Source organism: Trichosurus vulpecula, chromosome 7 (assembly GCF_011100635.1).
Source record: "Trichosurus vulpecula isolate mTriVul1 chromosome 7, mTriVul1.pri, whole genome shotgun sequence".
NCBI lineage: Eukaryota > Metazoa > Chordata > Mammalia > Diprotodontia > Phalangeridae > Trichosurus > Trichosurus vulpecula.
In genome coordinates, this window is record NC_050579.1 from 21,225,648 (window position 1) to 21,501,996 (window position 276,349).

The following is a 276,349-nucleotide window of genomic DNA, read 5'->3' on the forward strand; positions in this document are numbered from 1 at the left end:
ACATCAGGGGCAGGATGTGAACCCAGGTTCTCTGCTACCAGGCCAGTACTCTTACCTATTATACCAGACTGTCTAATCAAGATTAGCTGACCCAGAAAAGATGCCATTGGCCAGACTGGGAATTCCAAGCCAGTCCCTATGGGCCTCAGAGATGTTTGTATGAGTATAATAACGCCATTTCATGGATTGCAACATTATTAGGTTTATAGAACTTGTCCCTCAATGTGGTTTTCTGTACAGATGGACAATGAATTGAGTCCAGAATTAAACAGGAGGAAGAAAGCAGAATTTATTTGTCCTAGAAGCAAAGGCCCATCTTTTCAATGCCTGAGCCAGAGAGGAATATTTACTCAAAAGATAAAAAAATACACAAACTTAATCCTCAAACAGGTGGGAGGCGTACTCTTCCCTGCTCTGGGCCACTCCAGGCCTTTAGCTCATTTGAGCTAAATTCCCATACAGGACAGTCCAGAGCTCACCATGGGCTCCAGTCTCAGGCACCCTGGTTTCTCAGGCTTTTCATGCCAGGCTGATGGCCTGCCTCCAATCCTGACTCCAAAGTTGCTGTGGCTTGAACTGAGTCTCATGGGGATCATCTCTGGCAACTGAAACAGAGAACAAAAGCAGTGCCCCTACAGCCATTTCTCAGAGCTGGCATAAAAGAAAAGTAGTGGGGGAAGGGCTAGTCTCTCCCTTCTTACCAATTTAGTTCATCAGCGTGTCCACACTGGGCAGATGGGAGTCTCTGAAAGGGTGCGACTGAAGAGACAGTAGAAAGAAAGCAATGGCTGTCTCACATCAAAGGTCCATTGGGCAAGCTTGGAACTTGCCCTGAGAATGCCAGGTTACACCTGTATCCTACCAGTGACTGTAATACGTGGACGTGACAATCTGTAAAGGATAAAATTTAACTATCACACAGAAGGTGACGGAAAGGATGTCATGACAGGTGTGAGCAGGCTGCAAGCTCTGAGCAATGAGGAGCTTCAAAAACAAGAGGAAAAGATGTCATCAGGGAAATACATGCTGAACAAGAAGGAGGGATGAGGTTAAGGGGAAAGCCCAACACTAGTACTTTCTCAGTTTCAGGAGAAAGGAAGGAAGGCTGCCCACATGTGGGGTGGAACCATTATAGGGGACCATGAGAAGACATCAAAAAGAGCTGTACAGGTGAGGCACACACAGATGGGTTGTAACCTGCGACATAGGAGGAAACATCCAAATGGAGGAGATCACAGATCCACTAGGATATTTGCGCAATCATGTCAGATATGGCCCCTTGGCATTGTTTCTTGTGCCCTCTTCAGTTTAGTCACCCTCCAGTACCCATTGGCTTTCTCTCCGTGCCGTGTGGGTAAAATGTAGTCTGAGATAGTTGGTAAGAATCCCTCCCATTTCTAATAAATCTGATAGTGGCTCAAATGACCTCATTTCCACTACAGAATTTTTAATTCTTGGTACATACTTTATGCTGAGAAACTGGTAGTTTTTAAGGATTCCATTTGGCTTTTCCAACTAACCAAGGCATTGTAGTCCCTTTTATGGATCAGCTCTCTATGCATCCAGGACAATTATATATTCTGGTTGTGGACTCACTACAACTTCATGTAGGAAGGGGTCCATTTGTCCAACTCTTATGTTAACAAGGATCATTTTCTGAACTTCCCTCTTGTTTGCAGAGGCAGAGGACTATGGGTATGGAACTCTGAAAATATAGCCAAACTCAGTTGGTATATTGGTTATTTTTGACGAACTACTTTTTCCTCTTTCTTTTTTATTCTTTAATATAAGAGATAGCTATCTAGCCAGGGGAGGGAAGAGGGATATATTTGGAAATGAAGGTTATATTTTTTAAAAATATCAATAAAAGGGGCAGGTAGGTGGCACAGTGAGTACAGCACCAGACCTGGAGTCAGGAAGATCTGAGTTCAAATCCAGCCTCAGACACTTGACACACTTACTAGCTGTGTGACCTTGGGCAAGTCAATTAACACCAATTGCCCTGCCTTCCCCCTCCAAAAAAAATATATCAATAAAAATGCAAGAAAGAAAAAAAAGACAGAGCAGAGATCTTTGGAGGTGGAAGAAACATTACAGGCCATCTACTTTACCGCCCTCATTTTAGAGATGAGAAAACTGAAGCCTGGAGCCTAAAGAAGGACTGGAATTGACAAGTACCTCAGAAGCTCAAGCTGCATTGATTGATACAATGCCTTTTGAAAAATTATTACAAGGCAAAAAAAAATTTCGAAGTAAATTTGTAATTGTTGTTAGGTCGTTCTTCAGTCATGTCTGACTTCATGACTCCATTTGGGGTTTTCTTGGCAAAGATACTGGAGTGGTTTGCCATTTCCTTCTCCAGCTCATTTTACAGATGAGGAAACTGAGGCAAACTTAAGTGACTTACCAAAGGTTATACATCTAGTAACTGACTGAGGATGAGGGAAGACTGCTTTTTTCCCTTAGTACCTCCACCTCTGGATCTTATCCTAGCTTTTGTAACTGCCTGGAGGAATCCCCACACCTTTCTGGTCTTTAATAATTTGGCTACTCAAAGGTTTCCTCAAGATTCTAGTTCATAGGACCATGGGATCATAGCTTTAGAGCTGGACAGACTCCTGAGGCCATTTATTCCAACCCTTTCATTTTACATTGAGAAAACCCAGGTGCAGGAAGATTAAGTCACTTCTTCGATAATAGTTAGAACTAAAAGCACCTCAGAGGTCATCAAGTTCTATGCCTTCATTTTGTTTCTAACCTGGGCTCCATGTTCTATCCATCTATCTATCTACCCATCTGTCTAGCTATCTGTCTGTCTGTCTATCTATCTATCTATCTATCTATCCACCTATATCTATCCAAACATCTATCTACCTATCTCTATCTATCTATATATTTTTATCTATTCATCCATCTATCTACCTATCTCTATCCATCCATCCATCTATCCATCCATCTCTCTACTATATATCTCTTTATCTCTCTATCATCTTTCTATCCATCCATCTATCTCTCTATCCATCTGTCTATCTACCTATCTCACTATCTATGTCATTCAACAGAATTCATTTCCTTTGTAATAGCATGTATTACATTCATGCATTTAAAACATTTGTTCTGAGGAGGGGTCGATAGGCTTCACCAGACTGCCCAAGTGGTATCTGCAACAAAAAATTTCTACTTTAAAGCCTTTTTAACTGGATAATTCAATCTCCAGGTAAACTGAATACATTCTTCCAGCCAGCATTAGATAGTCTCTTTTCCTGTCTGTGAAACCCTCATTTGAACATCTTTTTGCCATTCACCTGGGCCTGGAGAGCTGCAAGTAATTATTTAATGCCTTCTCTCCTGCCTTAAGCTTCAATTCTTTGTTTTGGACTTTCCAGTCTGAAGAAAATAGGAATTGGACAGTTTCTGCCCTCTCTTGGTCATCTGGTAACATTACACCTTCTTGAGGTGGCTGAGCCATAACAGATTTAAAACTATATTATAAATAGCAAATAGCAATTGTATCTCTTTTAGCCAGACCCTGAGAGTCTTCCCCTCCCAGTTGGATTTTTGTTATTACAGGGGCCATCCCTTGACTCACTTTGTAAAGAGGCCTATTCACTGAATGGGTGTTACCTCACTCAAAGTGAGAACCTCGAAAGACCTTAGGCCAAAGGGCCAGGGTCTCCCAATGCATCCTGGGCCATCTCCAATCACCCTGATGAATATCAGGCCACTGGACACAGATAGCTCTGGAAATGAAAGTGAGCCCGGGTCAACTGCAAATCTTATCATCATTCCCTGATGTCATGGCCCTCTTCAAGAACAAAGGACAAACACACAATATTATAAAGGAGCAATTATCAAAACTATTTGGTACTGGCTAAGAAATAGAGTGGTGGATCAGTGGAATAGGTTAGTACACTAGACACAGTAGTCAATGACTATAGTAATCTACTGTTCAATAAACCCAAACACTCCAGATTCTCAGATAAGAATTCCTTATTTGACAAAAAACTGTTGGGAAAACTGGAAAATAGCATGACTGAAACTAGGCATAGACCAATATCTTATACAGTATACCAGAATAAGGTTGAAATAGGTACGTGGTGTAGACATAAAGGGTGATACTATAAATAAACTAAGAGAGCAAGGAATTGTTTACCTGTCAGAGCTACGGAGAAGGGAAGAATTTATGACCAAGCAAGATATACAGAACATTACAAAATGCAAAATGGATAATTTTGATTGCATTAAATTAAAAAGTTTTTGCACAAACAAAACCAATGCAACCAAGATTAAAAGGAAAGCAGAAAGGTGGGAAACAATTTTTACAGCCAGGGTTTCTGATAAAGGCCTCATTTCTCAGATATAATAAGAACTGAGTCAAACTGATAAGACTACAAGTCATTCCCCAATTGATAAATGGTCAAAGGATATGAACAGGCAGTTTTCAGATGAAGAAATTAAAGCTATCTATAGTAATATGAAAAAATGCTCTAAATCACTATTGATTAGAGAAATGCAAGTTAAAATAACTCCCAGGTACCACCTCACACCTATCAGATTGGCTAACATGACAGAAAAGGAAAATGGCATTATATCTTCTTGCCCAAGCTCTGGGGCTGTGGGTTCCCCATTCCTTCTCTGATCTTATTCTAAATATCATTTAAGGTGCTTTTAAAAAAATCTTTAGCATATTCTACAAATATTTTCTGGCATGAATCTTTGTCTGAAGGACATCCCAGGGTGCCTTCACAGCTTGAAATCAGAATTCTGAGGGAAAATGTAGTCTTACTTTGGTAATCTGACTTATCAAATGAGAGGGGAAGTGGGATGAATAATTACAATTGTCAAGGGCTTGGGGAGACTGAATTATTCAAAGGGATCTTGTGGAAAAATCTTACTGAAAGAATGAAGGTATTTCCCTCCCTATTTTCTGAGCTCTAAAAGTTGTCTTTTCAAAATAGCAGATTTACTTAGTGTGTCAGCTGAGGTCATGGTCTAGGACCTAGGGCAGGGGTGGGAAATCTGTGGCCTTGAGGCCACTTGTTTGGATTCAGTCACAGAGCCACACTTGAGGACCTAGAGGGCCACATTTGGCTTTGAGGGCACAGGCTCCCCACCCCTGCTTAGCTTATAGGGCAGTCTTCTTCCTTCACCAAAGGGTACACTACTGAAGAAATCTTCAAGGCTGGTGCTTGGCTCTCTAACTAGTGTAAACTTTATCTCTTGGGAATGTTAGGATTTGGAAACGCCCAGGATTGATTGAATTCCCAAGGCTGGGAAAGTTCATTGTCACATTGACCTGTGCTCCCGAAAGGAAACAAAATGGCAGCATAAGATGGACAGAAGCCAGAGGTCCAGGTCCAGGCACTCCCTTCTCTGTCCTGCCTAGGCCTCGTGCTATCTGCTCCTACAAGGCATCATTCTCAGCTCTTGGGTGGATGGGTGGGGAGAGGAAAGGGGTGAAATCTCTATTATCCTTGCTGCAATCTTGTAGCGAAGTTCAGGGGAGACAATGCACATGAAAAGAAAAATAGATAAGGGTCAAACCCTCCCATAGCTTCTTTTTCTATGCTACAGAGGAAAAAGTGGCTCTTCTGGACAGATCATGTATCCCTTGACTTCAGTGGCCGGTCACCTTGGAGGCAGCCTGAATGGTTGGATGCCACTATTCCAGTGTGTTCTCCCCAATTGTCAATCACCAGTTATACTTAGTTACCTCCCTTGTAGCATTGATTTACCCAGTGGTGAATGTCCCACTGTCATTTAAACAATTAATTTCCATAAACTTTCACAAATGGATATTTACTGAGAAGCTATCGCAAGAACAGAAGTTACAAGCATTTCCACCAAACTGCAGGCACACTTTCCTTATATCACCTCAGTCCTCGGGGAGAGCGGGCTCAAACCCAAAGTGGCTACTACAAAGTACTGGACACCTAACACTTTTGGGGAAACAGCATCTCCGCTAGTCCTGGCCTAACTCCCCAGCACGGGCTGTCTCAGAGCTGCGATGGCACCTCATTTAGATCAGCTTCTAGTAACTCCCTGCTGCTGTGTACTCACTGCCAAATGTCAGCCCCAGTGGGCTCTTGGTTTGGCCCGTCAGTGCCTTTTTGAATGGACACTGTGCTCCAGATCAGTAGCCAATCAAATGAGCCCCTCATTGTTCATGTTCAGAAATAGACTCCCCAAATAGCCATGTTTGCTCATGCTTCCAGGACTGGCCCTCACTGGCCAGTCTCCCATTATATACAAAATTCAATTTACATGCATTTTGTAAAGCTCTCTGTAAACCTTTAAGCACTACATATATGTGATTCATTATTTATTAATTTTATTTTAATTACAAACATCAACAAACACGAATACTTTATTTGTGAAAAACAGACTAAGTTTCTCTAATCAATAATGATTTAGAGTCTTTTTTCATATGACTATAGATAGCTTTAATTTCTTCATCTGAAAACTGCCCGTTCCTATCCTTTGACCATTTATCAATCGGGGAATGACTTGTAGTCTCATAAATTTGACCCAGCTCTCTACATATCTGAGAAAGAGGCCTTTATCAGAAATGCTGGCTGTAAAAAAGCAAACGACTATCAGATTCAGTTTACATAAGCAATGATTTTTTATTATTCTCAGGAACTCAGTTCTCTCAGGATGGAGGAATGTGTGGGAGGAGAAGAGAATCAGCCTTATGTGTATTTCCATCTCGTTTGCTGGTGCTGGGCCCTAAGGGGAGGCTGTTCCCCCTGCCTGCTTGGAAGGGGGTGGAGGTGGAGAGGGGAATCCCTGCCCTGCAGCTCAGGTCTCTGAGTCAGGATTTCTGGGAGGACTGTGAGAACATCATGACCTGGAGTGGGAGCAAGGGGGAAGGACCTCCTAGGATTTCCCTGTGCACTCAATTGCATTGGACCAGCACATCACTGATAATCTGGTTCAGCCTCTGCCTTTATGTAACAATTCTCCTTAGGAAAGTTTTGTTGCTCAGTTAGGTTTTAATCGTCTCTGACCCTTCATGACCCTATTTGGGGTTTTCTTGGCAAAAATACTGGAGTGGTTTGACACTTCCCTTTACATCACATTTTACAGATGAGAAAACTGAGGCAAACAGGGTTAAGTGAGTTGCCCAGGGTTCACACATCTTTGACCTCAGAAAGAAGTCTTTCTGATTCTAAGCCCAACGTTCCATGGAACATAGCGCCACCTAGCAGCCTCTAGGAAAGTTTTAAGCAGCTTGATTTTCCTCTGGAGGTTAGAGTTAAGGTGTTTGTAGTTTGGTTAATGTTCAGAGGAAACAGAGGAGGATGCAAACTGAGTTCAAAACCTGGCTCAGCCTCTTCCTATCTTTGTGACCTGTTTCTTCATCTTTAAAATCAACTCCATGGCTTCTAACATCCCTTTGATCTCTAGGTCTATCATCCTATGTAAATTACTTTGCAAACTTCAAGAGGCTATAGAAACTTCAGCTTTATCATCATCATCACCATCACCACCACCACCACCATCATCATCACCACCATCACCATCATCATTACCACCACCACCATCACCACCACCACCATCATCACCATCATCATTACCACCACCACCATCACCACCACCACCACCATCACCATCATCACCACTACCACCACCACCACCACCACAATCACCACCATCACCACCATCACCACCACCACAATCACCACCATCACCATAATCACCACCATCACCACCACCACCACCACCATCACCATCACCACCACCACCACCACCATCACCACCATCACCATCACCACCACCACCACCATCATCATTACCACCACCACCACCATCACCACCACAATCACAACCATCACCATAATCACCATCACCACCACCACCACCACCATCACCACCATCACCATCACCACCACCACCACCACCACCACAATCACCACCATCACCATCACCATCACCACCATCATCACCACAATCACCACCATCACCACCACCACCATCACCATCACCCCCACCACAATCACCATCACCCCCATCTTCACCACCACCACCACCATCACCATTACCACTACTACCACCACCATCATTATTTATCAATTTTATTTTTATTATGAAAATCAACAAACACAAATGCTTCATTTATGAAAAACAGAAAAAGTATATGAAATAGCAAATGACTGTCATGTACAGCTTACCTAAGCAATTATTTTTTATTATTCTCAGGAACTCAGTTCCCTCAGGATGGAGGGATGTGTGGGAGGAGAAGAGAATCAGCCTTATGTGTATTTCCATCTTGTTCACTGGTACTTGGCCCTAAGGGGAGGCTGTTCTCCCTGCCTGCTTGGAAGGGGGTGGAGGTGAATAGGGGAATCCACCACCACCACCACCACCACCATCATCGTCATCATAATCATCATCATTTTCCCTAACCATATCATTTGGAAGAGTCACTGGATATGTTCCCACTTAGCCATAAACACTGAGAGAAGAGGGGAGAAATACCTGCAGACAGCGTATTTCTGGTAGGTGCCTCAATACCACCCTTGTTCTGCTCAGAACCCAGTTCACATTCCTGCCATCTGTTGACCTCATAAATGACTCAGACACAACTCTTCTGGCCTGGGTTTTCAAGGCTCTCGATGTACTCTTGGGCTTCACTCTCTTCTCTGAATCTCTCCTTCTAGTGCAGCCTTATCGGCTTTGGGGAGCCCTGGCTAACTCCTCCGCACCCTCTGGTGGCTGCTTAGCCAATAACTATAAGAACTCCCGTCTAGCTCCAGCCTTCATACAATTGTTACTGTGGTAGGAAGAGGGAAGATTTCAAGAGTTAGAGATTCCACAAGGGCAGCGAATGTCTAGGGAAGCCCTGCAGGGAGCAGAACCGTGTGATGGGATGAAAAGTTGGATTCATTAGGAGCCACTGTGACTAGCTATGTGAACGAGGACAAAGGATTCCCCTTCTATGAGCCTCAGTTTCTTCCTCCATTAAATGGGAATAATAACACTTGCACTACCTACCTCACTGGTCAGTTGTACGGTGATGTGATTTAGTGGAAAGACTAATGGAGTTGGAGCTGAATTCAAATGATGCCTCCTATACTTCCTAGTTGTGGACTATTGTTAAAGTCTGTGGCCAGAGTTAGGTAGGTAGTTCATCATTTTACAATTTGGACAAAGTCAGGGAGTGGGTTCAAATCCTGCTTCTGACACTTACAAGCTGTATGATAATGGGCAAGTCACCTCTCTGAGCCTCAGTTCCCTCCCCTGTAAAATTACTGAACTCACAGCATGTGGTGACATCTTCACTTGAAACATCTTCTCAGCTAGTGTCTGTCTCAGACAGCTTCTGTCAAATTGTTGGGTAGAATCTCTTTGTGTGAATACTGGTACAGCTAGTCACTCTTTCTTCCTGCTCGTTGGGGAGTCTGGCTAAAACCCCCATGGGATGTCTATAATGTTTATTTGTAGGTGTTCCCTTAAATAATTTTGTAGGAGCTGAAAATTGTTAGGCTGAGAGGAGGAATGTTACTGGTGCCCATGCTAGAGTGCCAACACCAAACACGTATGTTCTGGATTGTCATCTGCCCCAAGACCCAGGACAAGGGATCAGAGGCAAGAAGCACAGGGTAATTAGGTAGCACAGTAGATAGAGTGATGGGCCTTAAGTCGGAAGACCTGAGTTCAAATCCAGCCTCAGACACTTACTAGCTGCGTGACCCTGGGCAAGTCACTTCACCCTGTTTGCCTCAGTTTCCTCATCTGTAAAATGAGCTGGAAAAGGAAATGACAAACCACTCCAGTATCTTTGGCAAGAAAACCCCAAGTGGGTCACAAAGAGTTGGACATCAACAACTGTAAAGCTCTTCTGAACACTGCCATCACAGAGAACCACGGACTGCCCCTACCTCTGTATCTCGAGGAGTTTCCAAGGATTACGAACTTGAAATAGCCTTGAAGTCATGTGAGAGGCCAGAGCAGCAGCGAAGTAACACCAGACTACACAGGACTGAATGTTTTTCTATTCCCCATTTGTCCTGCATGTCCAAACTTTTGCTTCATCTTGAGGACAGCGACCAGTTATCGTTACCACGGAATGAAGAGTCCAGAGAAAGACTCAGCTTCTGTTGCTCTAACGAGGAAGCCCAGAACTTCCAAGGCAGAGGGGGTAGAAGATGCTAGTAGTGACCATGGCTTGCTGTCACTGCTGTGGTCTGCCTCAGAAGCTATAGGAGATCTGAGATCACACTGGAAGCCGGAGCAGCTAATCCGGGACTCCCGGGCAGATTGCTGAGTCCAGACTGGGTGAAAAACCAGAGCAGATTTTGAAAGCCACGGCAGCTCATGAGAAGACTGGGAGACTGTTTGGACACCCCCACCCCCCAGAATTATTCCTGGTTTGTTTTTGGGGGGGCGGGGTTTCCTTGCTCTGTTTCAGTTAGGACCAAGAGCCTTTCCTCCCTCATTTCCTTTCCCCATGTCTTCTGGGTAATGGGAGGAGGTCTTGGGAAACAACTGATTGAAGCATCACATCAGAAGAGAACCCTCCAGTTTCTTCACAATTTTACTAAGTTCAGTAAACTGTACGGCCACAGAAATAGTGGTTACCTGTATGATAGCAACGGAGATCAAAACTGGGCCAGGAAATTTCCCAGTTACCGGCGCGGGGACAAACCACTGAGAAGTTCATGCTTTCATAAGCCAGAACTGAATTTAGCATCGCGCCTTAGAGCGATTCAGAACTCAGTCAGCACGTGTCCTTTTTGTCCAGCACTTGTCCAGGCAATAAAGCATGTCTATCAATTTCACCTTCTGCAGCTAGTGATAGCGCGCCACCTTGTGGGCAAAATTATACATACAGTCTGTTGATAGATGAATGAGAAAGTGACAGCCCCTTGGCCTGTTGGTTTATGGAAAATGGCTTCCATTTTGGGTTGTTGCAGCTACTGCTCACACACACTTGTACCACGGCTACATTTCGCTTGGCGTGCCTGATATAATAGGTGATTTATAAATACTTGGTGGCGGAGGGATTATAATCGACAAATTAGACATAGAGCAGGATTTTGTATTTTCTATACCTTTGGGGCAATGCTAGGACTGTAAAGGAGTCTGCTGGAGTGAAATAAGAAGGGGAAAAACAGAACAATAGATGCGGTAACTACAACAGACATCAGCGAAAGAAAAATAAAGATTCATCCAGTTGGAAAAGTAAAGAAAATGAAATGATTACTGAAGGAAGCAGCCAACCAAAGCAAGCCCAGCAGGGTCCTAGAGGACACAGAGGGCCACAGAGAGCAGGGGGACTGCCAGAACACAATATCAGATAAAGTCCTTTGCTGGGTATTTCTCTTTAACTATTTTTTGTTGTTACAAGGGAAGATTCAAGGAGGGGAGGAGGGGGAATTTCCAGAAATAACTGTGATAGACTTGGAGCCAGAAAGATCTGAGTTCAAATCCTGCCTCAGACATTTGCTTGCAGTGTGGCCCTGGGCAAATCAATTAGCCCTCTTTGCCTCAGTTTCCTCTTATGTAAAACAGAGTTACTCTAATGAGGCTGTTGTAAGAATCATATACCACAGGGGCAGCTAGGTGGTGCAGTGAGTAGAGCACCAGCCCTGGAGTCAGGAGGACCTGAGTTCAAATTTGGCCTCAGTCACTTGATACATGTACTAGCTGTGTGACCTTGGGCAAGTCACTTAACCCCAATTGCCCTGTCCAAAATAAACCAAAAAAAAATCATATGCAATAACATATGAAGCATTTGCAAACTTCAAAGAGCTACATAAATACCAGCTATAATTATATAAGAAACAAAAGGCACCATTAATTTTTATAATTTACAATTTACAAAATTTACACAAATTTTACAATTTACAAATACAAATTTTTAAAGACAACAGAGAGTCATCTACACAAGTCTAGAATATCCTCATAAAGATATACCTCTTTCTCTTCTTTGTAGAAGTGGGTGACTATGGGTACAGAATATTGGATACACCATCAGAAACAGCTGATTAGTTGGTAACTTTGCTCCACTGCATCTTTTTCTGTTTCTTATTATTTGTTACAGGGCGTGGTAATCTGGGTAGAGGAGGTAGGAGGGATATATACATATATATGTATATATGTGTGTGTACATGCATATAGATTTCTAGTTATCTATACATATTTCTATATATGTGTATATACACATATATCCTAATATGTAGGATATATGTATATAAACATGCATATATACACATATACATACAGAGACAGAGAAGTAGAGAGAAAGGTAGGGAGAGAGAGAGAGAAAGAGAGAGGCAGATAGATAGATAGACAGATAGGCAGATAGAGGGAGAGAGATAGAGGGGGAGAGGGAGAGGGACAGGGAGAGGGAGGGAGGAAGGGAGGGAGGGAGAGAGAGAGAGAGAGAGAGAGAGGCAGATAGATATACAGATAGATAGATAGGCAGATAGAGGGAGAGAGATAGAGGGGGAGAGGGAGAGGGAGAGGGAGGGAGGGAGAGAGAGAGAAAGAGAGAGAGAGGCAGATATATAGATAGACAGATAGGCAGACAGAGGGAGAGAGATAGAGGGGGAGAGGGAGAGGGAGAGAGAGAGGGAGGAAGGGAGGGAGAGAGAGAGAAAGAGAGAGAGAGAGAGAGAGAGAGAGAGAGAGAGGCAGATAGATATACAGATAGATAGGCAGATAGAGGGAGAGAGATAGAGGGAGAGAGGGAGAGGGAGGGAGGGAGAGAGAGAGAAAGAGAGAGAGAGAGAGGCAGATATATAGATAGACAGATAGGCAGACAGAGGGAGAGAGATAGAGGGGGAGAGGGAGAGGGAGAGGGAGAGGGAGGGAGGGAGGGAGGGAGAGAGAGAGAGAGAGAGAGAGAGAGAGAGAGGCAGATAGATATACAGATAGATAGGCAGATAGGCAGACAGGTAGATAGATAATTGATAACAATATCAATATGAATATGGCAACCAAGTGGCACAGTGAACAGAGTACAAGACCTGAAGCCAGGAAGACTCATCTTCCTGAGTTCCAATCTGGTCTTATACACTTGCTAGCTGGGTAACAAGTCACTTCACCCTGTTTGCCTCAGTTTCCTCATCTGTAAAATGAGCTGGAGAAGAAAATGGCAAACCATTCCAGTATCTTTGCCAAGAAAACCCTCAATGGGGTCATGAAGAGCTGGACCTGACTGACATGATTGAACAAATACACACACATAGACATATACATATATGTATATGTATATATATGTGTGTATATACATATACATATACGTATATGTATATATGTGTGTATACATATACATATATGTATATGTCTATGTGTGTGTATATGTATATACACACATATACATATATGTATATACACACACATATATACATATACATACTCAGATGATACAAAAACAAAAAGATGTCAATGAAAATGCTCAACAGAAAAGAAAATTAACTTCTAAATGGCTTTAAAATTATGTCGCCCCCAGCATTAGCTCAGCTGTTTTTCCTGACTTTATTTTCTTAAGTGTCATTTCCACAGCACATTGAGTGAAAAGATGTGAACATCCAAATATGGAGGCTCCATCATAAAGGGCAATGAGATCTCTATGAAAACACTACCAGGTTGAACCACTTAGCATCTATTTGTTGGTGTCCTTCCAGTGTTCTTTTTAATTCCTCTTGGGATTATTGGAATTAATTGGGTCTCATGCCAAGCTTTCTGCATGCTCATCTTCTCCTGCTGTTTTCCCCTATTTTGTGAGATAATATCGTTTGTAATTTCCCCTCATCTTCCAGGATGATATTTTGCAAATGAGTTCGTACTTTTAGCTGCTGTCTCCCTTGGCTGCCATATCTCTGATTGGCAAGGAGGTCAAGTGGGTGCTCTCTGGTAGGGTTTCTGGTCTCTTTAGGCACCCTTGTTATGCCAACTGTTTTATGTAGGTTAAATTTCCCCTGAAATGGTGATGAGCAGAGTTCATATCTTCTCCAATCAATTTCTCATTTTTCAGAAGCACCAGGTCAGGGCTGGAGCTGTTATTTTGGGGTTAATTTTTACATTTGCTCTAATTAGGAAATGATCTGCTTACTCGTGCATCACTGATTCTGAACCTATTCCCATATTTGACAATGCATTTCAATTCAAGTATATATTTAGAACCAACTCTATATTTAGTTATATATATTTAGCGTATATTAGAGTACACATTTAGAATCAGCTATGTGCCAGGCACTGTGCTGGGTCCTGGGACTACAAATCCAATGACCGAAACAATTTATATTGTCAAGGAGCTTAAGTTCTAATTTCACAAACTTTTTGCTGCTGTTCAGCCACACCCAACTCTCCGTGATTCCATTTAGACTTTTCTTGGCAAAAATGCGGAAGGTTTGCCATTTCCTTCTCCAGCTCATTTTACAGATGAGGAAATTGAGGTAAATGGGGTGAAGTGACTTGCCCAGGGTCACACAGATAGTAGGTATCTGGGGTCACATTTGAACTCAGGTCTTCCTTGACTCCAGGCCTAGTGCTCTATCTACTATAGTGCCTCCTAGCTGCCTGCTCCACAAACTTTTATTGAGCACCTAACACATCCAAGGTATATATAGTGGGTAGAGAACTAGCCAGATGGTCAAAAAGACCTGGGTTCAAATCCTGCCTCAGTAAAAACTGTCTGCATGAGCCTAGGCAAGTCTTTTAATCTCTCTGGGCCTCAGTTTCCTAATCTGTAAAACGATGACCTTTAAGGTCTGTTACAGCTCCGAATCAATGCTTATCTAATCCTCTGATCCAGGTGTAAATCCCTGATCCTCTGAGCTTCTCAGGCCTCCAGGAAACCCTAAAACTAGAAGTTACTGAGCAGATATCCACTTGCATTTGATAGAACGGGTTTCTCACCAGCAAGAGCTCCCTACACCCACGAAATTGCCAATATGATTTTTTTAAACACCAGGAAATAAGGGTACAGAGACAAAAATGAAACCGCCCCTGTCCTCAGGGAGCTTATATCCTACTGCACATGTGTAGGATTGCACAGATAAGCAAATCCAAGGTAATTCGATGAGGGAGAGGGCACTTTCATCTGGGGGAATCAGAGAAGGCTTCACAGAGGAGGTGACATATGACATAAGCCATGAAGAAACATAAGTATTCAGAGGGAAACCTGGGGAGGAATGTATTCTCTGCATGAGGAGAAGCCTGTATGAATAGATTCCTGATAAGCCTGGAAAGGTAGGCTGGAACCAGAATTTGAAGGGCTTTAAACACCAGGCTGTGCAGTTTACATTTTATTTGAAGAGTTTGTACCCAACGTTAACTCTTTATTAACAAGTGTATCAGCTGTTTCAAAAGCCTCTCCTACAGAGGCTAGAGTTACTGTTATAGCTTTAAGAGACAAATGGAATGCTTCATAATGTAGACAAAGTTCAAGGAAGAGGTTTGTTTTTTTCTGGCATTGATGATGTTTCATAGACTCCACATTTAAGGATGATTGAGTCATGCATGACTAGTCATAACTGGTCATATATCCTTAAACCAAGCCTTTAAAAATAGAAAACAGAGATATAGGAGGAGGGGTAGAAGGAACCAGTGCTGAGACCCAGAGAGAAACTGGTCAGAGCCCACACAGGTTCTGTTTTCCCCAAGAAAAACCTACACTGCCATGTGGCTATTTCAGCGAACCCCGTGCATCAGGGAACCACATGTTCCCAGTCTAAGAGGAAACCATCTGACTCCAGAAAAGCAAGTAGACAAAGGATGTGATGGAATAACAAGAAATTCCAAGGCTAAACCTTGAATTTCAGGAGTATAAATGAGGCTCAGAAACATTATGGCAGGGGTGAAGAGACAGAGGAGTTCCTGAATATGTGGAAAAATTCCTGGACCAAGCATTCTGTGCCCAGGGGAAGAGTTCATCAAGAACAGTGAATTCCTGGACCAAGCAAGAGCTGTAGCTGAGGAGCAACAAGGGCCAGTCTGTGGAGGAACAAACCTGGGCCTTCGTGTTTATTAGTATTGTGAGTCATATGGACTATGCAGGTCTGAGGAAAGGAGAGTGACATTCTATGGATCCTCACTTTCTTCTTAAAGGCAGAGCACCCCAGTGTTACTGTATAAGGCCCTAAGTGAAGCTTAACTTTCCCATAGAAAGGGATTATTCTTTAGCCGTGTCAGGTGCTACGTAAAAGGGATTATTCTCCAGCAATGTCAAGTGTTTCCCTTTTCAGGGGAGAGGGCAAAGGATATTGGGGAAGACTCAACTCTTAGGAGTTCTCATAGGTCCATGGAAAACATGGAGGCCCACTAGAGAGGGAAGGAGAGTTGCCTTGCCTGTCTGTGGTCTCAGGTATGAGCCACAGAATCGCAGCAGTTTAGATTTGGAAGGGACCTTAAGAACCATCTAGTCCAACCCAAACAAGAGAAATTTTCATTACAATCTACCCAGGAAGTTATCCTCTAGGCTTAGCTGAAAGGTTTTATTTGAGTGAGTCTTTTGTGTTTTGCATTTTCTGACGGTGAAATAATATTTGTTTTGCATTGAATATTATTAGCCCAAGAGCATTTGCATGAGAGCTGAGAGAAAGGGAAACTTTTGGCGGAGACATAGGCAAGAAATAAATGATGATATTTCCAGGAGAGACACTGAATTTGGAATTCACCAAAAAAAAATTTTAATAAAAAAAAAACCCAAGATTGAATCCTGTCTTATAAAATCCACAACTTCAGGTCTGGACCCTGAGTTCTATATCCTAGGAACAAAAAGGAGCCATTAAGAGTCTTGAGCAGAGGAATAATTTACTGAGATGTGCCTTTGGTGGATTATTTTGAGAGGCATAAGAAGAATAGTGTAGGGTTGGCTATGTGGATTTGGGAGTCATTTTACAGAGATGATCACTAGATGCATGAGAACTAAGGGACCCCACTCAGAGTATCTAGAGAGAAGAAAAGAGGACCAGGACAGGGCCTTGGGGAACACCCAAATATAAGGGGGAGGAGTTACACAGCCTGGGTTTGAACCCTGAATCTGCCTTTCACTACCTTCAACAAATCTTTGAACCATCCTGGGCCTCAGTTTCTTCCCCTATAAAATGGGTGGATTAGACTAGATGCCTGTGAGATCCTTGTAGCTCTTAGACTCCATCCTACAGTCACTCTTCTGGGTTTACCCTCCTTCTTTCTTGACCCCCAGAATTGATTGGTATAACTATGCACTGTCTCCCACCTTTGAATCCTTTGCCTCTTTATCCCACCACTATTCAATCCCGCAGCCATCTTTAACCTCGGGTTATTCCTTTTCCATGCTGCTAAATTCCTCCAGAGGAAGCCACACGTCTTTCAGTCAGTCAATAAACATTTATTAAGCACTGACTATGAGCCAGGAGACATCAGACACTTACTGACAGTGTGACTAGCTATGTGAACAAGGACAGATGATTCCCCTTCTATGAGCCTCAGTTTCTTCTTCCATTAAATCAGAATGATAACACTCGCACTACCTACCTCACAGTTCAGTTGTGCGGCAATGTGATTTAGTGGAAAGGCTAATGGAGTTGGAGCTGAATTCAAATGGCGCCTCCTATACATCACTGTGGGAAGTGCTGGGAATACAAAGAAAGGTAAAAGACAGTCCCTAGCTTTAGGAAGAATGAGAAAGATGAAGAAACGGAAGGCAAGAAGATCCTCACTGGCACACCAGTCATTCAACCCCTCCTATCCATTAAGATGTTATCAATTTCATTTTTAATGATGGCATTTGATACTTGATATGCCCAGAGCCTTCTGATTGTTTTCAACTTAATTTTTAATTGTTCATGTTTTATTGATGCTCTTTAAAAAAAAACCAAACAACATCACTTTCCTGGTCCCCAGTAGAATACACTCTTTTTTGTTGTTGTTTTGTTTATTTTTTTTTGAGGGAGGAAGGCTGAGCAATTGGGGTTAAGTGACTTGCCCAAGGTCACACAGTTACTAAGTATGTCAAATGTCTGAGGTCAAGTTTGAACTCAGGTCCTCCTGACTCCAGGGCTGGTGCTTTACTCACTGCGCCACCTAGCTGCCCCTGGAATACATTCTTATAACAATAAAGCAAGACAATTAATATTTAGAGTGTATCACATACCCCCAACATCTATCTTCACCTATGTTCTGCTTTTAGCTGTCCTGACAGAAAAAGTGGGTGGGAAGAGCAATGCCCCCTTGTGGCAGCAGACCAAGAAGACCTGTCATCTCTTGAAGCAGGTTTGCTGGGTCTACCAGTTGTGTGCGTGATACCGAACTAAAATCAGATAGCTACCAGAGCTGTGCTACATTTACTTATTTAAATGCATACAGTAGAGGGTTCCTTAAGGGGGGGGGGGGTCCATAAATGTGGTCTTTTAAAAGTATTTTAATTGTATTTCATTAGTTTACTATGTATTTAATACATCAAAAAACATCATTCAGAGAAGGGATCTGGTCCCTAGGGTTCACCAGATTTCTAAAGGGGTCCAAAACACCCAAGATAGATGAGATTCCCTACAATACAAGGGATATTGGAAAAGATTTGAAATCCAGAAGATGTGGATTGATTTAAATTAATTTAAATTACCTTGGTTTTATAAAGGCAATTTGGATTCTGCCTGTGCACACTGGCTAGGGGCTCTAGAATTGTCTATTTAATTGAAATGAGAATTTGTTTGTGTGTGTGTGTGTGTGTGTGTGTGTGTGTGTGTGAGAGAGAGAGAGAGAGAGAGAGAAAGAGAGACAGAGACAGAGACACAGAGAGAGACAGACAGAGACAGAGAGACAAAGAGAGACACAGAGAGAGACAGAGAGAGACACAGAAAGAGACAGACAGAAAGACAGACAGACAGACTAGTCCTCAAGACCACATGCTCCTGACATAAACAAGATGGTAGCCATGGGGTGATTAAGTGAGTAAGGCAGCAGCTATCTCCCCTTTGCCTTGGAAGGCAGCAAGACAGACCAGATGGGATTGAAAGGGAAGTCATGCCCACCGTAAGGGAAAGGGGAGTGAGTTGCTAGTAGAGTTGTCCACTATAAGGAAGGGGAGAGGTAAGTTTCTCAGGCAGGCACATTAAGGGGCCCCAGTTTAAGAGGGGATTACCACTCAGCCTGCTCTCTGCCAGTCACTTTTCTGAACCTTAGTTTCCTCATCTGTAAAACGGGGGCGATAACAATAGCACCTACCTCATAGACTTGTTGTGATGATACATGTGTGTAAATGTAAGTACAATACTTTGCAAACATATAAGTACTACATCAAGTACTATTGTTATTAAAAATCTTTGTAGAACTCCTCAATTTCCTCGTCCTCTTCCCCCAATCTTGTACAAGCTGCCATTTTCTTCAAAGGAATAATTTTGTTTTAGACATATCACAAGCACTGCAAAATGAGCTAACTAAAGATTACATACAATTCTGTTTTCTCTGGCCTTTGGTTGCATGATGAAAGCAACTCTACTGACCTCTTAGTCATCATCTGGAGACTTTGGAGTGCTGGGACAAGAGCACTGGGTGTAGAATCAGTCTATGACCAATCACCTCTCTAGGACTCAGTTTCCCCCTCTGTGAAAGGAGGCCTCTGATATCTCTTCCAGTTCTAGGCCTATGATCCTGTAAGCTTATTCCATGTGACTCTGAGCGAATCACTTAATTTATCTGTGCCTCAGTTTCCTCATCTGTAAAATCAAAGGATAGGACCAAATGGCCGTTGAGGCCCCTTCAAACTCTGAATCTATGATTCATCTTTTCAGCAAGCTGCAGTTTCTTTCTATCTCCTGGTTTTACTTACATAGTCAATATGGTTGTTGTTCATCTCTTCCAATAATGTGTCAGCCACAGGTCTCACACTTGGGATCCCAAGAGCTCAGTTAGTGTCTGGAGTTAGTCTATAAACTCCTTGTTCCTCAGGATCCTCTTTTCTCATTTTCCATGGTCCCACCACCATCATTGGAAATGGAAGGAGCCGCACAGGACTGAGGCCATTTTGGATTCTTCCCTGCTTCGTGGCTCACCACAAAGTGAGCAACTCTGTACTTAGCTGGGCTGATTCAGTCCCCCGCTGGTGTGCCACTGACACAGCCTTCAAGAAGATGAAGGGGAAGTGGGCTGGGGGGAGTCACCTACTACATCCAACAGAATGCTAGCTCCTTGATGAGAAAATGCACCCCCCTCCCTTCTTAGAAGAGGTGGGGGCCTATGAGCATGGCGTAGTGCATACACTGTCAGACTTAGCTGATGTGATGGCTGGTTTTGATGAAGTCCTTTTTTCTTCTCTTTCTTTGCTAAAAGAGATAGCTATCTAAGTAGGGGAAGAAGGCAGGAAAGGGGGATAGTGGGAAAAGAAGGCAACATAAAAACAGAAGACATCAATAATATATTTAAGGATGTAAGCTCCTTGTGGGCAGGCACTGCTTCATTTTTGTCTCACTCTCTGAAATTAACTTCCATCTATTCTGAACATATCTTGTGTGTGCCATTTTTTACAGGTTGTCTCCTCCATTTAGAATGGGAGCTTCTTGAGGGAAAGGACCATGTTTTCTCTTTTCTTTGTAGCCCTGGCCCACAGTAGGCACTGGAATGCTTGCCGGCTGACTGACCTGTCTTTGTATCATTATCACCTAGCACAGTGCTTGGAACATAGTAGGTACTTAAATGCTTGTTGAATGAATGAATAAATGAATGAGGCATTAGAGAAAAATAGCCATGAAAATAATAAGCCCAGTCTACAAAGAGGCTCATCACTGAAAGGCAACAGATAGTTCAGCCATAGCAATTGCTTAGGGTCACAAGGCTAAGTCTCACACACACACACACACACACACACACACACACGCACACACACACGCAAACAAATTTACATATTTATCCAGTTTATAAACCAGGACTACATAAACCAGTTATTCTTGATAACTTGGTGCCAAATTCTGCTTTTTTTTCTAGAGGGTTACAAATAATTACACCATCTAAATTCAGTGACCTATGATGAAGTTCTGATTGCCTCCCCCTAGTTCCAATGCTGGTACTTCGGGAAAGCCAGGTGACCACAGGGACTATGATGACTTCCTTACCTCCACCCTGTGCTGTGCTAGAGCCAGCTTGGATTGGCTTCTGAGAGCTGATTATTAAATTTTCCGTGTGTTTACACCCCAGAGATTAGCAACTACTACAGATCAGGCTTGATTTACTGTGTTGTCCTTTGTCAAGACTTAAGAAAATGATGGAGAAAACATTAATGATGCTGCTTTGACTTAAACATGTGTCAGGTACATTCCCCACCCCACCCCCAGGAAGCCAGTTGTTAAACATTTACCAGCACATCCTTGCCTCCACCTCCCACAGTCCCTAGCTTCCTTTAGAGTTCAGCTCCTGCATCATCTTCTACATGAGGCTCACCCTGATCCTTAACTACTAGTGCCTTCCCCATCAAAATGGCCTTGTATTTATCTTGTTTATAAACTAGATACACTCATCCAAATACATCCTGTCTCGCTTGCTAGAACGTAACCCCCTTGAGGACAGGGACTATTTTAATTGTGTCTTTGTATTCAAAGAACTTAATATAGTACTTAATATATAGTAGGCAATTAATAAATGCTCTTTGATTGATTAATAAGGAATTAAGGCTTGATTATAGAGCAGGGGTTCTTAACCTGGAATTCATCCCCTTAACTTGCCCACAAGGGATCTGTGGATAGATTTCAAGGGGTCCGTGACACTGAATAGGAAACAAATGCCATCTTTATTTCAATACTGTTGGTCTCCCTTGTGATCCCATGTACTTTCTTTTATGCTTTTGAAAGAAGGGGTCCACAGTCTAGTCCATGAAACGAACAAAGTGAAAAGAGGCTGAGACAGGACTGGCCCATCTGAGAAGGGCAGCACCAGGCCAGTCACTCATTCCTGACCCAGGAAGATAGGGATCAAAAAAGGATTCTTTCCCAAGGTCCCAGAATCACGGATCTAAGGCCAAGGAAGATGCGGGAGGCCAGCTAGTCCAAGGCCCTTGCTTTATGGATGAGGAGACCGAGGCTGCAGGGTGGTAGAGCGGTCTATCTGAGGTCACATAGGCAGGAAATGTCAGGGACGGAGAAATGTCACTAACTTGAGCCTCTCCGCAATGACATGACAGATATTAAGACGTTTCTGAGGATAAAAAGGGCAGAGAGCAGGATAGGATGATCCCTAAGGGCATTCCAGTTTGAACATTCTGTGACTCTCTAGTTCTGAGATTATGTGCCCGAGATCGATGCCAAGAACAGTCCAGGACTTTTCTAGGACTCCCCCTGCCTGCCTTGATGATGATCAGAGGCAGGAACCATGAGTGCTTTTTCCTGGGCAGTGGTGTTTGTGGGCTGAAGAGGCCCAAACCTTCTGCTCTAAGGGCCTCACCACCACACCCTACTGCTGCCTTTCTCCCCATAACAGGAGGAGGGGTCCCTCATCTTCAGTGTTCCACCCAATCCCTATCCTAGATGAAGCTAGGTGGAATGGTGGAGATGTGCTGGAAACAGGAAGACCTGAGTTCAAATCCTGCCTCAGAAACCTCATTTGTTGTGTGACCCTAAGCAAGTCATTCTGCTAATATCAGCCTCAGTAATCCTATCTATTAAATGGGAATAATAATAGCACTCATCTCACAGGGTTGTAACCATAAGGATCAAATGAGACCATGTGTGAAAAAACACTTTTTAAACTTTAAAGCTCTGTATGAATCCCATCATTATCATCACCCTCATCATCATCTTCATCATCACCATCATCACCACCACCATCATCATCATCACCATCATCACCATCATCATCATCACCACCATCATCATCATCATCACCACCACTATCATCACCATCATCATCACCATCACCATCATCATCATCACCATCATCACCATCATCATCATCACCATCATCAACACCACCACCATCATCACCACCATCACCATAATCACCACCATCATCACCATCACCACCACCACAATCATCACCATCACCATCATCACCATCATCATCACCATCACCATCATCACCATCACCACCATCATCATCACCACCACCATCATCACCATCACCACCATCACCATCATCATCACCATCATCACCACCATCATCATCATCACCATCACCACCATCACCATCATCACCATCACCATCATCACCACCATCACCATCATCACCATCACCATCACCATCATCATCATAATCATCACCACCACCACCACCACCACTCACTGAATTCGCCCTAGAGCTAGAATTCCTACTTACACCCCTCTTATAGTAGCTGGGTAACCAGGGAAGGGGCATTAGGCCTTGGCAAGGCTACGGTTGTTTCCTTCAGCATCAATTTGTCCTCCTCCCTCCCCCTGCCCCATCTCTCTACTCTGCTTGATGTCATCCTCTTTTCTATTATTAATCCATTATCTGCAGGACCCATTATGCCTTCCTCCCCAGGGAGCAGATAGGCATCCAGCAAACACATTAACCATAATGCAGTTCTGGGGGGGCCAGGAGAGGCTGCCTGCTGACTCAGCTGTCTAGAGAGAGATGGCTGCTCTCCCAGCCTTGCCGCTTTAGCTGAAGTATCCTAGGCAGCGGACTGGCACGCTGCTTGGTTGTATCCATATGTACTTCATAGACCAGGCTTTTGCTTCTTCATCTAGATTCCAAGAGAGGTTCATAGATTCAGAAGCAGAAGGATGTGATCTCTTCTAAGAGCAGGAGTGATGCCTTCTGAAAATCAAGATATGTCCTCTTGGGTTATTGCACCCAATTTCAAAGAACACAATCGTTAGTACTGACGCAATCCATCAAAAGGGGCTAGAGAGGTATCCAAGGACAGCCGTTCTCATAGACAGAATAGGCAGCCCTCAGTGGTTCTGGGAAGGTCCCATTGGTCCAAGATACCCTACCCCATCTACTCACTGATACCGAAAATCTCAGTGACAGAGAACAAATAAACTCTTTCATTCCCCAATCATTAAAAAAGCTTCAAATGCAAGGGCTAGCTCATCAAATACAACTCGTGTCCTCCCTTAAAGCAACAGCTATTTTTTTCATGTATGTCAGTCTCATCTCACCAACTGGGACCATTGCATCATAGATTTAGAAACAGAAGGAACCTTAGAATTCCTTAAGTCTAACCCCACATCTTAGAGATGTCAAAAATGAGGTCCAGATAGGTTAAACAACATATCCAAGGACAGAGAGCTCAGCTTCTCTGATTCAATCCAGAGCCTTTTCTATCCCACCATGACACTGTCTCCTTGTCAGCAAAGACCATGGACATGTCTGTGTACCTCACAAGTCTAACCTAGCCCACTACTTGTATACTGATTGGCATGTTCACCTTAAAGGTATCTGTGACAAGGATGGTGACTTGGGTGTAGCTTTAGAGATTCTGGGGAAAGTTGCTGGCTCCAGTGCTGCTACGTACCTCCTCCAGAGCAGCCTGAATGGCGGCAGAGACATGATGGCAGGCAGAGACATGATGGCAGGTGAATTATATTTACTCACCCCAACCTAAATATCACAAGGCCAGAGGAAGATTCCCAATGAAGCAAAGCAAGGTTGCTTCCCCCCTCCTTCCTCAAAAAAAGACTTTGACTTGGTAGCCCTCTACTAAGCTGGCCATGTGTGTCTGTGGGCCTGACTAACAAAAATGTTGAAAATGCACTGATAAGCACCAGGCCTGTTTTGTCTAGGAAGATCTCACAAAAGATTAATTACACTTCCTTTGAGAAAGAAGTCCCAGAAGCTGCAGACAGTACATCAGACAGTAGGAGTGCAGGGAAGAAGAAGCCCAGCTTCAGGGGACATAGCTTAATGTAAAACAGTAAGCAGTCAAGTTGGGGACAGAGCAGGCAGAACAGCAGCAGAGAGCAGGGTGAATATCATCAAGGCACAATGTAGTACTGAAAGACCAAACTGACAAGATCTGTGAAAAGCATTTCATTTGGGAGTCAGAATACAACCCTAAGGTCATGAATTCTCTGAAGAAAAATGTTCCTGTTTGTGGCATGGGGAATCAAGACAGTGCCCCTTTGCAGATGAGGAGATGATTCCTTGCCATTTATCTTGCTTATCTATTTCAATTAAACGTCTTTTGCTCTGATTTCATGTATCACTTGGCATGGTATAGTAGAGAATGTTTGGATGGGGGCTTAGCAAACAAGATCCTTACTATCTAGTATTCCTCTCTGATTCATAGGAGTTTAAGAACTAGTAAGGACCTTAGCAATCATCTAGACCAGAGATTCTCAAACTTTTTGGCCTCAGGACCCCTTTACACTCTTAAAAATTATTGAAGATGCATAAGAACTTTTGTTTATGTGGGTAATACAAATAATATCTTGGCATGATTATAAAAATAATTATGAACCCCTGAAAGGGTCTCTGGGGTCCCCAGCAAGCCACAGACTACACTTCGAGAACTTCTGAACTAGAAAAGACTCTCCATTTTATAGCAAAAAAAAGCTGAGGTGCAGAAAAAGGTTATGATTTATGTAGAGTCATAGTGGCAGATGGCTTCTTGCTATTATGTAGCTGAGGACACAACCCTGGAGAGGAGAGGCTCAGAGATACATTCTTACTGTAGGCATGGCCTAAGGAAACACAGAAACAATATAGCCAAGTTACAGGAAGTCAGGACTCCTAGGGACTACCTCTATCCACCTACCCACCCCAACCCATACATACAAACGAGGAGTCAGAGGGGATACTGGGAAAACTGCTCTTTGGAGCCAGAGATTGCATGTATGCCCTACGAAAACCAAACCAAACCAGAGAGGAAGTCACTTCCTCTGGAATGGAAGAGCAGGAATCGGTATCGAATACTTTGAGCTGTGCTCTGGCAACCCATGAGCGTCTCACTCTCCGGTGCCACCCTGACCTTCGCAGCTGTTGGCATATGCCTTGAATTAGAGCCTAGATGACTTGAATTAGGAGTTGTCTTTGTTTGGAGACCACAGGAAGCTACAAAGTGTTAAAGGCTAGTGACCTTTTAGGCTACGTCTCTTTTGTGTAAATAGTCAATCAACAACAAGCATTTATTAAGCACCTACCATGTACTAGGCACCATACTAGGCTATGGGGAAAGAAAGTGAACAGTCCCTGCCCACTAAGAGTTTACATTCTATAGGTGTGTGCCTGTAGAAGTGGTGATATTCTGTATTCACTCTCCCAGAGGGAGGCTGGCTACATTTCTCCTTCAGGTTATAGGGTACCCCAAGGGTACCCTATTTCTCATAAGCTAGCAGCATGAGCCCCCATTCCAGTGTTACCCCACTATTAGTAACCAGTAATTAGCCCTCCAGTTTTACCAATTAATATATCAATTAGCTTTTAAAAGGGGATGTTTACTTAGAAGATATAGCAAGAACAGAAGTACATTTACCTTCCCCACAAAAAAAAACAAAACTGGAAGCATACTTCCCCCTATGCCACCTTGGTTTCTGGGAACAGTGGCCTCAAGCTTAAAGTGATTTCTACATAACATTTACCCAACCAAGTTCACTTCCAAATAGTCTATAGCATATTATGGGTCCACAATTCTGCTACTGCTAGACTGAGACTCCTCACTGTCCAGCTTCTGGTAAATCCTGGCATGGACTCTAGCTCTCGGATTTCTGGTGGCCAACTCTCCTGATCTTTCAAAGCTCACAAGGTAGTAGCCATCTCATATCTCCTTCACCTAAAAGAAGGAAAGCACAGCTCCAAAAGAGAAAAACATATGCTCATGGAACACATTTCTGCAGTTCTGTTGGGGAGATGAAGGTCTGAGACCTCTCTCCACCATGGGCTTAGTCCTTGCCCCTTCATTTGAACACAGCCAGGCAGGAATGAGGACCAGCATCCAGGGACTCAGCTTTGGCTGTCTTTGTTTTTTGGGTTTTTTTTTCCTTTGGCTAGGGGCAAGAGCATGTTTCAATCTGCACTCCAAGTTCATTCATTCTCTCTCTACAGATGGATAGTATTTTTTATCATGAGTCCTTTGGAATTGTCATAGATCATTATATTGACCAGAATACCTAAGCCTTTCACATGACCATATGGCTGTTACTGTGTGCAGTGTTCTGCTGGTTCTGCTCACTTCATTTTGCATCAGTTCATATATAAGACTTCCCAAGTTTTCTGAGACCATCCCTGTCTTCATTTCCTACAGGCACAATGGTATTCCATCACAATCATGTACCACAACTCGTTTAGCCTTCCTCAATGGATGGACATCCCCTCAATTTCCAATTCTTTGCCATCACTAAAAGGGCTGCTGTAAATATTTTTGTACATACAGGCCTTTTTCCTTTTTTTTTTTTTTTGACCTCTTTGGGATATAAACCTGGTAGTGATATTGCTGACTCAAAGGGTAAGCACAGTTTTATAGCCCTTTAAAGGGCACAGTTCCAAATTGTTCTCCTGAATGGTAGGACCAGTTCACAACTCCACCAACAGTGCATTAATGTCTCTATTTTTTCACACACCCTCCAGCATTTACCATTTTCCTTTTCTGTCATCAATCTGATGGGTCTGTGATAGTACCTCAGAGTTGTTTTAATTTGCATTTTCTTGATAACTAGTTGTGTTGGTAACCAAAAATGGGCTCCTTAGCACTTAGCTCAACAAGTGCCCTTGAATAGTTTGGCTTTTGTTCCCTTTGAGTAATTCATTGAGCCTTACTAGGTGCTAAGCCCCAGGCCCAAACCCCTGTTAGGTGTAAAACCTTAGCGGGTGTGGATTGGCAACTAAGGTGGGGCCCAAGGTGGGGTTAACTCCAGGGAGGGCCTAGTTTACATGTCTGGGAGAGCAGAGGCTTTTAGACCACATGGGTTTAAGTCTGCCTCTTTGTGACGATTCTAGGTCAAGTGGGTGAATCGCATGTGTGACTCACCCCTGACGCTGAAAAAGATGTAAAAACCAGGGGTTGGCTGTCTGTTCTTTGGAGCCCATTCCCACAGCAGTGGTGACTCTCGGCCAGCCCTTGTTCTGAGCTCCGGGCTGAACCTAGATGTTGGTAACTGTGAATATGTATTGGGTCTGTCTGTTGATGTTTGTAATTTGTTTGTATTTTGCTCTGAAGTTCAGTGTGCTGGCTTTTTCCCCCTGAACTAAGTGAATGATATTTGTGTGCTGAATTAAAGTAAGCTTGCCAACCCCTTAACCTTGCTTTCCTTAGTTAAGCAGATCAAAAGAAACTGTGCTGTTGGCAGCTTTCTGGGTGCTGGCTGTGGGTGGATCTTACACCCCCACAGAAGCTGCTAGCCGGATTGTGGAAACACTAGTGATTAATTTAGAATGTATGGTTAGTCTTTTAAATGCACCTCAGATACAGCTCCAAAGCCTATCAGAAAGGCTTCTCTTCCCTCAACCATTCATTTGGCAGACTGGAGCCAGTTCCTGAATGTCTGCACATGCCCCAGAGTCTTTGTGAGAATGGCATCAGTCAATCACTTTGAGTGCACCCATGAGGACTGAACTCATCACCCAGTCCCCCTATTCCATAAAGGTATATGCAAAATTAAAGAATAATTAGGAAGCAGGTGCTAGTAGCTGGGAGAGATGGGATCAGGAAAGGCTTCTTGCAGAAGGTAGCCCTTGAGCAGAGCTTTGAAGAAAGCTAGGAATTCATAGAGGATAGTGAGGGGAGAGTGTATTCCAGGCATGGGGGATCAGCCTGTACAAAAGCAAGGAGGTAGGAGATGGTGAATCAGGCGTGAGTAACAAGAAGAAGGCCAGTTTAGTTGGACCAAGGAATCAGAAGAATGGAAAGAGCATTGAAAATGGAAGAGTTTGAAAAAGAAGCACAGCTGTGGTCAGAAGTATTTTCTGCTTAAAAGAAATCCCACTTTGTGCCTGTATCTTTGTTACTGAACCAGGACAGTAGCCACAGCTTCTTTACTCACAGGAAGCTCTGGAATAGACCCCCTGTGAAAGAGGAAAGTGTCCCCTAGTCCAGAGATGATGTGGGCAATGTCTGTAGGTGCCAAGAACTGGATCCAGTGCAGACCCAGTATTATGCCGATATAGAAAGTAACTCCCAGAATGGACCTGGTATCTCCTCATGAGAGCAAAGAACCTTCAGGATTGAGGTTCATCTAGTAGCCTTTTGGGGAAAAATTCTGCTGGTAGATACAGGATGTCTACATGATGCACTCCAGACCCCATGGAACTTGAGACCCAACCTGAATTACAAATTGTCATGATGTGAAAATAGTGTGACCTGCCTGGTCCTCCCACGTGCAAAATACTCTCCCAGAAAACAAACTGTTCTCCAAGGATGTGGGGATAGGATGTCTTCAGATCAACTATGGGAAGCCAGGTCACATGACACAACATTCCGGGAATGATTTTCGAGGTTTCTCAGGGAGCTGCTTTGTGTCCTAAAGTCAGCCTGTCCTTGGATGAAATAGGACAAGCAGTTCCTGAGTTTGCGTGAGATGGAGGACGTGAAAACTTTGTTGGGAAGGGGGACTGGTTAGGGGGGAGGGTGGATAGGGAGCAGCAGGGAAATGTTAATAGCATCCAAGCGCCAGCTCCCCTCATTCCTAAGAGTGATATTTGCCTCTTCCCAGCCCTGCCTTCTTCTCCCACCGGCTGTCAGAGTAATCTATGACCTTTGAACCTCCACTCTGTCCTATGGTGGCTTCAATAAATCTAGTTCCTTTATATGGAGAAACAGGCTCAGTGGGTCCTTACAATGTGGACCTCCCTAGTTTGGATGCGTCTTGCGAGAGAGCCTGAGATGATTTCTGTTTCAGGTCTCAGGGCCACACAGTGTGGGTCAGCTCCCACTTCTGCCGGGTCCTGGCGTGTGACCTTAGCTACACAAGTCGTTTCACCTCCGCAGGCCTCAGTTTCCCTTTTTTGTAAAATGGAAGAGGAGCGTGGCTCCTTACCTGCCCTGACCAGGAGTACCCTTCCTAGGGTGCCCACGGCACATGGGTGCCATCCCATCCGCTCCTCTGGGATTACATTCTTTCTGTCCCGAACTCCCACCCACAAAGGCGGGGGTGCGTGAGTAGCCCACGTGCAGCTAGCTTGGCGAGATAACGGGCTCCAGGAGGGCCTGGGGCCGGGGCGGGCCTGGGGCGGGGCTCCGGCTCTCGGCCTCACTCCTCCCACTCCCACTCCCTCCTCCCGCCCCTGCTCGAGCGCAAGCTACAAGCTCCGGGTGATTGGCATGCTGCGGGACCACTGATGCCCCGCCCCTGTACCGAATCCGACCAATCAGGGGGAAGATGGGCCGGGCGGGGGGGGGGGGAGCCGGCGGGGAAAGCCTCTTTGGAAAGGGGAGGAGCTTGAGGCGGGTAGGCGGGGCGGAGGGGCAAGACTGATGGGCCCTGCAGCCAATGGGTGGGCTCAGCGGGCCCACTGGCGCCGGATCCCAGTGGAAAGAAGCACGAGGGGCGGGGCGCGGGGATCCCGGGGCAGCGGCGGCGGCAGCGGCGGCGGCGGGTCCCGGGGACGCCATGGACAGGGTGGCCAGCTCCATGAAGCAGGTGCCCAACCCGTTGCCCAAGGTGCTGAGCCGGCGCGGAGCGGGAGCGGGGCCCGAGGCGGCGGAGCGGGAGAGCTTCGAGCGGAGCCAGGTGAGGCCGCCGAGGGTCCCCGGGGATCGGTCCCGGGCGGGGCTGGAGGAGGCAGGAGGGTCCGAGGAGATCCGGCGAGGGCAAAGGGATCCCGAGCGGCCATCCCGGGTGTCCCGGGTAGCGGGTGTCACTGTGGGGCGAGAGCGATTAGGGGTATCACGAGGGGAGGTTGAGGAGATCCTTGGGGAGCAGGGTGGTGGCAGGAATGGGGGAGCTTGGAAAGGATGCTGGGGAGAGATCGGGGATCCCGTGGAGTTGGGGGGATCTGAAGAGATCCCGGGGAGATCGATGAAGGTGGAGAGAGATATCTAAATGGATCCCGAGGGGAAATCTGAGACCTCGAGGCCAGTGAATTGGGGAGGGGGTATTTCAGAGATGATCCCAGGGGAGGTCCGGAGCGAAGGAGCCCCCCCCCCAGCAGAGCGTTGGACCCGGCAGGCTGCCTGGCTGGGCAGGAGAGCATCACCCAGTAAGGTCTCAGGACGGGCAGCTCTCCGTAAGCCTGGCTCAGAGAAGTGGGGCGAGCTTGGGATGAAGTTAGGCAGGCAGCAGTGGCAGGGGGCAGAGAGCACCCATTGCAGTCACATCCAGGGGCCAGGCTTTCGGCACTTCTGCATGTGTAGCCCATTGAGTCTGGGAGCCTCAGTTTCCCCGTCTGGGCATGTAATGACACTCGAAAGAGGGCTGTGGCGAGAAAGGCTTGGTAAAGTATAAGCCCGGTGGTCCCCTGCTAGGAGGGAGATGGAAAGCAGTCACGGGGAGAGGAGTGGGCAGCCACCTCTTGGGGGTTGCTTCCCCGGGGCCAGAAAGGAAATGGTTTACTCATGGCCAATAGCCGACATTTCTATAGTCCTTTGAGGTTTGTGAGAATTTAACATAGGCTACCTGATGTGATCCTCACAACGCTGTGAGGTGGGTGCTGCTATTACCTCCACTTTCTGATGGGGAAACTGAGGACAAGATAAGTTAAGTGACTTGTCAAGGGTTAGGTAACTAGTAATCCTGTAAGGGAGAATTTGAACTCAGGTCTTACCGACTCCAAGTCCAGCACTGCACCATCGAGTTAACTTCCACCCTAGGCTCATAGATTCAGAGCTGGAAAGGACCTTAGAGATTTTGTCGTTCAACTCCCTCATTTTACAGATAGGGAAACTGAGGCCCAGGGAAGTTAATGACTCGGCCAACCTCACACAGGTAGTAGTGGCAGGCGTGAGATTTGAACCCAGGACTTTCTACTCCAAATTCCATAACCTTCACTGTACCACACTGCTTCAGAACAAAAGGGGATGAGACCTGTGGAATGCAAAAAAAAAAAAAAATCAATAAATGTTTATTAAGCACCTACTCTGTGCCAGGCACTGGGCTAAGCAGTAGGGATACAATAAAAAAGAAAACATGGGAAAGAGGGGCTTTGGATGAGGGGTAAATGGAAAAGAATGCCAGGAAGGTTGGGGGGGGGTGCCCTCCCTGCTTGGCACAGAAGCACTCCCTGACTGTTGGATCACAGAGCTCTGAGATAGGGCTTTGGTTCCAAGCACCAGACACAAGCAGAAGGCTGCCCGTATTGTTATTGCCCAGCAGTTTTCCGCCTCACCAAGGGACACATTTATTAAGCATCCCCCATGCCTGGACTGCTCTCCCTCCCCCACTCCCACTACTGACCTCCCTGACTTCCTTTCAAGTCCCAACTAAAATCCCACCTCCTACCGGAAACCTTCCCTAAGGTCTCTAAGTTCCCGTGCCTTCCCTCGGTTAATTATTTCGGATTTATTCTGTAGATAGCTTACTTTGTGCATATTTGCTTGTATGTTGTCTTCCCACTAGGTGGTAAGCTCCTTGTGGGCAGGGACTGTCTTTTGTCTCTTTTTGTATCCCTGGCACATAGTATGTGCTTAATAAATGTTTACTGATGGATTGATTGATGGCAACACCCGCCCTTGTGGTCTCTGGGGAGGCAAAGACTAGTAGAAATGACAAATAACTCCTGTGAGCTGATTTCTTCATCTCTTTGGTGAAAATCCGCATGCCAAGGACATGTTTTTGGTCCTCAGCATCAGTATATTAATAATGACTAGTTTTATCTTCAAGGCATTTCACGGGCTAGCTCTTAAGCTTTTAAAAAGCAGAATGAATGCTTCCATGCTATGGTGGGAAAAAATGGTAGATCTGGAGCTAGAAATGTGTGTTCATATCCCAGCTCAGACTCCCACATTTCCTGCGTGACCTTGGGCAAATCAGCTAATCTCTCTGGGCCTCAGTTTCCCTCTCTGTAAAGTGAGGGTGGTTGAACCAGGGGTCCCTTCCACTACTCCTGTGACACATCTCCTTCGACCCCATAGACCCTCAACAAAAGGCTTGGCAATAATTTTAAAACCATCCAAAAAGTGGGAAGGAAACAATTGGATTTCAGATTAGAGCAGGAGTTTTTAACTTTGTTTGTGTCATGGACCCCTTTGGCAGCAGGGTGAAGATTATGAACCCCCTTTCTTAGGAAAAAAATGTTTCTAAATGTACAAAATAAAATACATAGGAGTATGGAAGAAACCAATCATATTGAAATACAGTTATCAAAATATTTGGGGAAAAAAACTCACCACCAAGTTCCACAGACATTTAGAACTCCTAGGTTAGAGAAAAAATAGAGCAAAGGAGAGGTTGAAGCTCTTTAAAAATGGAACCTTGAAAAGGAGAAAGCATTGTGCCCATCCTATCCCTGGCACTGCTTGGCACTGTGAGTAATGGCAGACTGTGATCTGGACCCAGAAGTCTGGCCTTCTTGCACAATGGCATCTCCAGAGAGGAAGTGAGTGATTCCCACTGATCCCATGGGCCCAGTTGGGGTGAAGGTGGTTTATCTCTCCATCTGGAATGTGAGGCTGAGAGTTGGAAGATTAACCTTCTCTGGGCCTTTATCTTCTGAGTCAGAGGCCCCTAAGATTGTTTGGAGATTGTTCCCTGTTGTGGCTGGAATTGAGAGGAGTTTGCTTTCATGTTTGGAGGCTTCCAAATATTTTCGTTTGGTTGTTTTTGGTTTGGGTTCTCTCCTTACCCCCAACCCGCCCCCTTGAACTGGATAAATAAATAAAGACAATTTCAAAACCAGGAAAAATTCATTCTGAGGTTTCAGCTGAGTAGAATCTGGAACCAAATGGAGAAATCCACTGAAGACACTAACCCTCTGAGCTGATGGAAATTAGGTCTGTGAAAACTTTCCGAGCCAGGCGTGGGATGTCTTGGAGCCGCCTAGGGACAGCCCAGCTAAGCTGGGCTGGGTGAGGCCAGGGCTCTGTAACCTCCCCTCCTGGGGCCTGCTGGCTGGCTGGCCACTGTCTGCGACTGACCTGGCGCCACTTTGGTGGGAGGAGGTATGCAGGGGGAGTGAGCATATGCCAGTTGTCTTATGCCCACATAGGGATGCATGTGTGTAGGGGGCAGGCAGGGGGAGCATTTGGAATGTTTGTTTGTGATATTAAAGATAGAGGGTTGGGAGAAGGGCCACCAGAACTCAGTGACAGTCAGGCCAGCCCAGGTAGCTACAAGGTTGAGTAAGCTGGAAGGGACCCCTCATTTTACAGCTAAAGTGACTTGAGGCCCAGAGAGAGGAAGGGACTTAGACATAGTATTATAAATTTAGAGCTAGAACACAACTAGTAGGTATCTGAGGCCGGATTTGAACCCAGGGTATCCTGGGGTCTTCCCACAGATGGTGGGTTTTCACCTGACCCTAGAGCAGTAGGCTGAAACAAGTGGACTCCTGGCGCTGGGCATGGCAGCCGAGCCCCAGATACCCACCATTCCCTTTAACTCAAACCGGGCCAACATAAGCCTGTCAACAGTGAAATCGTTTGAGAAATAAATATAGCATATTTCACTTCAGCAAATACTCAGACAAAGGCACCATGTTGGCTGTTTGGGCTATAAAGTTGAAAACAACACAGTCCCTGCCCTCTGGGAGCCAGTGTTCTTTTGGAAGGCTGTGCACTATTGCTCGTCAGAGAAGGGACTAATGGAGGGTCAGGGTGGTACAGTGAGAGGGTAGAGCCCTGGGTACGAGTTAGCCTCAGACACTTACTGTTTCAGCTCTGAATCTTAGATCCTACAACTCTCTAAAGTGAGGGGATCAGACTCCCATTCAGCTCTAACTCTGGGCTCCTGCAATTCTGGAGAGATCTGACCTGAGATTCTTGCTCTTACTAGCCGTGTATGTGACCACAATAGGCAAAGAGGGGAGATGCCGGGGGAGGTTTGGTTTGCTGGGTCTTTGGAGAAGAGTGAAAAGAAGGTTCAGACAGGTGCAGTCACTGGCCCAGGGTCACACAGCTTGGAAGGGTCCGAGGAGGATGGCCCCATGACCCCCAGGGTCCCTTCCAGCGTGAGAGCTCTGTTCCCACTCCCTCCCTTCCTGGGTCTTCCTGGGGGCCTTTTCTGCAGCTGTACCAAGAGCAGCTGAATTACCAGCCCCCTGCACATAGCCCTGGGCTGGGGGAAGAGAAATGTTTGGATCAGCTGCAATCTCTGCCCTCCTGGAGATTATAGACCACTGAGGAATTACCTGTACTTACTGCTTCTCATCTCACCCCCTTTCTATTCCCAAGACCTAGAAGGGAGATGGAAGGCATCTTAGGCATGGGAGGGAACTGTGCAAAACCCTCTGATCTGAAAATACCGTCCCCCCCATGTCCCCCACACCATCCCCCCCACCCCGCCCCCCCACTCCCCGCCAAAGGTGAGGTGTCTCTCTCCTTGCTTCACAGGAAGGGTGATTCACATGACTAGGGTGAGGACAGGATTTACCAACAAGGGTCTTGGTGATTTTTTTCAAAATGACCAAAAACCAGCTCCCAGACAGTCAGAATTTTCTTTTCCCCTCCCTTGCTGGTTGGCTGTCTCCCCTAAGGAGGCAGGAATGATTTTGTTTTTACTTTTGCATCTTCACTCCCTAGCGCAGAGCTTGACACATAGTAGGCACTTAATAAATGCTTGTCAATTTTTGTGCATTAATTCATCTCCATATTCTAAGAGCATTCTTGGTCTTTAAAAGGACAGCATGTGGTGTTACTTTTCTCCTTGCATCTCTATAATTAATAATGGATCACAGGGTCATTGCCCTCCAGCTGGACAGGGCATGCAGTTGAGCCAAATGACTTGCCCAAGATCATTCCAGTAGGAATTGTTGTTGGAATGTGTTTCTTCCCCATTAGAATGAAGGCTCCCCGAAGGCAGGGATTGCTAACTTTCATCCTCTATCCCCTTTATAAATGCTTGTTGATTGGGTCAAAGCCCATAGTCATGTCTGAGTGGATGGAGATAGAGCTGGAGCCATTCTGTAGTCCTTCCTGCTCGCTTTGGGGGCTGTGCACAAAGCAGGCGAGAGCCACTGGACGTCCATGAGCCGGAGACTGGCTGACCCGCCGAGCACCTCCACTGAGGCTTTGCCCAGCTTGCTTTGGGAGAACATTCCTGACCGCCTTTAGTGTGTTGGTTTCTCCTGCTGCCACTTGATCACATGACAAGCTTCATGGGAAAAGAGGCCATGTTTACCAGCCCATGGCCTTTGGAGTCGGAAGGGACCTCAGAGCACTGGAGCTGGCCTTCTTCTCTCAGAGTGCCCTCCAAGCCAAGCCCCTCATTTTACAGATGAGGAAACTGAGACCCCAAGAGGTGAAAGGACAACCAAGGTCACACAGCTAGCACATGTCAAAGGCGGGATCTGAACTCAGGTACTCTGCCTCCAAAGCCCAGCCCTTTCCCCACCAGAATCCCAGGACCAACAAACAGTCCAAGCCCCTAGAAACATCTACTCCAGTCCTCTCATCTTACAGAGCGGGGAGCAGAGGTGGGATGCAATCCTGGGTTTTCAGACCCCAAAGTCAGCATTCTCTCACTGAACCACACTTCCTTTATCTCCCCACTGTGCCTAGGACAGTGTGAACCTGCTTTACTTATTAACAATTTAAAGTCATTTTATAATAGTTGAGGAATAATAGTATGCTGGGATTAGGAAACACAACCTCTGCTCAGGAAGCAAGATGGAAGCATAGTGGAAAGCCAAGTCAGCAAGCATGTATTAAGTGCCTACTATGTGCCAGGTTAAGAAAACCTTGATTCAAATCCCACCTCAGATATTTATTAGCTGTGTAACTCTGAGCAAATGACTTAACTACTCTCTGCCTCAGTTTCCCCATTAGTAAAATAATATTAATAATAATAACGCCTACCTCTTGTTGTGATCCAAAGTATGGAAACATTTCACAAACTTTCCAGTTTGTTCCAAACGGGAATTAGAATTAAAGACAAGAGGAAAAAAGCATCATGTACCCCCATGGCAACCACGCTGGGGTGGTGATTAAAAAAAAAAGCACCATCCTCAAACCCTTCCATTTCATAGGACCATAGATTTAGAGCTGGCAGGGGCCTCAGAGGCCATCTCTAGTCTTTAAAAAGTTCCAGAGCATTTTATTTTCACATATATTATCATGTTTGTTCTTTGTAACATCCCTGTGAGAAAATGTGAAGGGATTGGGAGTGGGAGTGGGGGAAATCTCCCAGTGTGGAAACTCCCTTCAGCAATGCTGATCAGCTTCCTTCCATGACTTAGTTTTATCTGCTGTTGCAGTGAGAGGTTGGGTAACTCCTTAGGATCATACATCCAACCCACATCAGATGCAGTATTTGAACCCAAGTTCCTGACCCCAAGGTAGACCCTTTGTCCAATGCACTACCGTTCTAAAGGAATTATTCCCATGTTATAGATGGGACCCCCGAGGTTCTCTACCTTTGGCAGCAGTCTGATGAAGAAAAGACTCCTCAGAGTGATGTTTTTAAATGCATAAAATAAAATATGTAGAATTAGGAGGGGCACCAATTATTTTGAAATACCGTTATCAGAATGGTAAAAATGAAAACCCAACCCCAGGGGAAGGCTTGAGAAATGTGGACTGACTCTAAATACATCAGGCTGAGAGCCAGAGACCTGCCTCTTTTTGGTTCCTTCTCTCAGGTTGTGTTTTATTTGGGTCTTTTTTGGAGGGAGGGGAGTTTGGGGGAGTTTTTGCATTTGTTTGCAGACAAACTTTCCCTGCTGAAAGCAGAGGGAAGGGTGGGGCTCAGAACCAAGGATGATGAATGACCTCAGTAAGGTCGGGTAGGGCGGGATTTGGAGATCTGGGGCCCAGAGGGGACCAAACAAATTCAAGTTAGTGGTCCCAGGCATTATAAGGCAGCATGCCTCTTGTCTCCCACTAGCAAGAAGGAAGTATTTCTTTGCAAAAATAATACAGATCCACATCTTCTCTAGTTAAATGGCAGCTGTGCTGCGGCCCCCCCAACTCCCCATGATTCCTGAGCTTCACCCAAGAACGTGAGGCAGCCTGGGTCTACAGCAGGGGTTATTAACCTGGGGGTCCACAAACCCTTTCCTAGCCACTGTGTGAAGCCTTCCAGTGAGGGAGAACCGACTGCCTCTAGAAGCAGCCTTCTCCACTCTGGGACAGCTCTAGGGAGAGTCAAAGCATGAGGAGGGTTCAACAGGACAGCAGAGGACTGTGGGCAGAGGAGACAGGGCTCCCCATGAAAGCCCCTTAGATGTTTACTTTGAACACCTGGCTGCCTCTGAGCAGAACAGTAAGTATCTGGTCAGCCTGTGACCAGTTACCCATTCATGTGGGATCTTTTTCACCTGAGACTCTCCCCAGCCCCCAAGGGCACTGAGCCCCTCTGAGTCTGTTTTATACCCTCACTTAGCTCCCAATTCCGTTCCCTCCATCACTCTCCTAACTTTGTGCCGCCCTTACTGGATCTTTTCCGGCTTCTCAAGAGTGTGTATCATTCAGCTATGCTCCCCTCAGATGAAGACTGTGTCTGTCTGTGGTCTGGCTCTTCCCCTTTACAAGAAATAAAAATGCTTTGTCCCCACAAGAAATGCAGAGTTCTTCAGCTATAAGAGGTTTCTCCTGACATCCAACCTCAGTGGGCCTCCCTGTAGCTTCCACCATGGTCCCTAGTCCTGATCTCTGGGGCCCAGAGAACAATGCTAAATCTCTTCCATGGCGGTCCTTCCCCCCTCTCGAAATCCCACCGGAAATCTCTTCTTCTGGACTAGAGGTCCCCATGGACTCAGGGCCTTCACCAGCCTGGTTGTCCTCTTTGGGACATTCTCTACTTTTCTGGCATCCTTCCTAAGCCGGGCTCCTCAGGAATGCACACAATACCCCAGTACTCCAGATGCGGTCTGACCAGAATGTAGTCAAACTATCTCCCTATTCCTGGAAGCTGTGCCGTATTATGGCATGCCTGGCACGTAGTAGGTACTTAATAAATGTTGAATCTAAAGTAACATCACACTTTAAAAAAGAAACAAACTAATAACTAAATACTCTGCTCTGGGAAAAGCCCAACTAATTGACACCCTTCCCCCACTTCACCTGATGGCGGCTATCCAAATTGCAGGCGCAGTCCTGAGTAGTCTCTCCTATTATGTGATGCTAAGATATAACCCTGCCTCCCCACCCTTCTCACATTTGGTTTCCATGACCATAAGAGTAGCCAAACCTGGTCTTCAGTTAAACCAGACAAACCAAGAGAGTTATGTAGTCCACTGGGTGAGGGAAGTTGCTGATGTGGGGATCGGGGATCAGGTCTGTGGAGAGGAAGAGAGCAGAGTCCTCTGACTTCTGCCTTGGTGGGCACCTTGAGCCCATTTTTTTTGTCGTTTGATCAGCTCCTCGTGACTCCATTTCTTGGCAAAGATACTGGAGTGGTTTGCCATTTCCTTCTCTAGCTTATTTTACAGATGAAGAAACTGAGGCAAAGAGGGTGAAGTGATTTGTCTAGGGTCACACAGCTAGGGAGTATCTGAGGCCATATTTGAACTCAGGATGAGGAGTCTTCCTAACTCCAGGCCAGGCACTGTGTTCACTATGGCACCATCTAGCTGCCTTTGATTCCATGTTTATGTACTTAAATATAGTCAACACAAGTATTACTTGAGGTGTGGAACAGAGGTAAGCCTGCCGAGGTCCAGGCAGTGCTTTTTTTCCTGAAAACTTCATTCTCACATGAAAGACTTCTTGTAAGAGAGCCCCTTGGGGATCCTGAGGCTCCTGGCTGCATGGGTGGTGACAGCAGCATGCTATCCTATATTCTGTCCTATCCAGCTGCCTTGGCCAGGTTGGCATGTGACAGCCCAGCCCAACCCGGAACAACCAACCCCCTTCAGATCAGTTCTCCCATCAGATCTGTCCGTGCCTGGGAGAGTTCGTGCTCTTAGTTTGGGAGCTCTGCCAAGGTACTGAGCTGACGTGACCTCACCTGCCCAGCCTACCATGCTTCACATCTGTCCACCCCAGCCTTTTTGTCAGGTGCCTCGATGTCCTGTCCATAGCCTCCCTCCTCACCCCCTTCTATTTCCTGCTCTGAGGACAGTAACAGAATCGATAATACCGCTGCTTCTGGGTAGAGAATGACATATAGCTGCTCCAAGACACAGTCCCCCTACCAATGCTGGGATGCCCCAGGAGCAAATTCCCTCCCTGGTCCCCATTCCCCTTTATTTAGCTTTTGGGAGCAAGGACTGTCTTGTCTCATTTTTCCTGTTTGTATCTCCAGCACTAGCAGGTGCTTAATAAATGATTTTTCATCCATTTATTCATTAGGCTGCGTGGGAGGTAGGTACTGTATCCATTCTGTGTCTGTGTTCACACGGCCTCACACAGTGCTAGGCACCTAGTGAGCGCTTAACAAATGCTCATTCATTCATTCCTCGTCCAACGTATACTTTGTATATTTCACCTCTCCTAACGTGGATCCCTTTCCCATGTCCAGACTAAGGTTTCTGGTTTCTTCCCCCCAGGCCTTAGAATGCCATGACTCAGGGAATCCCCCTTTCCTCCCAAGCCGAGGGATGCTTAGGAGGGGCAGAGATCAGATCAAATCCCGAGGCTTCCTGGGGAGGAGACTTGTTTGGTGTTGGAATCGAAGGTGACAAAGCAGGACTGATTTGCAAATAACAGGATTTGCGAATAGATTTGTTGAATGCTTGGAGCGGGTGGGGAACCTATGGCCTCCAGGCCACTTGTGGCCTTCTAGGTCCTTTTGTCTGAGTCCTAATTTTACCAAACAAATCCTTACCAAACAAAGAGGACTTGTTTAAAGAAGGGGGGGAGGGGATTTGTTCTGTGAAGTTTGGATTCAGTCCAAGGGCCGCACTTGAGGACCTAGAGGGCCACGTGTGGCCTCAAGGCTCAGGTTCCCCACCCCTGGCTTAGAGGGTTCTGATTGGAGACTGCATGTGTATTTAGGGTCAGAATCAGTCCTATTTTGCTCTGTGACAGGAAGTTCTCATCTTTTTTGTCATTGGTTAAGTTCAAAATTTTTGGAAGTTAAAAAAAAAATCAAAGGTAGAATTACAGAAGTAAAAAAGGAATATTCTGTAGGAGACTGGTGATTTCTTAATGAAAATGGTGCTTGGCCGGGTGCACAGAGGCTGGGGGAACATGTGTCCTGGAGTTGGATTTGGTATAATGGAGAGACTGGATTCTGAGCACCACTCAGCCTTCAATAAGGCAGGCACTGGGGTCTTTATCCCAGGATGCTGAAAGCACTCTTACGGCTTCAGCTGGTGGAGAAGACTGGGATTAGCATTTAGCCAGAATGGTCGGGTTAAAATGGGCAGCTACAGCTCTGTGTTATCAACTCCCTCCCCAACCTGCTCTCCAGCTGGTCTCCTCCCTACCTGACACCCTTATGTGGTCTCCCCAGCAGCAGCCTCGATATCTCCAGGTCTCCCCACCCCCAACCTTGGGGTGAAAAGGGGTATCCTAGTATTGTCTTCATTTTTGTACGTGTGTCCCCCAGTGCTTTCCACCCTGTGAGTTCTTAATGGATGGTTTCTCACCCATTCCTTCATTATCTCTTCCCCCTCAGGGATTTTTTTTTTTCTTGAGCTTTGAGATCTTGGCACTGGGGAGGTTGGGGAGGGCGGAGAAGAACTGAATGCAGGTCTCAGATTCTCACCCTAAGCATGAGTGTCTCTGGTTCCTCATCTGCTGTCACTGGGGCTCTGGGGCCTTGGTTTCCTCCATTGTAAAAAGTGGGCCTTGAGGGAGGTGACCTCTAGGGAACTCTCCCTTTTCTAGTACTTTGCAGGTCTGTAAAAGCCCTAGGGTGAGACTGGGCAGTTCAAAAGAAGAAATGAGGCCCCTGGGGCTGTTAGGAGCCCAAATAGCTTTGTGAAAAGTTTGTAAATGGCAGGTGCTTGGAGTGAGATCTGAGTCCAGAGAAAGGAGAACCAACATCAAGACATCCAAAAGGAGCTTGGAGGAAGGGAGAGAGGCAACAAGGTCGAAACCAGAGAAATATTGATATATAGAGGAGCAGAGTCGATTCCCAGGGCGGAGAAAGCCGTTGGCTTTTGAAGTAGAAGGAAGCTTTGAGAGCATTGAACTCAGGAGTTCTCACCCTAGAGTCTACAGGGTCCCAAGGAATCAGAGGAGGTTGCAGGGCATCTACACACATGGGTGGGGAAAGAAATACATCTTTATTTTTATCCATCTCTAAATTACATTGAGCATTTCTTTCAATTACGAACAGTAGCAACAAGCATGATTCAGAGAAAACAGGGTCCGTAACACAAAAAACATTAAGAACCCTCTGGTCTCAATTCAACTGAACGAACTTTTAAAAATTGTGTTTCTCTTTTGCGCTCTTCACTTCCTAATCCATCTCCGCCCAGAGAGACATCCAAAAAGAATCCGGGAGTAAAAAGCAATTCAGCAAAACTAACCAACCCCTCCATCAGTGTATGCGGTGTTCAGCTCCTGTGGTCCCCACCTCAGCAAAGAAGAGAGGAAGGTGTTTTCCTAGCTCTATTTCTGGCCAAGCCTGGTCAAAACACTTATACCACGGAACAGCCATTTGACAGTTACAGGGTGTGCTAGCCTGGGCCGGGGAGGGAAAGGCCCAAAAGAACCAACCTCTTCCCTCCAGGATTCCCATTCTGATCTATGGGGATTGGCAGGGGGTGCTGGAGACAACATCACAGCAAAGTAAATTCAAAAGGAGAGAGTGTGCTGACTGGGGATGAGGAAGATCCAGAGAGACTTGAGGTGGGGAGGAAGCCCTGTTTGTATGTCTCTGTTTTTTAATATTGAACTTTCTTCTGTGCAAAGAGCCCCTCCCCATTTGAGTTCTCGAGGGAAGTCTTCTTTGTTGTTTAATTATCGTCACGTGAGCAATTATTCCAGGTTTTCAAGGAAGATTTAGGGTTAATCGCTTGTAGTGTCAGATGTTGATGAGGGAACCCACCAAAGGCCTCCAGCAGATCGGGAATGGCCTGAATGATTGCAAAAAAAAAAAAAAAAGTCGATGCTTTGGCAGAATTTTGTATTCCTTAGAAAGGATAAAAAAATATTAAATCTTCAATTCAAAGAGTATTTGTTAAAGCACCTACTATGTGACAAGGTACTGTATCTGCAGATACAGAAGCCAAAAAAAAGAACCGATATCGTCCCCATCCTTAGCCTACATTAGATTTGGGGAAGGGGACAGAATTTACCATGGATACAGATATGTCAGTTCAGCATCACGTTGGGACTGGGTATTACCGACATTAAGGTGGCCCCCAAAAGACCTGAGCTGTATTGTAAGGATATTGGAGCACAAAGCACAACTGTCTCATTTTCTGAAGGAGAATGCCAAGGCCCAGACTTTTTAAGGAACCTATCCAAGGTCACACAGCTACAGTGGCTACCTTGGGCTTTGGATCCAGGCCTTGTAGGCGAGGAGAGCCTATAGTTACTGCTCCACATGATCATTGCTTTGTTATGCATTTTGTTAAACATTTCCTAATTGCATTTTAATCTGTTTTGTTTTTGAGGGGGCATGTGGCAGCTGTGTGCTTGACACCTTTAGACCTAAGAAAGTGGTGGATAAAATATTAATGATGCAGATTGAACTTTAAAGGGTGCTTCTTGTTAAATTTACCAGCACATCCCTGGTTAGACACTTAATTGGCAGTATAACCCTAGATAAGTCATTGAACTGCTGCCTGCCTCAGTTTCCTCACCTATAAATGGGAATAATCATTAAACCTACCTCACCTGTAGTGAGGACAAAGTGGGATAGTGCTTATAAAGGCCTTCGTAACCTTAAAGCTAATTGTTCCTCCCAATCCGTAGTCCTTGACTCTGGGCAGTAATAAGAACCGAAGCCCTTTACATACCTGACCTCATTTGATGGCCACGACCACCCCGTGAGGTATACAGCACACCTACTTATTATTATCCCAATTTTGTGACTTGTTCAGGGTCACACAGCTGGTAAGTGTCTGAGGTGGGATTTGAAGCCAGGTCTGACTCCAAGTCCAGGGTGCTCCCCAAAGCTGGTTCTGGGCACCCACGCCCCACCCTCCATCCCCAAGTGGAGTTTTGTTTTGTAACAGCTCATCACTCACCAGAATTCCTCTGGGCCAGGGATAGCCTGGAGAAGGCCGTGGAGCCGCCCCCCTTCCCCCAGCCAGCTTCCCATCACTCCAAGTGACTGATGCCCTGGCTGGCTGCCCACCTGGGAGAATGAATGTGTCCGCTCCACCCTCACAGGGTGGGTTGGGCTCCAGGCTGCTTCCTGTTTTCCTGCTCTGCTGGCTGGGGATGACGGACTCCCCACATTGTGGTCTGACTATTGGGTACAGTCTGGGGCTTCCTGCTAGTCAAGAAAAGGGGGCCATTTAGGCTTAGCTGAGTAGAAGAGAAATTTGGGTTTTTCTTTGCATCTGAAAAGATTGGCCACCAAGAGCCAGCCAGGACTGCAATGCTGAGGGTTTGGCCAGTATGGTCCTGGCTTCTGCTTTTGATGGAGTTTTCTCAAAGAATTGGTTTGAAACCTCAAGTTTCTATAGCCCCTGGTGAAGCCTCAGAATCTTTTTTAAATGCAAAAAAATCAAATACTTAGGATTATTTTTAAAAAAACAATTATATTGAAATACAATTTGTGTTTTGTTTTTTTTTTCCCATCCAAGTTCACAGACTCCCTTGAAATCTATCCGTGGAGACCCTTTGGGTCTAGGTTAAGACCCACTGCTCTAGGGGAACACACTCATCCTCCTGGCCTTCCAGACCTCTCATAGCCTGGCTCCAATCTGCTTTTCCAGGCTCATTTCATCCCCCTCTCCATCCCCGCTTGAGCTCTTCCCTGACCTTGACATTCCCTCTCCTATGGATGGATGCATGGGGTCTCAGGAGAGCCCCGCCCTCCTTTCCAGCCCTGCTGAGGAGCCACCTCCACCAAAGCATCTAGCCATCCGTTATCCCCATAGCTGGTAGTAAATGCCCAATTCCTCCCCAAATGATGGAGTGCATCTCCTGTCCCTAGAGTAAGCTCCTCCAGGGCCAAGGCTCTTTCCCCTTTTATCTTTCCTGTCTCTGTTTCATAACTACTCAGTGTACATCTCTGTACATGCACACCTCCGCTGGATCTGGATTGATTAGCAGCTCCTTAAGGGCATCAGACTGTCTTTTAGGTCCGTTCCCTAGCATGTTGACATAATGCCCAGCACACAGTAGGTGCTTAATAAATGCATGTCGCTTGCTTGACCTTTGTATCCCCAGCATCTAGCAGAGCAGTAAGTGTTTAGTAAACTTTTGTCAATTAAAATGAGTTGTTCCAAGCGTGTGATCTTGTCCCCTGCCTAAGGGGCCGTTATAACCTGACCTGAGCCCTGAAAGACTTAGGAAGGAATGGAGGAAATAACAGTTGCTAAGTGCCAGTGTATGCCAAGCAGTGTGCCAGGCCCTGGAAAGACAAAGAAAAGGAAGCCAGTTTGTGCCCTCAAAGAGCTTACATCTGAATATGAGGAGACACTTCGTAAAGGGGAGCAGTGACCCCAGGGGAAGGGAATTCTGGTCAGGAGCCTCACTGGGGTGGTGGATGGATGGATGGATAGATGGATGGATGGATGGATGGGTGGGTGGATGGATGGATAGGTGGGTGGGTGGATGTGTGGATGGATGGGTGGGTGGGTGGATGGATGGATGGATGGGTAGATGGGTGGATGTGTGGATATATGGATGAATGAATGAGTGAGTGAATGAATGAATGAAGAGTCATTATTAAGCGCTCCCAGCGATGGATACAAGTTTGAAGTAAAAGATTCCCTGCCTTCAAGGCCCTCACTTTCTAATGAGGGGAGGCTGCACTTGTAGGAATGCCAGCCAGAAAAGCCTGGGGTCCCAGAGTGAATGGGCAAAGCTGATGGTGTGAGATGAATAAAATCACACCCACTTCTGGCAACATGCCATTGGGCAGTGCCCAGGACTTGCTGGTGGCGACTTTCTTTGCTTGTTCTCTAGGAGGGGTTGAGGTGGTAGGGTGCATTGCTGCAGAGCTGGAGAGGCTGGCCACATCTCCATAGGGACTGCTCTCCTGAATGATGGCATTGGGGCCAGGCTAGTAGTAGGTTCGGTCATCTGGGGGGCATTGCCGTTCCTAGCACACCATCCAGGGCCAGTTGGTCTATGGTGGGTGTTGATGATCCCTGGGGTGGCAGGCCCCTTCTCCACTTAGGGTGCTATGGGGAGATAGAATGTCAGGAATGGGGAGCATAAGCAGGGAGGTTTGGCTGCAGCCTAGCATGTGTGATGGAGAATCTGGAGTCTGGAGGGGGAGGTGAGAGTTATATGGCAGAATCTTCAGTTTTATCCTAGAGGCAAAGGGAGACGGGAGCTTCTTGATCCTGAGGCCAGTTTGTCTGGAACCTGGAGTGTGTGAGAAGGAAAGTAGCTTGAAATATCTGGAAAGCAGGTGGGAAGCTGGTTGTGAAGGGCCTGAGAGGCCACAGCTGGAGGAGTCTGGGATCCTTAGGGGGCCCATCCGAAGCAGAGCAACCAGTGACACAGGGTGTCTCTGACCAGCCCCGTGCCTGGACCCTCTCTCCCCTTTGTTTCTCCTCTGTCTCTCCCTCCTGTCTCTCTTTTTGTCTCTCTCTGTCTGCCTCTTTCAGGGGCTTCCCTCTCTTTTTTCTCCTTTTTCTTTCTCTTCTGTATCTCCCTCCTTTTCCTCCTCTCTCTGTCTCTCCCTCCTCTCTTTTTGTCTCTCTCTGTCTGCCTCTTTCAGAGACCTCCTTTTCTTTTTTCTCCTTTTTTTTCCTCTTCTCTCTCTCCCTCCTTTTCCTCCTCTCTCTGTCTCTCCCTCCTCTCTCTCTTTTTGTCTCTCTCTGTCTGCCTCTTTCAGGGGCTTCCCTTTCTTTTTTTCTCCTTTTTCTCTCTTCTCTGGCTATCCCTTAGACATCTCCCCATCGCCCGTGGGTGTTCCTCAGCCAAGATTATGCTGACCCTTGACCTGGCATATCGAATCTGAACTCCTCCACCTGACCTTCCAGGGCAGATGCCTGCTGCCCATTCATCATCTCTCCCTCATCATTCTCCTGGGCGGCTCCCTCGTTCCAGCCAAGCAGATCCCACTGTTAACTGCTAGGTATGTCTGCTTCGTCCCTCTTGTGCAGCCTTTCCTTCTGGCCTTTCTTTCTCTGTGCCCCTGACCCTAACCTAGTGTACTTTCCTAGGGCCTAGAGCCCGGGAGGCCCTCAGGACTTGTCCTGCAGTAACTAGCACTCGGATCATATTTTAAGGTTTGCAAAGGTTTACACGTTATTTCTTTGATCCTCATAACAGCCCTGTGAAGTGGGTGCTGTCATCTCCATTTTACATATGGGGAACCTCGAACTGAGAGGTTGAGTGATTTGGCCAGGGTCACACAGCAAGGAAGTGTGAGACAACATTCAAATCCAGACTTCCAAGTCCAGTGCTCTAACCACTGGGCTGCTCATTGTTGTTCAATCATTTTTCAGTTGTGTCTGACTCTTCATGACCCCATTTGAGGTTTTCTTGGCAGAGATACTGGAATGGTTTGCCATTTACTTCTCCGGCTCATTTTACAGATGAGGAAACTGAGGCCAACAGGGTGAAGTGACTTGCCCAGGGTCACACAGCTAGGAAGTGTCTGAGGCTGAATTTGAATCTTGGTGTTCCTGACTCCAGGCCCAGAGCTTTATCCACTGCAATAGCTGTTGTTGGGTCTTTCCAGGATTGACTCTCTGTGACCCCATTTGGGGTTTTCTTGGCAGAGATCCTAGAGTGGTTTGCCATTTCCTTCTCCAGCTCATTTTACAGATAAGGCAAACAGGGTGAAGTGACTTGTCCAGGGTCACACAGCTAGGAAGTGTCTGAGGCTGGATTTGAACTCAGGAAGATGAGCCTTCCTGACTCCAGGCCTAGACGTCCACCTCTGTAGATAATGCACTGGCTACCTCTCTAAAGGAAACACTAAAGAAGGGAATCCTCCTTCATTTATTCAGTCCTTCCTTCCTTTCTTTGACCACCTTTCTTCCAGTATCTGTCCTTCCCTTCCTCTGTAAAGTGAGAGGAGTGGACTAGATGAACTCTGGAGTCTTTTCTTTAGTAATAATGCTAGCTTGTGTTTTACATAGCACTTAATGGTGACATAGAAATGCCTCATTGATAACCCTGTGAGGTATGAAGGGGCCATGGGCTTATCCCCATTCTACAGAAAAGGGCACAGAGACCCAAGGTCGCAGGGCCTGCCCTTGTAGCGTGGTGTCTCAGACCCAAACCTGCCTCGGTGTCCCAGGGTTCTTTCTACCGCAACAGGCCGCTCCTGCCTTTTAAATGTGGCTTCCAGTTTGCCTCTGGTGAACTGAAGGCCTGGGGTCCACAGCTTAGGAGGATCACAGGGTGGAACTGAGGGCATTTAGCCCACTGAACATTTGAAGGTCCAATATGTGGGGAAAGGATTGGACTGGTTCTATCTGGCCCAGAAGGCAGAAGTTCGGGTGGTGGGGGCAGCGGTAAAGAATAAATGTTTGGGCGGAATGTCAGAGCAAGCCTCCTAACAATAGGAGCTGTCCCAGAGTAAAGTGGGCTGCCTCTGGAGGGGTGGACTCCCTCCTCAGAAGTCTCCATACACAGGCAGGTGGGCTTCTCCCCAGGTCTCCATGCATGGGCAGGTGGGCTGCCCCTCCCCAGGTCTCCATGCATGGGCAGGTGGGCTGCCCCACCCCCAGGTCTCCATGCATGGCAGGTGGGCTTCCCCGCCCCCCTACCCAGGTTTCCATGCACAGGTAGATGGACTCCTTTCCCCTACCCAGGTCTTCATGCACAGGCAAGTGGACCACTTGGCAGGGACATTACAGCGGAGATCCCTTTTGTGTCTGGAGTGGACTCAACCACCAAGGTCCCTTCCAGCTCTCAAATTCTGTGATTTCCTGAGTAGCTTACCTCAGCGTGGCTTTGTCCTATAGTCTGAGGCCTGCATTTTACTGTGTCGCCGTGTGCCCAGGGATGCTATCAAGTCCTAGAAAACTAGAATAGACAAGGTAGGGGAGGGGGAACAGCGTCTGAATGACAGAGTGTGACTTCCTGGAGTGGGGAGAGCTGCCAAGGCAGCACTGGCTAAAGAGATAAGCATCTTGTAAAGGCCTCCATGGACCTCGGATCTGCAGGCTACTATGGAGAATGGAGGGTAGAAGGCCTAACCTCGTGGAGAGAGCCTTGGCGTGTGCTCACACACCAGCTTTGACACCTACTGGGTGATGCTGGGCAGCTCACTCCAGTCCCCCTCATCGGCAAAATGACGGTCATAATAATGCTTGATTATGAAAAACATGCTTGGAAACCTCTAAGTGCAATATAGATGGGAGTTATTCTTATAATAATAACCATAAATAGCCCTCCCTTGTCTTTGAAGTTGAAGTCTTGGGGGACAGTGATATAATTTCACAGTGCCCCTCTTGGAGACAGAATGCCCCATGGGGCTGTCCACCTAGGCTTATTATTAAGTGCCATCTAGCTGCTGGGCCTCAGATTCATCCTTTGTAGAATGGGCATCATTAAACAGACTAAAAACAGTCTACAAGCTGCAGTAGACACTGCATTTTAGCAGCGTGAAGGGCTAATACCATCTTGGGGTGCAGAGAGCAAGACAGAGCTTCCAGGAACAAGGAGATGATGGTCCCACACTGGGAGGAGTGTGGTCCATTCTGGGTGTCTCAGTTTAGGAGAGGCATTGAATGTCCAGAAGAGGCCACCAGGATGGTCAAGGGCCTTGAACCCATGTCATAGGAGGACCAATTGAAGAAGAGCCATTGAACCTAAAAAGAGAGTATTTAGGGAGAACAAGCTAGCTGTCTTCAAGGAACAGAAAGACTGAAATGTGAAAGAATTCCATTGATTCTCCTTGGCCCCAGTGGGTGGAATAGTGGTGCATGGACATTGCAAAAAGGGAAATTTAGGTTTGAGGTCAGGAGGAAGCAGTAACGAGAGCCGTCCAGACGTGATCCTGGGCTGTCCAGCTGCCTTCCTACCATGGGGCTTCAAGCAGTGGTTAGTTGACCACTGGCCAGGTGGGTTGTAGCAACGATTCTTGGTTCAGGTACTAGTTGGACTAGATGTTCAGTGAGGTTAATTCCAATTCTCTGAGTTTTCTGTTTTAATATCCCACCCAACGTGGGAACTCTGTCACCTGAGGTGATCATTTTGAAGGCCTTCTGTTGTTCTGTGTGAGCTCTTGAATCTGTGTCCTCCAACGAGACTGTGCATGAGAACCTTGCCCATCCTTCCATTTGTATGGACTCAGAGTACTTTACAAATAGCAGCCCCTGAAATCGTCGTGGTGACTGGCTGACTCTCTGCGTACACCTTGTGATGACTGTAGACTATGTTAAAAGTGAATGACCAGGGAGAGCCCAGTACTTTGTATGCTCCCTGGATGAGAGCAGGAGCACTTCTCCACAATTAGATATTTCGCCCATAATCCCACACTCAGGGCTCTCAATGGAGCCAACTTCCAGCTCTATCCATTATCATCCTAATTCTGAATCTGCAAACAGCCAGCAGAGCCTCCCCAGCTGGTCCTTAGAGTGTTGAGCTCTTGGTAACCACAGCCTGCATCTCCCAGGGCTTTTTGCTGGATGTCAACACATTAACTTAGACTTGAAAGTGAATCGGTTCAGGCTAGGGAGGTGTCTTTGTTCCACCTTCCAAGATAGCATCTCCTTGTACCATTATCTAAGGCAAAGTACCAAGTTGTCAGGGGTTTTAGGAATATAGGGTCGTAGTGCTTAAAGCCAGCACAAACTTTAGTAGGCATTTAATCATCCTCTTATTTTAGAGAAAAGGAAACTGAGCCTCCAAGCAGTTACTTGCCAAAGATCACACTGGACTCCAACCATGCATTCTCACTCCAAGTTAGTATGGATCACATACTATATCTCCAAGGTACGAGGTGCTCCACAGAGACCACCCTAAGCCTGGTGCCACCCTGGAGGAATCTCATGCCATAAAACAGATACACTGACATGCAGACATCAGACACACAGATGGCAGAGTGGACACAGAAGCATTGGCCGCCTTCAGGGCAAGGGTCTCACGTTCTAGGAGTGGGAAAGAAGAGGGGAGTCTAATTAGGAGGAGTCACAGCACTCAGGGGTCCTGGGTGGGAGGAGCTCCTGGTTTGGCATCTTTCCTCTGGTTGGCCAAGTGTGTCCCATGGCAAAAGAACAGTGAAGATGGCTGCTCTTGAGACGATGGAGTTAATTGTCCATTTGTCCACATCTCCAACCCACATTCCCATTTCTAGTTGTTGTTCAGTCATGTCCAACTCTTTCAGACCTCATTTGGGGTTTTCTTGGCAAAGATACTGGAGTGGTTTTCCATTTCCTTCTCCAGTTCATTTGACAGATGAGGAAACTGAGGCAAACAGGGTGAAGTGACTTGCCCAGGGCCACACAGCTGGCTGGATTTAAACCTATGAAAATGAGTCTTCCTGACTCCAGGCCTAGCACTCCACCCACTGTGCCACCTAGCTGCCTATTTCTAGACCAGAGGACAAACGTTATTGCAGCCAGGTGGTACAGCAGAGTGCCAAGCCTGGAGTCAGGAAGAAGTCACTTAATCCCTGTTTCCCTCGGGTCCCTCATCTATAAAATGGGGGAGATAGCACCCACCTCCCAGGGTTGTTATAAGGATCTAGTGAGAGAATAATTAACAGTGCTTCACCCACCATGCCTGGCACATGGTAAGCGCTATATAGATGGTATCATTACTGCTCCTCCTTGTGCTTACCCTATTGGTGGATAATCGCCCTTGGGGTTAACGGCTACTCTTTGAGTCCACCTAACGTTCCTCTCACCTAGCCTTTCTTGCGCCATCTTGTTTGCCCACCAGGCTGTCCTGAGAGACTTGGCCAGATGTTTCACTAACATCCAATCGAACTGAAATCTCGTGCAATCCTCCCAATCCGAAGTCCAGAGAGGGCAGAATTGCCTCGCCCAAGGTCATACACTCCATGCACATGGAGTCAGGACTCAAATCCAGATGTTCTGTCTTTAAATCCACTCCTCTTTGCATGCTATTGGACTGACTCTGCAGCCTCCACGGCTCCTAGTACACTACTGTGCACCTGGAAGGCTCCCCTCCCCTTCAGCATCTGACACATGAATGAATGAATGGACCACGCTCTGCCTCCCTGAAAGGGTCTTTGTTACTTAATAACATTTGAGCCCAAACTGTCAGTCCTGTACCGACCTGCCTTCTGGCACGGAAGCCGAGGAATTAGACTGAACACAGTGCGTCAGCTTTCTCTCCTGCCCCTTCCCTCTCATTTCTTCCCCTCCTTTCTCCAGCTGAATCCCAGCCCCCTTGGTGCCAGGCAGGTATACCTGTCCTGAAAAGGCAAAATTACCATCCTCACGCTCCTTGAGCACAACAGGCTTTAAGATGCTTTCTTTGGTGAGGGTTGTTTTTTTGTCAATGCCTCAGGATCCCGCCGGCCTTTTCCACTGTTGCTAAGAACTTTGTTACCACAGGAAATCAGCCCCGTTTGAAGGGCCAAATAGCTACTAAATATAGTCTTCCTGAGGAGATATTTAAAGAAGCGTGTTGATGATGCTATGTCTGAGAAGAGAAGGGGTGGGAAAGAACTTGGCTTTCTGGAAAGGGGGGCTGAAGCAGCCCAGGGTGGTGCCTGGGACCCTGGGGACAGAGAGATGGATGGGGGCAGGGGCAAAGGGAGCCAAAGCAGCCCAGGGTGGTGCCTGGGACCTCGGGGACAGGAGCAAAGGGAGTCAAAGCAGCCCAGTGTGGTGCCTGGGACCTCGGGGACAGGGGCAAAGGGAGCCAAAGCAGCCCAGGGTGGTGCCTGGGACCCTGGGGACAGAGAGATGGATGGGGGCAGGGGCAAAGGGAGCCAAAGCAGCCCAGGGTGGTGCCTGGGACCTCGGGGACAGAGGGATGGATGGGGACAAGGGCAAAGGGAGCCAAAGCAGCCCAGGGTGGTGCCTGGGACCTCGGGGACAGGAGCAAAGGGAGTCAAAGCAGCCCAGTGTGGTGCCTGGGACCTCGGGGACAGGGGCAAAGGGAGCCAAAGCAGCCCAGTGTGGTGCCTGGGACCTCGGGGACAGGGGCAAAGGGAGCCAAAGCAGCCCAGGGTGGTGCCTGGGACCCTGGGGCCAAGGCATCTCCTAAACTTGGATGTGGCTCCCCAAACAGAGATCTGCTCCTTCCCGGATGGCTTGCTCACATCTTGGGGCTTTCACAGACTTCAGAATGATTCCTGGCAAATGGTCCCCTGGAGGGCTGTTCGTCCCCCGGTCCTTTCTTGGTAATCCTTTCTTGTCGTATTTTAAAAATATCTCCCTGACCTGGAGAGTGAACCCTGGCAAACAGTCTCCAGGCCTGGAAAATCGTGCTCAGGGGTTGCCATCCATCAGCCCAGTTCCAGTGAATGGGCCTAAATAGAGTGGAATTCCAGTCACTCTGGCCCCTGCCTTACACCCCATTCCTTCCTGGGGAGCGCAGCCAGTTGCCCAATGAGAGAACACAGTGCTGTGGAGCTCCCTGTCCCTGCCCATGGCCTCATGACGTTGGCCCGGGTTCCAGTCGAAGAGCACTCAGAGGTGAGAGTCCCCCCGAAAATACCTGGGTGGCCTTTTCTGCAGGGTTCTAGGTGATTATACCCCAGGCTCACTCTCCAGCCATGATCCAGTCCATCCTTTGGCAGCGTCTACATCAGTGCTGCCGCCTCTCTCTGGGCCTAGGGGCCACCTTAGCTGTAGAGATTTAACAGAGGTGCAGCATCTGGAGTGTGGAGCAGGCTGCCACCATCACTGTGTCTCCAAACAGGCTGTGAACTGCAGATTCAAGCCAGGCACGCTCAGACGCCCAGCCATTTCTGCCCTAGGTGCCCTGTGCAGAGTTAATCCCTCAGTCAACAGAGGGATTACAAGAGCTACCAGGGATGTTTTACCTGGGGCAGTGATTTCACTGGGGAGCTTCCTGGTGAGGAACCTGCCTGTACTGCTGTCCGTGAGCACGTGTTCTGCAGTTTAGAAGTCTTAGGGAGGTACCTGGGGCCTTGATGGGATAAATGAATTACCCTGGGTCACACAGCCCAAGTGGGGACTTGAACCATTGTCATTCTCAGCCAAACTTTAGAGCTGGCAGGGGCCTCCCTGGTCACTCAGCCCAACCTTCCCATTTCATAGGTGAGAAAATTGAGGTATAGAATGGTCACATGGTTTGCCCCAGGGCACAGAGCCACATTCAAACCCAGGTCATCTTGACTTCAAGGCTGGCTGACTGGCTCTCTACCTGGCAGTGCCAGGCAGACGAGCAGAACATAACTACTGCCTGCCCCCCAGGAGCTTCCATTCTAGCAGACAGGATGGCTTCCAGGACATGGAACTTTGTTCTAGAAGTCACAAGGAAATTTATGGTCACATCCTTTCCTTTAGCAATGTTAATATAGATTTAATTATTGTTCCAGAGCAAGAGGTGAAAAGGAGGAGGGGGCTGGGATGGTAGGAGTGGCAGGATGCCCACACCAATGAAGCCTGGCATCTGTCTGCGGCTGGGAGCTTGGAATGTGCTAGGGTCATGGCCAGCTGCGTGGGGAGCACTGAGCTCCTGCCCACCCTGATGCACTTCTCAGGGGCCTTGTCACTGCTCTTTTCTGGTGATACTTTCTGAACCTTCTTCCCCTGGACTGTGAGCCCAGCACTCCTCCTTCTCTTTTTCCCAGACAGACCTTCCTGGTATGACTTAGCCTCTAGTGAGATTCTTCCTTTGGCATGAACTTTTGGCACTTTCTGACGGCCCCTGCCAGGGCAAGTCCACGGCCCTGCCCCTGCTGGGGCTACCGGATCTCATGTTGTACCCACAGCCTCCCAAGTCAGACAGCCGCTAACGAAGGGGTGAGATCTCCCACCCAGAGCAACCCCGCAGCACCCTGTAGGGGCCATTCTGGCTGTAGCAAGGCCTCTTTAATTTGCTTTCTTTCCAGCTCTGCTGGCCAAGAAGAAAGAGGCTGGCCACACTATACTTAGAATGTACTTCCCAGCATTTGGCCAGTTTGTTCTGACCACTGAGATTCTTTGCTCCTCAGAAGAACTTTGTGGGTTCCTGGTCCAGCTCACCCTATATTTGAAGGCTCTTCTGTCCAAACCCCATTAGCCCTAGTAATGGTTCCATCCTGTTCCAAGGTTCTGTGGGCTGTGGCTGTGCCCGGGTGTGAGCCCTCAGTAAGAGGACCTTCGGTTGACAGCCGGAAGAGCCCGTTGGCAGCCAGCTACTCAGAAGGTCCTAGAGCTAGAGCCAGAAGGGACCCCAGAGGCCCCAACTCTCACCAACTCCCCAGAAGATCAAGTGACTTGCACTTGGTTACACATCTAGCATTAGAAGCAGGATTTGAACCAAAGTCCTCAACACCACTGTACTGGGCTGCTGGCTCGCTAGACACGCCTCCTCTATCTTATACTTGTGAAGTGGCCTTGAAAATTTTATTGAAATTTCTCAAAACAATTTTCAAATTTATATATTTTGTTTTGACACATGTCACTTCTGAACAAATAACTCTCCACAGTACCTACCCACAAAAAACCCAGTTAAACAAAATTGCCTAATACACAGCTGACAGTACCTGCCACTGTTCATCTTTGTAGCTTTTCCTTTGTTCATAGAAAAAATGCTGTAACTTTAATCATTTGAAACCAGCATTGCCTATCAGAATTGACTCAAATTTTGTTGCCTTTTAGTATTGCCGAAGTTAATTTTTTTTAAACCAAGTGTAAAACCACATTTATCCCCATTAAATTATATCTTTTTAACTTTGGTCCACTGTTCTAAATTGCCAACAAATCTTTGGATGTTAGCCCTATCTTATCACAATTTGGCTCATTTCTCTATTAGCTTTGGGCCATCCTCAAGTTTGATGAGCCTTCTATTCAGCCTTGTCCCAAAATTATTAGTGAAAAGGCTACCCCACCCAGGGCAGAGCACAGATACCTGGGACATTCCACTAAAGACCTTCCACAGTGACATTAAACCATGAATAACCACTCTTTGGGTCTGGCCACTTCCAAAGCCACCTGAATTGTATTTTCATCCAACCTGTATCTCTTTATCTCATCCCAAAGAATTTAAACGTCATGAATTGGGTTATTAACATCAAGTACACACTGTCCGCAGCATTCTGCTGAGTTACCATCATACTGGTTAGTCTGGAATGGCAGCGCAACAGAAAGACTGCTAGACTTGGAGTCAGGAAGACCTGAGTTCAAATCCTGCCTTAGGCCCTAGACAAGTCACTGAACCTCTCTCTGCCTCAGTTTTTTCTTGTCTGTAAGATGGGGATAACAATAGTGCCTACTTCACTGGGATGTTGTGAGGATTAAATGAGATAATATTTGTAAGGCATTTTGCAAACCTTAAAGTTCCATGTTACTGCTAGGTATAAAACACTAAATGCTAGCGGTTGTTTTGGTCAGTCATATCTGGCTCTTTGTGACCCCATTTGGGGTTTTCTTGGCAGAGACGCTGGAGCGGTTTGCCGTTTCCTTCTCCAGCTCATTTGACAGATGAGGAAACTAAGGCAAACAGGGTTAAGTGACTTCCCCAGGGTCATACATGTAGTAAGTATCTGAGGCCAGATTTGAACTCAGGTCCTCCTGACTCCAGGGCCAGCACACTATCCACTGTGCTACCTATAACAATAACGACATAATACCTATAACAATAACATAAAACACTCAGTGCTCACTGTAAAGCTCTATAGAACTGCTAGCTATAAAATACTCAATGCTCACTGTAAAGCTCTATAGAACTGCTAGCTATAAAATACTCAATGCTCACTATAAAGCTCTATAGAACTGCTAGCTATAAAATACTCAGCGCTCACTGTAAAGCTCTATAGAACTGCTAGCTATAAAATGCTCAGTGCTCACTGTAAAGCTCTATAGAACTGCTAGCTATAAAGTGCTAGGATAATAGTTAGCTCTTAGGACCCGTTCTTGATGAAGCTATGCTGGCTCCTTGTGATCAACCACTTCCTTCTCTAGATATTTACTAACTGTCCTTCTCATAATACAGTCTAGAATTTTTCTGGAAGCACAACTTAAGTTCACTGGCCTCTAATTTGAAGACTCCTCTCTCTTCCCTTTTCTGAAGCTCTCCATAGTTGCCTTTCTATAGACCTGTGTCACCTCTCTGCATCCCCACAATCTTTCTAAGATCATTCACAGTGGCCAAGCAGTCATATCCACTAGTTCTTCCAGGACCCTGGTGACTTGAGCTCATCCAACCCAGCCTGTCCAGAAGAGCCCTCTCCTCTTTCCTCCCAAATCTAGCCCTCTTCTGCAACCCTCTCTTCCTTTTGAGTGCACCCACCATCAATTCAGTTGTCAGGTTTGTAACTGACCATGGTACCATCCAGGACTCCTCCCTCACCCTCACACCCATCAGTTGCCAAGTCTCTACTTCCACAGCATCTCTCACATGCACCACTCCCACCGCACTCTGTTTCTCACACCCACCTTAATTTAGACCCTCTTCACCTCTAGTCTGGACAGTTGCAATAGCCTTCTAATTGCTTCCCTTCCTCAAGTCTCTTCCCTCTCCAGGCCATGCCACTGCCCTGCTCAGTAGACTTCCAGTGGCTCCCTATTTCTTTTAGGCTCAAATACAAATTTCTCTACTTGGCATTCATAGCCCTTCATACCCTGCTCCAGTCTACCTTTCCAGGCTCATTGTACATTACTCTCTTTCTCCTACTCTAGGGTTCAGCCAAACCGGTCTTCTCTCTGTTCTTCCCTCTTAGCCCTCCATCTCCACATTTTTGTACTAGCTACCCTTCAAGATGCACCATCTTCCACAGAAAGCCTTTCCCGATGCCCACTGTTCTCCTTCCCAAACTGCCTTGTATTTTTAAAAAATACTCTCTACATATCCATGTACCGCTGTCCCTCATGATAGAATGTAAGTTCCTTGTGAGGAAGAATTTTTCAACCTTTGTATTTGCATCCCAACACTTAGGACAGAGCCTGGCACATAGTAGGTGCTTAAGAAATGCTTGTTGATTCATCGTGTCTGAATTCTACTTCACCAACTTTAGTCATGTCGTGTTTCAGTTGTTTTCAGTTGTGTCTGACTCTGATTTGCACAGACCAGTTTTTCCCACCTACAGATTGTACTTTTGTCATTTCTTCCCATTCGTTATTCCTCATAACCCTTTCTGGCCAGGTCAGAGTTAGAAGCCCCCTCCCCTTCAAACGAGACTTTCAGACTCCCCCAGAAGCTGCCAGAGCTATTTGTACAGTCACCATGGCTCACCCCCAAACCCTGGGGAATGCCTGGAGGGCAGTAGTGGCCCCTGACACCTTGTTCCTACTTCACTCTACCAGATGCTGGTAACATCAGGAGCCTTTCTCTAATGCAAGTGGTAAACATGTTGACTCTTTGACTGAACATCATCCCAGAAACCGATGGAAACTTTGGGTCTTCCGTCCACCTCCTGGCCAGAACACCGCTTCCAACAACGATTGTTCAACAGGAATTCAAAGTCAAGGAAGTACCAGATTCCCACCATCAGCAGAAAGGCCACAGGCCAGACCCTGCACCCTGATCCAGCCCAACCCCCTGGAGCCTGGACAGGCCTCCTCACTGCCAGCTTAGCTGTGGCACAGAGGGCAGGGACCTAACCACTCACAGAACCCTGAGAGTGAAGATCCAATGATCGCCTGTGATGTTGCTGGATGGGGTTCCCCTTTTCTTCATCTCTCCATGTCCGATTCCATCTTTCGTGGTACAAACTCTGCAGGAAAACCCCCCTGCTTTTTTCCCTAGTGTGTCTTCCATCAATCCTTCCATCCTCAGGCTTGACTCCCAAGGAGAAACCAACCTCTGGAGAAGCTGTGACCCACCTCACCCTTCACTGTGGCAACATGACCATGTGTCTGCCCCTGCCAGGCAACAATAGCCAGATGGCTTGAGCCAACTTTTTGTCATTCTGTCTTCAGAGGAGGGGGAAATAGCTTCACCTCGTTCTCTGTGTAAGCAGGCTCTCATCTACAGCACACTTCCTCAAGATTCCCTCCTGTAACTCCAGTTCCCAGGATTTTTCTTCAGAAGCTCATGGACTTATTGATCTGGGCAAAAGGGGTCCTCAGAGGCCAGAGGCCACCTAGTGTGACCTCCTCATCTTATAGATCAGAATACTGAGGATGGGGGAGTGAAGGGAGCCCCCCAAGGTCACACAGGTACTTAATGTCAAGTGCAGGTTTTGAACCTAGGACCTTGGATAGCTCTTTCTTCTTTCTTGGCAAGCAGTAGGACCTAGTGGAGAGAGGACCAGAACGGGTGAGATCTGTGTCCACATCCTGCCCCTGACACTTAATGGCTGTGTGACCCTGGAGATGTCACTCCACCTCTGCCCCAGGCAGCTTTCCCAGACTATGACCTGCAAACAGCTGCCTCTCCTCGTGGGTGGAGGGAATGTCTTCACCAGGAATTCCTAGCACCTGTGAAACCCCAGGTCCGGGCTCCTCCCCCAGAACTAACCCGGGCGCTTTGGATGGTCCATATACACTTAGAATGTTTGTGACCCTGACTGAATGTAAACTGTCTGAGGGCAGGCAGGCAGGTCAGCTCCTGCACAAGGCCCTGGAGCTCCTGAATCAGCATTGATTGAATGGACTCTGAGTCAGGAAGGTCTGGATTTGAATCCTACCTCAAACCCTAGGCAAGTCACCTTTGACCTCTTTGAGCCTCCGTTTACTCATCTGTATAATGAGGGGATCGGACTCTGATTTCACAGGTCCCTTCTGGCTTGAAATTTGTGCTCCCAGTGACAGCTAGGTAGCGCAGTGGACTATGCTGAACTTGGAGTTAGGAAGACCTGAGTTCAAATCCTCCCTCAGATGCATAGCCTTACTAGTGTGTGGCCTTGGACAAGCCATTCAACTTCTCTCTGCCTCAGTTTCCTCATTTGTAAAAATGGGGATAATAGGAGCACCTCCCCCGCAGAGCTCACAGTGAGCTTCTCTGACCTGGAAGTACCAGACAAATGCTCCTGGTTGTTACTGGTATTGGCATAATTCTGATTTTTTCCGTAGTCATCCAACTCCGCCCCACCCCCACCACTGAAAGTTCATCCCCAGAAGACTTTGCTACCTCATTGGCCTCTATTACTTCTTGCCTCTTCATTCCCTTATAGAAGCCACATCATTTTCCCTGCCCTGTGTGTCTGTGTGCGTATATGTGTGTGAGTGTGTGTGAATGTGTGAGTGTGAGCAAGCATGTGTGTGAATCTATGAGAATGTGTGTGAGTGCATGTGTAAGAGACTGTGTGTGTGTGAGTGTGAGCATGTGAGTGTGAATGACAAGTGAGGGTATGTGTGAGTGAGAGTGCATTTGAGTATGTGCGTGCATGTGTGTGTGTGAGAGTGAGTGTGAGTTTGAGTGTGTACGTGAGTGTGAACGAGCATTGTGTGAATCTATGAGAATGTGAGTGCATGTGTAAGAGACTGTGTGTGTGAGTGTGAGCATGTGAGTGTGAGTGAGAGTATGTGTGAATGACAAGTGAGGGTATGTGTGAGTGAGAGTGCATTTGAGTATGTGCGTGTGTGTGTGTGTGTGTGTGTGTGTGTGTGAGAGAGAGAGAGAGTGTATGTGAGTGTGAGTTTGAGTATGAGCAAGCATTGTGTGAATCTGTGAGAATGTGTGTGAGTGCATGTGTAAGAGACTGCGTGTATGTGAATGTGAGCATGTGAGTGTGAGTGACAAGTGAGGGTATGTGTGAGTGAGAGTGCATTTGAGAGTGTGTGAGTGTGTGTGAGAGTGAGTTTGAATGTGTGTAAGAGTGTATGAGTGTGAGGGGTGTGTGAATGTGAATGCAAGTGTGTGTAAATGTAAGTGTGTGCAAGTGTGTGAGTATGAGTTTGAATATGTATATGTGTGAGCAAATGCAAAGGTGCGCAGGCGCACGCGCGTGTGTGTGTGTGTGTGTGTGTGTGTGTGTGTGTGTGTGTGTGTATGTGTGAATAGCTGCCATGTGCCCACCTCTATGCTGTATCCCTGCGGGAGACATTGAATGCTGTTTGAACGTTGCTCGGTGCTGTCATGCAGAGAAAGGAGCACCAGGTTTGGACTGGGTAGAAGAAGATCAGAGGGGATTATACACTGAGAGCTGAAAGGGGCCCCAGAAGCCATTGTGTCCAACCCCTTCTTTTTACAGATGAGGAAACTGAGGCTTGGGAGGTGAAGGGGCTCACACAGGCAGTAGAGGTGGGATATGATCGCAGCTCCTCTGACTCTAGAGCCAGGGCTCTTCCCACCTCTCAGTGTCTCTGATTTCTCCATGCAGAGAGGATGGAGGAGGCCCCTTTGGACAGTGTAGACGGGATGCTGCCCACTGCCTGGGATGATCCAGCTGGTGGGATCTTTGGGACCAGCCAGGTCTGGGGGGGGATTCCATGGTCTCAGCCTGGGGCTTCAGGAAGCTGGGTCTGCCTGCCAAGGCCTTTTAAGAAGCCATCTGGTCAGATGGTCAGCAGGAGGTTGATACATTTGCTTGGTAAAGAGGTTTGAGTTGCACCGCTTCACAGACCTGGCCAGCTTGACCTCTCAGAACCCGGGCAGCCTTGGCCTCAGTCCTCCCTTAAAGCTCCTTGCAGGGAAGGGAGGGGCCTTGGACTAGAAAGTCCCTTTCTGGCTTCCCAACGCAAGCAGATAAGCTCTGGATCCCACCAGGCCAGCAGCTTGAGAGGAACAGACAGCAGAAGGAGGCAGCTGTTGAGAGTTCAGCTCAGGCCTGGGGCCAGGACCCAGGGAGGCTTGGGGGCCAGCCCTGGCAAGGAGAGGGAAACAAGGCCTTGCGTGTAGGGCCTGAACAGGTGGGGCTTTGTTTCCTCTGAGACTTCCTCTGGGCAGGGGGTGGTGCGGCTGGCGTTGAGCAGATCTCTCATTAACCTCCGGACTCCTTTCCTCTGGGCCCTCCTTTGGCCAGCATCCTGGCTTCTCCCTTCATGTGGAAGGGTCCTTCCTGACAGTCAGAGCTGCCTGCTGAGCGCAGCCTTTAAGTGCCCCTGCCGAAGGTGCTGGAATCGGCCATGCCGAGGTCAGCCAGTTGCTGCTCCTCCGGGAATTGGCCTCCTCAGTCCCTGGGCCTGGTCAGCCTCTGCCAGCTTTGTGGGGCCCCCAGGGCCTCCCCTTTCCACAGTGCAATTTTCCTGGAAGCACCAAGCATTGTCTCTTCTCTCCTGCCCCTCGCATCCTACAGAGGGGTAGGGAGGACACCCATTATTCTCAGTTTAAACATTAAATATAGAAATCACTTCTTGAGTCCTCACGTGTGTCCAGCCCTGGGCTACATTCTTTGACATATGAAAATATGCTCCGTGCCCTGGGAGACTTTATAATGTTGGGGAGATGCAGCATTCTCGAATATCATTAATAGGTGATGAAAAGAATCACCAGAGTTCACACAGGGCATCAGGCTTTGCAGAGGAATTTGTAACTATCTCATCTGGTCTTCATGACAACCTAGGAGGTAGGTGCTATTATCCCCATCTTTCATTTGAGGAAACCGAGGCACAGAGGAGAAATGTCACTATCCAGGGTCACACCGCTAATAAGTGTCTGAGGCAGGATTTGAACCTGGGTGTCCCTGACTCCAGGCCCACCACTCCACCCCTGCTCCCTCAGCTGCTAGATACTGATAGATAGGTTCGTGTCATCCTGGAGCCAGTCTCTAGTGGCATGTCACAGGGCTCAGTCCTGGGTCTGGTCTCCGCAACATTTTTTTTCCCATTGTTTTATGTATTCTGCTAAATTTCATCCTTACAATAGCCTGGTGAGGTGGGTACTGTAGTTATCCCCATTTTTCAGATAAAGAAACTGAGGCCCAAAAAGGATCAAGTGACTTGCTCAGGGCCTTTTGGCTCCTAAGTGTCAGAGGGAGAACCCTAAGCTCTCATTATGCCACATGAGGGATTAGCCAGGGCATCGAACGACGCATTAGACTCCAACTGTGGGCCGAGTTAGATGAATGAAGATAAATGTAAAATTCCTCCACTTGGGTTCAGAAATGAACGGTACAAGTTGGGGTAGATGACCAGGCAGCTGTCTTGGGGTTTTCTGAAGACTTGACGCATGTGAGAATGGTGTGACGTGACTCCTCACGGCATTGGTGCAGCCTGAAATTAGCCTCTTAGCCATGCAGGGTTCAGGATGAGGGAGGCCGCCATCATCGCCATCCCGCCATGCCCCTTGCTGGTCGTAGAGGCTGGCTGCTGCAATTTAGAATGAATATGAGAAGAGTGGAGGGTTTTGAGAGGAGCACCAAAGAAATGACCGGGGAGTCTCAGAACTGAGGATCCATTGGAGAAGGCAGGCATGAGAGAAGAAAGGAATCAGGGCAGACTGTGATGGCCACCTTCAAGTGCCAGGAAGGCCAACATATGGTGGGGAGGTTCGACTCTTGCTTGGCCCCAAGACTAGGAGAGGCAGATAGGGAATAACCGTAAGATTGAGCAGCCCCAAATCAACAGTCTAGAGGCAGAAGCAACAGGGGTTGAGACATTAGGGACACAAAGAGGGCGCAGGTCTGGGAAGGATGGAGGATGCTGGGGAAGGGTGAGAGATAATTTTGAAGCAGTTGCCCTCACTGACCAGGTGGACAATGACCTTAGGGGTCCTGCCTTCTCAAAGATCTTCTGATCAAGTGGAAAACTGAGGGGCAGCTTGGAACAGCGGTTATGAGCTGGCCTTAGACTCTGGGAGTCCCGGGCTGTGGGATCCTGGACAAGTCTCTTTACCAGTAATGCCCGTAATGGTAAATAGTTTTTATGTAGCACTTTCAGAAAGCACTTTATCAGTATTATCTCACTTGGTCCTCCCAACAACCCTAAGAGGTAGGTGCTATTACATGCCTGTTTTACAGATAGAGAAACTGAGGCAAGCAGAGGTAACTCGGGTCTTTCTGACTCCAGGTCCAACACTACTCACTGAGCCATCAGCTGCCTCCAAGTACTCCAGGCAATCTCTAAGATTCTTAAGTTAGAAAGCAGGTACTGACCTGCATTGGTTTGGGGTGTTTCCTCATCAGGAGTTCCCTACATCTATGAAATCACATTTCTGGACTAAAAACCATTGGGCAAGGCCGGGTGGAGCCTGCCTGTGGAAGGCAGGCTCTGGAAACCACAAGAGAGGGGAGTGATTAACTCATCTCGTCATGTCACCACAATCTGCTTATCTGCTGGACCAGGAATCTAGGAGTCTAGACTCAGATTGCATGGTTGGTTTGCTAAGCCGTTTGCACCACTGCTGTTTAAATCTTTGCTTCTTTTTATAAAGATTTATGAATCTGGTTGTCCATTCACCTGAACAAAGGGATGTTGGGCTGCATTATTAAATGGCTAGGAGACATCGAGGCCCTCCTGCACCTCATCTGTGGTGCATCTATTATCCCAACAATAGTTGGGATAATCTGCAACAGCAAATCATTTCTAATTGATTTCAGGATATATGTTTATACAAATATTCCTAATTTTTAGCCAAATCTATTCTTTCAGAATTTGGGGCCTTTTGATGTATCAGTGCCTTCCTTGAATGTGAAGCCTCAAGCTTAAGGAATTCTGAAGGCTTAGGAATTGGTCTTCAGATGAAAGAGTTTTGAGTATCTCACCATCCTGGACCAGAATGTCCCCGCTAAAAAGCAACAGCCAGCCCCAAACAGTGTACTGGACAGCAACAGCACCCAGCCCTGAACAATATACTTGACAGCGGCAACACCCAGCCCTGAACAGTATATTTGACAGCCCCCTTATTGAAGACTTGATGATGTGTGATCCTATGCCCAGTTCTGTCAGACATTGTAATTACCCAGGGAGAGACAGAGAGACAGACAGAGATGAGGAAAATGAAGCCCAGAGAGGCCACCCTGGCGGGGCCTGCTATAAGGATCCAGGTCAGGAGAAACTGTCTTCTTTCCACCATCCCCACCATAGGGGCTCAGTCTGGTCATTGACTGGAAAGCTTAAGGAGCTTCCCCAACCTACCTCCTCCTCAGGCTGGGAATGAATGACAGTCCTCTCAGAGCAGCCAGGACAGAAGTCTCTTTCTGTCTCTAACTCAAAACCTCCCTAAAACAGGAGGAGAAGTTTTAAGTGTTTTGTCTCCAAAGTTTTACCTTCCAGTCTCTGAAACTGGACTGTCAATCAGGCCACCATAATCTTCCTTCAGACAATGAGTTGACTGGGGATCTAAGGCCTAAATGTTCCTCAGAGGCCATGTAGCCCAACCCCCTCCTTTTTTACAGATAAGGAAACTGAGGACCAGGGCGGTTGTATGACTGGGTCACACAGTAAGCTTTTGTTGTTGAAAAGATGTAACATCTCACCAGTCAAGAAGTTAACTATCCTGTGAGCTAACCCATACATTTCATGCCTCCTCTTCCCAGTCCTACCATCTGCAGCCTTCCATAACTACCTCTCAGGGCCTCCCTCAAGTCTTCTCATCTGGACCCAATCTCAGGGTTTTCCCTTCTCTCTGAGGTGCCACCAGCTCCTCTTCCTGTCTGCCCTTAGTCCTTTTTCTTGAATGTTCCTCTTCCCTTCTAGATTCTTTTATTGGGGTTCCCATCTTAGAGAGTGCTCTGGTTTGGGGGTTGTTTGGTTTTTTCCTCCAAAAGTAACCCAGGGTAGAACTTTGAAGGCAATGCTGAAACAGCATCCCTTTTATAAAAACCTTTCCATCCATCTCAGCCACTTGCTTTTATTTCCTTCTCCCTCATTCCTCACTGCCTGCAGCCAGAGCTGCCTCCCAGATTGGTTTCAGGGCCCAGGTTCAAGAACCCGGCTGGGTCTGTCCTTGTATGAGACTATGATGTCGTCTCAGACATTTCAGGTCTCTTAATATGCTGCATTCATCTCTCCAGTCTGACTCCCAACTTGAGACCATTTCAGAAAACGAGTCAGTCTTTAGATACAAAAACCCCAGAAGACCAGGGTAAGGGTAGTAGGGGAAGGGATAGAGGGAGAAATTTAAATAATGTCATACATGTGTGTTTATATATGTACGTGTGTGTGTGTGTTTAAGCCAGAAGATGACCTTAGTGCAGGATGACGTGAGAGTCAAATGAAAGTAGGGTCATAAGATGAATGAATGAATGAGTCTATTACGTGGTTACCATGTGCTTGACACTGAGGGGAAGGGCTAGACACAAGGATGGAGAACCTGCAGCCTCAAGACCACATGTGGCCCTCTAGGACCTCAAGTGCAGCCCTTTGAGGACCTAGAAGACCACAGGTTCCCCACCCCTGGTCTAGAGGCAGCAGCAGGACCCATGGCAAGGTCCAGAGTAACAGGTAGGGTGAATGGGGGGAAATGTCCAGGTTAGACCCTGAAGCATCACTGGGATCTCTCAGATGGGGAAAATGGGCCATGTAGCTACCAGGACAGCTCAGACCCAGGGTCATAGTTCTAGGAGGGTTCTGAAGCAGAATGGATAACAAGGTCCAGTGGTCCTGAGGATTCTGCAGCAGACAAGGAAAAAGAAGAGAAGAAATAACCAGGATGGAGCCTAGATCTAGAGTTGGAAGAAGGGTGAGGTATGCTGGAGCCAGCTCAAACCGGCTCACAAGAGAGAGAGCTGGTTGTTAAATGTACATCATGAGCATTTACACCTTAAATCCGCAAACATGACAAATCAGGGCTTGATTTATTGTTCCGTTAATGGTCCAGACTGTCTAGTGATGGAGAAAACGTAAGTAAGTCAGATTCAACTTGCAAGGGCAGGACCTCGGACATCATCTGGTCCAGACTTCTCGTCTTGTAGTTGAGGTGGCTAAGACCCAGAGAGATGCAGTGCTGCCTAAGGCCACCTAGGCAGTGAGTGGGATTTGAACCCTAGAGTTCTGACTCCAAATCCATCCATGTTTCTGCTGTGCCATGTGTTCAAACCAAGGAGAAAAGCCGCTCACAGGCTGTCTGAGCTCCTGAATATACAGGGCTAGCTGTTGAGGGATATCACAAGGGCATTAGCCTCTGGGATGGGAAGAAGAGGAGCAGAGCTGGCCAGATTTTGTGAACCACTAACTCACTCTACAGCTGGACACTCGTCGAATCTCAAAGTCACCAGGAATCCCAAGGGGCCCCTGGGCCAGCCTGGGGCTGGACACGAACCCCCCGATTTTCACAGAGCATTTCCAGTTTTGCCCCATGAGCCTCCTCTCTTTTGTCTCATGTTTCCAAACAGGATATTCGGTTTAAAAAGAAAACAACAAAACCTCTGTTCAGTGAAGGAACCTTGAGGTGGGAGCCGGTCCTAGGAGACCTTTGTATCGTAAATGTTTTTATCATTATAAAAAGCTCAGTAATTTCCTCATTTGATTCCAAACCACCCTTTCAGTTGTTGTATGCTTGTGTCTACCTCTCCATGACCCCATTCGGGGTTTTCTGGGCAAAGATATTGGAGCGGTTTGCTGTGTCCTTTTCCAGCTCATTTTACAGATGAGGACACTGAGGCAAACAAGGTAAAGTGATTTGCCCAGGGTCACACAGCTGGTAAGTGTCTGAGGTCAGATTTGAACTTGGAAAAATGTGTCTTACTGACCAGGCCTGGCACTCTGTGCACTATGGTGCCCCCTAGCTGTTCAAACTTAGCCCAGCTCCTTTTATTTTCCCCTGGAAGGACTAACTTAGCTGCCCAGGTAGTGAGAGCAAAAGCTTCTAAGTGCTACACTAAATGTGATTGGATCAAATCTCTCTCTCTCTCTCCCATTCAGAGGACCCCAAATCTAAAGCTGAAAGGGTCTCTAAGGCCATTTTACAGAGTAAGAAACTGAGGACCAGAAGGGTTGGGTGATGTGGCCAGAGGTGAGAGTCCATGCCTAGTGAGTGCTCAGTCAGCCTTTGAGGATGAGGATGGGGTGAAGGCCTTTGTGACTGCTTGGGCTCCTGTACCAAATTCTCTGATTCCAGAGCCAGAGCGAGTTCTGGTTTGCCACATTGCCCCCTGTGTCCAGTTAGTGCCAGTTCTCTGCCCACCTCCCCTTCATAATCTGATGCATGTGTGTGTGTGTTTGTGAGACAGAGAGACAGACTATGTGTGAGTGTGTGTTTGTGTGTGAGAGAGTGAGTGTGTGAGAGAATGTGTATTTGTGTGTATGAGAGAGTGTATGTGTATCAGTGTGTTTGTGTGTGAGAATGTGTGTGTGTATGAGAGTATGTGTATGAATGTGTTTGTGTGTGAGAGAGAGAATGTGTGTGTGAGTGTGTATGAGAAAGTGTATGTGTATGAGTGTGTGAGTGTGTGTATGAGAGAGTGTATGTGTATGTATTTGTGTGTGTGTGAGAGAGAGAATGTGTGTATGAGTATGTGTGTAAGAGAGAGAGAATATGTGTGTATGAGTGAGTGTGTGTGTGTGTGTGTGTGTGTGTGTGTGTGTATGTGTACGGAACAGGGTGGAGTAGGTGGCCGCCATGTTTCCATGAATGCTTGTCCAGTGAGTAGGTTGAATGCCCCCATGGTTTCCTTGTCCTTCAGGCTGTTGCTTCTGTTTCATATTCTCTGGAAGTTCCCTTTAGGCTCTTCCAGTTGGACCCCCCCCCCATATGATTCCCCCTAAATCCTTTCCAGAACCCTCCTTTACCATATGCTCCCACCACTACACCTGAGCTGCCCCCCTGCTGGTGGCCAATGACTCCAACAGGTGTGCTCATCTAAGCACTGAAGGACTGAGCTGGACCCTGCAATCCTCAGCTCTCCAGCCAGCCTAGAATGCTGTCTCCAAGGACCACCTTCCCAGCTTCCTTTAGGACTCCCAGCCCTCCACCTTGGCCTCAGTCTTTTGGCCAGATGTTGGCTTGTTTGGAAGCCAGTCAGGGAAGCATTTGCAAGCTGTATTCTTCCAAGAAGTTGCCTGTTTGGGTTTCTCCAGGCTGGAAGAAAGACCAGTCAGTGTTTGCTTCAGGACAGGCTGGAGAGAAGCGGCAAACCTTGCCTTTTTCCATCGATCATTTGGCTGAATAGCTACTTTGGGACTTCCCTGCTTGGCATGACCCTGTTTGTGCCTGGAAACAGCTGTTGGGTGGGAAAAAATGTTTGTTTCCTTCAGCTGTTTTTCCTCTCCTTGCCCATCCTTTGGCATATCCCCCATTCCCCACCCCCCACCCCAGCCCTGCCAGTGACTCCTACCAAGGCTCACCTCACCTTCCTCTAGGCCTCAGGGAAACCTCCTAAGCTGTTCCAGCCTCACTTTGGGCCCTTAGCAACTGCTACCCTGTATGCACAGGCAAATCCCCGAGATGCCAGGGGCCACTGTTCCCCAGGACCCAGGCTAGCAGCTGGTTCTGGAAGACCTCCTTCCTGATGGATGATGCTGCCAATGGTTAGCATTATGGCTGACTGCCTGACTTTCCTGGCAGGGCAACACTGGGCCCTCCATTTTTCACTGAACAGATGTTCGATGAGATCTGTTTCCTTGTGGAGACAGGTGGTGGGGGGGGGCAGTCCAGGTATCACCATCCCTTCAGTGTCCTAGGTTAGAAAACGATGCAGCTATGTCTTGACTCTGCCGTCTGGCTACAGTGGGGGGAAAGCATGGCTTTTGTAAGAGGAGGTGGGTTCAAATCCTGTGTCTACAACTGTGTGTGGCCTTGGGCAAATCACTCAGCCTCTCTGGGCCTCACTTTCCCCATCTGAGGTCCTTCTGGTCCAAAGTCTGTGCTCCTGCGATTCCCCTTTTCATCTCCTGGATCATCTGGGCACTGAACTCTTGTTCCTTTCTCTGAGATACTTTATCAAAACCTGACCATTCTTTCTCATCGCTCTAGCCAAGCATTCTGGCACACAGTGGTTCACACCTAGATCAGGGCAGCAGCCCCCTCACTGGGCTCCCTGCCTCCAGGCCTTCCCCCCTCATCTGCCCCACACTGCACGCCAGATTCATCTTCCTAAAGACCCCTCTTCATCACCTCCCTCCTGATGGGTCATTACTCTCTCTAATGGCTCCCAACTGCCTCCTGCCTCCTCCAGATGCTTTCAAAGCCCTGAGCCGTCAGGCCTGACATTAGCTCTCCACATTTCCCTTCCATCATCGCTCCCCAGTGAATACTGTCCTCTCTGATTGAACAGAATTCTGCAGTGTCCTGAGGGCATCTTGCTGGGTTGGCAAGGCTAGCTTGGCTTCCCCATCTATGGAGGTCAGGGTTGGTGATGAGAGGGGTTGGGCCGCCAGGCAACGACCTCGGGGGACAGGCTGTGTGCAGTTTTGCTCTCTGACTTATTTTGTGGTTACCTAATTTAGCCAAAGTCAGACTCGGAAGAATTCAGCCAGCGGGGCTTGAGGAACATGAACACGCTCTTCCTCTCCTTCCTCCTCCCTGAATGTTAGGAAATCTCTGCTAGGGGCCTCAAAGGGTGTGCGCTTTGGATGACTCTTCCCTTAGCTTAAAGGGAGGGAGGGACTGGCTGGGACTGGCCTTTATGGACAGAGCCAATTCCAGGACCACCTGCAAGAGTTTTGTACCTGTAGGAACACAGAAATGTGGGGGAGCCAGCAGGGAGACCCACCTCCCTCCCTCTTTTCACTTCTCTGGGCCAGGCCAACTGGCCAATGGTGCCCCCTCCCCATTCCTTGATGACTTGGGGAAGCACTGGCCATGCCCCTCCCCTTCCTCCCACTGATTCCCACCGCAAGAAGAGAAACAAGAACTGGGGCTTTGGAGGTCCCAGAGCGAAGCCAAATGCTACCAAACCATCGGTGGCTCAGTCACAACAGCGCTGACCAGCACAGATTTCATGGGTCCCAAAAATGTTCTGGACACTGTGTGAGAATTAGAGGAGATAATAACATATATAATGTGCTCATTAGCAATCGTTACTTTACCTTTGTCTTTGTCGTCCAATCTCCTAGGCCCTTGCACAAACCAGGCACTTGACGCTTGCCTGGCGAACAAATGAACGATGCCCTAAGGTCAGACAAGGGAATATACAAGCCATCAGCATTGTAGCTCCCAAGAGGCAGTGTAGGGTGTTGGTTGGGGCACTGGACACAGAGTCATCAGGAAAACCTGGTTCCTACACCTGGAACGGTGACTTGACTTCCCTGGGCCTTTGTTTCCTCATTATAAAGTGAGGGGGTCACATAAGAGGGCTTCTGAGGTCCCGTCCAGCTCTGGAGCCAGGATCTTCTGACATCTGCCTGGGCCACAACCCTCCCCCCACATCCTTGGGTCGCCAAGGACCCTGGCATGAGACTGCTTGGCCTGGCACCTCGTCCTTGAAATGACCTATGACCTGTTTGGGCTCTGGTCCACAAGCTATTTGGCTATCATAATATTATCGCCTTAACTCCCTTTCCAGATGTGTTTTGTTTGGGGTTTTTTCCACACCAAAATGGGCCAAAAGCAGTTATCTCTTTCCTTTTGCATTCTTTTAATTCCTTCCTGCCTGGGTCAGCTTCTGGTGACTTTATCTCCACCCCAGCATCTCTCCAGGCGTTATTCAGTCTCTTGCCTCACCCTGCTTCCTCTCTCTGCTCAAGCAGGCCAGGATGTATGTATGTATGTATGTATGTATGTATGTATGTATGTATGTATGTATGTAATATGTGCTAAGGGTAGTGCCCATGGTGCAGGGTGATCTCTCACTGAATGTCTGAACCACAAGAATCTAGGAGTCCAGGAGGTGGTCTAGGCGGGGCCCCATGGGATGGGCCCGAGGCCTAGGGGACCTAGTGACAGTATCAATGATACAGCTCAGGACCTTCTGAAATGGAAACACTAACTGTGACATCCAGAAAGCACCATCTGGCTTCTGGTTCTCTGCTGCCGAGGAACTTGGAGCAAAAATGAGGTGCCTCCTCACCCTATGCTGCCCCTTCTCCAGCCTGTCCTCTGTACAGCTGTCTGGCTGCGCCACTCCCCTGCTCAAGAGCCTTCTGCAAGTCCCTACTGCCCCTTCTGTTTGGCTCCATAAGCCTTCCACAGTCTGACTTTAGCCTGTATTTCCAGGCCAATTACAGTATGCCTCCTTACCCACTCTATACTCTAGCCTATTATAATAGCGATAATAAAATAATAAGAAGTCTTTCTATAGCTCTTTGAGGTTTGTGAAGGCATTTTACATATATTAGGATGTTCAATTTTCTTTCAACGATCCCAGGAGATAGGTGCTATTTATTATCCCCACTTAAAAATGAGAAAACTGAGATGGGCAGAGATGAAGTGACCCACCCACGGTCATACAATTAATAAGTATCTAAGCCAGATTTGAACTCAGGTCACCTGAGCGGTGACCTCACTGCTACTGTCTATAGTATTCCATTTCCCATCTCTGTGCCTTTGCATAGTCAGTCCCCCATGCCCAGAATGCCTTCCCTCCTCCTCCTCGCCACCTCTCACGAGTCCCTTGCGTCCCTTCAGGGCTCAGTTCAAGAGCCATGTCCTACCAGAGGCCTCTCCAACTCTCCCCATTACAGTGCTCTTTCCCCCCAAAAAACCCTTTGTAATTATTTGTTATCTCTTTGGGGTCTCCTTATCTCTGTACCTGTTGGGTTTCCCCATTGAATGGAAGCTTCTGGAGGGCAGGGGCTTTTTCCCTATGTAGTCTCCATGCCAGACACCTAGTGAGTGCCTCCGAGAAGCTCGCTGGGTCAGTGGCTTCACACTCGGAGTGTCTGAGCAGCTCAACACTTTCACACAGAGCCCGTGTTGTGACTCTCAGAAGGACTGTGTGGGTGAGCAAACGTCTAAAAATAACCAGGGATCCATAATTATAGCCTGGGATCCATTCTATTTTTTGGATGCTTTCTTCCCCTCCCCCTTTCCTTCCCCCTCTAGGCCTTAAATCTCCATCTATCGACAAGCCAGCTTCCCATGATGCTCTAATAACATAGAGTCATCTCCCGGCTGAGAAATGCAGGGCGCTCTGGGAGCCTCAGTGACCCACAGCCGGGCCCTCAGGCCTTGTGGCTGGTGGGGCCTACCTCCCCCCACCCCCCACCCATCAATCAGTGGGTCCTCTCACATAGGCCTCTCAGGTGCTGCTGGGTGCCATCTCTACTGCCCCTCATGGCTCCTGCTTTATTTCTTAGCCTGGCGTGAGTGTGAGATCTCCAGCAGTGCTGACTCCAACCTACTGGTCCAGCCTTACTGCCCTTTCCGGGTCACATGCCCACAAGCCCCTCATTTTTCCCATGCTTCTCAAGCTTCCACATCCATTCCCTGTGCCTGAAATTTCCTCTCTCCATCCCTCAGGGCCCAGCTCCTCCCTGAAGCCTTTGCAGGTATCAGGGGTCCTGGGTTCAAATTCTGTTTTGTACACTTACTCTATGACCTTGAGGCTTACCCAAGGTCACTTCATTTCCATGGGCCTTGGTTTCCACTGGGGCCCTCTGAGGTACCTCCCACCCTAGGACTATTTGGGCAAATCCGTTATCAGCTCTGGACCTCAGTTTCCAGCTCTGCCAGATGAGTGGGTTGGTCTCACCGAGATCAGAGGTCCTATCCAGCTCTCCCTGCTCTGGCGCCTGCTTACCCCCAAGCCATAGTCAAGCGGACCCTCTTTAGCCCCTCTCAGACAAGAGGCTCATAGGCAGGGGCACTGCTGCCTCAGGTCCCTCCTCTGTAAAATGGGAGTGATCTTGCATCTTGAGGCACAGCTCGGGTGGCCTCGAAGGCAGAGAGAGACTCGAGGGGCCCTTGGTGTTTGTGTGTCTCCCTGTGTCCCGCACAGAGCCCGCCATGTTGTCGGCAGATGGCTGTTAAATGAACCATCGTCCCTTACGTGTGGACACCACGGGCTTCTAAAGGCCAGCCAGCCAGCCCCCTCCTCCTGCATGGAGGAGACTGGAGCCGGAGCGGGCGAGTGGTTTGGCCAAAGTCATCCTCCAGGTTCCAGGCTCTTTCCACCGCCCCACCCCCCACCCCTGCACTGCCTAATTCCAAATGTCTTCCCATATTTTACCTCACTCCGTCTCCCCAGGACCCTTGTTAGTTAAGCAGGTTGGTGCTATTATGCCCCTCTCACAGATGGGAAGACTGAGGCCCAAAGGGGCAGCAAAGAGCTTTCAGCACACTGATAGCAGATAGATAGAGCCATGGGCCTGGTCAAGAAGCCCTGGATTCAAATCCTGCCTCAGACACTCAGCGTGTGACCCTGAGCAAGCCTCAGCGTCTTCGTCAGTAAGATGAGACCAATGATATCAGTAGCACTTACGTCCCCCCAGGTTGTTGTTAAGGATCGAATAAACAATTCATAGAAAGTTAGTTGCGAACTTTAAAGCGCTATAGGAATGTCCGTTGTTCCTATTATGATTTTGAGTTCCACAGCTGGCTGTTGGCAGAGCTCAGCCTCAGTGCCAGCTTCCCGATTCCGGGCCTCGGGCTTTTTCCATTAGATCACACTTGTCTCTGTATGGGGGGAGGATAGATTTCTGGGGACTCAGGGCACTGCTGCTCTCTCTCCTTTCCCCAGGATCCTGCCCCCCCATCATTAACCACAAACAGGAAGGTCCCATGACAAGGGACAATTGGCTCCCTGGGATCATCCCACCTGCTGTTCCCTCAGAGGGACAAGCCAGACCTGGTCCCCAGACAGCTTCGGCCCTTCTGTGGCCTGAGAACAGCTGCTGGGACATCTGTGCCGTCTCCCCACCCCCATCGCCCCCACCTTGGGCTACTGCCAGTTTGGCTCACCCATGTCACCTTTTTTGGGGAGCCTTTCCCTGGAACAACGACAGGACCTGGGGCGCCACCCTGAAACTAGTCACTTTTGATTGGAAAGGACTGGAAGAGTCAAACATTCCCAGCCCGCCAAGTTGTCAGTGAGCGAGCTGGCCAGAGAAATAGACTCAGCCAAGGCTGTCTGGGTCCTGCGGCTCAGCTGGAAGGGCCGTCGGGGGTCATCATTTCACAGATCAGGAAATGAGGCTCAGAGAGTTTAAATAAACTAGCATCATTCGGTTAGAGTTGGAAGGGCCCTGAGAGGCCCGTGATTTTACAGAGAAGCAAACCAAGGCCGGGAGAAGATACGAAGATTAGAAGTGTCAAAGGTAGGCCTTGAGCCCTGGGCCAATGTCCTTCCCACTGCGGAACTCTGCCTTCCAGGGAGGACTGCACCATACTTTTGGTGGGCCACGTCCTACTGTAAGATTCCTGGCCCAGAATCTAGAGCCGGCAGGGAGGAATCCCCAGAGGCTGGCTTGGCCAATCCCTCATCTTAGATGGGGGAATGGAGGCCCAGAGGTGAAGCAACCTGTCCCAAGGTTATAGAGCTAGTCAGTGTCCAAGGCAGGATCTGAACCCAGGATCTTTCCACTGCACCACAGGGCCTTTCAGGAGGCATGCTTCACTCCTTCTCTGTGGATATAGAAGAGAGCTGAACTTGTGCTAACAGTGAGGGATGGACCTCCCAGTCCCTTTCATTTCTCCTCCCAAACAATAGGAAAGCAAATCCAACCCCTGGCTGCCTCTTGTGAGGAGAGATTTCTACAAAGCTGAAGTCCCCTGCACCATTCTTGGCCATTCCTACTCCAGTAGCCCCAGGCCTCTGCTGGAAGGCTTTTTCTGTCCCCAGCAATCTGGGCTAATGTTTTTTCCCCTCCCTGGCCTTAAAGGGCAGATCCCATAGCCCCAGGCCCCTACACACACACACACACACACACACACACACACACACACACACACACACACACACACCCCTGAGTGTGCTCATCCCAGATTGCATTGCCCAGGGTTCTCTTAGCAGAGATTTATTTCTTTAATACTCTTTCAGCCCCTGCCTGTACGGCCCAGACCGCCACCTCCTTGTCGATGTCCAGTGCCTGGCCACGAGGAGCTGGGGGCTCTGGAGCACTGTGGAGGAGGGGGAGGGTCTGCTTTATGCCTGAGCAGAGGGGGAGGAGAAATCAAAGCCAAAGATCACTTTCTCCTCCTGCTCTCCTCTGCCCGATGAGCCACAGACCCTTGAGGGCCGGCCTCCTACAAGTCCAGACGTCCAGGGGTGTGTATGTATTTGGAAGGAGTCTGGGAGGGGTCGTGACCAGCAGGAAAGCCTGGTAGAAAGAAGCAGGGGAGGGGGGTGTGAGTCCCCCTGCTTTCCTCCTCCCTGAGGACCCAGAGAAGCCCTGAGAAGGGGAGCACAGCCAGCTTTGAGCTGATTCTGCTGCCCCAGAGCTCCCAGGTCTATAGCTGGGAGGGACCTCAGAGGCATCTGGTCCAATCCTTTTATTTTACCAAAGTGAAAGCTCAGGCCCAGGGGAGGGAAATGACTTGTCCACAGTCATGAGGGAAGTAGGAGGCAATGGTAGGATTTGAACCCATGTCCTCCAACTCCAAGGCCATTGCTCTTTGTAACCCACCACATTGTCTTTAAATCTTAGGTTCTTGGTCCTACAAAGGGTTTTCGGCTCTGGCACAGAGCCACACAGATACCAAGCACTTAATAAATGTTGAATTGCGTTCAGCTCCTGAGCCTCAGTCTCCTATCTATAAAGAAGGAGGCGGGTGGGCTGGATGCCCTCTAGGGTCCTTCCAGCCCAGAATCAAGGCCCCCGAGACCCAGTGAAGTGAAATTATGCAAAGTATATTTTACAAGTGAGGAAATCAGGCCTAGAGAGGAGACTTGCCCAAGGCCACACACATTTCTATGTGGAGAGCTCTGCTGTTTTCCCACCCCTACCATCTGCATCCTGAGCTGTGCCTCATGGGTGGTCACCAGAGCCCCTGGTGGCTACACTGAGACTCAGAGGGGATCCAGAGAGGTGGTTTCCCCAGCTGGGGAATGATAATACCCATGGAGGTAAGGCTTGGCGGCCAGCTCCCTAACCACTGCTCCATACTGCCACTCTTGAGGCTAGTTTGTAAACCTCATCGTAGTGTGAGTTGTACTGGGGATTGACCCTATGCCATTTTCTTCATTGAGAGCTCCCTACGTCTAGGAAAGAAATTCAGACCGTAGTTCCCTCCCCTCCCCCAAAATAAATAACCCACAGAATTAGCCTGCCTAAAACCTTCTCTTCCCACCCTCCTGACATCACCCTCCATGCTCACCAAAGCAAGTAAGTGGACTTGGACACCCCTCCTCACCCCTCCTTTCAGCTTCCTTCCCCTGCGAAGGATGGTCATCTGACCCTGGCTTCTCCTAGATGACCCTGCTTTGAGGCATGGAGGGAGCCTTGGCCCTGCCCACATCCTCCCAAGGGTGGTCCCCACCTGCAGTGTCCATTGCGCCATCTTGGTAAAGGCTCTGAAGAGTTTCAGCCCTAAATGGGGAGGAGCCCAGGGAAGCCAGCCTAGCTTTAAAGCATTTATAATTATTACAGATTCTCTCAGGGATCAAGTGCATCCCCTCTCCTTGGGTGGAATCAGCTCTTGAATCTGTAATCTCATCTAATTCCACCCTAGCCCTGAAATCTAGGTAAGAATTGACATACTCCTTTTAAGAATGAGAAAACTGATTGCTTTGCTCAGTGTCCCACAGCAACAGATCTCAAAGCCTGTTTGTTGTTTGGTTGTTTCAGCTATGTCTAATTCTCTTGGTTTTCTTGGCAAAGATACTGGAGTGGTTGCCATTTCCTTCTCCAGCTCATTTTACAGATGAGTAAACTGAGGCAAGCAGGGTGAAGTGACTTGCTTAGGGTCACCCAGATAATAAGTGGCTGAGGCCAGATTTGAGCTCAGGAAGGTGAGTCTTCCTGACTCCAGGCCCAGCACTCTATCCACTGCACCACCCAGCTGTCCCTAGTTCTTAATTAGTTATTATATAGTTATAATAGTCCTTAATTTCTTGGCTTGTAGTCCATAGCAGTAGGATTTCCCACCTGGAAGGGAGCTCATTCCCAGTAAAGACACCAGGACATGGCTAAAGCCAGACCCACATTAATGTCAGAAAACACCATTGTAATGGGACTCAGCAGATTCCCCACTTCCAGCACTGTCCCAGTGGGGGTGTGGTGAGGGCCTAGATTTGAATCCTGCTCTGCCTCCTTCCCACCTGGATGACCTTGGAAGAGTTGGAAGTCCAAGCTAGTCCATTTTACACATGAGGAGACTGAGGTAGCAGGTAGAGCTGGGAAGTACTAAAATTGGGATTCAAACCCAAGTCATTTGACCTTGGTCCTCAGTTTCTCCATCTGTAAAATGGTCAAGTTGGACTAGTAGCCTTGAAGGTCTCCTCCAGCTTTAAGTCTGTGATCCTGAGTGAGCAGATGGCCTAGCTTTTAATCTTTTGGTGCCTTCTTGGAGGAAGGAACTGGGCAGGGCTAGCCTAGAGAAGAAGCCTTGTGTCCACTGGGACATGAGAGCTGTCTTCAAATATTTGGTGGGCTGTTGGCCTTGTTCTGCATGGTCCAAGAGGGCAGACTAGCAATGGTCAAAGTTACAAAGAGGCCAAACTGGACCGTTCAGACTGTCCAGAAGCGCTCTGACACTCCTTCCTCAGAGTTCTTCCCGGGGACCTTCAATGTTCATTTATCCATGTTATAGCTGGCAATTCTTATGGCAGGTGGGTTGGGGTAGTAGCTCTGAGCCCCGTCTCAGCCCTCAAATTCAGTGTTTCTGTGAACAGGAAACTACCCTATTAGGCTCATTTGACTTGTGTTTTGGGGAGCACAGAGCTGTTTATAAATGCTCACTGGTTGATAGGATGAATGATACATTTCTAAACAGGCTGGGGGATGCCTGTATTTATAGTAAACTCTGGTCCTTCTTGGTCTGCCTTCTGCTGCTCAAGCAGATACGGACCTCAAGCTAGGGGGGAGTGAGAGCCAGCCGTGGCAGGAAGGGGAAAGACAATGGCCTTGGCTGGGATGCAAAACTAAGTGAAAACCTCCTTGGAAGTGACTCCCCTAAAGCTCCTCAGCCCTCTTGGCTCATTGAGGGTGGAAGGCAACATCTTTCTCCAAACAGGTGGGAGTGGCTCCCTGCATATTATATTCCCCATTTGATGGGAACTGGGAGCCAAGGGGAAGGACTTGCTGAGGTCAGAGCCAAGAATAGAGGCCTCTCTCCTGAGTCCAGGCTAATGCTTTCCCTCTTAGGGTTGACTTTGGCGGTTTGTTTGGATTTCTGTTGGGGGTGGGAAGAGACAAAGAACTGAGACTCCTGAGTCCAGACTTTTACCACTTGGTATCTCATTCTGCACTCTATGAATTCAGTTCAATTCACCAAGCACGCATTAAGCACCTACTATGTGCCAGGAGAGAGACATTGTGGAATAATTCAGAGAGAAGTAGCCTCAGACTTTGGAAAAATTCCTGTCTCTGATACAAACTGGCTGTGTGACCTTGGCCAAGTCAACCTCTTATGCCTTGGGCCTGGGTAGGGCACAAAAGAGAATATTGATATTCGATCCATCAATCAACAAGCATTTATTAAGCTCCTACTATGTGCCTGGCAACGGGGGTGCAAAGGCAAAGTGAAAATTCCTCATTCATCCATCTGGTATTTAGGACTTTCTCAAGGATAGGCTGGGATGAATGGGGAGGACAGAGAGGGGCCCCAAGTTGAGAGGGAATGTCTCTGACCCGTGATCCTAAGACAAGGGAGGGACCTGAGAGAATGCTAGGATACAGCACAGCAGTGGCCTGGGCCATGGCAAGGCTGAAGTCCTGACCTCATAGCCGCTTAAGGGCTCTCCTGAGCTATTACTCTGGTGAGATCAAAGCACGTGGGACCCAGGAGTTCCCAGCGCTGCCCTGGCATTCCTGCCGTACAGTGCACCTCCAGTCCTGTCCAGGGATGTGAGGCAATGGCTTTGCTATTGAAGGTGCTGGGTCTTCTCCCCCCAAGGCAGAGCCTGGGGCCACGCCAGTGTGACCTGGCCCTAAGCTCTCCCCTTGCAGATAGAGGCACCAAGTGGTGAAAGCCTGGACCGAGGAGTCTCAGTACTTCATGCTGAGGCCTCAGTCCCAGAGAGTGAGCTCAGGCTTGGGCCTCGAACCTCTAAGCTTTAGATCCTTCACTTGGGGCCCATTCTTCTATGACTCCTAGGAAGCCCTCCTTCCTGGCCTTCCTACTTCCCACCACCATGTGTTTGCACTGGCTATGCCCTGTGCCTCAAACACTCGCAGAACTCATTTCCCGTCTTTATTTCTATCTCTCAGAATCCCAAATTTCTTTCAAGGTTCAGCTCAAATGGCACCTTCTCCATGAGACCTTTTCTGCTCCCCTAGAGTCTAATGCACCCCCCCGACCCCAGGCAATGATCTCGGAGCTTTTGTACCTACATATATGCATGTATATTTATGCACACATCTCTGTAGGCGTGTGTGTATATACCTGTGTTGCTGTTCTCCCCCACCCCCACCCCCAGGTCCCCCACATTGAGCTCCTCAAAGGCTGAACCTTTTGCTTTTGTCTTTGTAGTTCTAATCTTTGCAGGTAGCAATCACTTACTGTATGCTTACTGATTAAACAATGAACGGGAAGGGACCACCTAGCCCTACACTCTAATTTTACAGGTTGGCAAACTGAGGCCCAGAGGTGAAGTGACTTTGCCCCAGTCATAGTGAGTGACAGAGATAGATGAGGCCAGGTGCTCCAGCCGCCCAGCCAGTTCCCTCTGCTGCTCATTTCACACTGACCGCCTGATGGCCTCAGTGATTTTCCCTAGCAGTGTGTGTGTGTGTGTGTGTGTGTGTGTGTGTGTGTGTGTGTGTGTGTGTGTGTTGGAGGGGGCCTGCACTTGTCTCACTTCCTTCTCTCTGGCAGCCTTGGCTTTACCTCCCAGAAAAGCCTAGTGGTGAATTCATTCATTGTCTATCCCAGCCCAGGTCGGGAGGGGCCCAGGGGACCGTCCTCCCCACTCCCCTCCACCCTCCCTGCAGCAATCTGGGGGCCCTGGTGATGGTGATGGGGGTGCATCTCAGAGCCATCCCCTTCCCCTATTTCTGCTAGCCCTGCCTCCACTTCCTGAGTCAGACTGATTGTCAGGCAGCTCCCCTCCCCTTCCCCTTCCCCTTCCCTCTTCCCCCCACCTCTCCTGCCTGCCACACACACGCTCACACACACACATACATACACATACACACACACATACACACTCACACACAGGCTCTGGCTGCCTGGGCTGGGCTCTCCCACCACTGGCTCATCTCTCAATAGCTGCCCCATCCTCGGGGAGAAGAGACCTTTTGTTATTCAAATCACACACTTCTGGCTCTGCGGCCGGGGCTGCCTCTGCTGCTGGCCTGGGTGCACCAGCCTCTGCAGCCATTGGGAGCTGCTGATTCCTCCTTCCCTCTCCCCCTTCTCCTCTCTCCTCCCAGGGTGGCTCGTGGCCTCTCGCTCCAGCTGATTTCTAGCTTTCCTCTCTTAGGTGGAGGGCAGGCGTGGGGGGGATTGCTTTCCGGAGCTGCCGCAGGCCCCCTCCTCCCCACTGCATGCTTCTCTTCCCCATCCTGCCGCCCCCCCTTTCTGTGTGCTGCTGCAGCTCACAGCTTTTTAATCTCTCCCCCCTCCCTCCACCCCCATCACCCTCCCCTGCTTCCTCTCTGCCAGTCCGGCTCCATGGGAGCCCCGCGCTCCATGGCAGGCTCTCCCTGCCCCTTTGCCCGCTAATATGGCACTGCCAGCACCCAACTAACCAGGAGTAGCAGCTTTGGGGGGAGCAGGAATCTGATCCGCCTCCCGACTTCAGACTCGGTCATGGATGTGAGCAAGATGGTAAGTGAGCCGTGGGTGCTCTAGCCGGTGACCCCTCCTTCCCCTCACTTCCCCCCCCCCCACCCCTTTCGGGAGCTACCTCCAGTGATCAGTGAAAGTTTCTTTATTGTTGATCCTGCCTCACCCGGGCCGCAGCTTGCAGCATGTAGGAGGGAAGGGAGAGTGAAGCCAGGGAGGCAGAGACTCGGTGGGAAGGAAGGGGGCTCTCCCAGCTGCTTCCTCGTCTGCTGAGGAGACTCTCTCCGGATATTGAGAAACAGGATGCCCGATGTGCAGCTCAGAGAGCATCCTCTCTGCCACCGCAGGGGCAAGCTCCGGGGGTTAGCAGTCCACCTATTCACCCCAGGGAAATGGAGATTCCCAAGTAAACCATCTGACCATTCCGTCACTCAGTAAAACCCAACAGGTTTGGAAGGGCTGGGCTGAAGTGCCTCTCCCCCAGGCCCAACATATCTGCTTCAGGGGCACGGGCAGAGAGAGCAGCAAGGTAGAGATGGGCACCCTTTAGTGTAGCCCATAGAATAGGGAAGGCTATAAACTCTAAATCTGGAAAGACCAAGGCTAGATAGAGGTGGGGGGGTGGGGGGCAGGGGAAAGGAGAGGCAGGTTGGACTGCCACGGGCAGACTGAGGGGACCAGGAGGGAGTTTGTACATGGCTAGAGCTAGGTGTGGGGGCATTTATCCAACCTGCCTGGAGAAGCCTGAAAAACTCTAAGGTCCCTTTTCTTTTTCCACTCCCAACCCCTGTAGGAATTCAGATCATTCCCATAAAGGGACATGTCCCCTCAGGGACAGCGACCAGGTATTTGTCACTCTGCCCTCCCCAGAACAGCTCTGAGCACATAGCAGGTGTTGGGTGCTTTCGGAAGTGCTGGGGCACACCGCCTCCCCAGCAGAAAGCTGAGCGCCGAAACCAGCTGGCAGTTCCCCTCTGGGTCTATGGGACAGCCCTAGTGTTGGTACAACATTCCGCCAGGGGTCCTGACTCGCTCCCATTCCAGGCACCCAGGATAGAAGCTTCTTGAGAAAAGAGACTGTCTCTTTTGCTTTTGTACCCCTGGCCCGTGTCACAGTGTGAGCACTTAATCATGCCCTCTAGGTGGGGTGGAACCTTGGGGTGGGGGTGGGGGGGTCTCTGCAGACCGCCAACCAGCCTGAATCATTGACTGGTGAGGACACAGCCTGGTTATACTGTTCAGCTTTTTTTGTTGGACTACAGGGATGTCAAGGGATTGTTGATAGTCATTGGGGCCCAACACCGAGGGTGGCGTGCTTTTAGGGAAGTATTGCTATCTCAGATATTTTTGTCCAGGATTAAATCCAGGTTCCTAAGAAGGTCAGTGTTCCAGGGTAGGATTGGGCAGTGATCACCATGGAATGGTCCAGGCAAATTTCTGTCAGCTCAGGTTACCGGGGGCTCAGCCCACTGCTCCTTGGCTTCCTTTGCCCTCCCCCTCCTGCAAAGGAGGGGGAGGGCCTGGGCCCATTATACAAAGGGGCAGATGATCTCTATCCCCCAGGGACACCTGCAGGAATAGGAAGGGGGGTGGTGCTAGAAAGGGAGGGTGTGAGGGCAGAGTGGAAAATAAAAGAGAGGGGGCAGACTTAAGCCTCTGTGTGCCCTTAGCTGGCTGTCATCTGTGTGGCAGAGTGGGCAGGTGAGGTGCCTTGGCCAGGCAGGGCTGGGTAGGGATGGCTGTTCACCCCTTAATCCCACCAGCATGAAGGTGGCCCCCAGCCCTTTGAGGATGATTAGAACATGCTCAGCCTGAGAAAACAGGACCCTGAGAAACTACCAGGCAGCAGGTTCCCCCTTCCCTGGGAGCGGGGAGCAAACATTGGACACCCAACACCAGCTGCTTTTATAGCCCCTTGATTCCGTCCCCCAGACAAGTGACTGGCAAGTGTCTGGCCAACAGATAGGGGGAGGGGAGCTGACTATGTGGCACAGGAGCCACTCTTCTCCTTGCTCCCCCCCCCCCCACACACACACCTCCAGTCCCTTTATTAATTGCTATTAATTTAAACCTGCCATGAGGGAGAGATGAGGAAGCAGAGAACAGAGTCTGTGCTCTAGACATGGCATCTACATCTAAGTCTAAATAAAAACCCAAGCATAGACACAGTGTGTGATAGGAGCTCAAGGGCGGGCGGGAGCAATCCTAGAGGCCTTCCTGAATCATGAGGAGAGATGGCAAGGGGGCCTCGTAGAGCAGGGCAGCAGGCCAGGCAGAAGCACAGAGTCAAGGAGGCATGAACCCTGCACAGAGAGGCTGGCCTGACTTTGGAGGCTTCATGGCCAGGGTTTGTGGGGCAGACACAATGAACAAGTCGCCCGGCACCAGGCTTAGGTTTGCTCCGACTCAGCGTCCTTAGTCTAGCAGAGGGGTGGAGCACTGGAGGCTGTGGAGAACCTGAAGAGGGAGTAACCCTCGAGAAGCAATACCAAGCCTATCTATGTGTAGAGACCTTAGGGTTCTGGATTTAGAGCTGGAGAGGAGCTGAGGAGGCACCTAACCCAACCCCCTCGTTTTACAGATGAGGAAACTGAGGCCCAGAAAGTTGAAGTGACTCAGGATCAGAGCTCAGGAGCAGGAAGGGATCTCAGAGGCCAGCTAGTGGAACCCGCTCACTTTACAGTTTAGGAAATTGAGGCCTGGGGTGCCTGCATTGGTTTCTTTGCATCAGAGGCCCCGATCCAGTCCCTAACCAGAGCCACACCAGGGCTTATGAAAGTAACATATGACTCCAGCTTAGCCCCAGGTCCATGGAAGGTCTAATGATTTGGCCCTTATAGGTGGGGAGGGAGGGGCAAGGAAGGAGTAGCAGGGGCAGGAGTCCTTTTATCTTTATTTCTTCTTTCCTTGCTTCTTTTTGGGGATAGAGGCAGGCTTCTTGGTGACCAGTTTCTCCAAGGATTTCGTTCCCGGGGTCTCCTGCCCCTTGTGGAGCAGCCTGACAGTTTGGGGCCCAGACAAAGGTGATATCATATGCTTATCAATTATTCAGCTGTCAGGAGCCCGGCCTGAAATCTGCCATCCCAAGCTGTTTATAAAGAGCACATGAAGCCTGGAGCAAGAAAACCTTTCTCCATCCAGACATGCTCACTGGGGCTCTGGCAGACCTGTCCTGAGTTTTCCCCCATGTGAGGATTGTCCCCCAGATCATCCTCCTTTAGGCTCAGACCCCCACTATCCTCATCCCTGGTCCAGCAGCCTTAGTCTACTACTGGAGCCACAGCTAAGTGCTTTCCCTCAAACAGAGGAGGGACCCCCCAAAAAAGAATCCTTTCCCCTGCCCAGTACTAGCATTTGGACAGCATCCTTGGTAGAGCTTGACCCATCTCCTGACGAACATGATATGAAGAGAAGGCAGCCAAATTCCTCTCCTACCAGCCACTCTTCTGTTCTAGAAAGGCCTGAGGGCACCGTGAAAGGCCGCATTCTGATTGGCCAGTTCTGTCCAAAGCGTAGACCAGTTTTCCCAAGGCTGGTCCTCCTCTTGCATCAGGGTACAAATGGCTGGGGACAATAGTCTCACCATCTGGTTGGCCTGCTGAATTATTGATTAGCCTGTGACATCACCCTGTCCTGGCATCACTGGTCTGTTTTATGTGGGGTGGATGGTCAAGTATTCCTTTATCTGACCTACAGAATGCATGGTTCTGGCTACACAATAAAAACAGACATGGCTTTCGCCTCATCGTCTAAAAAGGGAGACAAGATAGAGAGATGTAAGCCAACCCAAATATGTATGGCAGTTATGAAATTTCATTGGGGGAAAGGCTGGGTCCAGATTGTGTGTCCAGGTTCAAGAACAGTCAAGTCATCTGGAAGTGTTGTGGCAGTGATGGTTGTGAGTTGTGATTTGAAGGGAGGTCTCAAAGGAACCTCAGGCAACTAGAAGGTTACAGGAGTGAGGAGAAGGTATTTCATCTTGGAAGATGGTAGCCCTTGAGCGAAGAAGGGCCATCTTCTCCCACTCCTCACTCTACAGATGGCAAAACTGGAACCCAGAGAGAGCGAGTTCTTGGCCCAAGGTTACAGAGTTAGTAAGTGCCCAATGTGGGATTTGAACCCAAGTCCTTGGACTCCATACCCACTTAGACTATGTCTGCCTCCTTAAAGGGAGGGTGACATTAAAGAAAGGTGTCAGTATATTGGAAAGAGCACTGACCCCAGAGTCAGAAGACCTGCGTTTGTGTCCTTGTCTGACCTCTAGTAATTGTATGATTCAGGCTCTCTGAAAATCACTGAGGACAACCACACTCATGCCACATCAGAGCTGGTGTCAGGAAAGTACAAAATAACTGGGAGCTGCCACCACTGCAATTACTCCAACAATAATATTATAATTATATTAGAAGTCTACAATCTTGTCTAAACTGGCAGGTGGGAAAGCCCTCCACAACAAGTACGGACATCAAAATGCCCTTAAAAACTCATCCAGGAAATTCCATTGTTGTCCACGAGTGCTCAGATTATCTCTAAAAACCTAAGAGCAACATTTTTAATGGATGCCAAGTACTCATAACCAAGCTATGGTGGAAGAAAGGTCTTAAAACGTGGCAGCCTCGCAGAAAGAATTCCAGTCGTATGGGAACAGGATGAAATCCTCACTGTCCTGTCCACTCCTGGAATTGTCCTAAGGACAGCTGACAGGGAGCTGACAGCTTGAGATACAGTGGATCATCTTGTAGTTTGGAACCTAGAGAGAATGCCTTCTCCTTCTCTTCTAAGTTGATGGGGCTTGGGAGTAGATGGATAGTTGGCTCTAACCATGCTCTTGCAGCTCTGGAGGGCAAAGCTATAGGGTTACAACAACCAGCATGGTAGACCTTGGCCCAAGATAACTAGAGTTATCTAAAAAATGAAATAGGCTACATTGTAAAGTAGTGAGCTCCTTGACACTGGAAGTATGGAAGCACTGGGTGGATTTACATCTCTTAGGATGTTATAAAGAGGGGGCACTCCATTGGGAGGGAAGTTGGGCTAGATGTTTTATAAGGTCCCTTCCAACTTTGAGATTTGATAGTTCAGCCATTAGACCTTGGAACAGTTTGTGTGTGCGCATGCGTGTGTGTGTATGTGTTATCGACTCTCCTTTTTCATACCATTGGCATTTCTCATTGACTCTACACACCCCATTTAGAAAACAACTCTCTCTTGAAACGAAGAAATCCTATTAAGAAAACAAATCACCATGTTGGCCATGTCTGACGTTTGTCTCATTCTGTTTGCCACCTTCCTGCCAAGAGGCAGTAGGAATGTTTCACCGTCTGTTTTCTGGAGTCACCACTGGTCTCTTCAGCAATCCGCGTTCTTATGGCAGTCGGTATTGTTTTCCTTTTTGTTATTGTGGTCATTGTGTACATTATTCTCCTGGTTCTGCATGTATGAGTTCACTTACGGTTTCCCCATTTCCCTGATTTTTTTCATATTCATCATTTCTTATGGCCAATAATATTTCATTTATGTACCACAGTTTGTTCAACCATTCATTCTTTGCCACTACGAAAAGCAGTGATTTGAGTATTTTTGTCAATGTCAACTAATCGACATTTATTAAGTGCCTACTATGTGCCAGGCACTGGCCTAAGCTCTGGGTACATAAAAAGAGGCAAAGACAGTTCCTGCCCTTAAGGGGCTCATGGTCTAATGGGGAGACAACCTGCCCAGTGAGACTTCATCCACTGTCTTTGACCTTCTTGGGGCAAAGTGTTACGTTTAGTAGCAGTATTGCTGAGGAAGCGGTTACGTACAGTTTAATGAGTTTTATAGCATACTTTCTTATTGAATTCCAAAGAAGTTGCATAGATTCAGTGCAATGGAAAGAGTACTGAACTTAGTCACTGAATCTCAGTTCAAATCCATCCCCACATTTTCACTTGCCACCTATATAACCTTAGGCAAGTCACTCCTCCTCCTCTGGCATCAGTTTCCCCATCTGAGCCAGGAGAGGGTTAGATGAGGTAGCTTTTGAAATCCCTTCCAGCTCAACAGTTTGGATGTTTCTAGATAACAGTTTGTGTGAAAGACCCATGGGGCAGCAGCTGAATGGGGCAACCAAAAACGTTGATGCGATCTTGGGTCATGTTGATGCTTCCACCATCCAGAGTATCCAGTCAGGCAAGGGATTGTCCTGGGGTATTTCTCACAGTCAGGCCACATTGAGAGCATTGCGTTCTGTTCTGGGTGCCATGTTTTGGGAAGAAAGGACAAGATGAAGTGTCTCTAGAGATTAGGAGCAAACCGGAGACACATGATGGTGACTGTCCTCAAATGTTTGAGGGGTTGTCAAATGGAGGAAGGATATGATTTGTTCTGCTTGACCTCAGAGGGCAGAAGCAGCAGCAGTGAATGATGGAAGTGGTGAATGAGCAAAATTGGATTTGATGTCAGGATGTCCTCACAATGAGAGCTGTCCAGAAGTGGAATGGACTGCCACAGGAGGTGGTGGGTTCCCCCTCCCCAGAGGTCTTGAAGCAGAGGCTTGATGTTCACTTGTTGGGCATGTTGGAGTGGGGATTCTTGGGGGGCCTGGGTTGGTCTGGATCAGAGTTGTCAAATATGCAGCTTGTGGACCCCATATAGCCTGAGCCAGATTAAAATGTAATTAGGAAATGTTTAACAACATAAATAAAAATATGAGACTCAGATAATGTTAGTATGTGGTTTTCTAAATCAATTTGCAGCCCACAGCGATCCATGCATAGGGCTTAGTGGCCCTGTCTCTATTTGAGTTTGCCATCACTGGTGACTGCTGAGGTCCTTCCAATTCTGAAGTTCTGGGTTTCTCTGATTAAGTCAGGCTTCCTTAAAGATATCCACTGGAGAAAACAAATTGTGTAAAAGAGTCCAGATCTCCAAAGAAAAACCATCATCCATGCCATTACTCCCTTCTTGGAACAAATAACAAGAATTAACTCTAGGGAAAGAGAAGAAGTTCTGAGAACCACCAGCCCAGCCCATTGCCACCCTGATGTGAGTGATGTGGCATACCCATCATCTAACCGAGGGATTTCCTTGGTTGGCCCATTCTTGGAAAGGGCAGTCAGCAGCTATCTCCTCCCCACCTGCATGCTTCTCCCCTAGAATGGAGTAATCCCAGTACCAGATGGTAGGTGACAAAACTAGATGGCCTGCTCTCCCAGATGCAAGCCCCTCCCCAACAGGAGGATGACTTCATCATCTGTGCACAAGAAGGCATGAGGACAGTGGCCCAAGAGAGACAGTAATCTTTGGGAAAGGTCCAGGCTCTAGAGTTAGAGGACTTGGGTTCAGATCCTGCCTTTGACACTACCTGTGGGACCCTGGGCAAGTCTGGACCTCAGTTTCCCCATCTGCAAAATATGGGGGTCAGACTATAAGGCCTTTGAGGCCCCTTCCAGCTCTCTATGACTCTATGATCCTAGGACACTTCTCTCTAGACCTCAGTTTCCTCATCTACAAAAATGAAAGGGGGGAGGGGAGATTGGACCAGGTGGCCTCGGAGCTTCTTTCTGACTGTAGATGCTTGATTCTATTTCTCTGATGCGCCAATGAGAATTTGGATTTGTAGGGGATTTCAACCTGCAGCCAGATTCATAGGGCTTCCCCAAGAGTAGAGAGTGGGTAGTAGGGGGCATTAGGTTCATTTCAAAATTCTGTTAATAGGATTAAAGGACCTTCAGGTTTGAGAGAGAGGCATTTTATGTGGATTCACAGGCAGGAGTCTGGATGGGTGGATGGATGGATGGATGGATGGATAGATGGGTGGGTGGGTGGGTGGTTGGATGGATGGATGGATGGATGGATAGATGGATGGATGGATGGATGATTAGATGGATAGGTGGGTGGGTAGGTGGGTGGGTGGGTGGATGGATGGATGGATGGGTAGATTTACTTGGCTGAGAGTGGAGTAGGGGTGGAGGCGAGATGGAAGATGTGGAGCAGAGGTGAGGAAGGGGCAACTGGGGGAGATAAGCATTGAAGCACTTTCAGTAGAGCCAGGACAACAGCCCAGCAACCTACTTCTGAACTAAGCTGCACAAGCCTTTGATATACTTAGGGGGTCAAAAACCCAACTCTAGAAAGTACTTCTGCCTTATTTTCAGCTCTCATAACAGAGATGGTCGTAATTACCAGAAAGTCCCTCTATCATACATACAGGTACAACCAGGTAGAGAGAAGTAGCTTTGTATAATGGAAAGAGGTAAGGCTTTAGACTTGGAGGACCTGAGTTCAAATCCTGCCACTGATACTTAGTACCTGTATAACCTTGGGCAGGTCACTTCCTCTCTAGCCTTTTGTTTCTTCATCTATAAAATGAAGGGGTTAGACCAAGTGGCCTCTAAGGTTTTTCCTATGTGTAATCCTATGACCTAGTCATGGCTTAGGGAGGAAATGAGCTGAGAATATGCTTGCTAGAGGTGAGGTCTCTCTGTTTGGGTCAGTTGGGCCCCTTTGTTTGGGGCCAATAGCTATGGAACTTACTGGAGGGATCATATTAAAATCTCTGCCTCTGCTCTTCTCTGTTGCAGTTCTGTTCTCTTTGGACAGAACATGTGGCACATGGCTTTCTCCCTGGCCCCGACTAATTCTCTCTCCATGTATCATCTGTGGCATTAATTTGAGGGTATGGGAAGGTGATGTTCCTGGTCCGGAGGCGGGGGTGGGGAGGGAAGCCTGGCACATGACCCTGAGCACCAGGAATATCAGTCCCCAGTTTGTCACCTTCACCCCCTGGTTAGAGAGCCCATCACTGTGACTAATGCTGCCTTCTGGGCCTGTTTGAGCCAAAAAGCATTCATGGTTCTCTGGTTGCTCACTGGGGTTCCTCAGAGTCATCCCCAGCCCACTGGTCTGTCTGCAGGGTTTTTCCCACACCTCCCACCACATTCTGAGCAGCTCTTGGCCCATCCTATTAGCACTGAGCAGAGCTGATGAGGGTGTCAGGGTCTGTCAGCCTTCCCTGATTATACAGATCTCATACACAAGCTTCTGTCCTTATGATCCCCAGAAGATGTTAATTCTGTTTGACAATTAAGTAAACACCTACGATGTGCTAAATGGGAGCTGTCCTGTGATGTCAGAGACGAAGAGCTGGCCTTGGAGTCAAGAAGGCTTGGGTTCAAGTGTTGCCTTTAACACATATGAGTTGTGTGGCTCTGGGCAAGTCACATGGTCTGTCAATGCTTCGGACAACTCTCTAGGATGGTAAATTGCAGCATCATTACCAACGTTCTTTGGTGGAGGGGCTTTCCTCTGCAGGAGTTCCTCATATTAATGAAATTACAAGTCTAGTCCAAAAAAATCAGCAGAATAACCCACGATTAGCCTAAAATAGACAAGAGGCTTTGGAAGTCCGTTCTATAAGATCCTAATATGACTTTGGATTTGTAGGGAAATTCTGCTTGTGGCCAGATTTGTGGGGCTTGGGAGCGAGGGGCAGGAGGGGGAGAATGAGAAGGTGGCAGAGAGAGCCAAGCAAGAGGGGACCTCACAGTGCCTCATGGATTGGGGGACCCGGCGGAGGCGTTTGGAGCATGTCTGCTGGGCCAGGGGCAGAGCAGCTCTTCAAGGACTCATCATTTAATGAGCCATGTACACAAATGACTGGGTCTGGGAGGCACCTTGGAGACCGTGGAGTCAAACACTTCCATTTTATGCGTGAGGAAGCTGAGACCCAGGGCCGTTAAATGAAGCAGTAACAGGATCCCAGGTGTAGAGCGGGATGGTACCTCGGAGGCTGTTGAGCCCAACCCCCTCATTTTACAGAGGAGCAAATTGAAGCCCCAGATCATACAGGTAGTGAGTGTAATGGCAGTATTTGAACCCAGGACTCCTGAATGCAGAGTTAGTGTTCTGTACCATACTGCCTCCCAAACGAGTGAGCTTCACAGAAGAAGGGGCGCCCCAGCTGCTTAATTTCCATCCCAGAGATCACAGGGGTATCTGATGAAGGGCAAGGTAATGATGATGCTCGGAATCATGTGCACAGTGCCTTTAAAGCTCACAGAGGGCCTTCGCATGTATTATCTCATTGGATCCCCATAAAGATCCCCACGGGGACAGGCCTTCCATGGGTCAGTCATTGACTCAGGCCCAGTAAGGGGTGGGCAGTGCCTGGAAGGCTCAGACTCCCAACTGCCTTCCGGTATCGAATCTTAGCAAAGCCTCATGTTGGAAAGGCCTTTAGGGGTCATCGAGCCCTCAGTGAGGTCCTGGGCGTGGACGTGGCAGAAAAACTCCAGAAAAATGGATGGACAAAGGTGAGTCTTACCCTTACCTGGTGAAAAGGCATAATGATTCTATCATGTATTGCACGTACAAAGAGCAATGGAGTGGAGGGGAGCCCTGCTTGTTGGACTGGACACCCTGCTGGGAGGACCCCCTTGGTCACCCTGATACATCCTAGTGACCAGTAGGACTGCTGACCCCTGTTCCCCTGCCCCCAAAACTATCAACAGATGTCTGTGTGGGCTTGAGCACATTTGAGTGTGAGTGTGCGTGTGTGTGTGTGTGTGTGCGTGTGTGTGTGTGTGTGTGTGCGTGTGTGTGTGTGTGTGTGTGTGTGTGTGTGTGTGTGTGTGTATAGATGTGTTGGTGCCTTTGCACTAGGGCAGTTTAGAGGCCAGCGCAGCGGAAGTCCATAATTCCCTGGAAAAGGAGCAGCCTGGCTGTTTTAAGATGCAGCTCAGACACCATCTTGTGCACAAAGCCTTTCCTGCTGGTGCCCTCCCTCCCAGACTACCTGGTACCTAACGACTTGGTGCATGTAGAGATCTGCCCTTGTCACTTTGTACGGATGCTGTGTACGTTTTATATGCCCTGGTCAACATCCCCATTAAGATGGAATCTCTTTGGGAGAAGGGGTGATTTCATTCCTCATAATGGTATGCCCAGCCCCTCACATGATGCTTGATTAGAGGGAGGGACTGCTGAATCAAGGTCCTAGGAGAGTCAGGGAGGGATGGCACCGAGGGCCAGGTGGGGTTTAGTTTTACGGAGGAGAGACCACATGGTCTGGTGAAAGGATAAATGGAATGGAATCCCAGGAGCCGGGTTCAAATCCCAACTATATCACTTACTACCTGTATGTCCTTGGGCAAATTAGTTCACTACCCTGAGCCTTCATTTCCTCAGCTGTGAAGTGAGGGTGTCAGAGAGTAGGGATAGGCCTTCCTGTGTGATCATAGCCAGAAGTCTCGGAAGGGGGGTGGGGGTGCCCATCAATCATTTCCTAGGACCTCCCCCTCTGCCCCAGCTACAGGGAGTCACTCACACACACACATACATACATTCACACACCTACTCACACATATACATATGCTCACATGCATGTGCATGCATACTCACACACATTCACACACACATACTCACACACATACATACATTCATATACACGCACACAGATACATTCATGCACACTCATACACTCACACATACATACATTCATATACACACAGATACATACATTCATGCACTCACATACACTCACACACATACATATATTCATACGCTCACATACACTCACACGCATACATACATTCACACACACAGATACATACTTTCACACACGCTCACACATTCTCACCTACACTCTCACACACACACACTCACTCACACACTCCTCCTTCCTTGGCTTCCTTTACTTCCAGCCCTCTCTTCCCTCCCCCAAGGGGAAACAGGCTCTTGCACAGCTCACGAAGCAGAAGTGAGAATCCTGACCTCAGTCATTTCTGAGAAAGTGTCATCATATCCGGCCTGGTGCTGTGGTCATGGATGGTGAAATCCACTGCTGGACCGGAGAAGGGGCCATCCTTCCTTTTTCTCCACTCTTCAGAAAAGTAGCTCAGGCATTCCTATTGACTGGGTGACCACTTTGGGCCAAGGCCCTGGCAAGCTGCACAGTCCAGGAGAAAGAATGTTGGATGGAGAGTCCACAAGATGTGGGTTCAAATCCCACCCCAGTCATTTACTACCCACATGACTTGGAGCAAATCACTCCCCCTCTCTGGCCTGAGCATCTTCATCTACCTCTGACCCTGAGGCCTAGATTCTAATCCTGGTCCTACTGCTGTGTGACCTTTGGCATTGGCATTGTCCCTCTGGGGACCTCAGTTTACTTATGTGTAAAATGGGGAACTGGCCTCACAGAGCCTAAAGCCATGACCCCATGAGGTAGCTGTCCACGGAGCTTCTACCACCCAAAGCCTCAAGAAAGCACCCAGTCAGTTAGCAACGTTTGCTTGGTTTTGTTAAGCTAATTCAGTCATGTCCGACTCTTCAAAGATACTGGAGTGGTTTGCCATCTCCTTCTCCAGCTCGTTTTACAGATGAGGAAACTGAGGCAAAGAGGATTAAATGACTTGCCCAGGGTCACACAACTAGTAAGTGTCTAAGACTGGATTTGAACTCAGGAAAATGAGTCTTTCAGACTCTTGGCCTGGCGCTCTGTCCACTACACCTGGCTGCCCTGTTTACTTGGTAGACCATGATGCTTTATCTCCTTTTAGTATCCCCCACCTTGCCCAGCTCTGGTCAGTTAAATTGGCCACAACCCCGATGAAGTAGATAATGTAATTATGATCTCATTTTATAAAGAAGACACCGAGAGTGGCCGAGCCAGTCGTGTGAATTTGACCAAGGACAGAGCTGGGACATGAAGCTGAGCCTTCTGCCTCTGAATTCTCTGCCATTCCCATTAGAACAGAGCATAGAGGGGCAGCTAGGTGGCTTAGTGAGTAAAGCACCGGCCCTGGAGTCAGGAGGACCTGAGTTCAAATGTGACCTCAGACACTTGACACACTTACTAGCTGTGTGACCTTAGGCAAGTCACTTAGCCCCAAATGCCCTGACTGCCTCCTCAAAAAAAAAAAAAAGTAGAGCATAGAGTAAAGCAGGCCTCAGAAGACTTCTCAGGGATTGGGATTGAAAGGAGGCACAAGACGTGGATCTGATCTGGGCCCTATCACCGCCTTGCCGTGTGGCTTCGAGCAAATGACATCTTTGGGGGCTTCCGTTTCCTCTAGTCAATGAAGAGGCTAAACCAGATTTTCTTTTCCTTTTTTAAGTGTGTTATTGGTGGGGGGAGGAGTTGTTGTTTTTACATCGCAGTTGTTCCTGGAAATATCTGTCCTTCCCCTTGAGAATCAAACCCTTCCTTTTGATAAAGAAAAGCAGTTAAACAAACAATGCAGTGCCGTGTCTGAGAGCATGTGCAAAATTTGCCTTCCTGGTCCCCGCCTCGGTGCTGAGAGGAGAGCGTTATGCTGCATTGTCTGTTTTCCAGTAATTTTTTTGGCTTTTCTTTTCTTTCTTAAAAAAAATTATTGATTTTTTTGTTTTATATCAGAGTTATTTTTGAAAGAAAAAAATCTATAGTCCATTCCAAATTGCACCTTTCTTGTAACAAAGGAAAAACATTAAGCACAGAACATTCTAATATAAGCAATCCCATCTGACCAATCTGCCTTGACCTTCATGTCCTCATCCATAAAATGAAGGTGAGGTGAGCTAGACGGCCCCTGACGTTTCTTCCTCTCCTCCGTGTGGAATGTTCCATCCTGTTTGTCCCCTTCCCTCTGCTCCCCAGGAGCTTCCCAGGTTTTTTCAGTACTCACGCTTGGGCTTCCTGTTCATACCCTGTTTGTTTGCTTTCTATAGTCACTAGGTCAGATTTTTTTCTAGTTCTGCTTACATCACTTAGCATCAGTTCGTAGAAGTCTTTCCACACTTCCCTGAATTCCTCCCATTTGTCATTTTTACGTCATGAGAACATTCCATTACATTTAAGGAGTACACTATTCCTAAGATCCCTTCTGCCTCCAAACCACAGTCTGTGATTCTGTCTGCTGGGCCCTGCAGAGGGGATGGACCAAGATCTGGACAGATGGGGCTGGGGGCTGTGTGTGACTGCCCAAAGCGATGGTTGGGTGAGGACTCTGGTGCCCAGAGCTTTCCATAGGCTTGAGAATCTCTGGACACAGCCCTGGCCCAGGACACGACCCCTTCTGCTGATGCCTTAGGAGTCCTCTGCTGGACAGATGGGGGCTGGGGGCTGTGTGTGACTGCCCAAAGCGATGGCTGGGTGAGGACTCTGGTGCCCAGAGCTTTCCATAGGCTTGAGAATCTCTGGACACAGCCCTGGCCCAGGACACGACCCCTTCTGCTGATGCCTTAGGAGTCCTCTGCTGGACAGATGGGGGATGGGGGCTGTGTGTGACTGCCCAAAGCGATGGCTGGGTGAGGACTTTGGCGCCCAGAGCTTTCCACAGGCTTGAGAATCTCTGGACACAGCCCTGGCCCAGGACATGACCCCTTCTGCTGATGCCTTAGGAGTCCTCTGCTGGCCGGGGTTTAGCTCAGTTTGCTGAGTAGATACAGTGAGCTTTGTCCCTAGGACAGTTTGAAATTGGAATGAACGTGTCCAGGGTGGGGGAGAGGGTCTCCACCTGTTCTGCTTGGCTCTGGGTGGGGGCAGAACCAGGAGCAGTGGGTAGATGTTCTAGAGACACAGACTTAGGCTCAATGAAAAGATCTTCCTAATAATTAACACTCTCAGAATTTAAATGGCTTACCGTGGCAGATAGCCGGTTCCATCTCACCAGATGTCCTCAAACAAAGACTGGGTGATGACCCATCAGGAATGTCTTATGGAGGTTCCCATCCATGTGCCATCTGAGGGGACTCCCAACTCTAAGATCCTGTGGCCTTGGGAGGCGATAGAAGCCTCAAGCCATGGCTCCCCAGGAACCGTCCTGGCCTGTCTGAAGCCGTCCAACTCCAGGTCTGCCCTTTGTGGAGTTCCAGTTTGGACTGGCCAGAGAATTGCCACATGTCAAGTCTTAACCAAGCTAGAGGGTGATATCTAAGGGTCCCCAACTGTCCTTCCATCAGCCTGCCTTGAAGGTGTCCAAGCACCTGTGCTCAGGGCTGCCCTCCAAGGATCCCCAAGTGTTCCAGTATTCAGGATGTCCTCAGTATCTGTATCTGTGAGCAGAAGACACGTCGTCTGTAAATCACATCCCACTTCTCATTGTGATTTCCTCCTTGGCTGACTGTGGCTGGGAACATGTCAGCTGCCAGTTTCTCTGTCTCCTTCCCTCCCTTCTTCCTTCCCTTCACAGGTGAGGAAGCTGAGGCCAATAGAGGTTAAGTGACTTGCCCAGGGTCACATGGCTAGTAAGTGTCTGAGGCAGAATTTGAACTCAGGTCTTCTGGAGACCAGACCAGGCACTCTATCCACTGCACCACCTACCTGCCCTAGATTTAGAATGGAAAGGGACATTGGAGGTTGCTTAGTCTAGTCCAACACTCTTGTTTTACATATGAGCAAAATGAGGCTTGGAGAGTTTAGGTAAACAGTAAACATCTAAGCCAAGGTTTGAACCCAGGTTTTCTGAGTCAGAATCCAGGGATGGGTGTGGTGCTGACATGGAGGGAGGGCAGCAGTTTGCAAGCCAAAGGGAACAAGTGGCAGGTAGGGAATGGGGAAGCAAGACTGGGCCATCTGGTCTACCCCCTCCCTTCACACATGAGGAGGCCAAGGGCCTGGAAGTGACTGGCCCATGGTCACAAAAGCAGGACCACAGATCACAAAGTGGACAGAACTTTAGACATCACTAGGGCCAGTCCCACTACGTTTTAAGGATGGGGAATTGGGTCAAGGTAACACAGGTAGGCATCAGCGGACATAGAATTTGAGCCCAGAGCTTCTAGCTCTAAGTGTCCGCTCGACCATGTCAAGTCAAGGATTGGCACTAAGGACCCCAAATCAGGGTTTCTTTTCCCGTGTCATATTATGTCTGCCCTAGGAGAGAAAAGATGGTGCCAGGGAGTTGGGTTTCAGGTGGTAGGCGATGAGAGGCAGTCCTTAGTGCATTCAGAGACCTGAATCCAAGGTCCGTCCCTGACACAGCCTGTGTGACTCTGAACAGCTCATGTAATCTCTCAGCACCCCTATGGCAGGAAGTGGCAGCCACTTGTGGGGTGTCCTCATCAATACTCCCCCACACTGGTGAAATCACAGATCTGCCACCCCAGAACTAAGGATTTCCGAATCAGAAATAATCAGAGCCATGTTTGAAAAAGGCTGTTCTTGCAGTTATTCTGAGTGGACCCCCATGGAGAGAGGCTGGAAGCAGAAAGGGCATTCAGACTGCTGTAATGACTGAAGCATGGGGTGACGAGGGCTTAGGCTAAGAGTGGGAAGGGGAGGCAAAGGGCACAGCCTGAGAATGCCGTGGGGAGTCTCTCTGGGCAGGGTAGTCCGCTCCACAGATGTTTCTCAAATTCTGCTCTGTATAAGGCTCTTTCCTGGCTATGCTGGGGAGGGCTGCCATGTGACATGGCCCTTGTCCCCAGACCTCTTAGAAGGGATTACAGGATCAGAGAGAGAGAGAGAGAGCTGGAAGTGACCTTAGAGGTCTCATTTTACAGATCAGGAAACTGAGGTCCAGCACCACAGGTGGTCAGCAGCAGAGCTAGGATACTCTTCCCCCTGCCTATAACCCGGCATCCCCACCCTGCTTCGAGCTCTTCCTAGAAAAGACATGACATAATGCCAAGTCTGTGTTGGCCACAGGGTGCAGTGGAAGACCTGCTGAAGCCACAGGGTAGGGAACCTTTTTTTGGTCATAAGGAAGTTGGGAAAGATTGGTGGGTTAGTAAGGGAAATGCTCTCCTCACTTTTGACATGTTCAGACTCATCAGCCTAGATGCCTTGCCCAGATGGCATGTCATGGTTAGGGCCCTGGTGCCAGGCCACGCCCCCCACCACTTGGCAAGTGCTGATTAGGGGCTGGCTGGGGGGTGGGGGGAGCCTGTCTAGACAGCATCTCCTTAGAGAGATCCGGCCAAGTGCCCCTAAAGCATTTACCTCTGTCACACCACATCACAGCCCAGTCGGGCTTCTAGCCAAGTTCCTGGGGAAGGGGAATTGTCTGACAGAACTGATGCTTTCTCTGTGGCTCTGAGGAGGCTGAGCAAGGAGGCTGGTTCTGGGGAATGCAGAGGAAGGGGGGCTGTGAATTGGCCAAGGGCTTGCCACGGGCATGGGGGCAAGGGCCGAGAGGTCCAGCACAGGCTTTCCTCCTAGATTTGGCATCTCAGTACTAAGGTCCCAACGGTTTCCAGATCTTCTGTTGGAGCAGAAGCACCCCGCCCAGCCCCTCACAGTGGGGGGATAGAGCCAGGGACTGTGTCAACTCAGTTTCATGTCCTGTTCATAATAGACATTTAGTAAAGGTATGTACCTGCCAGTACATCCCCAGGTAGGATGGAAGTTCTTATAATTTAAGATTATTCTGTTGTTCACATCCCTATTATTTGCATTCTCAGTGCCTAGCGCACAGTAGGGGCTTGATAAATGCTTGTTAACTGATTGAGAGATGGATGGATGGATGAATGAATCAGTGTAGCTGAGGATCTCTCAAGGGAAAAGAGACCATTTGCAGATTTGGGCCCCTGAAAAAGACTCGCTGCTCAGTGTGGTTCCGTGGAAAGAGTCAGAGGACCTGGGTTCAAATCCTACCTCTGACACTTACATCCTTTGTGATCTTAGGCAAATTACTGCCTGTGCCTTGATTTCCCCATCTCTAAAGAAGAAGGAGTTGGACTGAATGACCTCAGATTCCCTCCAGCTCAAGATCCTATGATTTTAAGATAAAAATGGTGGCAGGGAGGACATATGGGAAGAAAAAACAACCCCAGAAATGGAGAAATAGAAAACTGGAAACCATTTATTGGGTAAATCAGTGTGGAGATTCTTCTTCAGGTATGGATTGGGCCAGATCAAGGGTTCTTAACTTGGGATCTCTGGACTTTTTAATAATTGGCTTCCTTTATAATCCTGTTTTTTTTTATGTTCTTAAAAAATTCTGAGGTGTCACAGAGGCTTCACCAGACATTGGGGTCCAATCCCTGGGCTAAATGGCTGCTTAGGTCCCTCACACACATCTCAGATTCTGTCATTCTGTGGACTATTTCTAAGAGGCCAGAAAGTCCCACTAATTCTAATAAGGCCAAGGCATGTGGGGGTGGGGCCTGGAAAGGCTCGGAGTCATCCACTGTTAGAATTGGGCAGGGATGTTGTAGAACCCACTCCTTTTACCAGAAAGGGAACTGAGGCCTAGAAATGTCAGGGAGCTTGCTCTCAGTGTGTTCTGACTCCACACGCAAAGTCCTTCCCATTCACTCTCCCCAGGTCTCAGTCAGTGATGGCCCTCGCTGAAGATCTTCCTCCTTAGCCCCCTTTATATGCTCCTTTTTCTCACCTCCTCCTCCTCCTTTCTCTGACTCTGTCTTTCCCCCTCCCTTTATCTATCCCTTCTCTTTCTCTCTTCTCTTCTCCCTCTCTTCTCCCCGCCATCTTCCTCTCCATTCAGAGAGTATGTGTCTGTCTTCTCTCTCTCCCCCCTCTATTTTCCTCTCCATCTAGAAAATGTCTCTCTCTTCTCTCTCTCTCTCTCCTCCTCCCTCCCTGTTCCTCTCTCTCCCACCCTCGTCTGTCTGTCTCTTCTCTCTCTCCCCCCTCTATTTTCCTCTCCATCCAGAAAGTGTCTCTTTCTCTCTCTCTTTTTTCACCTGACTCTGTCTTCTCTCTCTTTTTTCCTCCTTTTGCTTCCTTCTCCATTTCTCATGCACACGTGCCAGTAATCTTTTCTAAACTACTCATGTACCCTCAGGATTGCAGTGACCCTCCTATAAGATCCTATACTAGCCTCTTTCCCCAGTTGTTTGCCCTCTGCTCACCCCATGCCCTGAAGCCTTAATGAGCCAGCCTAGCCCTGGGCATGCAGGAGGCAGCCCTAGTGTTGGGCCCCAGCCAGGAGTTGTGTTCGTGACTGGGTAGAGCCCAGCTGGCACCAAGTGGGCAGGGCCCATGCCCCGCTTCCCATAGGAAAACAGTGGGGTGATTTTTCCCCCTCTGGCTGCAGCCCCATCTAAGCTGACTCAAGTGGGAAGAGGATGGGAGTAGGAGGGGTGCCCAAGAGAAAGACGTCCTTCCTGTGTGTGGCTGCTGATAATTGGCCCTCCGGAACCAGCCTGGTACAGAAGGGCTGGGTCAGGAAGCGGTGTACAATACTGCTCTTTCAGGGGAAACACTGTATGGTCTTAGGCCTCCGTGACTCCAGGAAAACCCTGGGAACAGCAAGTCCTGGGGGGTGGAGGGGATGTTCTCTAGCCCCAGTTTTTCCAGAGGCAAGACAATCAGCTGTGGGACCACCAGACTCACCCTTCTCACTGGCTGGCCCCTGGCACTCTCAGAACTCAACTTTCTTCTTGGTTTGGGAGGCAGCAGTGGGGTCTGAAGGTGAAGGATGGGCCACGTGCCTCACAGACTAACCAATCAGCCAAAGCTGTGGGGATTCACCCCTCTTTGCCATGGAGGACCTTAATTAATCTCTTTAGGGAGGAGGGACTGAGATACCAGGTGTTTAAGTCTTTGGAAAAGATTCTCAACGTTTAGAGAAATGAGAGATCTCTATGTGCAGGGAGAGACAGGAAAGCACCGAATTGGCCCCAAAAAGCTTTTTTAAAAGGAATAAAATTCAATCATGGCAGGACTGCAGGGAAACAGGCCCTTTCCAGCCGCTGACACTCAGTGACCTCCAGGTTGGGGCAATGACAGTCCAGCAGGACTTTAGAAGGGACACAATCTGATCATCTCCTTTGACCCGGCAAGCCGGGCTGTGGTTCTGTCCTCAGGATGTCACTTAAGGGGGAAGGGCTCATCTGTGCAAAAACATCCAAAGGAGCTTTATTGGGGGAAGAAAAAAACCATGGGAATCAACTTTCACGTCCAGTGACTGGGGAATGGCTGAATAAATCATTGTATACCAACAAGAAGGGGCTGGCATTTCGATGGCTCTTTGAGATTCAGGAAGCGCTTTACCAAGAGTATCCCAACTGATCCTCACAGCTACCCTGTGAGGCTGGTGCTCTTATTATCCCCATGTTACAAATGGTGAAACTGAGGCAGAGATAGGTTACACATAGTGCTTGGGAAGTCAGCAAGCATCTATTAAGCCCCTACTATGCTCCAGGCGTGGTACTAGGCACTGGCATATTGTAAATGCTTAATAAATGCTTAAAACCTGACTTAAGTGACTTATCCAGGGTCACACAGCTAGTTAGTGACAGAGTCAGAATTTGAACTCAGGTCCTCCTGATCTGGTGCTCTGTCCACTTTGCCGTCTCACTGCCCATTGCATCACTAGTGAAACTGTAAATTATAAAATAGGTTGGAGGGAAAGGCAGGGAAGGAACCTGTGATTTCATTAGGGAAGGGGAACCTCCCTTAACTGATGCCTAGCAGTGGCTCCTCTGCACCTTGGGCACGAGGAGGGTAAGTGACTTTCCCAAAGTCACACAGCCAGCCTATGTCAGAGGCAGGATTTGAACTCAGGTCTCCCCGATTCTGAGGCCAGCTCTCAATACAATTAATAGTCATAAGACTGACCATCCCCATTGGCCTAATGTTTTCATTTCTGGGAGTTCACTGTGTAAGGTTGTACTGAAAAGGAAATAAAAAATGCCCATGTGTCCCAAACTAACGTTGCTACAAAGTCATAGCCACCAACTGAAGAGTCTCTGGGTCCATCATGGTTGGTGAATGCCTGGGGCTCATCGAAGGAATGGAAGGCTGGCCGATAGAGAAGGGCCGGGCCTAGGAAAGAAGGCAAGACCAAGCCTCCACCATCTATATCCACAGCTGGCTCTGCTCCCATCCAGAACACTGTGACCTTGGGCCAGACACTCCGGGCCTCAGTTTCCTCATCCGGAAAGCCGGTGTTGGGCTGAATGGTCTCCAGGAGCCATGATGTAGTAAATCAGAAGGGGTCAGAATGGAAGCGATTAGTGCTTTAAAACGTGTTTGTGTTGTCAGTAGTTCCGACGTCGTGAACTGTTTTGACCAAGCAAATGGGAATGATGGAAGCCAGCTGCAGGGCGGGTTAGTCAGGGAGGGCTTCCTGGAAGCAGTGGCTTCACTAGAGGGAAGGGGCGGTGGGATGGATGGAGAGACAGGCTCCATCTGCCATAAGTGAGCAGCTCCCAGACTGCTGAGGGCAGACGGAGGGGGAGCCGCTCTCCTCCCGCCCTTCCTGCCTCTTCCTTCTGCCCCCAGAGAAATAATGTTTCCCTCGAGAATGAAAAGCTTCTTTTTGTGGGCCTCTTTAATCGCCGTGTTGTTGTGCCCAGTGAATGAGTGGCAGCCCAGGGGCAGCAGCTGAGTCTAACAAGAGGCCAGCAGTAAATCCCTCCCGGGCGCCAGAGCCAGCTGGCCTGGGAGCCCAGCTCCCACCAGGGCGGCCCTGGGAAGGGGCCCAGGGTCAGGGAGGTGAGGGCTCGGGGAGCAGAGACAGGGAACGGGGTAGCTGGGGACCCTGAGGCCACTCTCTGGCCGATTCATCTCACCCCCCTTCTCTGCTGTTTGTTTTTCAGACAGTCAGCATCAATAAAGCTATTAATACCCAGGAAGTGGCCGTGAAGGAAAAACATGCCAGGAATATCCTTTTGGACGTTGCCCGGATAGAGAGGACCCTGCAGGGGGTCCACTTGTGGGAAGTGGTAGTGGGGGAGGAGCCTTCTGCCTGGAGACCCCCTAGCTGGTTTAGGGGCCTGTGAGGTGGGGGAGGGGCTTTCTGCCTGGAGATCCCCTGCCTAGTTTGGGGAGCTGTGAGGTGGGGGAGGGGCTTTCTGCCTGGAGATCCCCTGCCTAGTTTAGGGGGCTGTGAGGTAGGGGAGGGACCTGCTGCCTTGAGATCCCCTTCCTGGTTTGGCGGGGCTGTGAGGTGGGGGAGGGGCCTGCTGCCTGGAGATCCCCTAGCTGGTTTGGGGAGCTGTGAGGTGAGGGAAGGGCCTTTCTGTGACTGGATCTAGTCCCTATAAGGCTTAGAGTACCTCAGTGTTTGGGGTTATGAGCATACTCTTGGCTCGTGGAGGAAAGAAGGCGAAATCTAGAAAGGAACCTTAGAGGTTCTAGCGTGACTCCCCTGCCCCAATTTACAGATGATCCTGGGCATCCTCCTGGCATTTGCCTTCCCACGCTGTCCCTGACTCTGGAGAGATTTTCAAGAACTTTCCATCGGTCATTTAGGACCCAGAAGAAATGCCTGGCCATGTTTTCAAGGCCCTGGGCCCAAGGGTGAGCTCTCAGGCCCTGCCTTTGTCCTGAGGTTTGACCATGCTGGCCACACACTCAGCACAGCCAGTAGCTTATGACTCCCTCAAAGGTCTCTGCCTCACAGGACTAGGAGGCCAAAAGCCCAATGGATGCTTCAAGTTAAGAACTCGTGGTCTCCAGCCCTTCAGATGGCGAGTAGGGGCTTGTTTGGGCATCTAGGTCTACTTAAGGGGAACTTCAGGAAGGGGATGGAAAGGAGCCAGTGAGCCAGCCTTGAGTGGGGGCTGTAGAGGCTCCCATTAAGGGGCCAGGGGTCCAGGGAGTACCTGCCAGCATCCATGTGGCCAAGCAGACAACATCCCTGCCAGATAGAAGTCTTGGATGCATGTCCACAAGGCAGAACTCAGGAGAGAAGCTGACACCAGTAGCCCTCAATAAACAAAAGGAGGTTGCCTGAAAGGCTGAAAGTGGGCCCCAGGTCCAACACATAGAAGGGTCCAGAAGTAGAGAACAGAACAGAACTGGGGGGACAGGGAAGAATAAGGCAATTTTCAGCAGTTGATGTCACTGTTGCTGTTCTGAGGATGCCCAGGCCCCACCAGGAGGGAATGTGTCCAAAAAGTGCTAGTCCCTGAATCAGATCTTCCTGAATTATGACAAGTGAGGAAAAGCCTCCTGACATAGCCAGGAAAAAAAACACACACACACACACAGCATCTCTGAGCTAGAAGAGCCAAAGCTTTCTAATCCAGCCTGTACTGAAATAGGACACACACCCCTCCAAGACCTCCCCCCACCAGGTGCTACCCAGCTTCTACTGGAGACCTTCAGCCACCCAAATGGCCCATCCACTCTGGGACAACTTTGATCGTTAGAAACGTTCCCTACAATGATCCTAAAACTGTCTCTCTGTAACCCATCAGTAGCATTTCTGTCCTCTCAGGCCAAGTAGAGCAAATTTAATTAATCAAATACTCAAATGGACCTGGGATCTCACTGATGTGGGCATTCTCTCCAAGAGGCAAATCTCAACCCATCCATGCCTATCCATCCCATGCAACTCGACCTTGTCTTCCCATCATTTCATCATGGTGGTGGAGGCCTTCCTCACATTCTATACTGGTCTATCACATGGGCCACCCATCAGTTATCCCTTATTTATGCACCACAAGCAAGCCCTTCATTCTCATGTGCCAGGACAGTCCTCTGCTTTCCCTCCTGTCTCTTCCCTTGTGGTTTCCTGCCCCAGAAGGGTTCTTCTTCACCCAGACCAAGCCAGGAGGATCCCTACTCCCAAGCCCATGGGAATAGCCCATCTTGTTTCACACCCACATTTTTTGATGGTGTTTCATACACCACTTCATAATAATAATTAGCATTTATAAAGCGCTTTCAGATTTGTAAAACACTTCACAAGTATGATGTCATTTGATCCTCATTGGGGGGGTGGGGGTAGGTGCTGCACTCCTTCCCTCCCATGCCCCATGCTTTTATCCATTCTGGATAATGATCATTTTCAATTCTTCAGCCAGTCTAGTGTCCTATGACTCATGGCCATATAACCCCAACAGAGGAATGAAATGTTAATGAAAAGATGGACCTTTATTTCAGAGAAAAACCCAGGGTCCCTAAGAGACCCTGGACTTTTACAAAATCTTTTAAAAGACTTTGAAGTTACCCAAAGACAGTCTAGTTCACTCTCGTCCTACTGAGCTCTGGGCCTCAGCAAGTGTCCATTTGTGGAATCTGTCCCAAGATATAGACAGATGGATGGATGGATGGGAGGGATAGATGAGACAGATAAGATAAAGAAATAGGTGAGCTAGGTAGATGATAGAGTGATGATAAATGGATAGATAGATAATACTGATAGAGAAGTCCCGTAGCCAGGGTCCTTAACCTTTTTTTGATGTTGTGGATGCCTTTGGCAGTCTTTTGAAGCCCATGGACCCCTTATCAAAATAGTCTTTAAATACATAAAATAAAATACATGGGATTACAAAGGAAATCAATTGTATCAAAAGTTAGCAAAATCCTTTCTAAAACACAAGCTCCCATGCTGCTCATGATCCCTGCCGCTGGGGAAGCTGAAGTTGGTGGCAGTCTGTGGGAATCCTCCTTCACCCTGGGCACTGAGCTGGAGCCCCTTCATGCTGTTGGTAAATACTCATGGAAGGGGACATTCTGCAGCCCTTTCCTCCTGATTGTTCAGAAATCAGACCCAGAAGAGCTGTTTCCCTCACAGTTTCCTCCACCTTTTGAAGACTCAGACGATCATGAAATCAAGTCAAGGACTTAGTTAAATGCTCCATGTTTTGCGGAGGGCATCCCGGCCAGGATCTTGGCCTTGTCTGCCCCTAAGGCAGCCTTTCCCCTTTGGGGCTTTCGTTCTCTGGATATAGCAGACACCTGGATCCAGGGGCACCAGGGGTCCCAGGAATGTAGTCTGGGGGAGAGAGAGCCCTGCTGTGATGGGAGTCCACAGGAGAGCAGCAGCAGGGTCAATCCAACAAATCAGAAGTCCACATGCTTGAGTGAGCCCTTCTGGGCCTAGTAGTGGCAAGGACATTGGGTTTAGACTCAGAAGACGTGACTCTGAATATCAGCTGTGCTAATTTCTCCCTAAATAACCTTGAGCAAGAGGCTTAATCTGGCTTCTCTGGGCCTTCGTTTCCTTATCTCTAAAATGAAAGGCCTGGATTATATTATTTCTAAGTTAGTGATTCTGCCATCCCTCCTCATCCAAAGATATGAATGCTTTCAGCCAGGATCAGCAGCAGCATCAAAAGACCTTTATCAGTTATCTAATTCTGTGGGCCAAAGAATATCTCCTAGACCTGATCCTTGCTTTCTGAGAGGTGATGGCCTGGAGCAAACCCACTAAAGGGTATGATGTAAGTGAGGTTTACGTCATTGTGAATGTCATCGTGTACGTGCAGGAGCAGGCAGCAGGCCATAGCTAGTCCTGTAAATACTTGTTGTAAGGAAACAGAACCACAGGCATCCTGGGTGCAGACAGGACAGGTGACGTTGTAAGATCTGCTCACATCATGGAGGAACTGAGACCTTAGGAGCCCATTGGATTGGTAGGAAGGCAGGATGTTCTAGGTACCTGTGGCTGCCCAGAACGTGGCTGGAAAGCAAAATTCAAGGGAGTAAATCAAAGGCCTCCTGTGGTTGGGGCCTGCAGAAGGAAGCATTTTGGAGTGTAAAAAGTGACAGGGGAGCTGGGTGCCCTGATGGGGGGCTATGGTGGCCCCGTGACCCTTCAAAACCACAAGGTAGCCAAAGGCCTTCAAAGCCTCTGGGCCCCTAGAGGCTCCCTGCCTGTGCCAAGGCCACATGCTCATCTCTTCCTTAACATCCGCCTCACCATGCATCCTGGGAACCCATCATGAGAAAGGCGCACAGACCTTCTGGTCTGTCGTGAACCGTCTGCCACTCTCCAGCAACGCCGTGCTCTGCTGGAAGTTCTGTCACGTGTTCCACAAACTCCTCCGGGATGGGCACCCCCATGTGAGTCACTGGGGCCCAGGCCGAGACAAGAGGATGGAGACGGTGGGAAGGAGGCTGGGGAAGCTCCTCATCCTCAGTGCCCCTGCCATCTTAACTGTGGCCTGCCATTTTTTGGCCTGTTCCCCTTGTCCTTGGTCTGGCTTCGCATGTCCACCTTCCTTCCTCTCCCTTCCAAAACACTGGCTGCCCTTTTAACTGTCCAAAGTCATTTCTCTTCCCCAGGTCCTGAAAGACTCCTTGAGATACAAAAATGAATTAAGTGACATGAGCCGGATGTGGGTGAGTTTGGAGATGGTGTTTGGGATGGGTATTTCCTTTTAAAAAAATTTATTTTCACTTAACAAGTATTTGTTTTCTCTCCTTCCCATCTCTTTTCTTCCCCAATGGAAAAAAATGGTGGGCCAAGACAAAACCTGGTGAAGCAAAACAAATTCCCATATTGGCCATGTACAAAAACATGTCTCCTTCTGCATCTTGGGAATAGGGCTCTTCTTTTGGCCTGGGAATAGGGATACTTGGGTTTGAGTCCAAGCCCTGCTGCTTAGAAGGATGGTAAGGCACAGGAAACCATACCCTATGAGTATCAGGGGAGGAATCGGGCGAGTTCAGCCTGGGAAGGACAAGACGGTGGCCTTAAAATAGGAAGCACTCTCCTACAAAAGGGGGAGTTGGTGCAGGCCTGGGAAGAGTCCTCAGAACTTGCCTAGAGGCCCAACGTGGCTCCGTGAGGGACACCATTCCTCAAAATGGAAGGGCCTGCCACAGGGGGCAATGGATTCCAGCTCATCGGTGGAGGTCTCCAAGCAGAGGCTGGAGGAACACTCAGGGCTGTTGTAGTGGGGATTCCTAACATGTTGGGCTTGCTGGCCTCTGGGGACTTTCTAACTGAGCATCTGGGATGATGGCCCGGCCTTAAGCCTGTTATTTCATACTCTCAGAGTGTGTGTGTGCGTCTGTGTGTCTGTGTATCTGAGTCCGTGTGCGTCTCTATGTGTGTCTGTGTCTGTATGTGTGTGTCTCTGTGTGTGTATCTGTGTCTGTGTCTGTGTGTCTGTGTGTTTGTCTAGGTCAGTGTGTGTGGAAAAAGAAAGAACCAGAGGGAGAGAGACAGAAAGTTTGGAGAGTTTTATGTAACTTTTTTTTCAATTAATAAGTATTCACTTTCTCTCCCATCTCCCCTCTTGGTTAAAAAGAAAAACAAAATCCTTAGTCCAGGAAAACCTGTTCCTTCGTTGGCCATGTCTCTTCATCTGTAAAATGAGGCATGTGAAGTAGGAGTTTCCAACATCCCTCCTAGCTCTAAATCCCATGAGCTTCTTCATTCCCCGTTCTTTCCCTTTAGCCATAGGTAGAAAGCAGCAGAATCATTTCCAACCCCCAAGCAGCTCTCCTCAAGAATACAGAGGTACTAAAGACTCCACCAAGCAGCAGCATAGCCCCTGGACCCTAGCCCTGTGACTATGTGGGGTCTTTCCTGAGCCCACCTTTCTCCTCTACTAATTTACCTTATATTCATTAAGGATACAATTAACTTATGTGCACGTCATTTTCCCTGATAGGATGTCAGCTCCCTGACTACAGGGCCCGCATCACTTTTGTCCTTGTCCCTTTGTGGCCCAGCCCATTGCCAAGCACAGAGAAAGCCTTTTGGAAAGTGTGCTGGTTGAGGAAGTGACAGAGTGCCTCTCTTTCCTTCATTCCCTCCCACATCACTCAGGATCTGACTCCCTTGTCTCATCGTGCATCGGGAGTCACCACGAGCCACCTTTTCCCTCCATTCACATTAAGAGCTGAAATCATTCTTCCATCTCACTTTCCCTGACTCTCTCCTGACTCCAGCCCCTTCAGGGTCAGTGCTCAGAATTCAGGAGGTTTGACCAAGCAGGGCCCAAAAAAGATCAACCCTGACTTTTCCAGAAGGGGAGTCAGTTCAGGCCACCTCTGGGACAAGATTGACTTTTGACCCTCACAGCCTAGAACTCTGATCCACATTCTTGTGACACTTTTATCCAAATGCTTTCCTGCTTCCAGAGAAGCCAGGGTCCCCTTTTTCTCTCTAAAGTACATACGGGCAGAGTGCCCACTTCCAGGTTATGGCTACTCTGGGCAGGGGACCCAGGAGCCCTTGAAGTGGGCACCTCGCTACAAAAGAAAGTGCTCTGACTGGAGTCAGAGGAGCTGGCTTCAAATCTTACCTTTGGTGTTTCCTAGCTTTGGGGTCCTGAGCAGTTCCCTTCCCCTCCCTGGGCCTCAGTTTCTCATCTGCAAATGAAGGGGTGGAATTTGGTTGCTCCTGAGGGCCCCTAGATCCTTTCCTCCTGGTCTAAACCTTCTTTCTCTCCTTTCTCTGGCAGGGTCACCTGAGCGAGGGCTATGGACAGCTTTGCAGCATCTACCTCCGACTGCTGAGAACCAAGATGGAGTACCACACCAAGGTGAGCCTCGCCTTCTCGATCATTCCCCCAGGGGCCTGGAGCCCCTCAGGATCAAGGAATCTCCATCTCTCCTTCTGCATCTGGCCATAGCAGACTGAACACTCCATTCCAGCAGCGGCTGCTCCTTGGTGCTTTGAGATGCCAGTCGTGACCGCACTGTTGGGCCACTGGCCGCTCGTGCTCTGTTGGAGAATGTCAGCCGAGGATGCCTTTGTGGCTCTCTTACCTTCTGTCGTTGGCCCTGGAACAGAGTTAGGCATCCTCATTTCCATGCACACTTACATTGTTGGTGGAATTGCTCATTGGCTTCATCTTTTGGAGAATGCAGTCTGGCAATACACAATAATGCAACACTAATGATTTCCTTTGAACTATTGATTCTACCACTCTAGCAGGGGGACCCTAAAGATAGAGTTAGAAGGGAAAAAAGACCCTTTTGTACAAAAATATTTATAGTGTATTTGTAATACCAAAAAAAAATCTAAAAGGAATCTATCTGATGATTAGGGAATGGCTACCCAAAGTAGGATATTCAAAAGCAATAGAGTGCCATTGAGCTGAGGAGAGAAAATAGAACACCGAGGTCCCAGAGGCAGCCTGAGGTACAGCGTCCCCTCCAATTCTGTGGGCACAGTCCAAAGAGGACAAAGATCAGCAAGAAACCAAAGCGATCACCAGTTTGTTCAAGTACTTATCAGAGATGGTTGTGACCGCATCATTACCGAGGAATGGGAAGCTTTTCCTTTGTTTTTGTCAGGTTTGTTAGGATCATTTTGAAAATGATTTTACCAAGAGTCCTTCCACTCTTTGGGGAGGAGTGTGGGGCTGGACCTGTGACCCCATTGACATAAAGAGCTCCCTTTGCAGAAACACTCCCTGCGGGTGTAGACCAGTGACTGCTGCCTGGGGCCTACAAGTGTAAACCTCCTGGCCAGCCTGGGGTCAGCCAGGCAGGACATGCCAGGGGCAGACCTTCCTGACTCGAAGGCTGTCCCTCTACCCACTGGATCATACTGCCTTTCTCCCCTCCAAAACCACCCAGCCACATTAAGGAAAGCCCTGCTGCGGGTAGCACTGGACTGGATGATGAGTCATCCAAAAATGATTTCTCAGGGTTAGGAAGTGTGGCGCAGGATTTTTCCCACAGCTTTCCTGATTAAGTTTTGGTAGATTAACATGAAAATGAGCTCTCCATCTCTGAAGCCCAGCTCCCCTAATCAGGAGGGGGATAGGGAATGCCAGCCTAAGATGGGAATTTGCAATGCACAATCGCCCTAATAATTGCTGGTGTTTATAGAGTGCTCTAAGGCTTACAAATATTATCTCATTTGATCCTCACGAGGATCCTGAGAGGGACATGTGACTATGATCCCTGTTTTGCAGATGAAGAAACTGAGGCAGAAGGGGTGAATTGACTTGCCCTGGGTCACATAGCTAGGAAGTTTCTGAGGCACGATTAGAATTCAGGTCTTCCTGACTCCAAATCCACCTTACCACCAGGCTGCCTTGATCAGCTGCTTTGGGTACCCACAATCCTCCACTCTCCTCCATCAGTACAGACATGGGGGCGTTGAACATATTCAAAGCTTCGTCTTATGGCTTCACTTTGTCACATGGTTTCATGGCATTTGGAAGAGCCAAATGAACTGGGGAGCAGCCTTCTTGTGGGTCTGGACAATGGAGAAGAGAATTTACTTCTGATAATAGAAATGGCTATTCTCCTTGGTGAATGTATCCACAGAAAGGGTCTCCGTGTGTGGGCACCCAGACCTTGAGAAAGGGGAGAGGGCATCATGATAGGGGCCGGCAGACTTGACACTCTACTGCCCCAGCCTCATGTTGACCTAACTGAGCTCCCCCAAAGGAAAGGATGCTGATCCGCTGCTGTGCTCCGGCTTCTTCCCTTCCAGAACCCCCGATTCCCAGGCAACCTCCAGATGAGTGACCGACAGCTGGATGAGGCAGGAGAGAGCGATGTCAACAACTTGTAAGTAGCTCTCCCATCTCCTCCTGATACGGGCTGGCCATGTGCTTGTGAATGCCTGCTCTGCCTGGGATCCTGATGGGGAGAGAGAGAGGGCAGCAAGGGATGTGGCTTTAGGACTGGCCTTTACAGATGGAAGGGTGCCTGTGGGGTCACACTCGCTGGGCTGCCACCTGCCATCTCCCTCTGCCATGCTTCCTTCCCAGCTTGTGCTTTGATCTCTTCACCCTCGGCATGGTCCTTACCCCTTTTTTCAGATCTCACTGTAAAGTCTAAGAGGGCAGGTGCCTCTGTTGTAAGGGGACAGGCACACACTGGGAATGGGGGGAGCAGGGATGGGGAACCTGTGGCCTCAAGGCCACATGTGACCTTCTAGGTCCTTGGTGCAGCTTTTTGACTGAGTCCAAGTTTTACCCAACAAATCCTTTTATTAAGGGGGTTTGTTCCGGGAAGTTTGAATCCAGTCAAAGGGCCACACCTGAGGACCTAGAAAGTTACATGTGGCCTCAAGGCCGCAGGTTCCCCGCTCCTGGGGTAGGGGAAGGCAAGAAAAGACCATTTTTTGGGGCTACAACCAGAGGTACAACCAGCCCCCTCTTTTCTCTCTGGTCCAGTTTCCAGCTGACAGTTGAGATGTTCGACTATTTGGAGTGTGAGCTGAACCTCTTCCAAACTGGTGAGTCTTTTTCCCTTCCATTCGGCACAAGCTTCAGGGGGAATGCCCAGCTCCTGGGTCTGTGCCCTGCCCCCACCAGCTCCAGTAAGGCTCCAGAGGAAGAGCATCCATACCCATCATCTCTTTTCTCTGAAACCCCGTAGCAGACATAGACGCCATGGACTTGGCCAATTTTCAAGGCCCAGTGAATGATAACTTGGCACCAGGATACCCCAATGGTCCTGTCTGAGCAGAAAGACCACACTCACCCTGCTTCTTTTCAAAAAATACCTGTCACATGTTCTGTGTCTCCTGGTAACCCTTCCACTCTGAAAACATTGGGTCTTGTATGGCCGTGACCAGACTCAGCAGCCCCCATGGCACAGTCCTTTGTATCACTGTGAACACAGCAAGTGTATCCCCGCTTCTAGTTCCCCTCTTCCATTGGAATGTAAACTCCTTGAGGGTAGAGACTGTCTTACTTGTTTGTATTTAAATCCCTGGTGCTTAGCCCAGCGCCTGGCAGAGTCTTTAATAAATGCTCAATCTATCAAGTTGTTGGCATTCAGGTCACAGATCACAAGTCAGATGATAAGCATTTGGTAATCACTTCATGACAGGTGCTGCACTAAACACTAAAGCAAAAGGGAAGAGTTCCTGCCCTCCAGAAGCTTACAGTCTAACTCAGGAAACAACATGTACATGAATGGCTGCATACGATATGTACAAGGGAGATACAACCAAATTGGTCAGCTCACATTTATTCCATGCCAGGGACTGTGCAGGCATACAGAGACACAAAGGAAACAGTCACTGTCCTCACAGGGTTTCCAGTCATTGGGGAAGGGGTGGGAAAACAATGCTGTGGCTCCTTTGATGCCAGAGTCAGTGTGACTCCTGAAAGGCACCAAGGCCTCTCTCCTCCAGCTGAATACTGTGGTCACACTCCATGGGGACCTTCCTGTGGGAGCTGGGAGTGGGTCAGGATCTTCTCTTGCCTGTCAGCACTTCCCCATCTTGCCCTAGGAAGGAAGCGGCAGCTTCCTCCACTTTTTCTCCCCTTCCCTCGAGGAATGACAGAAGGAGAACTTTCTTATAATCAGACATCTTTCACAATGGAATGAGCCGCTTTTGTGAAGGGTAGGGATCCCTGCCCCTGGAGCACTTGAGTGGAGGCTGGATGATCACCTGCCAGGAGAACCCAAGAGGGGATTCTTGTATTGGGTGAGGGACTGAATCACCTCTCAGATCCTTTGTAATCTACTCAATCAATCAACAGGCATTTATTAAGTCCCTGCTGTGTGTCAGGCACTGTGCTGGCCCCAGAGACCCAAAGGGGAAAATTAAACAGCTCCTACCCTCAAGGACTTCACCTTGAGAGGGAGAAAGGGGAAAAGCAGTATGCACATATGTATGGATAGAAAAAATAAGGACAAGGTAATTTGGGGGGGCCCCAAGTGGCTGGAGGGATCAGGAGAAGCTCGAAATAGAAGAAGGTACTTGAGCTGAGCTTTGAAGGAAAGGCAGGGGTAGGGAGGGAGAGTGTTCCAGGCATGAAATGCACTAAGTCCAGTAGCTCCCCCTGACCTTTACACCTCCCTCTGACCTAGAAGGTAGCAAAATCTTCCTAAAACCTTGGCCTGTCACTTCAGTGCAGGATGTGAGAGAAAAACACCAGCCATCAGATGCCTGGAGGACAAATTAAAAAGGAACTCAGTCAGCTCAACTTTATTTAGCAGTATCCTGTGAAAATGTCAGAGAAGTTCATTTGGAATAGGAAGTACTATTTCCAGCTGTTCTGGATTTCAGATCTGGGTCAAAGCTTAAGGTTCCCAATGTCAGAGAGTGGAGGGTCCACACATGAGAAAGACATGGCATCCATTAAGAAGGAAATCTACGAGTACTCACATTCAGTACAATGACCTCTACTAAGGGATTGCCCAACTCATTGCATTTACGTTTCAAACTTCATTTACATTTTGCTTTGGAGTATGATTTTGTACTTATATTGCACATGGGTGTGTTTTATGTTCTGGGAATTTACTTGTGACCAAATAGTGAATGTGAACAACTCAGGAAAAGTTACTAGACTCCTGCTGAATGAGGAAATGAGTGTGCATTTATTAAGCACTTACCATGTACCAGGCTCTGTGCTAAGCACTGGGAATATACATTTTTAGAAAAAGACGTTGTCCCTACCCTCGAGGAGTTTCCATTCTAATAGGAGAAAACACCACATACAGGGGATATAGAAAGTGGAAGGAGAAAGTATACTCCTGGCAGCAGGAAGCTGATAAGATGGCCAGAGTGGGATGAAGCAAAGTCTGGTGTCTAGGACTAGTCAGAGGATAGGTTGGGCTAGCTTGCATACACTTAGCCAGTACTTAAATGGGTTGGACCTTAGGGCAGGAGCTCTAAAGATAAATAGATTAACTTTCCTGCACTGGGGCTGGGGGCCTGGATCTGAATGTTGCAAGGATGGAAGTCTAGGTCTCAGGTCTAGTGTAGAGGGTGCCAATCCAGGTGGAAGGAGCAGGTCAGAGGTGGCAGACAGATGGTGAGATGGCCTGGATGGACAGCCGAATGCCAGACATTGGACTACAGATCCCAGTGTCTGGAGCCAGCCAGGAGGTAAAGTGGGCACATGCTAAACCAAGCAGATCTTCCATCTTTGTCTAAACTGCCTGCCACATTCAGAGTACATCAATGAAATGTTCCCAGTTAAGAGGCCTCCTCTTCCCAGCTCCTGCTGGTCTCTCAGTACCTGGGGGAGTAGGAGCATCCAGAGACAGTGCTGCTTGGAGTCACCAGCCTTGCCTGGCATCCTTCTCGTTTCTACTGTCAGAATGCCCAGCTACACCTTTCCTGGGATGTCACTGATTGGCAGTCAAGAGAGGCCTCCCATCTTGTGAATGCCCCTACCATGGACCCTGAAGGATTCTCTTCTAGCTCTTTAGGCTCAAACATCTCAACCTGGTTTTCAAGGTTTAAGAGCCTACGTAGCCCAAAAGATTCTTGAGAACAGAGTACAACTTTTTTCCTGGGCTGTCCATTAGCTGTCACCTGATCCTGCTTAAGCCAGTCACACTTAGCCTCCCAGGGAATCTAGGCTGTGATCCTTTCCCCCTCGTCAGCCTAACTGCTGGGCCTCAGGAAGGCTTTCTGTAAAGTGCCTTGTCCATCCAGGTTTCTATTGAGTGTGTCTTTGAATCAGTCAATCAACAAGTGCCCATTGAATGGCCATGGTGGCCCTATGATGGTATAAGGGCAAATAGCACAAGGCACTACTGAAGGCCACAGTCTTTTTTCTCCAAGAACTTACAGCCTAGTTGGGAATATGAGAAATAAACATGAAAAAAATCAACCCGCATCCTGGTCTGATGCCTCACCATGGCAGGGTGGTGGCCTTGGCTTCTTCAAGGCTGTGCTAGGCCCTCTGCCCTGCTCCAAAGGCTTTGGATCTGGAGCCAGAGGTAGAATGTGCCTTTGGGACCAGCCTGGCTAAGCAAAGAAAGGCTCATCTCATCTCTGTTGCCTGATTAGCATGGCTATTCTTCACAACAGTACAGCTCACAAGCCTTCCGTGCTTTCTGGTCCCATGAGATTTTCCCCTGTTTTCCCATACATCCTCTGCCCAACATGCCAGAAGCCTTCTTTTCTACAGAAGGGGCTCTTAACCTGGGTTCTGTGGACCAACTCCCAAGGCTCCATGTATAAGATGTCAAGAGGTTTGTGAACTTGAATAGGAAAAAATTGTATCTTTACTACTACACTAACCTCTTACTGAAATTTACCAATTCTTCAATTATGAATTTAGAAAAAACAACCACCTGATTCTGAGGAGTCCATAGGCTTCATCAAAGGGGTCTGCTGCCCAAGGGGTCCAGGACACACACCTCTTCTAAATCGTTTGATATTGCACATGATTAACTCTTTGGCAAATCTTTGCTAACAACAAGCAAAGATAAAAATTAAAATGAGATAACATAGCTTACAATTAAAAGAACCCCAGCCCGACGTATTCAGTAAGCTATTTATGCCCCAGATAGGAAAAAGATAAAAGAAGAGAGACTGACACCACTATTTCTTAGGGTAATTTAACCATAGAAATGAGAAATCCAAAAGAGCCAACTCAGCCACCAAAATGTCTTTGCCAAGTAGAAAGATATGGCAGGTAGTAGAAATGGAAAGAAACATGGCTGAGAAAGACAAAGCGGGGAAAAAAGGAAAAAAATTGGAGGGTCCTCGGAGGAAGAAGCAGGTTTATGGTGGAAGATGGGAATTAAAATGGGACAGGTCCCAGATCTTAAAAGAGGCTGTGACCTTCATTGGATACTAATTAAGGTTGTTTTTTGCACTTATTGGTCTTAATTGCATTTCAGCATTTTATTAGATTAGAAAATGTAAGTTCCTGGGGGGCAGCGACTATTATGTTTTTGTCTCTGGGTCTCCAACACCTAGCACCATGTTTAGCACACAGTGGGTGCTTAACAGATGCTTGCTAACTGATTGACTAACAGTATGGAGCGCTGGGCCAGGGAGATAGAGCAGGTTCTGGCTCCAGACTACGGTGCTGGAATCTAAAAAAGTTGGGGGTCTCAGATGATGGTTTCATTTACTGTGTCTCCCCATCAGATGGGGACTTCTCTGAAGGCAGGAGACATCTCTCTCCCAATACCCCCCCACACTCTTAAGAGGAAGGACCGTGTTTCTCTCCTCTCCCTGTGTATTTGCTCCCAGTGGCCGTTGGTGACACATCCTGTATGCAGGGTCAGGAAGACTTGGGTCCTGCTGGCTCGCTGCCCTGAGGACTGTCTCCTCTGCCCTCTCTGCCTCACCCATCACTTCTTGCCTTCTTTTCTAGTGTTCAGCTCCTTGGATATGTCACGCTCGGTGTCGGTGACAACAGCGGGGCAGTGCCGCCTGGCCCCCCTCATCCAGGTCATTCTGGACTGCAGCCACCTGTATGATTACACCGTCAAGCTCCTCTTCAAACTGCACTCCTGTGAGTTCCACCAGCCCAGGCCCAACCCTTGCTTGGCATCCTCATTCCTCTTTTTAGGTCAGCGTTGCCCAGAAGGAGGCCCACCACCCTCTCCCTTTGCTGCCATGTCAGGGGGCTCCCTTGTTTCCCTCTCCCTTAAAGAGCATCTCTAGACATCAGTCCAAGCCACCCCATTAGTGTACCCTTGGTCACCTCAAGGTTACCAGAACCTAGAGCTTCGAGGGTGAGGCCTATTGGAGAGACTCCAAAGCCCAAGAAGGCCTTGGAGATTCTGGAGCAGGTCAGGGAGACCTTCTCTGGAATAGCATCCCACTCAGGACATAAGTACAAGGCAGTAACATGTTAGACATCATGGTGTCCAACAGTCTTTTAGGGTGAGGCGTGACTTTCCCCTAGGGAAAGTCTTACCTTCTAGCCTCACATCATCATCGGGACCAGGAAGCCCTACTACATGCTTTGATTCCCTTGTATTAGGGACAGGGCATGACCTCAGACCATCACTTTCATAAACATCTCTCCTGCCAAGGGGTAACAGAATGGAAACAACAAGCCAGGATCTAAATGGGCAGGAAGTATTAAGCCACAAACACACCAAGGGTATATTTTAGGAGTGAAAAGAAAGTGTCAGCACAAAATTCTGCTTGAGGTCAGAGAGGGTCAAAGTGGTCACAAATGAGGATGAAGGAGGGGGAAGCAGCCCCTCTCTGTCAATCCCAGAAGGCTCCACAGAAGAGATGGACTTTCAGCTGCTCGTGATAGGAGTGGGATTAGGTGAAGTGGAGCACTCTGGGCATGTGGCTGTGACCTGGAAGAGAACGGAGCATAAACTGAGCTGACAAAGGAGACTGTCTATGGGGATGCCCAAGACAATCGGTCCTGGGCCATGGGAGGAAAAGAGAAAGGACAGGGGCTCAGCATCTTTCCATAGCTTCACCCAGATAATTCAGCAGCCTCTGTCCTGTGCCTGGGACACTAAATAGGCCTGGCTTATCCCATGATTAATGTATTTCTATTTGTGGGATGATGGTAGTAATGAATTGTTTTTGTTCAAAAGCCCTCCTGGGCTGCAGGCCACATCTGAAATATTTAAAACCACAGAATTGTGAGTCCTCAAAGTGACCCTAGAGATAATTAGCTCAACCCTGTAATTTTGTAGACGAGGGTGTGGAGGCCAAGAATGTTGAATGACAGATGTAGGGGCAGAAGCAGGAGGGACCAGAACCTGGGTTTTCTGCCTCCAGCCCCAGGGCACCCCCATTATCCTCACTGGGGGCCCACAGCTCGGAGGCATGTCTTAGTCCTCTTGGTTTCTGCTGAGACCTTCCTGAAAACCTTTCCTTATTGGGGCATTAGAGGGATGTGAAGCCTGTGCCAGATGTTCCACCCCCTCTTCTGGCCACACCCAGTCTGGGTACCACTGCACCTAGCTCAGGATGAAGAGCAGCATGGGAAAGGGAGGGGCCCTGGATTTAGAATCCAAGGATCTGATCCCAATTCTGCCACTTATTTAGATGACTTCACACAGGCCTGTCACCAACCCAGGACAGTCTCCTCTCCTAAAAAATGAGGAGGTTGGGCTGGGCATCTTGGAAAGGCCCTCTTCAGGTGCTGAATGCCACAATTTACCCCAAATGGGGCTGGGCTTGGGAGGCTTCTAGGACAATCAGGCCCCTCAAGCTCTGATGTCCTTCAGTCTTCCTACTGCCTCTGACCCCTAAGGCGTACACTGCAAGGCTTGTGTGGTCACTGCTCCTGCCTAGTCTAGGGCTCCTTAATTACTGAGCTGGACTTGGGAGGTGCCAGGGCTGCCCCATGGCACAAGATCCCAGAGGTTCCCTACTTACAGCAATGGCCCTGGAAACCACTCTGTAGAAAACAAGAATGATCGTCCCTTCCCACAGCTTGCTCTTGTTCCTTCTCTCTGTCCTTCTCTTCTCTCAGCCTTTTTCTTCCTGATCTCCCCCAGGTCTTCCTGCTGACACCCTTCAGGGCCACCGGGACCGCTTCATGGAGCAGTTCAAGAAGTAAGTGCCTTCGGGCTTCTGGCCTCGTGAGGCCTTCCCACCAGGTGTGGATGGGGTCTGTGCTGTGAGTGCATTTTACAGGGGAAAAGTCAAGAAAAGAAACTTGTGAAATCTTTGTGGGGAGCCGCCTCGAAGTAGGGAAACAGTCACAAAACAGTCATGCCCCTTGCCTCAGTCATCACGCTGGTAGAAATACACTTGGAAAGGGGTTTGTTTTTAAAAAGCTTTCTTTCTCACATACAGGTGGGAAGGTGTGATGAGGGTGAAGGCCCACAGCCAGGTGATGGATGCTCTGAGGGAGGCGGGGTGCCACAATAGAGAAAGTACTTCCTGCCAGTCAGAGGAGCTGGGTTCTAAGCTCTGAGGCCTAGGGCAAATCACTTTAACATTCCGGAGACTCCTCATCCAAAAAATAAAGGCTTTGCACCAGATGGCCTCAGGGGTTCTTTCCATCGCCAGATCTGTGATCACGTGATTTCTTCAAAGGTTTTCATAGTAGCATTATTTACAATTGCAAAAAATTAGAAGCAACCTAACGTGCAATACAATATTCTTCCCACCTTGTGACTTTCCCCGATGTGGTTTCAATTATGTCTCGGGTTGGCCCAAAAAATTAAATGGGAATTTTGGGGGAGTTTTGCGGAAGCTACAAATACCACCCAAAGGCCAGCAGATGACACAGAAAAAGTTTAGGAATTCAGAAATGCATGATATATGGATAGTGTTATGTAATATCAACACAGTTTATCTTTTAATTCTATAGTAATTCAGACTTCTTCTCTGGTACCAAGGGAGGGCCAAAAACTTTTATGCAGATTTTCCACATCTCAGGGGTGCTGCACCCCTAATCCCTGCAATGTGGGAGGGATAACTGTAGTGTTCAGTCAACCTATTAACAAGCATCTTATTAGGCACCTGTTGGATGCCAGACATCGGAGATTCAAAGACAAAAATGGACTGGCCCCTGCCCCCAAGGAACTTATGTTCTGCAATGTAATCAAATGCTAGGATCCAATTTAGACTGGACGAGTGTAAGGACCATAAAGAAATCTGGGGAAACCTTGATGAAATGATGGGAAGGACAAAACAGAGGCAGGAGAACACAGTACCCACTAACCATGACCATAGAAGAGGAAAAGGGAAGGAGGGCGAGTGGAGAAAGAAACCTGAAAAGCCTTGGAGGAAGGGAGGAAAGTTAGCCGTGGTTTAGGCATTGAAATGAACTCATTTAAATGTAAATAGTCACTAAAGCAAGTTTAGTTAGCTGACTTGTTGCTTAATGTTAATCTCTTCTTTTAAAACTTGGGGGAAGTATCCAGAATGTGTCAGGAGGCACCGAGAGCCTGGGCTGAGAGTGCTGTCACCTCTCCTCTGATCAGACCTAAAAGGGGTCACAGGAGGTTGGATGCTGCTCATTTATTAAGTGACTCGTCTGCCCCCTGAAGCTGTTTGACTGATGAGAGAGAGAAGGGCTGGTTGGCTTGGGGGTTCGAGAGAGCCTCCCACGGAGAGGGCAAGTTGGGGGCAAGGGTGCTTAGGATAAGGCTAAGTGGCTGGAGAAAGAACTATGCCGAAGGATACTAACAGGATGCTCCAGACAAGGGGAGGGAATTAGACTGAGGCATCAAAGGAGACCAGGCAGCAGCTAAGTAGCACAGTGAATAAAGTGCAGGCCTGGAGTCAGGAGACTGAGTTCATATCCAGCCTCAGACCCTGGGCAAGTCACTTCACCCTGTTTGCCTCAGTTTCCTCATCTGTAAAATGAGCTGGAGAAGGAAATGGCAAACCTCTCCAGTATCTCTGCCAAGAAAACCCCACGAGGGTCATGGAGAGTCAGAGATGACTGAACAGGAACAATAAAATCAAAGGAGATGAAGGGGATCAGAAGAATCAGTACTCTGCTGAGTATCGATCAGCACCCACGGGTCTCTCCCATTAGACACCTGTAATCCCTAAAGGAGGGAGATGCTGGTTGTGCAGAAGTCTGGTCTGAATAGTGAGACTCCCTAAGTAAGTGGAGCAAAGCAGCACTTTATAATCTTGGGGAAACACTCAAAGGATCAGTGGAGAATAGATATTTGGGAGGTTAATGAATCTTTAGGGCCCTTCACAGAACTGATGGAGGCATTCAATACTCCTCCGGAGTATTCAGAGAAAAGTAAAAACGCACCAGATAGGAGCTGATTATCACGTTTGCCCAAGCAAGGAGAGTAAACCTTCCATGGCTCACCCAGGCTTCCTTTCATTATGCTGTGGGGTAAGCAGAGGCCTGGGCGGTCATGTCAAGCTCTCTGGAAGCACAGCAGTGAGACGGGCCAAGAGTCCTGCCCTCACACTCCAGCTCGCTCACTCAATGCGATGGTTCTCAGCCCCATCATCCCCATCCTCAAGATGAGCCAACAGAGTCCTTGCAGACCCAGGGCTGGGTTTCTCTGGGAGTGAACAGAGGACAAGCTCAGGGTTAAGTCGACCTCCTGGTATGCCTGTTCAGTTTGAACAGCCCTGTAAATGGCCTATTTAAGTCAGACCTTACTGACTTATTAAATCCTAAGAATCCAGCCCTGAGGCAGTCTTCCTTGAATGTTAAATACTAGTAGCTTATGAGGTTGGAAGAGCCCACTGCTCTTGGCTCCATTTCCGAGGGGAGGGGACGCTTGAGTCCATCCAACTCCCCAGCATCTGAATGAGTCTTTCCAAATGAATGCTACCACCATCTCTCTTCCTCTGCCCCATTATTTGGCTGTTCAGTATGTCCTCCCTGCCCTTGAGAAGAAGGAAGATAGCATGGAAGCAGGTTTGATGCTTTTGGAGACAAAAAGAGAATTGATTGCAAAGGGACTGGTTAACAGAGCTGAACCAGAGAGGGTTCTGAGCTCCAAATGAGCAGGACAATGGAAGTCCTGAGCCCTGGATTTACCATTTTAAAAATCTCAGAGCATGTGGGTCCTAGGATCTGCCCTTTCCAAGCCATAAGAGTTTGGGTTCAAGGTAGAAGGTAGGCACGGGGAATGGAGAAGAGAGGTTTTTGTCTCCCTCATCTCAGTATCCTACCAAGATTAGGACATACACTAGGAGTATGGCTAGCCCCACTTAGGCTGTCTATAATACCTGTTAGTGGAGGGAGGCATAGCATTGTAAGTATTTCTTTCCCTAAGCAGCATCATACAACCAATTCTCCACTGTCTATTTGTGGTCTATAAACAGCAAATATTTCTTTAAGCCAGACTGTATTAGCACCAGCACCATAGATGCTTCCAGGCCCCTTCCCTATCATCAGCTAGTATGAGCTCGGGAAGTACAACCTTTTTTGAAAATTACCATAGGCCAGACGTAATTAAAAAGGTAAATCTGATGCAAAATAAAAGCCCCATATATTCCAGAGTCAAACAGAGGTAGGTTTTGGATTATCCATCGTTTGGGAATTCTTTGAGCCTCAGGAAACATACTTTGCTAGGGAACTGATTGTAATAACCCTTGCCCCCATTGGCATCATAATTGAATCCAAATGACATAGAGAGAGCCCCATCAGCAGCACCTCCCTTCAACATGGGGAGGGCTGACAGGGAAGCAGTCTTTCTGTTTGCTCACAGGGTGCTTTTCCCCTGCTAGGTTGAAAGATCTCTTCTACCGCTCCAGCAACCTGCAGTACTTCAAGCGGCTCATCCAGATCCCTCAGCTTCCCGAGGTGAGGCTGCCATTGGCCCTTAGACACATGAGATCCTGGGGCTCTCCCTCCTGAGGGCCTGCTGGGATGTGATGGGAGGGCACTAGAACAAGACAGGCCTTCAGTCCAAGTCTCCCCTCTTCAGAACCCACCCAACTTCTTGCGGGCCTCAGCACTGTCAGAACACATCAGCCCCGTGGTGGTCATCCCAGTGGAGGCTTCCTCCCCGGACAGTGAGCCCATCCTAGAGAAAGATGACCTCATGGAAATGGATGCCACTTCCCAGCAGGTGAGAACCTCCCAAAGAGAAAAGCAGACTTCTCATGCTTCAGAGCCAAGAGAGTAGGATGGGAAATAAGGGGAGGGGATCAAGGTAGCATCTAAGTGCTTTCTAACTCTGATGTCATTGACGTTCATGCCTTAGTTTACTACGGTATCTGGGTTCCCAAAGAGGAACTATTCAGGCGTCCACTGGATGAAGTAAAGGCCTATGTCTGAGCCCCACCCCTCCACCCCACGGTCTGTGGGATTTCCTTCATTTGTCCCCTGCCCCTAACTCCATGTTTCTGTTCTATCCCGGCAACAGCAGAATTTCTTTGACAACAAGTTTGACGATATCTTTGGCAGCTCATTTAGCAGCGATCCTTTCAACTTCAACAATCAGAATGGCATGAGGAGCAGAGAAAAGAAGTAAGTCCCAGGAAACATCCTCTGCCTGGGTGACCCTGTAAAAGCATGGCATTAGGGCTGTCTAGGGCTTCCTTAACCCAAGCTGTCCTCTCAGTCTCTTTAGAAGGAGCTAGAAAAGATAAAGGATGTGCTGACCTCCAGAATGCTTGCCCTTGCAGCTTCCTTGAGTCGAGTTGGAAAGGGCTTTGGTCATTATCTAGTCCAGTCTCTTCATTTTACTGCTTGGGAAACTGAGGCCCGGAAGGGACAAATGACTTAGGCAAAGGCCTGGGTCACTTATGGAATGAGCAGAGCTGGAATCCAGATGCAGGGCTCGTGAATTAAGATCTGTTACCCTTTCTACAATGCCTCCATGCTGGGGGAAGCCCACACATATAGCAAGTGTTAGAGCCAGGATTTGAACCCAGGTTTCTAACTCCAAATCAGGGCTCTTCTAACCCCAGGAGATCATCAAATGAGGCTGAAAATCCATGTGCCACATTACCTGCCTAAGGATTGGCACGGAGGGGCTTCCAAGCCCCCCAAAGTGCCACCTCCCATCAGTCCCCACCCATGTCCCACTTAAAGAAAGAAGGGGGGTCAGTAATGCAAAAGCAACCTCCCCCAATGTTCTCAGGGATACCTTGATTGATCATCTGTATCGGGAGATCAATGGACTGAAGAAGGAGCTGGAGAACATCAAGGCCGAGGTATGAGGGTAGTCCTTTGGGTCCCCTCCCCTTGGACCTCTGCACTTTCTGATTTCATGCTGGGAACCCTAGAGCTTCATTATGCTCTGACTGACTCTAATGAGTCAGATAACTTGTGTCTGTTGAAAGCCCCAGATGGATCTCGTCATATCCTGATAAGAGGGTCTCCTGACTGCACATTTCACCCATTGGTGAACAGTACTGCCCGAGGCAGCGAAGGCCATCCATGTGGGCCGTGGCTGAAAAGGTCAAGGGATGCTCTGCAGCCCCCCAGCCACTGGGAGCAGCCTTTGACTTCTGGCCATGGTTGCTGCTAGAAAACCCAAGGCTTTTAGATGCCCCACCTCACAGCCATAGAACCAGCCTTTCCTCTCCCATTCCTGGTCACCAGCCAGCATCAGAACTAGCATCCCCAGTGTTTCTTACACAATTCCTGCCTGCAGGCATGGCTCCTTAGCTCTCCAGATATCAGATGCTTTGGCAGGCTTAGCCGCCATACTGTCAGGGGCAGCTCCTTAGGAAGCTATCAGGCCTATCGATTTGATTAGTGCCAAGAACATCACCTGGTCCCTGGAGGGCTTGGGATCCCTCCTCACTTGCTGTCTCTGACACAGTGTAGAAGTAGGGGTCACCATTCTCATTACCTGATGTCTTCTCCCAGAAACACCTGGCATTCCTGCAGCTGAAGGGTCGGATCAGTGAGCTTGAGGCGGAGCTGGCCGAGCAGCAACACCTGCGGCAGCAGGCGGTCGATGAAAGTGAATTTCTCCGGGCTGAGCTGGATGAACTCAACAAGAAACGGGAGGACACGGAGAAAGCGCAGCGGAGCCTCACAGAGATCGAGAGTGAGAGAGCACTGGCCGGGCCAGGGAGGAGGACAGCTAGGCTGGGAAGAAGGAGTGTCAGGCAGGAAGGCTCTAGCTGGGGCCATTGGGATCTCTGTGTCAGTGTGAGTGTGGGGTAGGGCCAAGGAGGGAAGGAGGAGCAGAAGAAAAGAACGGTGGCCCAGAGCCCCAGGGCCAGGGAGGCAGCATCTAAACGTTGTGGGTAATAAGACAGACACAGCAAAGGGACGGTTTTTAAATGTCGTAGAAACAGAGTAGCATCCAGGGGGTGGAGTATAGCCTCAGAGTCAGGAGGACCTGGGTTTAAGTCTGACCCCTCTTGGCTGTGTGACCCTGGGCAAGTCACTGACCCTCTCAGGCCCTGGGCAGCTCTCTGAGACCAGAAATGGTAAATTACTTTGGTGGAGTTTCCTCATTCCCCATCCCCTACCCAAAATACAGACCCAAATAAGTTGGTATTAAAGGTGGACAGCACTTCCACCTCTTTGGAGGACAAGCCTCATCCACACAAGGCAAGAAGAGAATGATAGAAAGATGAAAACTCAATATATTTGTATTCAGAATGCATTTTCACAGGAGAAATCATAGTAGATTTGTAAAAAGAAAACTCAGTTGATTTTTTTGTCACCATTGATTATCATCCCTGGTCCTTCTGGTGTTCATAGAGTTCTCCTTGTACATACTGGCCATGTGCAGAGGGTCACACGGGCTGGGAGTGATCGGGCCTGGAGAACAGGAAGGCTTGTGGGCAGGGGGAGGGGGGAGAGCAGCCAGCACATGCATCAGAGAAGACAGTCTTTATGCCAGGGATCGCTGCTCCTTCCTCCTTCGGGAGGGCGAGGGTCCTGAGCTAGCACAGGTCCTCACCGTGGCCTTTGACCTTACAGAGAAAGCCCAGACAAATGAACAGCGTTACAGCAAACTGAAGGAGAAGTACACGGAGCTGGTTCAGAACCATGCTGACCTGCTGCGGAAGGTAGGTTGTCCAGCCCTGCTCTGGCCACAGCTGAGATGGTCTCAGCTCCAGGCGTGGCTCAGAAGGGGCTTCCAGCTGGGCAGTGACCCTTCCCTCCTGCCTCTGGGATTAGAGCCAACATGGCAAAAAACAGCAGCAGTAGCCCATCATATTCCATGGCGACAGGCTCCTGACTATAGGTAGTGTAGTACAATGGAAAGTGCACCGTGACTCAGGAGTCCGAGGACCTGGGTTCCCTTCTCTTGATACTTAGTAAGTGCATGATCTTGGTCAAATCACTGACCTCCCCTGGGCCTCAGTCTCCACATCTGTAAAACAAGGAAGTAGAGCCAGAAGCTTGGCTTCTAGGTCGCTTCGGCTCTAGCTCTGTGATGCTCTGGACCGCTTAACACCTGAATGGCCCAGACCATGTTTGAAGCCTTCTCCTGACTTGTTTCTGCCTACGAAGAGCACAGGAACAGATCAGGGCCTGCACTCCTCCCTCTGCGCCAAGACCCCTCAGAGGCCCAGCCCTCCAGCTCCCTCCCCTTCTCAGGCCTTCATTCCGTCTTAGACACCAAGCAGGCTCTGTTGGAGTGAGTTACATTTGCTTTCTTGATAATGGTTAGCTGGGTCTTTTAGGAATAAGGCATTTTGTGGGGGAGCCCTCATCCCCCAAGGCACTAGGGTGAACCCTGTACCTGGTTTCCTGCCCCAGGCCCCGTGACCAGGCTCTTCCCATGTTCCCAAGGGGAGAGGGCTTGAGGAGGGAGGGGGTGGAAAAGGTCCTGAAGGGTCAGCAAGCTGGGGGGGCGGGGTTCTTTCTCCTCCACAGAATGCCGAAGTAGCCAAACAGGTGACTGTAATGAGACAGGCCCAGGCCGACTTGCAGCGGGAGAAGAAAGAGCTGGAGGATACCTTCCATCGTACGAATGAGCAGGCCCAGCGCAAGGTGAGCCCCAAGGGCAGGGGGTCCAAGGAATGGGGCAGAACCTTCCTCAGGGTCTCCAAGGGTCCAGGTTCAGCTGCCCTGAATGTCCTGCAGGAGGCTTAAACTGAGCTTGTGCAAGACAGAGCTCATTCCATCTCTGCCCCTGTTCCAGCCTCCATCTATCCTCTGGCCCATGAGGATAAAATGCAGACTCTTAGCCTGACTCCCACTGACCCTCCCAGTGTTACTTCCCCTCACTACACCATGCTTGTGTCTCTACTTCAGTCAAACCAGACAGGGAGCTGTTCTCCCATCTCCCACTTCTTGGCTTTTGTACACAATGTCCCTTGTCTTCAATGTATTCCTACATCATTCAATCAGCAAATATTCATTAAGCGCCTACAGTGTGCTAGGCAAAGAAGCTTCTACTCCAACGGAGGAGACAAGTACATATAGAAACATAGATGGGATAAGTATCAAAAGAATAAATGCAATAAGTACAAGGTAATTGGAAGGCAGGGCACCAGCAGAGGGAGGATGGGAAAGGGCATCCCTTAGGTGTGCTGTGTGAGGCACACAGAGCAGGCCAGGCTGGCCAAGTGACAGCATCCTGGCAAGACCAGCAGAAGCCAGGCAGCAAAGGATTCTAAAAGCTAAACAGTGAGGTGCGCATTTTACCCTGAAGGTAATGAGGACCCACTGGAGTGGGGACAGAGTAGAGGCATGACATGGCCAGGTCTGGGCTGAGGACCCGAGGCACAGAGACCAATGAGGAGGCTGCTGCAGTCATCTAGGCTAGAGATGAAGAGGGCTTGGACCAAGTTGCGATCAGGGGGGAGCTGGAGGCAGGAGATGTGGAGGCAGGATTTGGCAGTGGATGAGTGAGAGTGAAGAGTGGAGGGTGGCATCGAGATCAGGAACCGAAGACACTGGTGGTGCCTTCAACTGAAATAGGAAACGGGGAGAGGGGCAGGTTTGGGGGGAAAGAGTGAGTTGGAGAGGTCTGGTGGGCACTTGGTGAGGAGGCACCAAAGTTCAGGGAGAACCTGAGACTGGGCAGATGGGCCCAAGTCATCCAAGCCCAGAACAGAGCCTCAGGGCCTTCCCAAAACGGGCACAGGACTGCAGGATGAGCCAGCAGAGGAAACAGAAGGAGCTTCAGAGGTCTAGGAGGAAAGCCCAGAGAGAAGGTGGAATGACCAAAGCCATGCCTTGTCACTGTGCCTTCGCCTCAGTTTTCCCTCACTCCTGGAGCACCCTCTCTCACCTCCGTGTCCTTCAAGATGCGACTCCAATTCTGCCATGCCCAGTTTTCCTGCCCTCCACTCCCACCCCAGCTAGTGCCTTCCCCTCTGAGATTGCCACCCATCTATTCTGTCTAGATCTTGTGGGTGCCTGGTTCCTTACAAGTTGTCTCTCCCGTTAGAATGTGGGCTCATTAAAGGCATGATCCATACATGATCTTTTTGTACCCCCAGCACTTACCTGGTGTGGAGTAAGCACTGACTGACAAATATAGCAGAAAGGGCAGGTGGGACGAGGCCTGCGAAAAGACCACCAAACTTGGCAGTGAAGAGAGAGCACATTCAGCAGGACAAGGGGGGTCAGAAGCCAAGTTCTAAAGGGCTAAGGAGTGAATGAGAGGAAAGAATGGGGAAGCAACAGGCACAAATAACTTTTTTCTAGGAGTCTGGCTGGGAAAGGATGAGAGATTTAAGATGATAGTTGGAGAAGATGGCAGGATCTGTTGAAGGTTTCATAAGGATGAGGAGACCTGGGCATGTTTGAAGACAGTATGGAAAGAGCCGATGGCGAGGGAGTGGGGGTGACTGAAGGGACAGTCTGCTGGAGAAGAAGGGAGGGCACCAGGGGCACATTTAGAGGGGTTGGCCTTGGCAAGGGGAAAATCCACCACATTACCAGACACTGGAAAAAGAAATAATGTGGAAAGTGTTGAAATGAAGACAAAAGGAGAAGGGAGCTTATGGCAGATGACTTCCATTTTCTCAACAATGCAAGAAGTGGGTCCCCAGCTGAGAGAGTGAGGAGAAGGGAAGGTGGGGAGGCTGAGGAGAGAAGAGAAGGTTTGAAATGGCGTTGGTGGGGATCCAGAAAGGGAATCCGTTAGGCAAGAAGAAAAGGATACCATGGTGCAGGGAGAGCCCGTTAGGGTTGGACAACTTGAATGGATAGTGTGCCCTCCAGAGCTCCAAGAAGCAGCGAGTGAGCAGAGCCAGAGAAGGCCAGGGGGATGTGATCCAAGACTAGGGTTTGGCAAAGGATGAGAGTGATGGTAAATGGAGGTCAGGGTTCAAGAGCTGATGCCAGCATGGAGTTGAACTGTTTAGCTGAGTTGTTAGGATGGGGAAGAGAGGAAAGTTCAGCTAGAACAGAGGAGATCACCTGAGAAAGGCCTGAGGGATACAGGAGCAGGAAGGAAGCCGTTTTTGATGAATGAAGTAGCATGCTTGCAGTGTGATCCAGAGAATGGCCCTGGGTTCTAAGGAGATTGAGAACCTGGGTGGTAAGGAGTTGGAGGGAGCCCCAACATGGCTACTGAAGTCCCCTAATAATGGCATTAATCACAGCAGGCAGTTATTCAGTACTTTGAGGTTTGGCTATGGAGCCCCTGAAGCAAAGGGAGTCTGGGAATGGCCATGGGGAGTGATGACTAAGCCCCCTCCCCCTCTCCCCTCCAGAGCCAGGGTGTTGTAGGGTGTGAGTGAATGGAAGCCAGGTCTCTGGAAGGACAGTTAGATGGAAGCAGAACAGCCCAGGATAAAGGGAAGTCAGCGCATTATGGGATGGGAATTCCAGAAGGCCCAATGGAAACGGTGGACTAGTGGCAGGGTGGGAGTAGGATTAGGAAGGGTAAGGAGGAGGGGAAAGGGAGGTAGGAGTTGGACTAGGTGATTCCTGGGTGGCCAGTGATCAAGTGATACAGGGTTAGGAAGAGAAACAGGTGGTAGGAGTTTGTCTGCCATAGGGGAATGGAGGATGGCAGATGAATGATAATATTCAGCATCTGAGGGTTGTTGCTGGAAAGATCATTGGGGCCTTGGGTGTGTGGAGGCAGGAAATGGAGGTTGTTGCAGCAGGATCTTCCCAGAATGGTGCATAAGTTCTTTCCTGATTCCATGCCCCACTTCCAGGGCCTAGCACAAAGCCTAGCTATGACATGTAAGTAATCAATAAATGTTTGTGGAAACGAATGGAGTCAGGAGACCCAAGGCAGGACTTTGGCACTGCACAACCCAAGAGACCTTGGTAAGTTAGAAAAGAGGCCTGTGGTTTGTGCTTTGGCCCTCATCTGAAGACATCATTCTAGGCCATTCAGATAATGCTCATCTTTACAATTTTGAAAGATCATTGAAAATAACTGAAGACAATTGCAAGTCAGTGCCTTGTAGGCAGGGCCTTCATCTGCTCTTGAGTCTGTAGGGAAACAACAGGAGAGTCTCAGGGACTGGGGTAAGAAAGGACCTGAGCTAAAGAACCAGTTAATTAATCACTGTTCAGGGCCTACTGTGTGCCAGGGCACCCAGAGATACCAGGAAAAAGAATGAGCTTGAGGAAGACAAAGCCCAAGGGAAACAGAGACTATTCAAGGCTGAGAGCAAGCACTCTGGAGCCTTGGGAGCCAGAGCCGAGCACATGCCCATGGACAGTGGGGAGCTCTGCCTCGCTGGAGCAGATGAGGGCCAGGGTCAAGACACGGGAGACATGGCACTGGCTGGTCTTATGGACGAGACAGAGATCAGAGGCCTAGAATGTTTGCTTGTTCAAGGCAGAACCAGAGAGTGCAGGGGTGCAGTCAGCAGGGAGGTCCCCTACTGTCCCCAGCTATGTCCAGCTTACCCTATAGATAGAGGATTCTTGGGAAGAATACCAGTCAGTGGGCTTTGGTATGACTCACTCTGGGACCCTCTTACTGTGCCCTACAGACTCAAGAACAGACAGAGGTCCTGGAGACTTTAAAGCAAGAACTTTCCATCAGCAAACATGAGTTCCAAGTCCTCCAAGGCACCCTGGAGACCTCTGCTCAGGTAAACATGACCTCCCTCCACCTTCCTGTCCCACCTGCCTTACCCCACTGATACTGGAGCTGCCTCTGCTGCTGGGGCAGAAGCCTCGTCTTCACTGGTGTTTTCACTGGTGGCTCTCCCCACCTACTGCACTGCTTGTCTTGTCATAGCTACAGCTGAGCTCTGTTGATCCCAAGTTCAGCCCCATGGGTGGTTAGAGCAAGCCCAGAAATATCAGCTCCCAGTTTTGTGATGGGGAAGGGGGAGGTTAGGAGAACTCATGAGTGTGCAGTACTACATATATCAAAGTCTTTGTCATGTCGGTTAACTCGGCTAAACTGTTTTTAATTATTTTTTTTTTACAAGAGATGGCTCTCTGGGAGGGGGTAGAAGAGGGAAGCTCTGGGAAGGCTAGGTGATATAGAATCAAAAGAGAGCAGTAGAAAGTTTGCAAATCCCTCCTCTCTGGGGTAGTGTGGTGTAGTCGATTGAGAGCTCGCCTCGGAGTTGGGAAGACCTGGCACAAGTACTGCCTCTGAGCTGTCCTAGCCAGGGCCCCTGTCACTCAGTGCCACCAGGCCACTCTCCAAGACTCTGAAGTGTCAGAGAACCTGCTGACCCACAGTGGGAGAGGAGGGTGCTTGCTGGAAGCTCCCTACCCGATGAAATTAGGAATCCAGTCCAAACACTCCTCTCTATGCATCAGTTTCCCCTCATGTCCTTGGACAGCAGGTGGCAGAGTGGATGGAGTCAGGAAGACCTGAGTTTGAATCCTGCCTCTGACCCATCCTGGCTCGGGGACCCTGGGCAAATCCCTTTACCTCCCAGCCTGAGTTTTTCATCTGTAAAATCACAATGATGGTGCCTTCCTTTAGGAACCCACAAGATAAAGTGCTTTGCAGAACTTAAAGCCCTGGATGTTGGCTGTGATTAGGAACCCCTTTCCTAGGGAGCTGGGTCAGAGAGATTTAAACCATTATCCTGCTACCCTCTTCTCAATGAAGGCAGGCTGAAATTTGGAGATGTTGGCCCAGAAGAATCCAACTAATGTCTCCTAAGAAAGACTTTCAGGTCATGCATTCGTTGTCCACCAGGTGGACTATCTGTGGCAAAATTCCAATGTCACCTCACACACATCTGGGCTACCTCAGTGAGTTATCCTTCTATGTGCCCTCAGGAAATAGGAATAGCAGGCTCAAGGAAGTAGAACCTATTGTGCCTTGGAAGAAGAGGGCAGTTTCGGGGTCCTACAAGAGGAAGCAGCTTCCGCTTCCCACCTGAGACACTCCTCTGAGCCTCTGTTTCCCGATCTGTGAAATGGGGCTATCAGTATTCAGACAACACATCTCATTGGATTTTTGTTGGGGAACCTCAAAGCACTGTGTGGGGAGGTGGAGGAGTGGAGCGGGTAGAGAGCAGGGCTCTCAGTGAAGAAGTCAAGGCCTGAGTCCTGGCTCCAACATCCCACCTGGGACTAAGCACAGTAGTTCTCTCAGTAGAGCTTTCCTTTATGGGTGAAATCACAGAAAAGTGAAAAAAAAAAAAATCATGTCAATGTGAGCTGTGAGCATTCTGTTTTCCCTCTCCCCACATGGTTTGTTCTGCAGTCAGAGGCAAAGTGGAACATGCAGGTTGAAGGCCTAGAGAAGGAGCGAACCAGCCTGGCGAGAATCGCGTCTGAGAGGTATGAAGAAATCTCATCCCTTCGGAACCAGCTGGAGCGAACACAGTCTGAGTTAACCAATGCACAGGCAAGTGGAGAAGGCAGACCTTGTGGGCCCATGTCACAGCTCAGAAATCCAGGGGCTTGGAGAGGCAGTCTGGCTCTGCCTGAGGGGAGCAGTGAGACAGAGGGGAAGGGACGAGGCTGAGGCCCTAGCAGTCCCTGGGCCTTTTCCTGTGGGTCCATCTCAGCTGGCCTGCCAGAGCCAGCCTGTAGGAGAAATATCTGTCATTGACACATGTAAATGACCTTACAAACCTACCATCATATGCCACATCTAATGCAGGGCATGGGTAAGCTATGGGTTATATCCACAGTAGGAGGGAACAGGTTGCAATCACCTACAACATACACTCTCCCAGCCTTTCTTATGATCAGTGAGACGCGTGTGCAGTGGTTAGAGATTGGTAGTCCAAAGGTCTGTGGTTGGGATGGAGGGTGAAGTGTGTTAAGCGGTGCCTTTTGTAGAACAGATTTTTTTTCCCCTGTGTGGAGTGAACCGAACCCGAGTACACAAGGACCAACTCCTCGACCTCAGTCTCCTGGCACTGAACTTTCTAGCCCAGTCAATAGCACAGCCCCCAAGCAGAAGGAAGGAAAGGGAGGTATTAGTGCTCCAGGGGGAAACACATCAATTCTGGAACCAAACCTAGCCACTGATGCCCTGGGCCTCAGTTTCCCCTATCTGTAAAACAAGGGTGTTGGACTCAAGGGTCTCCAAGGTCCTTCCCATTTCTAGGGCTATAATTCTTTAATGCTCTGATCTTCCTTTGGGCATGCCCCCACTCCGAGTCTACAACAGCCTGCCTTTGATTCGTTGGCAGGAATCTACGCATCAAATTGCAAAGGACCAGAGGAAGTCATTTCTCCTGAAAATGGGGCAAGAGGCTGAGAAGATGGTAAAGGATGCACTGAGCCAGCTTGAGGACCCCATCCTCATCAGTTGTAGTAGGTCTGCAGGTACATCTCTTCCCCAGTCACTGTGCTGTCCCTAAGCTTGAGTACATCTGTTAGCTCCAAATCCCACTGGCCTGGTGACAGCACACCTGCTCTGGTCATTCTGCAGGGATACGAGGTGGTTCCAGGACTCAGGAAGCTCCCCACCAATGAGAGAGATTCGGTCACTACTGTTGAGAAGCTTGTGCACAAAACTGGGCCTTCTCAACAGGGAGCTTAGGCTTCTATTGGCAAGCTAGACCAGAATGCCCCAACCCTAGTCACCCAGACAAAGGAATCTGATGGTCTAGGAAGCCCCAATGAAAAGGAAGGAAGCTGGGGTTTAGATCGGAGGGCTGGTCCCCTTTCTTGTTTCTTCATGATGAGTGTGATCAGAATTTACACAGAGTGGATGTGTCTGTGCCAAGTGATAGTGTGACCCCAAGGGAGACCCCCTCCATGGAGGCCTCTAGATGGAGGCTGGGTGACCGGTGCTTAGGTATTTAAAGTAGAGTGGACGAGGTGGCCGAGGCTCCAAGTCTGATTCTGAGTGGATGTATGTAACAACAGTGTTGCTAATGGTTGCTGTGGAGGTGAAAGACCAACAACACCAGCACACAGGAGGGCTGACAGCTCAGGTTCTTTGATCTGCTTTTCTAAGGAAAGCAACTTTAAGGGGTTAACAATGTCACCTTAATCAAACATACATATATCATTCACTTAGCTCAGAGGGAAAAGCCAGCACCCTGAACTTCAGAGAGTATACAAACAGAAATTACAAGCATGCATTATATAAACAGAGCAAATGACACAAAGCAGCCTCTCCATAGCAATACATACATAGTGACCAGAGAGAGAAGCAACATCTGGGTTTTTCAAAGGGAAGAGGGGAGTGGTCCTATGGCTACCCAGAGTCTCATCTGGCCAAATTACCAACACTCTTCCAATGAGTGTGCCCCCAAAGGTGAAATGCTAACCTCTGAGTATATATATACATACTTCTTCAGGGTCAAAGGGCATCACAACCATGCAACTCAAACCCATGTGAACTAGGCCTTCCCTTGCCATAAGCAGGTCATCAAAGAGTCCTGATTCAATCAAAAGGTTCCTTAGTGCTGAGAAGCACTCCAAAACAAAAGACAAGGGTTACACTTTACCTGCCCCATTCAAACAAAGGCAAGACTCATTAAAGGCCCTTGATGGCCTTAGCATCCCAACAGAGAAGAACAGAGGAAGTCCCACCTTAATTACCATAACAAAGGACCTCACCAAGACTCGGAGTGGGTGAGATACAGACAAGCTTGGGCGATCTTATCAAAAAAGAGTTTGACTTTTACCCCATGGGCAGTAGGAAGAGAGACAATATCTGTATGAGCAGAGGGACCAAGGAGCCTAATGCAGCTACAGCAAGAGAATACACCTAAATCCTGTCAGGCCAGAAAACCTTCCTTCACTTTGACTCTTCCCTTCTACCACCAGAGGGGGAGGGTGGTGCAGTGGAAAGACCTGGGTTCAGATTACATCTCTGCTACTTTCTGTCTACGTGGTCTTGGGAAGATCACTTTACCTCTGTGGGCCTTGGTTTCCTTCTCTGTAAAACGAAGGGGGCTGCATTAGTAGCTCTAGAACCCTTCTAGGTCCTGGGTTCCTAGGCCCTAGAGTTCTAAAGGCATCCATTCCCCTACTTTAGCTGTTAGGGGAGGGAAGGGGTGTATAGGTCACCTGGCTTCACTGCACTAGGATACAGGGATTCCTTACCCTGGCTTTTATCTTCCAGATCACCTCCTTTTCAAGACCAATTCTGTTTTGAAATGCATCGACCAAGTGGAGGAGGCCCAGAACCAGTATCTGACCTCTTCAGATGGTGAGATGTGGGCAGGGCACTCATCCTGACAGCAGGGAAATTCTGGGCATATTCCAGAGGCCTCTGAGGGTGTCCAAGGGAGGGAAAGGCTTTGGTGAATTGGTGAATTCCACAGAATTTGCCTTTCAGATGTCAGTGGACTGGTGCGATCCATAACCCTCTTGGCTCACCTGGTCAGTGACACCATCCTCCAGGGCAGTGCCACCTGTCTGACAACCTCCTTGGAGCCTGCAGAGAGTGAGTACCAGGGCCGACAGTGCCAGGTCTGCTTCATACCTGTGCTCGAGGTCAGGGGAAGTTAGCGCCCCTTCCTAACGACTCTGTGTTTCCTTGAATCCGTAGCGTTAACAGATGCCTGTAAAGAGTGTGGCAGGGAAGCCCTGCTCTATCTGTCTGCTCTGAAGGAAGAGGACAATGTTGAGAATGCAAATAGCACGGCCATGAGGAGCTGCCTCAGCAAGATCACAGCCATTGGCGAGGTACCATTAGAATGACCATCATGCTCAGAACCTGAGATGAAGATGTAGTGGGGTTTGAGGCAGGCTCCTCTTAACACCTAGAAGATGTTCTGGATAAACTTGTCTCCATCCATTCAGTTTGTGTTTATTAAACATCTCCCACTTGCTAAAATTGTGGAAATGCCAAAAGAATGTATGACACACCCCCTGCCTTCAAGGGGCTCCACTCTGGGGAGGTGATGTCAGATGCATGCAGGACACAGATCAGGGGCCAAGCCCAGCTCTGGCACTGTCTTGCTGCATGACCCTCAAAAACCATCGCATTAACAGGAGGAGCACCAGATCATTCATGAATTCACTCAGAAGCATTTATTAAGCCCCTGTGGTGAGCATAGCACGGTCCTAGACTTGGGAACTACAGAGACAAAAACAGAATGAGCTTTTCTTGCTACTGGTCCATGAACTTCATTTTTTAATAACTGTATTTATATCAAGATACTTGGTTTTCTTTGGCATCTTTTGTATTTCATTTTATGCATTTAAAAACCTGACTCCGAGAAAGGGGCTATCAGCTTCAGGGGGAGGCCACTATGTGCAAACAAGCTCTATACAGAATAGGTTGGAGAGAACTGACAGAAGGTGCTGGAGTGGTAAAAGAGATGCTTCTTGCAAAAAGTGGGATTTTAACTGAGACAGGTAGGAAGCCAAGAGACAGAGATGAGAACAGAGAACATTCCAGGCATGAAGGACAGCCAGTGAGAAAGAATGCCTGGAGTTGGGAGGCTGAGGGTCTTGTTCAAGGGGCAGAAAGGAGGCCAGGTCACTGGATCATGTGAAAAGCCTGTAATGAGGTTAGGCAGGATGGAGGATTTTCTATTTGAAGGTAATAGGGAACCACTGGAGTCAGCTGAATAGGGAGGTGATGTGGTCATACCTGTGCTGTGTTTTAGGAGATTAATTTGGTGGCTGATTGAAGGGTGGGCTGGAGTGGGAAGAGGCCTGAGGCAAACACACTCACCAGAAAGCAAGTGCAAAATAGTAAAAAAAAGAAAAAAGTGATAAGGGCCTGCCCCAGGTTAGTGGCCATGGAAGAGGAGAGGGGGGATTTAGGAGAGAAGTTACAAAGGTAGAATTATCAGGACTCTGCAACTGATTGATTGGATATGGCTGGAGGGAGGAGAAAGAGAAATGAGAAAGAGAGGGGTCAAAGGTTGTGAGGAGGACAGACCCAAACAGTAAGAGGAAAGTTAGGAAGATAATACGGTTTGGGGGGAAAAGATCATCTATTCAATGTTGGACATATTGACTTTAAGGTGTCTACAACTCAAGATGTCCAGTAGGCAGTTGGAGAAAGGTCAGGGCTGAGAATAATCAGCATAGAGATAATTGAATCCATGAGAGCTGATGGGATCACCAAGAGAAATAGGACAGAGGGAGAGGAGAAGAGAGCCCAGGAGAGAGCCTTGGAGGGCACCCAAGCCCCACCTGGACAAAGATCCATCAAGGAGGCTGAGGAGTGGTCAGGCAGGTAGGAAGCTAACCAGGAAAGAGCAGTATCCCAAAAACCTAGAGGGTAATTGACAGTAGCCAAGGCTGAGGGGTCAAAAAGAATGGAAACTGAGAAAAGGCCCTTTAATTTGGTCATTAAGAGCTCTTTAGCAGCTTTGGGAAAATCTGTTTCAGTTGGATGATGAGGTCATAAGCCAGACCGCAGCAGTCAAGGAAAGAACTAGCTGTAGGCAGCCTTCTGGAGCCCAGAAAAGGAGGATTGATGCAGGACCAGAGCAGGGCTGGACAGCTCAGAGGAGTGCTTCTTGAGAATGGGGGAGCCACAGGCATGTTTGTAGGCAGGGAGAGAGTCAAGCAAAAGAGGTGGGAGGCCAGAAGGGCAATTCGATGGAGACAGTGGCCCCATTTGTGACATCCAACACCTTGGTGATCTTGGACAAGTAACTTCCCATCCCTGGGCTTCATCTTCCTCATGTAAAAGGTCCTTTCCTGCTCTATGACACCAGCCTTACTAGAAAACAGGATTTGTGTTGGAGAAGAATCTAATTGGTATCAATAATAACTGTAACTGTTATAGTAGCTAACGTTTACATAGTTCTTTACATTATCCCTTACTATCTGCCTTACAAGCATGCCCAGGTCTCTCGTCCGAAAAAAGGGATGACCTGCCTTTGAAGGGATGCCAATTAATGGATGGATTAGAGTCAGATGAGATTCATATGGTCAGTTCCTTGGGAGGGAGTTGGGTTTTGAGCTAGATTTACAGGGTAGCATGTGCGAGGGCCCAAAGGCAGGAATAAGCCAGCTGTGTAGGGCTATACCTGGCTACCATGCATGGCCGATGGAGGGACAAGAACAACATTCCAATTGGTGACTGATAGACATGAGTCTGTGAGCATGACTGCCCTTCGGCCTTCAGTCAAGCCTGTGCACACAGCCCTTATCAGCAGGAAGAATCAGAAGTCCCAGAGTCTCTCAAAGGGAGCCCAACAGGTTGGAGGACCACCTTTCTTCAGCCTTCGTGTTTTGATTCTAGGGGCTCAGACCCAGAGGCCTGGACATTAGGCAGGAGGAGCTGGGTGACTTGGTGGACAAGGAGATGGCTGCCACCTCAGCTGCTATTGAAACAGCCACGGCCAGGATAGAGGTAAGAGGCATCTGCTGGCAAGGCCCTGGATGCAGAGGGAGAGTTCTTGACCTATCAAGACCTGGGGCCTTGACCATTAGAGGAAAGTACCTACAGACCATAGGGCAAGAGCCCTAGCCAAACCAAGGCCAAGATTCCTTTGATTCCCTGAGGGCCAGAAAGTACACAGAAGTTACCCAGGGGCAGCATACCCAGGAGAAGCCTTTGGTGAAAAGGACAGGTTGCCCTCTTGGCATGGATACCTTGGCAATGGCACATGGTTGTTCGTGTGTGCACATGCTTACCCCTTCCAGCACCCACCCTCCTTCCATGTGCTGAGCTAACCCCTTCCCTCTTCCTCTCTGTTAACAGGAGATGCTCAACAAGTCCCGAGCTGGAGACACAGGGGTCAAACTGGAGGTAAACGAAAGGTCAGTATGACCAGTGCTCTGATTCCCAGGTAGCCAGGGCAGGTCCCTTGCACATTTGTTGGCAGATTTCAATTTATGCTCACCTTGTTCTCCTGGCCTCCTCTTGTGCTTTATCATGGAGCAGAGGGGACCCTGGGCTCTCAAAAGCTCTTCAGCCCAGTGTAGGCTCAAGCAGGCAATGCGCAGATGGCAAGGCTCAGAGCATGGTCCCAATGATGGGCTGTCTCTTGTCTGAGGACCAGCCTAGCTAAGCTTAGAGGTTTGGCCACAGAGGGGTGAACTCTCTAGCCCCAGTGACTCTTGAAGATCATCAGCAAAGATAGCTTGTTGGGATTTTAATGAAGGTCATGCCAACAAGAATAAGAAACTCTGGGGCCCTGAAAGATGGGAGCATCACTTTAGACTCTTCCAGATAGGGCTTGGGTCTGTGTCATCTCCCTGTGCAGTTAATGGAGGATTCCGTAGGATACTGGCATGACAGTGGGGGACAAAAGGCAAAGAACATTCCACTAACAGGGAGTGTGACCTCTGGTTGACCAGACTGAGTACCCACCTTAACCTCAGCAGATATCCTGTAACCTCTGTCTCCTTGGGAGGACTCATGATCAAGATGCCTTGCTGCCCCAGCTTTTCCTCAGAGGTCTTTCTCTAAAATCCTTCTGGAAGAATCCAGTTCATTCCTAGCTCTCCATTCCCCCAAACACTCTGAGCTTGGCTTCACTGTCAAGGGGATAATCATTGGTGGGACTTTGTTTTGCAGGATCCTCGGTTCCTGTACCAGCCTAATGCAAGCTATTCAGGTCCTCATTGTAGCCTCCAAAGACCTTCAGAAGGAGATAGTGGAAAGCGGCCGGGTGAGTGTGTGTTTAGGCCAGCAGAAAGCAGCAAGAGGGACAGACTGTCTGTGGCTTCCTGGCCCTGTCAAGACCAAGACCAGCTGGCCTCAGCACAAAGACACTGTTAACACTCTTGGCTGTTCCCCCCACTGGATACTTTCTCTGGCCACTTCCCTTCTCAGTCTCCTTTGCTGGATCATCATGCCTGCCCTGCCCCCAAAGCTCTATGTCCTGGACCCTATTCTCCTCCCTCTCCATTCTCTCTCAGTGATTTCATCAGTTCCAACAGATTTCCTTATCCTCTCTCTGCAGATACTCCCAGATCTATGTATCAAGCCCTAGTCTCTCTCCTGAACACTAATCTTACATCACCTTTAAATTAAATGTCCTTTGAGCATCTCAAACTCAACATGTCCAGAACAGAACTCATTATGTTCACACACGCACCCCATTCCCATTCCCATTCCACCTCCAAATTTCTCTATTTCTGTCGGAACAAATCTCCCCCCAGCAGACTGGGTTCACAGCCTGAGTTATCCTCACCCCTCGCCCCTCCCTCAGTCAGTTGCCAAGTGTTGCATCTACACCACAACACATCTCCCATGTGTTCACTTCTTTCTACTCACCCGGCTGCCATCATGGCTCAGATTCTCAGACCTGCCCTGGATTATGACAATAAGCTGCTCAGTGGTCTCCCTGCCTCCATCTTTCCCCTTTCCAATGCATCCTCCACAATGGCCACCATAATCTCTCCAAAGCAGAAGCCTGACCATGTCAGTCCTCTTCTGAAGAACATCCCGTGGCTCCCTATCGCCCATGTACTTATAGAGGAATCCACCAACTGCTCGGCCTGCTGTTTAAAGCCCTTCACAAACCGGCTGCGGCCCACCCTTCCAGGTTCATTGCATTTCACTCCCCCTCGTGTACACTGTGTTCCTGCTGTTCTGCAAACTCCACACGCTCCTGCCCCCCTGGAATATTCTCCCTCCTCATCTCTGCCTGTTAGGATCACTAGCTCCCTGCAAAACTCAGCTCATGGGCTGTCTCCTCCTGGCTGACTGTCCCGAGAGATCCCCTTAAGTTCTTGGTGCTCACTCTTCCCCCTCACGGGATCAAAAACAGAGTGTCCCAAAAGTCTTCGTGCTGTTTTAAGTGACTGAAGCCTGAGCGCACTAAGACTTTTGGGACGCCCTGTACAGACTTCTCTGCCTACTTGTTGTCACTTCTCCCCTCCCCCCATCTCTGCCTGAAATAGTCTCTTCTCCATTCATCAGTCTGAGATGCCACGCTGCCCCAGAGTGGGGAGGAGGAAGCTCTGGAGCTGCTTCTCGGAGGTTTGGCAGATTTGTCCCAAACTGCCCGAATATCAAACATTCCCAAATTAAAATGCAGCTTCCAAAAATATGTCTTAAAGCCTAATACAGTTTTTAACAAATGACCCGCTCCCTGCTTGGCATGGATATCATAAACCATCCAGGACACAGCTCGGCCCATCTTATTACTGCCTCTGCTAAGGTTTGCTTCTTCTCACCTCTCAGCAGAGCTGAGCCTGGAGGCAGGAGGACCTGAGTTCCAATCCAGCTCAGGCACTTCCTAGCTGGGTGACCCTGGGCAGATCACTTCACCCCTGTCGGCTTCAGTTTCCTCATCTCCTCCCAGGGTTGTTGGGAGGATCGGATGAGATAATGATTGTAGAGCGCTTAGCCCGGTGGCCGGCCCATGGCAGGTGCTGTGTAAGTGTCAGCTGTTATCGTGCTCGCTTCTTGTTCTTGTCCTCCAGGGTGCGGCCTCCCCCAAAGAGTTCTATGCCAAGAATTCACGGTGGACAGAAGGACTGATCTCGGCCTCCAAAGCTGTTGGCTGGGGAGCCACAGTCATGGTGTAAGTAGCCGCCAACCCCAGCGTCCCCCATTGCCCCGAGACTGCAGGAAGCTGGCCCAAGACATTTAAGAATTGTGTCTGGCCTGAGGGCATACAGACCCTTGGTAAGCTACAAAAGAGAGAGGGAGCATTACAGGGGTATGATGGGAGGCAGCATTTCTCAGGGGAGCGGTTGCTTCTTTTTCCCCCAGTCCTTAGGGCTGTGAATGCAGTGGCTGATAAGCCTCTGGGGGTCTGAGTTGTAAGAGACAGACCTTCTTTCCTGCTCATCAGGGATGCAGCTGATCTGGTGTTTCAAGGGAAAGGGAAGTTTGAGGAGTTGATGGTGTGTTCCCGCGAAATTGCAGCCAGCACAGCACAGCTGGTGGCTGCTTCCAAGGTAGGACGCCCCAGGGCACCGAAGAGCGTGGGCGGTGTAGGAGGGCTGGAACTACCTTCGCTCTGGGTCTCCAGAATAGATGTTTTCTTGCTTCAGGATCCAGATGGGGTTAATTCAGCAGTTCAGGTCTCTAAAGTCAGAGCCACTCTATTCCCCAGAAGTCACTACACAGAGTGAGCTCCTAGGGCATCTCCCCACAAGTCCTGCTCCCTGCCCAGCTTGTAGCCTAAACCCATCTTGATTCTCCTGTGCCCTCACCTCTTGGCTCCTAGCATGGAGAACTTTCTCCTTGAATGTTCTCGATGTTCCTGGCTGACTAGCAGCTAATGCTTAGATTGAGGGACGCTGGGCACAGAGATCAGAGAGAGCAGGCACAAGCACCACAGTTGATGCCAGCCTTCACTCAAGCATCAGCATGGTACCCTTACTCAGAACTGATCCTTTGTTTAGCTCTGGGCTTTGCTGCCTGGTGTTTCTGTTCCCCTTTTCATTGGCCGCTGCAGACTCACAGACCAGCAGGTTCTCGATCCCCTAGGAGATTTCACTGCATAACTCACTGGTGCCTCAGCTGATTTCTACAGTTAGAACCTGTTGGCATAGTATCAGCTGTTAAAGTCATGATGTGGAGAGACTCTATAACTCCAAGGTCAGGAAGGTTTTTCAGCAACAAGAAGCAAGCCAAGAGTGACACTGTGGAAGGCAGCTTCTGACAAGCATAGTGCTGATTTGCTAATTTTCCCAGCCCCTCAGAGGGCAAGAATGGCCACACCAACCTACTTTGGGCGGAATGCTGTGTGAGTCTGAATCTGCTTTGTCTCCACTTAGGTGAAAGCTGACAAGGACAGCACAAACCTGGCTCAGCTGCAACAGGCCTCTCGAGGGGTGAACCAGGCAACAGCAGTGGTGGTAGCATCAACCATGGCTGGGAAGTCGCAGATTGAGGAGACAGGTAGTGGTCCCAAGTCTTCCAGAAGGAACTCATGTCTCTGCACAGCTCTCCTGTGTAGGACACAAACCCCTTTGCCCTGGTTTTGCCTAAATATTCTTTCTCTTGTTTCATCTTCCCCCACCCACAGTCATCTCACCCACAGGTTGGACCACGAAGCTAGGCAAGCTGGTTTCATCACCATGAGGGCAAGCCACTGAGCAGAGTTTTCATAGATTGTGGGTCACTGATCTTCCTTTGTTTACAATGGGACTATGATTTCATTGGTTTAGGGGAAGACTACCTTGTACCAAAGCAGATTGATACCAGCTTCACAACATTTTACCCCTTAGATAGTTGCCTGGGGCATTCGGAGATTAAGTGACTTGCCCAGGGTCACAGGGCCGGGATGTATCAAGGGCATGACTTAAACCCAGGTCTTCTTGACTCTGAGGCCACATCCTTATCCCTTGAGCCACGTTGTCCACAGAAACTCCAGAAAGCCCCTGGGCAAGTTCCCGGTTGGTCCCTGGCACAGGCTGCTCCCGGCCATTCTGTGCCTCCATCTTCCCTGGGTTGCTCTCAAGCAGTGTGTTGGCACTGGCCATCCTTGAGGAGAGAGTAAGCCAGGGACAGTCTGTGACAAGGTTTTCTTGTCTCCATCATTCCAGAACACATGGACTTCTCCAGCCTGACACTGACGCAAATCAAACGTCAAGAGATGGACTCCCAGGTACAGGTCTCACCCGTCTCTGTGTTGTTGCTGTGATGCCCTCCCCAGAGTCCCTGTTGTCCAGGGAAAGGCCGCTAAGAGAGCCTGTCAGGAAGAAGAGCAGAGGCTGCGTCTGCCATCTAAATGTTAGGAAAGTGGAGAGAAATCCCAGTGCAGAGAGGACAGAATCTTAGCCGTTAGCCAGGAAGGGACAGGGAGTCTCGACACGTAGGACCTGGGGAAGCGCTGGTGCTCCATGAGCTGTTCTCCTGGGCTGGCATCAAGCCATAGTGCCAATGTCTTTATTCCTGGCATGAGTTAATTACCTGTTTAACAAAGTGACTAAAAAACAGGCACCAGGTACCACGCACCTCAGCATCTGTCCCACAGGACCATTCTTCCTGCTGTTTCAGGTGAGTTTATTTTGTGGAGAGAAGTAGAAAGGTCCCCATAGAGTCCTGCTCTGATGTCTTGCTGTCTCCTGGAGTGATATTGGGGTCCCCAAAAGAATTTCAGCAGAGCTCAAAGCTCCGGCTGGTTCTACCATATTAGAAAAGCTCTAGCCAGCAAGAGAGCCGCTAGGGGGCGCCATCATGCACAGAGCACCAGTCCTGAAATCTAGAAGATTTACCTTCCTGAGTTCAAATCTGGCTTGATACTTCCTAGCTGTGTGACCCTGGGCAAGTCACCTACCCCTGTCTGCCTCTGTTTCCCCATCTGTAAAATGAGCTGGAGAAGGAAATGGCCAACCACTCCAGTATCTTTGCCAAGAAAACCCTAAGTGGGGTTGTGAAGAGGCGGCACAACTGAAAGGACTGAACAACCACAAGGCAGCAAGAGGCTGTTCTCTTTAAGGACCAGCCTGGCAAAGGCCAGAGATGCTCATTGCCAGTAGGCTGGTCCCTTGAGGCCGAATTCTGTGGCCAGAAGCAGCCCCCAGGGCCACCGCCAGCTTTGCCTGCTGCTTAGGCTCCCAGGAAGTCCAGGAAGAGGGCAGGAAAAAGCAGGCAGCTCAGGGATGCTCTGTTCTCATGACCCGAGGGTGAAAGGGTCGTCTTCCTTTTGTGGTTTACCAGAGAAATACAAATGAGGTGCTTCCTGTTGTGGTTTCCTTAGGTTCACAAAGCAGCCACGTCTTGTGGCGATCACTGTTTGGGGAGACAGTGGCCTTGAAGGGTGAATGAAAGAGATGTTGGTTGTTGGCTCAGAACTGAAAGGGCCTCGAAGGCCATCTCGTTCCGACCAGGGAGGGGGGAGCAAGGTGACGAGGGATCCCTGATTCCAGAGTCAGTGTTGTTCCCACTACACCGTCCTCACGCAGGAGGAGGAGGCAGTCTAGTGTGGTGGCAAGGAGGATCTGGGTTCAAATCCCAGCCCTGCCTAATTGCCTTGGTGACCTTGAACAAGCCCCTTCACCTCCCTGGGCCTCAGTTTCCTCATCCGTACCTTGAGGGGCATCATCTAGATAGCCTTTTAGTTTCTTTCAAGCTTTAGATCCTGCAAACCTATGAAAATGGCCAGTACTCTGATGTTTGATTTTAATGGAGGAATGACAGCAAGGAAGAGGAGTGAGCATGGGAAGTGAGATGGGCTTTTTGGAAATGGAAAGTGAAGGAAGCAGGCAGCAAAGAGGATTGGATGGAAAGCTGGATGACACCAAAACAAATCCAAGTCCAAATGAGACCATCCTTGAGTCAGTGATGAAGAAAAGCTCCATTTATTCCCCCCACAGGTAAAAGTGTTGGAACTGGAAAATCAGCTGGAGAAAGAGCGGCAGAAGCTGGGCTATCTGCGCAAAAAGCACTACGAGCTGGCTGGCGTCGCCGAGGGCTGGGAGGATGGTAAGAGCCAAGCGGAACACGGAGGGGGTGGCAGAGCGAGGCCGTATCCGCTCAGCTGCGCTCCCTGCCCAGCAAGCAGCGTAGGCCGAAGCTCAGGCCGGTGGCCAGCCTAGCAAGAAGAGAGGGAAGGTAGAGCAGAGTCCTGGACCCAGGCCTTGGCCAGCCAAGCTGCGGTCATCACTTGTTAAGGCTTTGGGCCTGCCCTGCCTCGTCAGGGACTGTGGAGGTGATGGCTGCCACTGGGACCAAGGTGCCAGGCACTGTTGGTTCCTGTTGGGATGGCCTGAGTCTGGGGCCTGCAAACACACCCAGCCTCTTGACCTTTGGGCAGTAGTTCTCTCTGGATCCCAGTACTGGTACCATGACTGCAGACATACTTTGCTTAAGAGAGCTTTAGGAGAATAATCTAGTGAAAAAGAATTCTGGGCTTGGAGTCAGGAGAAACTTGGGTTCCAGTTCTGCTTGATATTTGTTAGACGTATGTATGGCCCCAAACTCTATAAGCCTCAGTTTCCTCATCTGTAAAAGGGAGCTAATAGCCCCCACAGTTCCTCCCTCACAGGGTTGTCCTGAGGTTGAATGAGACCGTGAATGAAGCACTTTGAAAGCCTTAGAGCAGGGCTTCCAAAACTTTCTCCACTTGACCCCTGCAGTGCTTCTTAAAAGTACTATGTGAATGCCTGCTGCTGTGTTGTTTATGACTGTTTTTGAAATTGTTTATTAGAGCCGGGAGCATCTCCACCTGCTGGGCCAGAAGCCACGTCAGAGAAGGACTAGAGGCCAGGCCACAGCCCGGTCGCCAGACTGTAAATCCTTATAACTCGTCTCTGTGCTTGTTGTGTGGCCGCTCCACTGCCCACCTGCCCATGCTGCAGACTCGCCACCTCCCCCGGGGTTAGCCGAGCGGAGCCTTCCACAGAGCCCCTACACCCCAGCCCGCACTTTGATGTGAAGCACACCGAGTATACCCTCACTTCCAACCGACCGCTTGAGATGCCGGCAGGCCTTTGCTAGCCATTCTGGCCCCCAGGGAGCTGAGAGCTGCTGGGAAGGGAGCTTGCAGTGGACACGTCTCAGCCACATGACTCACTTCATCACCATGCTCATTTGTTTGCCCAGGGTTGGGGGGCTGGGACTGCAGGGAGGGGCCAAGCAAGAGACTCCATCAGTACCCATTCCCTTTTCTTCTCAGTCTTTTCTGTTTCATCATTTGCACAAACTGGGGAGCATCTGAGGTGAATCGCAAGCCGAGACGCTCTCCTGGATCTGTCCACAGAGAAAAGGATGGCAGGAGGGTCCTGACTGAGAAGGCCAGGCCAGTTCATCCCCCTCCTTGGCAGTCTCATGGATTCCCCACTGCTTCTTAGAGTGGTCCGTTTCTTGTTTTGTTTTTGGAAAGTCAATTCCTATAGCCAACTTTCCTCAAGGGAGCCCCTCTGGAGCTCTTGGGACACAAATGGGTCCCGGTACCATAGTGGTTAAACAGTTAATGGTGCTGCTTAGGCTTTTCCCTTGGTGCTTCACATCCACCACATCACTGGCCTCTGCTGGAGTGTGGAATAGTCACATCCACTTCCTGGAAGGGAATAGCTTCCTCCTAAGGGGAAGGCAGGTTGAGTGCCTTGTGTTACTGTAGCTGGACCCCAGCTGACCCCCACGATTCACCTCCACATATGTGGGGACCATAGAAGAGGGGGGGAGGGAAGGGTCCAGTCCAGGTCCTTGGGGAACCATCATCTGTGGCAACAGCTCTTGATCAGGCTCCAGAAACCCTGTGGTGCCCTCCTTGGATGGGGATACTCTATGCAGAAAGTCCTTCCCTGGCCACCCCCATGCTGGCCACTACCTGTCATACCTGACCAGGTACCAAGGAGGAGGAGATGAGGGAAATCTTGTGGCTTTCTCCAAGTGATCAGCCTTGTCATCTACCCAAACTGAAGGTGGATCATGACCTTTTCCAACTAATTCAGAAGCCCTGGTCACAGGGAATCAAGCAAGCCATCCACCAAAAAGGGTAGAGGCTCCTGTTTGGTGTCCATCTCCTCCGGTCACTCTCACAGTGCCCTGTGCTATTTATAACTAACCAGCCATAAGCAGCAAACACTCCATGAAGAAATGCTTGGAGTAATCAGTGTCGGAGGTGACTGCATCTGACTGCTGTTCCTTACCCAAAGAGCTTCATGAACGTGAAAGAAAAAGGCAAGGATACCATCTTTGGACTCCTCACCAAAGAGGCTCCTCAGAACATCTGGTTAATTGTCCAGAAATGGAAAGCAAAGGAGATCGAGTACTGATTCCTTTGTCCCTTCCTTTGACAAAGGCTGTACACTGACCATGCCTTCTCTCTCCTCGTGATGGGTTGAAGTGGCAAGCATTAGCAGCCCCAAACAGGTAGTTGGACAGTGGCAAACACTTCTACCCAAGTAGAGTCTGCTACCCAAAATTCAAATGACTCTTGGATCCTGGTAGTAGCAGCCAAGAAGCTTCCAGGATGACCCAAGTCAGAGGAACATATAAGCCACATTATGGTAGAGCTTGGAAAGCCTGTTCAATCACTGTGAGTCAGTGGAAGAGGGAAGCCACGGGGACCACTTCTGTGGTGGTTCCCATGTGCTTTTGAAAATTGGGGACATTTTAAAAATTAGAACTTAGTCTCTGTACCCAGAAGGACCATGTTCTGTTCAAGGAGTCAGCCATGAAAATGAAGCACCTTTCTGCTTGACATCGTCCCTCTCCAAAGACTTGAAGAGATTTTGTGCTGTCACTGGGCCAAGTGTATAGGGCAGGATTTCACCAAGTGGTTTGTCCTCATTTCAGTGCCCCTCAAAGGCATTAGGTCCAAACTCTCATGCTTTCTTTTAATAGAAGCAACAGAGAGAATGGCTTTGGACAAGGCTAACCCCATAGACTGAAGGCCATCCCTCTAAAAATTAACTGAGATCACTTTGAAAGCTCCTATGAATTTTGCTGAGTAGCAGTGGTGATTACACGGAGGGGCTAGTTTATATAGTTAGGCTCATCTGGATTTACACGAGGGAAGTACCTTGTGAGATGTGCAAATTTAGAGACATCTCCACTCCAAATGTTCATATGAACTATTTGGGCCTGACTTGTGGTAGAGCCTTCTGAGCTCATATCGGTCTGGTCAGACACAGGTAGACACACTGTACCTTGATCCCAACATAGTGATATCATTTTGGTCCTCTTTGAGGATGAAGGACAACCAACCAACCAAGGGATGCTGATATGAAACTATTTTCTAAAAGCCCCAAGAAAAAGGATGTCAGCCAGTGTAGAATGTCAGGCATCCTGCTCACTCTAAAAATGGAGTGTGAGCACACAGGGGATGCCTTTGATTGGAATATCTAAAAGCTTTCATGGCGGAGTGAACTTCACTGACTGTTACTAAACTGCCGAACATGGTTAGGTGAACAAGGATCTATGAGCCATGGGTAAGTGTAGAGGTGCTCTTGGGATGGGAATTCATCAGTCTGATCAGGCTAGTGACTGAAGAATGGATGTTGTAGAGTACACGTGTGTGCACCGTGAAAAGAAGAACACGGAAGAGCGTCCTTCTGTAGCAGTGTGGGGGTGATCTGCTCTGCAATTAATTACTTTTCAGCAAAGATAAACTTTCTCATTTAGATTAGATGTTGATGGTTCTGCCCAGATTTCCCAGTCCTCCATCTGAAACATGTAGTTAGGGCTGTGACTTTAGACCCAAAGCTGGCGTGGCCACGTGTCGACCCAAGCTTCTCATCTTGGAATTGTTTGAGGTTCCAGACTGAGCACTTGGCTTCAGAGGAATAGCTCTCACATCAGCCATGCCAGTTACCATCGGCCTTTCCAGCTCCCAGCCCAGAGAAACGCTTACCTCCTGGCCAGCACCTAACCCCGCGGGAGCCCGGTGTCTCTGCCCTGCCCTGATCTTCCCCATGCTTTGTTGCCGTTACCTTTCCAAATCAATCAGAAAAACCTTGCTGCTGATAAAGCCTTTGGTCCCCACGTTGGCCTTCCAGCGGAGGCCTCTCTGGCTCCGTTGTCTCCAACCCTCCTAAAGCCCACACTGCCTATTGCAGAAGGTGATATAACACTATGGGTCTGCCAGATTCTTTGTCTCTCACACAAACCCAGCAAATCTTTCCAGCTATTTGCAGAGGACTTCCATTATTTCCCAGGTCCAAACCACCACCCACTGTTGTGGTACGCTGCCTTTCACCCCAGGAGCCAAAGCAATACAGAAGATCTATTGGTTACTGCTGGGCCCAGTGCTGAGAGCAGTGTACCCATGTATCCAGACCCACTGTCTTTCAGGTGACCCTTAACTACCTCAGGTTTGAAGGCCCTAGATTAAGCTGGTTACTACTCACAAGGGACAAACCGAGGGGGTTCAGATAAATCTTTGTGATAACTCAATTTTGTCTCGATCCTATAACTTTTTCTCATCTATTTTGGTTTTGGGAAGATGGGAATTTTTTCCTTTTATTTTTTAACCTTTACCCAGATGTCCATTAGAAGTATTCCTGTAAATTAAGTTGATTTATCACTCTGAGTGCCTACCTTCCCAGGGCAGGTGGCCACTGGCATTTGGTTTCTTTCAAACAAGATTTTTGATTATTATAGTATAAAGATCTTTCTTTGTATAATATGTTGTATGTGTGTTTTCAATTTTTAAAATAAATATTTCAACCCAGCAGCAAAACATCTTCATCTTTTTCCGAGGGGGTAAAGAGGGGCTGCCTTTTTCCCAAATGATGATGTTGATAATAGGGTTGGCCAATGGGGTCTTGACCAAGGTTGGGGTGCATCTAATGAGGGCTTCTAAATTGACAGTGGAGATGAAAGGAGAGCCCTGCTAACCTATATCTGCCCAGCTAGATACTACAAAGGATAGCAGTTAGAATATAAAAATGCTCATAGAAAGGACCCATAATTTATAGGTTAATGGTGTCTGAGAAGAAAACGGGCAATAAAATCCGTGATTTCAGTTGTCTATATACAGATATATGAATTCTGACTAACCAAAAAACACCTAACCTCTTAAAGCCAGGAGGCCAATCTGACCTCACTGAGGCATCACTGAAATATGGGAGGATGGAACTGTAACTAAAATGTTCCTATAGATGGGTGTACTTTGTTCAAAAGAAACAGACTAGGTAAAGAAGGGAAAACAGTGTAGCATTGTATTTGAAAAGGATATGATCCATCATGCCTCAGAAAGCCCTTCATCCTGGAAATGACTTCAGCCCTGTAATTCCCTAGCTCATACTTTCTAAGTTCCCTCTGCCCCTGGGCCCCTTCCCCTGTCTGGGGGGGGGGGGTGGTAGAAAGCCTCCCAGAATCCATGGAAGGAGCCCCAGGCTTCATTCCTTTGGACTTTCTACTTTCCCCAATCTAATTCAAGCACTCCATCCTACAATGTACGTGGACCTCTGCTCTCCAGTTCTAATGAGATCACAGTGATAGCAGATTTCGACCCTTCCATGGCTATTCATCCTGTACTTTGCCTTCTGCACAAGAGGCCCATCCGTTGTGCTTGGGTGGGGTTGAGGGGGTAGTGGTGGTTCTCACTTTCTCCAGAAGATTGTGAGGATAGCAGTAGAACACTTTGGACTATCTCTCCTCTTGTGTAATTCTTAGCGCAACTCATTATCCATTTATCCTGAATTCTAAAGACAAATTATCCCATGAAAAAAGAGGGAGCTGTCTTAAGAAACCAACATGACTACACAGGGAATTCAGTGAGCAACATATACAAGTGCCATGAAGAGAAGATGGAAGCAAAGTTAGAGAACAGAGGATGGCACAGCATCGATGAAGCATCCAAGGCAAGGCACTATTTCTGAATGACACCGTCCCATAAGAACTGGAAAGGCCATTATGTGGAAGAAGAATAATAAGATTTGTTCTGTCTATATCCAAAGTGTAGGACTAGGAGGTTGCAAAGCAAACAATGAAGGCTCGGAATAAGGAAAAGCTTCCCAATAAATCAGGCTCTCCAAGAGCCAAGTGAGGGTGAGATCCCCCTCCTCCCTAGAGTATGACGACTTACTGGGTATGTTGTAAAGGAGATTGGTAGAAGAGGCCTGGGGTAGGTTGAACAGCCTCTAAGATCCCTTCCAACTCTGAGCTCCTGGGGCTCTGTCAGGAGCATGAAAGCTCCGAATGGGCTAGAGCCAATGAGGAGCACCAAGAACAAGATTGCTTCTTGGGCCATCTTTGGGCAGGAGAGAGACCAAAACAGAGCTGAACACTCAACAGGCTTGGCGGGCCCTGAGGGAGGGGCTGAAGGCAGAAGACAGAACTTCTCTACTCTTTTTCTGTCTGTTTCCTTTGTGAGGACTAGGAAAGGTAGGTCTAATAGGGACAACATGCAGAAAAACCAGCAGAATGCCTGACTCCCTTGGTGGTGTCCAGGTGCCACATTTGGGATGCATCCGGGGGCACTGAAAAAAGTAGCAAACGTGACCGCTGAAATGCCTTTAGTGATCTTTGTGAGATCATAGACAACAAGAGAGACTGATGTCTCCATTTTTCAAAAGAGAAAAGACTATTGTTCACACTAAAAACAGTGACCCTGACTTCAATTCCTGGAAAACTACTAGAATGTATCATTAAAGGGATGGTTTGCAGACATTTAGAAAGGGAGGTAGTTGCGACCAACAGAGGGCTCAGGGCTCTCAAGAACAGCTTATGCCCAACAGCTGCATTTCTTTTTTTGAAAAGGTTAGAAAGTGCCCGATCAAAAAGGAATGGTATAGATAAAATACAACGGGATTTCAGAAGGTTGTTTGACAGTCCAGCATGCTAACCTCCTGAACAACAGAAAGAGGCATGGGCCAGATGCTGGATGCTGGGACCCCTTGGGTGGCTTTGAGCACTAACTGAATGACTGACTGCAAACAGCTACTGAGGTCAGTGAGGGATGAGAGAAGGAACCAGCGGCTGAAGAGGCAGCAACTCTTTGCGCAGTTTCGTGGGGGCTCACAGCTGCCCAGAGTGATTTATTATTTCTAGAGATAAAGGACAAGTAGAACATTCTGGCAGTGGCATCCGCTGGAGTAGCAAGTTAGGAAACAAGCCTTAGGGGTCTGGACAGGGTGTGTGAAAAGCACAGTTCAAGAGTGTCCAGGACAGAGTTGGTGTTTAGTTTGCACTATTATTAGTACGAGTTATAGAGAAAAACTGATTATGGAGAAGGGAGACCAGAGAAGCTGAGCTGTGGACGTGTAAGAAATTTAAAGGAATGTGTCAGGTGCAAGTCCTTAGACATTTGTGAGTGAATCCAAGTGAAGATCCAGATTGGGGCCAGGCACCAGGTCTGAAATTAGGGCATACTGATCCCCAAAGAGCAAGCAGTGATGACATGGGGCTGCATCTGACTAGGCCAGTTCTGAGCCCCCAGTACTCAGCACAAAGACCAAAGAGCACCCGGAGGGGTACAAGTGGACCCTGGGTCAGGGAAATGAGGCTGGCTACACGCCACAGAGAGGAGAGTCAAAATGGTAGGTGACAAAGTCAAAATCCGGAATAATATCTACAAGCTCAAAGAGTGGGCCAAGAGTAAGGAAATGAATGGTAGAGTCAACAGTTCATATGAAAATAATCTGAGGGCTTTCACTGACAGCCAACTCAATATGAGTTAACAGGGGAACCCAACAGCCAAAAATGTTAGTGTCTATTAATAGAGGTCCAGAACGAGGGTAGCGACAACCCCGTTTTCATTGAGGTATTGACAGACTGGAGAGTACCCAAACAAGGGGACTAGGATAGTCAGGGAACTGAAGCCCATGCTGTGTGATGATCAGTCTAGAGAAGAGAAGCCTTGGGAGGGACCTAATACTTGTCTTCAATTAACTGAATCGCTGCTTGTGGAAAATGGATCAGACTTGCTCTTCTTGTTCCTTGGGGGCAGAACTAAGAGGAATGGGTAGAAGTTGTAGCTTGGGCACAAGAAAAGGAGAAAATTCCAAACAACTAGAGCCATCCCAAAATAGAACAGGCTTCCTCCATATCTAGGGAGTTCTCCAGCACTACTCTTTCAAGCAAAGGTCAGCTAACCACTTATCATACATATAGTAGAGGGGATCCCTATTCGGATAAGGATCAGACGCAGTGATCTCTGGGGTCCCTTTCAATGCCGAATTCATGACTGATCAACCAAAGCAGTTTGGAAGCCCAGTATTTTTTTTTGAAAGTCATGGGTACGTACGCATCCAGGTGTTAGACACATGTGGAGAAGGTTCTTCAGTGCTACCGATGGGTCGAACTGCCACCCCATTCCCTTCAGACTCTAGGGTGAAAGAACACCCAAGCAAAGAACTGAGCTTCTTAGAAATCATCTCTGAATGCTACATAACCACATGGTAGGTGTGACTAAACCAAAAGCTTCCAAGTGAGCAGGGTAGGATACCGCTCACCCCCTCAACTAACTCCATTTTCCCCAAGAGAGCAAAGCATCTATAAGGGGTTTAACCCAGGGTCTGTAAACTTGGGTTCTTTAATGTTTTGATAACTATATTTCAATATCATTGGTTTACTTTGTAATCCTATGTATTTTTTATTCATTTAAAAGCATGATTCTGCAAGGGAGCCCATAGACTTCACCAGATTGACACCAAAGGGGTCCATGGCCCACAAAAAGGCTAAGTGGCCTGATCTATGATCTTGGCCCCTGTTGTTTCCTTCCATGCCTCCAAGATGCTATTGTGCAGGTAAAAGTGAATGTAAATGATCTTGAAGAGCATTCTCTTCAATAAAGGAGAGAAAGTCAAGCAAACCCAGTGGCATCATCATACACCAAAGGATCAAGGGAGAAGGCAAACATGGCCTCCTTTTCTCACCGCCAAGAGCCTGCCTGACAATAAGACGTTGCACCCTTCTCACTCAGGCCTGTGGAAGGTCAGTGCCATGAGGCAGCCAAAGAAAGGTCAGGCTTGTTGAGGGCACAAATGCCCTTCACTAAAGCCACCAGGACTCTTCTGGTACGGCCCTTTCCAGAGTTCCCCATACCTCCGTCCTGTAGTTACTCATGTAAGGGGACATTGTGGTTGCTGAGTCTATTGTCAGGAGTTGCTGATAATATCTATTGATAACAGTTGGACCCAGCAGCCACCAAAAAAAAAAAGGTGATATGACCTGAGGCCACATGAGAAGAGGCTCAGAGTGGAGAACACTTCTGGAGTCCTGGGCTTAGTTCTGGGCTCCATCTTTTAGGATGGAGGCTGACAAGTCAAGAAGCATTCAGAGAAGGGGGATCCAGGATGGGGAGAGGAGAATGTCAGCTCCCCGAGGACAGGGGAGGTCTTCCTTTTATATATGCAGTCTCAGGGCCCCCCCACAGAGTTGGCACTTAAATGGTTGTTGAATGATTGGGAGATTGGTGCCATTGTGAAGGCTGAGCCTGCAGAAAGGAAGACTAAGGAGAGGACATGGGAGCTATCTTCAATTACCGGAAGAGCTAATACCTGGGAAATGCCTGGCATTAGAGAGCCGAACTGGGACCAATAGGTGGAAGCTTTAGAGATAAATTTAGACTTGATTTAAGGGAACATTTCTGAACGGAGCTATCCAAAGGTACACTGGACCACCGCAGGCAGCGACAGATTCGGCCTTACCTAAGCTCTTTTATTGAAGGTGGAACAGATGACTCCTCCCAGGGGATGTTGTAGAAGGAATTCCTGTCCAGGTGCTCATTGGGCCATCCCATCTCTCCAGTTCCAACTTGAGTATTCTGTGGTTCTGACTCAAGTATTCAAAGAGCTGCCAAGGGAGAGGAGGGATTGGTTTGTTTGGTCCTGGGTCCCACACACGCACATACACACACACACACACACACACACACTCCCTTCTCTTGGCTCACCCCACTACCACCTTAGCTCATGTCCTCTCTTCCTACTCGCCTGGACCATTGCATTAGCATTTTCATTGATGAGATTGCAAGTACTGAGCCAACCTCCACACAACTGTCAACATTATTGTCTTAAAAGGAAGATTTAACCACATCATCCCCACCCTCATTCAGCGGCACCCAACCACACCTAGGACCAAGTATAAACTTCCTCTGTATACACCAGCAGGCTTGCTGAGCTGGAAGAGGCTCATTGCCAAAGGGTGATCAATCTGCTGGGTAAGGCAATTCCTGAAGAGTAGAGGCTGTGATAGCTGTTGGCGGAAAGGCTACCCACCCCATGAAACCGTTGATGAAATGTAATTGGTTGCTAAATGGGAGAAGGGAGCAGAAAGGAGGCCACTGCTAGAGAGGGTATGCTGTGTCTGGCTGGGCATCATTTGGTGCGTGGTGAGGCTTGGAAATGGAATTGGTGCCGTTTGCTCCGTGACGTCTGAAGTGTGCAACATGTAAGATGTGTCTGTTGTGCGTGTGCTAGGATTGCTGTAACACATTGGGTGGGTGTTTTACGTGATGTGTATAGCATGTATGCTGTATTCAGTGTTTGAGGTGTGAACGCAGTGAGGGATATGTGTGCCATTTGTCTGTTGAGCATGGTCTCAATTCCCTATGGGGCCTTTCCTGATCCCCTAGATGCTAGAGCCTCCCTCCTCCAAAAAGCAGCAAGAATTCCCTTGTGTTTGGTGCACATTGATAACGTATGACCCTGGGCAAGTCCTGACCTTTCAGCCCTCCAGGCATCCGCGATGCTGACCTGCATCCTACCTCGAAACAAAACCACAGCCAATCCCCATCTTTGTATTTGGTAAATGCTTATATGCATACATCTGTCAAACCTGGCTTCCAAATTTCAGACGTCGTCCCTTATATAGGATGTACTCATGTGTTCTGATAGAATATAAACACTTTAGATTTTATTTATGTACCTCCAGCACCTGGCACATACCAGGTTTGTTTGGTGTGTCTGCTGAGTGTGGGCATGTGGGCAGGAAGTTTGCAGGGCTGGATTTTGATGTGGGTTGTCTGTGTTGGCTGTGTGGTCTGTGCGGATAGAGCACAGGGCCTGGAGTCACAAGACCACAGCTCAGATCTGGCCTCGGATGCCAACTAGCGCGGTTCTGAGGAAGTCACTTAATCTTGTTTGCCTCAGTTTCCTCATCTGTAAAATGCAGAGAAGAGCTCCTCCCTCATAGGGTCGTTGTGAAGACCAAACGGGATTATTGTAAAGCGCTCAGCACCGTGCCTGGCACACAGGAAGCGCTGCATGAATGTGAGCCGTCGTCGTTGTGACGTGTGACATCTGCTGGGTACAACGTGTGGCCCCTGCTCAGCAGAGTCTGGCGTATATGTGAGGGTGACGGAGTCTGATGTGTGTGACAGGGAGTCCGGGTGGCTGTGTTTACTGTGAAGATCATGTCTGTTGTGTGGGGGTTTAAGACATAGTTATTCTGTGGGGTGAGTGTGTGTGTGTGTGTGTGTGTGTGTGTGTGGTGAGTGTGTGGCATGTGTGTGAATGTGTATGTGTGTTGTGTACGTGGCTGGTGTCGTTCACGTGGTGAGCGTATAGTGTATGTGGTGTGTATCTGTGGTGAGTGTCGTGTATGGTGTACAGTGTGTATGTGGTGAGCGGGGTGCGTGTGATAAGTGTGTGTGTGTACACATGTGTGTGGTGAGTGTGCTGTGTGTGTGTACACATGTGTGTTGGGTATGTGGTGAGGTGTGTGTGGATGTGGATGGGTGTGTGGGGTGTGTATGGTGTGTGTGAATGTGTATGTGCGTGTTGTGTGTGTGGCTGAAGTTGTTCATGTGGTGTGTGTTGTATATAGTGTGTATGTGTGGTGAGTGTCATATGCGGTGTGTAATGTGTATGTGGTGATCGTGGTGCTTCTGGTGAGTGTGGTGTGTGATGATGGCATGTGTGTATGTGTTGTATGTGTGTGGTGTGTAGTGTATGTGTGTGGTGAGTGTGGTGTATGGTGTGCTATATGTATATGGTGAGTGGCTAGTGTGTGCATGTGGTTTGTGTGGAATGCGGTATGTGGTTTGGGGAGGGTGTGTGTGTGTGTGTGTGTGTGTGTGAATGAAGTGTGTTGGGGAGATGTGTGTGTGTGTGAATGCAGTGTGTTGGGAAGGATGTGTTTGTGTGTATGAATGCGGTGTGTTGGGGAGGGGTGTGTGTCTGTGTGTGTGTGTGTGAATGCGGTGTGTTGGGGAGGGGTGTGTGTCTGTGTGTGTGTGTGAATGCGGTATGTTGGGGAGATGTGTGTGTGTGTGAATGAGGTGTGTTGGGGAGATGTGTGTGTGTGAATGCAGTGTGTTGGGGAGGGTGTGTGTGTGTGTGTGTGTGTGTGAAGCGAATGCTGTGTGTTGGGGAGTGTGTGTGCATGTGTGTGCGTGCATGTGTGTCTGTGTCCTCGCCCGAGCAAGGTTGGCCGCTGGAAGTGCAAGTGGGTAACGTGAGAGATGGGCCAGGGCGGGGGGGGGGGGGGGGGGGGGGGGGGGAGGGGGCGGGAGGTCCTGAGGCGCGTGCGCAAAGCTGGGCACTCTTCCACCGCACCGTGCAATTGCCTAGCAACAGGCCAGCGCCTGTCCCGGCGCGCCTTCGCCGCCAGGATGGGGCGGGGGTACCGGGCGCCGGCAAGAGTCGCTCACGCCGTGACGCTGCGCGCCGGCGCGGTGCACGCTGGGATATTTAAGCCCTCCCCGCGGCGCGGAGCCGCGATGTCTCCGGCTGCGGCGGCGGCGGCGGCCGGGGCTGGGATCGGGACCGGGATCGGTGCCGGGGCCGAGCGGAACGAGCGGCGGCGGCGGGCCGCGGCGTCCGGGGGTTCCCGGGGCGCCTGGGTGCGGACCCGGCCGGGCGGCGCGGCGGCGCTGCTGGGCCTGTCGCTGCTGGGCCTCGTGCTGTACCTGGTGCCGGCGGCGGCGGCGCTGGCCTGGCTGGGCGTAGGGGCCGCCGCGGCCTGGTGGGGCCTGAGCCCCCGGGAGCCGTCCCGGGGCCCGCGCTACGGCCCGCCGCTCTCCTCCGCCTCCCAGCCGCGGGCCCGCCGCCCGCCGCCGCCCGCCAAGGCCGCGGTGAACGGGGCCCCGCTGCAGCCGCCGTCCCGGGGCCCCGGGCCCGCCGGGCAGCCGCTGCTCATGGGCGGTTATCTGGGCAAGCCGGGCCCGCCGGAGCCCCCGCGGCGGGAGCGGCCGCCCCAGGCGCCTTCGCCGCAGCTGCTGAGCCCGGTCCGCAGGCTCCACCTCAGGTAAGGCCGAGCCTCGGGGCCGTGTGGGAAGGGTCTCCCCCATAGAGAGGCCCCTTCCGGGACCCCCCCCCCGCGGGGCCAGTGCGCCCCCAAAGCGCCTTCTCCGAGCCTGGGAAGCGGCTGCGAGGGAGACACCCCCCCACGGACGGGCTGCCAGCCTGGCTGGGGTCCCCCGGCTGGGGAGCGGGAGGGCAGCCTGGAAGTGGGGTCTTCCGACGCCGCGCCCTGCCCCCACCCCGTGAGCCCCCAGCCTCGCCGGAGGCTCGCCTCGGGTCAGTGTGACCCACGGAGGAGGATGCCTTTGGTCCGCCGCGGCTAGTGGTGGGGTCGTCGGATTGGGGGGGACTTGCTTCGTAGGCAGGCCCAGATCAGGCGTCGTGTGTGCCTTGTAATGTATGGTGGGGGAACCCATTTCGGGGTTCAGTGGGGCTCGTGATGCAGGACTTCTCCCTCGGAGAGTAAATAGCGTTTTGTCAGCCACCCGTGGTCTCCCCTGTTTGGGGGAGCAGAGCAGCGAAGGATAACGCTTCCTAGCGCCACACCCCCCACTGCTAGTTTATCCTATGCTCTCTCGGAGTCCAAGTTTGACAGAACAAGTCCTTTTATGAAGGGGATTCGTTTAGCGAAGTCTGGATTCAGTCAGGGGCGCACCGGAGGACCTAGAGGGCCACATGTAGCCTGAAGGCCGCAGGTTCTCCACCCCTGGTCTAGAGCAAGAATAAAAGAAATCATGAGCCACCCAAAATAACTCTTAACCTTTTTCTTTTTTTAAAGTTAACTCTTTTTGAGAGCATTATCTTCTTGCCTTGTGACTTAACAGGTAAATTTTTTTTAAAATCCATTGGGGTTTTACAAAGAGGAACAATAAGTATGAAAACAGGTATTGATGGTGTAAAATGGCCACACACACATTTTAAAATTATTATTTTCCAGAAAAACAATATAAAAAACAAATGCATGTTGAAAAGAGCTTTTGTAAATGAAGATAGTTCTGAAATGCTGAGGGCATGGTCCTTGGTAACTTTCTGAAATTTGAGTTTAAAATGCTTTTAAAAAGACCCCAGGATACCGAGAGCTACATCTTTTCCCCATCCCACAACAGCTCCTCAAGTCTTTTGTTTGACTGTGACAGATATCAAGCTGCTGTCACACTCCACTGCGAAGGGCAGAAACAGTGTTCTTGTGCCTCCACAGCTCAGTCTCCCTGAGAGTCGGTGTCCTTGTCAATTGCTGCCTTTGGTATAATGGTATCTTTCCTCTTCTCTGGCCAGGGACCACCCGACTACTCCATACCGATTCTCATTAGCTCCACGGAGGAGATATCCAGTTCAGCAGGCACAGTACTCTGCACTAGGGACCCTTCCCACAGTGTGCTGGGAAGGCTACCAGAGGAAAAACGTGCTCTCTGCCCGAAACTCCCACATGGTATCAAGCCCCGTAACTGTAAGGATCGCTCGCCCTGATCTATCGCGTTCCCCGTGAGTATGCACTTTATAACCTGATGTGTTTTTCAGAGAAGAAACTTGCTTTGTATTCCTGGCATATACTTAGAGCTCGTCTCCTGGCAAAAGTGACCCAAAAACATGTCAGTAGAGATAAAAGATAACGGTTTGCATTGACCCAAAGATCCCAGAGCATCCTTAGTAGGACAGAAAGAGCATCAGTTTTTTGAGTCAGAGGACCCAGCTTGAAGCTTTGCCTCTGCCACTTGGTACATATAGGACCTTGTTTCACAGTTTTACTGGGCTCAGTTTCCTTTTCTCCCAAATGAGAAGGATAGTGTAGACAGCCTCTGAGATCCTCTCTAGCTCTAGAGCTATGATCTTTTTTCATTTGGCCATCATTAATTGCTGGTGGCTATTCTGTGAATGGACAAATGATAGATTTCAGTAACCAGTGCTTCTGCATAACAATAGATACTTGGCTTCTGCATAACCAGTGAGAGGATATTTGAGGCTCCTAAGTAGATTATGATGATCTCTGTCTACACTGAGTAACATAGTGGTCTGTCTCAGTAGCAGTGGACTTCCATCTTCCCATTGCAGCCTGGAGCAGGTCGTGAATTCAGCCATGCCCTCACCATCCAGTAATGTCCCAGATCCATGTGCAAAGGAGACTGTGATGAACGCACTCAAAGAGAGTCGGAAAAGGGCAGTGGAGGAGGAGGATCAGATCTTCTGTGATGCCCAGGAAAACAAGCGAAGGTGACAGCCCAGTGGGACCAGGCAGGGTTCTCATGGGGACAGACTTCTGGGGTTTGGCAGAAATGGGGTCCTGAGAGCTGGCTCCTCTTAATGAGCCTTAATCACTCCTTGATTGCAGCCTTCCCTTAAGGGTGGGACACAGTAACTCAAGGCTAGGCTTTCCATGAGACAGCGTGACAGAGGGATTTCCCTAAGTATCGAGAATTATAATGCCAAGGACCTTGAAGAGCATTATTGGCAGTGCTCACATCCCCATCCCCTGGCCTCTGAATTTTATCATAAGAGGAGTTGACAGTGTGGCGAGGTCATCTTGTTCTGACTGTTGGCCATCTCTCAGTGCCCAGAGTAATACCAGGAAGCTTAGCTTGTGCTTATACAGGACCATGTGAGGCAGTGTGAGTCCTTCCTGAGCTTGTTTGATAAGGTCTTGAAGTGAAGACGACTCCTGCCCATGTACAGAGCAGGGGCGGGAGTGAGTAGCAGACTTGCCAGAGCTAAGTAAGCTTCTTCGAGGAGTCATTTCAGGTTCCCTGCTTTCCCCTTTCCAGCCTTGCCAAAATAATCTGTCCCAGACAGCATAAAGCCAGGTGTCTGATACTCTCTCAGCTTGTCATCCAAGAGCCTGACTCAAAAAAATTAATCTTGAATGGAGGAAAAACTGGCTGCCGAAGTGCCTGGAACTGTAGCTTGTATGCAGCGAGCGGTAATTCACGCCATCCTAATTTAGAGTAGGTTTGGACCAGTAGGACAGGAACAAGAAAGTCATTCCCAGTGAGGTTTCCAGGCTTCTGTTGACACATGAGCCCGACCTCCCATAGCCCAGTCACTGTTTATGTGGCATCTTTTCTAAGAAGGGAGCAAGAAGCATTGGTGTTTATTCAGTGGGACAGGTGCTATTGGTGCCATGCTGTTTGGCTGCGTTGGAGGGAAGGACCTTGGGGTTTGCCGGCCAGGGCCTGGGGGAAGTTGGGTTTTGTTTCCACCCTTATGCCCTGAAGTGAAAAGGGGTGGGATAAAGTGTTCTTAGGATCCCAGTGCTCTCTTTAGTTGACAATTTATAAATGCTGAACTGGATGCAGTTTTATTCCCATAAGAATAGCAGTCAGAGAAGTTAACACCTTGGATTAGATCTACATGCCAAAGTGTTCAAGAAACTCAAGTTTCCTGATTGAGAATGAAGTAAATGTTTCTTGGTGGTATTTTAAAGCTCCTGAAATCATGGGAATATTACCACTGTCATCTTCCCTGTCCACCCTCTGCCACCACCACCAAGAAAAATCAGTTTCACTGTGGATTTTTTGTCATTGCAGGCGCCACGACAGTAGTGGGAGTGGACACTCAGCATTTGAACCTCTGGTCGCAAATGGAGCCCCAGCATCTCTTGTTCCCAAGTAAGTCATAGTTCCATTAATAGAATGTTTAGCAAGAAGGTAAACAGAGTCTAAGTGATTCTGCCCAAACCTATACTCATCAAGAACATCAGGCTTAATTAATTACCCAGTAACTAGAGACAGCTAGGTGTAGCAGTGAATAGAGCATCTGCCTTGGAGTCAGGAGTTCAAAACCAGCCTCAGACACTTGACACTAGCTATGTGACCTTCGGCAAGGCACTTAACCCTGATTGCCTCATCTCCCCCCCAAAGAAAAAGATTACCCAGTAACTGTTTCTCTTTGTTTTATCATGTTGGTTCTGTTGAATCTGTCACCCTTAGAGCCTTAAGCAAGCTTAAGTTTCAGATACTTAGATCTTCATCATATTCCCAATTTGTTTTCGTAACTCCACCTAGCTGAATTGTTAGCAATTATTACATTAACATAATTTCTTCTCCTGGGTTGCATAAAGAAAGAAGCCATGGCCAAGTTAGATGTAGCCTTGAGAAATGTCACTTCCCAAGAGATACCTGACTACCTTTGTTCCGTCCATTAGGCCTGGATCTCTGAAGAGAAGCCTCACTTCCCAGTGCACAGAGGACAACTTGAATAAGAGGTCCCGTACCTCTTCCACCAGCTCTCTGACCAACACCTCCCCAGGGGGCATCCCCAGCTCTATCCGCAATGCCATCACCAGCTCCTATAGCTCCACCAGGGGTTTCTCACAGGTACTGCCTTGAGGGTGACAGATCTTTTAGAGTTTGAAGTTGGTGGACAAGAATGGTCACTGTCTTAATGTATCTGCTCCATGCTGTTCAACTTCCAGTCGTTGAAAGAGGAGTCTATCCCTTCTGTGAAACTCCTGATTTCAGAACTGAGAGACTAAAACATTACTCTGATAGGGGAAAGGCTTTCCCTAGTATCCAGTTTGGGGACGTATAAATTAGAGTCTTAGTTTAGGAAGTGGCACAGGTGACTTAAGCAAAAGGACTGGAAGAAGGTAAATACAAGTGACTTTAGGTAAATGTTAAGACTGATCTCATTACTCATATTTAATTATTGAAATCATCTTTTGAAGTTTAGAATGTAATCTTCCTGTCCAGTGACTCTAAAAAAGACTAGGCATGAAATGCATTCCTGAATATGGACTTGAGTGATTTTCAACCTCTTCTGGCTTACTCTCTTCCATTATCACTCTGTTTTATTTCCAAGCCTCTAGGAAGCTCTCTGGATAGGCCTAGTCAAGGAATCCCAGTCCTAAGCCATATCTTGCCTGAGGAGGGCAATTTGGGAGGACCCTGCAAAACACTACCTCTGGAGCTCACAGAAATTCTAATTAGAAGCCTGTTTTTCAGAACCATTCCATTCGTTAGCTTTTGTCCCCGTCACTGACACACTGCCCCAGTCTGTCTCCTCCCACTCCATCACTCACAGAGCCTTCCTAATTTCTCTTCCCTTGGTGTCTACTCAAGTAAACTTAAGCGTGTCCTTGAGTGTTTTCTCAAATGTTTCTTCTGCCTTCTTGGATTAACTTGAAAGGGGGCCTTCTCCTGAGGAAATGAAGTCCTTTCCAACACTCTCCACTAGAAACCATTCCATTTTCCCTGACTCTCAATTCACAAAGCTGGGGAGAAGAGCCAGCCCATCCAGGTTCCCATTGCTGCCTCTAGACTGTTTGTCACCGTCTGTCACTTTATTTTTTCTTCAGAGTTCTTACTCGGTGATCTCAGCATTTGATTTGAAGTTTACTTCCTCCGTCTCACCCCCCGAATAATACAGGGCAACAAAAACACCATGATAATACCGATTCACGCATGGAGCCCCCCTTTCCACTTGCTAAAGCCCATTTCCTCATGACAACCCTGAAGGTTGAGGAGGGGAAGGAAGTATTTTTATGCTCATTTTCACAGAATTCCAGGGTTGGGAAAAGGACCTGAACAGCCGTTTAATTCAAATCGTACGCAAACAGGAATCCTCCTTGGAACATCCATTCAGATGTTTAGGGAGAGTGAAATAAAAGGGAATCCTTTCATAATGAGACTTATCTGTGAAAGGAAATTTTTTTAAAAATAAATAAATGGCAAATAGTCCCACTGATTATAGGCAAACAGTTCTTTTTTGCTGTAAGTAGTGATTTGCAAATGGTCTTAATTGTAGCCTTTTCTGACTTAGACTGAGGAAGACTAGGAAACGTTTTTGTTCTGCAGAAGCCCTAATTAAGCAAATTGCTATTTTCATTTAGCCTTAAAATACCAATGTTCTTTCCCACCTTCTTCTGAATTTGTTGTTTCACTTGATGATTTCCTAAAATTTATGTTGGAGCATCGTTATCAGTGATGAAACCCTACTAAACATTTGGTGGTGGGATGCTATTTCTTAAAGGATTTGATTTTTTCTAAACCCATAGATCAATGTCATGACCTTGAAACCAAGACATTTTGTGTCTTACCTTAGCATTGCTTCTCAACATCCTGTTTTTAAAAAGCAAAAAATAAATAACTTTAATAGCACTAATCTTCACGGATTTTTTTGGAGACCAAACCTACTCCCAAGACCATCCTCTTTGACTCAGTTATAATTATGCTACATAAAAAAACAAAGGACATTTACTAAATGACATACCTTTGCTAGCAGCAGTCTCAATAGCATGCCTTTTTTCTGCTAGGGAATTTTTCATAGTTTTCATAAGATGTTTTGGGGATGGGAGGTAGATTAGGACATTTTTTGGTATGAGGAGGTATTAGTAATAATAGTTGCATGTATGCACATATATACCTGTAAATGTCTATATAATACATTTGTATACATGTGTATATTTAATCACTTTCCACACTGTCACTTGACTTTCAAAATAACCTTGTGATGCATGGCATATAGTCCTATATATTAGGTTGCTGTTAAGCATTTTATTCCTCTCCATAACATATATGCTTGAATTTGAAATTTAAAATAAAATTGCAGATTCATTGTCTGAGTGTGGTCAGGCACTAAGTTTTTTGGAGGCCATCTATTCTAACCTCCAGCTAATCAAGGAACATACCTGACAAGTGGTCATCTAGCTTTTGCTTGAAGACTTCTACTAAAGGGAATCTTGGCTATGTTCATCTCTGTCAGGAATTGGGTAGTACGTTTCATCATTAGTCATTATACTGATGAGAGTTCCTAAGCCTTTTAGAGTTGTTTCTCTTTACAATGTTGTTATAAATTGTTCTCCCGATTCTGCTTGCCGCCTTCTGCATCAGTTCATACAGGTCCTCCCAGGTTTCTCTGAAACAAACTCCATTGTCATTTCTTACAACACAGTAGTATTCCATCACAGTCATAGACCGTGACTTATTCAGTCATTCCCCAGTTAATAGGCATCCCCTCAGTTTCTAGTTCTTTGCCATCACACAACTCGCTGCTATAAACAATTTTTGTACATCCTTAGCGTTTGTTTTACCTAGGACTGATCTGCCCCTTCCTCTGCCCTCCCTCTAATTTGCCCTTCTACCTCTTGCTTCCTGGTGGAGTGAACTTTACCTCTGTGGCCAGTGTGCATGCCTTTTCTTCCCTCCTTTGAGAGTGAAGTTCAAGTGTCACCCACTCCCCAAACCTCTCTTTGTATGGACTTGTGGCCCTTGATTATGTGAGATAATTTTCCTTAACCTTCCTTCCTTTCCTTCCTAGTGAATCCCTCTTCCACTTCCTTTACTTTCTTCTTTCAAAATCATCAAGACATAACAGAACCATTCCCAGGCCTTTGTCTCAGGGGTTGGCAAACTATGGCCCTTGGCCCTCCTCCTATTTTTGTACGGTCCTGTCTATGAAGAACGGTTTGTACATTTTTAAAGACAATAAAATTTTATTTAAAAATATAAAAAAACATTCTTAGCATGTGGGTCATAGTTTGCAGACCTCTGCTGTAACTGGATTCTCTTTGTGGCCCCTTGAAGATAGGGCTCTTAGAGGACACAGGTATCATCCCCCCATATAAGAATATAAATAGTTTGTCCTTGTTTAGTCCCTTAAGATTATTCCTTCATGTTTACTCTTTTATGTTTCTCTTCATTCCTGTGTTTGCACTTCAACGTTCTTAAGTAGCTTTGGTATTTTTATTTGGAATGCTGGGAAATATTTCCTTAAAGCTCCATGTATTTTCATCCCTCTAAGATTATACTCAGTTTTTCTGGGTAGGTGATCCTTGGTTATAAATCTAGATCCTTTGCCTTCTAGAATATCGTTCCAGGCTGGCAGCTGCTGCAGTGTTTTTTCTTTGACCTGGAAATACTGGATTTGGGCTGCAATGTTCCTGGGAGTTTTCATTGTGGGGTTTCTCTTGTAAGATTTGAAAGTTTCTCTAGGTTTTTTTTTCTTTTTGGTCGTAGCTTCCAAGCAGTCCAATGATTCTTAAAATTTTTTTTCTCATAAATTTGCGTCCAGGTCAGTTGTTTTTGCTCTGAGGCACTTTAGATATTTTTCCTATTTTTCGGTCTTTCGACTTCTTTTTTCATGGAGTCAGTGGCTTCTTTTTGGTCCATTCTGATTTTTAGGGAGTTTGTTGCTTGGGTAGGTTTTGTACCTCTTGTGCCAAACTTATTAATTCCCTTTTCAGTTCTTTCTTCTATAGTTCTCATTTCTTTTCTAGCTTTTTCCTCGGGTACTCTCATTCCGTTTACAAAAACGTTTTTTAACTTCTTGCTTCATCTCATTCAGGAAATTTAGTTGAATTTTGTGCCCAAGCTGTGTTTTTCTTTGAGGTTTGTTTGGAGTGATTCTCTTCTGGGTTTGTGTCCTGACCATCCTGGCACCATAATAGCTCTTTATACTGGAATTCTTTTTTGTTTTCCTTATTCTTCCACACTTCCTGACTGGATTTGATGGGAGGACCAGACCCTGGCCACTTCTGAAGTCTGGTCTGTGCCAGCTTCTTTGGGTATGGATCTCAGGGACAGCTGAGGCTGGGAAACCTTCAAGCTTTCAGTGCTCCCAAAATGGGATGATCCAGGGCAAATTCTCCTCGCTGCCTTCCTGGTTGGTCTCAGCTCCTGATGCGGGTTTGAGTCTGAGCAACAGGGCTTGCCCCATTTGTAGTTTCAGTAGATTTAAGCTGGAGTCACCTGGGAAGCTCTGCTCTCTTCGAGTGAGAGAGTCTAGGCTCCCTTTCGGTCTGGGCTTCCCATCTGACTTGATTCTTCTGCTGTTCTTCATACTGGCCTAGGGGCTAGATCTTAAGACCCCATTCTGTTCCTGGGTCTGAGCCACATGGTGGCTGCCGCTTCTGAACCAGCTTCTTGCTCAGAACCCCATTTAGTGCCTACATCCACTGCTTACCTTGGAACACCACCCCTGGACGCAAGTCCTCCATCAGCTGTGGATCTGCAGCCAGGAACAGGGTCATGCCCTTCTTTGTGCAGCCTGTGCAGGAGCAGGCTCTCCCTCAGCTAGATCCCAGACTTCTTGACTTGGGAGGCACAACCTCTGCAGGTGCTGTCACACCAGACCCCATCCCCAGTGTCAGCAGACCTCTCACACTCTGCCTTTGCCTACCTACTCTGGAAATAGCCCCACTGGAATTTGGTTTAGTGCTTTTTCCAGGACTCTGGAGGAGTGTGGGGAAGGGAAGGGAGGAGGTCACTGTACTTCCTGATACTCCGCCATCACTTGAAGGCAGCTGTTTGAATTGTGTTATTTCTGAGGAGGTTTTGCTTTGCCTTCAGCCTGAATCTGCCTCTTTGTAACTTGTAATGTTCTCAGGTCTGTCCTGTGTTACTTGTGAGCAGGCTCACATGACATCTCCCCCATGATGTGAACCTGTGAGTAAGTTACTGTGCTTTTTGGAAGAATCTTAACATTGACTTTGTTTGGATTTCAGTTGTGGAAGAGGAGTGGCCCTAGTACCTCTCCCCTCTCCAGCCCTGCCTCATCTCGCTCCCAGACCCCGGAGAGGCCTATGAAAAAAGCACGGTAACTGCCTTGAATACAGTCAATGTGCATGATCCCCAAGGGATCTGAGAGTCCTTTGGGGCAAGGGGTGGAGGAACAAAGTTACCGGGTTGACCAGGGTAGCCAGAGTCCACCCAAAGTTGCAGAATGGTGAGAAATTAGGATCTAGATAAAGAACTCAAGGGCTAAAACAAATTCTCATTACCCTTATCTTTCTGTCCTTGAGCAATATTGACTGAATTATCAGGTTCCCAAACCATAAGATTTAGAGCTGAAAAGTCACCTTTGAAATCAAGGTCCCTGTATTTTTTATAGAAAACAGGCCTAGCAGGGTAAAGTGTTGTGTAGTGAAAAGCAGAGGAAGTGTTCCGATGGGGGCGTGTGCTCTCGGGTTCTCTCTTTCTCTTTTCTCTGCCCACGTACCTGATTACGTGGGGGCAGTGTGGTGTACTAGACTTGGAATCTGGTAGGCTTGGGTTTGAGTCCAGTTTCTGGACTAGTGTGGCCATAAGCAAGTCACTTAAACTCTGTGATCCTCAGTTTCCTCGTTTTACAAATAGGAGTACTGGGAGTGCTCACAGGGTGATTGTGAGAATTGGAAGGGATGATGTATGCCAAGTGCTTAGGAGATTTTTAAAAGGTTTTATGGAGTCAACTGTTGGGTTCTGAATAATGGCTATGCTATGTCGAGGATGAACGGCTGGGAGGACAACTGATCTTCCAGGGTTCCCTTGGCCTGCTGGCTGTTGACCTGCTCTATCAAAAGGCAGGCCTGGGGTCTAGTGCGTTCACTGCCATTTGTGTCCCTTCTTTAAGGACAGTTAAGCTTTTCATGTTGGCTCCTCCTTATCTCCTTTCTTCAGGTCTCAAGTGCTAGGCTAAGATTTTGCCAAGAGTGAAGCATTTCCTGTGGACCCCTTTTCTCTTAGCCACTTGGTTGGATGAATGTGTTTGGCAGCTAGCAGGATATTAAGAGCTATTGGGAACAGCAGCCACCAGAGACTGAGGATCCTGGCCTTACTCTAGGTTTAGGGATCACTGGCTTAGTGCCTCTATCTTTGTCCAGAAAGTCTTGCTAAGTTTGAGTCTGCCTTTTTTCTCCCCACAGGGAAGAGGAGTTCCATCAGTCTAGCTGTTTGACCCCCATGACCTCAGACAAGGAATCTCAGGCTGAGAAGGGTCAGTTGGGCAGGGGCAGGGGCAGAGGCGGGGGCGGGTTTCAGCAGGGCCTTAGTTTTAAAAGGTGGGGTGGGATGGGGAGGAAGACATCAAGCAACTTCTGGCAGCTGTGGTTAAGCCTAAGTGTCCATTCCTGGCTTTTGGAGCCCATCAGGCCAACACCTTCCAAGAGGTGTGGAAGGTGTGACCCCCAGGCCCTGCGATGCAAAGACGTGGGCAGAGAGACAAAGCAGTGCTGCCTGGGAGTAGAAGTGATGGGGAAAGGTTGGCAGCCAATACTCCTTCTTTAACGCCGCTGTCTCTTTTCAGTGACAGATACCCCCACATGGAAGAAACAGAGCTCCTGGAGCACCCCAACCACCTCTGGGAGTGCTGGGAAGCGCAAACGCAAAGTTCAGTTGTTGGCTTCTCGGCGAGGGGACCAGCTCACCCTGGTACGGTGTCTTCCATGGAGTCCCCCAGCCTCTTCTCCCCAAAAGCTCTAGGCTCAGCTACTTACTTCAGTGCTCCTAGGGAAGGCCCAGCCTGGCCTTCAAGACATTCCCCTTTGACGTTTGTACATAGACCAGAAGGATCTCAAGGTCTCCCTAGAGCCCCCTTCTCTCACACATCTTACCCAGGCCAACAACTCCCATAGTGCACCAGGGTGGTCCTTACTGGTTTCCCCTTCTGATGGGCCTGACTTTCTCTTTGATTCTGACAGCCTCCACCTCCCCAGCTCGGTTACTCGATCACTGCTGAAGACCTAGACTTAGAAAAGAAGGCTGCATTGCAGTGGTTTAATAAAGTCTTGGAGGAGAAGACAGGTAAGGGACTCAGGTAGCATTGGACACACCCATGAGAAAGAGTTCCCTTCTGAATTTGAAGGTTGCTCTTTTCCCAGAGGGAGGGGGACCAGAAACTCCAGTTGCCTTTGTAATTGAGTCTTATCTGAGATGCTAACCTGGGTTCTTCTTGTCTCTTTTTCTCCGTGAAACCTGTTGAGCACTGGATCCCAGGCTTCCTTAGCACAGAGAGGACAGCCACTATTTTAGACATGAGGCTTCCTCCTCTCCATAGGTCTCAGCTTGGAGAAGCCACATATATCCCTGAGCCTCTTTTCCCTGCCTGGGTCAAATGAGATAAAAGAATTGGAATCACATGTAAAGCTCTTCCTAGAAGCCATAACATGGAAGGCTCAGGAATGCTCAAGGGCCCTGTGACTTATAACCCTTTATTTATAGCTCCAACACTTTCAAAGGAGACCCATTTCTAAACATTTTCCTCTCTCTTAGATTCACCTTCCGTTTCTGTCGCAGAGACCTCCCCCGCCCCTCGACCTCTTTCCTTTGCATTACCATCCCCAGAGACAACTTCCTCACCAGCTGCTCCTCCAGCTTCCAGTGCCAACCCTCTGCTGGACAGTCTGAAGAAGATGCAAAATTCCCCGAGCCCACCAGCCCTTACAGGTGAGAGGAGACTCGTTGCAGGTCTCCTGGCCTCTCCCATTTGGGTGAGGGGGCTGAGGCAGTGCCCTCTGCTCCCAGTGTCCATCTGTCTTAGCTAAGTGCATCCGGAGATGAACAGGGTTATACCAGCATGCTGCTTGACCGGGCCCAGTGTCTTTCTTTTTTTGACTGTAAAATTGGTCTATCAAATTGAGAGAAGTTCCTGAACAATTGATGTTTATGAGACTTCTGTGGGCAGAGCCCTTTTGTGGTGGAATGGAGTCGTGTGTGCTCCCTGACACGTCCCTCTCTTGTCTTTAGCAGACCCAGTTGCAGCGGCCAGTGCTGTGGCGCCTTCCCCGCTGAAGCCAGCCAGCCCACCTGCTGCCACAGGGCCCGCAGAGCCAGGGCCCCCCGCTGCCAGCTCTTCGTCCTCCAAGCCCATCCCAACTTTCTCCTTGTTGACCTCTTCAGCCGCCCTCACTGTCACTACCGCCAGCCAGGCCTCCCCAGCGCCTGTGTCGGACAGTTCTACCAAGCCTCTCCCCACCACTTCCCCCAAACCAAGCATTCTCTTTGGAATGCTGAGTACCCCGCCTCTAACTTCCATGGCTCCCACTACTTCCACAGCTCCCGCTGCTCCTGCTCCCGTGGTGACTCCCGCGGCTACTCCCGTGGCTGCTCCTGTGGCTACTTCGGCTCCTCCTCCTGCCACTCCCATGTTCAAACCCATTTTTGGGGTTCCCCCTAAAATGGAGAGTGGGGCTTCTTCGCCAGCTGCCCCCTCTGCCACAACTCCTATGTCGTGTGGCTCTGTCCTTCCCACAGCCCCCAGCACCTCTACCACAACCTTTAAGCCCATCTTCGGTAGCATGGGCCCCCCCACATCTGTGCCCTTAGCCTCAGCATCCCCTTTCTTGAAGCAACCCTCTTCTGTAGCCCCCACCACAGCCGTTACCAGCTCTGTCTTGGCGCCCCTATTTAGTGGCCTCCCCAGTGTCCAGCCCACTGCGGCCCCTGCCACAGCCACCACAGCCACCTCCAGCAGGACCACCGACTCAGGCTCCAAGCCCACCTTTGGCTTTGGGCTGAGCAGCTTGGCCAGTACCACGGCCAGTGCCCCTGCAGCCACCACTAGCACCACCACCACCACCCCCTCCCCAGCACAGCCTTTCCTCTTTGGGGCTGCACCTGCCTCTGGCGCCAGCTTCACCCCGTCTACTGGCTCCATGTTCCAGTTTAACAAACCTGCTGCCACCGTCACTACCACCACCACTGTGGCAACACCCGCCACAACATTCGGTGCCACGCAGACGGCCCCCAGCAGCACTGCTGGCTTTGGATTTGGTGGGACTGTCACCACGGCAGCCCCACCAACTACCAGCCAAGCGACGTTGACATTCGGCCCCACCACTACCACCACTGCTGCATTCAGCACCCCCTTTGGCTCCAGTGTCAAGACGATGCCCCCCCCAGCCTACCCGGGAGCTGCCCCTCAGCCCACCTTTGGGACTGCTGATGGGCAGCAACAGCAGCAGGGGGCCAGCAAAGCAGGCCCCTTAACAAGCTTTAGTAGCACATTCACCTTTGGGGGCTCGGCAGCCTCAAGCCCAGCCCTTCCCCAGCCCACCTTTGGCAGTGCTACTCAGCCAGCCTTTGGCGGGGCAAAACCCCCCACCTCCTTTGGCACCCCTGCCAGCACACAGCCAGCCTTTGGCAGCACCAACACAGTCTTCTCTTTTGGCACAACCACCTCCTCCAGCTTTGGGGCGACCACGCAGACCACCAGCAGTGGCACCAGCGGCTCCATGTTTAGCAGCATGACCCTGGCCCCCTTCACGTTTGGGAGCTCCACGCCTGCGGCCAGCAGTGGGGGTTTTGGGGCCAGCACCGCTGTCCCTGGAACCAGCTCGAGCACTGCAGCGTTCAGCTTTGGAGCAAGCCAGAGTGGGGCCACCAGTGCCACTGCCCCCTTTGGGGGTACCTTAAACCAGAACCCCCTGGGTGCCCCAAGTCAGAGCACACCCTTTGCCTTCAGTGTGGCCAACACCACCGAAAACAAGCCTGTTTTTGGAGGTAAGTTTGGTGGGGCGAGGGGGGTTGGCGAATTTCCTGTGACCCTCATACAGAAAGCAGCCTTTGAATCCCTTTTGGGGTCTCTTTAGAGGTCTCCTAGTTCAACCCCTCCCTTGAGGCAGGAGGGGCCCCAGAGAGTCCCAAAGACTAGCCAGAGATTGTCCTAAGTCTTGGCACACAAAACCAAGCTGGCCTGGGCTTTCATACATGCTCTTTGATTTCTTTGCAGTAGCCATCAGTTCTGTCCTGGGTCTGTACCATTGTGGGCTCATCATTGTGTCTGGCTTCTGGGGGCAGCTTGCACTGAAACCTGACTGTTCTGGCCCAGTCACCAATCCCTCCAGTGATCCTGCTAGGCAGAGTTTGGGGTTGTCATGAGATTTGTGCCGACAAATTGTGTGTAGTCTTTTCAGCTGTCTCTTCTTTCTAGGTGCAAGCTCAGTGGGCAGTAGCCTTTCCTTTGGGACCCCAACCACGCCAGCCCAGGGCTTTGTGGGAGCAGGGCCATCTTTTGGTAAGTACCTTTGGCTGAGGAGGATTGAAGCGGGAAGGGGGGATTGCTAGAGGTTCCTTTGGTTTCTCAATATCTATGCTTCTTGTCGAGGTCTGGAGTGGGGTCAGTCATTTCTCATTTTTTTGTGGTTGAGATATACCAGGGAGGGACTTGGGGGACAGGGCATCTTTCTCAAAAGAACCCAGTCTGATGAGTGTGTTGGATCACTCCCTAGGACCATCGACCCCTTCGTTTTCCATTGGTGCAGGATCCAAGACTCCTGGGGCCAGGCAGCGACTGCAGGCCCGGAGACAGCATACCCGAAAGAAATAACCTGTCCTGCCCCCTCCCTCCAGACCCTTTCCTTCCTTTCTTCCCCCTCCCACCTCCCCCCTTGGCTCCTGCTGTGAAGAGCCTCATCCCTGTCCCTGTTTTTGTACAGCAAGCCCACCCCAGCCCCACCCCCCACTTCTCTAGCAGCAGCTGCCAAGAAGGCGACTGCCCTGGATGTGGCAGGGTGGAAACAAACCCTTTTTACTTGAACACTTCCACTGCTGAAACTGGAGAAACTTGTGTACATATCGTCAGCCTGGCCTTGCCTTTCCTGACTCGTCTCCTTATTGTGTGTGTGTCTGTCAGCTTGGCCAAGGAACCCCTTTTCTGCGTCCTGCCCGGCCTCTGGAGGGGCCTCCCAGCCAGCCACGTGCAGCCACCAGTCCTGGGTCCGGGGAGGGCTCGGCCCTGAGCCTCCCAGCTCTCCTCCTGTTCCACGTGGCTGCAAGGGTAGGCTTCTTGCTTCTTTTGCCTTGGGTCTCGATTCCTGCTCCTTAGACTTTGTCCCCCGAGGAAGCATTCCTTTTCATAGTGTTGGTCTGGCGTGGGTTTTGCCTTGGGAAAGACTCCAGGAATGGGGAGAAGCCTCCGTGAAGGCTACTCCTGCGTGCGGTCCTTTTTCCTTCCCCTGGAGAGAGCGAGTCTTCCCTTTGTGAGTATAGCCCTTAAGACCTCAGGGCTTGCAGTTAGCCAACAGAAGAGGAAAGCAGTTTTTCCTTGGAGCCCCTGTCCTCCGGTAAGGGAGCAGGACAGATTCCGCACCGCTGCTCTTGGCTTCTCTCCCTCTCCTCCCCAGTACTTTCTGTTTTCTGGGTTTGTATAAAGCCGTGTCCTGTCAGTGTTGCTCTGTCTGATGCTCATTGAATCGAGTTTGGAGGAAAAATTGACTTGTGTGAGTGGCGGCATGTTGCTAGTGCCGGACTTGATGTTAAAAGCTTTTTGGGGTCCAGGAATTTACCACAGAAACCGGACCCACTCAATTGGATGTGGAATGTGGCCGTGAGATGCTGCACGTGCTGAATGACTCCTGAATTTTCAAACAGTGTTTTGACTCTAAGGGATGGCAGCCCAGGAAGGACTAAGGCCCAAGGGACAGGGTTCTGTGAATGTAAACAGAGGATAAGGACCCCCCCTTGCTTTGGGCTCCCCTACACACATACACCCACCTGTGTTCCTCACAGTAGGGCAGGGTATCCCTAAATTGGTGGATAATCTTATTTTACTACTGGGTTGCATGCCTTTTTGGGTTGGGGGGCGGGAAGGGAGGGTGAGGAAGGTCATCATGGAGGAGTCCCACCTCAGGAGTACCCTGCTCCATGTAGCCTCCTTCCCATTCCTTTGGGCCAAGAAGGAAAGCCTTGTTACATGATAGGTGTGCTCCACAGCAGCCTTCCAGATCCCACATGTTACCAGTTAGGGCCCATCCTCTCAATACCAACTCAGCCCAGAGCCCCCTCTCCCTGGCCCAGGAGCCTTGCTGCTCTGCCATCACTTTTGGGAGAAGCGTGAATGTGTGTGGGTGATTTGCCTAAGTCTAAATTTAAGAAAAAGAAAAAAAAGAAATATTTAAACATTTTTTTAACAAAATAAAATTTATTTTTATATTTAAGCTAAATTGCCTTTTGAATTCCTTCAAGCTTGGTTCATTGAAGCTGTGAGAAAGTACAAAGCTGTTGTCCAGAAATTAGCTGAACAGTGTGAGATCTGGGGGAGGAGGGAGCCTGACTGCCTGGGGGAGGAAGGGCTCACTCAGACTCCCTTTTCACCCAGGGAATCGTTACGTAAAATGTACTTAATTCCTTTCTAATAATGTGATGTATGTGAATGTGGCTAGGGCAAGGTTTCCCACCTGTGATAGCAGCTCTGGTGGTGGGAGAGGGGCATTGGAAGGGCTCTCAAGACTCTGTCTCAGCTACTGCTCAGTTCCACTCGGACCCGGGGGGAAAGCTGAATCAGGTCAAACCAGCCTTCCAGAGGCAGTGGTGGCAGCCAGAAGCCTGTAGTTACCAAGACAGCCCAGAGATCTGCCCACACCCACCCAGCTCGCGGCCTCAGCCCTGTGCGGGTATGCGCACGAGACCGGACAGGAATGGGAGACAAACTTTCCGTAAGACACTGTTCCTGTTGAGTCTGGTGGGAATTTAGTGTGAATGTGCAATTTTTTTTCCTTGCTTCTTATAATGTCATTGATTTTAAAAATAAACAAAACTGTGATCTCCAGTGGTCCCATCCTGTCTTTTTTTTTCCTGTGGAGGTAAGGGCAGACCTGGATTTTTTACACAGGAATAAGGGATTGCTCTGTCTCCCTGCCTTAGGGAGAGGAGCAGAGAGAAGTGCCCCTTGAGGCTCAGGCACAAACTGATCCCAGAGAAGTGAACTGCTGCCTGCTGCTGCTCCCAAGACAGAGAAGCAGGGAGCACAGCCCATGTTCATGGCGTTAATGCATTTTGCTGTCGCCGTCGTTTCTTTTTCTTGGGAGCCACACGGGGCACAAGTTCTCCAGCCAGCAACTGGGGTTCTGGACCTGAGCTATAGGGAGAACAGGAAGTTAGACCTTCCCAGGGCACCCTAAACCTTCACCCACAAGAGCCCAAACACTCACCTTTTCCCATCTGCCCGTTCCAGCACAGCAACAAAAAAGCCTCCGGTGAGCGTGGCTTCAGGAGATGCCCGGATACAGTGTTCTGCACCTGGGAAGGTGCTGAGGCCTCTCTGGGGCCACAGAGGTAATGCGTGGACAAGCCTGGGAAAAGGGGTGTAAATCAGGAGAGCCCACAGCACACCAACCCTATCCCTGATGGAAGGCCATGCCATGTAGCAGTCCCTTGCCCTAGAGTACCTAAAGGCACCCGGGTTCTGCTCCAGGACATCTCGAACCACATCCTCATTTTCTTCCTGGCACACAGAGCAGGTCGAGTAGACCACACGCTGCAGGGCTGGGAAGGAGAGTGCGTGGCTCAGGGCACGGCGCTGGAACCCAGCCAAAGCACATAAACGTTCCTGGCTGGGGCTGCCTGCACCAGGCTCCTCCAGCTGCCTTGACGCCATGCCTGGGGGAAGACAAGATGCATTTGTCATGTACTGTGCTTAAGGAATAGCCATCCTGACCCTCAGAGAGCTGCCCAAGAAACTGCCTATCCACCAAGAAGTAAGTACAAAGCAGTTTGGAGGTTTTGGAGCGAGGCAATCTTGCCTAGGGTCAGACAGCTGGTCAGGTGTCTGAGGCCACATTTGAACTTGGTCCTCCTGACCACAAGGCCAGTGCTCTCTCCACCGTATTAATAGAAAGGAATTCTTGCAGAAGGTGGCACCTGAGCTGAGCTTTTAATATGACTACAGATTTCAAAAGCTAGAGGTTCCAGGGATGAGCCTTACCAGCCCTCCAGGCAGCCTATATAAAGCCATGGAAAGGATGTAGGGGAGGAATAGGAAAGCCTATGTGAAACAGCCTTAAGTCAGGAGGAAGTAAACCTGAGACCCCCAGAACTCTCCCATTACAAGTCTCCCTGGCCCCTGAACCCTTCTGCATTGCCTCTTCCCATCTGTCCAGAGAGTTTCCTGAGGTTCTCTGCATCTCACCAGAACCACTGCAAGAGGGGTCCAGCAAGATGTACTGGACCCGGCCGTAACGTGGGTCAGAGGGAGATACAGACAGAAAGTCCTCATTGGCTATCTCACAGCAAGAGACTCCAGCCCTGGTCAGCATTGTGGCCATGGTGGCCAGTCGCCCAGCATCCAAGTCAAAAGCAAAGATCTTCCTAGAAAGGAAATCAGCAAGTCAGTTCCAAGAGCACAAACAGCATGGGGATAGGAACAGAAAACATGACTTCCTGCCAAAAGGGAGCTTGCAGTCTGGTTGGGGGAGGAGGGAGACAGCACAAACCCATGAAGAAACCACCAGAACCCTCAGGGAAGGGTTGTCTCTAAAGGAGCCTAAGAGACCAACACTTACTAGCTCTGTGTGTGACCATTTCAGCTGGGCCTCAGTTTCCCCATCTGTAAAAAGGGATGTCATGCACTTTCCCCTCAACCTCTCAATCCTCACCATACAGGTACCTTCAAGGTCACCTAGTCCAGCCCCCTCGATTGAAAGAGAGTAGACCCAGGCCCAGAGAGATGAGGTACCTTCTCTAACCTCACAAAGCCAAAATGTCTACAGGGAGATTTGAACTTGTGCCTTCCTGATTCTGGGTCCAGTGCCCCATCCACTAGGACATGATACCTCTCAAATGAGGCATGAAAGAAAGGCAAAGGTGTTAACGATGCCTTGATTGCTATCCTTGGAATTTCCCATCCAACATCCTGCCATCTAGACCCCACAGATGAGGGGTGTAGACCCAAAAGTCACTAGCTCCAAACCAGGTTTTTAAAGGAAACCATCACCCAGGACACTACTAATCTCCCATCACCCAATTTCCCTAAGTCTTCTTCCCTGTCAGGAGACAGTCTAGGCTGGATGCCACATGGTTCTCTCCTGGTCTCACCCCTGGTTCTTCAGCAGAGCAGCCAGGTAGCTCGTCTTGTTGCCTGGGGCGGCACAGGCATCGATGACATGGGAGCCAGGCGGAGGGGCAAGCAGCGTGGCTGGGAGGCAGCTCGCCTGGTGGAGGCAAGACATCAGAACGGATCAGAACCATGTGAAACCCACCCTCACCCCCTTGGGCCTCTTCTCCCCATCCATCCCCCACTTCAGCAAAGCCCCTCCTCCTGACCTTGTCTTGCAGGATGAGATGGCCAGCCTGGTACAGCGGGTGCTTATGGAAGTCAGTGCCGGCAGAGAATACAAGTAACTCCGGGAGCAGTGAATCCAGAAAAAAAAGTTTACCCTGTAAGGCCCGTAGCTTGTCCGGTCTGTCAGGGAAGAGAAGGTGGCCTGTGAGCGGGCTAGAGAACACTGCCCCCATCCAAATGCCCTGGAGCCAGGAGGCTGCCCTTACCCAGAAGCACGGCCCTGATAGGAATAGCCCTCACGCTTCAAGTAATCAATGGTGTCCTCGAGGTTGGTCTTGAGCGTGTTCACTCGTACAAATCGAGGGAGCTGCACCACTAGAGACAGAGGGAAAAGGCACTGGGACTCCCCTCCCGGTCTCCCCGAGCATCCAGCTCCAGCCTCTCCCCAGGGCTACCACTCACCCTGGGTGGCCCCAGGAGTCGACTCCAGGAGATCCTCATTTCGGCTCACACATCGCTTCACCTTGAGCCGGGCCAACTCGGCCTGCAGCCTGGCCTTGTGCCTGGAGAGCACAGGCTTCCATCGGCCTCCACCCCGTAGCCCCCGGCCCAGCAGCAGCTCATACACCAGGACCTGAGAAGGGAACCACCTTTAACCTTGGGCTAGTCTCATTTGTAAAGTGATGGGACTGGATTAGGCGGCCTCAGAGGTCCTTTCCAGGGCTAAGTCCATGACCCTCTGAACTCTTCTCTTGTCCACAGCAAACTCAATGAGCCAGGCTCAAGAAGGTAAGTCAAGAACCATGTATTGAATTTGTGGAAACCTACTATGTGTTAGGCACTGTGGGAGAGCCCTGGGGAGACAAAAGACAAAACGAAACTCTCTGCCCTCAGAGAGCTTCATTCTATCTGCATGTGTATAAGCGGAGACGTAATAAACACGAGATAATTTAGGGATAAAAGCACTAATGGGGGAGGGGGGCGGTGTCAGGAAAGGTTCCCGCTGGAAGGCAGGGCTTGAGCTGAGCCTTTGGAGGAAACCCTAAAGCCACTGCTCCAGAGACTTTCCACCGCACGTGCCCAGGTAAGCTCTGGATCCCACATTCATCCCTTCCCAGGCTAACAAGGTCAAGACTTTGGGGCAGTTTACTAGGAACCTTGGAGCTTGGGTAAATGAAAAAGACCTTAACAGCCGCCCCCGGAGCCTCACCTTGGCCAGGTGGGGCTTCAGTTTCTTCTCCGCCTCCAGGAGCCCTGCGCTGCGGATCACCGCGTCCAGCACGGCGGAGTAGCGCTGCGTCTCGCAGACCAGAGCGTACAGCTGCCGGACGTTCTGGGGCCCGGGGGAGGGGAGGCGGGAATCAAGCGGGCGCCCCACCCTGACTCCGACACCCCGCCTCTGACCCCCGGACACCCGGCCTCCGACTCCAGACACTCCGCTCTGGGCCCGGATACTCCTCCTCCACCCCAGACACCCCGCCCCGGCTCCGGACATCCCGCGCTCCGCTCCTCCTCACCCGCCGCAGTACCTGGAAGCGGCTGCTATAGACCAGGCTCTTGAGGGAGCCCTGGTGCGCCTCTACCCCCGACAGTACCGCGGCTGCAGCCCCATACAGCGCCATGGGCCTTCTCCCCTTCCGGCCTCCGGCCTCCAGCCTCCAGCTCCTACTCCGCGGCACCCCACGTGGCCGGCCAGGCGACTGCGCAGGCGCGCACACCGCCTCGTCCGGATTTGGCCAGCCAGGCTTTGGCTCCGCCCTCCTCTAGTCAATTCCTCGCCCCTTCTCCCCCCCGCGCCTCATTGGCGTACATTTCCTGGCACCGCCCTCCGCCTCCCTGGAGTAGCTGGGTCTTAGCTTTAGAGAGGAAGGGCTCTTAAAAACTGGACCTTCTTTTTACTGAGAAAAATGAAGCGTGGATGTGAGGAAATGATTTTATTAAGGTGACTCGAGTAGTGCCTGTGGTAGATTTTGAACCCAGACCTTCCTGACTCCAAAGTACAAGCAAGGCAGCATTTATTAAGCGCCAACTGTAAGCCAGGCACTACGCAAAGCTCTGGAGATGCAAAGACAAAACCAAACCCTGCCGTCAAGGATCAAAATGGATATAGGCATTTCTCCTGTATATAGCTTGCTTTGTAGAAGGGCATTTGCATGGCTCTCCTATGGGAGTGTAAGCTTTTTGAGGGCAAGAGCTGTCTTTTGCCTCCCTTTGTAATCTCCAGCACTTAGCACTGTACCTGGCACACAGTAGGTCCTTAATAGGTGATTGATTGTTAGGCAGGATAAGCTGGAGATAATCAATAGTGGGAAAGCTTTGGGTTAAGGAGGACTGGGAAAGGTTTCTTGGAGGATGTGAGGATGTGAAGGAAGCCAGGAGGTGGAGATGAGGAGTGAGAGCATTCCGGGCATGGGGACAAGTCAATGAAAATGCACAGGAACCAGGAGACCGAGGATCTGGGAAGAACAGCCGGGGGGGGGGCAGTGCCCATAAATCAGGGAGCATGTGGGGACAAGTCAGTGCAAGAAGACTGGAAAGGTCGGAGGTGGGGCCAGGTTAGGAAGGACTTTGAACGCCAAACAGAGGATTTAGTATTTGATAGTGGAGGTGACGCGGTGAGACCTGCCCTTTAGGAAGATCGATTTGGCAGCCCAGTGGAGGGTGGACTGCAGGGCGGAGAGACTGAAGGCAGCCACTGCACTAGAACAGATGGAGGTAACAGGTATTGGGGGAACGAGGGGCAGCAGCGTCCGAGGAGAGGCGGGAAGGAGACTTATTGGAGAGGTGTTTGCAGAGGTGAAGTCAACAGGAATTGACAACAGATTGAATCTAGGGGAACCAATGGAAAACTTGTTCCTATATGTGTGGAAAAGATGCCCTTCATCTCTTGGGTCATCCCTCCTGAATCTTCTCACTCTCCTTCCGCCATTTTTTGATCCAAAGAGTCATGTGATAATAGATCTAAATGCCCCCTGATCCCACCTCCCAATCTTACAGATGAGAAAACCAAGACCCATAGTGCTGGCCCGAGGTCATAAGAGCAGACAAAGCTGGGATTCGACTCCGGGATCTCTAGCCTGGTGCTCCTTCCACTGCTGAAGATAGAATGGGTTACCTCAGTGGTTAGAGCACTGGGTGGATGGGCTAGATCACTAGCTCAATCTCTGCAGGGGATGGTCAGCTCAGATGTTGTGGCTTTAGGTTAGATCCCCTACCTGTGGGAGGGGGGCGCATTTAAATGACTAAATGAAGGATTTTTTAAAAGCCTTTATTAAGCACCTACTATGTGCAAACAATACTGAGAGCTGGAGGATACAAGTAGAAAGGGCAGACCCTTTTCATATTGGCTAGCTGCAAGAAGCCCAGGGCACTTAGTGGTAACCACTCTCCCAGGCCGTGCTGACTCAAGCTTCTGTGCTAATTCACCTGTCCCTCTGGACCAAGGCCAACTGCCAGCTTTTCCTAGAGGCCTTCCCTGAGGATGCCAGCCCCCACTGGGGCTCACAGTTGCACTGCCTGCCTCAGAGGATGGGGCTTTAAGGGCTGCAGGAATGAGTTATTTTTGTTAAACAAAAATGGCTGAGAAAGAATTATGAGCATTGCCTGTATTATACCGAGTAGAGAACAGCAGCCATTGGGAGCATCTGTGACCCCACTTTTTCCCAGAAAATCTTCCTATTTCATAACAAGCATTTGTTAAGTACCTACTGTGTGTCAGGCACTGGGGATACAAGGAAACAGGCTTTGCCTTCAGGAAGCTTATGTTTTATCAGGGAAAGCTTTGAATCATTTTATTTTAGCAGATGCAGGAGTAAGTCAAAAAATCTGGTTTTAAGGGGGTTTGGGTTTTTCTTTTTTAACCCCAAATCATAAAAGAGCTAGAAGCCTCCTTACCAGAGATGACGGCACTTTTAGTGCCCACAAGCCAAGAGCCTGAGGATGCTGGGCCCCTGACCACCTGCCATGGGCCTGTAGGGAGGGAAGGAGGACCCATCGTCTACAGTTTGGTGTGCTCCAGTGAGGGGAGGTGGCCAGGCCCCGGAGGCTGGGGCAGAACCATGGGGAGGGAATTGTTGCCACGTTCATGCCAGCAGGTGTCCAGGATGGGGTAAAGTTTGCCTTGGAAGTCAGCCTGGAAAGTGTACAGGGGCTGGAGGCCCTCAGGGCGGTCTGCATCAAAGAAAGTGAGCTCCCCCTGTTCGTAGTGGAGATACACACCGATCCGATGAGGGTGGCCAGCCACAGGCAGGGGCACCCGTGGGCACTGGAAGGCCTCATACCCCCGGCCCTCTTTGAGCCCGATCAACCACACCCCGTGCTCGGGGGACTTGGTCAGTTTGCCCTTTCTGCTGGCGGTGCCCTTGATGACCCCCAGCCGCCAGTGATTCTTGCTGCCTACTACCACCTCCCAGTAGTGACGGCCGCAGGAGAAGCCGCGGCTGGTGAGGACACAGGTGTTGTAGTCAAAGCCGTCAGGATGGCTGACACACCGCTGAGACAGGAGGCCGCACTGCACCACCGTGTTCCCTTTGGAGAGTTGGAGGAGCGGGTGGGCCGTAGCTGGGTCCAATTTCAGAGTCTCCATGGCTGAGGAAAGAGAACCCACAAAGGTCTGGTCAGGCCACAGCAAGACAAGGTTTCCCCTCATCTCCAGGCTCTGGCCTTTCCAGTCCATGCTCCACGTGGCCGCCAAAGCCTCAATCTGACCCCATCCTTCCCGTACTCAATAAACTCTAGTGGCTTCCGATGACCTACAGAGTCAAATACAAACTCCTCTATGCGAAATCTCAATTACTAGGCTCCTACTGCCTTTCCTTCATTATTATTTGTTATATGATACATAGTTTACAAATTATATATATAATCATGTACATATTTATTATTCCCCATAACACACTGTGTTCTAACCAACCTGGCCTTCTTGCTCCTCACACATGATACTCAATCTCCCACCTCCATACTTTTGCACAGGCTGCCGCACGCTGCCCCCCCATGCCTGAAATGCACTCCCCTTCTTGCATGGGCCTTATCATGAGGCCTTTCCTGATCACCTAAGCTTTTCTCTTCCCCTCCCCACCAAGATTCCTTTGTATACATCTCACACATATACCTGCTGTCCTTTCGTTGTCAGCTTTGCATACCTGGCTGTGCAAGCGGCTGCCCAGCAGTGCCCAGGTTGAGGCTGCTCTCTCGCAGTAACTCACCTGGCAGAACCTTGCGGAACAGCCGCTTCCACACGGTCATTTTGAGGTCAGCTGGATGGAAGCCGGGCTTGAAGGAGACAGCGTTGAAGGTCCCCTCCAGGGGCAGCGTCTGCTGGAGCTTTGTGCTGGGGAGAACACAGGTGGACAGACCCCAGAGGAGACCAAGTGTGATTGAGTGGCAATACTGCTTCCCTTTGCTGGGGGCTGAATGACTTTGGATTTGGGTGCCCAGGTCAAGTAGAGGAGGGGCTAGGTGGGGGAGGGGAGAGCTCCAAGCTGAAGGATCCCAAGATCCTGGAAAGCTGGCAGGGACCATTGAGTCTGATCCCCTCATCTTACAGATAATGAGACTGAGGCGAAACCGAGGCAGATAAGCATCAGAGGTGGGCTCTGAAGCTAGGTCCTCTAACTCCTATGACAATCCCTCCCAGAACACCAGGAGGCTTCTCCACTGCTGAAGACCTGACTGCTGATGGGAAAATGGGGAACAAGGACTGGAGGAGCCAGGGATGAAGAAGAAGGGCACCCTGGCCCATGCTATTGGCACCATCTGAATGTAAGCACCCTGGATCAAAGCCCCCACCAATCTACCCTAGTTAAATCTCTGGGTGTAACTTCTCCCCCACCTAAACTCACACAGTCCTTCATCCACCATAGGATTCTACCTTGAGACCCATTTCTGGCTGAATTCACAGCCCCAAGGATGGAGATTTATGCAAGCAAAGGTCACATAACTGAGGAAAAGATGTATGTGCATATGTATCATGTCTATATATGCATGTATACACATATACAGTCATAATTCCCTCCCGCCAACTTGGATTTCTCCCCTTGGTCCCTGAGCTCGGAGAGGTCAGCGTTCTTTTACAAGGTCCTTCAGACTGCTCCCACAACCCACCAGCTTGCTGCCCCTTCCATTAGAATGCACCCCCAGGGCTTAGCAGGCTGATGGGCACCTAGGAAGCCTTAATAAATGCTTTATCAGGCTGTCTATTGAAAGGGAAGGTCATATGTCATACATCCATGTACACGTGCCCATATGTGTCATGGTATGCTTGTGGGCATGTCTATGTTCTCAAAGGCCGTCACAAGTGGGGCTGGAATCCTGATTTAGCCCCTTTAGGAAGACAGCTCTAGCTGGGTGAGAAGCCTGTGCTATTTCCCGGGCTTCCTCTCCATCCCTCCTCCTCCTCCTCCTCCTCGCATTCAGCCAGACCCAAAAGGCCTGAGTCCCTCTCTCCCCACCAGGGTACTTGCCTGGAGGCAATGGCGTGGTATTTCTGTAATAAAAGAGAGACAAGGTGGTTAAGACATGGGAAGGCTCCTTCAGAAACCGTGAGTGACAGGGTTTGCTGGGCAGGAATTGTGGTTGGCGACAGAGGGAAGGAGTCCCCGGAGGAGGAGGGGCATCGGCTGGTAAAGGTCACCCTTTGGTCCATTAGAAGTGCCATGCTCAAGTTACAAAAATTTATTAAGTGCCTACTACATACACACCAGGCATTGTGCATACACTGGGCACACAAAGACGAACTAATCCGTGCCCTCTACAGATCACCCTCCCAGTCATTCTTCACTGTTCTGTTTATACTGTTGTCTCCCCCATTAGAACATAAGCCTCTAAGGGCAGCTAGGTGGCGCAGTGAGTAGAACACCGGCCTTGGAGGCAGGAGGACCTGAGTTCAAATCTGACCTCAGACACTTGACACATTTACTAGCTGTGTGACCTTGGGCAAGTCACTTAACCCCAATTGCCCTGACAAAAAAGAATATAAGCCTCTTGAGGGCACGGACATTCCATCTTTACAGCTGGATGCCTGTGTGTGCAGTAGATTACTGAAATGACCTCCAATGAGACAATGCCCATAAAGTGATGTATGATAATGATGTCATTAAATCTTTTTTAAATTGAATTGAATGTCACATTCTTTTCCACCCCCACCCCTGAATGGAAGCTTCTGGAGAGCAGGGACCATTTCATTTTTGTCTTTATATCCTCAGCTTGGCACTTAGTAAGTGCCTAATAAATGTTTGTTGACTGACAGACCCATGGACTGCTCCTTTCCCTGGCCCACCTGGATGAAGTCGAGGTGAGACTCCTCACTCAGCCGCTCCAAGACTTGTTCCGTCTGGTCCAGCCGCTCCCGGGCACCCTGGGCCTGCTCCAGCTGGATGTCCATGGAGGCCACAAGGCCCCGCTTGTGACACTCTATGCCCTCCAGGCACCGGGCCTTCTCCTCATCCACCAGTCGGTGTAACTCCTGGAACTCTCTCCGGATCACCCAGCCGAAGACGTCGGACTCGTTCTAAGGGAAGGAGTACAGCCCGTCTCAGCCAGCCCTTCCTTTGGTTTGGGCCAGGAGAGAGCGGCTCATAGCGGGAGGGTGGGACAGACTCAGACTGGCCCGGAAGGGCCTCCGGGGTCATTTTACAGAAGGAGAAATGGAGATTCCAGAGAAGTCACTTCCCTGTCAGCTCGCAGGGCCTTGGACTCAATCTGGAGGGGAGCTGAGAGTCATCCAGGCCAACTCCTTTTTTTATATAGGCTCATGAACCAGACCCCCAGGGAAGCTGAGCGATTTGCACAAGGCTGTGATGAAGAGCAGAGGGAGGATTTGAACCCAGGACCTCTGACTCCATCGCTCTTTCTCCTGTGCCATGCTGCTTCCTTTGGCACACAGGCACAGCCTATGGAAATGGTGAGGCCTGCAGCAAGCAGCACGATCGCTCTAGGCCAGGGAGATGTTGTCAGAGGTGACACAGCAGTTGACCAATCACTCAACAAGTCAAGTGATTTGAGTTGTCAACAAGTGTTGCCTACTGTGTTGGAGACACTGTGCCAAGGAGAGAGTGACTATAGCTTCTCTAAGAACTTGGGGACCGGTCCCCAGCATCCCCTCCTCTACTCAGGGCCAGTCCTGGCGCTGCCTCCGGAAGGCTCCCCCACCCCAACCTGGCTCAGGCCCCAGGAGGAGTGATAACCTGGCTCACCAGAAGGTGGCAGAAGCCAGTCATTCCAAACCCCTTCCTAGAGGAGGACTGTCATCTTGGCCTGTTATCTTGGCCCTAACCCTGCACTTAAAAGTCAGTGGGATCCCAGATGCAGAGTGGGAGAGACCTAGAGCACAGGCAGGGTCATGCATGCATATGGGGTTCTATCATGTGACCTTGGGGCACCCTCAAGCTTCCTCATCTGTGGCCAGGAAGCTCTAGCCCTTCTCATTTTACAAAGAAGGAAGCTCAGGCCTCTGGCAGTGAAGTGATTTGGCCAAAGTCACACAGGTATTAGGAACCAGGGCTGGGTTTGGAATCCGGTGCTCCCCACATCCCTCCTAGTCCAGCTCTGGGTCTTCAATGCGGGTCAATCCTGGGGCAAGGAAGTAAGAGCCCAGGGCAGTGTCGGTGCTTGCTCACAGCAATCCGGGTCCTGTTGTTCCCCAGTCTGGTGATCTGTTCCTCCAGTGTTTCTCGCTGTTGTTTCAGGTCAGAAATGAGGCCGGAGAGCTCTTCCTGGGGTGAGGGGAGGGGAGCAAAAGTAGAGCTCATGAGTCCCAGTGGAGTCATCTGACCCCCCATGCCCCAGCCTTGGGTGTCCGGACCATACAGGCCATGGGGTCTGGCCCTTTCATCTCACAGAGGAGAAAACTAAAGCCCAGCAAAGCTAACTGACTTGCCCATGGACACACAGATGGTGTCAAAGGTAGGATTTGAACCCAGGCCTTTCTAACTCCCCACCAGCACCCAAAGTCTCCCATCAGAATCAGGGTAGAGTTAAAATATTCAGGTTTCCTTAGCTTCCACCTTGTATGTAGATACAGCCCTAAATTCAAGCCAAACCAATCCCAGAAGCATTTCCTAAGTGCATCCACCTGGTTATTGGTGGGTCCCAATTCTCCCAATAACTTTAGAATTATTTTGTGTATTTCCTGGGATTTCAGAGGTCATCCAGCCAACCCTCTCATTTTATCAATGAGGAAACTGAGGCCAGAGAGATTAAATTAACTTGCCCCAAGTCACACACAACTCTAGCTAGGCCAATGAGCATTTATTAAGTGCTTATTCTGTGCCAGGCACTGGTGTTACAAGGAGTGAAACCATTGCAGATGGGGTTCATAGGATCACCCAAATTGAGAGCTGGAAGGGACCTTAGCTGAGGAGAGAGAGAGAAAGAAAAGAGAGGAAGAAAGATGGAGAGATAGAGGAGGAGAGACAGGAGGAGAGAAGAGAGACAGAAAGGAGAGAGGGGGAATGAGGGAGAGGGAGGGAGGGAGGAAGGGAGAGAGAGGGAGAGGGGTGTGGGGAGAGAGGGAGCGGGGGAGAGAGAGAAAGAAAGAGAGAGAGAGAGAGAGGGCAGTAACAATCAGTGGGGTTAGGAAGGGCTTCCCATGGAAGGAGGCTGCTGAGCCTTAGAATGAAATGAGGGGGTTTAAAAGATGAAGTCTGGAGGGAATGCTTTCCAAACAGCCCATGCAAAAAGGTGGAAGTGAGAGACTAAAAACAGTACTGAGCAAAGGAGGGTCCTCTTTGGGATGGAGGAAAGCCATACTGTCAGTGTGGCATATGTCCTCACAGTAACTACAAACAATGACCAACAGCTGGAGGGAGAGGGGGCTTCCTCTCCACCTGCCCCCTCTAAGAACTTTCTCTTGCCACATGGCAATAAGTGGGAGCTCAGAAACAGGTCATTTGGATACACTGGGTTTCCTAGTCTCCGCTCCTTTCTTCATACGACTGTTTCAAGGTGAAGCATGTGCTCCCAGAACTCCCCTGCCCTGGGTACACCTCCCACTGACCCCCAGCACCCACACATGAGCTGGAGATGCACACTCTGCCCTTCACATAGACCTTTCTCTTACCCAGACTATCTCGGGATCCTAGGCCCTCTCAGTCACCTTTCCTAGAGTCCCCTTGTGGATGCATTTCACCTGTTCAGCTTCCTTTCATGTACCCATGAATGGTTTCTATAGTAATAGGGGGTCAGAAATCCCCCCTACCTCATGGGCGCCCTCTCTGGCTCCTGGGCCTCACATCTGCTTTGGTCTTACTCAAAAATGCAAGACACCCCACTGGATGAAATCTTGATCAAAAGCCTTAAGCAAATGTTAACCTATTTCCTGGTTTCTCTCAAGTTTGGACACTGGTTGGGAAGAGTGAAGGATTTAGTTAGGTACTCATTTTTGGTTAGCTGGCTGGTTTTTGTTGGGGGGCGGGGCTGACTGCTACTTTTATATTTCTGCTGCTAGTGAGTTCCCCTGATCAAACCCTCTAGGAACTATGATTGTATAAATAATAGTGACCATCTGTGCCAAAGGGTGGGCCCTTCGCTTGGGAATTCTCAGAAATGGGACTTTCTCAGATGCAGCCCAAGCTAGGCCTTAAGTAAGATAAAGGCCAAGCACTTCAGGGTCATCATCACAAAGGCTGGTCTGGTCAGAGCCTGAGGCCACGGTCTGCCTAGGATTAACATCTCCCTGAAAGCCCGTAGCCAAATATCCACTGATCATGGCTCATCTCTTAGCTTTCTCAGCCTGCTAACTGCTTTAACTTTCTCACCCCAAACCTCATCCTCATTGGAAAGGAAACCCTGCTGTGGTCCCCATCATCTCCCACAAGCATCCATTGGGTTAAGTTACCTGATCTCTGTTAACTCTCCAGGGCATGGAGCAGCTGGTTGGGAGCAGCTGGTGGCCCTGCAGGCTCAGGCACACAGTCACCCCCCACCCCACCTTGGCCTGCATTCTCAGCCTCCAACAGAGAGTCCGTGAATGATCTAGGGGCCAGGCCCTGGTCTTTCTGGCTAGGGAGGTAAGCGGTTTCCTACCTTCATGCGGCTGTACACGGTGGAGACAGGTGTGACCTGGTGCTGCCGATGGGAGCCCAGAAGACCACAGAGGCCACAGATGAGCTCTCTGTCCCTCTCACAGAATAGGCTGAGGGGGTTTTGGTGATGGGTACAGACGCTCAGCTCCTGCTCCCCTGGGAGGTGCAGAGCTTCGATCACCTGGGCCAGGGAAACATTGGGCGGGGAGCTGCTGACATCAGGCACCACTTGCCGGCACACGGGGCAGAAAAGCTGGCTTCCCAGGTGGTGGGCTAAGGAGTTCAAGCAATCTTTGCAATAAGAATGGCCACACTGCAGCATCAGGGGCTCCTTAAAGACCTCCAGACAAATGGGACATTGGAGCCCATTTGCCAAATCAGGGGCCCTGACTTGCAGCGCCATGCAAACTTTCCAGGCTGAAAAACAAAATCAGAAGTGACCCCTGTCATAGTCTGCTCCCAGAGCTGGGACTAGGGCTAGGCCAACAGGGCAGTTAACCAGGAGCACAGCATGGAGAGAGGGAAGGGCACACATGATGCTTTTCCAGGATTTCTTTTGACACTTTCTATTTTAGTATATTTTGATACTCATTTTATACTGTGTGTAGTAGATAGAGACCTGGACTCAGAGTCGGGAAAGTCTGAGCTCAAATCCTACCTCGGACATCACCTATGGCATGATTCTGGGCCAAGCCACCTAACCTCACCGAGGTTAAAGAGGTTCATTTCACTACTTTTAATTTTACTATTTACAGTTTATTTTACTATTTCACTTCCATTGTTGTCTCTCCTGCCTTGGTTTCCTCTTCTGCAAAATTGGGCTGATACCAGCACCTGCCCCCAGAGCTGTTCTGAGGATCAGACGCGATAAGATCCATAAAACGCTTTGTAAACCTTAGGGAGCCACGATGTCGAATGCTATCACTATTCTGACTTCATCAACACGAATACTTTTTCCATAGTTCCTCCACCTCCACCGGCAACCCCTCCCCAGTTTAATGTTCAAGAGTGCCCGTGGCCAAAAGCTGACGTCACCCCCTTATCAGACTTAGCTGGCTGGTCCCCGGGCAGCAAACAGAAGTCTTCTGAAGCCTTTCCGGCCTCCGCACGAGAGCGCTCATGAGACTGCACCCAGCGCGCACAGCAGCAGGAGGTGTGGAAGGAGGTCACTTTCAGACAAAGGTAACAGAGTTCCTGCTGCACGTTTTAATTCCTCATCGTTTATTTTGCCTTCCATTTTAAATAAACATCCTTGTTTCTTGATGCCGTGTGACGATCTATCACATTCTTATGACAGACTTAAAAATGAAAGGAGCCTAGAGTACGTCTATTACAATCCTGCCCATTTTGTAGGTGAAGAAACTGAGGCCTGGAGAGGGAAAGTACTTTGCCCAAGGTCACCCAGGCATTCGAACCCAAGTCCCACCAACTCCATACTGCGGCTCCCTGTCAAATCTCCTGGCCCGCCAGTCAGGGCTTTTAAGAACCAAGGGTCATCTCCATATAGCTTCTGGTCCTCCTGCCCCTCCCCAGGCTACCATCACCCCCTACCTTAGAACACCAATGACAAAAGCAACACAGAACCGAGTGAAAAGTCCTCTGACAATGGAAACCCCAGCCTCCCCTCCTCGTCCCTTTGCTCTGCCGAGAGGAGAGGGGCGCCGCTTCACCGTGTGCCCCCTGAGGATGGTCACTGGGCTGTTACTCAGAATGCTTTCATGAAGGCTTTTTCTGCCTATTTCGCTCTTCATCAAGTTCATACAAATCTTCCTGTTTCTCTGAATTCCTCACATCCCCCTTTCTTACTGTATAGTACGACTGTTTTTAGCTTTACATTCATTCAGTCACTCGCTAATCGGTGTGGAGGGAGGGCCTAATTTGCTGCCTATTTATTTAAATATCTTTAATGTCAGAATCTTCTGCCACTGATGCCATGTATTTCTCTACTTTGCAATAAGCCAATAGGGCACGGTTGAGGCTCGAAGCTTTGGGGCAACAGTAACACCCAAAAGGGGGCTGGGGGGGGGTGTGATTTTCAAGCCCAACCTAGAACCTTGTCCTGGCTCTGCTCCCTCCCTAGTTCCTGTTCCTGATCTTTTTTGGGGGGGGGGGGGAGTCAGGGCAATTGGGGTTAAGTGACTTGCCCAAGGTCACACAAGTAGTAAGTGTGTCAAATGTCTGAGGCTGGATTTGAACTCAGGTCCTCCTGACCCCAGGGTTGATGCTTTACTCATTACACCACCTAGCTGCCCCCCTCTTCCTGATCCTTTAAGAGTCCCAAGGGTTAGGAGATGTTTTAGAAGGAAGGATGCCCATTCAGAGTGTGTTATGGAGTCATTTTTCAGTCAAGCCCAACTCTTCATAACTCCATATGGGGTTTTCTTGGCAAAGATACTGGAGTGATTTGCCATTTCCTTTTCAAGCTCATTTGACTGATAAGGAAACTGAGGCAAACAGGGTGAAGTGACTTGTCCAGGGCCACATAGGTAGTAAGTGTCTGAGGCCATATTTGAACCCATGAAGATGAGTCTTCTTTCCTCTAGGCCTGGCACTCTATGCATGATGGCACCACCTAGCTGCCCATTTGGAGTGTAGACAAGAGCCTTGGGCTGGGAGACGGGGACATGAATTCAAGTCCTCGCTGTAGCTGTCACTATCTCTTTGACATTGTGACTTCAAGAGCCATGGCCCCAAAGCATCTTGTCTATAATATCTAGTCCCTGCTTTAGGCCTTCAAAGAGAGGGTACCCACTACCTCCTGGTTTTGGATAGTTCTTCCAAATCAGAATTTGCCTCCTTGTGACTTCCCTTAGTCACCCATCTTCCCAGTGTCTCTGGGGCCAACCACAAGCCTATTCCCTCCTCCACATACAAATATCTAGATCAGATATTCAAATATTTGAGAACCACTACCCCCTTCTTTTCCTGGGTCTTCTCCTCTCCAGGCTGAACATTTCCAGTTCCTCCAAATGATCCCTATATGGTGTAAATTTCACCATCTTGGTTTTTCTCCTCTGGACACTTTCCAGCTCAACAGTGTTCTTCCCCAACTGAAGACAAGGCTCTAGATGTGGTCTGACCAAGGCAGAGGAGGAGGGGGACTTTTGCCCCCTTATTTCTGGAAGCTCTTTGGCTTCTCTCGATGCAGCCTAAAACCACCTTAGCCTACTTGGCTCCCATACTTAAATAGAGCTCGAAGAACCCCCTCGATGTGGTTCAATTTCTTTGTCTGTAATGGGGTGGATCGACTTGATCTCTAAGGTTCCGCCTAGCTCTGTGATCCCATGATGAAGATTTTGAAGATTCCTTCTAGATCTACGATTCTAGATCAGCACAAGAAAAGAACCAGGCAGGAGGAGCCATCTTGGATGCTGATGAAATCGATTTTGCCCACCAACCCTGCTCATTGAGCTGGGACTATGGTTTTAAGATACAAAATTCAAGAGTCAGCGCCAATCCATGCTTGTGTGCTATCCATACTTTACACTGAGGTGATACTTTCTGCTGCCTGGAAGAGCTACTTGTCCCTAATAATAAGATAAATAATAACAGCATTTGAGTGGGTGTTATTATGGGAGGCAGCGTGGCACACTGGAGAGGGGGAAGGGAATATAAGCCTTTATACAGCACCTACTGTGTGCCAGGCACTGTGCCAAGCACTTTACAAATATCTCATTGGAACCTCACAACAACCCTGGGAGATAGATGCTGGTAATGTCCCATTTTGCAGTTGAGGAAACTGAGGCAAACAGGTGAAGTGACTGGGGTCATACAAGTAGTAAGTGTCTTAGGTGGGACTTCCTAACTCCCGGTCCAGTGGTCTAGCTACTGGGCCACTAACTTGAGCCAACTTTGAAACCCAGGAGATCTGGACACATATTGGCTCTGTGACTGTGGGCAAGTCACTTAACCTCTTCGTGCTCTAGGAAACTTCCTAAGACTATCAAGTGAAGATGATACAGGGAGTGTCCTCACCTGGGAGTTCCTTAGACCAGTGAAATGATATGTCTATGACTATTTAAATAGTGCTTTGAGGCTAGCACTTTATCTAGCACTTATCTCTTTTGATCATAAGCAGCCTCCTGAAGTAACATGCTACATCATCTCAGAGCTGAAGGAACAGAGACTCAGGAACCAGACGTCACTTACCTTTGTCAGAGGTGGGATCTGAACCCAGGTCCTAAGTCTCCGAATCCAGCATTCTTTCTTCTACAGCCTGCTACCTTTCAGTCAGCTCTCTAGCATATTCCCATAAGACAGGATGCGGAGACCCCCAGGCAACAGCAAAAGCTGGAAAGCAAACTGCCCGCAGTCATTCCCCGAAGAGCCCGGAGGCGATCTCGAACACCTGACTGGTCACTCCCCCGTCTGTTCTGGCGCCTCCCAAGCCGAGGTACTGACCTCTCTGACCGCCACCGCCTCTTTCTTCCAGAAGGAGCTGGGACCACAAGAAAAGGTGGTGGGCACACCCTCACGCCAAATAATCTTTGTCGCTTTCTTTCTTCTCTTCATTTCCTGGCAACTCCCCCTTCCCACCCCAAGGCGAGGGGGGAAAGTCACCGGGAATCCAATGAAAACCAGTCTGGGTCACGAGACCGAGGCGCCTGCCACGGGCTGCCCCAGCTTCGATAGGAGCCGTTCAGGTGCCTGCTTGAGTTCAAGGGGGAAGAATGAGGGGTGGGGGTGGAGCAAGGCAAGAAACAGGGCTCTGGGGAGAGCTCCCCTGCACTGTTCCCTTAGTGATATTGGGAGCCTGTGGGATCCGAGGTTTTGGCAATGGAAGGGACCTCACAGATCAGCTCATCCTCATCCCTCCTGTTACAGAAGTCTGGGAAGCTTAACATGCTATACAAACGTGAAAAGGATGGACTGGCCACGGTATAGAGGGATGAAGGATGGAACCCTGATGTGCTCTGAGTGTCTGAAGACACTGGGGCAAGGTGGGCGTACCCCCCAACCCATCCCGGGACATCCTTCTTCGAGGACCTGGACCAGAGTCATCCGGGATGGGGAGGCCTGGATGGATTATGATCTGCACGGGGGAAGGGAGGATTCCAAATCAGAATATCCTAAAGCCGCCCCGCCCCCACCCTCGCCAGGTTGTAGGATGACCACCCACTGGGCAAGGGCCAGGATTCCAACCTAGCCCCTATACTTTCCACTACACGGAGCTGCCTCTTCTACAAACTGACGATGATGTTCTAACGGCACTAATAATAGGGAATATTTATACAGTCCTACTACGTGCTAAGCACACATGCACTGTGCTAGGTCTTTACCATTATGGTCCCATTTGACCCTCACAACCACCCTAGGAGGGGAGATGCTATTATGGTCATCCCCATCTTACAGATGAGGAAACTGAGGTAAACGGAGGTTAAGCAGCTTGCCCAAAGTCACGTAGTAAGTATTAGAGGCAGGATTTGAACGCCTGTCTTCTTGACTCCAGATCCAGTGACCTATCTATGGCCCACCTCCCCTGGGCAGGTCTCTAAGATTATGTAAACTGCAGAGAAAGTGCCAGGCGCCTTTGGGGGAAGGGGTTTTGCCACCTGGGAGTCCTGCGTACCAACGACATCACAGAACTGCTGGGTCTGGGCTTTCCGCATGGCAGGGCTGAGTATAACGTAATGGCTTCATCCATTCTTGTGGGTGGACAGACCTGCCCCTGCTAGCTCCAGCCCGAGCCCCCGGGCGCAGGGCTAATCAATGCCGGTGCTTGACTGACTGCGCAGCACCACAGCTGCTGGAGTCTGGAGGAGATCGGGGGCGGGGCCGCGGGGGCGGGGGAGGGGTAAGTGAAACCGACGACGCTCTTCTGGACCTGGGGAAACACGTGCCTTACAATCTGCGCTTTATCCAACCCTGGGCGATGATTGGCTGCGAGGCTCGCACCTGAGAGCGAGAGGGCGACGGCTGATTGGTTAGACGGGGCGTCTGTGGGCGGGAGCTCGGCGCCGCTCTCAAGAGCCTGCGCCCTGGGCCCCGCGCGTGCGCTCTTTGGGGCAACAGCCGTCGTTGTACAGGTTGGAAGAGGAGGAGATGGCGGAACCTCGAGTAATGCCGGCCCTGGACCGCGAAGGCGCGGGAGAGCTCGTGCGCGAGGAGGGGGACTCTGAGGGAGGGGGAGGGGGGGTCTTTAGCTGTTTTTCCGTCGGAACTCCCATTTTACAGAGGGGGAAACTGAGGCCCAGGAGGGTCGCGTGACTTGCCCCGGCACTACGTAGTAGGGGGCGAAAAGAGTGCTGGGAATTCGTAGTTGGCGGAGGCAGATCACTTAACCTCCCCCTCCCCAGGCTTAAATTTCGTCCTCTGTAAATTGGGGGGGGGGGGGCGGCTCCAGCCCTGTGGTCCTGTGATATTAAGTCACATCCCCCTGCCTCAGTTTCCTTCTCAGTAAAATTTGGGGGAGGGGCAGAGAGACTCCGGCCCCCTTCCAGCCCTAACTGATCCTATCATGTTAAGACACTTTCCCCCTACCTCAGTTTCCTTCTCTGTAAATTGGGGGGAGGAATAGGCAAGAAAGGCCCTGGCCCCTCCCAGCCCAAACTGATCCTATGATGTTAAGACATTTCCCCCGCCTCAGTTTCCTTTTCTGTAAACTTGGGAGGGTAGAGGGGCTCCGGACCCCTTCCAGCCCTATAATCTTACACGTTTTAGGACTAGATTTAGATTCTGATTTTGTTGCTTCCTCCTCTCTGTGGGGCTCAGTTTCCCCCTCTGTGTAGCACTGACCTTCTATGACATACTTTGTCCTTACTAGCCAGGAGGGAGATCCCAAGGCAAATACCAAAGCCAAAGAAAGGATTTTCTCCCTTGTTTGCCCCTGGTTTCTGTGACCTCAGGTGGTCTTTGGGGTCTGGGAGTCTCCCAGAGACCCCTGCTGCTCCTCTGGGTGGGTTCAGGGGTGTTAAGGCTTAGAGTCTGGGGTAGGTAATGACCTGCTTCTTCTCTGACTGCCTCCAACAGTCTCCCTACCAGAGATTGAGCCAGCGGATGCAGGATGTCACCGGAGACAGGGGAGTGTTAAAGGAGGTCATCTGTGAGGGCACTGGAGACTTGGTGACCCCCGATGCTTCTGTGTTAGGTATGACCGAACCCTGGGCACACTTAACTGGGCAAAGGTGTCAAACCAGTATGGATGTTTGAAGGGGAAAAAAAGACAGTTCTACTTGTACTCTAGAGCATCAAACCTCATTGGGTTCTTAGTACATAACGGACTAAGATCAGGGCAACCTCTACACACATTCGGCATGTGACTTAAAGCCAGTAGTTGAGACATTTTAAGAAAGACCTAGGCTGAGCAGTTCTCAGGGCGTAGAGGTAGCCAGTTAGGGGATCCTATCTGGCCAAGGGGCTGGAGGGTCTGCCAGAGACTGCCTTCCTTTGCCTGCCGCTTTCCTTAGAAGTAGTTGCTGTTGAGTTACAGTCTCCTGGCAAGTGATGTAGGATGGCTGCAGCTGCTTCTGTTTCTGGGCTGGTCTCGTTCGTGGATTTGGTTCCATGTAAATTTTGATGGCATTCTCTCATGATCTATTCCAAGTGAAATACTCTGGGTATCTGGAGCACATGGACAAGCCCTTTGACACCAACTGCTACAGGAAGATCCCTCGACTAATGAAGCTTGGAGAAGGTGAGTCAGAGCTGGGGACCAGGGATGACTGTTTCCTTTAGGCTAGACTGGTGTTTTTAAGTTAAGTGACACTTTTGATCCTGTATGTTGGAGGTGTTTTTTGTATTGTTGTTTGTGATAGGAGGGTTGAATTGTGTGGAGCCATATGTATCCCTTCCCTCTTCCATTTCACCTTGTGACTGTGAAATTTATGAGATGGGCAGCCAGGCTGGGGGCACAATCTAAGATCATATTATTCCATCCAAACCACCCAGCCTCTATTCAGTACCTTCTCCATACCAAACTAACTGTGCCAGGTGCTGGGAGACACAGGATGAAAGCGACCCCCCTCCTGAGAAGCCACAAGGATGTGTGCAGGAGGGAGGGAGCACCGATGACGAAGGGGATTGAGAGAGGCTTTCCAGGGGATTCGGCCTTAAGCTGAGCCTCAGAGGTGAGGAGGGGGAGGACCTGCCCAGGAGGAGCCAGTTAGGCTGGGTTGTAGAGTAAGTACATAAAGAGGAGTAACTAGGCAACTAGGTAATAATCATTTATTAAGCTCCTGTGTGCCAAACATTGTGCTGAAGAAGAAATACTCTGCCTGTTTGGAAGATAATGTGTATATAAGTAAATGTAGATGGCATCAATTTTCTTTTTGGGGGGAGCATTTGCACATGGGGGAAAGGATCAGAAAAGGCTCCCACCTTTTTTTTTTTGGCTTGAACAAAATTTTGACGGAATGAAGGGATTGTCTGGGGAGAGACAAAGTGGGATTGTATGCCAGGCAGTTTGGCAGATGAAAGGTGAGAATGTTGTGTGTGAGGAACAGCAAACAGTGTAATTTGGTTGGTCTGTGGCATATGGGAAAGGGATCGCTGTCAAATCAGGTTCCAAAGATGGGTTGGAGCCAGATTGGAGAGAGTGTTTAAAAGATGAGAGTTTAGATTTATTCTGGAGTCAATAGGAAGCCATCTGAGTTGAGTAGGAGAGTGGTGCACATCAGGTGAATGATTTTTAAAACTTATTTCACTTAAAACAAGAATATTTTTCTCCCTTCCACTTCTTCCTCTCCCCTCCCTGCATTGGGGGAAAAAAAGAAAAAAGAAATTGTTAAAACAGATATGCCATCAGACAAAACGAATTCCTGCATCAGCCCTCTCCAAAAATGCACCTTTCACCTGCACCCTCAGTCCATCGCTTCTCCCTTCTCCGTCAGGAGGTGGGGAGCAGGTGTCGTCATTAGGCCTCTGCAGCTGGGGCTTGTCATTACACTAACCAGAAACCTTAAGTCTTTCAAAGTCTTTTGCCTTTACAGTGTTGTCCTTATTGGGTCTGTCATTTTGTAAAAGTGCTCCCAGGTTTCTCCAAAACTGTCCCTTTGGTCATTTCTTCTCTGGCACAGGAGACTTCATTATGATCACATCCCATAATGCGATCAATCATTCCCAGTCGATGGGCACCCCTTTAATGTCTAGTCCTTTGCCACTACAGAAAGAGCTGCTATAAATAATTTTGTACATATGGGTCCTTTTCCTCTTTTATCTCCTCAGGGTGTAGGCCTATGTATTAGCAAGACAATAATCACAATATAAATGATAATTGTAAATATGCCTATGTAGTTCTGTATCGCAAATAGAAGGTAAAAGAAGTAAACCATTTATTCAGACACCAGAGAACCACATCCCCAAACCAGTAAGTCCAACACATCCAAAGCAGCAAGCAAATTCCATAACCAGTAAGTCCACGTTATAATAACAGCAAAGAACCTAAAACACCACATCACAGCAAGGAGCCAAGCTGTCTCAAAACCATTCCCGTCCCCTGCTGGGGCCTTGCCACCAACAAGCACTCACAGTACAGCTAGCACACGTTTGTGCTCTCCCTCAGCTCTAACTGCTCTGAGTGTTTCCTGTTCACACTTCCAGTTCCTCTCTCAAACTCCTCCCACCGCATGTGACTTAGGCTTCTTGTGACGTAAACAGGTCACATAGGCCTAATGGGCAGGAAAGAGCTTCAAATTTAAATTCCCATTACAGCCCAGTAGAGGTGTTGCTATGTGTATGCAGAGGTTAGTGAGTTGGGTCATAGTTCCCGAACAGTTTTCCACAATGACTGATAGATAATCATTTAGGTACCTGTGTGGAGTTGTAGAGTAGAGGCACAGAGTTTGGAAGCAGAGTCCAATTAGGAGGCTGTTAGAATAGATGAGGTGAGAGGGCCCATGACAGACGGCTGGGAGAACCATAGTTATCAGCTAGAATAGGGACTCAAATGCATGCCTTCAGTTTCATTAGTATTAGCCTGTGATCCCCAGAGTGAACCTAACGGATGTGTAATTATGATATATAATTAATGAATGGTTTTGCTGTAGCCCTTTCATTTCCTTTTAACTCTTTGGAAAGCTGAGAATAGACAGGCTTACATCAAGCCTCTGCTTCTTCTGTTCTAGAGATAACCCTGTGGGGGATGGAGTTGGGCCTGTTAACGATGCGCAAAGGCGAGTTGGCCCGATTTCTCTTCAAGCCACGCTATGCCTACGGGGCACTGGGCTGTCCACCCTTGATTCCGCCCAACACCACGGTCTTGTTTGAATTGGAGCTGCTGGACTTCCTTGACTCTGCCGAGTCAGACGAATTCTTCGCCCTTACTGCTGTAAGTCCTTGAGAGCAGACCCGGTGTTTCTAGACCTTCTTTGTCTGGCCTCAGTCACTTGCATAGTAGCGTTTGTTTTTTCATGTCCATCTGACCTTCTGCCTCTCCTTTCTCTCCGCTTCCATTCTGAAGCCTTTGCTGATGGTGAAGGGAACCGCTCGACTTAGTGTATTTTGTGTTTTTAATAAATCAGATGAGATAATGCTTGTGAAAAGATCTTCACAGATGCATAGCGGTGGTAGTGGTATGTTAGCTAAGTTGGATGGATTCATTTATGTAACAATTTACTCCAGTTACTAACCTTGCTTCCCACGTAGTCTTTGTCAGACAATGTATATTTGTTTACCTACTTGAATTTGTTTTAAAAATCAATATGATATGATTTCCACAGCCATCTGTTCGATTAAGCTAAGTTAGGTTCGGGTTTGAATTCGTGCTGGCAATGAGACACACTCCCAACAGAACAAAATTTTTATTGAAAGACGGGAAATACTCTATCAAACCCACAGCCACATTAATCATCAATTCCCAACAAACAGTTAACGCAGCGACCAAGGCAGAGACACAGACACACAGAGGCGTCTACAAACAGCGATACCGATAAAAAGACACATATATAACGTACAACATACATACGTTCACCACCTACACAAAGGCTTATCCAAAGCTGGGGAGCCCCTGGCAGCCTCCTTGGGTAGTCCCTTCTGAACATGTCCCCAGGTGAAGTGTCCTCCCCATGGGTGAGGTTCCGCTGTGCCTGTCCCACATGGTGATTTTTTTATAGGGCCCTGAACAAAGAAAGTTTTTCTTGCCAGAGAGGGAGACTCACTGCTAAGTGTCCGGGATATTCCCTGCCAGAGAGGGGAGCCACTCCCTTCGGGAGGGGAAGATCCTGTCAGTCGTTTTGTTTTTGAGAACTGCCTAGGTCCTCAAACAGCAGTTTCAGAAATATTTCCTGTTCTTTGTTCAGGACCTGTCTGTGTCCTAGTGGAAGTGTGTTCTATCCTTTGTTCGGGCCTGTCAGTCAGAGAGGAATGTCTGAGAGGTGCATTCTTATTCGGGGCTTCTCAGTCTCCTAGCCAGGAAGGAATGTCTGATTCTTTATTCCAAACCAGGGTCAGGAGCTGGGGGGCTGGGGCGGGGGGAAGGGAGAGCCGGGCTTACACTGTAATATGGAGGATCTTCTCTAATGATTTATCATTCACCATCTAATTACACCTTCTCCTATTTTAAATTCCCTCATCACACATTTACCATCTTTAAACAGAATCTGTGTTGGAAGGGACTTGGAAACCGTTTAGGACAACTCTGCCTGGCCAAGGATTCCCGCTGTGACACCCCCTGCAAGTGTTCATATAGCATCCACCTGAAAACCTGTTTGGATTCTTGACATTTATCCTTTAAGAATTCACCTTCCTAGATTTTACCCATTGTTTTAGGCCATCGCCAGCTTGCGGTATCCTGACTGTCTCATCAGATGCATTGGCCATTATAGCTTTGTGTCATGACTGATTTGACAGTCACGACATCTGTGCTTTCTTCCGAAAGAAACTTTGATTTGCACAGAAGCAAGAAAAGACCCTGCGGCAGTCTCTTAGAGATCCCTTGTCAAAGAGACATTGACTCTGGTTCTGGTCATTCATGCAGTTACAGAGTCCATGTGTTCCTGTCCTGTCCACAAGGACACCATTATCTTGTTAAATACTTGGCAGAAGTCTAGGTCGTCTACTTGTATGGTGTTCCCCTGATATGTAAGTGTAACTACTTTGTCAACAAAAAGGAAGTGAGGTTAGTTTGGTATGACCTACTCTGAATGAGGCTGCACTGGCTCTTAAGGGTCATAGGTTGCCTTACTGTTAATAAACCATTCCCTTCGTATTGCATCCTGGAATAGCAAGATAAGCTCCAAGTGGGTGCGTGCCTAGCATAGACTTCAAGGGTGACATTATAAACAAACAAAGGAGCTAATGAGAAGATACCTTCAGGACTCTGAAGAGCGCATGACCAAAACGGATGATTTGATTATGTAAAATGAGAAGGGTTTTACACAAGACCAAGGCTAACATGAGAAGAGAAGCAGGTAACGTGGGCTGGGGGAAGGGGGGAGAATCTTGGCAACAAGTTTTACTGATAAATACGTCATACCTAAGATAGACTGGCAGCCAATTATAATTTATAAGAATAAGAACCATTCCCAGATTGACAAACGGTCAAAGGCTGTGAACAAGCAGTTTTCTGAGGAAGAAATCCAAGCTGTCGATAGCCATGTGAAAAACCGTTCTCAACTCCCTAATAATTAGGGAAATGTGATTAAAGCTGCTCTGGAGATTCTGCCTCACACATCAGGTTGACCAAGGCTGACCAAAAAGGATGCTGGTAGAATATAAGTGGGTTATGATTATGCCATTAGAAATGTTGAAGGGGATGGTTTCACAGAGATCTGGGAAGGCCTGTTTGAACTAATGCAGAGTGAAGCGGCAATTTGTAGAATAAAATGTTCTGAAGACAATGTGCTGATCAGCCATGATTCCCGAGGACCATCAAGAAGCATGCAGTCCACTTCCTGAGAGCAAGGATGGACTCGGGGTTCAAGTTGGGACATGCATTTTTTTCCTGGATGTGGCCATTGCTGGAATTTGACTATGACTAATTCATTACAAAGGCTTTGTTGGGGAGGGGAAATAGATTTTTTTCTCGATTGGAAAAAATTAGGTTAAGCTTTGAAGATAGAAATTATAAATTACATCTGGAGTTTTGCCAGGAATGAAGTCAAGTTCCCTGGTCTGTTGTGTGCAGAATCCCCCCATTTGGTGTTTCTTACACAGTTAGGGCAGGCTTTGGCCTTTTTCAGTCCTTCATGTTTCTTGGGTGCCGGGGTGGGGTGGGGGGGTGTCTTTCACAGACAATGGCTCAGCAGTCTCAGCACACTCTTTCATGCCCTCCAGCAGTGGTCCCTGATGACCTCAACTCTCTGGGGGCAGCTCGTGAGGAGTTTCAGCTCTCTAGTCAACAGTTTTATAGTTACTCACTCCAAAATTCCTTCCCCTTCAAAGAGAAAATGGCAGCTAAATGCAGGCTGAATTGCTTTGCCTTCTCCCTGGCCTGTCCACCCTGAGCCGTGGCCCTTTTCCCTTTGAGTTTCCTTTTGCCTTGAACGTTTCATAAAGAACCTTTAATGGTTCTTTCTATCCCTTCTTAGCCTCAGCACTTCTGAACGTTCATGTTTCTGATGCTTCTTACAGGACTATATGACTCTTTTGTATTGTTTCTCCATTACCTGCCCCTGCTTTCACAGAATCCCCTTGGCCTCCTTAGAAAGCTTCCTCTTTTCATCCTTTTATTAGAAACATTTCATTGTTACTTTTTAGAGTTTCAGTTGGGAGACTTTGAGCAATCTGGGGCTCCCTTCCTCGATAGAATTTTAGGTCAGTGGATCCTACCTCTCTTTTCTCCAAACCCCTTTGAAACACACCTTCCTCAAATCTGACATGTCAGGATTTCCTCTTTCTCAATTCACACGTTCTGGGATGGAATTGTCGCTCTGTCCCATTGTGTCTGTTTCAGCAACCAGTTTCCTTTGAAGAGGGAATTCTGAAAGGGAGGCCAGAATGTGGGTCATGAAGTAGGAAAGCTGGAATGTGTGGAGTCCTTGGTTGTTGGGCATAAGAAGAATACATTTAAGAGGACTGATACAAAGGGAGAAAGAGAAGGTTATGGATGGTCCAAAAGTGGGATTTCAGAGTAGGGTGTAGCCTTCCTGTGTGTGGCTGAGGCAGAATGAACATACAGATGGTGGTGGCTGAGGTTGTGCTAGGAGGCCAGAGAGTTTGGGAGGGATGGCAACATAGATCTTGGTGTAGGTTACCTCTCTGAGAGCTACCCTCCCCTTCGCCCCAATTTGCACTCACAGGCCTGGTCCCCTAGAGGCTCTTCAGATATCCTAAAAGTAGAGGTGCTACAAAGCATTTCTCCCTGAACCTCGTGTTCCCTTTCTTACCAGTCCACGTGGTGTCAGTGGGGGCAGTAGACACACACGTGGCATAGAGGAAGAGGTCCACACTCAGAGGGCACACATATATCTGCCACAGCAGGACTGTGACAGTCCTTCTTCTCATGGTATCTTCACGTTGCTCCTCTGGGCAGAGTAACTGCTTGGATTGGCTCCCTGGGCCCACTTCTTTCTCAAGCTGGACTCCAAATTATTGGAGCCAATTCTCTTTGTAAGAGAGCTGAGTCTCTTTGTTCAAGGTTGTGTCCCACCTTGACTCTTGAGACAGCGTTCTCTTAGATGCGTGAGGTCTGCGGGAAGGTCACCCCACAGCAAAATGGAGGGATCCCCTTCTTATAGCTCTTCTGGGAGAGGCAAGGAGTTGATTCCCTCTCAAGGCATAGGGTCTTTCTTCCTTACTGCTGTGGGTCATACTCCTCAAGGCTGTCTCTTGATGATCGTAAACGGACAGGAGGGACAGCCAGTCCTTCAGAGCCAGTGGCAAGCTAACATCTCCATCAGGCTTGACTAATGAATTTCCCTGCGCTTGGTTGTCTCTGTTATGTGCCCTCTTGTGCTTTGTGATTGTATGAAATGGGCTGAGGTACGGAATGCGTGGGAGTCAGTTGATCAAGGCCCTGACTAGGAACACCCAAGTAGGAGGACAGAGATTAAAGTAGAGAGGAAGACAGTGAACTGGGAGGAAGAATGATCTGGGCTACAGTAAATGATAGCCACCAGCTTCTGGATAGATTGCTATTGAGGGATGAATAGCATCCCGGGAGGGCAGGATGCTGGGGGATGGCAACAGAGCAGGGGGCTAGGAGTGATGACAAGGAGTGAGGAGCACATCTGCCCTTCCTCCTAGCTTGGTGTGTCAGACTGAGGGCAGAGAGGGAGGAGGTACGTGTCCGGTACTGGCATCATGTGGGGAGGGCTGCTTTCCATAGGTACAGGTGGATGGAAAGGATGCCAAAGGGAGGGGTCTGATGGGAAGAGCAGTTTAACAGCAGTGGGGGCGTGCAGAGGGTGGGGTGGGCCCGAGGTGGGCAGCAGCCTGAGCTACAGGTGTTTGAAGAGGCGACATCTGTGAACCGGCTGTGGGACCCTTCCCAGTGAGTAGAGGTAGCCCTGGCCTGGATATCGGGATGGCTGGGATCTGAAGGCGAGACTTGGGCTCTGAACTCTGGCTGGTTACACAGGGTGGCCATGCGTCCTCCTTCAGGTCACGAGGCAGACGTTGGTCTGGTTTCCCTTTTCTGCCCCTGGGCAGCTCTGGGAACCTTATCAAATTCAGTGGTTCAGCCAAGTCTGGCCAGACCAAGATGTTTGAAATCCTGTCTCTGTGAACGCCCTTTGGTCCTGTAGTGGTCAAGTCCATGAGCTTAGTGGTATCACCACAGAGGCCTTTGTTTTTGTTCCCTCAGAAGCAACAGGACGTGTTCCCCCTAGAGAAGGTGCTGAAGGTGGCTGGCACAGAACGTGAATTTGGCAACTACCTCTTTCGCCAGAACCGCTTTCACGATGCCAAGGAGAGATACAAAAGGGTAAGAGATCCTGCGGGCAGGCTCCCCAGTGGCCTCTTCTGTCCCTGAGGGAAGGACATCACAATCTCGCCTTGAGTAAGTAGCGTACACACTGGCAAGTCGCTTGCTGCTAGCTGGCAGAGTCGCCAAAGGCCAGGTGTGGCAGTGGCTGCTGGGTAACTTGCATTTGCAGGCTGGATCCCCCTCTGGTTCTTATCTCCCTTTGATTAGCAGATTTCCTCTGCTGCTCACCTGGGATGGACACCCACACTCGGGCAAGCCAGACCAGAACACAGCGAGGATCCTCCACATCCTCATTTGTTTATCGGCCCCTGTGAGCATGCTCTTGCCTCGCTTTGGCAAACATTCCCATGGCTTTTTCTCCCAAGGACCCATATTCACACTTGTCTTTGTTGTTAATTCATTTGAGTTTATGGCATGTTACATACAGGGGCTCTCCTTTTTTCTCCCCAACAAATTAGCTGGCAGTATAAATAGTTATTGTAGAGTGGCAGTAGATTTATTCAGGGACCGCAGTTTGGGAGATGGAGAGAGCAACACCCTGCAGTCTTCCTTTGCTAAGAGCTGGCCCCTTTGGCCTTTCCATCCTGTTCAAAGTTTCACTCTCATGCCATGCACCTGCATGTGGGCTTAGGCCTTCACCCCCTATAGAAGGAAGTGAAATAGTGATCACTCCACGATTTCTCATCTGGAAAACTGGTGGTATCCTTGAAGAAACTGGACGTTTGGGAGGAAAATTTTATTTTAGGGGTGAAGCAGTGTTCAAAGCCTATCCCAGAATGAGCTGGCTTGGGAAGGAATGGGTTCTTCCTCGTTGGAGATCTTCAAACAGGCTGAACGACATTGTGTGGGTCTATCACAGTAGGGATTCCTTTTGGGATGTGTGCTAGACCCAGTAGGCCCAGAGGTCTTTTACTGTTCACTGAGTTTCATTTTAGACATGGATATCTTGCCACCTTCTCCTCAAACTCAACTATTCTCTTGTTTTTCAATCACGTCCAACTCTTTGTGACCCCATTTGGGGTTTTCTTGGCAAAGGCAAACAGAGTGAAGTGACTTGCCAAGGGCCACACAGCTGGTACTGTGAGTTGTGGGGACCGTGGAGGTCTAGCAACCATACTGGTATGGGGGAAGCTTCAGATCTAGGGTAATCCTCTAAGTCTGGAGGATGACAGGAAAAGGAGGCTGTGTGACTCTGGTATCCCTGAGTGCTTTCTTCTAGTGAGGGGGCTTCAAACTCAAGGTCCAGTAAAGGTCTAGAGGACTAATTCTGTAGGTTCCTAGAGAGGTGGCAGCTACCGGGGGAAAGAACAATTGTTTTGGTTCATCATAGGGTCAGGTTCACAGTCTTCGTAGGTTCTTGTTTTTGTTAGGTTAAATTAAGTTGGACCTGTGTTTGGTATGGGGCAGCTGGGTAGCATGGTGGGTAGAGGCACTGAGCCTGGAGTCAGAAACACCAGAGTTCAGACTTAGTGGCTGCGTGTCCCTGGGCAAGTCACCTACCCCCTGCCTGCATAAAACTGAAGAAGGAAATGGCAAACCCCTCCAGTATCTTTGCCAAGAAACCCCCATGAATAGTTGGTCCACAGGGTCACAAAGAGTTGGACGCAACATATTCAGTGTCTTGCTGCGTGAGTAGCTGTCTGAGAAAGCCTTTCGCCTTTTTGTGGACACATCCCTAGATGTAAACCACATTCTGATGTTCCTGGGAGAAATGCTGTGTTGGAGGAGGAGCCAAAAAAGAAACTCTGAAGTGATCACAAGTTTCAGCTTCATCTGTGTAAATCCAGAATTGTGGTTCTGGGCTGTCACAAGCTTTCTGTGTTTCTCTGTATTCTTTGTATTTGTGATTTTTAAGCATAGTGACATTCCCTTGCACTAATAGAACAATTTATTCAGTTATTTTCAAATTGTTAGACCTATGGGCCCTTAGCCTTTACCATTAAAGCCTTTAGGAGTGTTTTTTGTAGAGCAAAGTCTTGTTTTCCCTCCATAACGTTGTGTGTATGGTCTTGGTAGTGAATCCTAGCGTCAGAGGGTTTTCTGAGGTTAGTAACACCTTACTGTACCATGCTCCATTGTGCCAGAGTGTACCAGTTCCCAGATCTAGCCCCAATGCTGTGACTGTTTCCCCAAAGCCAGATCAGAATTGAATTTTAGCTTGTTATGTCTTTGCCAGTTTGGCTGTGAGGTTGGACCTCAGAGTTGTTTGGATTTTCACTTCTTAATTATTAGAATTTAAGTGGTTGTTGATAACTTTAATAAACATATATTTATCCATCTATGTTGGGGAATAGGTACTACTGCATAAATTCATGTTAATTCCTAAAGTATTTTATATATCAAAATTTTATCAGATATACATACTCTAAAGCTTTTCCTCAATTTTGCTGTCAGATTGTTGCTTTTTATCATGTAAACATGCCTTTATTTTTGAATAATCAAGCCCATCTATTTTCGCTCCTACGATATTTTCTCGTTTATTCAAATACATTTTTTCTCTCCAGTTACAATGAACACATCATTAATTTGCCTCATTTTTCTGATCATTGGCGTATTTGGAACTTCCTGTAGTTTATGGTGATGACATCTACTGCCACATTTCTTCTTATCACCAGCCAGTTTTTACAGTAGTTTCACTGATTACATTTCCTAATGTTTTGCAGTCTTGGGTGTAGTAAATATTAATCTGTTATATGCCTTTGTAACTATATTTTTTTATCTGGTACAAGATGTTTTGAGAGTCACTGATACATAATGTAATTACAGATCCATAAACAGATACTGTATTTTACATGTTTTACAGGTCAATTGTCTTTACTTTGAGATACCTTAGAGTTCTTTTTCTATTTTTTTTTTCAGTCTTTTGACCTTGGTTTAATATTCTTCTTGTCTCATGGAATCATTGACTTCTGTTTGGTCTATTTTGATTTTCAGGGAGTTTGTGGCTTTGGGCAGATTTTGTACCTCTTGTACCAAGCTGTTAATTTCCTTTTTGATTCTTTCTTCCATGGCTCTCATTTCTTTTCCAATTTATTTTCTAACACTTGTTTCATTTATAAAGGCTTTTTTAAGATTTTGCTTTTATAAATTTATGCTTTATCTCATGCATTTATGCTCAAGCTGTCTTTTTCTTTGAGGTTTTGCTTGTAGATATTTTGGAATCATTCTCTTTTTCAGGGTTTGTGTCTTGAGCATCCCTCTCACCACAATAGCTTTTTATGGAGAAGGGAATTTTTTTTTTGTTTTCTCTTTCAGCTTACTTCCTGACTTCAGAATTGATATTAGGATCAGGCTCTTTACAGATCTTTTTTTTTTAATATTATTTTATATTTTTATTATATGTTTCATTTTTTTCCAATTACATGTAAAAACAGTTTTTAACATTAATTTTTTAAAATTTTGAGTTTGAAATTCTCTTGCTACCTCTCCTATCCCCTCCCTGAGATGGCAAGCTGTTTGATATAAGTTGTACATGTGTAGTCATGCAAAACATATTTCCATATTAGTCATGCTATAAAAGAAAACACAGGTCAACAAAACCCAAGAAAAATAAAGTTAAAAAAAAAAGAATGCTTCAGTTTGCATTCAGACTTCATCGGTTCTTTGGAGGTAGGCAGCATTTTTTATCATGAGTACTTCAGAATTGTCCTAGATGATTTGATTGCTGAGAATAGCTAAGTCATTCCTGTTGATCATTGTTATGATATTGTTGTTACAATGTCGTACAATGTTCTCTGGGTTCTGCTCACTTCACTTTGCGTCAGTTCATGTGAGTCTTTCCAGGTTTTTCTGAAAGCATCCCCTTCATCATTTCTTGTAGTGCAATAGTATTTCATCACAATCATACATTGTGACAACTTGTTCAGCCGTTCATCAATTGATGTGCTTCTCCTCAATTTCCAGTTCTTTTCCACCACAGAAAGAGCTGCCATAAACATTTTGTACGTATTGGTCATTTTCCTTTCTTTTTAAAATCTCTTTGCTATACAGACCAAGTAGTGGTATTGCCAGATCAAATGGTACACACAATTTTATAGCCCTTTGGGCATAGTTCCAAATTGATCTCCAGAATGGTTGGATCAGTTCACAACTGCATCAAAAGTGCATTAGTGTCCCAGTTTTTCCAGATCCCCTCCAACGTTTGTCATTTTCCTTTTCTGACATATTAGCCAATCTGATGGGTGTGAAGTGGTACCTTGGAGTTATCCATAGTTATTTAGAGCATTTCTTCCTATGGTTATAGATAGCTTTGATTTCTTCATCTGAAAATTGCCTGTTAATATCCTTTGACCATTTATCAATTGGGGAATGACTTATATTCTTATAAATTTGACTCATTCTTCTATATATTTGAGAAATTAGACTTATCAGTTGCTACGGGCTGAGAGCTCTTGAGGCAGCTGCCCAGCTGCCAATGCACATGCCCCTGAGACCTGCCGCTGGCTTGTCAGGGCACAGCCTGCACTGGACTACTCTCCACTCTCACCCCAATGAGACAGATCTTTCTTGTCAACCTTCTTAGTTGTTTTGGGCCGGAAATTGTTTCATTGCATCCTTTTGTTGGTTCTACTGCTCCAAACTTTGTGTTGAGGTGTTGCTCCAAAGCCTGTGGAGCTCCGCCGTCATGGCTTCACCCCACTCTGTGAACTGCTTTACAGAAGGTCTTGGCCGATAGTCTTGCTGATGTCTTAGGTTTTTGTTCTGGGATTTCAGGGACAGCTCAGGTTGGTGAACTGCCAGCTTTAGCATACCCAAAGTGGTCAATCCAAGGCAAAGTCTGAAGGCTTGATCCAAACTCCACAAGTTCTTGAACTGGTTTTGGATCTGAGCAACAGTAGATGGCTGCTGGAGTCAGCCAGTGTCAGCCAGTTGGGAACTTCTGTGGTTCCCAGTGACAGACCAGTAGGCTGTATTATGAAGGCAGAATTTATGATTTCAAAGAGAATCTCATATATGTCTGAAAGGTTTGGAACCACAGGATATAAGGAATTCTCTAGGTAGAAGGCAGAAGAACTAAAGCATGTATTTAAACTCCACAGTAACTGGCCCACAAACCAGCATCCCCATTTTGATATTTTGATCAAAAGCTTCCAGGCCCAATAAGTCCGCCTCACAAGAGTAACCAGGAGGCCACACACAGAGAAGCATGATGGTATAAAGCAAAATCGTGTACATGCTTCCCCTCTATGGTAAGAAGATTACCCACTGGCCTCAAGTCCTTGCTCAGCACTCCTCATTCCGCATGTGGATCAGCTCTACTACTGGCAGCTCCTGTGTCAGCTTCAGCTGTAGGCATCTCTGGCTCCAACGGAAAGGAAAAAAGGGCTCTTCAAGCTGTCTTCTCTCCTCTTATGGAGTTTTTGATGTCATCAAGGGCCGCCTGAATGACCAGGGCCGATTGGTTCTTGAGTTGTCCCCTTCCCCTAGGTTAACACCCAATAGGGCGTGGCTCTGGAGTCAACACCTCCCCTCAGCCAGCCCCATGACTCATCACACAGGAAGTTCTCTGTTCCCAGATATGGTCGCTGGGCTTCCTGCCCCAGAAGAGAAGCCCCAGCACCCAGTGAGGTAAGCTGAGTCACTCAAAGAAAACAAAGGCCATTCTGGCCACACTGGCTCCCCTTTGGTCAAGGATTCCTGCCCCAGCTTTTCCTCTGCAGGCTTCAGACTGGGCTGGGGGATAGATCTGAGACCCCGCTCAGAACTTGCTCTTCTCAGTATATGGACAAGAGCATTGTACCTTACCTTGGAACACCCCCCCAACCCAGGGCAGGTCTTCTGCTTAGTTCACCCTGGATCTGTGATGCAGAACAAAGCTGTCAGCTGTGGTGCCCCAGTGTGGGTCTGGTACCTCCTTTTGTCCCCAGGGTGCTCATGGCTCCAGTGTCCAGACTTCTCTGTCTCCCTATGTTGACTTGGGCTAAGACTCACTGTGACTTTTTTCTTGGATTTCCCAGTAAGGATTCAGTCTGGTATGTTTTCTAGATCTTTTTGGAGGGAGGGGAGGTCACTATGCTTTTTCCTGCTATTCCACCGTCTTGGCTTCTACTTGGAGCTATTTCCCAGATCTTGAACTGAGATGGTCTTTGATCTAGGCCAGTGCTGAGGAGAGACTTCGACCTCATCCAGAATGGGGAGACCAGGGTACACCAAAGAATTTTCTGTCATCACGTGCAAAGAACAGACAACGCCAACAATAGAGCCCTGAGCTTCCGTCTCCTCTTCTCCCCTTTATGGTTCATGTGGGGCTGTCTCAGTCTGTCCTCAGTATTTCCTCCATCTCAGGTGTCTTGATTTTTCAGCCTATATTCCAGAAAGATCTCTTGTGACTTGGCTTTGCCTGGAGGAAAGAATATGGGAAAATGATGGGCAGTATCCAAAAGCATTGAAGATAAAGTCTGGCCGTTTCTGGTCCTCACACCTCAGAAGCATGTGTAGCTATGGTGTGCCGTCTCCTTCACCCCTTCCAGCCCCTCCCCATCCAATTGAGTGGGTTCGACTGGATGCTTTTCTTTTTCTGTGTGTAAAGGCAGGGAATCAGGGAAGCCAGAGTGACTGCCGTGTGAGTTAGCAGTAACTGGGGTTTGGGGCTGTTGGATGACAGCAGATGCAGGCTGGGAGACCCTAACCTCCTTGAAGCCAGGCTTCCCTCTCAGTATAAGGAACAGAGGCCCATTGCTGATTGGCCCTTGGAACCAAGGATTTCTAGAAAGCCTATGCTGCCAACCATCCCTACTGTTGGTGGGAGGGACCTTAGGCCAGGAGTGGGAGCAGCTAATGGGGATGAGACTGTGAAGAGGCAAGTCCAGCTTAGCCCCTGGAAGGATGCTTGGAGCCTAATGACAAAGCCAGGAGACCACTTCACTCCCCCAGGCCCCCTCCCCATCTCACAATCCATCCTCTCCAGTTTTCCCATGACCCCACAAGGTCAGGGGAAGGTGAATACTCTGGAACTGTCTGTGTGATAGCCAGAGAGAGAACACTGGGAGGAGGGTAGAGGAGGTTTGGGGAGATAAGAGCTGCTTGGCAGGCTTCTCTGCAAATCTTTTTTGTTAATAAAAACCACGTGGCTGCAGAAAGGTGATCACCTGTGTAGCATAGGTATACAGGTCTGACGGAGCCAGGGACTTTCCCAAGCCTCTAGGGCGGTAGATAATGCTATTTTGATGGTCATCCCAAGGAGTATTTAATATTAACCCTTAGCCTAGAATTCAGAGGGTTTCATGCTTTCCTAGTCCTTTTGAAGTTGTGTAGCTTGGTGCAAAAAGTGGTTTCTGCATGTTCATAGGAAAAAATCTTCTGGGGGCGGAGGCAGGGGAGACCCAGAGAGACAGACACACTGGTCACTTGAGCATAGCACCACCTGGTGGAAAAATTATATATCACATATTAATCGTAAAGTGACCCTGTCTTCTTTGTAGGCTTGGGAAGGGAGGGTACGCATCTGTGGGCTGTCACTGTAGCAGCTCGAGCATCAATCAACAAGTATTTCTTAGATACCTACTGTGTGCCAGGCTCTTCGCTAGTTATTGGGGTTACAAATATACAGCCCCTACTGTGGTCGCAAATACAGCAGATGTGGCTTTAGCACCTTCTTGTGTTTTCTCTAGGGCAAATCACTCCTTTTCTTTGGGTAGCAATTTCCCTGTTTGTTAAATGAGGACCATGCAATTTGCCAAGACGGCTGTTGTGGGTCAGACGCCACAGGTCCGTTTAGCCATGAAAATAGTTGCCAACAGAGACTCCTTTATCCTTTTGTCTAGTTGGATTTTGTGTCGTCTGTCTGTTTTCCCTTATGTGACTTCAAGCTTTAATTTTCTAGCCTACGAAGGAATATTATGTGTTTACAAGAGGGAGTTATCTCCTTATAGCAGTAATGAGGTTCCCTTTAAAGCAAAGGACTTAAGAACTCTGAACTCAGAAGTGGAAATTCATTTGATCTTCGTTGGTGACATCTTCTCTTAAGCCCAACACTCTTCCTAAGCCGTATTGTTGGACTTTGTTATATTTCTAGTTGGTGAGCAAACAGGAAGCCCCCAACTGTGTGCTAGGGTCCTAGGGGCTGGGAATACAAAGACAAAAATGAACTGGGCACTGCCCTCTGGGTTCTTCTGGGAGTAGACCTTCTGGCTCTGGTTTTGGTTGCTCACTCCCTGTGCTTTCAGACTTCTCTGTCAACTGCTTTGTCTCTCCACAGGCCTCCTTGATTCTTTGCCGCAGGCCTTTTCACCCTGAGGAACAGGGGCAAATAGAAAGTGCCAAACTCCTGGTCTTCCTTAACCTGTCCTTCACTTACCTCAAGTTGGAACGACCCACCCGGGCCCTGGTCTATGGAGAGCAAGCCTTGGCTATTGATGAGAAGAATGCTAAGGCCCTCTTCAGATGTGGACAGGTGAGTGTGGAGCTGGCCTTTTGTTAGGCGAAAAGATTCAGGAAGCCCTGGCCCTAATGCAGAAACCTTCTCAAAGCCCGTCTTCTTCCAGCATCCACGTGTCCTGGCCGGCCAGGCCTCCAGAGCACAGTTTCTCCATCTCCCCTCGAACTTAAGCAGAAGCCCAGGAGCTTGTAGGCGGCTTTCCAATACTGTGACTCAAGAGCATCCACCAAGGGGCTTCTGCCTATGAGTATCCATTCATATCAAGTAGTCATCCAGGCTTTATTAGCTTTTATCAAGGGTGTATTTGCTGAGGAAGTAGAGTAAGAAAAATTGACATAAAACATCTCCCAAAAGTCTGTGAGATTCCTCCCACCTCCAGTACATACCAAGTTCACACTTAGAGTGGGTAGTGCCCACGTACAGAGCACAGCTTCTGGCTGCTGGAAGTCCTTCTCTCCTCTTTGAGAGAATGCTCCTGTAGACCTTGAGCATAGCAGAGCCCTCAAGTGCAGCACGGCCCTTGAATGCGGCGCAGCTTCTCCAACTCCTCACGGAGGAGATGCCTTTCCCCAGTGCGTCCAGTTTCTCCTTGGCTCCCAATGCAGACATAGTATTTACTGTTCCGGGGATGATGCTTGGACTAGGACACCAGGAGAAATCCAGAAGCCTCTGACTGGTCCTCCTATGGCCAGGGTGGAATGGGAGACCAAGATTTAGCCCAAGCTGGCTCTCTTCCTCTCCCCCACCCCAAGCTTAGCTTGGCTGGATAGCTTCCACCAGTAAGCAGCTAAATGACATAAATTCGTTCCAGAGTTGCCCTCAGCTTTATGCAGGCCCCAGAGGGTGTAATGAAGTCCCCCGATCAATCCTCCAAACAGCTTTCTGTTGTACCTAGTTGAAATGCCTTTGATTGGGGGGAAAGGGGCAAAGGGGGATCCAGAGCATGTTCATGCCTTTAGTTAAATTGAGGTACATTCTCACCTGACAAAGGTCTCTGAGCATAGCTCTTCTCCATTTCTTTAAGTGTGCTCAGGTGATTGGATTAACTCAGTTGACCCCCTACCCTTACTAAATGTGGATTACTTTGTGAATTTTACTTGCAAAATTTGTTTTTCTTTTCCCAAACGTGCACTAATTCTCACCGTCTTTAATGGCAGGCTTGTCTTATTATGACTGAATATGAGCGAGCCCGGGATTTCCTTGTCCGAGCCCAAAGAGAACAGCCTTTGAATCATGACATCAACAAGGAGCTGAAGAAGCTAGCCAGGCAAGTGCCCCTCCTTCTGACTTGTCAGGCCGTGTGGACTGCTCGTAAGAAAATACTGAGAGGCTGGCTGCAGGCCGTGCTCGGTGCGCCGGAGGATGGACGTAAATGTGGGATTTCACCCTTACTGTGCTTTAGGTTTACCAAGGATGCCCTAAAATTTCAGCACATTTTAGATTTTTCCTTTCGGATTGAAAAATAACCATCTCAGGTCAGGGCTGATGGTTCTTTAGAGAACCTTTCATAATCAGCTATCAAAAGACATTGTATTCAAGGGCTGTTAAGCCATGGAACCATGTGAGCTGACCTTCTCCACGCAGGGTCTGTGAATTTGAAGGAAGAAAGTGTCATTAGAGTTGGTTTTCTTTGTAGCCATGTTCATTATTTTATGCATTTAAAACAAGGCATCCCTAGACTTCAGCAGACTGATGCCAAAGGGCTTGGTAACCACCTTGCTCAGCCTCCTCTGGGCCCCTCAGGCTGTCCAGTCAGAAGGAAAAGCTTCCTTTTAGCCCAGGTATGCTGGCACGGTCCTACCCCATGACTGTTGGCTTGAGAGTTAGCGCCCCCAGCAGGAACCATTCCTAAAGCTCCCACCTTGTGCTCAATGACAAAAAGGGCACAGTCCTTGCTCTGGGGAGCTTGTACTTGCCATCACTTACAAACAGGCCTTTTAGAAGCAATTTGTTCTCTCTTCCAAAAGCTGTTACAGACACTACATGGATAAAGAGAAGGAAATGTGCTACCGGATATTTTCTCCTCTCCATTCCTCTGCTGCGCAACAGGACTGAAGGTAAGCTGAGAGCCAGAAAAGGGTGAAGGGCATGAGCCCCCTGGGCCGAAGGCTGGGACTGATGGAGGGGTAGATTGGGGATGTGACAGACCTGAGTGGGAGAGAGCAAGCCATCACTACCCATGCTGCTGGGAGCCAGAGGCAAGATGTAGAGGTGGGGGCTCTCCTGAGGCCCCAGGAGACCTCCAGAGAGCACTCAGTCATAATGAACGCCCGGGGAGACCGTGATGAGCAAGGATCATCGGCCCCAAGCTACAGATGGAGAAACTGAAGCCCTGGGCATTTAAGGGATTTGCCTGTTGGCTATGGTTGGATTCTAAACAAGGGCTTACTGCTTCACACCTAGGACTTTGTTGCTCTCCCCAGTAAACTGTGAGTAACAGGAAATGGCTAATGAAGTTGAATTGAGAGCTCAAAACCAGAGAGCCACGGTTCTCTTGCTCTGGTTTGTGTGAGGACCCGAATCTTTTCAGGACCCAGATTCACTTGGCTTATCCTGAGTGGGAGCCATTGGCCTCTGAAACCCAAGCATTCTGGGGGAGGTTCCTCAGTGGGCTTTTCTGCTTGTCCCCGCAGCACTTGGGTGCATGGGAAATCTTTAATAAAAGCATTTCCCTCCATTCCACGTCAGAGTTCCTAGAGAGTTAAATCCAGCACGGTTCCCACCATTAAGATTTCCCTGAGTGCACAGAATAATAATACACTTGCTCATCAACTGTTACTTAATCCATGGAAAAAAAAACCCACCTGCCTCAAACACCTGCTCAGCCGCAAAGATAAGGCTGTTCTCCTGAGGGAAGTTAAACAAGAGAGCTCCTAACGACAGCTGCTGAACGGAGGCGCGGCGATAAACCTCGGCTTTGTGAAGGCCTCCGAGCAGCACAGGCAGGCAGCACAGGCAGGCCGCCGTCAAAGGGCCCGTTCATGGGAGGGCCTTGGGGGCTGCCGCTCCCTGCCTGCTCAGGTGCCAGGTTGAGACCAGCAGCAAACGCCCCATCCTCATCCTCCCCCTCACGCTCAGGATGGAAAGATTCACCAATATTCAAATTGAGAAATTGCTTGACCCCACCCCCCCATCCCGTTTGGCTCTTCTCAGACTTCAGCTCTGCTCTAGTGGGGACAGCAGGTTTTCTGCATGCCCTGAACCCCTTGACATGTTCCCCTTTTCTTACCCAGAAACAAACCTGGTGTGTCCTAGTTCAGCTGGGAGCTTGGCTTTCTTGCAGGTGCCAGGCCTCAAGGCTCCCAGCTCTGAAGCCATGGTGTTCTGACCTGGGGTGTGCAGTGGATAGAGACCTGAGTTTAAGTGCAGCCTCAGATCCTTTTTAGATACTGACCCTGGGCAAGCTACCTAAACTCTGCCTCAGTTTCCTCAGCACCTTCCTCCCAGGGTGGTTTGAGGCCCAAGCAAGAACATTTATAAAGTGCTTGGTCTAATGCTCAGCACATAGTATGCATTTAATGAGTGCTTGTCCACCCCCCCATCCCCTGGTCCTTGGTGGGGGGTGGTGGGCAGTGGCCCGAGGAGGCGGCTGCTGCCAGCTCAGTGCTGGGCCTCTACCCTCTGCCTTGGCTGCATCTTTTGGAAGGTCCTGTTCTGGGACCGAGTCGCCCCCTCCCTTCTTGCTCTCTTCTCTATGTTGGGGCTTGCTCCAGGAACTGGTGGTAATGAGATTCTAGCTCACTTGCCCTCAGGTGAGGCTTGTGCCAGTGTTGTTATTCTCATGCAGTGGGTGAGGAATTGGAGCCTGCCTGCTTGAGAAGCCTGACCATGGTCATGCAGCTGACAGGGCTACAGGTGGAGCCAGGAGTTTTTGACTCTAGCCACAAGAGCCCCCCACTTATCTGGAGTGAACCAGTACATTTTAGTGCTTCTTACAGCCTGAGCCTTGTGGCATCAGAAGTAGAAGCGTTATTTTTCCAAAGGTTATGTGTTAAAAATGGATTTACCCGCAGGGCGCTTACTCTTCAACTGGGGAAATGAAACTACACCTGACCATAGCATCCCTTTAATGGTAGGTCTGGGGCGGATCAGTTTTAGGAAGGTGTTTGAGGTTTTTCCCAGGAGCCTTGTAGACAAGACAGAAAAATGCGGGCTGGATGTTAGCCCAATTAGGTGAGTTCACGGGTCGTTAAGAACAGTATCCAGAATGTTGATGGGGGGGAGCTTCCAGCTGGGCCCCAAAGAGTGGATGCAAAAAAAAAAAAAAAGCAAAGCCTGGTCTATAAAAGTAGGGAATTGGATCCCATGTTGGGGATCTGCTTGAGATGCTGCAGAACAGGGCTGCCTCCCTTGGATGGACCGGCAGAAGGAGCCCTAAGAGCTACTGATTGGCTTAGAAAACCCCCTGCTAACATTATCTATGGTTGGCTGTGGTTTTATCTTGTTAAACGTTTCCCACTTCTATCTGAATCTGGCTTAGCCCCACTCAGGAGTTTGGGGCTGCCTGCAGCCATGGGCAGGTGAGACGCTTCTGCTGACACGTCCTTCGTGGAAAATTTCCAAAAGTCTGAATGTGCTGCCGGCTCTGACCTGTGCTTGTGCATCTTCATCTAAGTCAGCCTCTCTGTATGAAAGAGGAAATTAAGGCGCAGGTTCTCCTGACTCTCAGACCCATCCTCGATCCTCTTCGTCATTAACTTCTTCTCATCCAGAGCCCAGGGTGGGGGGGGGTTGGGTTCAGCCCTACCTCTGCTCTTCCCAGCCATCCCTGACTGGGAACCTGTTTCCTTCTCTTTTAAAAAAAAAATGCGTGTGTATGACCTGAGTGATCTCTGAGGTCCCTTTCAGCTCAAAATCCTGACACCTGTAATCTGTGGCCTGGTATAAACCTGAAGAGAGTTCTCTTCAGTGGTGTGTGAGCACTGCCTCCAGGGACATGGCCTGTAGGTGATGGAATTCTCCCGTGTTTTTAGATCATGGTCACCAAAACTCTGGAATGTAGGATAGTCACAGTCACTGTGCCTTGATTTCAAACTGGAGCTCTGATTGAAACCCTAGAGGTTCGAGATGAACGGTTTTAAAAATGATCACCTTGTGAATTTTCTCTCTGGGGGTGGCTGCTAGTTTATATCTTTTCACTGACATTTGTTTAGGGATTTTCCCTCTCTCCTTCCTCGCACAGACAAGAAATTTAAACCTTGGAGAATCGGATTGAGCGATTAAACCACACTGTCTGGCCTGTCCGACTTCAGGGAAAGAATATCTTAATTTTTTAAAAATATCTTTCTGGGAAAAGCAATGGCAGGTCCCCAGGAGCTCCATAGTGATGGGGAGCTTGGGCGGAGCTCAGGCCAGTGCACGTCCTGTTGGCAGGTTGGATTGCTGGCTTGGTCCTGTCCCCAAAATCTAGCACAGGAGGAGTCAGCCCTGCAGAGCAAGGCCAATAACAACACACCGGCCCAGCACGGCAGGAAGCTTCCTCACATTTCTGAGCCCAGCAGTCCATTTCAGAGCAAGTCTTTGCCTCCAGTTCAAGGACCTGGAGTGAGGCAAAGACCTGGCATGACCAACCCCAGCAGCTAGAAGAGGGGATGCGGAGCAAGGGGAAAGCTTCCACAGAGTGCACTTGATGTCCCAGCTTGGCCTGGTTTTGAATATCGAACAAACAGGGACTTGTGCAAATTCCTGTTTCCTCTGCAGCCGTCCTCTGCCCCTCCCCTGAAAAGTAACACGTGCGCCTCCTCAGAGGCACCTCCTGCCAGGCTTGCATTTTCTTGTAAGGCATGTCTAGTGTCATTTTCTGGGCATCTGCTGCATACAGCATCCTGACCTCAGAGTGGCTGTGAAATACCCTCCCTCCCTCTGGGCCTCAGAATCCAGGAGATTCCAGTGAAATGGCCCTTTGTTGTGTGACTATATATAACCCCATTTGGGTTAGTCCGTTTTCATTAATACTCCTCCCTTGGAAAACATTTCCCCTGGTTCAGTTTCTTTGGCTCCCTTGTCTCTCACCACATCCTCTCTTGGCTGATGCCACGGACTCTATTTCTGATTCACACTCCAGCTCGCTTCCTGCCCCATTGAAGCACAGAGATGGGCTTCATTACATTCTCTGCTCCTGGTGTGTGACTTATCAATGAGAGGGAGGCTGGCAAAGCCCCAGAACTCAGCTGATTCTAGGATGACTTCCTCCCATCTTGGAAAAGAAGTGCCATCTCACTTTCAGATGCTCACTGGAACCCAGGAGTTCTAGGCTTGGCTCTTCAACATTCTTGGCGTGGGACTCGAGACATGTCACTTTAAAGCATTTTGGGCCATCCCCCTCTTCACAAAATGAGGGTGTCAAGTTTGATGGTCTCCTGGCCCCTTCTGGAGCCACTGAACACCCATTTCGCTTTGTAGTTATCTTGATTTGCATCAGGGACGCAGTCCTCAAGAAGCTCATAGCTTAGTTACTCATTCTGCATTTTAAAAAAATAGTCAAGTGCTTTCTGCCCTGCCCATAATAGGGTTTGTGCTGAGTTTTAAAGGAAACTTCCACAATATCTGGAGGTCTCCATGTTTTGAAGATGGAGGAGAAAGGTTTCCTCAAACTGTTTGTTGCACAAACCCATTGGGGTGCCACCAATTGCATTGCAAGTTGGAGCAGACCTTGGGAAAAGCTTCGTGCTACTGTTGCCGTTGACTGTCCAGCTCATGTGGAGGGTATCTCCTCCAGAAATGCTGCCCCTGGTGTACACCTGTTGCTGGACATTTCCCGTTTAGTACCTTTGCTCACCAGATCCGGGTAACTTTCTGGGAACCTTGCCCCTTGGGTGGTTACTGATCCCAGAGCTGATGGCCACAGCCTTTGATAAAAACTTCTCGTGTTCACCTCTCAACTTTTGTTCTGTGAGACAGACTCCCACTTTAACAAATGGATAGAGCTCCTCCATACACCAGCAAGGAAGCTCACTCTTTGGGGCTAATATGGTGTGTGATGGCCTGCTTAGGTCCTGCTTAGGCAAGGTTCCTGCCCAGTCTTTCTTCATTTAGGGATCCAGAAGCGATGGAAGAGAAACAGGAGGCACTTGCCAAGGTAGTAACAAGAGGAGGCACTTGGGGAGCAGAAAAGAGTCCTCCGTGCCCAGTCAGGGCTCCTCAAGCCGAGGAGTGGACAGGAGCTGCCACAGAGTCACCTAAAGTCGTATCCTGGGGCTTTTTTTTTTCTTTTTGACAGTCATTTTCTTATTTTGAGGTCAGATCCTCTCCTTCCCTCTAGTACCTCCCCTATCCATTGAGAAGGCAAGCAATAGGATGCCCATTATACATTTGAAGTTGCACAAAACAGGTGTCCAAATTAGTCATATTGTAGGGGGTAGGGTGGGGAGGAACAAGAAAAGTAAAGTGAAAAGAAGTATTCTTCAGTCTTTACAGTGTCTCTCAGGAGGCAGATGGCACTTTTCATCATGAGTCCTTCACAGTTGTCTTGATCAGAGTAGCTAAGTCTTTTCACAGTTCAGCATCACGACGATGCTGTTATTGCTGTGTACGGCGTTCTCCTGGGTCTGCTCACTTCACTTTGCATCAGTTCATGGAAGTCTTAACAGGCTTTTCTAAAGTCAGCTTGCTCATTGTTTCCTTTTTTAAAAATTAAATAAGTTTATTTGTTTTTAGTTTTCAGCATTCACTTCCATAGGTTTTAAATTTTCTCTCCCTCCCTCCCCTCCCCAGAATGGCATGCAATCCAATATAGGCTCTATATATACATTAGTCATGTCGTATAGAAGAATTAGAATGAATAGGAGTAACCATGAGAAAGAAAATCATAAACAAAAAAAAGTCTGCTTCAATCTGCTTTCAGACTTCATATTCTTTTTTTGGGTGTGGATGGCATTTTCCATCATGAGTCTTTTGGAATTGTTTTAGGCCTTTGCATTGCTGAGAAGAGCTAAGTCTATCAAAGTCAGTCATCGAATACTGTGGCTCTTACTGTGTACAAAGTTCTGGTTCTGCTCACTTCACTCAGCATCAGTTCATATAAGTCTTTCCAGGTTTCTCTGAAATCCACCTGTTCATCATTTCTTATAACACGATAGTACTCCTTTACATTCACATACCACAACTTGTTCAGCCATTCTCTAATTGATGGGCATCCCCTCAATTTCCAATTCTTGGCCACCACAAAAAGAGCTGCTTTAAATATTTTTGTACATGTGGGTCCTTTCCTTTAATCTATTTGGAATATAGACTTAGTACTGGTATTGCTAAGTCAAATGGTATGCACAGTTTTATAGCCTTTTGAATATAATTCCAAATTGTTCTCCAGAATGGCTGGACCAGTTCACAACTCCAGCAGTGGTGCCTTAGTGTCCCAGTTTTTCTACAACCCCTTCATCATTTGTCCTTTGCCTTTTCTGTCACGTTAGCCAATCTGCTAAGTGTGAGATATAGTACCTCAGAATTGTTTTAATTTGCATTTTTCTAATCAATAGTGATGGAGAGCATTTTTTCATGTGACTTGATAACTTTCATTTTGTCTTCTGCAAACTTATTGATGTCCTTTGACATTTATCAATTGGAAAATTACTCTTGTTTTTATAAATTTGGCTCAGTTCCCCACAAATTTGAGAAATGAGGCCTTTTTTATATTCCTGTAAAAATAATTTTCCCATTTCCTACTTTAAGTTTGACTGCATTGGCTTTGTTCAGAAACTTTTTAATTTAATGTAATAGAAATTATCCATTTTACTTCCTATGAGGCTCTCTATCTCTTGTTTGGTCATAAACAGTTCTATTATCCGTAGATCTGGTAAATTATTCCATAGACAGGTAAATTTTTCCTTGCTTCCGTAATTTGCTTGTGGTACCACTTTTTATGTCTGAATCATGTACCCATTTTTGACCTTATCATAATATGAGATGCTGATCTGTATCTAGTTTCTGCCAAACTATTCTCCAGTTTTCCCAGAAATTTTTGTCAGATAGTAAATTCTTGACCTGAAAGTTTGGATCTTTGAGTTTATCAAATACTAGATGACTATGGTCATTTACTACTGTTCTTTATGTGTCTAACCTGCTCTGCTGATCTACCATTCTATATCTTGGTACCAGAGTGTTCTGATGATTACCACTTTGTGGTACAGTGTGAGATCTGGTAATACCAGACCACCTTCCCTTGCTTTTTTTTCATTAATTCCCTTGATATTCTTGACTTTTGCTTCTTTCAAATAAATTTTATTTTTTTTAGCTAATCTTTGGTTTGGCACTGCATAAGTGAATTAATTGAGGTAGAATTGCCATTTTTTACATTGGCCCCACCTACCTACAAACAATGAATACTTCTCCAGTTGTTTAGATCTGTATTTGTGTGAAAATTGTTTTGTAATTGTGTTTATATGTTTCCTGGGTTTGTCTTGGCGGGGAGACTCCCAAGTATTTTATGTTGTCTGCACTTATTTTGAATAAAATTTTACTTTCTGTCTCTTCTCGTGGGTTTCGTTGGTAATAAATAGAAATGCTGATACTAGATACAGACCACTATCTCACACTATATACTATGATAATCACGTGGGTTTATTTTATATCCTGCAGCTTTGCTAACGTTGTTGGTTCAACTAATTTTGTAATCGATTCCCTAGAGTTGTCTAAGTATAAGGTTATACTGTCAGCAGAGTCTGATAGTTTTATTTCCTCGTTGCCTACCCTTTGTCTTTCAGTTTCTTTTTCTTTATTTCTCTGGCTAGCGCTTGTAGTACAATGTTGAAAAATAGCCATGATAATGGGCATCCTTGCTTCCCTCCATTCTTCTTGGGAAGGCTTCGAGTTTATCCATGTACAGATCACACTTGCTCTTGGTTTTAGATGGTTGGTGTGGAAATACGCTGAAGGAAAATCACTGCCAGTCTCTTACCAAAAGAGAAGAGAATCAGCTGTGTACTCAGCTTTAACACAACCAATTAAACGTTCGTTTATAACTTTGTAAAATAATTATGGCTAGCATTTATTTAATGCCTTAAGGTTTACAAAGGGCTTTAAAAATATCTTATTTGATCCTCTTGACGACCCTTGGAGGTAGGTGCTATTATTACCCCTGTTTTTACAGAGGAGGAAACTGAGGCAGGTGGAGGTTAAGTGACTTACCCAGGGTCACACTAGTAAGTGTCTAAGACTGGATTTGAACTCACGTCTTCCTGACTCCATGCCCAGTGGTTTGTGCACTACTGTAGTCCCTTCCGTTCACTGCTTATGCATTCATTTCTATATTTACATGTGTATTTTCCCTTTGGATTTTGATGTCATTGTCTGGTCCTTGTGGTTTAGCTTTCTTCATTTCACATCTCTTATATCTTTGCACATTTCCTTACATTCACCACTTTGCCTCTTTTCATGTCATTGATTTGCCACTGATTACATCCCAGTTCCGGGCGGCCAGGTGGTGCCACAGCGCACAGAGCCCCAGGCCTGGAGGTGGGAAGCCTCGTCTCAGATCTGACCTCAGACACTGCCTCGTTGGGTGACCCTGGGCAAGTCACTTCACCCTGTTTATCTGTTTCTTCATCGGTCAGGAAATGACTAACCCCTCCAGTGTCTGCCAGGAAAACCCCATGTGGGGTCACAGACATGTGACTGGACCACAACGACCCACAGATTCCCTGATTCCTGTTGCCATTAGATATTTAGATTCTTTCCAATTCTTTGCAATTACAAACACTTCTGAAACTCTTTCCATATTGTAGTTATTTGTTGAGCACACCCTCTGCTCAGGCGCCACCTCCTCCAGGAAGCCTGTGCTGGCCTGCACTGGCTGGTACCTCCTTCCCCGCTACCTCCTTCCCCAGAACCTCCCTGGACCCTGGAAATGTCTGTGTGTGTGTTTCTGGCCCCGGCTTTTCTGTGTTCATGTGGTTTCCCTCTAAAATCCATGTAAATCCCCTTAATGTGGGGACCAGTTTACTTTGGTCGTAGTCGGCCTATCAGCTGTTGTGCCCAGCACATAATAGATGCTTAATCAAGGCTTTTATTGAACACCCTAGCAAGCTGTGCCCTCCTTCAAGGCAGTATGATTTTATCTCATCTGAACTTTATCTCTTTCGTAGTGCCAAGCTCAGTGTTCTGTACTTGGTAGTGGCATGATAAATATTTAATTACATTAAATTGTATTAAAAGAATACAAACTAGAATAAAGTATTGATATGAATATCTAATAGAATTTCGATTAGAAAGGACCTAAAGAGCCATTGAGGCAAACTTCCCCCCGCCCCCGCAAAAAAAGTTCTCTACTTCAACATCCCAACAAATGGCCATTAGCGACCTGCAGTGGGGGCCAAGCCAGGCCTTCCTAAAGCAGGCTGGTCTGGCTCGAATTCTGAGAACTTGCCTCTTCACAACTTGTGCCCATTGTTCCCCTGCCTGGTGTCTCCCCTCTGGGATTAGTCTTCCATGTGGAGGTCAGCAAACAGAACCGGACCCTTTGTACAGAGTTATCTTCTTTTGGCTAACTAGTGTCCTTTCCTTCAGTATTTCCCTGTCTGGCTTTGAGGCCCTTTACCATTCTACTGGTCGACCTTGAAGTCCTTCCCAAACTGATTCACCCAGACCTGAGTCCAGTCTTTCAGCTAGGGGCTGACCGGGCCTGTGAGAGGAGGGCCTTCACCTCCTTCCTCCAAGAAGCTCAGCCTCTTAATTCAGCTCAAGGTTATGTTAGGTGTCTTGGCTGCCATCTCACATCGTTGACTCCTGTTTAGGCTGTGAATGGCTAAAACTCGGCTCTTTTTCAAACAAATTGCTGTCTAACCATGCCTTTCCTATCTTGTACGAGGTCATTTTTTTTTAATTTAAAAATTTAAATTTAAAAAATCCAAGTGTAAAAGTTCATATTCATTCTTACTAAATTTCTAAGGGGATTCCCATTCTTCATTAGGACAGGACGTATTCTTGATGAAGCCACATTGGTTCTTTGGGACCAGCTTCCTTTTCTAGTTGTTCCCTAAAAGTCTCTTTGCTAATGTGGCCTAGAATTTTGCCAGGAATTGAATTGCTATTGACCTAGAGTTTTCAGACTCTGTTCTTGCCATCTTTGTACTTTCCCGCCTGCTGGGTCACTCCTGTTTGCCATGATCTTTTACAAATGAAGGGTCAGCCAAAGAGCTGCCAGTTCTTCCCATGCCTGAAGATGTAGTTCAGTTAAGCCAGAAGACCAGATTCATCAAATGCAAACTTTTCTCTTGGTCATTGGAAGGGCTTTACAGCCTGGCTTCAGCAGACCTTTCTGACCCTATTATATATTACCCTTATGCCAGGCTGTGACCCAGGCCTGGAATGGCCCCCCCTTGTCATCAAATCCTCTTAGAATCTCTAGTTAGCTTCAGAACTCAGCTCAAATACTATGTTGATGTGAGTTCTTTCCTGTCCCCCGGGTGTGCCTCCCCATCCCCCAGCTGCTGGTGCCTTTTCCCTGGGATTACTGATCTTCCACATCCAAGTGCTTACTGTGTGACAGGGGCGGCCCATGGACACTGGGTAGATCTCATAGGTAAATTGTAATTTGCATGTTGTCTGTCTCAGTAGAATGTGAGCTTCTTGAAGATAGACAGTGGTTTTAGCCGTTCTCTGAATTCCAGTGTTTAGCATAGTACCCAGCACTTGGTAAATGCTTACCAATCGATGGCCCAACTGCTTGCTACTGCCTTACGTCTCCCCAGAATAGCCTCTCAGTTGTTTCGTTAAAGGTTGTCAGGAAAGGGATGGGGTTGATGAAGCCAACAAGCTAGAAAAGGATCTGAGTATTGTATCTTTTGAGGGTTTTTTAAATTTGTTTCCAACTTCTGCAATTTTTATTTAATGTTTTATTTTTCCCAATTAACATGTAAAAACAAATTTTGACATTAGGTTTTGTTTTTTGTTTTTTCAATTTTGAGTTCCAGATTCTTTTGTCCCCTGATTAGAGGGCAGGCAATTTGATATAGGTTATATATGTGCAGTCATGAAAAACTTATTTGCATATTAGTCATGTTGTGAAAGAAAACACAGACCAAAGAATACATAACAAAAAGAAAGTTAAAATTAAAAGTCTGCTTCAATCTGCGTTCAGACCCCATCAGTTCTTTTCTCTAGGGATGGGGACAGCATTTTAAATCCTTCAGAATTGTCTTGGATCATTGTATTGCTAAGAACAGCTAAGTCATTTGCAGTGATACGACATTGCTGTTATTGTGTGTACTGTTCTCCTGGTTCTTCTCACTGTGCATCAGTTAATGTAAGTCCAGGTTTTCTGAGAGTATCCTGCTTGTCATTTCTTATAACACAATAATAGTATTCCATTACAATCATATACCACAACTTGTTCAGCCATTCCCCAATTGATGGGCATCCCCTCGATTTCCAGTTCCTTGCTACAGTAACAAAAAGAGCTGCTATAAATTGTGTGTGTGTGTATACATATATAAATGTCCTTTTCCCTTTTCTTTTCTCTTTGGGGTACAGACCTAGTAGTGGTATCACTAAATCAAAGGATATTTGTGGTTTTATAGCCATTTGGGCATAGTTCCAAATTGCTCTCCAGAGTGGTTGGATCAGTTCACAGCTCCACCAACAGTGCCACAGCCCTTCCTACATTTGTCATTTTCTTTTTCTGATAGGTATGAGGTGGTACCTCAGAGTTGTTTTAATTTGCATTTCTCTGACCCATAGTGATTTAGAGCATTTTTTGCATATGACTTAATAACTTTGATTACTTTACCTGAAAACTGTTTATATCCTTTGGCCATTTATCATTGGGAAATGGCTCTTATTTTCATAAATTTTATTTTACAAATCTGACTCAGTTCTCTATAGCGTTGAAAAATGAGAAACTTGCTATAAACATGTATTTACAGTTATGATTAGTGTATTTCTCTTCATCCTCTTTTTCCTTCTATTTATCCTATTTTCTCTCTCCTTTCACCCTGTCCATCCTCAAAAATATTCTGTTTCTGACCACCACCTACCCTAATCCATTCTCCCTTCTATCAGCACCGTTTCTCTCACCCCCTTCTCCTCCTCGTTTCCTGTAGGGTAAGATAGTTTTCTGTGCCCAGCTGAGTGTGTATGTTCCTAACTCTGTGAGCCAGTTCTGATGAGAGTAAGGATCCAGGGTTAACCACCCCACCTCCATCTTCCTCTCCTTTGTAGAAGTTCTTTTGCACCTCTTTGATATGAGATGCTTTGCCCCATCCCTTCTGCCTCTCCCTTTCCCCTTCTCCTAGTTCCTCCTCCTTTCCACCTTTCCCAGTAGACGCTGCTCTTTACTACCCTGAGGGGCCTCCACCCTGAGGCTGAACCCCTAGGGCTGTTGATAACCTTCTTCAATTCGTTCTTCAATGATTAACAAACTCCCACCCGATCATACCCTCTTCATCCTGAACCTGCACTCCTGCCAGTCACTCGGGCCCCATCCCTGTTCCTGTCTGCTCGCTCGACTCCAGGGGTTCCCTACTGCCTCCAGGATCAAATATACACCACTTTATACACTGTTCCCTCTCTTCCCCTGCCTCCCCACTGCGATTCACCAACACTCACCTGTTTGCTCTTCCCCAAATGAGACCTTCCATTTGTCTCCACTCCAGGTATTTTCATGACTTTACCCCAGGCCCTCTTCATCTCCCCTTCTTGGCTTCCCTGGCTTCCTTCAAGTCCCAACTAAAATCTCACCTCCTACGAGAAGCCTTTTCTGGTTCCCCCTAAGGTTAGTGCCTTCCTTTATAATTTTTCTTTAACTTACTCTCTATATTTCTTGTTTGCACATAGTTATTTGTGTTTTCTCTACCATTAGACTGTGAGCCCTTTGAGATGGTCTTTGGCATTTCTTTGTATCCCCAGCACATAGTATCATGCCTGGCACATAGTAGGCACTTTATAAATGCTTGTTGACTGACTGCATGTGGCAGGCCCTTTCCTGAGAATGTAGCCTTACTATTTTCTTCTTTTCACTTAATTAGCAGGCAGAGAACATACTGTCCTTAACGACGGTTAGTTGCCAGCGGTATCTTTAGAGAACAGGAATTTGGGCAAGATCGTGGCTTCTGCTAACAGACTTGCCCTGGTGCACATCAGACCAAACCCCTGCCTAGATCCAAGAAGTAAATAATCTGAGGAAGGAAGCGGGTCAGTTTTCCAGACCCCTCCACATTATATAAATGCCTTTCCATCTTCCCTTTTCAAACATCGCCTGTCTGTGCTCAGAGAAAACTGGACAAGACCGCTCCTGTTGGGACACCGTGGGAATGCCGCTCCCTCAATGCCATTTTCCCAGTCCTTGTCTCCGTTCTCACGTTTCCCATGCAGAATTCCAGACGCCATTGTCCCTGCTCTGCTGCTCCTTGGTTACATCACTCTCTATCTTCTCTGTTACATTTTCACACTCTTCTTTGGTTACTGTACGTTGTTTCTGCACAGTTGCTTCTGGCCATCGATTGTATCGGGGCTCTGGTTTCTATTTCACATTGATTATGTCTTTTCCTGAAACAGAATTCTTTTACCTCAGAGGCGGCTTGTTAGGTAGAACTCTATTCACGAGTTGTCTCCCTTTGTGGGCCCTGACCTTCTTCCGCCCAGCCCATCCTTTGCTGGATTCCCTTGTCTCTTCAAGCTTCCTGGATTTATCTCCCTGCTGCTTTGCTCTTTTACTGCGTCACTGTATGGTCTGTTTAGCAGGTTTCCTTCTTGGCCTTGTGAATTTCAGGACAAACTCAAGTCTTGCTCATGGGCTAAAGTATTAGGATTTGTTTATTCTAAAGTAAATCTTTGTCCAGTACACCTCGATGGGCCTTTGTTGTAGAGTTAGTTCTGTGGGGGGGAGGGGGTGTAGGGGGCGTTCAGGGAGGCCTAGCACCTCTAGTGTGAGGGCTTGTCAAGCCCTTTCCAAGGCTGCTTTCCACCTTTGGTGTCCACCTGCCATCCAGCTCTCACTTAGGGCTCCAAAAAGCTGTAGCATGTGCAGCAGCCATACCCAGCAAAACTGTCTGGACAGATGGGCTGAAGCATGTTGGGTGAGGCAGGGCTATGTCTACCCCAAGCATATGAGGCTTTCTCCAGTGGAATGCATGGATCAGAACCATTTGTTCCAATGGCCATGAGTGTGGCTGAAGCAGGCGCTGTGGAGTGCTTACAGCTTGGTCAGGCATCAGAGATGACAAAGTCAAACACAGCCTCCCGGGCTATTGCTGGTCATCCTGACTTTTGTCCTGGAAGAGAGAGTGAGGCTGACAACTTTGTGCAGCTCTGCCTCGCTTGAATCCAGTTCACTCACAAGTCAAGACGTCACCCTGTGATGTCATTGATCGTCTTCAGGAGTGAAGGACAAACCTCAGCACTTTTGGAGGGTCTTCACATGGCCCAGATTTAGCTGTGAAGGGCAATGATATTTGCTTGGTGTTTGGAAAGGACCTTGTCCATCTGGACTGGTAAACTCAGATGCTGAATGGGGCTCATGCAGCCAGGGTCTTACAGTTAGATTTCCTGTGGATAAACAAGTTAATTTCGCATGAAGAAACTGAGAATCATCAAGATTACACCCTTAACTTAGACTGCCCATTGTGCAAACACACGCTGTGCTTCATAACAGAGAATCTTCAACGAGCATTTATTAAATGCCTACTCTGTACCAGATACTGTGCTTGGTGCTGGGATTCGGATACAAAGAATCAAGCCATCCGTACCCTCAAGGAGCTTTCCTTCTAGTGAAGTCTTACTATGGTGAGTCAGTCTAGCATTAACTCCTCATCTGAAGGGCCTGACCAGCTACTGTCACATAGAATGATGGAATGGAAAGAACACTAGACTAGGAATCAAAAGACACTAGTTTGATTTCTTTCTCTCTGTCTAATACTGGCTGACCTTGACAAGTCTGTGCCCTCCTCTAGGCCTCGGTTTCCCCCTTTAAATTAAAGGGTTGGACTAGGTGATCTAAGGTATTCTAAAACCATGAAAATCTACATTAACAAGGTAGTGATAAAGATTAGATGACATAATGTGTTTTGTCACCAAAGAGTCGAGTCAGTTCAATGAACATTTGTTTAGTGCCTGCAAATACAAGGCAAAAATGTTAGTATTAATGTGATTAGGATGTCCACTTACTGGCCAGTGACAAGGATCTCGTATTTAGGGTGCCAACAGCTAAGTTCTTTATCCATGTCTCTGATGTAGCCCACCCCACACCTAGGTAGGCATCCAATCCAGCTGATTTTCTTTAAACCCAACTATAGATTTTATGCTTATCCCCACTCTATTTAGTTGTATGGATGCCAGCTCATCATTTTAGCCAGCTGAGATCTTTTTCCTTTGGTTAATTTATTTTTAAACATTTTTAATATTTCATTTTTCCCAGCTAATGTAAAAACAATTTTTGACCTTTGTTTTTTAAAATTTGATTTCCAAATTCTCTCCCAGCCTCCTTCCCCTCCCCCATCCTCAAGTAGGCAAGCAGTTTGATGAAAATTATACATGTGAAGTCGTACAAAGCATATTTCCATATTAATCATGTTGTGGAAGAAAACAGACCCCCCCCCCAAAAAAAGCAACCCAACAAGAAAAATAAAGTAAAAGCTAGCATGCCTCAGTCTGCATTCTGGATAGCACTTTTCATCAAAGGTCCGTCAGAATTGTCTTCGATCGCTATATTGCTGGAAATAGCGGAATCATTCCTAGTTGATCATTGTACAATATTGCTGTTACTGTGTACAGCGTTTTCCTGTTTCTCTGTACTTCCTTTTGCATTAGTTCATTTAAGTCTTTCCGGATTTTTTCTGAAAGCATCCTACTCGTCAATATGTCATTGTATCCCATGACAATCATAATACCACTACTTGGTCATCCATTCCCCAGTTGATGGGTCTCTCCTTAATTTCCAATTCTTTGCCACCAGAAAAAGAGCTGCTATAATTTTTTTTTTTACATATAGGTCTTTTTCTCTTTTTTTAATCTCTTTGGGAAATGGACCTGGATTACTGGGTCAAAGGGAATGTGTGGTTTTATAGCCCTTTGATAATAGTTCCAAATTGCTCTCCAGAAGGGTTGAATTAGTTCACAATTCCACCAACAGCGCATTAATGTTTGTTTTCCCGCATCCCCTCCAATAGTTGTCATTTCCCTTTTTGTCATATTAGCCAGTCTGGTGATGTATCACCAATGCCTCAGAGTTGTTTTAGTTTTCATTTCTCTAACCAATAGTAATTTAGAGCATTATTATATATGACTATAGATAACTTTGATTTGCTCCTCTGAAAACTGCCTGTTCAAAGCTTTTGACCATTTATCAATTGGGGAATGATATGTATTCTTATAAATTTGACTCAGTTCTCTACATATTTGGAAGATAAGGCCTGGGATTCTCCAAGTATACCATCATATCTGCAAAGAATTATAGTTTTGTTTTGAGTTATTAAAGCTTAATAAAATGAGTCAAAGAATGGCCCATTTAAAAAATTGAAACCTGTTATAGACCTTAGCTTGAAAAGGCCAAGGTCCTCTACTGCATCCGGTTGTCCTGATCCATATCTGGCCACTGGACCCCCATGGCTCAGAGGGAGAAAGTGAGGCTGATGACTTTGCACAGCCCTCTCTCACTTAAATCCAATTCACTTGCATGTCAAGGCATCACCTCCCTGATACCATGTTTGTCTTTTGTCCTTGAAGTGGACCAGCAGGTAAGTTTTGTTTCTTCATTTCCTATTCTAATTCCTTCTATTTCTTTTTCTTCTCTTACTGCTATAGCTGGCATTACTTAGTACAGTGTTAAATAAAAGGGGTAACAATGGGCATCCTTGCTTTACACTTTGATCAGTCCTGTTACAGATAATACTTGCTGTTGGTTTTAGAGAAATACTACTTATGTTAAGGCAAGCTCCATTTATTCATATGCTTTCTAGAGTTTATAATAGGAATGAGTGTTGTATTGTGTAAAAAACCTTTTCTTCATCTATTGAGATAATCATATGATTTTTATTGGCTTTGTTATTGATATGGTCAGTTATACTGATACTTGTTCCTAATATTGAACCAGCCCTGCATTCCTGGTATAAATTCCACCTGTTCCAATCTCCTTGCTAGTATATTCTTTCAATTTTTTGCATCAGTATTCATTAGGGAAATCAGTCTATTCTTTCTCTGTTTTTACTCTTCCTGGTTTAGGAAATCAGCACCATATTTGTGTCATAAAAGGAATTTCTCAGGATTCACTTGCCTGTTTTTCCAAATAGTTTATACAGTATTGGAATTAATTTTTCTTTAAATATTAGGTAAAATTTACTTGTGAATTCATCTGGCCCTGGGGTGGTGATTTTTAGGAAGCTCATTAATGACTTGTTTAATTTCTTTTTCAAAAATAGGGTTAAGTATTCTACTTACTCTTCTGTTAATCTGGGAAACTTACGTTTTTGCAAATATTCATCCATGTCATTTAGATTGTCAGATTGACTGGGCAGAAAAGTTCCTAATAATTGCTTTAATTTTCTCTTCGTTAATAAATTCACCATTTTCATTTTTGGTACTGGTAATTTGGTTTTCTTCTTTCTTTTAAAGCCATATTAATGGGGCAGCTAGGTGGTGCGGTGAGTAAAGCACTGGCCCTGGAGTCAGGAGAACCTGAATTCAAATCCGGCCTCAGACATTCGACACATGTACTAGCTGTGTGACCTTGGGCAAGTCACTTAACCCCACTTACCCTACCAAAAAAAATCATATTAATCAGGAGCATATCTGTTTTATTGGGTTTTTTCCCCATATAACCTGCTCCTATTTTTATTAGTTTAATAGTTTTCTTTAAATTTTATTAATATCTCCTTTGGTTTTTAAAATTTCCAATTTGGTTTTTAATTGGGAGTTTTTAATTTGTTCTCTTTGTACTTTTTCTTTAGTTGCATGCCCAATTTATTGATGTGTTCTTTCTCTATTTTATTTGTGTAGACATTCAGAGATAGAAATTTTCCCCTAAGTACTGCTTTGGCTACATCCCATAAATTTTAGTATGTTATCTCATTGTCATCATTCTTTTTAATGAAATTATTGATTTGTTCTTTGAACCACTCATACTTAGATTATTTAGTTTCCAATTAATTTTTTATCTATGTTCCCACAGGTCTTCTTAAGTATTATTTTTATCACATCATCTGAAAAGGATGTATTTAATATTTCTAATTTTCTGCATTCATTTGTGAGGTTTTTATATACATACATAATCAATTTTTGTCATGTACTGCTGAGAAAAAGGTATATTCCTTTCCATTCCCCTTCAGTTTTCTCCAGAGATCTATCATATCTAACTTTTCTAAAATTATGTTTATCTCCTTGACTGTTTTCTTGCTTATTTTTTAGTTAGCTTTATCTGGTTCTGAGAGGAAAAAGTTGAGGTCCTCCATTAGTATAGTTATGTTGTCTGTTTTCTCCTGTAAACTTTTCCTTTAAGAATTTAGCTGCTATATGTTAGCTGCTATACTATTTGGTTTATATATGTTTCATATTGATATTATTTCATTGTGTATGGTACCTTTTAGCAAGATATAGTTTCCTTGCTTATCTCTTTTAATTAGATCTATTTTTGTTTTTGCTTTATCTGAGATCATGATTGCTAACCCTGCTTTTTTTTTTTTTTACTTCAGCTGAAGCATAATAGATTCTGCAGCAGCCCCTCGCTTTTATTCTGTGTGTCTCTCAACTTCACATGTTTTTGGCAAATAACATATTGTAGGATTCTGTTTTTTAATGCATTCTGCTCTCTACTTCTGTTTTATGGGTAAATTTATCCCGTTCATATTCACAGTTATGATTATTAACTGTTTATTTCCCTCCATTCTATTTTTTTTCTCCTTGTCTGGAAGCTATGAAATTTGGCTACAGTATGCCTAAGAATTTTCATTTTGGGATCTCTTTCAGGAGATCGTTCTTGAATTCTTTATATTTCTGTTTTACCTTCTGATTCTTTCTAGGATATCAGGGCAGTTTTCCTTGATAATTTCTTGAAATATGATGTTTAAGTTCTTTTTTTGATCATGGTTTTCAGATAGTCCAGTAATTCTTAAATTGTCTCTACTCAATCTGTTTTCCCAGTCAGTTGTTTTTCCAGTGAGATAGTTCACATTTTCTTCTGTTTTTTTCATTCTTTTGATTTTGTTTTATTGTTTCTTGATATCTCATGGAGTCATTAGCTTCCACTTGTTTAGTTCTTGTTTCTCGAAATTATTTTCTTCTGTGAACTTTTGTAGCTTTTTTTCCATTTCCATTATTTTCCAATAATGCTTTTAAAGAGTTCTTCTCAGGGCTATAAAAATGTTCATACCCTTTGACCCAGCAATACCACTTCTAGGGTTGTATTCCAAAGAGAGCACACAAGTGGGAAAAGGACCCATGTGTACAAAAATATTTATAGCGGCTCTTTTTGTAGTAGCAAAGAATTGGAAATCAAGGGAATGCCCATCAATTGGGGAATGGCTGAACAAGTTGTGGTATGTGAAGCTAATGGAATACTATTGTGGGATAAGAAATGGGGATGATACAGATTTCATAATAACCTGGAAAAACCTACATGATATAATGCTGAGTGAGTGGAGCAGAGCCAGGAGAACATTATACACAACCACAGATATATGGATTCTGTGATGACTAACCCTGATAGACTTTGCTCTTCTCAGCAATACAAGGCTCAAAGACAGCTCCAAAGGACTCACGATGGAGAGAGCCATCTATATCCAGAGAAAGAACTGTGGAGTCTGAATGCAGATTGAGGCACACTTTATGCTTGCCTTTTTTTTCCCCTTTGGTTTTTTTTTTTCTCTTTTTTTAATTTTTTTTTTTGGTTTTGTTTCTTTCTCATGATTCATTCCGTTGGTCATAATTATTCTTCACTACTTGACTAGTGTGTAAATAAGTTCAATGTGAAGTTATACGTGGAAGATATATTGGATTCCATGCCGTCTTGGGGAGGGAAGAAAATCTGGAACTCAAAATTATGTGGAACTGAGTGTTGTAAACTAAAAATAAAAAATCTCAAAAAAAAATAGAGTTCTTCTCTTCAGTGGATTTTTGTGCTTCTTTTACCATTTTTAATGTGTTGTTTTCCTCTGCCATTACTCTCATTTCTTTTCCCATCTTTCCTCTGTCTCTCTTAATTGATTAAATCCTTTTTGAGCTCTTCTAGGAATCCTTTTTTGAGCCTGAGACTAATTCACATTTTTCTTTAAGACTTTGCATGTAGCCATTTTACATTGTTGTCTTCTTCTGAGTTTGTGTTTGATCTTCTGAGTTTGATCTTCTCTGTCACCATAATAACTTTCTACAGTCAGGTTCTTTTTTATTGTTTACTCATTTTTCAAGTATATTTCTTGACTTAATTTTATATTAAAGTTAGCTTCTTCTCCTGGGGTGGAGGGGACACTGTCTGAACCCTCAGACTTTTTGTTCTGTTGTTTTCAGCGCTAGTTCTGGGCCCATGCAAATTTTCAGTTCTTCCTAGGTGGTATAATCAAAGGAGAGGTGTAGTCACTGCTATCCTGACCTATACTCTGGTCTTTGAGCAACCATAATTACTGTTTTCTACCCTGGGACTGTGACCAGGGCCCCTGTTCCCCTGTAGGCAGGATCTCTAGTGTAACAGTGCTCCTCCTCACCTTGGGCCTGCAACCCAGAACTGAGTATGGGCAACACAACAGAATCCTGCATCCACTGCCAGCAAAGAGACCCCTGTGATCTCTTTCTCACCGGTTGTCTGAACTCCTTGTTGTCTGTGGCCTGAAAGCTCTGGAAATTGCTGCTCCAGATTTACTTCCTTCTGCTGCTGGCTCATGCTGGACTTGGCTGCCATGTTCATGAGTGTGGAGGCTCACCCCTTCCTTGTGCCTGGCTTTAGGACCTCGATGCAGGTTTCCTGGGTGCATTGTGCACCGGACTACACTCCCTTCTTATCCCAGTAGACAGACCTTTCCTTTTGACCTTCTAAGTTTTCTTGAGCTGGAAAATTGTTTTACCCCATCCTTTTGTCAGTTTTGCCCCTCCAGAATTTGTTTTGAGGTGTTATTTTAAAGTTGTTTGGAGGGAAATTTGGTAGAGTTTGAGTGAGTCCCTGCCTTTCCTCTGCCATCTTGGCTCAGAGCCTCTGTTGGCTCTGTCTTAGTCTGTTTGAGAACTTTTCACTTCCAGTCCTGTCACCTCTCATATTAGTCCAGACTCAGACCTTCCACAGGTTTGATAAGCATCTGTACCATCACCCAGTTCATTGAAAAACTGCTGAGTGAGCAGGGCTGAGGAGAACTCCATTCCGATGTCCCTCTGAATCAGTATTGGACAGCATTCAGGCATGTCTAAGTCCACTTCACTGTATGCTCTTTGATCCCCCGCCACTCCTCGCTGTCACAAAGATATCTTGAGTGTACCTTACTGAAATCTGGGGTGGCTGTGGCCATCATAATCTGTCAAAAAAGAAAGCTGAGTTGTTTTGACATGACTTGTGCTTGGTAGTGCAGGTGGCTCTTCTCTTTTTCCTAAGTGCTTATAAACTATTTTAAAAATAGTATGTTCTAGAATTCTGCCAGGATTGAAGTCAAGCTCTCTAGCCTATGACTTGAAGCATCCACATCATTCTCACTTAAAAAACAGCATGGATTCTCCTTGTGCCTAACTCCTGTCCTGTCAGTTTTCCCCTAATGAATGCTATGATTTCTTCTTTATGAAAAAGTGTGATACGTGGGAGGAAGGTGGTGGTGTTTGGCCTTTTTGGTTATGTCTGACTCTTCATGACCCCATTTAGCATTTTCTTGGCAGAGATGGTGGAGTGTTTAGCATTTCCTTCTCCAGCTCATTTGACAGATGCAGAACCAAGGCAAGCAGGGTTATGTGACTTGCCCAGGGTCACACAGCTAGTCCGTGTCTGAGGCCAGATTTGAACTCAGGTCTTCCTGACTTGTGGCCTGGCACTGCATCCACTGTGCCACCTAGCTGTCTTGGACAAGGGTACACACTGATTTTGGTCCTAGTCCCATATCCTCCCTACCCACCACAAACAGCTTTTACCACAACTCCAAATAGGTGGTGATATAATAAAAATTGAATGAATGTTCAAAAAAAAATAGTTGTAAGCCAGTTGTTTGAAACTGAGATGTTTTCCACATAGAAATAGCCCATATAATATAAAACCCATAATGTATATCAGCCATAGTACTGTTAGCTCTGATAATGCTGTTTTTAATCTCGAACCTGGCACTGTGTCTCTCACATGGCAGCTGCTGAACAAATATTTGCTGGGTTGAGCTGAATGTTTTCTATTGGGCTCTTTCAGAGAGCAGGGAAGGGGAGACTCCTTGGCCTGAAGTACGATGGGGTCCTCTGTGCTGTGCTACCAGGCTCCCAGCTTTGCATGAGGCGCACGGGCATATCATGCTCTTCTCTGAGACTCGGACCCAGGTCTCCTGGACTGACTCCAGGAACAAGAGCTGACTCTGTCCTCTGTGCCATGCTCTCTGGTGGTGTTTGTTAATTAGCTACGTCTCTGGGAAACAGCTCATTACCACAAGTTCTCTTCTGCACGTCCAAGGGGAGCATGGTAGGATTCAGAGCTCTAGGCCAAACCCCTTTTGTTACAGAGGACATGAGAGAACTGGTCTGCGGGCACAGAGGATGTGGGAGCTGCAGCTGGGGCTGGAATTCAGGTGCTCAACACTTCAAGCCCATTGGCAAGCATTTATTAACCACCTAGTATGTACTCCAGTTATCATAGTCCAGGAAGCATCGGCATTGTGAAGACACACGGAGATGTCCGCATAGACCACGTGAATTTGTGTGTTTGTATGAAATAAATTCAAGGTTCTTTACATGCACTTCTATCAGGAAAGTCTTTTTGTGTGAGAAGTGGCCTTTTCAGCTAGAGTTTGAAGGAAACAAGTTTAGAGACAAAGGTGAGGAAGGGGAACTTTTAGGCTTGGGGATAGTGCAGTTGTGACCGGGGGGGAAACAGTGTCTTACAGGAGGGACAGAAGAAATCCAATTTGGCCAGACCTTGGGGTTCTTGAGGGAAGTCCACTTTAGAGATGTGGGGCTGCACTAAGACTTTTGGGATACTCGGGGTCCTTGGCCTGGTGGTAGGGCAGGCCTGAGCTGTGAAGAGCTTTGAATGCCCAACACAGGAGTTTGTGTCTGACCTGGTGACATGATGCTTAGCATGAAAAGTCCGGGACTTTTGCTTTAAAGTATTTTAGTCCAAAATGGCTGAATGAGGTAAATGAACAAAGCCCCAATTTAGGAGTCAACAATATCTTTCTTTCTCCTTGAGTCTGTCCAGCTGTAAAATGGGATGTATCTGTACCTTACACTGATGGGCCCTCTTTCTCCCCCCACAGCTTCGTTGTGCCCAGCCTGGTCAGAGTTGGCAGAGGACCAGAACAGTCTCCAAGATGGCATTTCAGGGGCGGAGGTGGACAAAAAGAGCCCCCCCCCCCTCCATGTTTCTCTGAGCTCAAAGCACCTACAGTTTCAGGCCAAACTCCTCCTGGGGCTTAACAGGCTGGGCACATTCCTGGTGGCTGCTTTGGTTTCCAGCTCTCTGTACAGAGGAGGCCTGAGCAAGGCAGCCTGAATGCCCAGGAATGTGGCGCCTTTTCTGTTTGAGTGGGGCTTGGGGAAGCGGGGTGGGCAGGACAGTATTGTGAACGGGCCTGCTTTCTCGGGTGCTGACCCTGTTATATTTTCCTCCTGTAGTCTTGAGGGGCTGCAGCAGCTCTGTAACATCAGCTGCTGCCAAATGGAGAAGCGCTCTCCCTTTTCTTGCCCCTGTGAGGTTAAAGGGGGTGGGGGGGGTTGTTTTGTTTTTTAATGGAAGCTGTTCTTAGCTTTTCTCTCCACACCCTACCCCAGCAGCTGAAGTGCTTATGTAAATAGTTACACATAAAGTTGGCTCTGTGTGTTTACAGAGGGTTTGTTGTTTTAAAGTAGAGAATTATGTTCAGAATGTGTTATTGTTGTGAAGAAATTAAAAAAAAATTTTCCCGTCCTTGGGAATCAGTCCCAGCCAAACCTGGTGCCAATTTGTTGTGCAAGGACGATTAGGCTTTCAAAGTGAGTGGGCGGGATGGAGGGGCAGCCATTTGCCAAGGCAGATTAGCTCACCAGTACAAGAGCTGAGCTCTGGTGTTAAACCTAACAGCGGCTCCATTTTCTTACTAACGGAAGAGAGTGGGTTAAGCCAAGGCCGGACGGGCTGGCCTTTGTGGCCGGAACTTTCCAGACGGCCTTCTGCTCAGTCGCTGGTCCCAGCTCAGGTCTCTGCTCTGGGGTGCAAGGTCATTGAGGCCTCTATCCCCAAGCTGTAGGTGTCCCTGGCATGCTCAAAGGAAGGATTGGAGTCCAAGAGACCCTGGTGGGGAGGAGGTTCCATCTATAAAGGGGGATGACTAAGATTTGAATAGGGAAGAAGGCACTGGCAGGCAGTGTGATGGTGCATACAAGAGCCTAGAGAAAGGTAAACTCTAGACAGCCTGCAGAACCCCAAGTCCAGGCCAGCCAGAGCTGAGGGTGCCTGGACGGCCTGCCAGGAGAAAGGAAGAATGACAGAAATACGTGGCAGTATTGGGGGCCTTGGCCTCGGGGGGCTCCTGCTCCCTTTGATGGCCTTGCCTTGATACCAGTGGAATAAATATACATAGCCCTATAGGTTGTGGTTGGTTAACCTAGGAATGGAGAATAATGTCATAAAAGTAGCCCAAGACATCGACTCTGCCCACCAACTCGGGGACAGCGGCGATAAGAGATGGACCTTGCAGCTCTGGAGGTCAGTGCCAGGATGATCGGTCATTGTATCCATCCCAGCCTCCACCCCGGATCCCGTTTCACTGATCATTCCTCACGGGGTCAGCCTCATCCCATGACCAAGGCCAACACTGTGTGTGGAATAGAAGGGCTGAGAGATAGCGATCAGAAATCCAAGGAGGGACTTGGGACATCTCTTTTCACGGTCAGGCTTCGCCTTTCAAGGGGAGATGCTGTGAATAGCCTGGCCAGCAGAAGGGAGGGTGAGACTTTGTTCTCTCTCACTGGGGAGAGGGCCATCTCTTAGGGTTACTGGTAAGTGCATCTTTCTGTCTTCAGTTATCAAGGATGTTTCTAAAGCTCAAAGAGACTACCCTGTTTCCCTCCTCTCAGGTTACAGCTTTCCAGAGTGGAAGTAAAATCTTCCACCCTCTTGGTTTGGGTACTTAGCTTCCTTCAAGACCCCAGCTTATTGCTCAGTTAGCTGTAGGCCTTTGGAAGATGAGCTGTCCAGACCCCCTGACGTTGCCAGTGTATTTGTGGACCATGTGTTCCTTACCATTTATAGCTAATTATGTCTCATCTTTTCCAGCCAACAGGACTTTTTCCTGACTTCCCATGTCTCTGTAGGCTGATGGTGTTGGTGGGAACTGGCCCACTACTTGTGCCATGGAAAGGAAAGCCCGTGAGTGGTTTGGCCAAAGGCACTTGGATTTATATGATATTTCTCTGTATAAGGGAGGCTAGGTAGCAATTACTAGCCCTCTCTGACAGGTAGAGATGATTGGGTCACACAGTCAAGACCTCAGGCTTTGGCCATTGGATGTCCCGCTCCCCTCAGGACGGAGGCAGAATACGGGCTCTTCTTTTACTCCTGTTTCATGGGGACAGGGGCCTTGTATCTCCTCCACCAATACCGCAGTGCTCTGCACACAGTAAAAAGTGGCTGTGCAATTGAATCTCCTGCAGCTGACCAAGGGTTAAAAAATGGCTCTCCTTTGACCCTTGCTTCATGAAATGAGTGGGCACTAGGTGGCGACAGGTCCCTCTTTACGCTTCTCTGATGGTCCCAGACTTGGGTGGAATGGTCACCTGTGTTTGCCGTGTCTTCTATGGCTCGTGCCTGGATTGGCCCTGCCACAGCTCTCTCCCCCAGACTGGTGACTCTTGGAAACAGGACTGCCGCAGGAGAGGGAGCCACGGGAGGAGAAGCTGTGACCTGGCCACCATCAGCCAACAAACACAGCAGGCCTACTGTGCCTCAGGCCCTTGCCTAGTCACAGAGGGGATGCAGGGGTAAAATATGAAATGTGACTGAGAGGAGCGACATCATTTGGGGGAAGAAACCTTAGAAACACAAAAAAAATGCAGAGTATATACTGTGGAAACATGGGGGGGGCGGGGCAAAGCAGGGATCAAGGAAGACCTCCTGGAGGTGGCGGTGCAGGAGCTGAATCCTGGAGGAGGAAGGGGGAGCATGGCAGGCCCTGAGGCAGATCAGCCTCTGCCATAGCCCCCACAGTTCCACTGTATGCTGAGGGAGCATTCTTGTGTTACAATGAGAGATGGCATTTATGTAGCATTGACAGGAAGGTGCTATTATCCCCGTTTCACAGAGGATGAAATGGAGACAGGTTAAGTGACTTGCCCTCCATCACACAACCAGTGTTAGGATTTGAACTCGGGTCTTCCTGATTCCAGGTCTATTGCCCCAGCCACTGTGACACCAAGGTGTGTCTAGTTATGATTTGGAGCTCAAAAGAAACCTTAGATAGGATTTTTCAGAAGCATGGACCAAGGCCCAGAGAGCTTAAGCCACAAGCCATGTCAGAGCTGGGCTCTGACCTCACAAAGGTCCTCTGATGTCCACACCCACACCCAGTGCATGGAGCAGACCAGCCATCCTTCCTATTGGGCTCCTCCTGCATTTTAATGGAGGTGTGTTTGGGAGTTTATTACTCTTCCAACCAAATGATGAAGTTGCATAAAGATCTCAGGATCTGGGAATTACTAGGTTCCTCATCTTGGCTGCTCTGGTCAGCTTCTTGTTCCCTGATGCCCAGGGCTGGTGGGAACATGCCAGGCTGAGGAATGGACGGAGTTCTTGGAGCTCTCCATCTTGCTGACTGGCTCTCACCTCTTCTTCCCTCTCATCATCCATCCCCCTTTCAGGGGCAAGCAGTAGGCAGAGAAGGCTGGTGCTGTCCTGAGGAGGCTAAGGAGAAGATGGCCAGAGAGCCGCAGGGGGTCAGTTGGTCATCAGGAAGCAAGAAAGTCGACTGAATGTTACCAGTGGGGGGAGGGGCCACATCAGGACAAGTAGGTACGACATGGCTGTCAGAAGGGCCTTAGTAAGAGAGGACCTGGGCATGGAGAAGGCAGTTCTGGTTTGGAGTCTCGGCTCCCTCCTTTCAACAGTCTTCCTGCTGCATCCCCCTGCATGTGCACCTAGATGTCCATGGTATTGGGGACTCCGCTTCGGAGAGTGATTAAGGATGTCTGAGCTGTAGCTTCCCTGGCTCTCAGCTCCTGGGGTATCAGAGTGTAGGGCCCAGCCAAGGTCATTTCCAGAAATCCAGACTAGAATGGCCTTCACCCTATACCTGTGAGGGGCTCCTGGTCTGATGTGGTAATGGGAGACATGCCCAACAAAGCAGATGCCCAGTCCCAGGCACAAGCTCAAGTGGTACTTTCACAACCAGGTTTTAAGCTCCGTGTTGACCTTACCTGTTGGCTGATTGACCCCTGCAGCAGGGCTCCAAAGCGGCATAATCAATAGGTATTTACTGTCTAGCGGGGCAGAGGAGACACAGGTGTGCTAGGTGCTCATGAGCTCAGCTTGGAAGGGTGAGGACAGGCCTGGTGGTCGTCGGCCCCACCCCCTCCACAGTCCTTGAGTGGCTCAGGCTTTCACGCCTGCCCCAGCCCTCCCTCTGAGATGGACTTCTCCACCTCCTTGACAGCAGCTGTACCCCCCTGTCCCGCCAAGATCCTCATCCCTGCTTTCCAGCTCCCCCTGGGGTGGTGTCTTCTCTCTTTGGAATTCGAGTTCTTGGAGAGTCGGATTCTCTTCGGTTTGTGCTGGGTTTGTGCTCTCATACCCAGGCCTGATGCATTTATGCACTATCTGTCTAGTGAAGTGGGTGTGGAGTGTGAAGGAAGGACATGAGGAACACCATTAGCTTGGGACGGAGGATTTATGGGGGAGCCATGGAAAATAATTTGGGAGAAGTTGGGTCCTGGGATCTGAAGCGGGGCAGGATTTTAGAGATGTACAAGAACCCAAGGTCACCCAAGGAGCAAGCAATGGGGCCAGGTCTTCTGCCTGACAGCTAAGCCCAGCGTCAGGAAGCCTTGAGTTCAAATTCCTCGGCAGGCACTTACTAGCTGTGTGACTCATGTATAATTGGGATCATGTTGCTCGCCTTCTCAAGGGGTAGGGAAGGGGCAGCAGAGAGGAAGAGAATTTAGAATTCAAATATTAAATAATATATTTAAAATAAGTAACAATTTTTTGAGAAAAGAATAGCTGTGTGACCCTGGGTGGGTCATTTAATCTCTGCCTACCTTAGTTTCCTCCTGTCTAAAATGGGATAATAGTATCACCTATGTCCTAGGACTGTTTGTAAATGGCTTAGCACACTGCATGGCACATCTTAGCTACTTAATGAATGCCTGTGTTTTCCTCCTGACTCCAAATCCAAGGCTTTTTTATTCTTCATAAAAATGTTATCTTATTTTTACTTTATTTATTGATGCCTTTTGTTTTTATGTGCCACTTATTTCTAAATACATCCCTCCCCTCTTCTCTACCCAGTGAGCGTCCATTTTAACAAAGATTAAAAAAGAAAGTGGGGAGGGGGCGGGGGAGAAGGATGTCAGCAAAACCATCACATTAACCATATCCAAGAATACATGCACAGCCTACCTCAGACTTTTTTTAACTAGCTGTGTTCAAATATTTGGAGGGTCCTGCTGCTTGGTCCCGGAGGGCAGAGCCAGGAACAATGGGTGAAAGCTTCAGAGGCCCACCGAGGTCAGGAGGGAGAGCTGAGCAGCCAGCTTCCCCTCAGGAGGGGCCTTCCAGCCAACTCTGGACAAGCCTTTGTCAGGTGGGATGTCATCTGGCTGTAGGCTGTCCTGGGAGACCCCTGTGGGCCCTTCTCAACTCTGACATCTGCCTGGGAAGGACCGGGTTTGAGATCTTGGCCTTTGAGCATCAGGACAGGCCCCCTGGTGTTTATGGACATTTTGAAGCACTTTTCCCGAATATTCTTTTCTATTAACAGCCTTGCGTGATGGGTAAGACTCATTCTACTAAACCGTACATGACAGGACAAGGGATTGAAGAAAGGTTAAATACTTTGTTCAGGAATCATGCCAGACAGCTGAGGAAATTGGGGGAATCAGGCCTGGCTTCTGATACCCTGGAACTACAGATAGGAAGCTTGCCTGGAATCAGAGAGAAGGAAGTCGGGTTTTTTCTCCCGTCTCTGGTCTCTGCCAGGTCAGTCTGTGCCCTCGAGGGGACAAATTCCTATAAACAGAGCAGGTGAACAGTACAAGTTTTGTGAGTACAATTCTGATTTTATTACTTAATACACTGGTACCAGAACATCTCTGAGTTACTATAAAAGGATGCAAGTGTGAAAAATCTTACAATTTTAATCTGCATTGGTGGTCAAATTCTAATATAGGGATGATGTCCTCCTGAAGGGGGAATTAGACAAATAAGACAAAGATATAATGTAAATATTTTCTAAATAAATGGAATGGTAGATTTTGAGAAAGCACCAGGATTAGACTGTTTTCTCTAAGAATTTTATATTTATAAATATATATACGTATATACATATATGTATGGTTGGCTTCCAAACATATGGGAATTCAGGCATGTAGTAATAAATTCTCAAAGTTGGATTAAGGATTTTACATATAAATTTGTATTGATAATTATAAAGAAGGTGAAATTATCTTCCCACTTTTAAAGCATCTGATAATTTTTAAAAGACAGTTAAAATAAATAAATAAAAGACAGTTCATTTGGACATGTTTAATATGATTGTATATGTAGAGAAGGGGGGAGGGAAAAGAGAGGAAGAAAATTTAAAACTCAAATTCTTATAAAAGTGAATGTTGAAAACTAAAATGAAATAAATATTTTTTTAGAAAGAGAGTCATTTTACAGTTAGACCCTCAGGAATTACTTTTTAAGATTCTTCTATCAGATACAGGATTTAGGTCAAGATAAAAATAGCAAATGATATATCAAAATTGAAATTCTCTGGTTTCAGGATTGCAGAACCAAATTTAAGAGATTGTGCTAAATTATATTAAGTCTTGTTACTAGCAGATTTTATCAGAATTACCTAGGAACTGCAATTTGGAACTAGAGAAACAGAGGGCCCTTCAGAGCTGTCGGGAGGATGAGGCCTCTTCCAGAATGTGCAAGAGAAGATGTCCCGAACCAGATGATTACAAGAGACTCAAGATGCACTCGTTAACTGGACATCGGGCGTGAATTACGAGAATACAAGGAGACTTGATGTTGGTTAATATTGATGATCATCATTACATCGCTTTGGCCTTTGGTTTCATGATATTTGTGTTTATATGTAAGTTTTCTTGGTTTACCTTGGTGATGTGTAAATCCATCATGAGCCCTCTGCGTAGTTTGATCTGTAACCTGACTTATGTAATTCTAATGATGAATATATGAAAAAACCTTCCCCATTTGGCTTATGGATGGGTGATCCATGGGAGGAGTGAGCTTCCAACTCAAGAATCAAAAGGGGGAATTGACGAGATTGAGACAGTTGAGCAGATTGGAGGAGCAAGTGGTCATGGGAATTGAGTGACCGCACTGACGCCATCTTGTGACTCAGTTCTGGATCAGGCTCGGTGTCTGTCCTGTGAGAAAACTTGATTCTGTCGTGAGCATCATTGGAACCTGGCCCTGCGTGTCTGGAAAGCTGGACCATCTGTGCCTGCTGCTTAGAGACCCTTAACTATGGACCCAGGTTATGCCGACCAGAAACACAGTCACATCTAGAGATTGGTGCAAGGAGTTTTCTCACAATTGTACATCTTAAGCAACCCATATGTCTTATCTGAAAAATGGCCCCATACGGATCAATCAGTTATTGTTTCCATGTTCCCTTGTTTGTTCACACACACTTAGGAGGAATGGGACACCTCTTTTTCTGAATTCAGGGAATTGTACCTGTTTGCTCTGCTCCTCCCAACTTGGAAAGTCCCTAAAATTTCATCCAATCAGAGATCAGATTACCTTATTTATCCTGGTTATTTTTTTTTAATCAATTGCTCTTATTTGATTGTTTTTAATGTACAAAAATCTGTCTCCCCCTGTATTTGGGGTCCAGGCCTACGGTGAGGAGGTCTGGTCCCCATTTGTTGGCCATTGGCACACATTGCTTAATAAATCAATACGCTCAGAAGATTAAACCTTTGCTTTCCTCGGTCATTTCATCTTTCACCTGCCCCACAGCTAAGCTCCGAGCTCAGCTGCCACCTCCCATAGACTTTGAGTCTCTCCAGTCCAGCCTCCTCATTTTACAGATGGAGAAACTGAGGCCCACAGATGGGATGCATCCGAACCAAGGTCACGCAGGCAGGAATGGGCAGAGCCACTCTACATTGAACCCACATCTTCTGATGCCAAATACAACCCTGTTCTCACCAGATGGAAAGGGCAGGGCAAACTTTCCCAGAAAGGAATGGGATGGTGGCCTGGGGTGGGAGCAACCTATCCCATGGGAATGGGGGGAGCAGGGAGAGAAGGGGCAGCCACAGCAGCCTCCACAGGTCCTTGAAGCCTCCTCCTGAGGGCAACTCGCTTGGCTGCCGCTGACTTGCCCCCTTCTTGGGTCCCACCCATCTCCCCCCATCTTTCACCACCCCCAGGCTTCTGGTGGGGAAGCAGGCAGGAGCCTCAGCCTTTGGATTTCCGTTGCCATTTTCGGGGAGTCAGCAGAGCGGAAACAGCATCCAGGCGCCAGCACCAGGGCTGCCGTGAAGCCCAGGCCTGGCACCTCCAGTTCTGCTGTTTGCTTCCCATGTTCTGACCTCCCCCCCACGTTTGTGTTGGCAGCCGCCTGCAGTGCTGAGCCAAGCTGAGCAGGCCGGATTTAATTGGCCGCTGCCTCTGTGGCCTGGGTGTTATGAAAGGCTTTCTGTCTGTCTCACAAAGTCACCCTGACTCTGTTTTCATACTGAATATAATATTCACTTCATTTTTAACAGAATAAAGGTTCTTTGGTCTTTTTTTTAAAAAAAAAACCCTTCTTCCAAATATATACACATATTACACACACATATATTTTTAAAGGCCCTTCATGCGGCTGCATTATGAAGGTTGGAATTGTCCTGGAGAAGGCAAGTAAGAAACCCGATGCTGAATATGATTTAGACAGAAATTCCTTTCTTTCCCTGTGTCAGGACATCAGGCTGGGGAGTGGAGAGTGGGGCTACGGGCAGGGAAAGGTCTCCCCACGTTGTTGCTCGCCTGGAGTTTTCTTGTTTTTTGTTTGCTTTTAACCTGAGCTGGAGCAGAGCAGGGTTTGGACTGAGGAGTTTTTAGAAGGGGAGGTCAGTTGGAAACCTGTGAAAGGCAGCCTGGGATTGGGTAGGATGGTGATGGGGGTCCCAATGGGAGCTCCACCAGCTCCCACTTCTCTCCTCAGTTCCCGTAGCTCTCTGGGGCTGCTGTTAATAGTGAGTAAGTGAGTGGGCACATTCACAGAGCTCAGACGCTCATCCCATAGGGAGAGCCTAGACCAGGATCGCTGATATCATGGGTATACGGGAATTCTCAAAATGGACATTCACTCCAGTGATCATAGATTGCAAACCTTAGGGTCTAACCCCTAAGGACAGGAGAAGTTCAACAGCTTCCTCATGGTCCCACAGGGCTGGGATTGGAACAAAGCAGAATGGTCTGCTGTCTTTGGGAGTAGGCTTGCCTGTGCTGGAGGCTGATTGGAAATGCATTGGGAAGGCAATGGGTTCAAGTGCCAGCTTTTCCACTTATTCCCCGGGTGACCCTTGACAAGCCCCACCCCCTCCCTGGGTCCAGTTCCTCCTCAGGACGACTGGGGATTACCTCTGAGGTCTCCTTCTAATCTAGAATCCTGTCATTCAGATTCTCTACCAAGCACTGTCCACAGAAGTACCTGATAAGGTAGATTTTGCCTAGAAAAAGCCATCCATGCTCCCTGCCTCCACTTCCCCTCCTCACTCTTCTGCCCTTTGCAATCAGGCTTGAACTTTACCTGTGAGCCAAAGCTGCTCTCTCTGAAGTTACCAACAAACTCAGAGATGCCAAATCTGAAGATCTTCTCCCAGCCCTCATTCTTCTAGACTGATCTGTGGACCACCCCCCTTGCTTCTTGAACACCTTCATTTTCAGTGGTTCTTTCCCTCCCAGGCTAAGCCTTTCTTGGTCTCCTTTGCTGGCTCATTCTTCAGACCATTCCCCCTCCCTGGGGGCAAGGGGGTTCCTCCAGTCCCTATTCTAAGCCCTCTGCCCTTCTCTTCCTTCACTCTCTTGCTTGACTCAGCAGTTCACATGGGCTTAATTATTACTGTCTAATCTGCATCCAGCCCCAGTCTTTGCCCAGAACTTCTGGCCGGCATTACCAATTATCTGTTGATATTTCAACCTGACTGCTATCTCAGAGACATCCCAAACTCAATGTAGCCAAAACTGGGCTCATTTTACTTCCCCTCCTCCAAGCTTCCCTGTTTCAGTCAAGACACCCAAGTCATGCCCCTTGGCCTCGTCTTGGACTCTTCATGGCTCCTTCAACTAGCCAGTCAGTTGCCCAGGCTTGCCATCTGTACCCCCCATTTCTCACATCCAGCTCCTTTCTAGGAACACAACCTCATCTGTCCTCTGAGCCTGATCACTGCTCTTTCCACTGTCCCCTCCTATGTCCGAACCAAGGACCTGAATGAGAATCCCCTCTATGATGTTCCAGGAATGTAGATACCCAGTCTTGCCTCTCAAGGCAACCTGGGCCAGCACAGACAGCTCTCATGCTCATCGAGGCTAATTTGTGTCCCTCATTTTCATCATTGCCACTGGTTCTGTGTACTGGGGCTAAGCAGAGCGTGTCTGGGCCATCCTCTAAATGGCAGCCTACCACATACACGAAGACCAACCCATGTTCCCTCTGAGCCTCTCAGCTGATATACGGCATGGTTTTCTGTCTTCTCCTATCTTCTTATCCCTCCTCTGGATGTATTCAAGCTGATCAATGTGGTGAACAGGACTGAATAAAATGCTCCAGACATCTGACCACGGCCAAGGGCCGTCTGTTTCCTTGTTCTTGACATGATACTTCAGTGTGTCTCAATGGACCTGTGATTGCCATGATGCAATTACTCCCTTCATTGGGACAGGTAGCAACCTATTACACTTTGTCATCCTGTGTGACTCTTGTACACATCCCCCCCTAGTCCTCGAAAGGGCATCTAGCAAAGGGTCTGTTACCTGGCCCTTAGAGCTTTATAAGTTGAGTGACTCTTCTTCCAATCATAGACACCCGAATGATGCCCGGATTGTGCCATCTTGGGGTGTAAGTCATTATGGTTAATAGGACAAAATCACTTCCATGTACCACATGACTCAGCATCACCCTCTGGCGTGCCCGCAGGACTGGGTGGTGACTGCATTATGCCTGTCAGCATAGAGTGAGATGAGGGTCTCACTGTTGACTAGGATTGACCTGGCAGCCTGCAAGAGCCTTGGAATAGCTTGACAGAAGCTGTCGAACCCGGCTCCCCTACCTTGTACTTGTAGAGTGCTTATTTTTTCAGCCCAAGTGCAGGACTTTACATTTATCCCTCTTCCATTTCCTCCTAATTCTCTTTGGTGCATGGTTCTAATTTGTGCAGAGCTTTGTGGATCGTGCATTAGCTCTCCCTCCCAACCTCATGCCCTCTTCACATTTGATAAGCACACTCTCTAGGCCTTAATTCAGGGGCCAGGAATGGTACAAAACCCCTCAGAATACAATGGCATAATAAGAGAATACTTTCCTTAGCGTTTATTTTTGTTGTTTAATCATTTTTCAGTCCCGCCCTACCCTTTGTAACCTCATTTGGCGTTTTCTTGGCAGAGATACTGGAGTCGTTTGTCATTTGACAGGTGAGGAGACTGAGTTAAACAGGGTTAAGTGATTTGTCCAGGGTCACCCACCTACTAAGTGTCTGAGGCTGGATTTGAACTTAGGAAGAAGAGACTTCCTGACTCCAGGCCCGGTGCTCTACGCACCATGGTGACACCTAGCTGCCCCCACAGTGCACTTTAATGCGTATTGATTAAGAGGAAAAGAAAGGGGAGTTTTCTAAGAAGGCCACTGGAGATGCACAGAGAACTCACTGACCAGCTTAGACTTCCAAAAGATCCATACAGAAGATGGCAGCCAAATCAAGCAACAGAGGGTGAATGCAAAAGCTTGGGGAAGTCCTGCAATGAGAGTCAATGGGGCCAAAGCTCAGACTGAGCTGCACCTAGTGAGAGAGACCAGGGATAACCAAAGAGGGGTGAAGGGGAAAGATGCAAGAAGGGATGGGCCCTGGCTTAGGGTGGACAGGACGATGACAATGAAGAACTGGGAGAAGGTGGAACTGCTCGACTCTGCCCAAGAGGAGAATTCTCCACCTTTGTACTGGATACGATGGAACCAAAATGGCTCCCCCAAAGTCAATGACCACACATGCCCTGTGGATGGGGGAGGACTTGTTAGGAATGGAATGGGCTGCCTTAGAACATGGTAGGACCCTCCTTTATGAAGATCTGTCTTCATAAAGACTAGGCTGAGTGGAGCCTTAACTGGCACCTAGAGGCAGCCAAACCAAACTGCCTTTGAGCATCTGGAATCCCAAACCCCCCAAAGTGATCACTCACTAGGTCACTTTTGGAAAGCTGTTACTCTCCTGTTAGTGGGCTCAGGTTACTACTAAACAGATGACACACGGTCATAGGAAATGGCAGAGGTTGTGGAGTTGAGTCCGTCAGCAATCTGAACATGGAGGTCATGATGCCATATTGTTCTGGGCATGGGACTATATGGTCTCCATAGCTGAGGATGAAGCAGCTGCTCCTAATGCCAATTGAAGCCCCCAACCCTGAAAGACCAGTAGTCATCGTCCTCCATCATCCGACACTCAGCTATCAAATTTATAACATTAGTTGCCTTCCCTCATCTCAGGTCAAGAGCACTGCAGTTGATAGATACTATTTCAGACTATAGTATGCCTGTCAAAACCTCCGCCATCAAAGCTCTCCCTTATGGGCCCCTCAGCACCATCATTGCTCCTTGTTCAGGCACCTGCTTTGCCAAGATCTACACTGAGCCCACCACCATCCCATCTGGGAGGTTTGCCATCTTCCGTGGGGGCTATCTTCAGGCAGAGTGAATGCCGAAATGGACTTTTGAACCAACCAGTGCTCCTTGACTATCGAGGTTGGATGATAACATGCCTCCCAGAAGCTGCATCTTTGACAAAAGGATGCCACCTAAGCAAGCAGACAGTGCAGGCTAACAGCACTAACATCTGGGGGAAGCAGGAACGGCTTCCGGGAAGAGGGGGAGCTTTAGCTGAGCTCTGAAGGTGTTTTAAAGAGTGATCAGAAGTAAGTCTGGAAAGGTAGGCTGCAGTCAGATCCCAGAAGCCTTTGAATGCCAAATAGAGAGGGCTGCATTTTATCCTGGAGAGAGTAGGAAGCCACTGGCACCTTCGGAGTGACATGGGCATACTTGTGCTTTGGGAGTATTCCTTCAGCCCAGCCCTCTCATTTTACCGAGGGAATGGCTGAGAGGATGTGCCCGATGGGGGGCCTCAGACACTGCATCCTCTGCCTTGGAATCCAGGGCTCTGTCCCCACTCCACTCTCCATGGGAACCAAAGGGAGGAACCTTGACACTCTCCCTGGAATCCCTCCCAGCTTTGGCTTCATGGCCATGGCAGAGAATGCCGGGCACTGGGAAGACCCCTCCCACTGAGCATCCAGAAAGCACAGGGATGCCCTGGAGAGAGGAGTGGGGGAGGGAAGCTGATGGACTGCAGCTGGGAGAGGAATATGTAATCATGCCCCAAACTGGCCACTCTTCCACCAAGTCATTTTTTCCTGCTGCTGCTGACCCAGGGACATCTGGAAATCTGGCCAGACTGAAGAGAGAGGGAATGAGAGGGAGGAGATGGAGGATGCTTTGACCTCACCCTGCCTCCTAAACACCAGTACCCTTTGCTTCCCCACTGTCTTGAATAGGATGTCAGTGAAGGGAGAATTCCTGGGGTCCCAGGGGAGGTGCTGTTCAGAGCTGTTGATAAGGCCCTGTCTGGGCTTCAGTCCCGTGATGAATGACCCGTTCAAGGTTGTCTTCCCAGCGTCAACTGTTTTTTCATGTGAAAAAGCCCTCATAATCCTCTCCTCCCCAGCCCCACCCCCCATATACACATAACCTGTGCTTTTATTTCCCCGGGCGTCAGACACAATCAGACAATCACAAGCCACTGGATTCTGACATAGATCTATGAAAGTTGGACCCGGGTCCCACACTACCCCTATTCCACTGCAGCCCTGGCTGCTCATGGACCTGAGACCAGAAGATTCTAATGGCCATCCCTCAGCCTCCCAAGGTCTGAGTTTCCCCAGCTGCACCTTGGGGAAGAAGGTTGTCCAGTACATAGCATAGCTTGGGGTGGAGGTGGGGTGGGGGCGTGTTCCCTTCAGGGCAGTGTGAGCAATCCCCTCTGCAGACGTCAAGCTGCCCAGGGTGGGGAGAGTATGATGGAAACTATTCTCCCAGAGTCTTTGGTGGGAGGGGAGGGGAGAGGGAGAAGTGGCCATAATGGATGGGGGGGGGTGGGGGGGAGGCATGAGGTCAAGCTGTTCCATACATAAGCGGGTGCAGGATGCCATGAGGCTATTTTTACCCCTGCCAAGGAAATAATGTGATTTATGTGAGGCCCTATCTGCTCCCCGCCACCTCCCCAGCCCACCCCCAAGGGCTGTGTTATAAATATATCCAGTGCATTTGCCTGGATAGAAATACACATGGTGGACTGAGGAGTGGAGTGGGGGGAGGAGAGGAGGTGTCTTAGAAGTCTTTCCTTATCTTAGTGAACCCTTCCCAATGTTTTCCCTCGCTCTACCATTTCAGGGACTCTTGAGGGCTGGAAGGCAGGTGTAGAAAAAGGGCAAAGACATCCACATAGACTCTTGGGAACTGAAGAGCCAGGAAAAAAGGAATTGTGTGGGTTTTCCTATGAAGCGGTGGGTCTGAGGGGGGTGTGTGTGTGCATGTGTATGTGTGTATGCATGTGCGTCTGTGTGTGTGTGTGTGTGTGTGTTCGTGTGCAAAGGATTGGACAGGGGCTGCTAGGGAAGACAGCCACGAGGAAAGCAGGCAGGGTGGAGATGAGGAATGCAAGCCCGGCGGCTAGAGATGAAAGGAGCAGCAGCAGCTGCTGCTGAGCAAGGGGCAGTGGGTTCTTGATCCTTGCCAGGGCTTCAGTCGGAAATGTGGAATCCCCAGGACTCCCAGCCCTCAACGCTGGGCCCCCTAACCTGGCTGGGGGCATCTGGAAAATGTGCTGAATTGAAGCTCTGTTTGCCCTCCCTCCTCCACCCCAGCCCTTGCTAGACAGTCTACTTCTGGAGGGCAAAGACAGGGTCTTATTGCACTTAGATTTCCTGTGGTGTCCAGCCCCGGGCCAGACTCACAGGAGGCGTTCAGGAAATAGTTAAGTGGGTTAGGGCAGATAATGAAGGCTCAGGAAAAATCTCCACCTTCTTAACTGTGTCACCATCGGAGCCCCAGCTTCAGAGCTGAAGGCATATATAGGGTCCTCTTCTCCATTCCCATCCCCACTCTCATACCTGGATAAACTGAGGCCCAGGGAAGGGACATCACTACTACATACACATAGTAAATGACTTGAAATTCAGCCCTGGCCCCTGCCCTGACACCACCCCACCGGGATGTAACCCAGGGCTCTGACCACACCAGGCTCAGCCCAGACCAGGCAGGATCTCTAGGGAGCTCCTTTAGAGATGCTCGACGCTGTAAAATCTTCAAGGACACCCTCCAGGTGTGGACGAATCCCTTTTCCAGAAACTCTCACACCCTCTGAAGACTTGCCACAGGCACACTGGACTTCAGGCACCATCTTCAACTTTTGCCTTCAAAGCACTTTCACTCCCATTACACATTCTCCAGCAAAACTTTAACCCACTTAAGCCGGGTCTATTGCCTGCCCTCTTTACACCCGGCAGAGATCACTAGGTCATGAGCCCTAAGGGAATCTCCTGATCCACCCCTTTAACCCTTTGACAGATGAAGAAACCGAGACCCAGAGAGGGGAAGGTGAGGAACCCAAGATCACAAAGGCAGAAATAGTGAATCTAGGTCCTCCAGACCCCAAATCTAGCGGACTTTTCTCTACTGCGCCAATCTCGAATGTTACTTTATTAAGATTCATTTCAACAATTCACTTTTCAAAAAGCCTTTATTAAGCACCTACTAGGTACAGCACTCCTCCAGGTACTGGGAGCTACACAAAGTTTAGGTAAGACACAGTCTCTTTGCTCCTGGAACTCATAGTCTAGTAGGGAGACGTCACTCTCCAACAACTACGTAACCTATGGCTCATTATTAATGCTCTGAGCTCATTCGCACCAGGTTCCATCTTGAAGCCTTCTTAAAGACCATGTTCTTTGGCTTGTGCCATTGGGAAGTCAGCTGGCACCTAAGTGACCCAGTTGATAGAGCACCGAATCTGAAGTCAGGAAGATCTGAGTTCAAATCTGGCCTGAGATACTAGCTGTGTGACCTTGGGTAAGTCACAACCTCTGTTTACTTCAGTTTCCTCATCTGTAAAGGGAGGGTGATAATACCTACTTCCTTAGGTTGTTGGTCATTTAACCTCTGTCTGCCTTAGTTTCCCCATCTGTAAAATGGGAATTGTTAGGGTTGTTAGTTGCTTAATCTCTGTCTGCCTTAGTTTCCCCATCTGTAAAATGGGGATAATAAGAACCGTTGTGAAGATAAAATGAAATAATATCTGTAAAGCACTTTGAACAACTTCAAGTACTACCTGCCAGGTATTATTATTATTTGACTAATTTCTAGCTCTCATTCCCTCGGTAATCAAACTCCTGCTTTTTGAGGTCATTGAGCTCCACCAGGACTGAACCAAGATCTCCTAGAGCCAGCGCCCCTTGAAGAGAGAGGCTCCCCCAGTCTGGAATAGAAGCGATCAGACTTTTCTCTCACTCGTAAACTCAACATTCTCCCACCCCAGAGTCCTGGGGGGAAACCTCTTCAGTTAAAGTTAGTATGGTCCGTGTCTCTAATTTTCCTGAAAGGTATTAATACAGTCCTCTTCAAAACAGTTACTCAATGTGCAAATTAGTTGGTATCAAGTAGGAGACAGCTATTAATTTCCCACACCACAAAAGAAATGCTTACAACACCAAAGAAGTCCTCCACACTTCTCTCTAAGTTATCCACAGCTCCTCTCAATAGACCTTCTTCTCCTCCCTTCACCTTGTCTGGTGTGTTCAGGACCCAGTTTTCTGCTTTCCAGTGCAACAATGAAGAGAAGAGAGGAAAAAATTATGCTTCTGGAATTAGAGGAGACCGCAGTCAGTAGGAAGGAGGTTGTGGAGCTGGGGGAGCTCTGGGGCTGAGAACCTTCAAGGGTTCACTGGAAAGTGGTTGAAATGGGAGGCTCAGTGCTGGAAGCAGGGTCTTAACAGGGGTTAGAGGCTTGATGTTAGAGATGGAGTGTTAGGGATCAGTGTTATGGTTAGAGGCTTAGTCTCAGAGATGGGGTTCATGGCTAGTATAATAGAGAACTTTAGGGAGAACTTAGTGTTGGCAATAGAAGGACTCAGTGGCAGAGAAGGGAGCCCATTGCTGGGAGTGGTGGGGAGAGAGGCTCAGAGAAGTGTCCCAGAGAAGGGCACAGTGGTGAGAACAAGATCTCAGTGGAATGACAGGGGCTCATGGCCAGGGATCAGAGTTCAGTGTTGGCAACAGGGGCTCCGTAGAGGGAAGGAGAGCTCTGAGAATGGAAACCTTCGTGCAGGTCCTGGTCTCCAGTCCTTCTGCCGCCCTGGGTTCTGGGCAGGTGCCCAGAGTTCGGTACAAGGTGTTATTCTTTGGATCGTGGGAAGTGCCATCTCAGCACTACCACTCCCTCCTCCACCAGGGTCCCCAGGGCTTTGGCTGAAAAAGGATCCCTCTTTTGCAGCTAGTCGTCTTCCTGGATAACAAGGCTGCCAATGCTCCGTATTATCCCAGATCAGTGTGGGCCTCCTTCTCTCCCTGGGAGCTCAAGGCTTCCCTTGGCTCTTCATACTGCCTGCTCAGGACCTGCGGGGCCCAGGCTGAATTCAGCTAAACTCACAGAGTCCCACCCCCAACCCCCTCCACTGCATACCCTGGGACAGAGAAAGAGAAGAAAACATAACCCCCCTGCCCCTCCCCAATCTCATGGTGGATCAGATCTATGGGATGGGGAGCGACTTCAGTAGCCATTCAGAACAGCTTCATTTTTTTTACAAGTGAGGAGACCGAGGCTCACGGAGGTGGTGATTGGCCTAGGGAGAGCGTTATAGGCTGGAGAAAGGCAGGAACCAAGGTGAAGAGGTAGAAATGCACACAATATGTTCCAGGATGGTTTCATGAAGGGGAACACAGGAGATAAAGCCAAAAAAGCAGTATATTGTAAGTGGACAATGGAGGGTCTTTAATGCCAAGCCAATGTTCTCTCCCTGCCTCTCCTTCGTTCCATCTCATTTTGCTTTGTATTTGCTGTCCCTTTGTAAATATAATTGGAGACACACATAATACTAACAATGACCCACGTGCAAGAAGTAACATATAGAAAATGTATGATGGGGAAAAAAGGTGTGTTTGGTCATGTATCAAGAGTGAGGCTAACAAGTAAATGGACAGCCAGCATGCTCTGCACTCCAACATGCTGAAGGGTTTATGGGAGGAGATGGACAAGAATCTCTCAGGTGGAGAAGGCCACAGTATGTGCAGAGGGAGAGAAGCCTCCCCTCTCTGAGAGCAGATTCCCACCCCCACACCTCTCCACTGTATCCTATGGCCCAGCCCCAGAGCTCTGGGCTTATACAACCTGGGTTTGATCTTGGGATACCACGCAATAATATCTTCAGCATTTGACCCCACCTAGGGAAAGTCAGAATTTGCTTTTGCCTAGGTCTCAAAAAAAAAAAAAAACAGTGAAAAGGCCCTCAAACGTTCAGGCTAATGAGACATAGAATTCATGTACCCCTTTGGTAAGTCTGGTGAAGTACACGGACCTGTTCTTAAGAATTAATGCATAAAATAAAATAGAATTACAAAGGAAACCAATTGTATTGAAATGCAGTTATGAAAATATTTAAAAACAAATTCATTAACTCCAAGGTAAGAACCCTTGGGATATAAGGATGGACTTTACTTCACCCAGCAGAAAAGCCAAACACACACACACACACACACACACACACCTCTAAACAGCTGTGACAACATGAGAACTCTTCTTCCCTCCCAAGTGGATCTTCACCTGCCACAGGGGCATAGACAATCCTTTAGACTTAGAATAGCCCTGGAAAGAAAAACAACTCGGGCCCTACAAAGAATTGCTCCGTCCCTCCTCCCCCGACCCAGACCTGCACAGTCCATACAACTCACAGTGACTACTGGGGAGGGCAAGGTCTGAGTTCACTCCTCCACACTCCACACCTCTGGCTCCTGTTTGTCCCAGATCTCCTTTGCCATTTCTGGTCTATAGCTGACTGGTGCTATTCTTGTGGCCATGAGCTTTGGGGTGGGAATGAGGGTAAGGTGGGTGTCTACCACCTGAGGACCTGAATCCACTCTCCGTAATTAGCCCCTCCCATCCAGCAAGCTATCTTTCCTTGACTCCAACTCTTACTTTATTTCTCTCTTTTTTCACACTTCAGTAATTTCCCAGTAACAGCTCCCTCATCTTGTAACTTATACATATGTATATATACATACACAGATACATTCATATTATACTGTATTATGTCGTGTTGCGTTATGCTGTGTTGTGTTATGTTGTGTTACGTTGTGTTATGTTATGTTACATTATATATACATGTGTATAATGTATTATATATATATATATATTTATATATATATATATATATATAAAACAAAGAAAACAGTTGAACGAAATCCATGTGCACTTCACTATCTGCAATATCCCACACCCAAAATCTGTCACCTCTCTGCCATGAGAGAAGGAAAACATATTCCATCATCTTCCAGCCCTCCCTTAAAAGGCCAAGTCTAAGGGAATATATAGCTCAGGTGTGAACTTCATTGGCAATGAGGTGTCAACTGAGCCATAAGAGATCTTGGATTTCCTCATCAAGGTGGGACTAGCTCGGTTGTACCCAGGACAAGGTGAGCTCACAGCTTGTCAAAGAGCTGGCCCAGACAAGGGAATTTCACACCCTGTTAAGCAGACATCTCTGAGCCAAAAGGAAGCCCTCCATGGGTGGCTGGCCCTTTGGCCCCTCATACAGGACTGTTTCCTATTATCCCTATTATTCCTATCCTATTATCCTGGATCTAAGGCAATGCCTAGGCACATCCTCTATGTAATTATTGACTGTATAAATGTTGTACCCATCCCACCCCCAATAGACTGGAAGCTCCTTGAGGGCAGGCACTGTGCCTTTAAAAAAAATTTTAAGTAGTCGAGTCGGCTGCAACTGTTGGCAGGCCAGCTTATCATGCATTGTCAGGAAGTCCAGCATGCATCAGCAGGAATATGTGGGTGTAATGACTTGTTTACAATATGATACTATATAGTTACATGACGCAATATTGCATCATCAAAATTTCCATGCAGGAAAAAACCCATAAACTTACAATAAATTATTTTTAAAAATTTATATTTCTTGAACTGACACAAATTTCAAAAGCACTTTAAAAGGTTAAAGAAAGTAGATTTCCAGGGGGCACTGAATAATTTTTTCTTTGAAAGGGTGGCATAGGCTGAATAAGTTTGGGAACCTCTGATCTAACACATGGTACCACAGCCCACTTTCTAGTTTGTTGCACCAGCAGAATGTAAGCCCATGGAGGGTAAATACTGTTTTCCGTTGTCTTTGTAGCCCCAGCAGCATGGGCTTAATACATGCTTGTAGGATTGAATTGAATGTAGACTAGAAAGGCAGGCACGGTATAACGGAGAGCCTCAGAACCAGGAAGAGCCGGGTCCAAATCGAGCTTCAGATACATCCTAGCTGTGTGACCCTGCACATGTCATTGCTCAGAGAAGATTCTTTGGGGGAGAGAATATCCTCATCTGGGAGTTCCCAATGTCAGTGGAATCACAGGCCCGGGCCAGCTATGTAGTGCAGTAGATAGAGCACACTGGCTCTGAAGTCAGGAGGACCTGAGTTCAAATCCAGCCTCAGACACTTACTAGCTGTGTGACCCTGGGCAAGTCACTTAACCCCAATTGCCTCCAAAAAAAAAAAAAAGCCACAGGCCCAAGTCAGGTCCAGTCCTATCCCTTAGACAAACTCAACCACACAAGGATACCTGGGGGCTGCATATTGACTTAGAAACACATTATCTATGTCCTTTTATGTTTTTATTTATTTTGTTAGCTACTTCCCAATGACATTTTAATCTAGTTTTGCTGAGGGTGACACAGCAGCATCTGACTCTGTGCCTTTGGACTGTGCAGGGGCAGTGACTATGTCTTACCTCCCCCCAGTGAGTGTTTAGTAAAATATTCTTTAGCTTTAATTAAATTTAAATCACCATTTAAAAGAAATGCCACCTCCCAGAAGCCTTCCCAGATTAACCCCGCACAGTTCTCCAAACTTATTGATGTCAGGGAGGCAGCTGGTACCCTAGGGAGAACATGGCTACTGTGGGTCAAGGCCCCAATAGCCTCCTCTGTACACAGTGAAGGGGAAGGACAAGATGGCCTCTGTGGTCCCTTCCAGCCCCCTCCTCACCCCTGGGTAGCTATTGTCCTCATACTGGGCATCAGACAGAGTGGGCATCTCTGGAGGGCAGCCCTGAGAGCAGGGGCCTTGCCTCTTCTCACTTGATAGCCAGGGAGGGTCCCAGTGCATACTGACAAGTCCAGCACAAAGCTGATGCCACAGGTGCTGGGGCTGATGTCCTTGACCCAGAGGTTGGGGGAAGGAGGTTATGGTTGGCCGATTCCAAGCAGAGGGGGCCTCACTTGAACAGAAACAGCTTTCCTCCCCCATCCTCCTCCTCCCACCGTGCCCAATACAGGGCGTCACCCCATCCAGGGGAGAGTTCCCTTGGAGGGGAGCCCTGTCAGGCTAGGACCTGGCCAGAAGTCCAGGGCCCCAAGCCCATGGGCATGATTCACCCCCATGGGCATCGCTTAGCCAGGCAGTGGGCATCAGGATGGGGATGAGAATGGGGATGGGGGCAGGAATCAGAGAGGAGAGCTGTCTCCCCACCACCCCCATTCCACCGAGGCTATAGGAGAGCCCCCTAACACTCTCCACGCTCACCCACACCCACACTCCCACCCCCAGGCCCCAACTTGACTGTATTTGTTTATTTACTTTGGAAAAGGCCCGCAGCCCGGGCAGGAAATGGAGCTGATTCCATGAGGCTGCTGGTCGGGGCTGGGGAACAAGGAGCAGCATTGTACGTCCTGGCCCTGGCCCTCCCTCCACCCTGGGCCTGCCTGCAGGAGCCCCACCGAGGGGGAATCAGTGCAAGGGGATCGTCCGGGAAAGTGGGCTGGACTGGGCTGGGGCTGGAGGTAGGGGGATATGGGGGAGGGGGCCAGGATGAGGGGCTGCCAGTGATCAGAGCCAGTCTGGGCAGAGGAGGAGAGTGGAGGAGGGAGGCCATGAAAGGCCTTCTGTCTGTTCCCTGGGTTCCAGCATCTCCTCCCGGCCCCCTCCCCCCCAGCCCAAGGTAGGAGCAGTGGATGAGCCCTGGCATCCCAGTCTAGAGAGAAGGGAAGGCAAAGGAAGAGAGCAGAGTCATGGTTTGGCAGTGAGGACAGGGTTCAAATCCCAGCCCTGCCACTTCCCTCTTGTGTCCCCTGGGCCAGTCTTGTCTGGACTTCAGGCTCTAGTCTATCAAAGCTCACAACAGCTGATCAACCAACCAGCCTTCTCCAACGTCCCTTGGAACTCTAGATCTAACACCAGGGGCAAATCAAGTCTGCCATCATGCCTGGGTGTGGGGGGTTCCCTTCTTCATTCATTCCCTCATGGCTTCAAACAAGAAGACCCCTCCTCTGCCACCCTCCTCATTGGGATTGCCTCCTCCTGTATGGGAGATCTTAACCTGGAGTCTGTGAACAACTAAGTTTTATTTTTTTTAAATATATGTTCTGATAATTATATTTCAGTATCATTGCTTTCCTTTGTTATCCTGAGTATTTTATTTTATGATTTAAAAACTTTATTCAAGGGCAGCTAGGTGGTGAAGTGGAGAGAGTACTGGCCCTGGGGTCAAGAGGACCCGAGTTCAAATCCAGCCTAAGACATTTAAGTCACTTACCTACCAAAAAAAAACCCAAAACAAACAAAAACACCTTATTCTGAGAAAGGATCCATAGGGTTCAGCAGACCATGACACACAAAAAAACCAAGAACCCCTGCGTCCTATTAGAATATAACCTCCTCTTACTTTTACATTTATATCCCCAGTACTTAGTACATTGCTTGGAACATAATAAGCACTTAATAGGTGCTTTTTGATTCATTCATTCACTCTGAACCACCATCTGAATAGAAATTCTCTTCTACAACATTCTCACCAAATGGCTATGGACAGACACAAACATGGAGGCACTGTGGTTCAGCGAAAGGAATTCTGGATTTGGATTCTAAGGACCTAGGTTCAAATCCTGCTCTGTCACTTACTGCCTGTGAGGCCCAGGACAAATCACTTGTCTGATCTTCTCAGGACCTGGTTTCTCCTTCATAAAATGTGGGGTGGGACCCCCGTGCCGAGCGGCCCCTTCCAGCTCCAGGGCCATCAACCCTTCGGTCACCGCCTCTCCTCTCTCAGATGAAGAGAATCATATCTCATCCCAAGAGCTGAGAAAAGATGTCTTCCCTCCTGCAAACTTATTTTTGGCTAATTTTGTTGGTAATCACAAGCAATTAGCATACCCTCCAGGGTGTCAGGGTTTGGTCCCCTTGCCAGCCACTCACCTCACAGAGAGAGGAGCTAATCTGCCAGAGAACAAACTGACTCCTGATCCAAGAAGCACATTGAGTTCTAATCCAGGCCACCCACCCAGTGATAATCTCAGGCACAGACTTATCTCCTAACCCGGGCTGCAGACAGACCTGTAACCTTGGTTACTACCTAGGAAGGGCCTTGCCCTCATTCTCAGTTTGGCCTCTGACCCTAGCTCCACATTGAGCCTAATGACCTTGACCCTAGACTGACCCCCTCACCCCACTCACAGTCTGACTCCTTGACAAAGCTAGTTTTCTTCAAGGCCATTGATCAAAAGGAGTAGTAGGAAAGAGTCTTTCCAGCTAGGCATGCTGTCCATCTCCACTGATGGAAATTCGGCCTCTAATCAAGGTTTCACTTATTAGGGACTGAGTTATTTTTTTTTTGTAGGGAAGAAACATATCATTAGGCTTACAATCCAGTCTTATCTGCCCCAAACATGTGCCTCCATGCTTCTCTTCTTTCCCAGGAATCAGATTCTAATGAAAATGGAATAAAAAAATTCCTTGATCTGCAAGTCAGTAGACCTGGGAATTCTAGAACATTGTCTACCTGCCACATGCTACCTGTATGACTTTCAGCAGGTTCCCTCCCCTTTCTAGGCCTTGGTTTTCTCATCTCTAAAGAGAAAGTTGGACAAGACGGTTCCCCAAAACTCCAGCATTTTATAAAATTACAAAAGGAATGTTTTACAGGGTTTAAGCAAACCTCACATGTGAAAATCCTTATTTACATAGAGTGTAAATTATGGACATGCATCTCACTTTACAAAAGAAGTCTCCACGATGTTATAATAATCAGTTTCCTTTGTTCTATATTACCCCTTTTGTGGCCTGGAGGATCTGCACCTGGAGGATCCCCTGAAGGGCTGAGCTTCTTTTGCTGTTACTTATGAGCCCCCATTGGTGTGTTTCCCCTTAACAAACTGTCAGTAGACTTAATTAGTTTTTAATAGATGAATTTACTAAGATAGCCCAGTAAGAATAGTTAGTACATAATAATGAATTCCCTCTTAAAATCCTGAGCCACACTCTACCATAAATATACACAGGACCATGGGAAGAGTGGGGTTTCTACTTAGAGTATGAAGATACTGAGCCATAAATGTAAGATACATGTAGCAAAGAGTTCATTCACAACTCCTTTCCTGAGTCTACATCCATATTCTTCTCTACTGTAACGGGTCATTTTCCTTGCAGTTCTCTCTCTGCGTGGATGATTTTCTTTCCATATCTGTTTTCCTCAGTGTATCACTTTTCTCTTAGCTGAATTTGTTTTTTTCTACTTTTCCAGTCCTTTGGATCCCACCTAGACAAGGTCAACTGGGGATGGGGGGTGGGGGGGGGGGGAGAGAGAGAGAGAGAGAGAGAGAGAGAGAGAGAGAGAGAGAAAGTTCTTTCTCATGGGCTTGGATCCAGCTTGAAGCCTCCAAACTGAAATCCTCTACCACTGAACTAGTTCACTGCTTGACTGTCCCCCCACTGCTGAAATTCTTCTAACTATTTAAAACCCCCAAAGGCATGGTTAGTTTGTTTGGTTAGCCAATTAGCTATTCCCTTCTTGACCCAATTAAAGAGGTTCACACCTCATAAAGAAATAACAGGGTATAGACCATCTTGTTTACACATTTAAAACTCCAAAATTCCCTCATACTGATTAATTGAGATGGGGATGTGGAACTCCCTCCCTTACAGTTAAAATACTATTTAATTTGACAAGATTTTACAGAGAGTGTGATGTAGTGGACAGCAAAGAACTGGCCTCTAAGCCAGAAGGACCTGGGTTCAAGTCCTACCTCTTACCACACACTGGCTATGTGACCCTGGGAAAGTCACTTAATGTCTCAATGCTGTAAGCAACTCTCCAAGAGCATAAAAATTGCGGAGAAGGTGCTGACCTGAACTGATGAAAGGAGTTTCTTCAGCTGGGAATTCCTTATGCCAGTGAAATCACAGGTCCCATCCTGTCCCTATAATTGACAGAGGAATAACTTTTTTGACATTTAAAAAAATTTTTTGAGTTCCAAATTGTCACCATTCCTATAGCTGCTCCCCCACTTATTGAGAAGGAAAGCAATATGATATCAATTATCCATTTGAAGTCATACTAAACATATTTCCATATTTGCCATGTTGTAACAAAAAAGTAAGAAAAATAAAGTGAAAAAAATATGCTTCAATCTGTATTCAGAGTTCATCAGTTCTCTTTCTAGAGGTGGTTAGCATTTTTCCTCATGAGTCCTTTGGAGTTGTCTTTGATCATTATAGCCAAGTCTTCCACAGTTGTTCATTATTACTATACCGCTATCACTGTGTACAATGTTCTTCTGGTTCTGCTCAGTTCATTTTGCATCAGTTCATATAAGTCTTCCCAAGTTTTTCTGAAACTATCCTGCTCATCATTTCTTATAGTACACCAGTATTCCATCACAATCATATATAACAACTTGTTCAGTCATTCCCCAGTTGATGAGCATCCTCTCAGTTTCCAATTCCACTACAAAATAGCTATTATAAATATCTTTGTACATATGGGTCCTTTCCCTTTTTCTTAGACCTCTTTGGCATAGAGACCCTAGAAATGGTATTAGTGAGTCAGAAGGTAAGCACAATTTTATAGCCCTTTGAGTGTAGCTCCAAACTGCTCTCCAGAATGGTCAAACCAATTCCCAACTTCACCAACAATGCTTTATTGTCCCTTCTTTTCCATGTCCTCTCCCACATTTGTCATTTTCCTTTTCTGTCACATTAGCCAATCTGATACAGGTGTATCAGAGTTGTTTTAATTGACATTTCTCTAATGATTAGATTTGGAGCATTTTTTCATATGACTATTGAGAGCTTTGATTTCTTCTTCTGAATATTACTTGTTCACATCTTTTGACCATCTGAGGAAGAACTTTTAAAGGACCATAAATTTCATGTAAAGTGAAGATCCCCTGGATTCTGTTTTTCTGGGGTTCACTGACTAATTCTTTTAGTTGCAGAATCACAGAATCTTTGAGTTGGAAAAATTTTAGAGGCTGTCTAACCTAATCTGTGCCTGCAATGTGAACTCCCACCCTGTAACATCACCCACAAATAGGCATCCAATCTCCACTTTAGAGCCCCAAATAAGGAGCAGCCCACCGCCTCCCACAGCAGCCTGTTTCACTTTGGGATATCTCGAATTACTGGGAAGTTTTTCCTTACATCCAGCCTAAACCTGTCTCTCTGAAATTTCCACTCGTTGCTCCTTGTTCTACTTTCTACTGCCAAACAAAACAAGTCTTCAAATACACGAAGACCAATATCACGTCCTGGCCTAAGTCTTCTCTCTAGGCTAATAATCTGTAGTTTCTTCAATGGCCAGGTCTCCATTCTCCTGGACACTCTTCATTCTCCTGGGCACCCTTCATTCTTCTGGGCACCTTTTATTCTCCTGGGCACTCCATTTTCCTGGGCACCCTTCTCTAGAAACACTCTAGCTTCTCAACATCCTTCCTAAATGTGGTACCCAGAGCTGGACTCAGTACTCCCAATGTGACCTGACCAGGGCAGAGGACACAGGGGAATTGACTGTCCCCTTCTTTGTCCAGGGTGCCATGTGATATGCCTTTCAGGGTAGCTTGAAGTCAAGTTAGTTATCTCAGCGAAGTAAATTGTTCTCCAGCTCTGCTCACTTCACTCTGCATCAATTCATAAAGGTCTTCCTATGCTTCTCTGAAAATATCCCTTTTGTCATTTGCAATATTCCAATACATTCATATGCTATAATTTGTTCTGTCGTTCCCCCACTGATGGGTACCCCTTTACTTTCCAGCTTTTTGCTACTATCAAAGGAACTGCTATAAATATATATATATGTGGGTACTTTTTCTCTTTCTTTGATATCTTTAAGGTATAGATCTAGTGGTGGTCAAAGGGTGTTCATAGTGTAGGCATAGTTCCAGTTGCTTTGCAGCATGGCTCTGCCAACAGTGCATTAATATACCTGTTTTCCCACAGCTTCCCCCACATTCTTCATTTTCCCTTTTTTTTTTGCCAACTTTACCAATCTGATGGGAATGAAGTAGAACTTGGAGTTGCTTTAATTTACATTTATACTTCTCTAATTATTAATAGATTGGAGCATTTTTTCATTTGGCTATTGATAGTTTAGATTTCCTCCTCTGAAAATTTATCATTTATCAATTGAGAAATGGCTCTTATTCTTAAAAATTAGAATCAATTCCTTATATATTTTGGAACTGAAATCTTTATTAGGAAATCTTGCTGCAAAGGATTTTCCCCCCTACAACTGTTTCCCTTCTGATCTTACTTTCATTATTTGTGTGTGTGTATGTGTGCAAAAACTTTTTAATTTTGTGTAATTAAAATTGTTCATTTTATCTTCTGTGATCCTCCGTAGTGCTGGTCATGAACTCTTCTCTGTCCATAGATATGACAGGTAATTCCTTCCTTGCTCCTCTAATTTTTTAATGTATGACCATTTATATCTAAGTCATGTATCCATCTGGAGAATATTTTTGGTCTATGGTATAAGATACTGATCTAAACTTAATCTCTAACAAACCACTTTCAAATTTGGGGTTTATCCAACTTTAGGCTACTGAGTTCATTTGCTTCTTTAGGCTATACGCCTAACATGTTCCACTGATCTGACCTTTGTATTTCTTTTGCTGCTTGGTCATTTTCAGTTGTGTCCAACTCTTTGAGACCCCACTTGGGGTTTTCTTGGCAAAAGTACTGGAATGGTTAGCCATTCCCTTCTCCAGCTCCTTTTGCAGATAAGGAAACTGAGGCAGCAAACAAGGTGAACCGACTTGCCTAGGGTCACACAGCTAGCCAGTGAATGAGGTCAGATTGGAACTCAAGTCTTCCTGGCCCAAAGCCTAGCACTCGATCCATTTCACCACCTACCTACCCTTTGTATTTCTCAACCAGTAGCAAATTGTTTTGATGATTATGGCTTTGTAGTAGTTCGAGATCTGGTACAGTGAGGGCCCTTCCCTCTCCACTTTTTTTTCATCATTTCCCTTGAGGTTCCTGACCTTTGTTTTGCTATTCGATGAATTTCATTCTATATTTTGATGAATTTCATTCTACCTTTTGATGAATTTCATTCTACCTTTTGATGAATTTCACTCTACCTTTTCTACAAGAATAATATGGGGGACATTATCAAGAGCTTTACCAAAATCCAGGCGTGCTGTGCCTGTGGCATGCCTCTCCCTCCCAGTCTAGTACCCCATCAAAAAAGGAAATGAGTCTAATGTGATCTGACCTTTCCTTGATGAAGCCCACAATGGTTCTTCCTTTATAAATGCTCAGAAGCCATCCCTTGACTAAGACTTTCCATCATTGTGCCAGAAAGCAAAGTCAAGCTCACCAGGTTCAGCGTCTTGAACACCATGATTTTTCAGAGACCACCAATAACAGCTCAACGATCCCATAATTAGACCCCTGAGGCATAGAATATCTGAACTTGGTCATCTGAACAGAATGAGGGTGGTGTATCTTGGGTTTTAACTCACCAGTTATCATTTTTAATTCTGTCCTTCCCAACACAAAGGTCCTTCTCCTTGGAAGATGAAAAAAAAAAGGAGAGTAAGCAGTAAGTAGTTCCATCTTCTTTTTCTCAGCCCTCCTTTTATTCTCAACTTAAACACCTAAAAAAAACCCAAATGCCAAATATCTCTATATACAAAGTAGAAGCGCAAAAGTAGGATTGTACATGAAACTCTAAACCTGTATTTCATTCTGCTTCTTTTTTTAAGACATGTAAAAATTTCAATGCATTACTTTCAAAACTGTTCTGAAAATTCCTAGACTTTTGCCTAGTAGGCAAAATTGTCTGGGTTTTGTGCACTTTTTAAAAAGTATTTCGATGGCCTCTTCTTTTTTTTCTTCTTTTTTTTGGGAGGGGTGAGTGAGGATAGGGACATCATCATCACTACCTTCTGTCTCACCCCATGCCCACCCCCAAATTAAAAATAGAAAAAACACCCCTTGTGACAAATATGCATAATCAAGAAAAACAAATCCACTCAATGGCCATGTCTAAAAAATACCTGTCTCCTTCCACCTTTGAGGCCACCTTCTCTTCCTGCATTATTTTTGTCCCATCTTCCTGTGGGTCCATCTCCAGTCATCCTGATTTATATCTTGCTACTGGACCAAGACAGCTTGGAAGGAAAAAGTGAGGCTGGTAACTTTGCACAGCCCTACCTCACTTAAATCCAATTCACTTGCCTGTCATGGCATCACCTCCCTGATGTGATGGTGTATTGGCAATTAAGGGGGGCTTTTAGCATTTATTCAACCAAGTGCCCTTGAAGCGTTTGGCCTTTGTTTCCTTGATTAAATTAGGAGTCCTTGATGACCTTCTCGTCCCAAGGGAAGACCACATGGGTTTTAGTCGCATTTTTGTGACGCTTTTAGGTCATGTAGGTGAGTCGCATGTGTGACTCACCTTTGACCCTGAACAAGATATATAAACCCATAGGTTGGCATTCTCCCTGGGGGCTCTCACTCACTGGAGGAGTGTTGATGGTGGAGACTCTGGGCAGCTGTAGTTAAGAGCCCTCCAGCTTGTGAACCCAGATATTAATGCCTTTTTGGTAACTATGAATTGTATTTGGTCTGTTTATAATGTATCTTTGTAATTTGTTTGTATTTGCTCTGAAGTTCAGGGTGCTGGCTTTTCCCCCTGAACTAAGCGAATGATATTTGTATGTTGGATTGAAATGACTGTTAACCCCTTGACGTTGCTTTCCTTAGTGAAGCAGATCGAAAGAACCTGTGCTGGCAGCATTCTTGTTATTGGGCTTGTGTTGGTCTTTCACCCCCATGGCAGCTGCTAGCCGAATTGTTGCAACAGATGGTCCTCTTCGAAGATGAAGGTCAAACAACAGCCTGTCTACCTGGAACAGCAGCACTGTCCTTTTAACCTGCCTCTTGCCCACAACATAACTAGAAAAAGTTTTCTTGTGGTCTTTATCATTCATCACCAGCCTCAGCTCATTCTGGGCATTGGTGCCCTTCACTGCATTCTAACAGTAAGTATCATGCCATTCTTTTGTATTCATTCATCTTCTGGATGAGGGAATATGGAGCAATAAATGGAACATTGGCCTTGGAGGCAGAAAGACTTGAGTTCAAATTCCACCTCAGTGGGCAAGTCACTTCCCCTCTATGAAGTTCGCTCATCTGTATAAAAAAAATTAAGGGTTGATTTCAATGTCCTGTAAGGTCAGGTCCAGCAATTAATTAATCTGTGATCCTGAATGTGTGTGTGTGTGTGTGTGTGTGTGTGTGTGTGTGTGTGTGTGTGAAATCCAAGTTAATTGAGTTTCCTACGCCTCCACATTGGTCTCTTTAGACAACTCCCCCTTATCTTCAAAGGAATCATGTCTGTGTGTGTCATTAGAATTTCAGCCTGTGAGGACAAGGGTGAGGTTGGGTGCCAGATGGCAAGGACACTTCCCTGACCACAGTGACGTCTTCCCTCCAAGTCAAAGGAGCATCTCACCCCTCCTGCTGTACCTTTGGCACTCTATCAGCAGAATTAATGGCACCACAGTGTCTGGGACCTTCATAAGAGGAATCTGTGAGATGCTTCCAGCATTCCCTTCACAAGAGAGATCTGTGAGCTGCTGGAAGCATCACCCTGGCAGAGCCCAGGAACTGCAGCATCAACAGGGCACACTGGCCTATCTCAGCCCAACAAGCCAACCTTGCCCCAACTTTTTCCCTTTTCCCCCCTTTTCCTCCTTTTCTTCTTTACTGCATTTTTATTGATACTTTGGAGGGTCACAAAACCTTTATTTCTCAATATAGCCTTACCCCCATCCCTCCCCAACAAGCCTTCTTTTGTAAATAAGATATAAAGAGAGAGGAAACAAATCCATAGGGTCACAACCACCCAACACATCATCAGCCATGTCTGACAGGATATGCAACATTCCCCACCCAGAGTCTCCAGATTCTGCAAAGGAGGGACAGAGGCATGGAGGGAGAGAGAAAAGGGTGGAAGGGGTGGGAGGGGGAGGGAGAAAGAAAGAGGGGAAGGGGAAGGGAAAGGGAGGGAGATAGAAAGAGGGGGAGTAGGAGGGAGAGGGAGGAAGAAAGGAAGGGAGAGAGAAGAGGGGAGGAAGGGAGGGAATGTAGATAGAGAAAGCATTTATCAATCATTTACTCTGTACCAGGCACTGCACAAGCATTGGAGATACAAATATAAGCACAAATAAAGACAGCCCCTGCCCTCAAGGAGCTTCTGTTCTAATGGGGGAAGACATCAGGTTGAGATGGCTAGGCAATGGAATCCTCAGCAGAGGCTCCAGCCAAACCAAATGGTGCAATAGGAAGAATGCTGAATTTGGAGTCTTAAGATCCAGGTTTAAATTTTGACCCTGAGTTGTCTTTTTGTATATTTCTAAAGACTAGGTCCTCCTGTCTTGCCCAGACTGGAAGTACAGCCACCACTCATGGGCCATTCTCACTTTGATTGGCACAGGAGTTTTGACCTGCTCAGGCCCACCATTTTGTCATCTCTCACTGGGCTCCATCAGACTTCTCCATTATGGCCCAGCAGCCTCTTCATTTTGTGATCTTTATCCCTTCAGCCCTGGAAATCTCATCTCAGAAGTACCCTCCCCCTGGTCTCCTCCCTCCTATTGGATGGTTCCTCTCAGAACTCCATTTAAGGAGGGCACCCAGGCCAGCCATCTCTTCACTTCCCACTAGGCTGCACTCCTCCAGAGCCCGGCTGAGATTAAATAGCATAAACTTGTGATGAAGCCGGATACCTTAGTTGTGTGACCTCCTCTAATGGTATCTAGCAGCATGTGAACAGGCATGAGGAGGCATAAAGAGAAGGGGGCAGGAAATCTAACGGTGCAGACATGAGCTCATTTGTTCTTGGGTCAAGACTGGGAAGGGCAAAAAGTGAGAGCAGAGAAGGGGTGTTGGACTGGGAGAGAAGAGAAGGATAGACTTGCGGCGAGGATGAAGAACTGGATTAGGGAGACAGCATAGTACAGTAGATAGAGCATTGGCTCTGGACCTGAGTTCAAGTTCTGCCTCTGATGTTCATTGTCTGTGTGACTCTAGGCAAGTCGCAACCTCCATGGGCCTCAGTTTCCTCATCTGTAAAATGAGGAGGTTGGAGAAGATGGTCTCAGGGGGTCCTTCCAGCTTTAGACCTGTGATGATATGGACTTCAGAAGACTTCAGAGCTCTGATGAATGTAGTGTCCCAATCACGACTTCTGAGGGCCGGTGGTGACGCTCCTTAGAGAGATGGCAGTGTGTTGATGCATCATGAGGCAGACTTTTTCAGACATAGCCAACGTGTTCATTCATTTTCTTTATTTGTACTGCTTTGTTACAAGGGAGGGTTTTATCAGGAGTAAGGAGGTGGAGGATAGTCACTGGAGAGTAACAGTGATGTAAAACAGGAAGGAGTATCCATACACCATTTAAAAAGAAAAAAAGAGGTTTGGAAGTGAGGCCACATGAGAAATGGAAGAATTGGAGCTTGTGTCAGAAAGAGGGGTTTAAGGCTCCTGGATCATTGACAGAGCAAGGCAGGGTTTGCTCATCCTTGGGTGTGGCTGAAGTGGGAAGAACAGGAAGGTACCAGACAACATGCCTGGAGAGCTGTCAACAGATGATGGGGAGAAGACACAACTACTCAATTGCATTTTCTCTACCAAGGAAAATCATCTTTAAGGGGAAAAGAACAAAATGGTTAAGATGGAATTAATTTTTTTTTAAAAGCTGGAATTAAAATCCTCTTAAAATAAATAAATAAATAAAATTGGATGAGGTTGGATGGGCTTTGAGTCCAGACTAGACAGTCAGTCATCAGAGAATAAACCTCTGTCTTTGGAAATGGATTTCAGAGTGGTAGATTTTTTGGCCACAAAATTTCTTGAAAACCTTCTATTAAGTCATAAAGAAGTTATGCTCTGCATCTTTGGGAAGACACCCATGAAGTCACAGGTTGTGTAAATTCTAAAGAAGTGTTCAAAAATGTGATAGCATAGTTAGAGCATTTGAATTTGGAGACAGGAAGACCTGGGTTCAAATCCTGCCTTGATACTTACTGGTCGTGTAAGTCACTTAGCAAGTGGACAAATATCCTAGCCTTTCTGGATCTCCTGAAGACTCACCTCCTGGGTCTCACCTCCATGGTTTGGTGTCTTCCTCAGTGGAGGAGCTTACAGGGTAGGGTATGGTGAGAGGAATGGGGTGATCCAACAAAAAGTCCATTCTAGGCAAATGTGGGCCAGGAGAGAACATTTCCAGCTGGGGGCAGGAGGGGAGATGAGGGAAGACTTCATCGAAGATGCTCACCTGAGCTGGGCACCAGAAGGCTTTGGCCAACTTACTGTTCCCAGAACTTGGCCTTCCATCTTCTACCTCCACACTGCTGCATCATGCCTGAAATGCCCTCCTTTTGCTTAGAATCCTGGCTTCCTTCAAGGCTTAGCTCCTAGACCACCTCCCATAGGAAGCCTTCCCTGACATCCTGAGTTGTTCTTGCCCTTTACCTTCTTTATATACTCGTACTCTTTATATCGTGTGTTCCCTCCAGCAGAATGTAAGCCCCTTGAGGGCAGGGTCTGTTTTTCATTCTGTCTTTATACCTCCAGTGCCTAGCACAGAGCTCTGCACGCTTGCACAAAGGAGTGTGGCCAGGTATGATGATTCTCTTGAGCACGTGAACAGTTGGGGACAGTGCATTGGGAATGACACACACAGAACCTGCCTCAAGGATCCCAGAGGAGGAGGAGGAGGATGGAAGAGGAGGAGGATGGAAGAGGAGGAGGAGGGGGAGGAGAAGAGGAAGGAGGAGGAGAAGGAGGGAGAAAAGAAGGAGGAGGAGGAGGAGGGGGGAGGAGGAGGAGGAGAGAGAGGAGGAGGAGGAGGATGGAGGAAGAGGAGAAGAGGAAGGAGGAGGAGAAGGAGGGAGAAAAGGAGGAGGGGGGAGGAGGAGGAGGAGAAGGAGGGAGAAAAGGAGGAGAGAGAGGAGGAGGAGGAGGAAGAGGAGGAGAAGAGGAAGGAGGAGGAGAAGAGGAAGGAGGAGGAGAAGGAGGGAGAAAAGGAGGAGGAGGAGGAGGAGGAGGAACAGTAGGAAAGAGGAGGAGGAGGAGGAGAAACATTCTCGGAGCACATTGAGGTTTGCACGCTTCACCTGGGTTATGCCGCTGGGTCCTCACAGCACCCCTGGGAAGCGATGCTGTTACTACCCTCACTGTACAGGTGAACAAACTGGTACAGACAGAGGTGAAGTGATTTGCCCGGACAGCCGCACAGTAAGTGTGTGTCTAAGGCAGGATTCAAACTCCGGTCTTCCTGACTCCATCGCACTAACCACTGAGCTTCCTGACATGAAAAGTTAAGTCTTAGACTTGCCTAGAGTCACGCAGTTTCAAAAGGAGTGACTGAGGAAGAGCTAATCCACCCAACAAGACTGAGACAAGGCTGAGGGGCCCAAGGACCTCAAGTTGGTGGCTGCTGTCCTTCTCAAGGAGGACCAAAATGACATCACCATGCTAGAGTCAAGTTTCAGCGCGTCCGACTGTGGCTGATCAGACCAATGCGAGCTCGGAATGCTGTGCCACAGATCAGGCACAAATAGAACATTCGGGGTGGATTCTCTAAATTTGCACATCCCGTGTTTCCTTTGAGCTGTTGCAATTCTGCTTTGCTCACAGAGCATAGCACCTTCTCTGATGTGGGCACGCCACGCTGAGCGGTCCTTTGTGTGCCAGTGTCTCCCATGTCACAAAATCAATTCCAAAGTTCTTGAGACCTTGAGAGTGTCCTTGTATCACTTCTGACCACCACGTGAATGCTTGCCCTGTGTGAGTTCTCCATAAAATAGTCTTTGGCAAGTGGATGCTTTGCATTCCAACAGCATGGCTACCCATCGGAGTTGTGCTCTCTGAACTAGAGTTTGAATGCTTGGCAGTTTAGTTGGAGTAAGGACCTCGGTGTCTGGTACCTTATCGTGCCAGGTGATCCTCAGAACCTTCCTAAGACAATTCAAATGGAAGCCATTCAGTTTCCTGGCCTGGCGCTGGTAGACTGTCCAGGTTTCGCAGGCATACAGCAATGAGGCTCTGTAGACACAGAGCTCTGTAGACCTTCAGTTTGGTAGTCAGTCTAATACCTCTTCTCTCCCGTACTTTCCTTATGGAGCCTCCCAAACACTGAGCCAGCTCTGGCGATGCATGAGTCAACTTCATTATCAAGGTGTACATCCCTGGAAAGTACACTACCAAGGTAAGTGAACTTATCCACAACATTCAAAACTTCTCCATTTGCTGCAACAGATGGTTCCCCATATGGATGGAGTGGTGGTGGCTGATGGAGCACCTGTGTTTTCTTGGTGTTGATTGTTAGGCCAAAATGAGCACAAGCAGCAGAGAATCGATCCATACTTTGGTGCATCTCAGCCTGCAGGCTGCATTGGGGAGAGGGAGCACTGTCATCTAGGGGAACCTTCTGAAGGGGGCTTGCTAGAGAAGGTGGCCTTGAAGGGAGAGAAATATTTTCTTAGGGAGAGCTGAAGGGCAGGAGCCTGGAGGGAGAGGCCAGACCTAGAGTGGGGAGGAGGGGGTCCTTCTCCCCCTCTTCTTCCTTCTCCCCTTGGTCAGTGCAGAGAGCATGGCCTAGGAAGGACAATGTGAGACCGAGGACCTCACCAAAGCCTGCCCTGAGGCCGGGGGAGGGGCAGGCAGTCCGGGAAGAAATCCTCCCCTTTTCTTGGTCCCTCTTGGCCTCTGCAAACAAGACCCCAAACGCTGGGGGCTGCTTGGGGGCAGCCAAGAGTAACAGGGTGACATCTGAAAGTGAAATTCAATTCCAGCCCTACTTTGGCTTCTGCTCTAGACTCCAGCCCCCATGGGAGCTGGGCTGGGGGAAGGGAGAGGGCAGGCCAGGCCTCATGTGTGGTGGCTCAGATCAGCCAAGAACCTGGGGCCAGGCCCCTCAGTCCAGCAAAATCCATGTTAATCAGGGCAAGGTCAGTGGGTCATCTCTGAGTAGACCACCACGTGTCCTAAGAGACAATCCCTTCCTGCCTTCTCACCCTGGCCATTGATGGACCTCTAATCTGGGGCACAGACTGACAGCTAACTCTGGTCACGGATGGAACTCTAAAACTGCCCGAGGACTTACTTTTAATCCCAGTTGAAGACTGAACTCTAACCCCAGCCACAAATTGACCCTTCACCCCAGCCACAGGATGACCACCACTCCCGTCCCCCAGTGGCCAGCCAGCTGCCTCGTAAGCACATGCCTTTGATCAAGCTCAAGCAGGGCTTGGGGAAAGTGTGGATAAATCCATGCAGTCCATCCCCACTCAGCTCCTGTCCCTGCTAACAGAATCACTGAATGTAGGCAGGGAGAGGGGACCTTGGCCTCCCTGTGGGGAGGGTGTGGCAGGGTGTGGCAGGTCTACTGGAGCCAGGCAAGACCTCCCCTCTCCTTGTGGCGAGCTGAGTATTTTGTTTTCCCTCCACAACTGCTGAATTTTCCTTCGAGTTGGATAAATAAGTGGCAGGTTCCAA

At 48.1% G+C, this 276,349-nt stretch overlaps 5 protein-coding genes and 1 long non-coding RNA gene across 12 annotated transcripts; 3 read left to right on the plus strand and 3 right to left on the minus strand.

Annotated features, from left to right (window-relative positions):
• Positions 1-30,377: 30,377 nt before the first annotated feature.
• HIP1 (huntingtin interacting protein 1) lies at positions 30,378-150,358 on the plus strand. Of its 3 annotated transcripts, none has more exons than XM_036767053.1 (31): positions 30,378-30,551; positions 102,992-103,055; positions 107,047-107,189; positions 107,412-107,468; positions 109,544-109,624; positions 111,535-111,611; positions 112,223-112,284; positions 117,128-117,268; positions 119,235-119,292; positions 122,902-122,977; positions 123,102-123,245; positions 123,543-123,646; positions 124,263-124,335; positions 124,997-125,180; positions 126,068-126,156; positions 126,971-127,087; positions 131,011-131,112; positions 132,699-132,842; positions 133,639-133,774; positions 135,528-135,614; positions 135,744-135,851; positions 135,957-136,093; positions 138,618-138,728; positions 139,080-139,138; positions 139,899-139,992; positions 141,755-141,855; positions 142,129-142,234; positions 143,060-143,183; positions 143,831-143,892; positions 145,604-145,712; positions 146,437-150,358. In XM_036767053.1, the coding sequence occupies exons 1-31, from the start codon at positions 30,432-30,434 to the stop codon at positions 146,487-146,489; spliced, it is 3,123 nt and encodes a 1,040-aa protein (XP_036622948.1). In that variant the 5' UTR covers positions 30,378-30,431; the 3' UTR covers positions 146,490-150,358. The 3 variants fall into 3 exon arrangements, with proteins under 3 accessions (XP_036622948.1, XP_036622949.1, XP_036622950.1); XM_036767054.1 differs by having other exon boundaries at positions 30,432-30,551; positions 123,546-123,646; XM_036767055.1 differs by lacking the exons at positions 102,992-103,055; positions 107,047-107,189; positions 107,412-107,468 and having other exon boundaries at positions 30,432-30,551.
• Positions 66,829-72,538, minus strand: LOC118856645. Its single transcript, XR_005010876.1, has 3 exons — positions 72,441-72,538; positions 70,780-70,861; positions 66,829-66,903 (listed from the first exon to the last, which is right to left on the minus strand). It is a non-coding gene; the product is annotated as an uncharacterized LOC118856645 (long non-coding RNA).
• Positions 150,359-158,343: 7,985 nt separating the features above from the next.
• On the plus strand, positions 158,344-176,098 carry LOC118856547 (nuclear envelope pore membrane protein POM 121C-like). 3 transcript variants are annotated; one of them, XM_036766904.1, is made up of 13 exons: positions 158,344-158,870; positions 160,142-160,348; positions 160,916-161,074; positions 162,385-162,465; positions 163,002-163,173; positions 168,300-168,391; positions 169,479-169,549; positions 169,859-169,983; positions 170,253-170,355; positions 170,824-170,997; positions 171,301-173,052; positions 173,483-173,566; positions 173,781-176,098. In XM_036766904.1, exons 1-13 carry the CDS (start codon positions 158,344-158,346, stop codon positions 173,876-173,878), a joined length of 3,645 nt encoding a protein of 1,214 aa, XP_036622799.1. In that variant the 3' UTR covers positions 173,879-176,098. The 3 variants fall into 3 exon arrangements, with proteins under 3 accessions (XP_036622799.1, XP_036622802.1, XP_036622801.1); XM_036766907.1 differs by having other exon boundaries at positions 158,709-158,870; positions 170,848-170,997; positions 171,298-173,052; XM_036766906.1 differs by having other exon boundaries at positions 158,709-158,870; positions 171,298-173,052; positions 173,781-175,424.
• Positions 175,458-180,233, minus strand: NSUN5 (NOP2/Sun RNA methyltransferase 5). The gene is made up of 10 exons (XM_036766908.1): positions 180,079-180,233; positions 179,760-179,882; positions 179,012-179,183; positions 178,816-178,924; positions 178,591-178,729; positions 178,363-178,478; positions 177,458-177,636; positions 176,718-176,928; positions 176,481-176,621; positions 175,458-176,407 (listed from the first exon to the last, which is right to left on the minus strand). The coding sequence occupies exons 1-10, from the start codon at positions 180,169-180,171 to the stop codon at positions 176,308-176,310; spliced, it is 1,383 nt and encodes a 460-aa protein (XP_036622803.1). The 5' UTR covers positions 180,172-180,233; the 3' UTR covers positions 175,458-176,307.
• Positions 180,234-182,517: 2,284 nt separating this feature from the next.
• Positions 182,518-189,979, minus strand: TRIM50 (tripartite motif containing 50). 3 transcript variants are annotated; one of them, XM_036769108.1, is made up of 6 exons: positions 189,572-189,979; positions 187,165-187,260; positions 185,826-186,056; positions 185,011-185,033; positions 183,754-183,878; positions 182,518-183,136 (listed from the first exon to the last, which is right to left on the minus strand). In XM_036769108.1, the coding sequence occupies exons 1-6, from the start codon at positions 189,971-189,973 to the stop codon at positions 182,547-182,549; spliced, it is 1,467 nt and encodes a 488-aa protein (XP_036625003.1). In that variant the 5' UTR covers positions 189,974-189,979; the 3' UTR covers positions 182,518-182,546. The 3 variants fall into 3 exon arrangements, with proteins under 3 accessions (XP_036625003.1, XP_036625002.1, XP_036625001.1); XM_036769107.1 differs by having other exon boundaries at positions 183,754-183,871; positions 185,007-185,033; positions 189,572-189,973; XM_036769106.1 differs by lacking the exon at positions 185,011-185,033 and having other exon boundaries at positions 185,806-186,056; positions 189,572-189,973.
• Positions 189,980-195,630: 5,651 nt separating this feature from the next.
• On the plus strand, positions 195,631-239,705 carry FKBP6 (FKBP prolyl isomerase family member 6 (inactive)). Its single transcript, XM_036768603.1, has 9 exons — positions 195,631-195,666; positions 196,540-196,657; positions 197,114-197,203; positions 199,632-199,834; positions 205,250-205,369; positions 213,570-213,764; positions 214,907-215,016; positions 215,717-215,806; positions 239,087-239,705. Exons 1-8 carry the CDS (start codon positions 195,631-195,633, stop codon positions 215,802-215,804), a joined length of 960 nt encoding a protein of 319 aa, XP_036624498.1. The 3' UTR covers positions 215,805-215,806; positions 239,087-239,705.
• The last annotated feature ends 36,644 nt before the right edge of the window (positions 239,706-276,349 follow it).

What these genes read in the sequence shown, in the direction of transcription:
- HIP1 (XM_036767053.1), top strand. Translation starts at nt 30,432, where the DNA reads ATGGACAGGGTGGCCAGCTCCATGAAGCAGGTGCCCAACCCGTTGCCC. An exon ending in AGATGGAGTACCACACCAAG is followed by an intron (nt 109,625 to 111,534) that starts GTGAGCCTCGCC and finishes CTTCCCTTCCAG; the next exon opens with AACCCCCGATTCCCAGGCAA. An exon ending in TGGATGCCACTTCCCAGCAG is followed by an intron (nt 123,246 to 123,542) that starts GTGAGAACCTCC and finishes TCCCGGCAACAG; the next exon opens with CAGAATTTCTTTGACAACAA.
- LOC118856547 (XM_036766904.1), top strand. Translation starts at nt 158,344, where the DNA reads ATGTCTCCGGCTGCGGCGGCGGCGGCGGCCGGGGCTGGGATCGGGACC. An exon ending in GCCCAGGAAAACAAGCGAAG is followed by an intron (nt 161,075 to 162,384) that starts GTGACAGCCCAG and finishes TTGTCATTGCAG; the next exon opens with GCGCCACGACAGTAGTGGGA. An exon ending in GAGGGGACCAGCTCACCCTG is followed by an intron (nt 169,984 to 170,252) that starts GTACGGTGTCTT and finishes TGATTCTGACAG; the next exon opens with CCTCCACCTCCCCAGCTCGG.
- NSUN5 (XM_036766908.1), bottom strand. Translation starts at nt 180,171, where the DNA reads ATGGCGCTGTATGGGGCTGCAGCCGCGGTACTGTCGGGGGTAGAGGCG. An exon ending in ATCTCATCCTGCAAGACAAG is followed by an intron (nt 178,479 to 178,590) that starts GTCAGGAGGAGG and finishes TGCCTCCACCAG; the next exon opens with GCGAGCTGCCTCCCAGCCAC. An exon ending in CCCCTCTTGCAGTGGTTCTG is followed by an intron (nt 176,929 to 177,457) that starts GTGAGATGCAGA and finishes GTCTTCCCCCAG; the next exon opens with GCATGGCGTCAAGGCAGCTG.
- TRIM50 (XM_036769108.1), bottom strand. Translation starts at nt 189,973, where the DNA reads ATGGCGCTGCAAGTCAGGGCCCCTGATTTGGCAAATGGGCTCCAATGT. An exon ending in ACAACAGGACCCGGATTGCT is followed by an intron (nt 186,057 to 187,164) that starts GTGAGCAAGCAC and finishes TCCTTCCCTTAG; the next exon opens with AACGAGTCCGACGTCTTCGG. An exon ending in TACCACGCCATTGCCTCCAG is followed by an intron (nt 183,879 to 185,010) that starts GCAAGTACCCTG and finishes TGTTCTCCCCAG; the next exon opens with CACAAAGCTCCAGCAGACGC.
- FKBP6 (XM_036768603.1), top strand. Translation starts at nt 195,631, where the DNA reads ATGCCGGCCCTGGACCGCGAAGGCGCGGGAGAGCTC. An exon ending in CCCCGATGCTTCTGTGTTAG is followed by an intron (nt 196,658 to 197,113) that starts GTATGACCGAAC and finishes ATCTATTCCAAG; the next exon opens with TGAAATACTCTGGGTATCTG. An exon ending in CCAAGGAGAGATACAAAAGG is followed by an intron (nt 205,370 to 213,569) that starts GTAAGAGATCCT and finishes GTCTCTCCACAG; the next exon opens with GCCTCCTTGATTCTTTGCCG.